This window comes from Oncorhynchus nerka, linkage group LG27, assembly GCF_034236695.1.
Source record: "Oncorhynchus nerka isolate Pitt River linkage group LG27, Oner_Uvic_2.0, whole genome shotgun sequence".
In the NCBI taxonomy this organism is placed as follows: Eukaryota; Metazoa; Chordata; class Actinopteri; order Salmoniformes; family Salmonidae; genus Oncorhynchus; species Oncorhynchus nerka.
Genome location: NC_088422.1, coordinates 29,871,962 through 30,160,319, shown reverse-complemented (window position 1 = coordinate 30,160,319; position 288,358 = coordinate 29,871,962). Strand labels below are relative to the sequence as shown.

At 42.1% G+C, this 288,358-nt stretch overlaps 11 protein-coding genes, 1 long non-coding RNA gene and 1 pseudogene across 17 annotated transcripts; 7 read left to right on the top strand and 6 right to left on the bottom strand.

Moving 5' to 3' along the window:
• The first annotated feature begins 23,480 nt into the window (after positions 1–23,480).
• On the top strand, positions 23,481–30,029 carry LOC115111027 (uncharacterized). The gene is made up of 3 exons (XR_003860737.2): positions 23,481–23,856; positions 27,214–27,287; positions 28,723–30,029. It is a non-coding gene; the product is annotated as an uncharacterized LOC115111027 (long non-coding RNA).
• An 18,110-nt stretch (positions 30,030–48,139) lies between these two features.
• On the top strand, positions 48,140–61,318 carry LOC115111558 (serine/threonine-protein phosphatase 2A 55 kDa regulatory subunit B alpha isoform). Its single transcript, XM_029637718.2, has 10 exons — positions 48,140–48,483; positions 48,994–49,071; positions 52,912–53,009; positions 53,104–53,269; positions 53,456–53,568; positions 53,724–53,901; positions 54,186–54,350; positions 54,708–54,877; positions 55,262–55,353; positions 56,788–61,318. Exons 1-10 carry the CDS (start codon positions 48,477–48,479, stop codon positions 57,062–57,064), a joined length of 1,344 nt encoding a protein of 447 aa, XP_029493578.1. The 5' UTR covers positions 48,140–48,476; the 3' UTR covers positions 57,065–61,318.
• Positions 61,319–61,550: 232 nt separating this feature from the next.
• Positions 61,551–78,547, top strand: LOC115111557 (BCL2/adenovirus E1B 19 kDa protein-interacting protein 3-like). Of its 3 annotated transcripts, none has more exons than XR_003860816.2 (7): positions 61,551–61,696; positions 74,421–74,691; positions 74,794–74,875; positions 75,000–75,091; positions 75,476–75,625; positions 76,017–76,114; positions 76,392–78,547. XR_003860816.2 is itself a non-coding variant. In XM_029637717.2 (7 exons), exons 2-7 carry the CDS (start codon positions 71,399–71,401, stop codon positions 76,438–76,440), a joined length of 654 nt encoding a protein of 217 aa, XP_029493577.1. In that variant the 5' UTR covers positions 61,654–61,696; positions 71,357–71,398; the 3' UTR covers positions 76,441–78,547. The 3 variants fall into 3 exon arrangements, 2 of the variants coding, with proteins under 2 accessions (XP_029493576.1, XP_029493577.1); XM_029637717.2 differs by lacking the exon at positions 76,017–76,114 and adding an exon at positions 71,357–71,408 and having other exon boundaries at positions 61,654–61,696; XM_029637716.2 differs by lacking the exon at positions 76,017–76,114 and having other exon boundaries at positions 61,553–61,696.
• A 1,602-nt stretch (positions 78,548–80,149) lies between these two features.
• On the top strand, positions 80,150–127,352 carry dpysl2a (dihydropyrimidinase like 2a). The gene is made up of 14 exons (XM_029637715.2): positions 80,150–80,454; positions 87,368–87,456; positions 88,608–88,792; positions 89,017–89,181; positions 89,367–89,428; positions 90,993–91,073; positions 91,166–91,234; positions 120,273–120,393; positions 120,868–121,024; positions 122,067–122,208; positions 122,462–122,632; positions 123,163–123,342; positions 123,476–123,668; positions 124,386–127,352. The coding sequence occupies exons 1-14, from the start codon at positions 80,413–80,415 to the stop codon at positions 124,475–124,477; spliced, it is 1,749 nt and encodes a 582-aa protein (XP_029493575.1). The 5' UTR covers positions 80,150–80,412; the 3' UTR covers positions 124,478–127,352.
• Positions 127,353–132,234: 4,882 nt separating this feature from the next.
• adra1aa (adrenoceptor alpha 1Aa) lies at positions 132,235–143,900 on the bottom strand. Its single transcript, XM_029637714.2, has 2 exons — positions 142,187–143,900; positions 132,235–134,008 (listed from the first exon to the last, which is right to left on the bottom strand). Exons 1-2 carry the CDS (start codon positions 143,088–143,090, stop codon positions 133,470–133,472), a joined length of 1,443 nt encoding a protein of 480 aa, XP_029493574.1. The 5' UTR covers positions 143,091–143,900; the 3' UTR covers positions 132,235–133,469.
• A 25,831-nt stretch (positions 143,901–169,731) lies between these two features.
• LOC115111026 (transmembrane protein 230-like) lies at positions 169,732–171,863 on the top strand. Its single transcript, XM_029636912.2, has 3 exons — positions 169,732–170,153; positions 170,446–170,568; positions 170,705–171,863. The coding sequence occupies exons 1-3, from the start codon at positions 170,058–170,060 to the stop codon at positions 170,843–170,845; spliced, it is 360 nt and encodes a 119-aa protein (XP_029492772.1). The 5' UTR covers positions 169,732–170,057; the 3' UTR covers positions 170,846–171,863.
• Positions 171,864–172,445: 582 nt separating this feature from the next.
• On the top strand, positions 172,446–223,980 carry LOC115111554 (protein turtle homolog A-like). 2 transcript variants are annotated; one of them, XM_029637712.2, is made up of 22 exons: positions 172,447–173,204; positions 182,316–182,411; positions 183,816–184,022; positions 201,225–201,371; positions 202,084–202,235; positions 202,327–202,444; positions 205,263–205,404; positions 209,794–209,939; positions 210,058–210,200; positions 210,306–210,446; positions 210,541–210,657; positions 210,761–210,911; positions 211,031–211,142; positions 211,239–211,414; positions 211,525–211,763; positions 212,949–213,033; positions 213,906–214,076; positions 216,171–216,207; positions 218,116–221,640; positions 221,793–221,962; positions 222,104–222,292; positions 222,596–223,980. In XM_029637712.2, exons 2-21 carry the CDS (start codon positions 182,351–182,353, stop codon positions 222,274–222,276), a joined length of 6,213 nt encoding a protein of 2,070 aa, XP_029493572.2. In that variant the 5' UTR covers positions 172,447–173,204; positions 182,316–182,350; the 3' UTR covers positions 222,277–222,292; positions 222,596–223,980. The 2 variants fall into 2 exon arrangements, with proteins under 2 accessions (XP_029493573.2, XP_029493572.2); XM_029637713.2 differs by lacking the exon at positions 222,104–222,292 and having other exon boundaries at positions 172,446–173,204.
• A 1,192-nt stretch (positions 223,981–225,172) lies between these two features.
• Positions 225,173–227,294, bottom strand: LOC115111552 (coiled-coil domain-containing protein 74A-like). The gene is made up of 7 exons (XM_029637709.2): positions 226,524–227,294; positions 226,387–226,428; positions 226,134–226,230; positions 225,830–226,022; positions 225,603–225,706; positions 225,464–225,520; positions 225,173–225,379 (listed from the first exon to the last, which is right to left on the bottom strand). The coding sequence occupies exons 1-7, from the start codon at positions 226,681–226,683 to the stop codon at positions 225,244–225,246; spliced, it is 789 nt and encodes a 262-aa protein (XP_029493569.2). The 5' UTR covers positions 226,684–227,294; the 3' UTR covers positions 225,173–225,243.
• Positions 227,295–229,085: 1,791 nt separating this feature from the next.
• Positions 229,086–232,657, bottom strand: LOC115111553 (transmembrane protein 127). The gene is made up of 4 exons (XM_029637710.2): positions 232,570–232,657; positions 231,511–232,477; positions 231,265–231,429; positions 229,086–230,852 (listed from the first exon to the last, which is right to left on the bottom strand). The coding sequence occupies exons 2-4, from the start codon at positions 231,752–231,754 to the stop codon at positions 230,542–230,544; spliced, it is 720 nt and encodes a 239-aa protein (XP_029493570.1). The 5' UTR covers positions 231,755–232,477; positions 232,570–232,657; the 3' UTR covers positions 229,086–230,541.
• A 51-nt stretch (positions 232,658–232,708) lies between these two features.
• On the top strand, positions 232,709–242,962 carry LOC115111551 (probable cytosolic iron-sulfur protein assembly protein ciao1-B). Of its 3 annotated transcripts, none has more exons than XM_029637708.2 (7): positions 232,709–232,847; positions 238,814–238,962; positions 239,070–239,181; positions 239,309–239,397; positions 239,567–239,759; positions 239,853–239,928; positions 241,573–242,962. In XM_029637708.2, the coding sequence occupies exons 1-7, from the start codon at positions 232,709–232,711 to the stop codon at positions 241,805–241,807; spliced, it is 993 nt and encodes a 330-aa protein (XP_029493568.1). In that variant the 3' UTR covers positions 241,808–242,962. The 3 variants fall into 3 exon arrangements, with proteins under 3 accessions (XP_029493568.1, XP_029493567.1, XP_064867604.1); XM_029637707.2 differs by having other exon boundaries at positions 239,567–239,768; XM_065011532.1 differs by lacking the exon at positions 232,709–232,847 and adding an exon at positions 237,634–237,664 and having other exon boundaries at positions 239,567–239,768.
• On the bottom strand, positions 242,270–258,904 carry LOC115111549 (U5 small nuclear ribonucleoprotein 200 kDa helicase). Its single transcript, XM_029637706.2, has 44 exons — positions 258,526–258,904; positions 257,990–258,153; positions 257,716–257,887; positions 257,350–257,542; positions 257,079–257,233; positions 256,830–256,982; positions 256,640–256,739; positions 256,382–256,518; positions 256,131–256,211; positions 255,779–255,952; positions 255,523–255,660; positions 255,221–255,376; positions 254,931–255,101; positions 254,559–254,752; positions 254,302–254,425; positions 254,001–254,150; positions 253,405–253,515; positions 253,178–253,309; positions 252,864–253,052; positions 252,486–252,683; positions 252,183–252,335; positions 250,402–250,482; positions 250,184–250,267; positions 249,990–250,096; positions 248,913–249,031; positions 248,637–248,791; positions 248,327–248,516; positions 248,023–248,196; positions 247,682–247,842; positions 247,328–247,555; positions 247,006–247,197; positions 246,663–246,841; positions 246,378–246,529; positions 246,165–246,273; positions 245,924–246,032; positions 245,630–245,819; positions 245,329–245,493; positions 245,049–245,170; positions 244,730–244,873; positions 244,391–244,567; positions 244,109–244,269; positions 243,804–243,885; positions 243,605–243,697; positions 242,270–243,413 (listed from the first exon to the last, which is right to left on the bottom strand). Exons 1-44 carry the CDS (start codon positions 258,568–258,570, stop codon positions 243,264–243,266), a joined length of 6,414 nt encoding a protein of 2,137 aa, XP_029493566.1. The 5' UTR covers positions 258,571–258,904; the 3' UTR covers positions 242,270–243,263.
• Positions 258,905–263,263: 4,359 nt separating this feature from the next.
• Positions 263,264–264,115, bottom strand: LOC115111196 (sodium-dependent phosphate transporter 1-A-like; annotated as a pseudogene).
• An 11,100-nt stretch (positions 264,116–275,215) lies between these two features.
• LOC115111548 (transcription cofactor vestigial-like protein 4) lies at positions 275,216–280,957 on the bottom strand. Its single transcript, XM_029637705.2, has 5 exons — positions 280,742–280,957; positions 278,614–278,737; positions 278,252–278,492; positions 276,415–276,502; positions 275,216–276,297 (listed from the first exon to the last, which is right to left on the bottom strand). The coding sequence occupies exons 1-5, from the start codon at positions 280,806–280,808 to the stop codon at positions 275,987–275,989; spliced, it is 831 nt and encodes a 276-aa protein (XP_029493565.2). The 5' UTR covers positions 280,809–280,957; the 3' UTR covers positions 275,216–275,986.
• Between the last annotated feature and the right edge of the window lie 7,401 nt (positions 280,958–288,358).

Genomic DNA, 288,358 nt, shown 5'->3' with positions numbered 1-288,358 from the left:
AGGAATAAATGACAACACTTGGTATGTAAAGCATAAACAACACATTTTGATTATTTAATTTACCTCCAACATGATTGGCACTACTTTTATTGATCTCACATTCCTTCGGGAATCTGTGGAGAAAACTGCCGCCCCACATCTCAAGCACTAAGCCCCGGACAGACCTGTGTAAGCAGTGCTAGAGGAACAACTATCAGGTCTTCAGATCTGCCAATCTGTCAGAAGCTGTTAAGTCAGCCAAGCGGAAGAAGCAAGAGCAGCATCTCCTGCTTGTTCAGAGTGTGTGGTCTGTCTACCAGAAGATGGTTGCTGACTGCAAGACCATCTGTCAAGACCTGCAGTTGTCTCAGGGGAGCCCTACTGAACCAGCAAGCAAAGACATCAGTTTGCATTACATATTTGATTTTGCTCAACAAGTAAGCAACATTTCCTTCTGTATACTGACAAAGGACATATAAAGGAAAATGTCCTTTTTCAGGACCCTGTCTTTCAAAGATAATTCATAAAAATCTAAATAACTTCACAGATCTTCATTGTAAAGGGTTTAAACACTGTTTCCCATGCTTATTCAATGAACCATGAACAATTAAGAAACATGCACCTGTGGACTGGTCGTTAAGACACCAACAGCTTACAGACGGTTGGCAATTAAGGTCACAGTTATGAAAACTTAGGACACTAAAGAGGCCTTTCTACTGACTCTGAAAAACACCAGAAGAAATATGCCAAGGGTCCCTGCTCATCTGTGTGAATGTGCCTTAGGCATGCTGCAAGGAGGCATGAGGACTACAGATGTTACCAGGGCAATAAATTGCAATGTCTATACTGTGAGACGCCTAAGATAGCGCTACAGAGAGACAGGATGGACAGCTGATCGTCCTCGCAGTGGCAGACCACGTGTAACAACATCTGCACAGGATCGGTACATCCGAACATCACACCTGCGGGACAGGTACAGGATGGCAACAACAACTGCCCTAGTTACACCAGGAACGCACAATCCCTCCATCAGTGCTCAGACTGTCCACAATAGACTGAGGGCTTGTAGGCCTGTTATAAGGCAGGCCCTCACCAGACATCACCAGCAACAACGACGCCTATGGGCACAACCCCTCCGTCGCTGGACCAGACAGAACTGGCAAAAAGTGCTCTTCACTGACGAGTCGCGGTTTTGTCTCACCAGGGATGATGGTCGGATTTGTGTTTATCGTTACACCGAGGCCTGTATTCTGGAGCGGGATCGATTTTGGAGGTGCAGGACCCGTCATGGTCTGGGGTGGTGTGTCACAGCATCATCGGACTGAGCTTGTTGTCATTGCAGGCAATCTCAACGCAGTGCGTTACAGAGAAGACATCATCCTCCCAGCATGACAATGCCACCAGCCATAGTGCTTGTTCTGTGCGTGATTTCCTGCAAGACAGGAATGTCAGTGTTCTGCCATGGCCAGCGAAGAGCCCAGACCTGGGAACTGTTGGATCGGAGGGTGAGGGCTAGGGCCATTCCCCCCAGAAATGTACAGAAACCTGCAGGTGCCTTGGTGGAAGAGTGGGGTAACATCTCACAGCAAGAACTGGCAAATCTGGTGCAGTCCATGAGGAGAAGATGCACTGCAGTACTTAATGCAGCTGGCAGCCACACCAGATACTGCCTGTTACTTCTGATTTTGACTCCCCCTTTGTGCAGGGACACATTGTTCAATTTTGTTAGTCACATGTCTGTGGAACTTGTTCAGTTTGTGTCTCAGTTGTTGAATCTTGTTATGGTCATACAAATATGTTCACATGTTAAGTTTGCTGAAAATAAACAAGAGTGAGGACATTTCTTTTTGCAGAGTTTTTATACACTGCTCAAAAAAATAAAGGGAACACTTAAACAACACAATGTAACTCCAAGTCAATCAAGCTTCTGTGAAATCAAACTGTCCACTGAGGAAGCAAGACTGATTGACAATAAATTTCACATGCTGTTGTGCAAATGGAATAGACAACAGGTGTAAATTATAGGCAATTAGCAAGACACCCCCAATAAAGGAGTGGTTCTGCAGGTGGCAACCACAGACCACTTCTCAGTTCCTATGCTTCCTGGCTGATGTTTTGGTCACTTTTGAATGCTGGCGGTGCTTTCACTCTAGTGGTAGCATGAGACGGAGTCTACAACCCACACAAGTGGCTCAGGTAGTGCAGCTCATCCAGGCTGGCACATCAATGCGAGCTGTGGCAAGGTTTGCTGTGTCTGTCAGCGTAGTGTCCAGAGCATGGAGGCGCTACCAGGAGACAGGCCAGTACATCAGGAGACGTGGAGGAGGCCGTAGGAAGGCAACAACCCAGCAGCCTTTATTTTTTTGAGCAATGTATATATACAGTATATATACACACACATATATATATATATATATATGTTTGGGGTCACTTCAAAATGACCTTGTTTTTGAAAGAAAGGCATGTTTTTTGACCATTTAAAATGACATCAAATTGATCAGAAATACAGTGCAGACATTGTAAATGTCGTAAATGACTATTGTAGCTGGAAATAGTTTATTTTTAATGGAATATCTACACAGTCTGGACCTTCACTTCCTGATCACAGGTGTCGTGACGTTGTATTAGTTAATATGACGACTGCTGCTCATCAAATGATTAAAAGTTTCTAATTGCGTGATTAACTGAATCAAGCAATTATTAACTCATTAACCTGGGGCACCATGGGAAAACTAGTTTTTATTGAGTTTCTATTTCCCAAATTAACTCAAAGAATATCAGAATATCGATTTTACAGCAGCCGCTAATTAACCAACCAGTTACCTCTACAATCTCATTCTGAACGTCGTATAGCCCGTGACTCTGCACGGACCCGGGTCTCAGCAATGAGTTCGTACCACACAAATATTAGTTGAATATTTATTTACTAAAAAGCTAAAATGATGATAAAAGATACACATAGACAAAACACATTATAGGATATTGATTAGAACTTAGTATAACGGGCCAACATACTATGGCGCATGTTACCCAAAATGGGGATTTCAAAGAGAGAGAAAAAGAGAAAGTACACGAGAGAAATATACATTTGGGTGAATTTGTCAGCTATGCTTATTCTAACCCTAGCCTTGCCTCAAACTGCCGCTCTTATGGGTCAGAATATAATGATGTAATTACGTGGGGAAGTTCTCTGTGGATTCTCTGCATGGACCGCCCAGGCTGCTTGATGATGCACTTCTCCAGCACGCCTTTCTGGTCATCCTCACGATGTCAGTGTCCTTTTGGCTTAGGAGTCTGTTCCCTCACCCTTGCTCTGGAAGGGGTCTTCTGAGGACAGACAGCTCTGTAGCTCACAGCTCACAGCATAGGAATGAAACCTTTTAGATACCACAATTCCCTGGGATTGGATACTAAGGCGGTCCGGCTTGAATTCACCCGCTTAGACACAGCTACTCATCCGTAGCTTGGGTAGAAAAATATTTCTTTGTCTTCAAACTTGTGTTGCGTTCTGGGTTCGTTGACTTTTTAGACCTTGACTGCAGCTTGGGTCACGTAGTCTTCTCTGGAAATTCTTTACTCACAGGTTTTATACCCTCGTGTCAGAAGTGGGTGTAACCGCCTTTAGGGCAATTCTCTGGGCGTACCAAGTTATGAGGGAAAGGTCTAGATTTTACTCAAATCCAATTTTAGACAACTAACACAATTCATCTTTCCCAAAACATTCTCTTTGATTTGGATATTTTCCATACAACGTACAATGTATAAACATCAAACGTATACTAGGAAAACTCTTCACGTTACAATGGTTTCGTAATAACGTCATCTATTAACCTTTAATAACAAAACAAAAATGACATACATTTTCATATTCCATCTATCGTCATCACCACCATTGTGGCTGACGGAAACCATTGTTCCAAAGTCCCTTTATTTCATGTTTAATGTTCTGAGGCTGGTTCTCCATAGTAACAGGACAAAGGAATTTGTCTGGGGCCTGAGATTTACCAGGGACGTGAGGGGTCATAAAAAACCCACATCTTCAGACCCCTAGATCTCTCCTCCTCTGTTGGGGTTGAGAGATAATCTGTAAGGTTGTGGTCTCCTGTAACCTGACCTGATCAGTACAGTCATGACACAGGTCACACCAAGTTTGTCCCAGACTGGTGCTTTGGCCTCATCAAGCAGCGCTTCAGAAAGACCAGAGGGAACACTTTGGCCGAGATTGCTGGTGTTGTGAAGGACAGCACAGTGACAGGGGTAAACATCCCACAGCTGGTTGGACTGGAGGATGGTACGGTGCTAGTGGAAAGCTATGGCTGGCAAGAACACCTGACTCCATGCTTCAGGCCGCTGCCACAGATCAAGCATTACCAGCACTTCAGGTGAATATCATTTTCATTGCATTGTGTGAAGTTATTCTTCTAATCTAAACTTGGGAGGTGAATTGATGTTATGCAAGGTTGTAATATCTTCAAAAATGTTTTTGTTATTTCCTGTTTTACAGCTTCGATACTCTGGGCTTGGTGTTGTTGTCGCCAAGGAGCGGTCGGACTCAGTCGGGACCAGGTTTCAGCTGCTGCGCAACGCTGACATCCTTCCTCCCATAAATGGTTTGCCTGTTGTGTGGTTGTGGTCACAACTACTGAGCACAAGCACACAACTTCTGACCACAACCTTACAACGGCTTACAACAACCACACAACTGCTGACCATATCTACTGACCACAACCATGCAACTACTGACCACACCACAACTGACAGCACCACAACTACTGACCATAACCACAACTGACTACATCTACACAATTTCTTACCACACAACTAAGGACCGCAACCACACAACTACTGACCACAACTACACAAATACTGACCACAACTACTGACCACAACTCTGGTCTGCACTAGCTCTGGTCCAGCTCTGGTCCTGGGCGTAGCTAGTTAGCTCTGGCTCACACAAGCTCTGGTCTAGCTCTGGTTTGTGTTATAAATTATAACTTAAATATGCACTCATTAGCATATAATACCTACCACCAACAATAATTGTAACTCCTGAACCGTTCAAGTTAGATACACCAAACCAACTTTCACATATTCAGGCTATCCTAACTTATATATTTTGTATTATATCAACTAATAACTATAAATGACTATAAATTACCATACATTAGCATAAAATAACCCACCAAAAGTAACTCTTGAACTGTTCAAACTAGATACAGCAAACAAACTTTCATATGTTCAGGCTATCCTAATTTTTCATTTACCAAATTGTTAAACTATAACCAGTCACCACAGTTATTACTGCAGACACTACCACTACTGTAAAGTTTTTCAAAACCATACACACTTTTAAACTGTTTTGCCTTAAATAGTATATTAAAATATTTTTTAACTTCGACCACTAACACAAACATACTTTTAAAGAACTTTAGCAAGCCCCACAACTTTACTTGTAAAGTTAACATCTAGTTTGTATTACTACCTTGTATTTTTTTTGTTTAGTCGTTTAGCAGATGCTCTTATCCAGAGCAACTTACAGGGGGAATTAAAGTTCCGTGCTCAAGGGCACATCATCTGAATTTTCACCTAATCACCTCAGGGATTTGAACCTGCAACCTTTTTGTTACTGACCGAATGCTTTTAACTACTAGGCCTGCAGAATATGAATTGATAGCAATGACTACAATACTTATTTAACATATTTATATCACATGATTTGACATCTTTATACTATATCACGTGTGTCCAAGCAGTTGAATAAACAAGGGCTTTGTGGTATGGACTTGACCCTTGTTGTAACCCAAGAGTTAACTTTAATGTGTAGTAGTTCACGTCTGTGTCAGGGCCACTACCACCTCCCAGGTAGTCTGTGTCGGGTTACACAGATTGAGCCGACGTGTACATGACATGACATGAAAATGAGCCATTACCTGTCCTTCCCAGGTGACATTATTAACCCAATGGTGTTGAACTAATGAGAAGAAGACTTGAGTCAAAGCTGCTGCTGCCACCAAACACAATCTTAATTGCACCAAATCTATAGCACTAACGCAGACAATCTCTGTCTGGTGTTATGTTGAGGTAGAGGTTCTTACATTTATCAAAGTCTGTTTCACACTAGAATAATGTCCAATACAGTGTCTCAAATGGACTAATCAACAACAAAAAGCATAGTATGGGAAAACCATGCCTTTGCAATGTGTTCTGACAGAGCTGAAGATGATCTGGTCACTTACCATGCCGATGGAGTGAGAACTGCAGCCTTTGTGTCTGGGAAGGCTTTAATAGCATCCACATCTGCTCACCACAATAAGTGCTAACCATAATCTCACACCTGCTGTTGGCTTTTCATCAAGTGGCTACAACAGGTAGATAAATCAGCAGGCCTGCCACACACACCCACCAGGTGCTGGAGCGCACTTTAACTACTTCCAGCCCCCTGGAGCTAATGCTCATGGGAGGAGAGTCTTTCTTCTTTATTGTAGTATTTGTCTTCTCAAAACCACTCTGTTTAAAGTGGGGGGACATTAGAGAGGATAAAGTGGAATTTAGATGTAGGCTTCTTCCCCCTGTGGCGGCGGTACTTGAAGTACAGTATGTCACCGTCCCATTTTTTAAGCCTAAAATTAATATAATGTTCCCCGGGCAATCCTCTTCTTAATCCGGCTCAGAGCGGTAGACTTGTATATTGGTCTCGGAGTCAGAGGCAGGACGGGATTACAGACTCATTGGAATTAATACTGTAACTATGACTTGGACACACTTCTCTACCAATAACTCTAGCCTACTCCAATCACACTATAGAGTTTGGACATGCATGCATACAGCACACACACTCACACTCACATATCCACCTGCTCAGCAAAACCTCAAAAATATCAAGCAAGAACAATTTGCTTCTTTTAAAATGTACATGTTTGCAATCAATTCCTAGAGAAGGGTATGAGGTCAATCACATAATCTTAGGTTATACACCATTACATTTTCAATCACTTTTAATTAACTGAAGAAACATTGTGCAGGCAGAGTAAGAGCAAGAGAGTAAGTCAATATAGTATAAACATGCAAATCCAGTCTTGGGACCTGTAGTCTCACATGGCTGCTAGAGTCTGTCCCCATTTATTGTTTACCAGTACTGTATATTCACATGTGTTCCTCTTGTCTTGTCTGCATACATATTGGAACGTTTTTGTGTTCTGGCTGCTGATCCAGTCTTCATCTGTTCTGCTTTGTTGGCAGTTCCTTATTTTATATTCCTTGGAGGCAGCGGTATCTATTCCAGACAATCCATCTTAGTGCCCATGGTTTATGTTGAAAACAACTGGGAAAGGTAAGCATTCACATGACAAATGGAAAGAGGAGGAAAACAATGGACAATGATCCTGCTTACATTGCTGCTCATTGCAACTATGACAGGTTACAGCAGACCAATGCATCAGGGAAAAATAATGTTTTACCTTCATGCACTTTCTCTGCGTTCATCAGAGAGTAGAACCCATTAAAACTAATTGAGCATATTTGGCATTTGGGCTGTATTAATTGAAAAGCTATCACTGCCAGTCATGCACTAAATGACCACATTATCTGAGTCTGTCAGCATTATGTTTGACATCGTACTACATTCAGCCATGCTTGGGGAGTTGTGCGTGGACTCTTAGCAGCACTAGAACAGAGCTAATAGTCACAATGTGCCAGTGTGAGGTGGTCAGGCATTAAGCGATAGAACAAGCGGTCCATCTCATTAAAGCCCCCCATTTGATGCTTCAGAGATAGATTTTGTAATTTTAATATAAGGAAGCATCCATCTGCCTACAGTCAAATGACAAACTTGCACTAATGATCCACACTTTAAAAGGTGAGACAGCGCTGTTGTTAATTTGAAGAGATTTTACTGATTGGAAATATTGAAATTATGCTTTGGTTCGTTCAACCTATTCTATTCAATTATTGAAATCGAATAACAAAGTCAACAGATCAATGTGTTTTTTAAATGTAATTTTAATCAATGTTTTTTATTGAATGAAAGCTTCTAAATTGCTTTCAACACCTCATGCGCATGGAATAGCAGTGGGGGCAATGTAGCGACGGCAGTTCATCAGAAGAGTTGGATCCGTGGCTTATTGGGGCGTGGCTTTAAGTTTGTTATTTTTGCCCACCCGTGACAGTGAATGTCATTCAAGTGAATGTGGTTTATTATAGTTGCTATTCAAACTTAAACTAGAACACTGACAGCATTTGTAATGATACTTGCATAAATACATGCAACACTAAATAGCCAGATAAGGTTTCTATGTTTCTATATTATATTGTGGCTACTAAATGTGAATGTCTTGTGTAAAGATTATGTTTGGGAGAACATTATTTGAAGTTATTTAACTAACTAAATGTTTTTTTTTAAAGGGTGGATCAGCTAAATATTGTGGAAAGAATATTGGTTCAATCAATGTAATTGTCTGCATTATTTCCAATCCCCCATATACTTTTTGGGTAAATATATATATCTATACAGACATGCATACATATACACATATATACATACACATACCACAATATTTAACGACTTCTCCCGTCTGGATTACTGCAACTCGCTGTTGGCTGGGCTCCCTGCCTGTGCCATTAAACCCCTACAACTCATCCAGAACGCCGCAGCCCGTCTGGTGTTCAACCTTCCCATGTTCTCTCACGTCACCCCGCTCCTCCGCTCTCTCCACTGGCTTCCAGTTGAAGCTCGCATCCGCTACAAGACCATGGTGCTTGCCTACGGAGCTGTGAGGGGAACGGCACCTCAGTACCTCCAGGCTCTGATCAGGCCCTACACCCAAACAAGGGCACTGCGTTCATCCACCTCTGGCCTGCTCGCCTCCCTACCACTGAGGAAGTACAGTTCCCGCTCAGCCCAGTCAAAACTGTTCGCTGCTCTGGCCCCCCAATGGTGGAACAAACTCCCTCACGACGCCAGGACAGCGGAGTCAATCACCACCTTCCGGAGACACCTGAAACCCCACCTCTTTAAGGAATACCTAGGATAGGATAAAGTAATCCTTCTCCCCCCTTAAAAGACCTAGATGCACTATTGTAAAGTGGCTGTTCCACTGGATGTCATAAGGTGAAAGCACCAATTTGTAAGTCGCTCTGGATAAGAGCGTCTGCTAAATGACTTAAATGTAAATGTAATGTAAATGTAAATGTACCTATATAGACATACATACTTTTTTAAAGAATAAACCTTTATTATTATTCCCCGCAAACCCTACAACTGATCCCCCACAATTGGAGTAAAATAATAAACACTTCGGCTTTTACCTTCAATTTATACATATTAATACACATCTTAATACACATTTTACATTCAGTCTATTTTACAATAGTTATTTTTTGTCTGTTTTTAGTTCTTCCTCTATTTCTGATGTCCATCCAGTTTGATTTCTATTTGTAACTGTGCTATTTCACAAAAGTTCTGAACATATATACATTTTACAGACCCCGTATGTTCTACATGTTTTATCTTGCTATTAGTCCCACCCTTCAGCTCCATTCAACCCCCCCCCCCCACCTATCTCTCAACATCATCCATTTTGGATTTCTATTTGCCATATATTTTTCAACTGTGCTGTGATGATTCACAAACGACTTGAACCTTTCTATTCTCATAGCTTCTACAGATTGTAAATTAAAAATAAAATAAACATTTTTGCTAAAATAATTATTATATTATTGATTGATTGGCTTTTCAAATCACCCAGTATTGCTGTCTGCAGCATTAGTTCTAGGCAAATGTTGCAATTCTTCAGCCATTCCTGGACCTGTGACCAAAAACGAGCTACATATGGACAATACCAAAATAAATTATCTAATGACTCTGCCTCCTCACAGCAGAATCTGCAGAGCTGGGAAGATTGTATCTCCCATATAGATAACATTCTATTAGTTGCAAGAATTTTGAATAGTAATTGAAATTTAAACATTTGAAGTTTTGCATCCGGCGTTGTTTTGCGAATCAATTCATAAACCATGTGCCATGGAATGGGTACATCGAAAATCTCTTCCCAACTATTTTGCAATTTATATGGCACAGCTGTCAGTTTTTTGGTCCTTAAATGAAATTGGTATATGTTTTTATTTATCACACCTTTCTTTAACCATTTATGTTCTTTAATACAGGGCAGACATACAAGTTCCTTACTTTTTTCCCCTTCTACTTGCCTCTTCCATTTTTGTGGTAATGCTGCAATTAATTGGTTGTAATTTTGGGTAGAGCAGACATTTCCATATATCTGTGTTAGCTGCATGTGTGACATAACTCCACCAGTCCTATTTATGATATCATTCACAAAAATTATACCTTTTTTAAACATTTCTTTGAAAAATACATTTTTTTTATCAATAAGTATATTTGAATTTAACCACAATAACCACAATATTTGTTGTCTTTTCAAGTGGATTAAACTGAAATTGCTACCAACTTTCTAAGGCTTGTTTAAAAAATAAAGATATTTTGGAGATTATTTCCTTTTCAAATAATCGAAAGTGGGCCGATGTAATCTGAATAAAGGGAAGAAGGCCCTTCTTGAACATAGGATGATACATTCGTACCAATTTACTAGAGAACCAGTTTGGATTTAAGTATAACTTTTGTATGACTGATGCCTTTAGTGAGAGGGCTAATGCTTTAATATTGAATCATTTCTTCCCTTCGAATTCACATTCGTTATATAAATAGCCCCTTTTAATTTTATCTGGTTTGCCGTTCCAAATAAAATTGAATATTTTATGTTCATATCATTTAAAAAGCAGGTCACTAGATGTAGGCAAAACCATAAGCAAATAGGTCAACTGTGATATGACTAAAGTTATTCAGGGTGATTTGTCCACAAATAGACAGGTATTTTCCTTTCCATGGTAGCAAGATCTTATCTATTTTTGCTAACTTTCTATAAAAATGTATTGGAGTGAGATCATTTCTTTCTTTTGGGATTTGTATACCGAATATGTCCACATCTCCATCAGACCATTTTATTGGTAAACTACATGGTAATGTAAAATTTGCATTTTTTTAGTGATCCAATACGTTATCATAATTTGGTTTCAATCCAGAGAGAATAGCAAAAGTATCTAGATCCTCTATGAGGCCGTGGAGAGACTCTAATTGTGGTTTTAAAAGAAAACATGAATCATCAGCGTACAATGACACCTTAGTTTTTAAGCCACGGATTTCTAATCCCTTAATATTATTGTTTGATCTAATCTTAACAGCTAACATTTCGATGACAATAATAAATAGATATGCCGATAGTGGACAACCTTGTTTTACTCCTCTAGAGAGTTTAAAACTTTCTGAGATGTAGTCATTATTTACTATTTTACACCTAGGGTTACTATACATAACCCATTTTATAAGAGATTCCCCAAAATTGAAATATTCTAGGCATTTATATATAAACTCCAGTCGTACTTTATCAAAAGCCTTTTCAAAATCAGCTTTGAAAACCAGGCCTGGTGTCCCCGATATTTCATAGTATTCTATTGTTTCCAATACTTGTCTCCAATGTATCGTCCATGTAAAATACCTGTCTGATTAGGATGAATAATATCTGACAATACTTTTTTAATTCTATGCGCCAAGCATTATGCTAGGATTTTTGCATCACAACACTGAAGTGTAAGAGGTCTCCAATTTTTTTAATGGACTGGATCTTTATACAGTGCATTGCGAAAGTATTCGGCCCCCTTGAACTTTGCGACCTTTTGCCACATTTCAGGCTTCAAACATAAAGATATAAAACTGTATTTTTTTATGAAGATTCAACAACAAGTGGGACACAATCATGAAGTGGAACGACATTTATTGGATATTTCAAACTTTTTTAACAAATCAAAAACTGAAAAATTGGGCGTGCTAAATTATTCAGCCCCTTTACTTTCAGTGCAGCAAACTCTCCAGAAGTTCAGTGAGGATCTCTGAATGATCCAATGTTGACCTACATGACTAATGATGATAAATACAATCCACCTGTGTGTAATTAAGTCTCCGTATAAATGCACCTGCACTGTGATAGTCTCAGAGGTCCGTTAAAAGCGCAGAGAGCATCATGAAGAACAAGGAACACACCAGGCAGGTCCGAGATACTGTTGTGAAGAAGTTTAAAGCCGGATTTGGATACAAAAAGATTTCCCAAGCTTTAAACATCCCAAGGAGCACTGTGCAAGCGATAATATTGAAATGGAAGGAGTATCAGACCACTGCAAATCTACCAAGACCTGACCGTCCCTCTAAACTTTCAGCTCATACAAGGAGAAGACTGATCAGAGATGCAGCCAAGAGGCCCATGATCACTCTGGATGAACGGCTGAGATCTACAGCTGAGGTGGGAGACTCTGTCCATAGGACAACAATCAGTCGTATATTGCACAAATCTGGCCTTTATGGAAGAGTGGCAAGAAGAAAGCCATTTCTTAAAGATATCCATAAAAAGTGTTGTTTAAAGTTTGCCACAAGCCACCTGGGAGACACACCAAACATGTGGAAGAAGGTGCTCTGGTCAGATGAAACCAAAATTGAACTTTTTGGCAACAATGCAAAACGTTATGTTTGGCGTAAAAGCAACACAGCCCATCGCCCTGAACACACCATCCCCACTGTCAAACATGGTGGTGGCAGCATCATGGTTTGGGCCTGCTTTTCTTCAGCAGGGACAGGGAAGATGGTTAAAATTGATGGGAAGATGGATGGAGCCAAATACAGGACCATTATGGAAGAAAACCTGATGGAGTCTGCAAAAGACCTGAGACTGGGACGGAGATTTGTCTTCCAACAAGACAATGATCCAAAACATAAAGCAAAATCTACAATGGAATGGTTCAAAAATAAACATATCCAGGTGTTAGAATGGCCAAGTCAAAGTCCAGACCTGAATCCAATCGAGAATCTGTGGAAAGAACTGAAAACTGCTGTTCACAAATGCTCTCCATCCAACCTCACTGAGCTCGAGCTGTTTTGCAAGGAGGAATGGGAAAAAATTTCAGTCTCTCGATGTGCAAAACTGATAGAGACATACCCCAAACGACTTACAGCTGTAATCGCAGCAAAAGGTGGCGCTACAAAGTATTAACTTAAGGGGGCTGAATAATTTTGCACGCCCAATTTTTCCGTTTTTGATTTGTTAAAAAAGTTTGAAATATCCAATAAATGTCGTTCCACTTCATGATTGATTCACAAAAAAATACAGTTTTATATCTTTATGTTTGAAGCCTGAAATGTGGCAAAAGGTCGCAAAGTTCAAGGGGGCCGAATACTTTCGCAAGGCACTGTATATACCACTTGGGTCCTGTTTCAGTAATAATGATATCCGACCTTCTTGTTGCGTGTCTGATAATCTACCATTTATATAGGAGTGGTTAAAACATGCTAATAAATGTCCTTTTTTTTGTATACTTCCACTGGTATGCTATCCAGCCCTGGAGTTTTCCCATCCTTAAAGGCCCCAATTGCATCAAGCAGTTAGTTCCTTCTCTGTAATTTGGCCTTCACATGAGTTTTTCTGTACAGATGTTCATTTTTATTTTTATTAGGAAAGAAATCCATACAATTATTTTCAGTTAGTGGAGATGGAGGAGCCTGAAATGAAAACATATTCTTAAAGTACTTTACTTCCTCTTTCAAAATATAATTTGGTTAATCATGTGTGACTCCATCATTTTTAACAAGTTGTAATACATTTTTTTTGGTAGCATTTCTATATTGAAGATTGAAAAATAATTTAGTGCATTTTTCCCCATATTCCATCCAGTTCGCTTTATTTTTATTATCTATTACACTGGATCTTTCTTGAATAAGTTCCTCCATTTCTTTTTGTTTTTTCTCTAACTTATTCTGTGCCTCTATGGTACCGTTTTTATTGCTATCTAACTGTACTGTTTGTTAGTCCTTCAATTTCCTTTGTTAATATGGACTCTTTTGATCTAAGTACTGGCATGGCCTCTAAAGGCACACTTAAAAGTGTCCCATATATTAAGGGGATCTGCTGTACCTATGTTATGTCTGAAAAGGTCAATTATAAATTCTTCTGTCCTAGATCTAAACAATTTATCATCTAGTAGGCTTTGATTGAATTTCCAATATCCTCTCCCATGTGGAAATTCCGTAAGAGTAATATATATGCCAATTATGTGATCTGACCGCATTCTGTCCCCTATCAACACCTTTTAAACTTTTGGTGCCAGAGAGAAGTAGTCAAGACGACTAGCTTGATTAAGCCTCCGCCATGTATATCTCACTAGGTCAGGGTATTTATCCACTAATTCCAATATATCCATGACATTCATGATTTCCTTAAGTGCTTGAGGGTGATAGTTTGTAGTGTGATTTCCTTTCCAGTCTATGGGGCGGCAGGGTAGCCTAGTGATTAGAGAGCTGGACTAGTAATCGAAAGGTTGCAAGTTCAAACCCCTGAGCTGACAAGGTTACAAATCTGTTCTTAACTGACTTGCCTAGTTAAATAAAGGTTCAAAATAAATAAAAAATAGAGGTATTAAAATCTCCCAGTAGAGTTGATAAATTCTTATATATATTTTAAAAGAAAATACCCGTCCTAGGGTGTCGACCAAAGAAGCTTGGATCATCATTATTCAGACCGTATAGGTTAATAAGCTGTTTATTGTCCAATAACATATTCAAAATAATCCATCTACCTTGATAATCTGTTTGGACAATTTGCACATTTGGATCAAAATGACTGTTAATTAAAACCGTCACCCCTTTTGAATTTCTTTGCCCATGGGAGAAATATATCTACCCCCCCCCCCCCAGTTCTTTTTCCACAAAACTTCATCTAAAATTGTTGAATGGGTTTCCTGTAAACAAAATATATTATATTCCTTCTCTTTTAGCCAGGTAAATACTGATCGTCTTTTCTTATTATCTGCTAGGCCATTACAATTGTAACTGGCTATACTTATTTCACCACTTACCATAATGAGACACAACTTTCAATTATATTTATCAAAATATATGTTCGTAAACGTACCATTAAAAAGTAACATGATGATTGAGTGTCTATATAGCTGTACCATGATATTTGCATTGCTACTAAGTTAACCTCCAATTGGTCCCCACTATTCCACCCGCTAAAAACCCTCCTCATCCCGAGCTGGGCCGTCATTCCAATGCCCGGCAGACCACCTCCGACCCCCCGCATCCCATAGCCCTGAACAGACTGGGATCCATCCTTTGAAAAGAGCACACAGTGTCATTTACCGAATTGAAGTAGATCAACTGCCAAATGCATTTCCATCGCCCTCACCTCGATTTGTATTATACATAGCTGTGGATCATCCTCTATTGTCCCTAACATCTTTTACTCCTTCGCAACAGTTGTGAGATACACACATACACCCACACACACTCAACCCTTTCCCCACACACAACCATAAACTCCCATTCTCAACAGTTGCACCATCCCAGAGCCCAACTCAAGAAAGGTCCTGATTTACAAATGCACTTACTGTTGCAGCTGCATGAGAAGGCCTGCAAGACAGTGGCAAAATAAATGGGCAGAAATTGAGAGATTTTATTAACCATTGTCACATCCTAGATGACGGAGGTCAAATGTACACCTTTTCCCTGAAACACCCACAATACGGACACCCGTATTGACGATATTCTCAAGCATCTCCATGCGGTCAAACTTTTGATTTTGTGCCACCAGGGTCACAATAATATACCCCCTCTCTGAATGTCCGAGTGTGACCCCCTCCCCATGGGTTACTGAAGCTAGTGTTGCCAGCACTGCCACTGCCTGGGTGGGGGCACCCCACCGGAATCCCCACCGGCTAGGTACAAGGTCATCAAGGTTCTCATTAGCAGCTTTAAGAATTTCCTTGTATAGTATGCTCTCCCTTTAGGGGGCTTTGGCTTTGCAGGACCAACCCTGCCAAGCAGGCTCAGAATCTTGAGGGGGCAGTGCTGCTCTTGGTCTCTGACCGCATTTTGGCTGCATACAGACAGACCGCTTACAGCAGGCCCATAAAACAGTTAGGGACTTCTCCTGAGTCTCTGGGTCATTCAGGTGGGTGTCTAGGGTATAGGGTTGTGGACCGTAACATTAATTAGATCATAAATAAATAATTAGATATAATTTATTTTAAACATTTAGTTCCCCATGATAGGACAATAAATAAATCAAATGTATAATTTATTTAAAAACAGTTCCACCATGATAGGACAATAAATAAATAAGACGTATAATTAATTATAAAAGTATATCCATCATCTGAACAACATTGAAAGCTCTCTCATACCCCGGCTCACAGCAATACATTGGTTCGTCTGTGTCTGTAGAAGAGTCACGTTTTCGTTTTGGAATCGGTTCCCCTGTCTTACTCTCATGTTTGGGTGTTGCTTGTTTTCGTAATATTTGTTGATAAATGTCTCTAGTCTTAAGATTTGTTTTGTGTTATTATCCAGATTGAAGGTTATCACCCACCAGATTGTGTAGTGCTAATATTTTAGTCTGACTTGCCGATATTGAATATTACGTTTTATCTTGAGGTGCTCTACATAACTTCGTTCAGTCCGCCATTACCTACCAGTCCGCCATTATCTTCTTAAGATGACTGTCAACTAAATGTTTTAATTCATAGGAAATTTATTGAATCGCTTTTAACCCAGTTGAAGACATTTGGAAAGATAATTAAAAAGTGAACTCTGAACAAGATTCTTAAATGTATTTACATTAAATATTTGTTTGTATTTATGTCACATCCTGATCAGTTTCACCTGTCCTTGTGCTTGTCTCCACCCCCTCCAGGTGTCGCCCATCTTCCCCTCTTATCCTCTGGGTACTTATACCTGTGTTTTCTGCCTTGACTTGTCGTTTTCCTGCCCCTGTTGTTACAATAAACATTGTTACTTCACATAGCCTGCATTTGGGTTGTAATTTACTTGTGATTTTTCTGTTTTCATCCGAATAGTTTTTTTCTTCTTCTACAGTATCTAATACAGCGAATTTGGTAAGCGGAAACATGTATGAATAATTGAGTGGTGACAGGAAAGTAAATCCGATTATATCTGTGAGTCTAATTGCTCCTAATTTCTGTTCTTGGGCTCTCTCTATCATATCATCCCCCTGTTTGATAATTTCACCCTCTTTGCTCCTTCAGTCTCGCCTTGCTCCAGTCTCACATTTTGTGCTTTTCAACTGAGGTAATTTAGGAAATAAAATTCAGATTACTGTCTCCTTCGGTCTGTCCTACACTCCCTCATGTGCTGGTCTGTGCAGTGTGGTGCTTGTAAGATGACAGCAGTGCTTATTTCTAACATAAAGGTATTTGCTAGATCCTTCTTGATACACTTAAGTCATATATTTTTTCAGGCATGAAGTAGAAATGTGCTTATGAGGCTATACTGGTCTCATAGTTTACTAAAGGGGATTGCTAAACGTCTGGACTGAACCATGAGAGCCATTTCCTCTTACTGGTGTTTAGTTTTGGACAAAAGACCTGGCTGTTTAAGTCCAGTCTAAAGCAGCAAATGTCACATAATTAACATGGATTTACCTGACGTATTCAGGCTGAGTTCTGATTTGTTATATCCATAGCTGTAATTTTGCATACTTCCAATGAAGTCAAAAGGTGATGGAAAAAATTGAAAACAGAGAAAAGAATATTGCAAGGAAAAGGTGGTGTTCACAAACCAAACATTCCAACCAATTTCATTAGCCTGGTGTGTTGGAAGTCCATTTATTTCCACCTTGACATTAGCATATGGATGTGTGTTAAATGTAATGAATTACATCGGTAATAGTACTTCTTTGACTGGATAATAGGACTTATTTTCAAATAGAGTTTGAGTGTGTGGAGTGCATCCCAGTGCACTTCTGAACTGGCTTCTATCTGTCTCAGCATGTGAACATTCCTGAAGCTGCCTCCCTTCCAGGTGATCTACTGCAGTATACCCCAGGGTACCGGGGAGCGAGTCTGAAAGCAGATCCCTTGCAGAGACTCTTTCAGTGTGGCTTTGTTGCTAAGAACGGCTATACAGCAGAACATGCTGCATATCTTCCTTGCCTGCTCAAGCTATGGTTACTCTCATTGCCTTTCGATTATCATATGAGATCTGGTTCAGAGGATTAAATTGTGTTTTCAGTATCGATTTGATGCTATACTCTTTATCAGGTTATGGTCTACATAGGTCAGTTACTCAATTTAACTGCTGCCTATCCCCAGCTTCTTTTCCCAGGGAACATTAAAACATCATATGGTTTTGTTTTTCTAACTGATGATGATGAAAATCCTCTAGCTTTTTTCAACCTGATAGAAAAGGAATATGAACTTTCATGGGTTAAACAAATGTGCTAAAACGTTCAGAGGCAGAGATACACAGACAATGCTTATTTCCCAGCCAGGTTGTAATCCTATTAAATCAGCCACTCTGCTCAGACAAATGAAATCATCTGCTCCAACTGGAGGAAGGCCAAGTTTACATAAATAAATTAAGAAACAGATTCACTTCCAACCCTGCTGTGATTGTGACTGGATTCAAACAAACAGGAAAATAACATATCAAACACAATAACTGACTCATAAATTCCTCTCACGTGGAATTAGTTCCCACTGGGTCTTTAAGTTTTAAGTTTTGACCTTTTGTAAGGTCACCTTTTCCAGTGATTTGTTTATAAGAAAATTGATCTTTGAGGCAAACAAGTCATTTGTGGTATATATCAGATAACATGGCCCGAAGCTTATTTGCCATCTCATGTCAAACATAATCTTATATTTAATGTCTCTCCTCTGCCTTCGTCTCTCATTGAGACTTTATTAGTAAAAGTTTGCCTTTCCAAATGTTTACCACTCTCACTACAGTTTTATTTGAACACACTCAAAAGGGTTAAGTAAGTATATTGGATATGGAGTTAATGTCCATAAATGTGTTATTGCATTGCATAGCGGCATCTCTTTTTAGGTCCAGTACTTATGCATATTTGTATTATACACACAAGATACATTGAGGGACTCCACATATATGTCTCCAAGTGCTATTAAGCCTCTATTACCTTCAAAGGGTTTGAATCAGGCACTTTGATCCTGTGTTAGTCAGATGTGCTATTTGAAGAAGTGTGGTCCATGGACATGGTTCTGATCATGCCTCTTAGTGCTTGCCTAATTGTGAACAGTCACAAACATAGCCACTATCAAAGGCTTGGCAAGGATTGTACCTCCCATCTGCCAACTAACCCTTCATCTTGAAAAAACGTGGATCTTCTCACTCTCTGTGCTCTGGCAAAGTTCCGCTTCAAAAGACTCAGAAGTCTGTGTCTCGCCAAGTGGAGATCTTGCCTGAGAAGAGAACCGCCTGTTGACTGGAGAAGCTGTTATGTTTTGGGACCCAATATTAATGCTTTCTTCTGAAATATTATTAACTGATGAAGACTGATGAGCGTGATCAATACCCACTAGCTTGGAAATATTGAATCACTTAGAAATGATTTAATCAATTCAAATTCATCCTTGTTGAACATTCTTCCAGTGAGCTAGGAGGGCATATAAACTGCCAATAAAGAGTATGGAGATTGCTACAGAGAATTCCTCTGACATACAGTATAACACTTGCAGAGTAAAGTGGTCATTCACAATGGTAATTCCATCATAGAGATATGTAGATACTATTGTGGTTCATTCCCTGTATTGTGTAGATACATCTGCCTTTACACCCTACTTTTGCATCAGCATGTGCATAAAATACACTGCTCTAAAAAATAAAGGGAACGCTAAAATAACACATCCTAGATCTGAATGAATGAAATATTTTAATTTAAAAAAAAATCTTTACATAGTTGAATGTGCTGACAACAAAATCACACAAAAATTATCAATGGAAATCAAATTTATCAACCCATGGAGGTCTGGATTTGGAGTCACACTCAAAATTAAAGTGGAAAACCACACTACAGGCTGATCCAACTTTGATGTAATGTCCTTAAAACAAGTCAAAATGAGGTTCAGTAGTGTGTGTGGCCTCCACGTGCCTGTATGACCTCCCTACAACGCCTGGGCATGCTCCTGATGAGGTGGCGGATGGTCTCCTGAGGGACCTCCTCCCAGACCTAGACTAAAGCATCCACCAACTCCTGGACAGTCTGTGGTGCAACGTGGCGTTGGTGGATGGAGCGAGACATGATGTCCCAGATGTGCTCAATTGGATTCAGGTCTGGGGAACGGGCTGGCCAGTCCATAGCATCAATGCCTTCCTCTTGCAGGAACTACTGACACACTCCAGCCACATGAGGTCTAGCATTGTCTTGCATTAGGAGGAACACAGGGCCAACCGCACCAGCATATGGTCTCACAGGGGGTCTGAGGATCTCATCTCGGTACCTAATGGCAGTCAGGCTACAAAATAGCTTCCAATACTCTACTCAGCAAACTAGATGCAGTTTATCACAGTGCCATCCATTTTGTTACTAAAGCACCTTATAGCACCCACCACTGCGACCTGTATGCTCTAGTCGGCTGGCCCTCGCTACATATTCGTCACCCTAGAAATGGGTCCCGAATGGACGGGAGACTCCGGCGGCTCAGGACAGGCGAGAGACTCCAGCGGCTCAGGACAGACGGGAGACTCCGGCGGCTCAGGACAGACGGGAGACTCCGGCGGCTCAGGACAGACGGGAACACCTGTAGGCAGAAGACAGAGAGACAGCCTGGTGTGGGGGGCTTCCACCGGAGGGCTGGTGCGTGGAGGTGGCACTGGGTAGACCGGACCGTGCAGGCGCACTGGAGCTCTTGAGCACCGAGCCTGCCCAACCTTACCTGGTTGAATGCTCCCCGTAGCCAGGCCAGTGCTGCAAGGTGGAATAGCCTGCACTGGGCTGTGCTGGCGAACCGGGGACACCATGCGTAAGGCTGGTGCCATGTACGCCAGTCCGAGGAGACGCACTGGAGACCAGATGTGTAGAGCCGGCTTGATACGAGGAGCTGGAATGTACTGCACCGGGCTATGCACACGCACTGGGAAAACTGTGCGCTCCACCCCATAACACTGTGCCTGCCCGGTCCCTCTCTCTCTCCGGTAAGCACGGGAAGTTGGCGCAGGTCTCCTACCTGGCTTCACCACACTCTCCGTGTGCCCCCTCCCAATACATTTTTGGGGCTGCCTCTCGGGCTTCCAGCCGCGCTGCCGTGCTGCCTCCTCATACCAGCGCCTCTCTGCCTTCGCTGCCTCCAGCTCTGCTTTGGGGCGGCGATATTCCCCTGGCTGTGCCCAGGGTCCTTTGCCGTCCAGAATCTCCTCCCATGTCCAGGAGCCCTGTGTTCCTTGCCACTGCTGCTGCTGCCCTTTACCACGCTGCTTGGTCCTTTGTTGGTGGGTGGTTCTGTAGAGGACCAAAGCGCAGTGTGGTTAGTTTTCATCTTTTTAATAAACAACTGAACACTTCAAAAATACAAAACAACAAAGTGACAACTGAAACAGTTCTATCTGGTGCAGACACACAGCTCTAAAGACAATTCCTTCGACCACATGGCTTGGTTTTTGCTCTGACATGCACTGTCAACTGTGGGACCATATATAGACAGATGTGTGCCTTACCACAGCTGGACTCCCTCACTAGCTTTAAGCACCAGCTGTCAGAGCAGCTCACATATTACTGCACCTGTACATAGCCCATCTATAATTTAGCCCAAACAACTACCTCTTTCCCTACTGTATTTATTTTATTTTATTTATTTATTTATTTAGCTCCTTTGCACCCCATTAATTTTATTTCTACATTGCACATTCATCCACTGTAAATCTACCATTCCAGTGTTTTACTTGCTATATTGTATTTACTTTGCCACCATGGCCTTTTTTTGCCTTTACCTCCCTTATCTCACCTCATTTGCTCACATCGTATATAGACTTGTTTCTACTGTATGTTTGTTTTACGCCATGTGTAAGTCTGTGTTGTTGTATGTGTCGAACTGCTTTGCTTAATCTTGGCCAGGTCGCAATTGTACATGAGAACTTGTTCTCAACTTGCCTACCTGGTTAAATAAAGGTGAAATATATATATATATATATATATATTATTTTTTTAAGTTGTAGAAACATCTCAATGGAAACAGGATGCACCTGAGCTCAATTTCAAGTCTCATAGCAAAGGGTCTGAATACTTATATAAATAAGGTACTTCTGTTTTTTTGCAAATTTGCAAAACATTCAAAAAACCTGTATTCGCTTTGTCATTATAGGGTATTGTGTATTGATTGATGAGGGAAAAAAATATTCAATACATTTTAAAATACGACTGTAACGTAACAAAATCGGGGTCTGAATACTTTCCAAATGCACTTTGTACTTGTGTGTGATTACCAATGATTCTGTGTGGACTGTGGACTGTGGAGCCTGAGATTACCAATGATTCTGTGTGGACTGTGGACTGTGGAGCCTGAGATTACCAATGATTATGTGTGGACTGTGGACTGTGGAGCCTGAGATTACCAATGATTCTGTGTGGACTGTGGACTGTGGAGCCTGACATGAAAGCCCTCTCTTTTTTTCTCTGTTAAACACACCTTCTTAATTTCCTGAAAAAGCTATGATGAGTGAATAAAATGTTTAGTTGAAAGCCCTGCAAATGGAAGAACATATTGACAAACATTTCATTATCCTGGCTCTGAAGAAATGATCAGATCAATTCAAACGCGGGATTGAAATGAAGGCTAGGCTGACACAGTGACAATTTCTATTAGTGGGCAGGAGAATGAAAGACATATACTCAAATCCCAGGATGATGACGCTATGTCTTTCACCTCTGGTACTACAATGTCTTCTTATGCATGAATTAGTACTTTTCTTTTGTTTTTCCAACAGAATACGCCCACTAAGATGTGTGTTTCACACCTGCACTCTACTGTATTTGAGTCCTGCTCTGGGATTCTGTTTTTGTTGTCATGACTGGCCTGCTCGGGTCAGGATACCATGGACTACAATCCTACAGTGAGATATCTCACACCCACCAGAGGGGAAGAGATCGAGAGGTATGGAGATGGGGGGTTTATGACACCTCACGCCCATTGTAAATCTTAAGGCAGCAGACAAAATTCCTTTGTCCTCTCACTATGGAGAACCGGCCTCAAAACATTAACATGCAATAAATAGGTTTTGTCAGCCACAATGGTGGTAATGACTATAGATGGAATATGAAAATTAATGTAGTTTTTGTTATGTTATTAAATGTTAAAGGATGACATTATAACGAAACCAACTTTAAGAATTTTCCTAATATGTGCCTACTGTTTGCATATTGTATGTTGTATAGAAAATATCCAGATCAAAGAGAATGTTTTTGTAAAGATGAAATGTGAAGTTAGTTGTCTAAATTGGATCTGAATACAATCCAGACCTTGCCTCATAACTTGGTACACCCAGAGAATTGCCCTAAAGGCGGAAACGCCCATTTCTGACCCGAGGGTATAAAACATGTGAGTTAAGAATTAACATATTAGACTAAGGGACACTGAGCTGCAGCCAAGGTCTGAGTGGTCAGAAAAAGCAACACAAGGTTGAAGAAGACAAAGGAACCTTTTAACAACCTATGCTATGGATGAGTAGCTGTATCTAAAGGGGATTAATTCAAGCAGGACCACCCGGTCACCACTCTCCAAGGAAAAGTGTGTCTACACTGTTTTGCTTCCCATACTGGAACCATCCACACGGCTGATTAGCCCTCCTCCGAAAACCCCTTTTCAGAGCAAGGGCGAGGAACCAGACCACTAAGAGAAAGGACACTGGCGTTGTGAGGAGAAACAAAGAGTTACACCCGGTAACCGAAGACGGACCTTCATCAGAGAAGTCGGAATCCGGTCTACGCAGACACACACATTGGAGACCTTCAACATGTAATTACATCATTATATTCTGACCCATAAGAGTGGCAGTTCGTGGCAAGGTTATGGTTAAATTAAGCACAGTTGACAAATGCACCCAAGTGTGATTTTTCTCGTGCACTCTCTCTCACTCTCGCTCTCTTTTGAAATCCTCATTTTGTGTACACGCGTCATATCGTGTTGGCCCTCTAGGGACATGTTTTATCGTACTAAGTTCTAATCAATAGCCTAGACTGTGTTTTTGTGTATCTTATATTATAATTATAGCTTTTTAGCAAATAAATAATCAACTCAACTGATGTGGTACGAATTTATTTGGTGAGACTCGGGATTGTGCAGATTCCCGGATTATGCGACGCTCAGAATGAGACTGTAGAGGAAATTGATTAATTAGCGACTGTTGTAAAATCGATATTCTGATATTCTTTGAGTTAATTTGGGAAATAGAAACTCAAAATAGCTAAAAACTTTCCCATGGAGCCCCAGGTTAATGAGTTAATAGTTGCCTGATTCATTTAATCACGTAATTATAAACCGTTAATCATTCGACGAGCAGCAGTCGTCACATTAATCAATACAATGTCACGACACTGTGGTGAGAAGAATCACATTTTAGATTTGGTCGCGTATTGTATCTTTATGTGTGGTGTGGTATTTGATAAAGCACAGTTTTGGTGGTTTAGCCAGTACAGAAAACTATATCAAAAGCCCAGTAATGTCCCCCTGGGAATTACATTTTAATGGAGTTATAATAGAAAACAACTACAAATAGTTAATCAGCAGAAAGGAGAGATAATTCCAAATGGCTTTGCTCCATGATAGTAAGGGAAGCAGGGTAACACTGTGCACTGGAAAATGTTACTCACATAGTGTCTGCTTCCATAAATGATTGCATACCAGTAACGAAGGTAAAACAAAGTTGGGATCATTTTAAAAAGGGACGTTATAGGCTGTTGATGTGACTACCCTCTCCATGGGTCTGCCTGTAAGTCTATTGATAAGGACATTTGTGTTGCGCTTTTTGCGCTATAATTCATGGGGGTATCTATACTGTCACAAAGACCTGTGGCCTGTGATGGGACTACATTTACATTTACATTTAAGTCATTTAGCAGACGCTCTTATCCAGAGCGACTTACAAATTGGTGCTTTCACCTTAAGACATCCAGTGGCTAGGTGGAGTGGTTGTGATGGGATGATGTACAGCCACTGTATTAATCACTCATTCACTGACATCAATTACATTCACATGTGACAGGTAATCCTCCAGTCTCTCCTCTCCTGGTTTTATGAATTAGTCAAATTGAGATACATTTGACCATAACAAAAAGGCAGTAAGAAAGGGCACGGGGTGGTGGGTGTGTTGGGAGGGTTTGGGAGCTGGGGATTGACTTCTACCTACTGAATTCCACCTGCCCTGTTTGGTGACGGTTTCATCAATCTTTCCATTTTACAGCTAAAATGACTTCAATGGTTGGAGTCCCTGGTATTTTATTTGATCCCCATACCATGCGTTCTGCATTAAAGCACTAGGCAGGAGATTGACTAATCAGTCCCTGGTATTTTATTTGATCCTCATACCATGCGTTCTGCATTAAAGCACTAGGCAGGAGATTGACTAATCAGTCCCTGGTATTTTATTTGATCCTCATACCATGCGTTCTGCATTAAAGCACTAGGCAGGAGATTGACTAATCAGTCCCTGGTATTTTATTTGATCCTCATACCATGCGTTCTGCATTAAAGCACTAGGCAGGAGATTGACTAATCAGTCCCTGGTATTTTATTTGATCCTCATACCATGCGTTCTGCATTAAAGCACTAGGCAGGAGATTGACTAATCAGTCCCTGGTATTTTATTTGATCCTCATACCATGCGTTCTGCATTAAAGCACTAGGCAGGAGATTGACTAATCAGTCCCTGATATTTTATTTGATCCTCATACCATGCGTTCTGCATTAAAGCACTAGGCAGGAGATTGACTAATCAGTCCCTGATATTTTATTTGATCCTCATACCATGCGTTCTGCATTAAAGCACTAGGCAGGAGATTGACTAATCAGTCCCTGGTATTTTATTTGATCCTCATACCATGCGTTCCGCTTTAAAGCACTAGGCAGGAGATTGACTAATCAGTCCCTGGTATTCTATTTGATCCTCATACCATGCGTTCCGCTTTAAAGCACTAGGCAGGAGATTGACTAATCAGTCCCTGGTATTTTATTTGATCCTCATACCATGCGTTCTGCATTAAAGCACTAGGCAGGAGATTGACTAATCAGTCCCTGGTATTTTATTTGATCCTCATACCATGCGTTCCGCTTTAAAGCACTAGGTAGGAGATTGACTAATCAGTCCCTGGTATTTTATTTGATCCTCATACCATGCGTTCCGCTTTAAAGCACTAGGCAGGAGATTGACTAATCAGTCCCTGGTATTTTATTTGATCCTCATACCATGCGTTCTGCATTAAAGCACTAGGCAGGAGATTGACTAATCAGTCCCTGATATTTTATTTGATCCCCATACCATGCGTTCTGCTTTAAAGCACTAGGCAGGAGATTGACTAATCAGTCCCTGATATTTTATTTGATCCTCATACCATGCGTTCTGCATTAAAGCACTAGGCAGGAGATTGACTAATCAGTCCCTGGCCAGTTTCACCACCATAAAGAATTGTGCAGCCTTTGTTGCTGCTTTGTTCTTGTCACTCCTTTAAAATGATACATGGCTGGCAATATGTTAAATAAATTATTCTGAATATGGCGAGACAAAGAGAGAACGACAGAGAGAAACTGTGGGTTTGAGAAAGGTGTCCTTCAGTCTTTTCATGTAAGAAAAGAAATTGAACAAAGGTAGCAATTCCGCACAACAGACCACAAGTTCCCTCTTTAAGGGTTGTTCATATTACTTAACTCCTTTTAAGTTTGAAAAGCTGTCCATGTAGTTCCATTTATATACTTGTCAATTTCTCATTATCTAACTGACTAACCTGTGTCCTCACCAAATGTCCATCTAATGAGTCTGAGTCATATGCCAAACTGACTCAGAAACTGAAGTAATTTACAGATTGAGAAATCACATTTTTCTATGCATATATCCATACAGCAGACAAGTGAAACACTCATACAATCACACACAATCTGTCAATCACACAAATGTTTATTTTGTTTTGTTCACCTTCAGTTTGGTTCACCTCTCATCATACAAGGCCATGTCTGTTCAGTAAACAATCCAAAAAGACAATTATGGCAAAGGGAATAAGCAGTTGCCAGCTAAAACACAATTTATCCAGGTAAATAACCCTAGCCAGCTCGTTCAAAACATTTCTAACCTCAATGCACTGAATCTAGCTTCCTTTTTTACAGTACAAACTTCGAAGCCTTCAGCACCATGGACAAGGCCTCCTCCACCAGCCTGCGCAGTGCCACAGACAGAGCAGGTCAGTGCCACAGGCAAGTTGATATGGTAATTTTAGGTATTATTACCAGTAAAAAAATAAAAACCTCTGAAACGATTTACTGCAGCATACTGTAAATTATGGTGCATAGTGGGGAAATTGCTGTATTTCGAATGGTACTGTAACTTCACCCCTCAAAATACAGTACCTTACAGTACCATTAGAGCGCCCAAAAACTTTTAACCACAATTGGATGCATGGTATGGTTGTTTCTGAGCATTAACATATTTTGAGGCGTGCCTTGTAAAAGGCTATATTTGTTACTCCTGTGAGTGAGAATGCTGTATCAAATTAACTCCTATGTGGTTATGGTGCCCCATCCATTTAAAATGTATAGAGGACATATTGAAGTGTCAGAAAGTCATTAAATGGTTGAGCATTTTGCCATGTAATTTTCATCTGTTTTGCCCTGTAGTCGCTGCCAGTTTGAATGTCTTTGTTGAGTGCAAATGATATTAAACACCAATTATTCATTAATATGGTGTAACGTGTAAACACTTTACCTAGCAGCCAACCTGCTTGCACCAATCCCTTGTAATTACAGAAAAACACTCTAAAATCTCCTAAAGAGCTAAACATTTTTGGAATGGTCTGCTGATCCATGTGAGAGAAGCAGACTCGATCTCAAGCTATAAGTCTTTACTGAAGACTCATCTCTTCAGTAGGGCCTATGATTGAGTGTAGTCTGGCTCAGGGGTGTGAAGGTGAATGGCAAGGTACTGGAGTGAAGAACCACCCTGCTGTCTCTACCTGACCGGCTCCCCTATCTCCATTGGGATTCTCTGCACATTACGGGGGCTGAGTCACTGGCTTGCTTGCGCTCTTCCGTCCTTCCTGTTCTCGGGCTCATACGGTGGGGAGATTTTTGTGAGCTATACTCGGCCTTGTCTCAGGGCAGTATGTTAGTGGCGTGTTGATATCCCTTTAGTGTTGTGGGGGCTGTGCTTTGCCAAAGTGGTTGGGGTTATATCCTACCTGATTGTCCCTGTCCAGGGGTTAACTTTGGATGGGGCTTCAGTGTAGCCAACCCCCCCCCCCGTCTCAGTCTCCTGTATCTATGCAGCAATAGTATATGTTCCTAGAGTCAGTCTGTTGTATATGGTGTAATTCTCCTGTCTTATCTAAAGTCCTGTGTGATCGCCAGGACAGCGGAGTCAATCACCACCTTCCGGAGACACCTGAAACCCCACCTCTTTTAGGAATACCTAGGATAGGATAAAGTAATCCTTCTCACCCCCCCCCCTTAAAAGACTTAGATGCACTATTGTAAAGTGGCTGTTCCACTGGATGTCATAAGGTGAAAGCACCAATTTGTAAGTCGCTCTGGATAAGAGCGTCTGCTAAATGACTTAAATGTAAATGTAATCTTAGATATGCTCCCTCTAATTCTCCCATATCTCTCTCCATCCCCTCCCAGAGGACCTGAGCCCTAGGGCAATGCCTCAGGAATACCTGGCCTGATAACTCCTGGCTGTCCCCGTCCCTGGTCCACCTGGTCGTGCCTTTGACCCAGCTTCTGCTGTTCTGCCTGCGGCCATGGAACCCCGAGCTGTTCACCCTCAACACCCCACACATGCTGTCACATAACTGACATTAACTCCCAAGGTGCTGACCTCTTGCACCCTCTACAACCACTATGATTATTATTTGACCCAGTGGTCTTCTATGAACATTTGAACATCTTGAAGAACGATCTAGCCTTAATGACCAAGTACTCTTATAATCTCCACAGGCTGGCCACCCCTCAGAGCCTGGTTACTCTATGTCTCCTCCTAGGTTCCTTCCTTTCAAAGGAGTTTTTCCGCACCATGGTGCCTCTACATCTGCATTGCTTGCTCTCTGGGGTTTAAGGCTTGGTTTCTGTATAAGCACTTTGTGCCAATTCCTGTAAAAAGGGCTCTATAAATACATTTGATTGATTAAAATACAAAGCCCTCACCTCAATGAATTTCATTCATGAATTATTCCCGATTACAGTAGCATTTCATTTCTTACCATATTTATATTACAGCAGGCGTACTGTAATATGAAATAAAGAATTGTACTTGCCACGAGCTGCCTGTCAAATTCATGGCAATCTCTTTACAGTGTAAGCTTCCTCTGTTACATGTCAGCTGGCTGAAGTGGTACATAGCAGAACAGGATATTATCAGGTATCAAGGTAAGACCCAAGTGCAGACTGTGAAGTAACAATGTTTATTGTAACTGTCAGGATTTGGCCAGGGTTGTTCCGGTTTTTGGTCACTAGATGCCCCCATTGTGCCTTTTGACCTTTTGTTTTCCCTTGATCCCCATTATTATTTGCACCTGTGCCTCGTTTCCCCTGATTGTATTTAAACCCTTTGTTTTCCTCAGTCCTTTGCTCTGTGTTTGTATGTTAGCACCCAGCCCTAGTATTCTGTTAACTCTTGTTGATCCCGGTGGACGCTCTTGTGGAATTCTGTTTTTTGTTCTTGTTTATTTATTTTTGAGTATCTTTTGAGGCTTTTTGTGCTATACCTACCACCTTGTGGATTTACCTTTTTTTGTCTTGGAGGATTACCTTTGTTCTTGTGGAATTCCTTTTGAGGTTGTGGAGTTACATGTGTTCCTGAAGGACTTCACTTTTTACTACATTAAATACACCGTCTCAAGTACTGCTGTGTCTGCCTCATCTTCTGGGTTCTGCCGACTATTCGTGGCTCAGTTGGTTAAGTGACTGTTTCTCACTCCGGAGACCCGGGTTCGTAACCGGGTCCTGACAGAAACACAGAGCCAAAAATGAACCCAGAGGCAGCCAGTTCCCAGGACCTTGTTGCCATGCTGTCCCAACGCCACGAAGCCGCCCTGGTTCAGCAAGAGGCCTTAATGGCTAGACATTCTCATCTTCTGTCGGAGATGCTGACTTCCATAAAGCAGATATCTGATCGACTTACCTCGGCAACAGTTCCCGTCCCAGTACCTCAGATTCACGTACCCATGGCAGTTAACCCTCTGGCTGAACCTCGCCTTCCACCTCCCCAACGGTTCTCAGGTGATCCAAGTGCTTGTAAAGGGTTTCTCACCCAATGTTCTCTCTCCTTCGAGCTGCAACCCTCGTCGTTCCCCACCGACCGGTCTAAGATCGCATATATCATCACCCTGCTGTCGGAAAAAGCCCTGGCCTGGGCTACTGCTGTGTGGGATGCCCATAGTTCCTGCTGTGCCAGCTACTCTGCCTTTGCTGAGGAATTCAAACGAGTGTTTCAAGGCCCAAGCAGTGGTCCTGACTCAGCCAAACAGCTCCTGACTCTCCACCAAGGTCGGCGCAGCGTGACGGACTATGCCATCCAGTTCCGCACGGTGGCAGCAGCGAGTGGTTGGAACAACGAGGCGCTCACTGTGTGCTTTCTGAAAGGCCTTTCCGACACTATCCAAGATGAACTGGCAACTCGGGAACCACCGGACAATCTCGAGTCCCTGATCAAGTTGGTCTCATGCATTGACCAGCGTCTGAGAGAGAGAGAACTCAACCGTAGACCTCTAGCCCCTATCAGTCCCAGCTCCGAGTCCCCACCTTTATCCTCGCTGGCTCCACCGGAACCCATGCAGATTGGACGCATCTCCCAGGCTGAGAGAGACCGCCGGATGAGGGAGCGACGCTGTCTATATTGCGGCAAACCGGGCCATTTCCGTTCCACGTGTCCCGGGCTCCAGGGAAACGCTCTGTCCCGTACAGACCGGGGAACTGTAACGGAAACATAACCTCCTCCCATCCGTCCAACTCCCGTCTGCTCATTCCAGTCACCCTTTCCTGGGACAACCACAAGCTTCACCTTCAAGCCTTGGTAGACTCTGGAGCCGCAGGTAACTTCATGGATGGTGTCTGGGCGAAGGAGAATGGCGTTCCCTTTGAACCTCTAAGTGACCCCATGAGGGTTACTACATTGGATGGAAGCCCTTTGGGATCTGGACTTGTCACTCATGTCACTACCTCCTTGCGACTTTCAGTTTCACAACACAAGGAATTGATGAACTTTCATTTGATCTTCTGTTCCGAGTTCCCTCTCGTCCTTGGATACCCCTGGCTTCACAGCCATAACCCTCACATCGACTGGTCTGTGGGCACTATCAAGCAGTGGGGTCCTACGTGCCAAGCTACATGTATTTTCCCGAATTCCCCGAGTTCTACTCCCGAGTCTTTAGAATCCATTGACCTGACCTGAGTTCCCGAGTGTTACCATGACCTCAAACTGGTATTTAGCAAACAGAGGGCCACCATGCTACCACCCCATAGACCTTATGATTGCCCCATCGAACTGTTTCCGGGCACTTGCCCCCCCAGGGGTCGGATCTTTTCCCTATCTCCACCCGAACGAGCTGCTATGGATACCTACATCAAGGACGCTCTGGAAGCAGGCCTCATGCGTCCATCCACCTCCCGGCGGGAGCAGGGTTTTTCTTTGTGGCCAAGAAAGACGGTGGATTACGTCCTTGCATCGACTACCGGGGACTCAATGCCATAACCGTCCGTAACCGTTACCCGCTACCCCTTATGGCCACAGCCTTCGAGCTGCTCCAGGAAGCAGTTGTTTTCACTAAGCTTGACCTGCGGAACGCATACCATCTTGTGCGGATCAGACCTGGTGATGAGTGGAAGACCGCGTTCAACACGCCTACTGGTCACTATGAATACTTGGTGATGCCCTTCGGCCTGACCAACGCCCCAGCGGTGTTCCAAGCGCTCATAAACGATGTGCTTAGGGATATGCTTAACATATTTGTGTTTGTTTACTTGGATGACATCCTCATCTTTTCGAGCTCTCTTCAAGAACACACAAAGCATGTCAGACAAGTACTCAAACGCCTCCTAGACAGCCATCTGTACGTTAAGCCGGAAAAATGTGAATTCCATTCATCCCGAGTACAATTCCTGGGATATGTAGTGGAACCCGGTCGAGTCCAAATGGACCCCAGGAAGGTAGGGGCGGTAGCGGATTGGCCCACCCCAAATCCGTTAAGGAAGTTCAGCGTTTCCTGGGCTTCACAAACTTTTACCGCAAGTTCATCAAGAACTTCAGCTTGGTGGCAGCCCCTCTCTCAGCTTTAACCAAGGGTGGCAATGCAAGGTTTTTGTGGGGAAGAGAAGCTGAGACGGCCTTCCAAGGACTCAAGCAGCGCGTCCTCTCTGCTCCCATCCTGATACTACCGACTACGGATGAACCGTTTGTGGTGGAGGTAGACGCCTCAGAGGTTGGTGTTGGAGCTGTCCTGTCTCAGAGGGTGAAGACAAGAAGCTTCATCCGTGCGCTTTCTTCTCACACCGGCTTACCCCGGCTGAGAGGAACTACGATGTGGGGGATCGTGAACTCCTAGCGGTTAAGATGGCATTGAAGGAATGGAGACACTGGCTCGAGGGGGCTTCTCACCCGTTTCAAGTGCTTACGGACCACAAAAATCTGGAGTATATCCAGCAGGCGAAGCGGTTGAACTCTAGACAAGCTAGATGGTCTCTTTTCTTCAATCGATTCCAGTTTATCCTCACCTATCGGCCCGGGTCGAAGAATCTCAAACCGGATGCCCTGTCCCGAGTCTACGCTCCTGCCATTCGAGATGACACGGACATGCCTGTCCTTCCTGCTGCTAAGATCGTGGCTCCGATTTCGTGGCAAATTGAGGATACCGTGAGACGAGCTCAAGCTATCGAACCGGACCCGAAAGGGGTCCTGCCAATCGGTTGTTTGTCCCCAAGGCAGTGAGGACTCAGGTCCTTCTGTGGGGCACTCCTCTCGCCTCACCTGTCACCCGGGCGTAGGTCGCACCTTGGAGTTCATCCAGCGTAAGTTCTGGTGGCCTACCATAAGAGAAGACGTTGCCTCTTTCGTCAATGCCTGCCCCGTGTGCTGCCAGGGCAAATCTTCTCACCTCCGCCCTCAAGGACTCCTTCACCCTTTACCTATTCCCCACAGACCCTGGTCCCATATCTCGTTGGACTTTATTACTGGCCTTCCTCCATCCCATGGCAATACTACTATCCTAGTCATAATCGACAGGTTTTCAAAGGCGGCCAGGTTCGTCCCTCTGACTAAGTTACCTTCTGCCAAGGAGACGGCTGAGTTGGTAATTAATCATGTGTTCCGAGTCTTCGGCATTCCTCAAGATATGGTTTCTGACAGAGGTCCCCAGTTCGCCTCAAGGTTTTGGAAGGCCTTCTGCCAACTCATGGGTGCTTCTGCCAGTCTATCTTCAGGGTACCATCCGGAGTCCAACGGCCAAACAGAGGATGAATCAAGAGCTGGAAGCCACCCTCCGATGTATGACTCGTAACAACCCGTCCACATGGTCGTCCTTCATTGTTTGGGCCGAATACGCGCACAACACCTTGCGCTCCTCCTCCACTGGTATGTCCCCGCACGAGTGTCAGTTTGGCTATGCCCCTCCATTGTTCCCGGACCAGGAGGCAGAAGTCAGAGTGCCTTCAGCCTTGAAGTTCGTCAGACGCTGTCGGCTTATGTGGAGGAAGACCCGTCTTAATCTTATGCGTTCCTCACAGAGGTACCAACAACAAGCCAACAGACGTCGCCGTCCCGGGCCTACCCTGCGCCCGGCCAGAGAGTCTGGCTCTCCACAAGAGACTTACCACTACGGGTGGAGTCTCGCAAGCTGTCCCAAAATACATCGGTCCCTTTAAGGTTGCCAGGAGAGTTAACCCAGTTTCTTATCGCCTACACTTACCCAGATCCCTTAAGATTAATCCCACATTTCACATTTCCTTATTAAAACCTGTTGTTTTTTCTCCCCTTGTTCCGGCAGACAGACCTCCCCCTCCGCCTCGTGTCATTGGAGGCCAGCCGGCTTATACCGTCCATCGGATACTGGATTCCCGCCGGGTGCAGCGGTCCTGGCAGTATCTGGTGGACTGGGAAGGCTACGGTCCCGAGGAGCGCTCCTGGGTTCCTGCCAAAGACATACTGGACCCTGACCTCATTCGTCAGTTCAAGGCTCTCCACCCTGAGAGAGCTGGTAGGAACGTCAGGAGCCGTTCCTAGGGGGGGGATTCTGTCAGGATTTGGCCAGGGTTGTTCCGGTTTTTGGTCACTAGATTCCCCCATTGTGCCTTTTGACCTTTTGTTTTCCCTTGATCCCCATTATTATTTGCACCTGTGCCTCGTTTCCCCTGATTGTATTTAAACCCTTTGTTTTCCTCAGTCCTTTGCTCTGTGTTTGTATGTTAGCACCCAGCCCTAGTATTCTGTTAACTCTTGTTGATCCCGGTGGACGCTCTTGTGGAATTCTGTTTTTTGTTCTTGTTTATTTATTTTTGAGTATCTTTTGAGGCTTTTTGTGCTATACCTACCACCTTGTGGATTTACCTTTTTTGTCTTGGAGGATTACCTTTGTTCTTGTGGAATTCCTTTTGAGGTTGTGGAGTTACATGTGTTCCTGAAGGACTTCACTTTTTACTACATTAAATACACCGTCTCAAGTACTGCTGTGTCTGCCTCATCTTCTGGGTTCTGCCGACTATTCGTGGCTCAGTTGGTTAAGTGACTGTTTCTCACTCCGGAGACCCGGGTTCGTAACCGGGTCCTGACAGTAACAGGGGCAGGCTCAGGGTCAAGGACAGGCAGAGGTCTGTAATCCAGAGGACGGGGGCCCTAGAAACAGAAGACAAGGGGCATGGTTTTGACTCTAGACACAGAAAATGTAGGTAAAATACGGGGCAACAGAGGACGAACAGCAGAGGGGCTAATGATCTTGGAGCGGGGGGTAAAGGTCTCGGCTCCGGGGGTGTAGCCGCGGCACTATAGCGGCATGCCAGCGCCTCAGGCTTGACCTTCTTGGATACCGGTCGGTGCTGAGGAAGCAAAGTGGCCCGGGCATTACTGAATCCCATCCGGGGGTCCTGGTAGTTTGAGGAGCTGGCGGAGAGGCCCGGGCAATTTCCAAGCCCCCAGGAAGATGTCCCGGGGCAGGCAGAGCTGACTTCAGGCAATGAGTGTGGTAGGATGGGCTGAATCCCAATACCACGGGAACCTGCAGAGTCTCAACCAGCAGGAATTGGATGGTTCTCGCTGTGGTTCTCACCTCTGCCACAAATACCTCCAGACTGAGGCAGGCAGCAGATTGTTGCTCCCACACCTCCGTGACCCAGGTGGGTGCCCTCCCGGACATCAGCGTAATAATGTACGCTATCTTCGAGCAGTCCAAGGGGAACAAAGAAGGCTGCAGCTCAAAAACGAGGGAGAACTGGAAGAGAAAGTCGGGGTTCCCGGGAAACCGGGGTTACGGTGCTGCTACCAGCCGGTTTACAGAGGGGCTCGGAGGTTATCGTCAACCATAATTCCGTAAACATGGGCACCCTCATAGATATCATCCTGACCAACCTGCACTGCAAATACACTTCTGCTGTTTTCAATCAGGACTTTAGCGATCACTGCCTCATTGCCTGCATCCGCTATGGGTCCGCGGTCAAACGACCAGCCCTCATCACTGTCAAACGCTTCCTAAAACACTTCTGCGAGCAGGCCTTTCTAATCGACCTGGCCCGGGTATCCTGGAAGGATATTGACCTCATCTCGTCAGTCGAGGATGCCTGGTCGTTCTTTAAAAGTAATTTCCTCACCAACTTAAATAAGCATGCCCCTTTCAAAAAATGTAGAACTAAGAACAGATACAGCCCTTGGTTCACTCCAGACCTGACTGCCCTCGACCAGTACAAAAACATCCTGTGCACTAGCATCTAATAGTCCCCATGATATGCACCTTTTCAGGGAAGTCAGGAATCAATACACACACTCAGTCAGGAAAGCAAAGACTACATTTTTCAAACTGAAATTTTCTTCCTGTAGCTCTAACTCCCAAAAGTTTTGGGACACTGTAAAGTCCATGGAGAATAAGAGGACTTCCTCCCAGCTGCCCACTGCACTGAGGCTAGGTAACACTGTCACCACTGTGACGATAATCGAGAATTTCAATAAGCATTTCTCTACGGCTTGCCATGCTTTCCTCCTGGCTACCCCAACCCCGGCCAACAGCTCTGCACCCCCCACAGCCTCTTGCCCAAGCCTCCCCATCTTCTCCTTCACCCAAATCCAGATAGCAGATGTTCTGAAAGAGCTGCAAAACCTGGACAGGAACAAATCAGCTGGGCTAGACAATCTGGACCCTCTCTTTCTAAAATTATCCACTGCCATTGTTGCAACCCCTATTACCAGTCTGTTCAACCTCTCTTTCGTATCGTTTAAGATCCCTAAAGACTGGAAAGCTGCCTCGGTCATCCCCCTCTTCAAAGGGGGTGATACTCTAGACTCAAACTGTTATAGACCTATATCCATCCTGCCCTGCCTTTCTAAAGTCTTCAAAAGCCAAGATAATAAACAGATCACTGACCAATTCGAATCCCACCGTACCTTCTCCGCTGTGCAATCCGGTTTCCGAGCTGGTCACGGGTGCACCTCAGCCATGCTCAAGGTACTAAATTATATCATAACCGCTATCGATAAAAGACAGTACTGTGCAGCCGTATTCATCAACCTGGCCAAGGCTTTCGACTCTGTCAATCACCGCATTCTTATCGGCAGACTCAACAGCCTTGGTTTCTCAAATGACTGCCTCGCCTGGTTCAGCAACTACTTCTCAGTGTGTCAAATCGGAGGGCCTGTTGTCCGGACCCCTGGCAGTGTCTATGTGGGTACATTGTTCAATTCTCGGTCCAAATCTTTTCTCTGTATAGATCAACAATGTCGCTCTTGCTGCTGGTGATTCCCTGATCCATCTCTACGCAGACGACACCATTTGGTATACATCTGGTCCTTCTTTGGACACTGTGTTAACAAACCTCAAAAACGAGCTTCAATGCCATACAACTCTCCTTCCGTGGCATCCAACTGCTCTTAAACGCTAGTAAAACCAAATGCATGCTTTTCAACCATTTGCTGCCCGCACCCGCCCGACCGACTAGCGTCACTTCTCTGGGCGGTTCTGACTTAGAATATGTGGACAACTAGAAATACCTAGGTGTCTGGCTAGACTGTAAACTCTCCTTCCAGACTCATATTAAACATCTCCAATCCAAAATTAAATCTAGAATCGGCCTCCTATTTCACAACAAAGCCTCCTTCACTCACGCACTGCGACCTGTATGCTCTAGTCGGCTGGCCCTCGCTACATATTCATCACCAGACCCACTGGCTCCAGGTCATCTATAAGTCTATGCTAGGTAAAGCTCCGCCTTATCTCAGCTCACTGGTCACGATGACAACACCCACCCGTAGCACGCGCTCCAGCAGGTATATCTCACTGGTCATCCCCAAAGCCAACACCTCCTTTGGCAGCCTTTCCTTCCAGTTCTCTGCTGTCACATCTTTGCAAAAATCACTGAAGCTGGAGACTTATATTTCCCTCACTAAATTTAAACATCAGCTATCTGAGCAGCTAACCGATCGCTGCAGCTGAACATAGCCCATCTCTAAATAGCCCACCCAATCTACCTACCTCATTCCCATATTGCTTTTATTTACTTTTCTGCTCTTTTGCACACCAGTATTTCTACCTGCACATTATCATCTGCTCATCTATCACTCCAGTGTTAATTTGCTAAATTGTAATTACTCCTCTACTATGGCCTATTTATTGCCTTACCTCCTCACACCATTTGCACACACTGTATATAGACTTAATTGTTTTCTATGGTGTTATTGACTGTACGCTTGTTTATTCCGTGTGTAACTCTGTGTTGTTGTTTGTGCCGCACTGCTTTCCTTTATCTAGGCCAGGTTGCAGTTGTAAATGATAACTTGTTCTCAACTAGCCTACCTGCTTAAATAAAGGTGAAGTAAAATATAATAAAATGAAAATGGTATGTTGCCTAGTTGGCAACCCAAGGAATTACTCCCTCAATGCGTCCAAGGCTAGGTCGTGACGTTCGGCCACTGCCTGGCACCCTTCCATCAGACCGCGAAGCAACTCCTCGTGCCTACCAATGGTGGATCCTTGGGATGAGATGGCATTGCGGAGCTGGTCCAAGTCTGCTGGGTCAGTCATGGCCAGTTCATACTATCAGGTATCAAGGTAAGACCCAAATCCAGACTGTGTGAAGTAACAATGTTTATTGTAACAGGGGCAGGCAAATGACAGGTAAAGGCGAGCAGGCGTTGATAATCCAGACTAAGGAGCAAAGGTACCGGGTGCTAGGCAGGCTCAGGGACAGGAAGAGCTCAGTAATCCAGAGGGGGAGCAAATGTACAGGATGGCAGGCAGGCTCAGGGTCAGGCAGAGTGGTCGGGCGGGCATCAAAAACCAGGAGGACGAGAAAGGGAGAGGCTGGGAAAAGACAGGCGCTGACAGGACAAACGCTGGTAAGCTTGACAAACAAGACGAACTGGCACAGACAGACAGAAAACACAGGTATAAGTACACAGGGGATAAATGGGGAAGATCGGTGACACCTGGGAGGGGGGGGCACAAGGACAGGTGAAACAGATCAGGATGTGACAGATATAACCATTTCATTTTCCATTTTACTCTGTAATATGAGACATAATGTATTTAAAGAAGCCAGAACAGGAGTGGGCCTATAGATCATTTTTGGGGGGCATATGTCAAGGGTGTTGTGTAGCTAAAATTAACCCTCATACTGTACATGGCTGATAACTATGGCGTCTAGACAAAATGTAGAAGGGAAATAGTCTTTGAAGAAGAGAGCATTTGTCTTTTTAGGGAAGAGGGAGGCAGAAAAGTTGCAAGGACAGGAAATTGAGGTATTGAAAATCCCACTTCTACCTGTGGCAGGCAGGCGGTGGAAATTAAAAACCTCAGATGTTCTGCTGTCCAGCTGACATTTTAATCTGTTTAGAGCCACCATGCAGGTAGCCATAGTAAGCTGACTCGGGGTCAATGTACACTGTAAAACACTATTGAAGGATGAACTTCACAGATCACTAATCCATTCTTGGTCCGCATGGACAGTGCACCATTCTTGCATCTTGGTCATATTTTGCTTGTCTTGCCCTCAGGACAGCCTCCTTTGCTGTTTTTCTGTAGCTGCCATAGGACATTGGGGAGCGCATGGACAGTGAGAGGAATGCAAAGAGAAAAATGACTGAAGTTCCTTCTCTCTTATGTGTATCACGCAGGCTGTGTACATGAAGATAACTAAAAGTATAAGAGCTGGAGTTTATTCAGTAGTTTAAACAAAGATAATTCCAATAGATACATCTCACCTTATTCACATAACATTTTGCAGCATTTTGAAACTTCAGATGACTCCAAATAAACCCTCCCTTTAAGTAACTGTTGGATAAATGGCTGTGGGAATAGACTTATTTTTCAAGTGACAATCTCAGCCGAGTCTGCTTTTTCAGGCAGTGAATGCACCTTTAAATTGAGCCAGTTTGTAATATCCCACTGATCTGGATATATTTTGCAATAAGATCCCAATAAGCCATGCATCTTCAAAAGAGATGCATATTCCTCACCCAAACAAATAAGATTGAATAAACAATATTCCAACACTCTCAACCGCTCCTCTTGTGCCATCATACTATTAAGGATTTATGGGCATATGGACATACAAGATATGCCTCTTTTGTTCGAGAATATTATCTTTAAACAGTTTATTGCTATGTCATCCCTGTTTATGAACTGGGTTGTGGTGTGGCCCACTTGTAAACAAGATCCAAATATGCAGGGAGAATAGATTCGAAAATTATAGGATGAGGTTTAGTACATGTCAAGTAAGTTCTGCAACTACAGGAAGTGATTGGATGTTTTAGCATTTAATTTCCATAGAGAGTGGCAAGCACTGATGAATAGGTAATGCCATCCCTGCCAGGGAGCACTGCACCGTCTGGATTGTGGGAGGATTCCTGCACGGTCTGTTTTTTAGCAACTACGTAGACTATACTTGCTTGCTTGATTCTGCTATTTCAAATTACCACTTTTTCTTCAGGCTACAAATGACCAATTTTACCATGTGATGTTTAGTGGCTGTTTTCTCTTCAGCAGTTACATACAACATCGATGGATGTGAAAATAAGACCTCCTACATGCATTTTTGAGTCCTTACAAAACGACTCTAGTAGGACATTAACTATACATCACATCGACTGCAAAAGTCTACACGGGAAAGGCTCTCAAGGTCAATGGCAGAGAAAATCACTTTTTATAAATGGAGTGACTCAAATGGGTAATTAATAAGGGCATGTTCTAATATCACACAGTGCAGTAAGATTGGCTGGGGCAAAGGAGTCTGGGATGACCTTGATGTTGCCTCACATTCCGTATTAGTAATGACGGCAAAAAAAAAAAACACATGGAAGAAGCAATCGATTTGTCTTTTAAATATGACCCAACACATTTTAAAGGTGCCTTTTATAAAAGATTCAAACAGTCAAACAAGAAAATAACATTTCCACAGGGTCATCTGGTAAACAGATACCAGAATAGTCATTCATTTTCCTCTCCTTTCATAATGACACAAAGACATCTTGTATAACCATGAGTAGTTGCAGGGCTCACTGTTTAGAATCCTTTGAGTTTGAGTCTAACTATGTTTAAAAAAAACACACACACAGGACAGGCTTAAGGAATATCCAGAGGAAAATTCATCTAAAAAATGTTAGAAAACATAACATTTTTCCAAAACCTTTGGCATTTGGCAGCTTTTGCAAAACATGTTGTGAATATTTCACAAAAGTAACATACATTGATACAAAGCTTTTGTATATTACATAATTGTTGCTTATGGGTTGCATGTTACTTGCATGTTACTACTGCTGCTGCTGCTGTTGTTGTTGTTGTTGACAATCCTTGGAAACCAAGAGAACACATCCTTTTCCTCAGCAGATAAAAATGGACAGTTTATGAGCTGCATCTTCTGATGAGAAGTCTCTGTGTTTTCTTGGGTTTAGCCTGTGAAATCTGCCCGAGGTCTACAGAGAAAAAGGCATGGAAGACAACAGCCAATCAGTGCACTTGTGACTGCCTAAAATGTCAGACTTAATTCCCTTTGATTATCAAAACCTACGGCCTCCTCATCTAATCTATTTTAATTATAGAGGGGATAAGTCTTCATTGTGATGATGGAGGTAGCTGTCTTTGAAATTAATATTTAAGACAAGAAAGCATACTGTAGAGATGTTGGGTCAGTAACCGAAAGGTTGCTGGTTTGAATCCCCGAGCTGACAATGTGAAAAATCTGTATATGTGCCCTTGTGCAAGGCAATTAACCCTAATTGCTCCTGTAAGTCACTCTAATTGCTCCTGTAAGTCACTCTTATCCAGACTTACTCTGGATAAGAGCTAAATGACTCAAATGTAAATGTAACTTATTTCAGAAAGTCAATAACTTGGCAAATTAAGCATACATACTCACAGTGTACATTTAGTTACAGAAAAGGAAATTCTCTTTAAAAGTTGTTCTGTAGGAGAACCAAACCAGTGCTGTGAATGATCTAATTCATTAATCAAATTGCCATAAACTCTGGGAAATCAAGGCTGGTTTGGGTGCACATCAGGTAGGCCTGGAATGTTATGTGGTTTGTGGTTACAAAAAACACTCACTTAAAGAGTCCTCTATCAAAGTTATCAAATTATCAAAAATACAATAAATGTGATTGGGCATGCAGGTCTATCTTCACTTTCTTTTGCAGATATGTAAATTCTTGCATAGATGGGGAGATCAGGATAATGAATACCCTTGGCAACATGAGGTTGAGGTATTGCAGATTACAACCAATCAGGGGTATTGTCCAGAAGAAACGTTATGCAGCCATTATAATGTACAAGTGAGTAAGTTACTGGCTACAGGAATCAAATCAAATTTTATTTGTCACATACACATGGTTAGCAGATGTTAATGCGAGTGTAGTGAAATGCTTCTGCTTCTAGTTCCGACAATGCAGTAATAACCAACGAGTAATCTAACCTAACAATTCCACAACAACTACCTTATACACGCAAGTGTAAAGAGATGAAGAATATGTATATAAAATATATGAATGAGTGATGGTACAGAACGGCATAGGCAAAATGCAGTAGATGGCATAGAGTACAGTATATACATATGAGATGAGTAATGTAGGGTATGTAAACATTATATTAAGTGGCATTGTTTAAAGTGGCTAATGATACATTTTTACATATACATTTTTCCATTATTAAAGTGGCTGGAGTTGTATCAGTATGTTGGCAGCAGCCACTCAATGTTAGTGGAGGCTGTTTAACAGTCTGATGGCCTTGAGATAGAAGCTGTTTTTCAGTCTCTCTGTCCCTGCTTTGATGCACCTGTACTGACCTAGCCTTCTGGATGATAGCGGGGTGAATAGGCAGTGGCTCGGGTGGTTGTTGTCCTTGATGATCTTTTTGGCCTTCCTGTGACATCGGGTGGTGTAGGTGTCCTGGAGGGCAGGTAGTTTGCCCCCGGTGATGCATTGTGCAGACCTCACTACCCTCTGGAGTGCCTTACGGTTGTGGGCGGAGCAGTTGCCGTACCAGGCGGTGATACAGCCCGACAAAATGCTCTCAATTGTGCATCTGTAAAAGTTTGTGAGTGCTTTTGGTGACAAGCCACATTTCTTCAGCCTCCTGAGGTTGAAGAGGCGCTGCGGCGCCTTCTTCACCACGCTGTCTGTGTGGGTGGACCAATTCAGTTTGTCCGTGATGTGTATGCCGAGGAACTTAAAACGTACTACCCTCTCCACTACTGTCCCATCGATGTGGATAGGGGGGTGCTCCCTCTGCTGTTTCCAGAAGTCCACAATCATCTCCTTTGTTTTGTTGACGTTGAGTGTGAGGTTATTTTCCTGACACCACACTCCGAGGGCCCTCGCCTCCTCCCTGTAGGCGGTCTCGTTATTGTTGGTAATCAAGCCTACCACTGTAGTGTCGTCAGCAAACTTGATGACTGAGTTGGAGGCGTGCATGGCCACGCAGTCGTGGGTGAACAGGGAGTACAGGAGAGGGCTCAGAACGCACCCTTGTGGGGCCCCAGTGTTGATTTTCAGTGGGGTGGAGATGTTGTTACCTACCCTCACCACCTGGGGGCGGCCCGTCAGGAAGTCCAGTACCCAGTTGCACAGGGTGGGGTCGAGACCCGGGGTCTCGAGCTTGATGATGAGTTTGGAGGGTACTAGTTAAATGCTGAGCTGTAGTCGATGAACAGCATTCTCACATAGGTATTCCTCTTGTCCAGATGTGTTAGGGCAGTGTGCAGTGTGGTTGCGATTACGTCGTCTGTGGACCTATTGGGGCGGTAAGAAAATTGGAGTGGGTCTAGGGTGTCAGGTAGGGTGGAGGTGATATGGTCCTTGACTCTTCTCTCAAAGCACTTCATGATGACGGAAGTGAGTGCTACGGGGCGGTATGATAACAAACTCAGTCATATTATCCGTTAGATTTTACCACAAGCTAAACATACATTACCACACGTTGAAGCAGACAAATAATTAAATGCATTTGATATATTCAAACCCATGAATATGATATATATTACACATATGTTTTATCATTGTGAGGAACAGTAATATCAAGGAACAATTGTCCTGGCAGTAAATAACTTGAACAAAGATAGATTACACATACGTAAAATTATTTATTTGGTAACCTTGGTGAAATGGCATTCTTCAGCAGTGTAAAAATTCTTTACATTTTGATCAAGGAAAGCCTCCTTGATCGAAAAAGCATATGACATAAAGATACTGGATGGCTTCCATGTTACTATGGTGAGCACAGCTTTTATATTCTAGTGGAAGCTAGAGCTGTGTAGAAGTGTTTTTTTCCCCCTCTTCTGTCAAATCTGCAGGCTGTTGTTAGCAAGTAACACAAGAACCAGTTTGGGGACATAGATTACATGTTACATTATTGCCATCTAGTGTTTGAAATGGTTCCGTTTTCTCCGTGACACTGGGGAATTATGGTTACAGCAGTTCATCCCATGTGATATACAGTGGACTTGACTTTTTCTACATTTTTTAACTTTACAGCCTTATTCTAAACTTGATATTTTTAATCCCTCATCATTGTACACACAATACCCCATAATGACAAAGCAAAATCAGGTTTTTAGACATTTTTGCAAATGTATTGAAAATAAAAAACTGAAATATTACATTTACATATGTATTCAGACCCTTTACTAAGTCCTTTGTTGAAGCACCTTTGGCAGCGATTACAGCCTCGAGTCATCTTGGGTATGACGCTACAAGCTTGGCACACCTGTATTAGGGGAGTTTCTCCCATTATTTTCTTCAGATCCTCTCAATCTATGTCAGGTTGGATGGGGAGCTTCGCTGCACAGCTATTTTCAGGTCTTTCCAGAGATGTTCGATCAGGTTCAAGTCTGGACTCTGGCTGGGCAACTCAAGGACATTCAGAGACTTGTCCCAAAGCCACTCCTGCGTTGTCTTACCTGTGTGCTTAGGGTCGTTGTCCTGTTGGAAGGTGAACCTTCGCCCCAGTCTGAGGTCCTGAGTGCTCTGGAGCCGGTTTTCATCAAGGATCTCTCTGTACTTTGTTCCGTTCATCTTTCCCTCAATCCTGACTAATTTCCCAGTCCCTGCCACTGAAAAACATCCCCACAGCATGATGCTGCCACCACCATGTTTCAATGTAGGGATGGTGCCAGGTTTCTTCCAGACGTGACGCTTGGCATTCAGGCCAAAGAGTTCAAAGAGTTCAATCTTGGTTTCATCGGACCAGAGAATCTTGTTTCTCATGGTCTGAGAGTCCTTTAGGTGCCTTTTGGCAAACTCCAAGTGGGCTGTCATGTGGCTTTTACTGAGGAATGGCTTCTGTGTGGCCACTACCATAAAGGCCTGATTGTTGGAGTGCTACAGAGATGGTTATCCTTCTGCAAGGTTCTCCCATCTCCACATAGGGCCTTTTTCAGAGTGACCATTGGGTTCTTGGTCACCTCTGTGACCAAGGCCCTTCTCCCCCGATTGCTCAGTTTGACTGGGCTGGGCCAGCTCTAGGAAGAGTCTTGGTGGTTCCAAACTTCTTCCATTTAATAATAATGGAGGCCAGTGTGTTCTTGAGGACCTTCAATGCTGAAGACATTTTTTGGTACCCTTCCCCAGATCTGTGCCTCGACACAATCCTGTCTCGGAGCTCTAAGACCATTTTCTTCGACCTCATGGCTTCTTTTTTGCTCTGACATGCGCTGTCAACTGTGGAACCTTATAGTCAGGTGTGTGCCTTTCCAAATCATGAATTTACCACATGTGGACTCCAATCATGTTGTAGAAACATCTCAAGGATCATCAATGGAAACAGGATGCATAGCAAGGGTCTGAATACTTTTGTAAATAAAAATACATTTAAAAAATATCTAAAAACATATTTTCGCTTTGTCATTGTGGGGTATTATGTGTAGATTGATGAGGATTTTTATTTATTTAATCCATTTTAGAATAAGGCTGTAACATAACAAAATTATGAAAAAGTCAAGGGGTCTGAATACTTTCCTGAATGCACTGTAAATGTCACGATTGTCGTCCTCCTCGTCTGAGGAGGAGTAGTTGGAAGGATCGGAGGACCAAAATGCAGCGTGGCATGTGCTCATCGTGAATTTAATGAACAGAGAACACTTGAACAAACTATACACAAATAACGACCGTGAAGCTATACTAAGAACTGTGCTGACACAAGCAACTAACATAGACAATCACCCACAACCCACAATAACAAAACAGGCTAATAAATATGGTTCCCAATCAGAGACAATGACTAACACCTGCCTCTGATTGAGAACCATATCAGGCCAAACACAGAAACAGACAAACTAGACATCCAACATAGAATGCCCACTCAGATCACACCCTGACCAAACAAAACATAGAAACATACAAAGCAAACTATGGTCAGGGCGTGACAGTAATATACATTACTGTTCAAAGCTTGGAAAAGAAAAGCTTTTTTTTGTCCATTGAAATGACAGCAAATTGATCAGAAATACAGTGTAGACATTGTTAATGTTGTAAAGGATTATTGTAGCTGGAAATGGCTGATAATTAAGGAAATATCTACGTAGGCTTACAGAGGCCCATTATCAGCAATTGATTATGGATCAGTAGGAGTGAGATTTTTGGAAAGAGGCGATTCCTGCTTTTCGGCCTTCCCATACATTGTTTCAAGCTGGGTAAAGGACCAACTGGGAATGGTTACATATTTGATAGTTTTGAGAAGTGGAATTGTTTTGATGTTTTGTGTAACGCTTCGAGTCACGCGGCTAGGGGCTCAACCTGTAGTGTGTTTTGCTATTCTGTGAGGGCTTATGTTCTGAACCTGCTTCACTGCTTTAGGTGCTAAGGATTCAGACATGTTGCAGCAGTGTGTAAGAGATTCCACAATGTGAGATATTGCAGGAGGGCATAGTCAGAGGGAGTTTGCAGTTGGGATAGAGAGTGCACTGTGTCAACTGTGGGGGTGCCCATGCAGCTGTGGATCAGAAGAGCCCTGTGAGAGAAAGACAGGTTGAAATTGACAGAGTTCGAGTGGGGCAGAACGTTTCCTATACTGAGGCAGTGAAGAGAGTAGAGGATAACCCAAGGATGAGTGAGTCGACTGGGAGCCCTCACAGTGAATAGTCCTGTAAAGAGAGTTTTAGTAAGATTGGATTTCTTGCGTTTATAGAGTTGGTGATCAACTGCATTGCACTGATGGAGCGGAAATCATCAAGATAGATGTGGTAGTTGCAGCAGCAGATAAATATTTTGGTGTACGAGATTTTAGTGCAGATCTACAGAAAGTTTTGAGAGAAGGGGTTGTTTAGGGCTAAGTAGTGGGATGGGGTGGAGGGTTTGGGGGCTAGTGTATAGGATGGCAGGTAGGTGGAAAATCTGGTGATGTGTCCTTGAGCAAGGCAAGGCACCCTGTTTGCTCTGGATAAGTGTGTCTGCTAAATGGCTGAAATGTAAATGTATATTAGGTGCAGGGTGAGATGGTGGTGCAATTGAAGGTTTTCCCTTAATTTTTTTATTTTGTCACAATGTGGAATGCACATTCCGAACTGAGAAAGGAAGCAATACGCCCCCCAAAAACGTCTAGTCTACCGGAAATTCACAATTTTTTGTGTGTGTCATAAACAACTTTATATCGGAGGGCCTTCACAATGTGGTGCGATACGACAGACCCTATACGTATTTTTTTTATATTTTTTTATTTTTATTAACAACCAATCAATACAGAAAGTACACGAGGGAACACAAGTATATATCGATTGTATACAATGGACAATCGAGCTAGGGGGCACAATATCACATTACATTTACACAAGGACCTTAAGGGACATACATACACTGACAATTCTAACAGCTTTTTTGTTAGTAGAGTATTTAACTGTCTTAAAATACAGTTCAATTTATTTTTGTAGGGTAAGAAAATGTGTTTTGTTGTTTGTAAATTTACATTTGGGTATATGAAATTTGGCCAAAAGAATAATTAAATGAATTACATAAAAACGTTTCAGCTTATTCTATCGTATGTAAAGAATCCAAGCTGTACATCTCTCCACAATAGTGTAAAATCTTCCTAAATGTGTTCAATTATAAATCTACTGATGTCTTGCCACAGTTTTCTTACATGAATACAATGCCAAAAAAGATGCAGCACTGTTTCTGGGTGGTCATTACAAAAGGAGCAATTTGAGTTTATGTTTTCCTTAATCTTCTTCATATAGTGGTTAATATTTATGGATAATTTAAAAGGAAATTCCTTCATTTTGTTAACAAGTAGGTATGTGTGGCAACATCCAAACTTTTTTCCAACAGATATTATCAATAAATCCATTCCAATGAGGCATGACATAAGGAAAAGCTACAACATCCTGCTGAAGCAAGGTTCGTATCGCTCTACCGGAAATTCACAAGAAGAAGAAGTCTGTCTCTCACTGACGTCAATGCAGGACTAGGTTGCGCCATTTTGAAAGTAGAAGCAGGGAGGGGAAAATTTTGCAAGCAAGCAGCCAGCTAAACAAGAGGCTTTTGCAAGGTGTTCCAAGGGAGAGTTGCTGTTTGTCAAAGCACTGCTAAGCAAGATAAGTGACATGAGAAGTTGAAGAATAGTAGGGGGAAAGCCACACACTCTGTAGCTTTACGATTCACCTGCACTCATCGAGATTCTGCTTGTACACACCCTAGCACCGTAAACTGGAAAGATAAGCAAGGGCCCCAACCAAGGCAAGCCCTCCTCGACAGAGATTCCCTCTCCACCATGGCAGGTAAAGTTAACTAGCAGGCTACTGTCGTTAGCTAACTATGACGCATAAATAAAATTGTCAAGTTAATCGCCCATAAAATCTACAAATTGTTTTGCTGTAACGTTAGATTGTCCGCTTTCTTGATATTTAGACATAATCTAGCTAGCTAAGGTTAGCGTAGTACGTCTACGAGTTGGGAGTGTAAACGTTGCTCTGCATGTGTTGTCCAGCGATAGTGGAGGCTTCGGTTAGCTAGCTAACTCTACCATCGACATTTAGATAGATAATGTTACCTAACTTTATATTTGTGTTAGTTATCACTTCCACTCTGTATTGGAGCTAAAGTTAGCAAGCAATGATGTCTATTTTGCTCAATAGTTCTCTTGATGATGTTTTATGAAAAGTACCTACAGTAGTCAGAAGATTATAAACAAAGCATGCTGATCAATAAGATTCATATTAATCTTTGACATCAGAACCATGATGATGCAGCTTTTGATTTTCAAAGCATTAATGTTTGTGCGGTTCTAGGAGCTGGCGGCGGAGGCAATGATGTGCAGTGGTGTTTCTCTCAAGTCAAAGGAGCGATTGATGACGATGTGGCTGAAGGTATGACTGATGATTCAGACTCTAGACTGCTAACTAGCTAGTTGATGTAGTGTGCAGTTAGCAACGACAGCCACCGACTCACTTTCAACTCTCCTCTCAAAACATCATACCATAACTTCAATTAAAATCACGGAACACAACAAGCGTTTATTAGAGACAGGCATCTATTTGAGCCAAGCATCTATTAATGCATACAGACGTTTGCTCATTTGCATAACTAGTTGATTTTGTTTAGTTCCTGCATTCACTTCAAGCAATCAATCTATGCATTGCCTGCACTGTGTTATCATGTACACACAGTGTCAGTCATTGAGTCTTAGTATGCCTATTTTGAAGTTGTTGACTGTTTTTGTGCTTGCCAGTTAACAGTAGCTTGCTTTTATCAGCCAATGTCTAGCAGTTTCTTACTCGTGATAAAAAAAAACAGATGATTTCCATAATTTTAAAAAAGTCATTATTGAATTATTTAATGTAACACATCAAACTTTAAACCTGGTAATCTATTCATGTTAACCCTGTAAACAATTTATTTAGACAAAAGGTTTATTTGCTGAAATGTGTGCCTTTGCCCAGCTATTAAAAGGGACAGGTGGCTTTTTGAGACTGTTTAATTGAAGTTTTACGTTACCCACCAAACATGTCAAATAATAAAGGGACGTTAATTTTGCGATCAGATGTGATGGTGCATAATTGATTGTCTGGAAATGGTCAGTGGCCCAAAACGAAAGGTAAGATGATGTTGGGTGATTCTCATGACGGAGCTATATTCTGTCATGCCATGCAGTTTTGGTATGTAGCCTTCTTCATCTCATGATGCAGGTTAGTAAAGCATTGGTAAAGAGCCCATGTTAACTGTTGTACTTTTCCACTTAAACTCATTAAGATACTGGGAACACTGGCACTTTTGCTTTTTAATTTGAGAGCTAGTAGCCTAATTGGGTTTAGTCTGCATAGACGGTGTGCCTAGTTGCACATAAGATATAGGGATCTGTGTATGTCTGTAGATAGGTTTCCATCCAGTTGGCAACAGATTTTCATGTGAAATTTAAAAAAAATATGCATAAAAACAATATGAGCATTTTCCAGAGATGTTTCCATCAAATGTACTTGTTGTGGATAAAGGCTGTGCGTGATGATATAGTGCACCTAAATACAGTTGAAGTTGAAAGTTTACATACCCCTTAGCCAGATACATTTAAACTCTGTTTTTCACACTTCCTGACATTTAATCCTAGTAAAGAATTCCCTGTCTTAGGTCACTTAGGATCCCCACTTTTATTTTAAGAATGTGAAATGTCAGAATAATAGTAGAGTGATTTATTTCAGCTTTTATTTCTTTCGTCACATTCCCAGTGGGTCAGAAGATTACATACACTCAATTAGCATTTGGTAGCATTGCCTTGAAATTGTTTATCTTGGGTCAAACGTTTTGGGTAGCCTTCCACAAGCTTCCCACAATAAGTTGGGTGAATTTTGGCCCATTCCTCCTGACAGAGCTGGTGTAACGGAGTCCGGTACGTAGGCCTTCTTGCTTTTCAGTTCTGCCCACAAATTCTCTATTGAGGTCAGGGCTTTGTGATGGCCATTCCAATACCTTGAATTTGTTGTCCTTAAGCCATTTTGCCACAACTTTAGAAGTATTCTTGGGGTCATTGTCCATTTGTTTGCGATCAAGCTTTAACTTGCTGACTGATGTCTTGAGATGTTGCTTCAATATATCCACATAATTTCCCTTCCTAAAAATGCATCTATTTTGTGAAGTGCACAAGTCCCTCCTGCAGCAAAGCACCCTAACAACATGATTCTGCCACCCCTGTGCTTCACGGTTGGGATGGTGTTCTTCGGCTTGGAAGCCTCCCCCCTTTTCCTCCAAACATAACGATGGTCATTATGGCCAAACAGTTTTATTTTGTTTCATCAGACCAGAGGACATTTCTCCAAAATGTATGATCTTTGTCCCCATATGCAGTTGCAAACCGTAGTCTGGCTTTTTTATGGCGGTTTTGGAGCAGTGGCTTCTTCCTTGCTGAGCAGCCTTTCAGGTGATGTCGATATAGGACCCGTTTTACAGTGGATATAGATACTTTTGTACCTGTTTCCTCCAGCACCTTCACAAGGTCCTTTGCTGCTGTTCTGGGATTGATTTGCACTTTTCGCACCAAAGTACGTTCATCTCTAGGAGACAGAATGCATCTCCTTTCTGAGTGGTATGACGGCTGCGTTGTCCCATGGTGTTTATACTTGTGTACTATTGTTTGTACAGACGAACGTGGTACCTTCAGGCGTTTGTAAATTGCTCCCAAGGATGAACCAGACTTGTGGAGGTCTACAATGATGTCAATTAGCCTATCAGAAACTTCTAAAGCCATGACATGTTTTATTTTTTTCCCCATGCTGTTTAAAGGCACAGTCAACTTAGTGTATGTAAACTTCTGACCCATTGGAATTGTGATACAGTGAATTATAAGTAAATAATCTATCTAAACAATTGTTGGAAAAATTACTTGTGCCATGCACAAAGTAGATGTCCTAACCGACTTGCCAAAACTATAGTTTGTTAACAAGAAATTTGTGGAGTGGTTGAAAAACGAGTTTTAATGACTCCAACCTAAGTGTATGTAAACTTCTGACTTCAACTGTATAACATTTACGGTTAAATTACCATGTACCTGTTTAAAAAGTACAAGTTCAATTGGTTTCCATCGCATTTTCAACTCTACTGATGGTTTTGTCACGCACAATAAGTGCATTGTATAGAAAATGTGACTACTCTGGCCTTGGCACATGCGCTCTACGCTCACAGATGCATTCGGGTTTTACCTATGTGATGAGATTATAATAGACAAAAGAGAAAGTGTTTTTATTTGTCAAACAGCCAATCATCGATCCTCATGTCACCAGAATAAGACCCTCAATATTTATTGGAAAGGAGCATCAAGCTGATCTCAGTGTACTTTCACCACCCTGTGAAGTTCGTTGTTTATTTAATCTGTAGCCTAATAAACTGCATGCTTTCCCAAGTCGTAGCGGGAGGACAACACAATATATCATCACGTGACTCAAAAGTTTGCTTCGATATGTTAGTTATGTCGACATTTGTGCATAAGTGTTTCAACTGCCGTTTCACTCATAATTACATTTACAGACACACAAAAGTCCTATCTTGTCTAGTGTGTTTTGTCGACATTTGGAACATTTTCCAACAAATTTGCAGTTTCCATCAGGCCTGTCACTTTTTCCTGGCGTGTACTTTACTCGCATAAAAAGGTTGGATGGAAACCTGGTTGCTGTGTGCCTGTCCCTTTAAGTTAATCTAAACAGACTTTCAGACATGCGAAAGGCTGCAAGACTCAGACAGTGGCAATGTGGGACACGCAACAGTTTTCATGCTGCTGCAAAATATAGTTTATTCTGCTTGTTTCCTTTCCCCTTTGTCTGTTCCTATTGGAACTGTGGGGAGGCAGTGTGTGGCTGTGACAGGAGCTGAGTCAAGCACTTCTCCATAGCACTCCTGTTGTGTTGGGGATAGCACTACCCTACACTCAGGCTTGTGCCAACCTCAGTCATAAGGGAGAGATTGTTGAGCTAAAGGCAGCGGATGAGAATTCTATGGAAGCGGTTAGCTGCCGATGCTGTTTGTTTTACATTTTCCCTCTGGTGTGGTTAAGTAGGTCTATACCTTGCTTTCCACAGCTTCTCAAAATCACATTTAGGCTACTAGTATTACTCTCTGTAGTGAAATCAGTGCACCACCCCCCAAAAAACCATGACAAATGTTGATACATCTATTATTTTGCAATAAGAAATTTAACCTACTACTTGTTATGTTATTTCCAACAGCTGACATCATATCCACTGTGGAATTCAATCACTCTGGGGAGCTACTAGCCACTGGGGACAAGGGGGGCCGCGTAGTAATCTTTCAGCAGGAGCTAGAGGTAAGTAAAGGATCCTGCTCAACACAGTCCACTAAAATCAATTCCTTGACTGAAACTTGTCTCAGAATCTGTTATGCATGTTGTCATTGAGTAGAGCAAGAACCAGCCACAGTGCCGTGGGGAGTACAATGTTTACAGCACCTTCCAGAGCCACGAGCCCGAGTTCGACTACCTGAAGAGCCTTGAGATCGAGGAGAAGATCAACAAGATCCGGTGGCTGCCTCAGAAGAACGCTGCACAGTTCCTCTTGTCCACAAATGGTCAGCAGAGCAGTGTGTGCATGTAGCCTTATCCTCCCCAGCCCTTCCTCTGGTGAAGATGGGGAAACTCTAGATAAGCTGTTTTTATTAATTTGATTCATTTGTATGATTTGAATAGGAGAGGGATCAACAGAAATATTTAGCTTGTGCAGAAGCAGTGTGACATACATGTGTGTTGTCTTGCAGATAAAACTATAAAGCTGTGGAAAATCAGTGAACGGGACAAGCGACCAGAGGGGTACAACCTCAAGGAAGAGGATGGGCGCTACAGAGACCCCACTACCGTCACAACACTACGGGTGTGTAGACCTTCATGTACCCACTACCTATACCCTACACACTCAGAGACCCCAACAATGACACAACTAAGAGTGTGTAGACTCACCCTATACACCTAATCCTATACACACACAACTCATACTACAGAACCTGCTAAATCTCTTCTTCACCATAGGTCCCAGTGTTTCAGCCGATGGACCTGATGGTTGAGGCCAGCCCCAGGCGAGTGTTTGCTAATGCACACACCTACCACATCAACTCCATCTCGGTCAACAGTGACTGTGAGACCTACTTGTCTGCTGATGACCTTCGCATCAATCTCTGGAACCTAGAGATCACTGACCGCAGCTTTAGTATCCTCTGTTTGGTCATCATCACTTTTCCTTTCAGTCTGTCTGATGAACACAGTGTCTGATGAAGGTGATCTTAATCCATCTCAATTTCCTGCTGTCTGATTTAAAAAAAAAAAATCTGTGTGTGTGTAGACTTTGTCTTGGATAGTATTGTATCAATTTCACTGAGACAGTTCAATAAAGCACAATTCAATCATTTGTGGGATAGGGTAGTTCAGGAGCCCCCTTATCTGTGGTGGTGTCAGAGCTGTTATTTTTGCCCTTGACCTCACTGACCTCCTCAGACATTGTGGACATCAAGCCAGTCAACATGGAGGAGCTGACAGAAGTGATTACAGCAGCAGAGTTCCATCCAAACCAGTGCAACACATTTGTCTACAGTAGCAGCAAGGGCACCATCCGCCTCTGTGACATGAGAGCATCAGCTCTCTGTGACCAGCACTCCAAACGTAAGTGGCATCTGACAGTGGAGTCAAAGATTTTAGTTTCAGACAGAAGAATGCTGTGCCCTGTGGAGACGACTAGGTAAAGTGACTAAAATGGTATATTGATTGAAATGACTACTACATGTACCCAGTTTTTCGGAGACAGGTTAAAAGTACTGAGAAGCCCAGAAATTTCAGAGACCTTGGAAGCAGAGATTTCAGAGACCTTGGAAGCAGATGTTTCAAGAGTCCATTCCTGTCATTGACTACTCAATCAAATTTATATATAAAGCCCTCACATCAGCTGATTTCACAAAGTGCTGAACAGAAATCTAGCCAATGAACTGACTAAGCGAGCACACTTCTCCTTGTCTCATTCAGTGTTTGAAGAGCCTGAAGATCCAAGCAATCGTTCATTCTTCTCTGAGATTATCTCTTCCATTTCTGATGTCAAGTTCAGCCACAGTGGGCGCTACATGATGACCCGGGACTACCTGTCTGTCAAAATCTGGGACCTCAACATGGAGTCCCGTCCAGTAGAGACTTATCAGGTCAGCTGGTGTCTGTGTGGTGGGAGATGGTGGCATCATGGATGTTGCGTCCAAAATTCTATTTGCTTGTCAAATCTCTAATCTTTAGTTTTATATATATATCTATATATATATATATATATTATATATATATATATCTCAAAGTCTTCCAGTAGGGGGAGATATAGTGTATACATGTGTCCTTTACGTGTACACCTGTCCTGTATTGGCCTTTGTTGTATTTGATGGTTTTCAAGCAAGGATACATTCAGTTGATTATTGTATCATTTGTTATCATTTGACATTCGATGGTATGCTTATATTAGACTGAACCAATGTATTTTCTGTGCAAATATAATGTACTGTTTTCAGTGTCTTAATAAACTATAATTTTCCTCCCAACAGGTCCATGAATACCTCAGGAGTAAACTGTGCTCACTCTATGAGAACGACTGCATCTTTGATAAGTTTGAGTGCTGCTGGAATGGAAACGACAGGTGAGAGTCAAGTTTAGCATTAGGTTTAGAATTGTGAATAGCTGTCTGACATTGATCATGAAGTTGATGCTGTATGATACATTATATCAGGGATGGGCAACTCCAGTCCTCTGGGGCTGGAGTGGTGTCCCCCCCCCCCCCCTAACAGATACAGCTGATTAAAAAAAAATGCATTCTAAACTGAAGATCATGATTAGTTGTTTATAGGAGTCCGGTGTGTTAGCTGGGGCAATCAATCAGGCCCCGAGGACTGAAGTTGCCCATCCCTGCATTAGATCAATGTTAGACATTGAGGACACGTTAAAGAGTAATAGTTGTATTTATTACTATGTTGTACATAGTAATGTTATGTTCCATTTGGCCTACAGAAGAAAGGCTGTAGATACTGTAAGATACAGTACATGGGGATATCCCCTCATTTGAACTGAGCGACACAGGCCTTATCAAAGGCTTCCTTTATCGCTGTCCAACAGAACTCAAGGCTCACCCTTGCATTTTCATGTGACTCCGCCTACAGTTTGATAAACGGCATTGGCACTTGGATTGGAACCGGTTGCTATGGTCAGATTACATGAAAATAGAGGTATTTGGCATTGAAAAACAGAAGCAGAAAAGTACCTCATACCTACAGTAAATTATGGTGGTGGAAATGGTTAATTGACCACAAAATCAACATATTTGCAATGGCCATCTGTCTCCGGACTTGAAAATCTGTACTTTGAATTGAAGAGGACAGTCCATAGCAGCAGACAAAGTATATCAATGATCTGAAAAGATTTTGTATGGAATGATGGTTTAAGATCCCTCTCAACATGTTCTCCAATCTCAACATTTTAGAAAAAGGCTGTGCCATTATCCTCTCACGGGGAGGGTGTTAGACTACTGAAAACATGGGTGCCAATAGTTTTGACCCCTATCTTTTTGACTTTTTAAAAATGACTTGTTAAACAATATCTCTTTCTCTGAGCTATTGTATTAGTAAAAAAAAAAAATGAATTTCCCCCTTTTTGCATACCGTATAGGTCAGTGTTTATTTTTATAAATATTTTTGCTTGTATTTATCAAGGGTGCCAATAATTATGGACCTGACTCTACATTTATTTTTATTTAACTTTTATTTAACTAGGCAAGTCAGTTAAGAACATATTCTTATTTACAATGACGGCCTAGGAACAGTGGGATAACTGCCTTGTTCAAGGGCAGAACAACAGATTTTTACCTTGTCAGCTCGGTGATTCGAACTAGAAACCTTTCAGTTACTGGCCCAATGCTCTAACCACTAGGCTACCTGTCGCCACAATACAGTTGAATTTTGTACGGTCTTAATGTGCCTGAGATAAATAAGTGTTTTGATTCTGTGATTGAAAGACTGATGTGAAACCACTGTCAGTCTGCCACTACCTCAGTTTCATTCCCCACCCTTGTCCTCCTCAGTGTTGTGATGACAGGCTCATACAACAACTTCTTCAGGATGTTTGACCGAGGATACCGGCAGGATGTGACCCTGGAGGCGTCTCGGGAAAGCAGTAAGCCTCGTTCTGTGCTCAAGCCCCGCAAGGTGTGCACAGGTGGGAAGCGCAAGAAGGACGAGATCAGTGTAGACAGCCTGGACTTTAACAAGAAGATCCTCCACACGGCCTGGCACCCTCAGGACAACATCATCGCCGTGGCCACCACTAACAACCTCTATATATTTCAGGACAAACTGTAACAAATATTCAATGAACCCTTCATATCCCAGATCCCACTTTAGCCTCACTACTCTGGTCCCCAACATCTCAACTGGAGAAGTGCAGCAAAACGCCTCTGTTTTGATGGCTTTCTTAGTCTTATTTCCTGTTCAGGGGGCTCCAACAGTACCACACTTCTTCTGCCACATTGCAACTGTTGTCCACTACATCCCAAAGGGAACACTTTTTTAACACTAGTCTTTGAGATATTGATATGTTGCTAATTTAACGGTTTTGGTGCCACAGGCATTTTTTATATATACAAGCATTTTTTTCTTTTGATAGGAAGTTGTTCCCTCCCACCCCTCCATCGTTGACACAGATCACAACATTGCTATTCTTCACTGACCAAATTGGCAAGCTGACAGCTCTCAATTTTTGTCCCAGGCCATTTGTCAAATTTCCAAGTTTGCTCACCATCTTTAACATACAGTACACACTTACTCTAAACATTGATGTATACACACACACACACAATAGCTCAACTCAGTTGGTGGGCTGGGTTGGGGTCTGGGGGTAATTTTGAGACAACTATGTAGAATATAGAGTTAGCCAGTCAGATTACAGACAAGGGTTAACCGTCTGGTAAGCACAGTGCCCTTCTCCAGATGTAGCCTACAGTTGGAAGCCATTGCTTTTCCAAGTAAACGATAGTGGGCAGAGACATTGCAGCCTAATCTCCTTCTTGCACTTAGAGTGCCACCATGTACAGCTCAGCACAGAGGCTCCAGTGCAGTAATCGCAGGAGAAAGACAGGCCTGCCTTGGCTGACCTGCATGACTTGTCCGTTTTTAAATGTAAGCGCGGCACCCATTTGTACCTCTGCTGCTCAGTTCCATGCATGCGTCTTGACTTATGCTTCTTGTGAATTTTTAAGTTTTCCCTCTGGATCAAGATTTTGTTTGTTTTTTAATGATGTTTTGTACTTCAGATAAAGAATAATCACTATAATTAGTTTATTTTTGTATGAATTAAGAAGACAGAAATATTGATTGATATCCTTTAATCCCTTCGCACTACTTGGTGTAGTCTGATCACTGTTGTCTATTAAGCTGTAGGTTTTGGACTGGTCTATGGACTGAAGGATTACTTGGACTGGTGAAAGTTAATGTGACTTACTGTGTTAAATTCACGTGGGCTGCGGGTTTGAAGATGGAGTGCATATTAATGTGCCATTAAGAAAGGCTTTATGCATGTTGGATGTCCAAATAAGTATTTTCAGGTATGTGTCACTGGAATCATAATGGTCATTCGTTTTTGTATTTTGGTTACTGTAACCGATATTGACTGGAATGGATTCGGGTGCTTCTGAGTTTAAGCTAGTTCATTTGCGCTAATTGTTTTAACTCCGGTGTGGATCTGTGTGCATCCGTTTGTTTGCCATGGCTGTGTTTTCAAAAAAATTGCACTGAGTAAAAGATCTTTTTATTATTAATAGCCCATTGTACGTTGAGAATGGGAAAGGCATTATCTGTTTGCTTCAGTTTGACTGAAGAAATGCTCTTAACCGCACGTTCACTGAGTATCAGGTTTATTGACTAGACAGGGTTACTGACTTGAAATATTTTATGAAACAATATTTTCTCTCTTTGATTGTGCGTAAGTTCTTTATGCAGGAAACAAACAAAATTGTTAAGTGAGTCGTGTTAGTGGGTATCATTGGATGGAATTACTGGGTAATGTCAGCTCAGGGCATTGGAGACAGTATTTCAAATAAACGGCATTTCCAGCGTTTGTACTGTATTTAGTTAATGTGGCATTCTTTGTTGATATTTTGGGAGGTAAATTATTATTTTCTTCTGTCTGTAGCACATGGCTACGCAAATACTTGATTGACGAGATACCAATTGTGAGCCATTTGATCGTAATAAGTTAGCATTAAGAGTATCAATTGAGTCTCATTTACTAGTAAGGCTACCAATAAGCACTATTGCAGACTGCAATAAAGGTAATTAGCTCTACTGGTGTTGTGAGGGTCACTTCCTCATGTCCTTGTTGAATACTTAGATTTTCTTATGTTTGTTTTGTGGACAGTTTATAATGGCTGTCACTTATAATAGCTGTTGTGAAAATGTGTCCTGGCATGAGGAACAAGAGTAGCCTAATGTTTAGGTATGGTTAAGATGTAAAATGCTCAATAGGAGAAGCAACACGTGATACCCCTAACCCCATACCGCCATTACTCTCTTGGCATTAGAACATCACGGCTCAGTTACGGTACAAATGTAATTGTTGCCACAGATCGGCTCTTATTTTATATATATATATATATATATATATATATATATATATATATATATATATATATATATATATATATATATATATATATATCCATACATACAAATATACATACATACAGTTGAAGTTGGAAGTTTACATACACCTTAGCCAAATACATTTCAACTCGGTTTTTCACAATTCCTGAAAATTCCCTGTCTTAGGTCAGTTAAGCTCACCACTTTATTTTAAGAATTTGAAATGTCAGAATAATAGTATAGAGTGATTTATTTCTGTCTTTCATCACATTCCCAGTGGGTCAGAAGTTTACATACACTCAATTAGTATTTGGTAGCATTGCCTTTCAATTGTTTAACTTGGGTCAATCGTTTCGGGTAGCCTTCCACAAGCTTCCCACAATAAATTTGGGTGAATTTTGGCCCATTCCTCCTGGCAGAGCTGGTTTAATTGAGTCAGGTTTGTTGTAGGCCTCCTTGCTCGCACACACTTTTTCAGTTCTGTCCACGGATTTTCTATAGGATTGAGGTCGGGGCTTTGTGATGGCCACTCCAATACCTTGAATTTGTTTTCCTTACTCCGTTTTGCCACAACTTTGGAAGTATGATTAGAGTCATTGTCCATTTGGAAGACCCATTTGTGACCAAGTTTTTACTTCCTGACTGATGTCTTGATGTTGCTTCAATATAGTCCCTCCTGCAGCAAAACACCCACACATGATGCTGCCACCCCCGTGCTTCACAGTTGGGATGGTGTTCTTCAACTTGTAAGGCTCCCCCTTTTTCCTCCAAACATAACAATGGTCATTATGGCCAAGCAGTTCTATTTTTGTTTCATCAGACCAGAGGACATTTCACCAAAAAGTATGATCTTTGTCTCCATGTGCAGTTGCAAACCGTATGTCGATATAGGACTCGTGGATATAGTTGCTTTTGTACCTGTTTCCTCCAGCATTTTCACAAGGTCCTTTGCTGCTGTTCTGGGATTGATTTGCACTTTTCGCACCAAAATACATTAATCTCTAGTTAATCTCTAGGAGACAGAACGCCTCTCTTTCCTGAGTGGTTTGACAGCTGCGTGGTCCCATGGTGTTTGTACTTGTGTACTATTGTTTTTGCAGCTGGACGTGGTCTGAGGTCTTAGCTGATTTGCTTTTGATTTTCCCATAATGTCAAGCAAAGAGGCACTGAGTTTGAAGGTAGGCCTAGAAATACATCCACAGGTACACCTCCAATTGACTCAAATGATGTCAATTAGCCTATCTGAAGCTTCTAAACCATGACAACATTTTCTGGAATTTTCCAAGCTGTTTAAAGGCACAGTCAACTTAGTGTATAAACTTCTGACCCCTGGAATTGTGATACAGTGAAATAATGTCTAAACAATTGTTGGAAAATTTACTTGTCATGTACAAAGTAGATGTCCTAACCGACTTGCCAAAACTATAGTTTGTTAACAAGAAATTTGTGGAGTGGTTGAAAAACAAGTTTAAATGACTTCAACCTAAGTATGTAATCTTCAAACTTCAACTGTATATCTCTGCTGTCAGTTTAGACTAAAACAATACTTGGAGACACCTGAACAAAATAAAATAATGCTTTCCTCCACACACTCCTGTCTTCACAACTCTTGTCTAAAGCCACAAAATGTCATTCAGAAGGACCTAATTGCCTTTTTCATAGCAGAGGAAATTAGATAAAGTACGTTTCCTGAAGTGACTGGCGGCTGGTCAGGCAGGAGAATGCCCAGGGGAACTTAAATATAATGTATTCACAGGACTCACAACAGAATGCACTTTTTATTTTTGTGAATTTCTTTTATTTGTATGTTTTGTTTTGAGGGACTCTAGATAAAGATTGGGAAATTCTGGGTGATTTAAAAGAAAAAGGAATACAGCAGTTTTAAAGGTTCACAGTATAGGTCTGTTTGCATTTGTCAAACAGAATAAAATACAGTTTAGGTTAATGAGTAATAAAGAATGAATAAAATAATTGTAATACGTTTCTGACTTCTTTCACATTGAGATTACTTGTATTTGTATAATGTTCTCATATAGGAAAGTGTCTTGTCATTACATACACAAGGACCATTTGAAAATTGAGAAAATAAAGCAAGAGGAGACCATTTCAATGCGAAATACAAGGAATACACATCACAAACAAATGTTTATTTGTGTTGGTGCGTATTTTGCACAACAAATTAAAGTTCGTGAAATAATTTGGTGACGTCTCTTCTCAGGTGAGCCAATCATATATGATACGCCTGCGCGCGCGGTCGCTTGCGTGTCATGTTGACAAACGCTAAAGACGGAGCTGGCAACATGTCCGCCACTGCTGCTGCTCAGCAAAACAATAACGAGGAGCCTAGCCTAAACGGTAAGTATCACCGACAACCTTTTCGAACAATCAAGAGTTTTGAATACATGTCCAACAAATGTGCTTGCTTTTCATGGTAAATGTTTTTAACAAAACATCGCAAAAGTTGCCTCCTAGGTTAGAATTTTTTTCTGCTTCCTTAGGGCGGGAGGAGCTCTTCATATTGTTTAAACGTCACCCTTATTGCTCCAATTGATTTACTTTGAATGTTTGAGTGACAGGATTTCAACCAACCATGGAAGGATACCACTGAACTAGTTTGTCTTGGGGCGGGATAAATCCACATCAAAACATGTCTGAAAAGAAAATTATAAATTAAATGTGTCGAATCCGAACAAATTCCCTGTTTTAAATAATGTAATGTGTTTACATAACTCCAGCTACTCATAAGCTTTTATGGTTTGAGTTGCACACATTCAGTGCATTGTCGATTTTCTGAATCCACACACAGGCGAATGGAATGCACTCACTAGACAACGTTTTTGCCATGCGAAACACACATTTCTAGACGTTTGCATACAGCATGTCTACGTATGTGCTTTTTCCTGCAGAGAAAGTGTGCATATAATTTTTTTTTTAAATCCAAGAGGTGGGACCAATTCGCTATTATTCGAGTCACAAGCAAGTCACAAATCGAGTTCCAATTAGAACGGGTCAAATACAAGTCGTGCATTCTAAGGGCAAGTCCAGTTGTCACAAGTTTTTTTAATGTAAATTCTCAAGTCAATAAAAAATGTGCTATACAGGCAATGAATTGTTCAAATACAATTGTATTTGTCACATGCGCCGAATACAACCTTACAGTGAAATGTCTACTTACAAGCCCTTAACCGACAATACAGTTTTAAGAAAAGAGGGGGGGATCTGTTATTAAGAAACCTTTTTGACCTAGAGTGGCTGGAGTCCTTGGGGCCTTCTAGTATAGAGGTCCTGGGTGGCAGCAAGCTTGACCCCAGTGATGTACTGGGCCGTTCACACTACCCTCTGTGGTGCCTTGCGGTCGGAGGCTGAGCAGTTGCCATACCAGGCGGTGATGCAACCAGTCAAGATGCTCTCTGGTGCAGCTGTTGAACTTTTTTGAGGATCTGAGCAACCATGCCAAATCTTTTCAGTCTCCTGAGTGTGAATAGGCGTTGTCGTGCCCTCTTCACGACTGTCCTTGTCTATTTGAGACAACCATACAGCCATTTTCATTATTCTATCTTCAACACATTTTTGATTGTTGTTCATTTTTACTACAAATTAAAATGTGAGCTTCGTAGGTAAATGCTCAATTTCAAGCACTTTTGACATAACAAAATACCAGTAGGCCTATGCTAGTAATTGTTGCTTGATGCCCCATTGCTGGTGAGTTAGCAAGGTAAACAGTTCATATTCTTGATCACCGAACAATTTTTGGATCTGCATATTCATTTATGGCAATCTTCTCTCCATACAATTTGATGTTTACGCTGCACCCGGTCCTATTGCTGTAAAGTAAATCAGCAATCTGTTTTCTAGCGCAAGGATTTTCTAACTTTTTGACCCCCGCAAAGGCGTAGTTCAAAGCTTACGCACAATCACTGCACAGATGTAGCCTGTCATTACAGCCATAAATAGTGATGCATTTTCAAACAACAAGATTTCGAAATTAACAGCGTTTTACACCCGCATTTTGAGAGGAGTCATTCAAGTAAGCAGTCAATATCAACTACGGATATCATGTCACGTTGACCACGTTTAAATGCACACATTTTTCCAGATAGTAGCTCATATCCCGCTTAAGGTCTAATACTGTATAAGCTGTTTACATACATGCACCTTTTGATATCCCGCTCAATGAGTATCCCTCTAACCACAAATAAACAGAATATTCCTAATTTAAGTTCATATGGGTTAAATGGAATAATAACTGATATATGGACACTGACTGTAGGCCTATAACATCTCACATGTAGTCTAATATATTTTCTTGCAGTAAAATGATAAAAGAAATGTTAATTTTGTCTCCGGAACAGGAGTGGAGAAATGTGATTTATTTCAGCATCTCTTGAGAGAATGTGTGTGTAATATTATCTTTGACACTGTTCTGCAAGCAGACAATTTCAATCTTAAAATATGCACCCAGTACGAAACAGAAGTTTTATTAGAAATGTTTTTCTCAAATGGCTTTCTCCTTAAAACTGGTCAAACTGATGACATTTCTCACAGGACCAATCGTTCCACTGTTTTTTTTTTTAATTACATTTTTATTCATTTACCCTTTATTTGGCAAGTCAATTAAGAACAAATTGATATTTACAATGACGGCCAAACCCTCCGCTAGCTGGGCCAATTGTGCTCCGCTCTATGGGACTCTCGATCACTGCCAGTTGTGATAGTCTGGGATTGAACCTGGGTCTGTAGTGATGCCTCTAGCACTGTGATGCAGTGTCTTAGACTGCTGTGCCACTCGGGAGCTCAAACGTTATTGTTTTTGAGTTATTGCTTTTTCTCACCGGTCCCTAAATGAAGCAGACAACTTCACTGGTGTTAACTAGCTTACTAATGCATTTATTCTATCGTTGTAAGACATTATTCTGGTAAGCACTACTTTATTTAGTCTTCTGGGGCAACAAGTTATAATAGAAGAGAAGCTGCGTGTATCAAACTATAGTTGATAAACAAATGTAAGTTATAAGTTCTTATAGCCTTTTGCCTTATCCTCCTCCTCCTCTGTTCCTCTGGTGATGTAGAGATTAACCCAGGCCCTGCAGCCCTCAGCACCACTTCCATTCCCCAGGCGCTCTCATTTGTTGACTTCTCTAACCGTAAAAGCCTTGGTTTCATGCATGTTAACATTAGAAGCCTCCTCCCTAAGTTTGTTTTATTCAATGCTTTAGCACACACCGCCAACCCTGATGTCCTAGCCGTATCTGAATCCTGGCGTATGAAGGCCACCAAAAATCCTGAAATTTCCATCCCCAACTACAACATTTTCCGACAAGATAGAACTGCCAAAGGGGGCGGAGTTGCAATCTACTGCAGAGAGAGCCTGCAGAGTTCAGTCATGCTATCCAGGTCTGTGCCCAAACAATTGGAGCTTCTACTTTTGCCGCTTGTTATAGACCCCCTTCAGCACCCAGCTGTGCCCTGGACACCATATGTGAATTGATTGCCCCCCATCTATCTTCAGAGTTTGTACTGTTAGGTGACCTAAACTGGGATATGCTTAACACCCCGGCCGTCCTACAATCTAAGCTAGATGCCCTCAATCTCACACAAATTATTAAGGAGCCTACCAGGTAAACCCTAAATCTGTAACCATGGGCACCCTCTTAGATATCATCCTGACCAACTTGCCCTCTAAATACACCTCTGCTGTCTTCAACCGCGATCACCACCCCTCATCACTGTCAAACGCTCCCTAAAACACTTCAGCGAGCAGGTCTTTCTAATCGACCTGGCCCGGGTATCCTGGAAGGATATTGACCTCATCCCGTCAGTAGAGGATGCCTGGTTTCTCTTTAAAAGTGTTTTCCTCTCCATCTTAAATAAGCATGCCCCAGTCAAAAAAATGTAGACCTAAGAACAGATACTGCCCTTGGTTCACCCCAGACTTGACTGCCCTTGACCAGCACAAAAACATCCTGTGGCGTTCTGCATTAGCATCGAATAGCTCCTGTGATATGCAACTTTTCAGGGAAGTCAGGAATCAATATAGTCAGTTAGGAAAGCTAAGGCTAGCTTTTTCGATCAGAAATTTGAATCCTGTACCACTAATTCCCAAAAGTTTTTGGTCACTAAGGTCCATGGAGAATAAGAGCACCTCCTCCCAGCTGCCCACTGCACTGAGGCTAGGAAACACTGTCACCGCCGATAAATCTACGATAATGGATTATTTCAATAAGCATTTTTCTACAGTTGGGCATGCTTTCCACCTGGCTACCCCTACCCCGGCCAGCAGCTCAGCACCCTCTGCAGCAACTTGCCCAAGCCCCCCCCCCCTCCCAATTTCTCCTTCACCCAAATCAAATCAAATTTATTTATATAGCCCTTCGTACATCAGCTGATATCTCAAAGTGCTGTACAGAAACCCAGCCTAAAACTCCAAACAGCAAGCAATGCAGGTGTAGAAGCACGGTGGCTAGGAAAAACTCCCTAGAAAGGCCAAAACCTAGGAAGAAACCTAGAGAGGAACCAGGCTATGTGGGGTGGCCAGTCCTCTTCTGGCTGTGCCGGGTGGAGATTATAACAGAACATGGCCAAGATGTTCAAATGTTCATAAATGACCAGCATGGTCGAATAATAATAAGGCAGAACAGTTGAAACTGGAGCAGCAGCACAGTCAGGTGGACTGGGGACAGCAAGGAGTCATCATGTCAGGTAATCCTGGGGCACGGTCCTAGGGCTCAGGTCCTCCGAGAGAGAGAGAGAAAGAAAGAGAGAATTAGAGAAAGCATATGTGGGGTGGCCAGTCCTCTTCTGGCTGTGCCGGGTGGAGATTTTAACAGAACATGGCCAAGATGTTCAAATGTTCATAAATGACAAGCATGTTCGAATAATAGTAAGGCAGAACAGTTGAAACTGGAGCAGCAGCATGGCCAGGTGGACTGGGGACAGCAAGGAGTCATCATGTCAGGTAGTCCTGGGGCATGGTCCTAGGGCTCAGGTCCTCCGAGAGAGAGAGAGAAAGAAAGAGAGAAGGAGAGAATTAGAGAACGCACACTTAGATTCACACAGGACACCGAATAGGACAGGAGAAGTACTCCAGATATAACAAACTGACCCCAGCCCCCCGACACATAAACTACTGCAGCATAAATACTGGAGGCTGAGACAGGAGGGGTCAGGAGACACCGTGGCCCCATCCGAGGACACCCCCGGACAGGGCCAAACAGGAAGGATATAACCCCACCCACTTTGCCAAAGCACAGCCCCCACACCACTAGAGGGATATCTTCAACCACCAACTTACCATCCTGAGACAAGGTTGAGTATAGCCCACAAAGATCTCCGCCACGGCACAACCCAATGGGGGGGGGGGCAACCCAGACAGGATGACCACAACAGTGAATCAACCCACTCAGGTGACGCATCCCCTCCAAGGAGCACGGCATGAGAGAGCCCCAGTAAGCCAGTGACCCAGCCCCTGTAATAGGGTTAGAGGCAGAGAATCCCAGTGGAAAGAGGGGAACCGGCCAGGCAGAGACAGCAAGGGCGGTTCGTTGCTCCAGAGCCTTTCCGTTCACCTTCCCACTCCTGGGCCAGACTACACTCAATCATATGACCCACTGAAGAGATGAGTCTTCAGTAAAGACTTAAAGGTTGAGACCGAGTTTGCGTCTCTGACATGGGTAGGCAGACCGTTCCATAAAAATGGAGCTCTATAGGAGAAAGCCCTGCCTCCAGCTGTTTGCCTAGAAATTCTAGGGACAATTAGGAGGCCTGCGTCTTGTGACCGTAGCGTACGTGTAGGTATGTACGGCAGGACCAAATCAGAGAGATGGGTAGGAGCAAGCCCATGTAATGCTTTGTAGGTTAGCAGTAAAACCTTGAAATCAGCCCTTGCTTTGACAGGAAGCCAGTGTAGAGAGGCTAGCACTGGAGTAATATGATCAAATTTTTTGGTTCTAGTCAGGATTCTAGCAGCCGTATTTAGCACTAACTGAAGTTTATTTAGTGCTTTATCCGGGTAGCCGGAAAATAGAGCATTGCAGTAGTCTAACCTAGAAGTGACAAAAGCATGGATTAATTTTTCTGCATCATTTTTGGACAGAAAGTTTCTGATTTTTGCAATGTTACGTAGATGGAAAAAAGCTGTCCTCGAAATGGTCTTGATATGTTCTTCAAAAGAGAGATCAGGGTCCAGAGTAACGCCGAGGTCCTTCACAGTTTTATTTGAGACGACTGTACAACCATTAAGATTAATTGTCAGATTCAACAGAAGATCTCTTTGTTTCTTGGGACCTAGAACAAGCATCTCTGTTTTGTCCGAGTTTAATAGTAGAACGTTTGCAGCCATGCACTTCCTTATGTCTGAAACACATGCTTCTAGCGAGGGCAATTTTGGGGCTTCACCATGTTTCATTGAAATGTACAGCTCTGTGTCATCCGCATAGCAGTGAAAGTTTACATTATGTTTTCGAATAACATCCCCAAGAGGTAAAATATATAGTGAAAACAATAGTGGTCCTAAAACGGAACCTTGAGGAACACCGAAATTTACAATTGATTTGTCAGAGGACAAACCATTCACAGAGACAAACTGATATCTTTCCGACAGATAAGATCTAAACCAGGCCAGAACATGTCCGTGTAGACCAATTTGGGTTTCCAATCTCTCCAAAAGAATGTGGTGATCGATGGTATCAAAAGCAGCACTAAGGTCTAGGAGCACGAGGACAGATGCAGAGCCTCGGTCCGATGCCATTAAAATGTCATTTACCACCTTCACAAGTGCCGTCTCAGTGCTATGATGGGGTCTAAAACCAGACTGAAGCATTTCGTATACATTGTTTGTCTTCAGGAAGGCAGTGAGTTGCTGCAGCCTTCTCTAAAATTTTTGAGAGGAATGGAAGATTCGATATAGGCCGATAGTTTTTTATATTTTCTGGGTCAAGGTTTGGCTTTTTCAAGAGAGGCTTTATTACTGCCACTTTTAGTGAGTTTGGTACACATCCAGTGGATAGAGAGCCGTTTATTATGTTCAACATAGGAGGGCCAAGCACAGGAAGCAGCTCTTTCAGTAGTTTATTTGGAATAGGGTCCAGTATGCAGCTTGAAGGTTTAGAGGCCATGATTATTTTCATCATTGTGTCAAGAGATATAGTACTAAAACACTTGAGCGTCTCTCTTGATCCTAGGTCCTGGCAGAGTTGTGCAGACTCAGGACAACTGAGGTTTGGAGGAATACGCAGGTTTAAAGAGGAGTCCGTAATTTGCTTTCTAATAATCATAATCTTTTCCTCAAAGAAGTTCATGAATTTATTACTGCTAAAGTGAAAGTCATCCTCTCTTGGGGAATGCTGCTTTTTAGTTAGCTTTGCGACAGTATCAAAAAGGAATTTCGGATTGTTCTTATTTTCCTCAATTAAGTCCAGACAGCTGATGATCTGAAAGAGCTGAAAAATCTGGATCCCTACAAATCAACTGTGCTAAATAATCTGGACCCTCCCTTTCTAAAATTATCCACTGAAATTGTTGCAACCTCTATTACTAGCCTGTTCAACCTCTTTCGTATTGTCTGAGATCCCCAAAGATTGGAAAGATGCCGCTGTCATCCCCCTCTTCAAAGGGGAAACACTCTAGACCCAAACTGTTATAGACCTATATCCATCCTGCCCTGCCTTTCTAAAATCTTTGAAAGCCAACTTAACAAACAGATCAACAACCATTTTGAATCCCACCGTACCTTCTCCACTATGCAATCTGGTTTCCAAGCTGGTCATGGGTGCACCTCAGCCATGCTCAAGGTCCTAAATGATATCATAACCGCCATCGATAAGAGACCGTACTGTGCAGTTGTCTTCATTGACCTGGCCAAGGCTTTCGAATGTGTTAACCTGTGTTAACAAACCTCCAGACGAGCTTCAATGCCATACAACTCTCCTTCCATGGCCTCCAACTGCTTTTAAAGCTAGTAAAACTAAATGCATGCTCTTGAACCGATTGCTGCCTGCCCGACTAGCATCACACCTCTGGATGGTTCTGACTTAGAATATGTGGACAACTACAAATACCTAGGTGTCTGGTTAGACTGTAAACTCTCATTCCAGACTCACATTAAGCATCTCCAATCCAAAATTAAATCTATAATCGGCTTCCTATTTCGCAACAAAGCCTCCTTCACTCATGCTGCCAAATATACCCTTGTAAAACTGATCATCCTACCGATCCTTGACTTCAGCGATGTCATTTACAAAATAGCCTCCAACACTCTACTCGGCAAATTGGATGCAGTCTATCACAGTGCCATCCGTTTTGTCACCAGAGCCCCATATACTACCCACCACTGCGACCTGTATGCTCTCGTTGGCTGGCCCTCGCTACATATTCTTCGCCAAACCCACTCGCTCCAGGTCATCTATAAGTCTTTGCTAGGTCAAGCCCCGCCTTATCTCCGCTCACTGGTCACGATAGCAACACCCACCCGTAGCACGGACTCCAGCAAATATATTTCACTGTTCATCCCCAAAGCCAACACTTCCTTTGGCCGCCTTTCTTTCCAGTTCTCTGCTGCCAATGACTGGATTGTATTGCAAAAGTCACTGAAGTGAGAGACCTATCTCCCTCACTAACCTTTTGCATCAGCTGTCAGAGCAGCTTAGGGGGCTTGGCCACTGTACCTGTAGACAGCCGATCTGTAAATAGCACACCCACATACCTCATCCCCATATTGTTATTTATACTCTTGCTCTTTTGCACCCAAGTATCTCTACTTGCACATCACCATCTACACATCTATCACTCCAGTGTTAATGCTAAATTGTAATTGGCATGGTCGCAGTTGTAAATGAAAACTTGTTCTCAACTGGCCTACCTGGTTAAATAAAGGTGAAATAAAATACATCAGAAACTTGTCTAAATTAGGGGTGAATGTAGCAATTATGCTCTGCGGTTCAGTACGGAGTATCAGCAAAGTGAATTATGGTGGATTGAACTGCGCAGGTAGGTAGTTATTTTTGAAGTGATTTGTTTGACAATCAGATGAAAACATCACACAACACCCATAAAATGCAAAACTCAGCCTGCGCAGACAGTGTAAAGCAACATTAAACAGGATAAAATGTTCACATGCCACAGTATCCCATCTAAGATCAACATATCCCAGGCATCTTATCCGGGTCCTCATAACCGGGATACAAGCTTCTTTTTTTTTAAGGATATGATGTTTACATGTGTCCACTCAAAAGCAGAATACTTGAGATCCCGAATAATAACGGGATATTGGTTTGCATGTTAACATGGTCATTGTCACTTCTCTGGAGTCCAGAGCAAGCAGGATCATACTTGTAAGAAGAGGATGTTGCAGGATTGAATGGAAAGCATGATCTGTCTTTAGCCATTTTTCTTCCTCACAAATATCTTAATTAGTTTGCCAGAATGCTACATCTTCATCTCAAAAGAATTTGAAGGGTGTGTGATGTTACAGCTATCTTTAGACGTAATATAGCCAGTACCACCACTGAGGTGTATAATTAACCCACCCAAACTAGGCCTATCTGAAATATGATCAATTAAATCACCAGGTAGCCTATTGTTGTGACAAAGATGTGTCTGTAGCAGTTTGCTAAATGGTACTTAATATGGATTAATGTAGGGAGGCTACATTAATGGCAGGCAAAACCGGAGAAAATTAAACAAGTACTTTCTGGTCACTAATCTGAATATGTGTGCCCGCCTTTGTGCGCCAATGCTGATGATTGGTCAACAGTCAAGATGCACAACTTTTTGGTTCTGAAGCACAGATTAGATGATTTTGAAACAAGAATTTGGTGCATTTCCGTAGGCCTATGTTAGTGACCAGGTTGAATAAGAGAAGGTATAAATATAAAATACAAATGGTAGGCTACACTCTCAACCCACCCAAAACCTTTTCACTGAGCAAGCTCACCTGATCTGTGTTGACTGATAGTTTGCTGGTCCAATTAGAGGGCCAAGTGTGTGTTTCACTTTTTTTTCCTTTTTTTTCTTTGCAAGTGTGATACTGTGGCTGCATGGAGAGTAATTCACGGAGACTCTATGCCACAAAGTAAGTGACAAAACATTATAAAACCTGGCCAGATAAGTCTCCAGTCAAATAAGAGTCCTGAGCATTAAGGCTCCAAGTTATTTTGTTTTTTATATCATGTTGAGTCTCAAGTCATCAAATTTGTGGCTCAAGTCAGACTCAAGTCCAAGTCATGCGACTCGAGTCCACACCTATCAATTGCCCATAATACTTAGTGATAGGTTACTGTGTCATCATACCATATCCTTACAAGGCTTTCTCATAATAAGATTGATACTAGATAGGCTTCTCAATGTCTCAATCTAATCAGTAATAAAAATGTTAGTTTTTTTTTTTGGTAGGGGTGGTAAATCTGTTTGGGTAGGAACTGTCAAAAGTAAACCTTGTAGATAACGTAATAGGTATATTGTCTACTTCCACCCACAATGACTGCTACTGTATGCTGAACAGTCAATATTGACATGACCATCAGATGCAGTTTCTAAACTGCCCACACAGTCGACGTTGGAGGAAAAAGCACAAGATTAAGATGGTTTAGGTTTGTATTATCTGTGTCCTTGTATAGTACGTTCTGTTCCTTTTTGTCCCTTTTTATACAGTATGGAGATGCAGAGTGGGTTTCTGGTAGAATGCACAGGGAAAGTCCTAGAAGAGGTTTAGTTAGTTGAATGTTGCTCAGGCGTAACTGGCTAAATAGTCAGGCCCTGGATTTGATGGCCCTGGATTCGATGCTTAGCTTGGTTGTAGAGATTGCATAACTCTCCTCCCTCCTACCCGTACATGGGAGCAGTTTGGATTCTATTCAGGCAGCCTGCTGTTGGAGGCAGTAGCACTATCATTATGAAATGTAGGCTATCATCTGGATAGTGTTTATTTATAGAGAAGCAATCAAATGAAGCAAAATGATGAATAAGAGGCATACTTTTTCAGATGATGGATAGACATAACATCTCTATGCTATGTCTATGTTTTATAGAATATGCACATTATGTAAGGGCCTAGATTGGCAATGGAACTACATAACCTCACTGACAGTGGCATTCAGGCCACCCCTACTAACCTTGTCCCCAGGCTCGAATTAGAGGGAGAGCTGGCTGGTGGATGAGATTACCCCATTACAAGTCCAATTGATGTCCCCAAGAGAGGAAGTCAGGAATGTTTTGCTTAATAGCCGTGGGTGCTTTTTTATGACTGTGAGCAAAAACTGAGAGCATGCTTTGTTTTGGCTTAAAGCATACTAGACTTTGAGTCCAGTGCCTTTTTCTAAACTGAAATCTACTGAAGTCTGCTATACTATATATACAAAAGTATGTGGACACCCTTTCAAATAAGTGGATTTGGCTTTTTCAGCCACACCTGTTGCATGGCTTACAGCCATGCAATCTCCATAGACAAACATTGTACTGCCAATGGCTTTACTGAAGTGCTCAGTCGCTTTCACCGTGGCACCGTCCTATGCCACCTTTCCAACAAGTCAGTTCATCAGATTTCTGCCCTGCTAGAGCTTCCCCGGTCAAGAGCAACAACGGCTTACACGCGAAGTGGTAGGCCACACAAGCTCACAGCTGGACCACTGAGTGCTGAAGCACATAAAAATCGTCTGTCCTCAGTTGCAACACTCACTACAGAGTTACAAACTGCCTTTGGAAGCAACGTCAGCACAACAACTGTTCGTTGGGAGCTTCATGAAATGGGTTTCCATGGCCAGGCAGCCGCAAACAAGCCCAAGTTCACCATGTGCAATGCCAAGCTTCGGCTGTAGTGGTGTAAAGCTTGCCACCATTGGACTCTGGAGCAGTGGAAATGCGTTCTCTGGAGTGATGTTTCACTCATCACCATCTGGTAGTCCAAAGGATGAATCTGGGTTTGGTGGATGCCAGGAGAACGCTACCTGTCCGAATGCATAGTGCCAACTGTAAAGTTTGGCGAATGCCCTTTCCTGTTTCAGCATGACAATGCCCCCGTGCACAAAGCAAGGCCCATACAGAAATGGTTTGTCGAGATTGGTTGTGGAAGAACTTGACTAGCCTGCACAGAGCCCTGACCTCAATCCCATCGAACACCTTTGGGAGGAATTGGAATGCTGACGATGAGCCAGGCCTAATCGCCCAACATCAGTGCCCAACTTTACTAATGCTCTTGTGGCTAAATGGAAGCAAGTCCGTGCAGCAATGTTCCAACATCTAGTGGAAAGCTTTCCCAGAATAGTGGAGGCTGTTATAGCAGAAAAGGGGGGAACAACTCTATATTAATGCCCATGATTTTGGAATGAGATGTTTGCGCAGGTGTCCACATACTTTTGGTCATGTAATGTATGTTTGTTTTTGTTAATGAAGGCAATCATTTCTGTAACATGCACATGCAACCTTAGGTCTACAAAGATCCTCTATTGGTGTCCTTAACATCTAAAACCCATGCATGCATGCATGTCTATTTTTTGTTTTACAAAATGATTCTACTTTCATGTATATGGAGTTAGTCCTAATCCTCGGCAGCATAGGGTGGCCATCCACTGACTTTCCTTGTTAAGATGCACTGCTGTATGTTCCATACAGTGACTTCATTACACATACTGTGAGTGTCTGAGACAAACAAGGCCAGACCAATCACAGACATGTCTCATGCATCTGAGATAAAAGGTCCTAAACGGTAGAAGGGATGCATTCCTCTGCCAGGGGCTCGCTGCTGTAGACTAAGATGAAATGTAAATGTCTGGATCTCTCTTCGGGCTCAGTGAGTCTTTGTGTCATGATGATTTCTCTCTTTGTTGACTTTGTAGCTAATTGCATGCACTTACAGCAGCTATTTGGTGTTTTCCCCAAGTACCACTGCCTTCATTCTCCAGCTTGCTCATTTGAATTACAATAGTAGCTGCAAGTTCTCTTCTCAAAATGCAATGTTTTTGGTGACGGTGCAGTAAGCCATGCATCGAATTTGAGAACGTCACTTCATCTTTACCATTAGACTTATGTCACTAACATTTGTACTAATACACATACTTCCTCTAAACCCCACTGCAATATTTGTTTTCAGGGTCATGGGTGGAGCTGGAGATGAATGGAAACAACAGGAACCAGGCCCTGCTGCCAAACTCCACCACACCCACTCCTGCCCCGGGGAACGGGAATGAGGGGGAGTGTCGGGCCCCTCAGGCCCTGGAGGTGGTGTCAGAGGAGGTGGAGGAGAGTCTGACAGCGGCGCTGGAGCATGTGCCCTCATCCTCCTCTATCCACAATGGAGACATGGAGAAGATCCTGCTGGACGCCCAGCACGAGTCCAGCCAGAGCAGCTCCTCCTGCGACAGGTAAGGTAGTGTCATGTTTTTAGTGTACTCCCTAAACTCTGTCCTCCATGTTGAGGTGTTTGTATAATTTGTGTATTCATTTCCTCCTGTGTTGCACCTCAGTCCTCACAGACCTCCCAGTCCAGATCAGGATGACGGCCAAATCACCTTTGATGTGGAGATGTCCAGTCGGAGAGGGAGCCAGGTACAACAACCCAGCCTGCCCTCATGTCTCTCTTCCTCCATCCATGCCCCTGTCTACACTGTTACACTATAGGCATACAGTAATTCTCTGTTCACATGTGCTCTCTCTCTCCCCCCATCTTCAGTTAGAGGAGGAAGGTCCAGAGAAAAACAAAGAAGATATCATGATGAACAAAGTTGCAGATTGGTCCAGTCGGCCTGAAAACGTTCCACCCAAGTAAGGAGACACACGGCACACTCTAACACAGTGTTGGGCAAACTACGATCCGGCCCGCGAGCCCATTCAATCCAGCCGGAGGGAGATATAAAGTATAAACATAGAAAATGTAGAAATTACAATGTCCTGATAAATATATATATATATATATATATCTCTTTAGATATCTGCTCTTTTTCTTCCCCAGCAAAAAACTGTGCGGCCCTTTCAAAATCCCTATGTGGCCTTCAAGCCTTTAAAGTTTTCCCACCCCTGTTCTAACACAAAACTGCTAGCCTAAATCATAGCAAAAATAGACAAATGCCAATTTTCTGTGGGATAACAATGCAATTTGTTTCAAGATGGTGAACATGTTCAGTGATTTATTATTTTATTTTTTTGTAGGGAGTTCCACTTCCGTCACCCCAGACGCTCAGTATCCCTAAGCATGAGAAATAGTGGAGCCATGAAGAAAGGGGGTATCTTCTCTGCTGACTTCCTCAAAGTCTTCATCCCTTCCTTACTGCTATCTCACATTCTTGCCCTTGGCATTGGGTGAGTGACTGTTCCATCTTACACAACTAGCAAATCAAATGGATATGTGAGTATTTGTAGATTGTCTGCTGTTGAATCATTGTCATTAGTGCTGAGCGATTAGTGCTTTTTTTGTGATCTGTTCGATTATACGTTTTTTGATTTTGCCCTATCACAATAAAACAATTAAAAGTCCCATGGTAGTGACTGCCCATTATTACTTATTAACCATACTTTTTCACATTACGTTAGTTTTATTTGATAACTTGAAATTATATAATATAGTAATCTTATTTCTCTAGAGCTGCTGCATATGCTGTCTGACAAAATCACTTTTGTATTTCTTAAATAAGGCATACTTTTATGACTGCTGAATACCAAACTATCAATCACTTAGATCATGTCTTTTCAGGTAGACATACCTTTGCAAAGCAACAGCGGCTCTCTATATCCCCTCACGATCATGCATTCTTCTGCCTCTTCTGTAGCAGGCATAAGAGACTGGACAAGGTAGATAGATGCGCAATGGATTACGGTCATTGTAGTTGATTACCATGTTTTTGCACTAAACAATGTGGAATATTGGCCTGTTGGAAACTACAACTCCCTACTACATCACACAGTTCAGGCTGGGTCTGATTTATCTTTAGAGAAAATGTTCAATGTGCGCATTGAGCTCACAGAAGGAAAAACTGAATAAAATGAACCATCGTCGCTCAATTAGCTGTTAAAAAAAACTGTCAGTTAATCGCTCAGCATTGTCATGCTGTACTTATTGTCTCCTTAGGGTCTACATTGGGAAGAGACTCCCCACGCCTTCCACCAGCTCTTTCTAAACCCAAAGTGAAGCAGTACCTGGAAGTCGCATCAAAATGATCCTGTTGACTAGTTGTTACAATGTCTTCATGTGCTTAAATGTCCTCTTTTCCTCTGCATCCATTGTATGCCTAGCTATCTCCTTTCAACTGTTTTTTCCCCCTTTTTAGTTATTTGTACCACTATCTGACAATGACTTACCCAAGTGTTTTGATGTAGCGTGCTTTTGCAGGGTTCATAATTCATAAATGACTGGGAACCTTTTACCTTTTGACACAGATTGGCTTTGAACAGTAATGACCACTAGCAGCACATAATAGTTAACAGCACCTACCTGAATCTGAGTGTTGTACTTCTGGACAAAATTATTCCTCAAAAGCTGTTTATACTGTACTGCACAAACACTGTGACTGGTATTGGATGGCACAGGGCCTGAAGGTTTGGGAATTTCTCTTAGATTTCTACACAGATTACTTGGCTTAGACCTAGAGATTGTGCTTTGAGAAATCAAGAATTCCTCTACTGCTCCCTACTCCAAGTCAGGAAATTTCATGGTGACTTTTACCTGAACCAAAATAAGCTACATATCTGCAGTACGTCTTTCAATTGCCATTGAGAATTGCAGTAACTGTGAATCAAGTGGTATTGTTGTTCGGATTTGTTATTTTATTACATGGTTTGGAATAATATTCAGCCCAGACTTATCAATTCAGGAGAAGTTTGCCTGTAATTCCAGCCTATTCTAGTTATACCTAATTTGTGTCATTTAGTAGCCCCAGATAATTCTCTGAAGGTGGTCTCTTGGTGAAAGGGTGTAAATAGTGATGCTAGTAGCTACTGCAGATTTCCATTGATTAACAGGAAAACATCCCAGTAGATAGATGCAGAAAGAATAGTACATCTAAATGCAGTACAGGGTAAAGTACGGGGTAAGGGAAAGTTTGAATGAAGACTTTATGTACAGTAGTTGATATCAATATACACAACCTGCCTGTTGTTCAACAACTCATGTGTCAATGCCACACATTCTTTTGTTTTTCATATCTAATTTATTTTCTCCAAGCTGATTCTATAAACCTTTTGAATGTAAGTTTTCCTGTGTGGTAACACACCCTAAGTGTATAGGTCCAGCCACCATACAGAGTAGGATGTATTGGTGGAATGATGTTAAAACTGAATTATTTGTGGCCAGTTATGTTTCCTTTTGGTACACAAAATGACTACTGCATAGTGCCAAATATAGATTTATTTTAATCTCAGCACTTTCATTACAAAGGTAACATGCACAGTGATTTCTCAACTATTGGATAAGTTTAACACAATCTGTTTCATGCACTCATCTCCAGTCCTGATAAGTCACCTACCTGGTTTTGACATGTCCTCCGGTGAACATTTTGTGTATGCATGAAATATGTTTCCATTCCCCAAAGGCATACATTTCCATAAAGCAGACCATATGTAAGTAATGATTTTTGGATAAATCTTTAACAATGACCTATTTGGTACTGAAATAATTTTATGAAATCTGATAAAAGGACCCTTTTTCTTTTTTTTGCAATAGTAAAAGCTTCTTTTTTTTCATACACTAAGTAATTATTCTCACATAGCGTGCGATAGGAACTCCTGAGAAAGTATCTTTACAGAACCAGCACTCCACCCCTGCTTGGTTATTTAGGGTTTAGTTTTTTTTTTACTTTGGGGGGGAAGGGTGAGTGGACAATGGGGATAGATGTGATGATTGTAGTAGGGTTATTTTTTTGAGTGGGATTGTTTTTTGTGCCTCTGTTCTTGGTTTGTGCCAACTCAAAGTAACTCTCATTGCATGCATGCCTTTAGCTTGTAATTGGCATTGATTAACTTATTATCATTCATAAGATGCCAAAGGCTGTCATAGCTTTCATTTAATATTGTCAAGTCCATCCTGTATCTAACGCAGAAGTATGTGCATTATCATTGGTTTCATTTTTTTTCTTTGATAATCCAAAATACAAACTGAAAGATGCTTGGTCTTTTCCTTGAACATGTTTTGTTTGTGATATTGATTCTAGTAGCAAGAACTTTCAGCCTTGTTTGATCGTTTTTCCAATTTGATGAAAATCTGACATTAAAATGAGAAATTAACCGCAACTCACTCCAATGTGGTTTTTGAATGGTGAAAACGGATATAACAGAAATGCATTGTAAAACATTGTCAACAGAAGAGGAAGGTGGGTGATGGATTAGTGTCAAGTACTCTATCTTGATGCATGAAAAGTAGAAAGAATAGGCAGTGGCAGAGGTGTTTCACATTAATTGGCAGATGTTTATTGAACCTAGACAGTGACTGGGTAGATGTAACAGTACCGTCTCTCCATATTTTCAAACAGTGACGCACTAAATCAATAATATGGTAAAATGAACCACTTTGCATTGATCTGAATATCTGTGAAAGGTTGTAGATTATTGTTGCAAGCAAGGTTTATTGCTGTTATCTCTGACTTGAATAATTTAAACAATGTCAAGTCAACCCTTTTACCAAGTTACTTAACAGTTGAGGTTTAGAGGAAATATTGTGTAAATAGAAAAGTACTATATTAAGATGTCTGTCCTCTTAGCCTCAGCATGCTGTCTCTAAATGAATGCTTACATTTCTCTGTGTATGCCTGAAACACTGTTTTGTAAGGAACAGATCCCTCTTGGTTCATCCCATTAATTCATGTTTCTATTATACTCTGAGGGATAAATACCTCTTTTAACCCATGGCAACAGGAGAGGTTTGGGGATTTCAGACATCTTGATTGGCTTACAGCAGTTGTTCTGATGTTGAAAGAAGTGGTACAGTGCATTCGGAAAATATTCAGACCCCCTCGACTTTTCCACATTTTGTTACGTTACAGCCTTATTCTAAAATGGATGAAATAGTTTCCCCCTCAATCTACTCACAATACCCCCATAATGACAAAGCAAAAACAGGTTTTTTGATTTTTTGTTGCACATTTTATTAAAAATAAACTGAAAATACATTTACATAAGTATTCAGACCCTTTACTCAGTACTTTGAAGCACCGTTGGCAGCCTTAAGTCTTGGGTATGATTCTACAAGCTTGGCACACCTGTATTTGGAGTTTCTCCCATTCTTCTCTGCAGATCCTTTCCAACTCTGTCAGATTGGATGGGGAGAGTCGCTGCACAGTCTGAGGTCCTGAGGGCTCTGGAGCAGGCTTTCAAGGATCTCTGTATTTTGCTCCATCTTTCCATTGATCCTGACTAGTCACCCAGTCCCTGCCGCTGAAAAACATCCCCACAGCATGATGCTGCCGCCATTTCCACACCTACTCAGTCTAGACTGGCATACAGGTGTTGTATCTGTAATAATTAATTGTTCAAAAGATAATTATAATGCAGTGTGTGTTTTGAGAAAAATATTTTATCTGAGAAAAGATCTTGCTTATTTCAGGTTTATTACCAGTTCATACCAATGTAATGTCACCACTTGCACTGCTATAATAAACAAATGCAGGGTAATTGGTGAAACATGGAACGCCAGTTCATGCGCTCATGTCAATCGACTTTGCTTGTCCTTTCTAATTAAAGGAAGTTGCATTGTTTCAGACAAGTCAAATAAGCATCAGTGTCACTCCTAGCCTCCCATCCATCCTCCAGACTTGGCCTGCAGCAGGTGAGTGGAGAGGCAGGGTGGGGCATTGCGCATGCACGGTGACCGTGGCCCTCATCACCGTTTATCTTATCGCTTAGTGACTGCTGGACAGGCTTGGCACAGCATTGGAACGTGAGGAAAGGCTGTCAGACTTTTTAAGTTCATTCAGCAAACCTAGTTGGAACGGATTGAGCTATTTCGCGAATTTAGTCAGGCGATAGCCGGAGACACAATTTTGTCTGGGCGTCGACTGGTCTCAACGCTTCCGAGCATCCATCCCTTTCATTGCTAGCGGTCTAGCTAACATCAGTGAGGTGACAGCCATAATCGAGGACGCTGACAACGCGCCGCTAAGATGTCCGGATACCAGGGAAAGAAAAATATACCTCGCATTACAGTGAGTAGTGTTTTAAATGCTCATAATTTAACAATATTGTGTAAAATCTATACCTATGAATAAACTAGCCGTAGAGATTAGACAGCTAGACTGTGCTAGCTGTAGTTATCACGCTATCTGAGGAGGAGGGGGGGCATTCATACCAGTGCAATGTCACCACTTGCTTTGCAATAATCAACAAAGGCAGGGTAATTGGTCATAATTGGAACTCCAGTTCATGCGCTCATGTCATTGGAATAATCGTCAAGACGCTCATCTTATTGTGTGCATGCTATTTTTTAGCCATTCCATATCCTACCATGTTAGACGATTTAGCCCAGCCGACAGGATCAGGAACAAGAATGGATGATTGGGACAAACCTTTTATATTTTCCATCCATATATTCAGATTGATTCTAATATACTTGTAATGCCTTATTGGTAATACTGTAGCTATAGACTATGAGGATACCACAATATAAATTAAAATGTGGGGAAAATCCCAGCAACAATAATACAATGCTTTTGGGGGAAAATGTATTCATTTATTGAATACATATGTATTTGTCACAACAATTTGTCTTAACAACCCAAGACAGCAAAGGGTTGATTTGCCATGATGACATTTAGGGAGGGGGTCATAACCTTAGTAGTTAAAAGGGAAAAAACCTTTAATGAAAAGTAGGTCATTGTATTAAATCCATCCTTGCTGTAAACTGTTTTTTAAATTTAACTAGGCAAGTCAGTTAAGAACAAATTATTATTTACAATTAGAGCATAGGAACAGTGGGTTAACTGCCTTTTACAGGGAAAGAATGACAGATTATTACCTTGTCAGCTCGGGGATTCGATCTAGCTACCTTTCGGTTACTGGCCCAACGCTCTATCCACTAGGCTACCTGCTGTGAAGGCCTAGCTTTTGTCTGTATGCTACCATACTCTACATGCAGTAATGACATTTAGGCATTTAATGTCTTTAATCAAATAACACAAACCACACATTTGCGTGCGTTTCTGTCAAAAATATATGAATTATTGAAATAAAATGGTTCTAGAGATCTGTTCCTTTTTGTTTCTGCAAGGGCAACATGGAAGGGAACTGGGATTGGGGGGAGGTATTTTCAGGCAGCTGTCGGCTCTCCCTCACAACTGGAGCAGACTTATCTAAGCACCTGACATCTCAGGCATTGCATACAGACGGTTCAATCAGTGTGTTGTGGCTTTAAAATGGGGACAGAGCAATGTAATGTTTTCCCATCAACTGTTCCAGTGGCACCACCTCATTGTGGTGTGGCTGACTCACATCACATAGGGTTTAGGCCTTGGCCCTGTTACTTGCACACTCCTCTCTCAGCCCACCAAATGCAAAGAGAGAAGTTATGGGATGCTGCTAATGTACATGGCATTGACAGACTGACTGCATGTGTGGGTATGGATGTGGGTTTGCGGCCCCTGAGTTTAGATTGTTTTGTGGCCCCCACCCCCATCAAAGTTGCCCATCCCTGACCTAGACCAATTGACCAATGTTTGTGGTGTAGCCTAAATATTTCCAAGAGAGTGTTTGGTACAGAATCATTTCTGTGTCACAAAGATTACTCATCCATCCACAGAGCCCATCCAGCTCAGCATTTAACTGGGCTCACTGTACACAAGGCAATAGGATGCCTTCTTATGGGCAGGATACCTCCTATGGGCAGGTGGGACGGCAGCGTCCCACCTGGCCAACATCCTGTGAAATTGCAGAGCGCGAAATTCAAATGACAGAAGTATAAATATTTAACATTCATGAAAATATAAGTATTATACATCAAAATAAGGCTTAACTTCTTGTTAATCCAGCCGCTTGTGTCATATTTCAAAAAGGCTTTTACGGCGAAAGCACACCATGCGATTATCTGAGGACAGCGCCCCGCATACAAAAAGCATGAACAACATTTTTCAACCAGGCAGGTGCAACACGAAAGTCAGAAATAGCAGTATAATAAATGCCTTACCTTTGAAGATCTTCTTCTGTTGGCACTCCAAAAGGTCCCAGTTACATCACAAAGGGTCCTTTTGTTCTTCGATAAAGTCCTTTATATCCATAAAAACTCAGTTTAGCTGGCTCGCTTCATTCAATAATCCACCGGTTTCCCTCCTTCAAAATGCATATAAAATTAATCCCAAACGTTACCAATAAACTTATCCAAACAAGTCAAACAACGTTTATAATCAAACCTCAGGTACCCTAATACGTAAATAAACAATACAATTTAAGACAGAGAATAGTATGTTCATTACCGGAGATAAATAACAAAGAATGTGCTTTCATCCACTCGCATGGAAACACTACAGCCAAAATGGGAGCCACTTAGAAAAACTACAACATCTAGTTCATTTTTCCAAAAACCAGCCTAAAACTCTTTCTAAAGAAAGTTGACATCTAGTGGAAGCCCTAGGAACTGCAATCTGGGAAGACTTCGCCTCATAATAAACATGAAAGCCATTGGAAACAGTGGTAGGCTGAATTCTTTTAACATTTTTATGGTTTGTCCTCGGGGTTTCGTCTGCCATATCAGCTCTGTTATACTCTCAGACATAATTTTAACAGTTTTAGATACTCTAGAGTGTTTTCTATCCAACTCTACCAATTATATGCATATCCTCTGCTTCTGGGCCTGAGTAACAGGCAGTTTACTTTGGGCAAGCTTTTCATCCAGATGTGAAAATACTGCCCCCTACCCTTACTTGACTAGTCATAATGCATTAGTGTGGCCTGCTATAAATGCCATTAAGTGCAATAGTTGCATTTAATTTCCCTCTCACTTCATCACTGTGTCAAGCGTTTGCACAGCATGGAGTTCTCAGATTTTCCACAATTATGGCATAGGCTTATTGTTAACATCTTGTCCATGAAATAAATACATTCTATGCTTGCCCTTGAGGTTGTCAGTCTCAGAGATACTGTATGTATAGAAATAGGCCTAGTTCATTTAACCTCCGCTGGTGCTGTTAGGGGGGACAGAGACTCATGAAGTCATTCTGTTTGTGAGGTATTTATAAAGAGATCCAGTGGCAAGACATAAAAACACAGTAAGTCAGTGTTTTGCATAGTTGTTTAAATCTCATTGCATAACACATTACTGATTATGTTCTGTACTCAATGTTTCCATCTTGTGAATACCCAGTGGAATCAATCACTATCATGAATGTTTGCATTGATTGCATCCTTGTTTTAGGTGCTGATTCCATCTTATTTCCTAATAGGCCTATAATAAAGATATTACTATGGATTAGAGGTCGACTGATTAATCGGAATGGCCGATTAATTAGGGCCGATTTCAAGTTTTCATAACAATCGGTAATTGGCATTTTTGGACACCGATTGTGGCCGATTACATTGCACTCCACAAGGAGACTGCATGGCAGGCTGACTACCTGATACGTGAGTGCAGTAAGAATCCAAGGTAAGTTGCTAGCTAGCATTAAACTTATCTTATAAAAAAACAATCAATCTTAACAATCACTAGTTAACTACACATGGTTGATGATATTACTAGTTTATCTAGCTTGTCCTGCATTGCATATAATCCATGCGGTGCCTGTTCATTTCTCATCGAATCACAGCCTATTTCACAAACGGGTGTTGATTTAACAAGCGCATTCGCGAAACAAGCACTGTCATTGCACCAATGTGTACCTAACCATAAACATCAATGCCTTTCTTTAAAATCAATACACAAGTATATATTTTTAAACCTGCATATTTAGTTAATATTGCCTGCTAACATGAATTTCTTTTAACTAGGGAAATTGTGTCACTTCTCTTGCGTTACGTGCAAGCAGTCAGGGTATATGCAGCAGTTTGGGCTGCCTGGCTCGTTGCGAACTGTGTGAAGACCATTTATTCCTAACAAAGGAATTCATTTGCAAGAATTGTACATAATTATGACATAACATTGAAGGTTGTGCAATGTAACAGCAATATTTAGACTTAGGGATGCCACCCGTTAGATAAAATAAGGAACGGTTCTGTATTTCACTGAAAGAATTAACGTTTTTTTTTCTCGAAATGACAGTTTCTGGATTTGACCACATTAATGACCTAAGGCTTGTGTTTCTGTGTGTTATAATTAAGTCTATGATTTGATATTTGATGGAGCAGTCTGACTGAGTGGTGGTAGGCAGCAGCAGGCTCGTAAGCATTCATTCAAACAGCACTTTCGTGCGTTTGCCAGCAGCTCTTCGCTGTGCTTCAAGCATTGAGCTGTTTATGACTTCAAGACTATCAACTCCCGAGATTAGGCTGGTGTAACCGATGTGAAATGGCTAGCTAGTTAGCGAGGTGCGCGCTAATAGCATTACAATCGGTGACTTCACTCGCTCCGAGACCTTGAAGTAGTTGTTCCCCTTTCTCTGCAAGGGCAGCGGCTTTTGTGGAGTGATGGGTAACAATGCTTAGAGGATGGCTGTTGTCGATGTGTTCCTGGTTCGAGCCCAGGTAGCGGCGAGGAGAGGGAAGGGAGCTATACTGTTACACTGGCAATACTATAGTCCCTATAAGAACATCCAATAGTCAAAGGTATATGAAATACAAATGGTATAGAGAGAAATAGTCCTATAATAACTACAACCTAAAACTTCTTACCTGGGAATGTTGAAGACTCATGTTAAAAGGAACCACCAGCTTTCATATGTTCTCATGTTCTGAGCAAGGAACTTAAACGTTAGCTTTTTTACATGGCACATATTGCAATTTTACGTTCTTCTCCAACACTTTGTTTTTGCATTATTTAAACCAAATTGAACATGTTTCATTATTTATTTAAGGCTAAATTGATTTTATTGATGTATTATGTTAAAATAAAAGTGTTCATTCAGTATTGTTGTAACTGCCATTATTACAAATATATATATATATTTTTTTTAATCAGCTGATTAATCGATATTGGTATCGGCTTGGAAAACCATAATCGGTCGACCTCTACTATGGATGGTGAACAGATAAAAGATAAGTAAGACAAGATCACTCATGGTTTATCATAGACATATGAAACAGGATATTGGAACCAATTTGCCTTATTCCCTGCACTCAGGCCTGTTATTTTCCTTTATCTGGTTGAGTGCATAAATGTGGTCTAATCTGAAGTCAACTGACCCATTTGAAGATAATAGACTGTTAGATCATGCTGGAAGAATGCAATTTTGTGAGGCCTGTTCAGTCTTCTGTGCGACCACCACAACTATTAGTGGTAGGCTATAGGTCACTGTCTGATTGTGAAAGCGCTCAGGGCAGTGTGCTAGCTAGGGGATACTAACACTCTACATCTTGTGACTGCTGTATGGTCTGGAGAGAGGATGGGCCTCTATCGGCCTCATTAAGGTAGCTACTCAGCCCACACTCCCTGAGGAAGGCCAGATGAGAAGGCCTGATGAGAAGTAGGCCAGCCCGAGCCAACAGTAGAATGCTCTCCTCAGATGGAAATGGGATTATTTGTCCTACTCTTAAGTGGATGCTCCTGGTCTTCCATAGAGCCATGCTCTACTCTACACAGCCCTGCATCTCAGACTGAACTAGGCTACCCCTCAAGATCTGAGCTGTTTGTGATCAGTGTGGAATATGTCATGACTTAACACATAAAGCCTTATTCTATATGAAATATATGGCCAATAGCCTAGTAAAAATGGAGAAGCCAAGTGTTGTCTTAGTAGTGGTTGCTTTAATAAGGCCTTTCTGTTGGGCATTAGCCTTATCTTTGTACTCATTTTTACATTTCAGTCATTTAGCAAGCGCTCTTATCCAGCGCGACTTAGTATTGAGTGCATACTTTTTTTGTACATTTTCTGTACTCACATGATATTACCAAACATTAGGAACACCTTCCTAATATTGAGTTGCACTCCATTTGCCCTCAGAACAGCTTCAATTCGTCGGGGCATGAACTCTGCAATTTGTCGAAAGCGTTCCCCAGGGATGCTGGCCCATGTTGTCTCTAATGCTTCCCACAGTTGTGTCAAGTTGGCTGGATGTCCTTTGGGTGGTGGACCATTCTCGATACACACAGGAAACTGTTGAGTGTGAAAACCCAGCAGCATTGCAGTTCTTGACACAAACCAGTGGCACTTACTACCATACCCTGTTCAAAAGGTACTTAAATCTGTCTTGCCCATTCACCCTATTAACAGCAAACATACACAATCCATGTCTCAATTGTCTCAAGGCTTAAAAATCCTTCTTTAACCTGGCTCCTCACCTTCATCTACACTAATTGAAGTGGATTTAACAAGTGACATCAATAAGGGATCATAGCTTTCACCTGGATTCACCTTGTCAGTGTATGTCATGGAAAGAGCAGGTGTTCTTAATGTTTTGTATACTCAGTGTAGAGACATTCTGAGTAGGTGTCGGAATTCCCCTTAACTGCATCGCGGGTTTGACAGAAAGAAACAGCTCTTGTTGCTTAAGAAGATAACTATGCAGAAGGATCACAAAAATAAAGAAAATTGTGGCCATAAGCCTGTGTCCTTTTGTTTGAATTTTTCCATTTAGATAAAAACACTTAAAAAATATATTGTTGAATACAATTGGGTGTTACTTTGTTTCTGATTTACCTCTGCTTATGCATTGTTGGTTGGGGTTTCTTGGCAGACAAGACAATGGCCATGTCTTGGCCAAGCCCTAGTGCTGTTTTATACAGGAATGAATACTACGGACTCTATCCTTGTGTGGAGCTTTTTAGTCCCTTATGGTATGCCTCTGATGCGCTTCTATTCAGTTAGGTTCTGTTGATGCTCTCCTGGATGGATGTGCTGGGGTTGAGTATTGGCTATCTTACCTTTCATGACAAATTTGTCCAATATGAAGTATGCTTTTTAAATCTATTATCAATGGGTTGTGGTGCTCACTGCTGTTAACACAATTAAGTCACAAATTAAATTCCGTCTCTTCTCACAGAGTGATCGTCTCCTTATCAAATGTGGAAAGATTGTAAATGATGACCAGTCTTTCCTTGCTGACATCTATATCGAGGATGGAGTCATCAAGTAAGTCGTATTAGTTCGAGCGCCATTGTTGGCACTTTTGTTGGCTATATACACTGCTCAAAAAAATAAAGGGAACACTTAAACAACACAATGTAACTCCAAGTCAATCACACTTATGTGAAATCAAACTGTTCACTTAGGAAGCAACACTGATTGACAATACATTTCACATGCTGTTGTGCAAATGGAATAGACAACAGGTGGAAATTATAGGCAATTAGCAAGACACCCCCAATAAAGGAGTGGTTCTGCAGGTGGTGACCACAGACCACTTCTCAGTTCCTATGCTTCCTGGCTGATGTTTTGGTCACTTTTGAATGCTGGCGGGGCTTTCACTCTAGTGGTAGCATGACACGGAGTCTACAACCCACACAAGTGGCTCAGGTAGTGCAGCTCATCCAGGATGGCACATCAATGCGAGCTGTGGCAAGAAGGTTTGCTGTGTCTGTCAGCGTAGTGTCCAGAGCATGGAGGCGCTACCAGGAAACAGGCCAGTACATCAGGAGACGTGGAGGATGCAAGACAATGCTAGACCTCATGTGGCTGGAGTGTGTCAGCAGTTCCTGCAAGAGGAAGGCATTGATGCTATGGACTGGCCCGCCCGTTCCCCAGACCTGAATCCAATTGAGCACATCTGGGACATCATGTCTCGCTCCATCTACCAACAGACTGTCCAGGAGTTGGCGGATGCGTTAGTCCAGGTCATAGTGGAGATCCCTCAGGAGACCATCCGCCACCTCATCAGGAGCAATGCCCAAGCGTTGTAGGGAGGTCAAACAGGCACATGGAGGCCACAAGCACTACTGAGCCTCATTTTGACTTGTTTTAAGGACATTACATCAAAGTTGGATCAGCCTGTAGTGTGGTTTTCCACTTTAATTTTGAGTGTCACTCCAAATCCAGACCTCCATGGGTTGATAAATTTGATTTCCATTGATAATTTTTGTGTGATTTTGTTGTCAGCACATTCAACTATGGCAAAAAAGTATTTAATAAGAATATTTCATTCAGATCTAGGATGTGTTATTTTAGTGTTCCCTTTATTTTTTTGAGCAGTGTATATATATATATGGGGAATTTTTAAATCTTATTTTGTAATGACTTTGATCATTTCTGGTCTCTCCCTCTCTTAATACATTTCTTCTCCTCAGGCAAATTGGAGAGAACCTGATAGTTCCTGGTGGGGTGAAGATCATTGATGCCCATGGACGCATGGTGATGCCCGGGGGCATAGATGTGCACACACGCTTCCAGATGCCAGACAGGGGCATGGTGTCAGCAGATGACTTCTACCAGGGCACCCGTGCTGCTTTAGCTGGGGGAACCACCATGATAGGTATGTACTAATGAAATGCTTCATCCCCAATGACACACTTTACAGACACCCCTAGATTCTGAAATACCGATATCAACCAGCCAAAACATTTGTTACTAATTTACCCTTTGCAGATGTTCATGTTGCCTCATGGTTTTGAACATTATGCCTTCTGTAAAACGTGATAATGTTACTGCTAAGGTGGTTTCAATGACAATGGTATGTGTGTGTCTGTCTGTCTGTAGTTGATCATGTGGTTCCAGAACCTGGTGTGAGCCTGGTGGCAGCGTTCAACCAGTGGAGGGAATGGGCCGACAGCAAGTCCTGCTGTGACTACTCCCTGCATGTGGACATCACTAACTGGCACAAGGGCATGCAGGAGGAGATGGAGAGCCTGGTGAAGGACCACGGTACGCAACTAACACAATTACACAAACCATTGTCACCCATTCACTCATGTCAATTGGGGTGGGGGAGCTATGATTTCTACTAAGACTCTCCTTGTGGTGTATTTCCTTCCTGTGACTGTCCTTTCCTCTCCCTTTGCTAACCCTTTGTCTATTGCTACTATTGCTCATAAGTTTTCTATCTTTAGGTGTCAACTCTTTCCTGGTCTATTTGGCTTATAAGGATGTTTTCCAACTTTCCGACTCCCAGGTACGATTTGAAGCATTTCAGATTGGTATGATTTACTGGCGACGGATGGAGGAGTCAACATTTGTGGAGGCTTGTGCATGCATTTAAAGTTGTGATAGCATTGCACTTTGCGTAAATGCATTGCATGAAATTATATTCTGTATGATCTTGCTTGGTAACACTTTACTTGACATCCAGCGTCATAACCATGTCATAACCTGTTATAATATGTTCAGAAACACTGTCATGACACATATATTTAGATTTTATGGCTGGTTATGACACCTACATAAGAGTGTAAAACCCTCAAAACCTACCACACAAAGCAAAAACATTCCATTACACCATAGTCTATGTGTCAACAGTATCTTTATGTTATCTATTTGTTTGTTCTTGACCATATTAAATTATCATTGTAATTGTGTACACATTGATGTCAGACATGCAGCTTACCCCAATGCTCTGTTGCTGATGACTGAGATTAATGCAGGAACAGATTTCAGGAGCAGGACAAGACACCCTCTTTTTGACTGATGACTGATATAAGGGCGTGTACGAGATACAAGCCAGATAGGCCTATGATTATTAAGGTCATAATGCTTTTTGACAGTGTAATAAAGTGTATTTTCTTAGTCCAAGTAAAGTGACACAGTATGGTCATAAAGTTATTTAAAATATGATGAATAAAGCATGACTATAAATAATTTATTACAACAACAAAGGATTTAAGAAACAAACTTTAAAACGAAAGGGAACTTCTTGGCAGGGAAAAAAACTAGTTTGAATAAATGTGGGTTTTGACACTTATGTAGGTGTCATAACCAGCCATAAAATAATGCAATATGTGTCACAACAGGTGTAAATATGGGTTATGACAATGTTATGACCATATTATGACAGGTTATGTCAGCTGTTATGACATTAGTTAATGGTTATGACCATGTTATGGCACTGCGTGTCAAGTAAAGTGTTACCCATTGCTTAGAAACTCTTTGAAGGCTGAAACCTAATTTGAGATTAGTACGTGTAAAAAGTAGTTGATGTCAATGGGGGATTTGCATGGATTTATGCGGAACACTGCTCCAACAATTATGAGATTATTGAAGACTTCTTCACCTCCTCTGGAATATCTACTGCTATCTGACTGCTAGATAAAGGATTGTCTTACTGTGGGGTGATTGATCTCTCTCACGTTGCACATGTATTTCTGGGAAAGCTTTGTTAATGGCACTGTATTGAGTTTTCCCACTCAGCACAGGCCGGTTAGTGGTTAGGACTGCCACTGGGGATGACTCTTGTAACACGTGCTGAAAGATTGCCTGACAGTTTCCTGTGGCCTATTGCAGCTGTCAATTCCTAGTTGATTGCCATGTGAAATCTGAGTTGAACCATGTGGTCAACCTAAAGAAGTAGAGTAAATTAATTAATCTATGCATTAATCTTAACATTCTCATCCAACATGTCTTGCTCTGACAAAGATCTCCACTAAAGCTTGGACCACCAAAAAACACATTGTAAATGTCCTCATTGCTAAAACCCCTTGTTCCCTGGCCTGTGTTGAAAGGATGCTTTCCTCTTCCTGTAGATGTACGAGGTGTTCAATGTCATCAGAAACTTGGGAGCAATCGCTCAGGTGCACGCAGAGAACGGGGACATCATTGCCGAGGTAACAGAACTTCTAATAAATCCTATCACCTTGTCCCAGTTTGCTGTCTCCACAGGCCAAGCCACTAAAGCTGTTGTCTGATATGTTTGCAGGAGCAGCGTAAGATCCTGGAGCTGGGCATCACTGGCCCTGAGGGTCACGTGCTGAGCCGCCCGGAGGAGGTAACTACGACCTCTGGCCAAGGGCTGTGCTTCTATTAGTCTTCTACTTGAACTTGAAGTGTTCCTTTGGTTGTTTTACATGGAAAGCCAGAAAGTGGCTATATGATGTTACAGGAGAATGTTGCTTTGGTTGTTTTACATGGAAAGCCAGAAAGTGGCTATATGATGTTTCAGGAGAATGTTGCTTTGGTTGTTTTACATGGAAAGCCAGAAAGTGGCTATATGATGTTTCAGGAGAATGTTGCTTTGGTTGTTTTACATGGAAAGCCAGAAAGTGGCTATATGATGTTTCAGGAGAATGTTGCTTTGGTTGTTTTACATGGAAAGCCAGAAAGTGGCTATATGATGTTTCAGGAGAATGTTGCTTTGGTTGTTTTACATGGAAAGCCAGAAAGTGGCTATATGATGTTTCAGGAGAATGTTGCTTTGGTTGTTTTACATGGAAAGCGAGAAAGTGGCTATATGATGTTTCAGGAGAATGTTGCTTTGGTTGTTTTACATGGAAAGCCAGAAAGTGGCTATATGATGTTTCAGGAGAATGTTGCTTTGGTTGTTTTACATGGAAAGCGAGAAAGTGGCTATATGATGTTTCAGGAGAATGTTGCTTTGGTTGTTTTACATGGAAAGCCAGAAAGTGGCTATATGATGTTTCAGGAGAATGTTGCTTTGGTTGTTTTACATGGAAAGCGAGAAAGTGGCTATATGATGTTTCAGGAGAATGTTGCTTTGGTTGTTTTACATGGAAAGCAAGAAAGTGGCTATATGATGTTTCAGGAGAATGTGGCTTTGGTTGTTTTACATGGAAAGCAAGAAAGTGGCTATATGATGTTTCAGGAGAATGTTGCTTTGGTTGTTTTACATGGAAAGCGAGAAAGTGGCTCTATGATGTTACAGGAGAATGTTGCTTTGGTTGTTTTACATGGAAAGCGAGAAAGTGGCTATATGATGTTTCAGGAGAATGTTGCTTTGGTTGTTTTACATGGAAAGCGAGAAAGTGGCTATATGATGTTTCAGGAGAATGTTGCTTTGGTTGTTTTACATGGAAAGCGAGAAAGTGGCTCTATGATGTTACAGGAGAATGTTGCTTTGGTTGTTTTACATGGAAAGCCAGAAAGTGGCTATATGATGTTTCAGGAGAATGTTGCTTTGGTTGTTTTACATGGAAAGCCAGAAAGTGGCTATATGATGTTTCAGGAGAATGTTGCTTTGGTTGTTTTACATGGAAAGCCAGAAAGTGGCTATATGATGTTTCAGGAGAATGTTGCTTTGGTTGTTTTACATGGAAAGCGAGAAAGTGGCTATATGATGTTTCAGGAGAATGTTGCTTTGGTTGTTTTACATGGAAAGCGAGAAAGTGGCTATATGATGTTTCAGGAGAATGTTGCTTTGGTTGTTTTACATGGAAAGCAAGAAAGTGGCTATATGATGTTTCAGGAGAATGTGGCTTTGGTTGTTTTACATGGAAAGCAAGAAAGTGGCTATATGATGTTTCAGGAGAATGTTGCTTTGGTTGTTTTACATGGAAAGCGAGAAAGTGGCTCTATGATGTTTCAGGAGAATGTTGCTTTGGTTGTTTTACATGGAAAGCGAGAAAGTGGCTCTATGATGTTACAGGAGAATGTTGCTTTGGTTGTTTTACATGGAAAGCGAGAAAGTGGCTATATGATGTTTCAGGAGAATGTTGCTTTGGTTGTTTTACATGGAAAGCGAGAAAGTGGCTCTATGATGTTACAGGAGAATGTTGCTTTGGTTGTTTTACATGGAAAGCGAGAAAGTGGCTCTATGATGTTACAGGAGAATGTTGCTTTGGTTGTTTTACATGGAAAGCGAGAAAGTGGCTATATGATGTTTCAGGAGAATGTTGCTTTGGTTGTTTTACATGGAAAGCGAGAAAGTGGCTCTATGATGTTACAGGAGAATGTTGCTTTGGTTGTTTTACATGGAAAGCCAGAAAGTGGCTATATGATGTTTCAGGAGAATGTTGCTTTGGTTGTTTTACATGGAAAGCGAGAAAGTGGCTCTATGATGTTACAGGAGAATGTTGCTTTGGTTGTTTTACATGGAAAGCGAGAAAGTGGCTATATGATGTTTCAGGAGAATGTTGCTTTGGTTGTTTTACATGGAAAGCGAGAAAGTGGCTATATGATGTTTCAGGAGAATGTGGCTTTGGTTGTTTTACATGGAAAGCCAGAAAGTGGCTCTATGATGTTACAGGAGAATGTTGCTTTGGTTGTTTTACATGGAAAGCCAGAAAGTGGCTATATGATGTTTCAGGAGAATGTTGCTTTGGTTGTTTTACATGGAAAGCGAGAAAGTGGCTCTATGATGTTACAGGAGAATGTTGCTTTGGTTGTTTTACATGGAAAGCGAGAAAGTGGCTATATGATGTTTCAGGAGAATGTTGCTTTGGTTGTTTTACATGGAAAGCGAGAAAGTGGCTATATGATGTTTCAGGAGAATGTGGCTTTGGTTGTTTTACATGGAAAGCCAGAAAGTGGCTCTATGATGTTACAGGAGAATGTTGCTTTGGTTGTTTTACATGGAAAGCCAGAAAGTGGCTATATGATGTTTCAGGAGAATGTTGCTTTGGTTGTTTTACATGGAAAGCGAGAAAGTGGCTCTATGTAAGTCGCTCTGGATAAGAGCGTCTGCTAAATTACTTAAATGTAAATGTAAATGATGTTTCAGGAGAATGTTGCTTTGGTTGTTTTACATGGAAAGCGAGAAAGTGGCTCTATAATGTTTCAGGAGAATGTTGCTTTGGTTGTTTTACATGGAAAGCCAGAAAGTGGCTATATGATGTTTCAGGAGAATGTTGCTTTGGTTGTTTTACATGGAAAGCGAGAAAGTGGCTCTATGATGTTTCAGGAGATTGTTGCTTTGGTTGTTTTACATGGAAAGCGAGAAAGTGGCTCTATGATGTTACAGGAGAATGTTGCTTTGGTTGTTTTACATGGAAAGCGAGAAAGTGGCTATATGATGTTTCAGGAGAATGTTGCTTTGGTTGTTTTACATGGAAAGCGAGAAAGTGGCTCTATGATGTTACAGGAGAATGTTGCTTTGGTTGTTTTACATGGAAAGCGAGAAAGTGGCTATATGATGTTTCAGGAGAATGTTGCTTTGGTTGTTTTACATGGAAAGCGAGAAAGTGGCTCTATGATGTTACAGGAGAATGTTGCTTTGGTTGTTTTACATGGAAAGCGAGAAAGTGGCTATATGATGTTTCAGGAGAATGTTGCTTTGGTTGTTTTACATGGAAAGCGAGAAAGTGGCTCTATGATGTTACAGGAGAATGTTGCTTTGGTTGTTTTACATGGAAAGCCAGAAAGTGGCTATATGATGTTTCAGGAGAATGTTGCTTTGGTTGTTTTACATGGAAAGCGAGAAAGTGGCTCTATGATGTCACAGGAGAATGTTGCTTTGGTTGTTTTACATGGAAAGCGAGAAAGTGGCTATATGATGTTTCAGGAGAATGTTGCTTTGGTTGTTTTACATGGAAAGCGAGAAAGTGGCTATATGATGTTTCAGGAGAATGTGGCTTTGGTTGTTTTACATGGAAAGCCAGAAAGTGGCTCTATGATGTTACAGGAGAATGTTGCTTTGGTTGTTTTACATGGAAAGCCAGAAAGTGGCTATATGATGTTTCAGGAGAATGTTGCTTTGGTTGTTTTACATGGAAAGCGAGAAAGTGGCTCTATGATGTTACAGGAGAATGTTGCTTTGGTTGTTTTACATGGAAAGCGAGAAAGTGGCTATATGATGTTTCAGGAGAATGTTGCTTTGGTTGTTTTACATGGAAAGCGAGAAAGTGGCTATATGATGTTTCAGGAGAATGTGGCTTTGGTTGTTTTACATGGAAAGCCAGAAAGTGGCTCTATGATGTTACAGGAGAATGTTGCTTTGGTTGTTTTACATGGAAAGCCAGAAAGTGGCTATATGATGTTTCAGGAGAATGTTGCTTTGGTTGTTTTACATGGAAAGCGAGAAAGTGGCTCTATGATGTTACAGGAGAATGTTGCTTTGGTTGTTTTACATGGAAAGCGAGAAAGTGGCTATATGATGTTTCAGGAGAATGTTGCTTTGGTTGTTTTACATGGAAAGCGAGAAAGTGGCTATATGATGTTTCAGGAGAATGTGGCTTTGGTTGTTTTACATGGAAAGCCAGAAAGTGGCTCTATGATGTTACAGGAGAATGTTGCTTTGGTTGTTTTACATGGAAAGCCAGAAAGTGGCTATATGATGTTTCAGGAGAATGTTGCTTTGGTTGTTTTACATGGAAAGCGAGAAAGTGGCTATATGATGTTTCAGGAGAATGTGGCTTTGGTTGTTTTACATGGAAAGCCAGAAAGTGGCTCTATGATGTTACAGGAGAATGTTGCTTTGGTTGTTTTACATGGAAAGCCAGAAAGTGGCTATATGATGTTTCAGGAGAATGTTGCTTTGGTTGTTTTACATGGAAAGCGAGAAAGTGGCTCTATGATGTTACAGGAGAATGTTGCTTTGGTTGTTTTACATGGAAAGCGAGAAAGTGGCTATATGATGTTTCAGGAGAATGTTGCTTTGGTTGTTTTACATGGAAAGCGAGAAAGTGGCTATATGATGTTTCAGGAGAATGTGGCTTTGGTTGTTTTACATGGAAAGCCAGAAAGTGGCTCTATGATGTTACAGGAGAATGTTGCTTTGGTTGTTTTACATGGAAAGCCAGAAAGTGGCTATATGATGTTTCAGGAGAATGTTGCTTTGGTTGTTTTACATGGAAAGCGAGAAAGTGGCTCTATGTAAGTCGCTCTGGATAAGAGCGTCTGCTAAATTACTTAAATGTAAATGTAAATGATGTTTCAGGAGAATGTTGCTTTGGTTGTTTTACATGGAAAGCGAGAAAGTGGCTCTATGATGTTTCAGGAGAATGTTGCTTTGGTTGTTTTACATGGAAAGCCAGAAAGTGGCTATATGATGTTTCAGGAGAATGTTGCTTTGGTTGTTTTACATGGAAAGCGAGAAAGTGGCTCTATGATGTTTCAGGAGAATGTTGCTTTGGTTGTTTTACATGGAAAGCGAGAAAGTGGCTCTATGATGTTACAGGAGAATGTTGCTTTGGTTGTTTTACATGGAAAGCGAGAAAGTGGCTATATGATGTTTCAGGAGAATGTTGCTTTGGTTGTTTTACATGGAAAGCGAGAAAGTGGCTCTATGATGTTACAGGAGAATGTTGCTTTGGTTGTTTTACATGGAAAGCGAGAAAGTGGCTATATGATGTTTCAGGAGAATGTTGCTTTGGTTGTTTTACATGGAAAGCGAGAAAGTGGCTCTATGATGTTTCAGGAGAATGTTGCTTTGGTTGTTTTACATGGAAAGCCAGAAAGTGGCTATATGATGTTTCAGGAGAATGTTGCTTTGGTTGTTTTACATGGAAAGCGAGAAAGTGGCTCTATGATGTTTCAGGAGATTGTTGCTTTGGTTGTTTTACATGGAAAGCGAGAAAGTGGCTCTATGATGTTACAGGAGAATGTTGCTTTGGTTGTTTTACATGGAAAGCGAGAAAGTGGCTATATGATGTTTCAGGAGAATGTTGCTTTGGTTGTTTTACATGGAAAGCGAGAAAGTGGCTCTATGATGTTACAGGAGAATGTTGCTTTGGTTGTTTTACATGGAAAGCGAGAAAGTGGCTATATGATGTTTCAGGAGAATGTTGCTTTGGTTGTTTTACATGGAAAGCGAGAAAGTGGCTCTATGATGTTACAGGAGAATGTTGCTTTGGTTGTTTTACATGGAAAGCGAGAAAGTGGCTATATGATGTTTCAGGAGAATGTTGCTTTGGTTGTTTTACATGGAAAGCGAGAAAGTGGCTCTATGATGTTACAGGAGAATGTTGCTTTGGTTGTTTTACATGGAAAGCCAGAAAGTGGCTATATGATGTTTCAGGAGAATGTTGCTTTGGTTGTTTTACATGGAAAGCGAGAAAGTGGCTCTATGATGTTACAGGAGAATGTTGCTTTGGTTGTTTTACATGGAAAGCGAGAAAGTGGCTATATGATGTTTCAGGAGAATGTTGCTTTGGTTGTTTTACATGGAAAGCGAGAAAGTGGCTATATGATGTTTCAGGAGAATGTGGCTTTGGTTGTTTTACATGGAAAGCCAGAAAGTGGCTCTATGATGTTACAGGAGAATGTTGCTTTGGTTGTTTTACATGGAAAGCCAGAAAGTGGCTATATGATGTTTCAGGAGAATGTTGCTTTGGTTGTTTTACATGGAAAGCGAGAAAGTGGCTCTGGATGGATGTAAGGAGAATGTTGCTTTGGTTGTTTTACATGAATGTTTCAGGAGAATGTTGCTTTGGTTGTTTTACAAATGAAAGTGGCTATATGATGTTTCAGGAGAATGTTGCTTTGGTTGTTTTACATGGAAAGCGAAAAGTGGCTCTATGATGTTTCAGGAGAATGTTGCTTTGGTTGTTTTACATGGAAAGCCAGAAAGTGGCTCTATGATGTTTCAGGAGAATGTTGCTTTGGTTGTTTTACATGGAAAGCCAGAAAGTGGCTATATGATGTTTCAGGAGAATGTTGCTTTGGTTGTTTTACATGGAAAGGCGAGAAAGTGGCTCTATGTGTTTGATGTTTCAGGAGAATGTTGCTTTGGTTGTTTTACATGGAAAGCGAGAAAGTGGCTCTATGATGTTTCAGGAGAATGTTGCTTTGGTTGTTTTACATGGAAAGCGAGAAAGTGGCTATATGATGTTTCAGGAGAATGTTGCTTTGGTTGTTTTACATGGAAAGCGAGAAAGTGGCTCTATGATGTTACAGGAGAATGTTGCTTTGGTTGTTTTACATGGAAAGCGTTGCAGAAAGTGGCTATATGATGTTTCAGGATGTTCAGGAGAATGTTGCTTTGGTTGTTTTACATGGAAAGCGAGAAAATGATGTTACAGGTTGCTTTGGTTGTTTTACATGGAAAGCGAGATGTTTTCAGGAGAATGTTGCTTTGGTTGTTTTACATGGAAAGCGAGAAAGTGGCTATATGATGTTTCAGGAGAATGTTGCTTTGGTTGTTTTACATGGAAAGCGAAAAGTGGCTCTATGATGTTACAGGAGAATGTTGCTTTGGTTGTTTTACATGGAAAGTGGGAAAGCTGGCTCTATGATGTTTCAGGAGAATGTTGCTTTGGTTGTTTTACATGGAAAGCGAGAAAGTGGCTATATGATGTTTCAGGAGAATGTTGCTTTGGTTGTTTTACATGGAAAGCGAGAAAGTGGCTATGATGTTTCAGGAGAATGTTGCTTTGGTTGTTTTACATGGAAAGCGAGAAAGTGGCTCTATGATGTTACAGGAGAATGTTGCTTTGGTTGTTTTACATGGAAAGGGAGAAAGTGGCTATATGATGTTACAGGAGAATGTTGCTTTGGTTGTTTTACATGGAAAGCGAGAAAGTGGCTATATGATGTTTCAGGAGAATGTTGCTTTGGTTGTTTTACATGGAAAGCGAGAAAGTGGCTCTATGATGTTACAGGAGAATGTTGCTTTGGTTGTTTTACATGGAAAGCGAGAAAGTGGCTATATGATGTTTCAGGAGAATGTTGCTTTGGTTGTTTTACATGGAAAGCGAGAAAGTGGCTCTATGATGTTTCAGGAGAATGTTGCTTTGGTTGTTTTACATGGAAAGCCAGAAAGTGGCTATATGATGTTTCAGGAGAATGTTGCTTTGGTTGTTTTACATGGAAAGCTCTATGAGAAAGTGGCTCTAAAGATGTTACAGGAGAATGTTGCTTTGGTTGTTTTACATGGAAAGCCAGAAAGTGGCTATATGATGTTTCAGGAGAATGTTGCTTTGGTTGTTTTAATGGAAAGCCAGAAATGTGGTTTCAGGAGAATGTTGCTTTGGTTGTTTTACATGGAAAGCCAGAAAGTGGCTCTATGATGTTACAGGAGAATGTTGCTTTGGTTGTTTTACACATGGAAATGTTTCAGGAGAATGTTGCTTTGGTTGTTTTACATGGAAAGCGAGAAAGTGGCTATATGATGTTTCAGGAGAATGTTGCTTTGGTTGTTTTACATGGAAAGCCAGAAAGTGGCTCTATGATGTTACAGGAGAATGTTGCTTTGGTTGTTTTACATGGAAAGCGAGAAAGTGGCTATATGTTGTTTCAGGAGAATGTTGCTTTGGTTGTTTTACATGGAAAGCGAGAAAGTGGCTCTATGATGTTTCAGGAGAATGTTGCTTTGGTTGTTTTACATGGAAAGAAAAGTGGCTTATGATGTTTCAGGAGAATGTTGCTTTGGTTGTTTTACATGGAAAGCGAGAAAGTGGCTATATGATGTTTCAGGAGAATGTTGCTTTGGTTGTTTTACATGGAAAGCGAGAAAGTGGCTCTATGATGTTACAGGAGAATGTTGCTTTGGTTGTTTTACATGGAAAGCCAGAAAGTGGCTATATGATGTTTCAGGAGAATGTTGCTTTGGTTGTTTTACATGGAAAGCGAGAAAGTGGCTATGATGTTTTCAGGAGAATGTTGCTTTGGTTGTTTTACATGGAAAGCGAGAAAGTGGCTCTATGATGTTACAGGAGAATGTTGCTTTGGTTGTTTTACATGGAAAGCCAGAAAGTGGCTATATGATGTTTCAGGAGAATGTTGCTTTGGTTGTTTTACATGGAAAGCTGGCTATATGATGTTTCAGGAGAATGTTGCTTTGGTTGTTTTACATGGAAAGCGAGAAAGTGGCTATATGATGTTTCAGGAGAATGTTGCTTTGGTTGTTTTACATGGAAAGCCAGAAAGTGGCTCTATGATGTTACAGGAGAATGTTGCTTTGGTTGTTTTACATGGAAAGCCAGAAAGTGGCTATATGATGTTTCAGGAGAATGTTGCTTTGGTTGTTTTACATGGAAAGCGAGAAATGTTACAGGAGAATGTTGCTTTGGTTGTTTTACATGGAAAGCCAGTTGTTGCTTTGGTTGTTTTACATGGAGAATGATGTTTCAGGAGAATGTTGCTGGTTGTTTTACATGGAAAGCCAGAAAGTGGCTATATGATGTTTCAGGAGAATGTTGCTTTGGTTGTTTTACATGGAAAGCCAGAAAGTGGCTAAAGCGAGAAAGTATGATGTTTCAGGAGAATGTTGCTTTGGTTGTTTTACATGGAAAGCCAGAAAGTGGCTCTATGATGTTACAGGAGAATGTTGCTTTGGTTGTTTTACATGGAAAGCCAGAAAGTGGCTATATGATGTTTCAGGAGAATGTTGCTTTGGTTGTTTTACATGGAAAGCGAGAAAGTGGCTTCACATGGAGGAGAATGTTGCTTTGGTTGTTTTACATGGAAAGCGAGAAAGTGGCTCTATGATGTTTCAGGAGAATGTTGCTTTGGTTGTTTTACATGGAAAGCCAGAAAGTGGCTATATGATGTTTCAGGAGAATGTTGCTTTGGTTGTTTTACATGGAAAGCCTCTATGATGTTTCAGGAGAATGTTGCTTTGGTTGTTTTACATGGAAAGCGAAAGTGGCTCTATGATGTTACAGGAGAATGTTGCTTTGGTTGTTTTACATGGAAAGCGAGAAAGTGGCTATATGATGTTTCAGGAGAATGTTGCTTTGGTTGTTTTACATGGAAAGCGAGAAAGTGGCTCTATGATGTTACAGGAGAATGTTGCTTTGGTTGTTTTACATGGAAAGCGAGAAAGTGGCTATATGATGTTTCAGGAGAATGTTGCTTTGGTTGTTTTACATGGAAAGCCAGAAAGTGGCTCTATGATGTTATGTTTCAGGAGAATGTTGCTTTGGTTGTTTTACATGGAAAGCCAGAAAGTGGCTATATGATGTTTCAGGAGAATGTTGCTTTGGTTGTTTTACATGGAAAGCCAGAAAGTGGCTATATGATGTTTCAGGAGAATGTTGCTTTGGTTGTTTTACATGGAAAGCCAGAAAGTGGCTCTATGATGTTTCAGGAGAATGTTGCTTTGGTTGTTTTACATGGAAAGCCAGAAAGTGGCTATATGATGTTTCAGGAGAATGTTGCTTTGGTTGTTTTACATGGAAAGCAGAAAGTGGCTCTATGATGTTTCAAGAATCGCTCTGGATAAGAGCGTCTGCTAAATGACTTAAATGTAAATGAAATGATGTTTCAGGAGAATGTTGCTTTGGTTGTTTTACATGGAAAGCGAGAAAGTGGCTCTATGATGTTTCAGGAGAATGTTGCTTTGGTTGTTTTACATGGAAAGCCAGAAAGTGGCTATATGATGTTTCAGGAGAATGTTGCTTTGGTTGTTTTACATGGAAAGCGAGAAAGTGGCTCTATGATGTTTCAGGAGAATGTTGCTTTGGTTGTTTTACATGGAAAGCGAGAAAGTGGCTCTATGATGTTACAGGAGAATGTTGCTTTGGTTGTTTTACATGGAAAGCAAGAAAGTGGCTCTATGATGTTACAGGAGAATGTTGCTTTGGTTGTTTTACATGGAAAGCCAGAAAGTGGCTATATGATGTTTCAGGAGAATGTTGCTTTGTTTGTTTTACATGGAAAGCAAGAAAGTGGCTATATGATGTTTCAGGAGAATGTGGCTTTGGTTGTTTTACATGGAAAGCAAGAAAGTGGCTATATGATGTTTCAGGAGAATGTGGCTTTGGTTGTTTTACATGGAAAGCAGAAAGTGGCTATATGATGTTTCAGGAGAATGTTGCTTTGGTTGTTTTACATGGAAAGCGAGAAAGTGGCTCTATGATGTTACAGGAGAATGTTGCTTTGGTTGTTTTACATGGAAAGCGAAAGTGGCTATATGATGTTTCAGGAGAATGTTGCTTTGGTTGTTTTACATGGAAAGCGAGAAAGTGGCTCTATGATGTTACAGGAGAATGTTGCTTTGGTTGTTTTACATGGAAAGCGAGAAAGTGGCTATATGATGTTTCAGGAGAATGTTGCTTTGGTTGTTTTACATGGAAAGCGAGAAAGTGGCTCTATGATGTTACAGGAGAATGTTGCTTTGGTTGTTTTACATGGAAAGCCAGAAAGTGGCTATATGATGTTTCAGGAGAATGTTGCTTTGGTTGTTTTACATGGAAAGCGAGAAAGTGGCTCTATGATGTTACAGGAGAATGTTGCTTTGGTTGTTTTACATGGAAAGCGAGAAAGTGGCTATATGATGTTTCAGGAGAATGTTGCTTTGGTTGTTTTACATGGAAAGCGAGAAAGTGGCTATATGATGTTTCAGGAGAATGTGGCTTTGGTTGTTTTACATGGAAAGCCAGAAAGTGGCTCTATGATGTTACAGGAGAATGTTGCTTTGGTTGTTTTACATGGAAAGCCAGAAAGTGGCTATATGATGTTTCAGGAGAATGTTGCTTTGGTTGTTTTACATGGAAAGCGAGAAAGTGGCTCTATGATGTTACAGGAGAATGTTGCTTTGGTTGTTTTACATGGAAAGCGAGAAAGTGGCTATATGATGTTTCAGGAGAATGTTGCTTTGGTTGTTTTACATGGAAAGCGAGAAAGTGGCTATATGATGTTTCAGGAGAATGTGGCTTTGGTTGTTTTACATGGAAAGCCAGAAATTGGCTCTATGATGTTACAGGAGAATGTTGCTTTGGTTGTTTTACATGGAAAGCCAGAAAGTGGCTATATGATGTTTCAGGAGAATGTTGCTTTGGTTGTTTTACATGGAAAGCCAGAAAGTGGCTCTATGTAAGTCGCTCTGGATAAGAGCGTCTGCTAAATGACTTAAATGTAAATTATGTTTCAGGAGAATGTTGCTTTGGTTGTTTTACATGGAAAGCGAGAAAGTGGCTCTATGATGTTTCAGGAGAATGTTGCTTTGGTTGTTTTACATGTAAAGCCAGAAAGTGGCTATATGATGTTTCAGGAGAATGTTGCTTTGGTTGTTTTACATGGAAAGCGAGAAAGTGGCTATATGATGTTTCAGGAGAATGTGGCTTTGGTTGTTTTACATGGAAAGCCAGAAAGTGGCTATATGATGTTTCAGGAGAATGTTGCTTTGGTTGTTTTACATGGAAAGCGAGAAAGTGGCTCTAAAGTGCTCTGGATAAGAGCTGCTAAATGATGTTGTAAATGATGTTTCAGGAGAATGTTGCTTTGGTTGTTTTACATGGAAAGCGAGAAAGTGGCTCTATGATGTTTCAGGAGAATGTTGCTTTGGTTGTTTTACATGGAAAGCCAGAAAGTGGCTATATGATGTTTCAGGAGAATGTTGCTTTGGTTGTTTTACATGGAAAGCGAGAAAGTGGCTCTATGATGTTTCAGGAGAATGTTGCTTTGGTTGTTTTACTTGGAAAGCCAGAAAGTGGCTATATGATGTTTCAGGAGAATGTTGCTTTGGTTGTTTTACATGGAAAGCCAGAAAGTGGCTCTATGATGTTACAGGAGAATGTTGCTTTGGTTGTTTTACATGGAAAGCGAGAAAAAGTCGCTCTGGATAAGAGCGTCTGCTAAATGACTTAAATGTAAATGTAAATGATTTTCAGGAGAATGTTGCTTTGGTTGTTTTACATGGAAAGCGAGAAAGTGGCTCTATGATGTTTCAGGAGAATGTTGCTTTGGTTGTTTTATGGAAAGCCAGAAAGTGGCTATATGATGTTTCAGGAGAATGTTGCTTTGGTTGTTTTACATGGAAAGCGAGAAAGTGGCTCTATGATGTTACAGGAGAATGTTGCTTTGGTTGTTTTACATGGAAAGCGAGAAAGTGGCTATATGATGTTTCAGGAGAATGTTGCTTTGGTTGTTTTACTTGGAAAGCGAGAAAGTGGCTATATGATGTTTCAGGAGAATGTGGCTTTGGTTGTTTTACATGGAAAGCCAGAAAGTGGCTCTATGATGTTACAGGAGAATGTTGCTTTGGTTGTTTTACATGGAAAGCCAGAAAGTGGCTATATGATGTTTCAGGAGAATGTTGCTTTGGTTGTTTTACTTGGAAAGCGAGAAAGTGGCTATATGATGTTTCAGGAGAATGTGGCTTTGGTTGTTTTACATGGAAAGCCAGAAAGTGGCTCTATGATGTTACAGGAGAATGTTGCTTTGGTTGTTTTACATGGAAAGCCAGAAAGTGGCTATATGATGTTACAGGAGAATGTTGCTTTGGTTGTTTTTCATGGAAAGCCAGAAAGTGGCTATATGATGTTTCAGGAGAATGTTGCTTTGGTTGTTTTACATGGAAAGCCAGAAAGTGGCTCTATGATGTTACAGGAGAATGTTGCTTTGGTTGTTTTACATGGAAAGCCAGAAAGTGGCTCTATGATGTTACAGGAGAATGTTGCTTTGGTTGTTTTACATGGAAAGCCAGAAAGTGGCTCTATGATGTTTCAGGAGAATGTTGCTTTGGTTGTTTTACATGGAAAGCCAGAAAGTGGCTATATGATGTTTCAGGAGAATGTTGCTTTGGTTGTTTTACATGGAAAGCCAGAAAGTGGCTCTATGATGTTACAGGAGAATGTTGCTTTGGTTGTTTTACATGGAAAGCCAGAAAGTGGCTATATGATGTTTCAGGAGAATGTTGCTTTGGTTGTTTTACATGGAAAGCCAGAAAGTGGCTATATGATGTTACAGGAGAATGTTGCTTTGGTTGTTTTACATGGAAAGCGAGAAAGTGGCTCTATGATGTTACAGGAGAATGTTGCTTTGGTTGTTTTACATGGAAAGCAAGAAAGTGGCTCTATGATGTTTCAGGAGAATGTTGCTTTGGTTGTTTTACATGGAAAGCGAGAAAGTGGCTCTATGATGTTACAGGAGAATGTTGCTTTGGTTGTTTTACATGGAAAGCCAGAAAGTGGCTATATGATGTTTCAGGAGAATGTTGCTTTGGTTGTTTTACATGGAAAGCGAGAAAGTGGCTATATGATGTTACAGGAGAATGTTGCTTTGGTTGTTTTACATGGAAAGCCAGAAAGTGGCTCTATGATGTTACAGGAGAATGTTGCTTTGGTTGTTTTACATGGAAAGCCAGAAAGTGGCTGTATGATGTTACAGGAGAATGTTGCTTTGGTTGTTTTACATGGAAAGCGAGAAAGTGGCTATATGATGTTTCAGGAGAATGTTGCTTTGGTTGTTTTACATGGAAAGCGAGAAAGTGGCTATATGATGTTTCAGGAGAATGTGGCTTTGGTTGTTTTACATGGAAAGCCAGAAAGTGGCTCTATGATGTTACAGGAGAATGTTGCTTTGGTTGTTTTACATGGAAAGCCAGAAAGTGGCTATATGATGTTTCAGGAGAATGTTGCTTTGGTTGTTTTACATGGAAAGCGAGAAAGTGGCTCTATGATGTTACAGGAGAATGTTGCTTTGGTTGTTTTACATGGAAAGCGAGAAAGTGGCTATATGATGTTTCAGGAGAATGTTGCTTTGGTTGTTTTACATGGAAAGCGAGAAAGTGGCTATATGATGTTTCAGGAGAATGTGGCTTTGGTTGTTTTACATGGAAAGCCAGAAATTGGCTCTATGATGTTACAGGAGAATGTTGCTTTGGTTGTTTTACATGGAAAGCCAGAAAGTGGCTATATGATGTTTCAGGAGAATGTTGCTTTGGTTGTTTTACATGGAAAGCCAGAAAGTGGCTCTATGATGTTTAAATGTAAATTATGTTTCAGGAGAATGTTGCTTTGGTTGTTTTACATGGAAAGCGAGAAAGTGGCTCTATGATGTTTCAGGAGAATGTTGCTTTGGTTGTTTTACATGTAAAGCCAGAAAGTGGCTATATGATGTTTCAGGAGAATGTTGCTTTGGTTGTTTTACATGGAAAGCGAGAAAGTGGCTATATGATGTTTCAGGAGAATGTGGCTTTGGTTGTTTTACATGGAAAGCCAGAAAGTGGCTATATGATGTTTCAGGAGAATGTTGCTTTGGTTGTTTTACATGGAAAGCGAGAAAGTGGCTCTATGTAAGTCGCTCTGGATAAGAGCGTCTGCTAAATGACTTAAATGTAAATGTAAATGATGTTTCAGGAGAATGTTGCTTTGGTTGTTTTACATGGAAAGCGAGAAAGTGGCTCTATGATGTTTCAGGAGAATGTTGCTTTGGTTGTTTTACATGGAAAGCCAGAAAGTGGCTATATGATGTTTCAGGAGAATGTTGCTTTGGTTGTTTTACATGGAAAGCGAGAAAGTGGCTCTATGATGTTTCAGGAGAATGTTGCTTTGGTTGTTTTACTTGGAAAGCCAGAAAGTGGCTATATGATGTTTCAGGAGAATGTTGCTTTGGTTGTTTTACATGGAAAGCCAGAAAGTGGCTCTATGATGTTACAGGAGAATGTTGCTTTGGTTGTTTTACATGGAAAGCGAGAAAGTGGCTCTATGTAAGTCGCTCTGGATAAGAGCGTCTGCTAAATGACTTAAATGTAAATGTAAATGATGTTTCAGGAGAATGTTGCTTTGGTTGTTTTACATGGAAAGCGAGAAAGTGGCTCTATGATGTTTCAGGAGAATGTTGCTTTGGTTGTTTTACATGGAAAGCCAGAAAGTGGCTATATGATGTTTCAGGAGAATGTTGCTTTGGTTGTTTTACATGGAAAGCGAGAAAGTGGCTCTATGATGTTACAGGAGAATGTTGCTTTGGTTGTTTTACATGGAAAGCGAGAAAGTGGCTATATGATGTTTCAGGAGAATGTTGCTTTGGTTGTTTTACTTGGAAAGCGAGAAAGTGGCTATATGATGTTTCAGGAGAATGTGGCTTTGGTTGTTTTACATGGAAAGCCAGAAAGTGGCTCTATGATGTTACAGGAGAATGTTGCTTTGGTTGTTTTACATGGAAAGCCAGAAAGTGGCTATATGATGTTTCAGGAGAATGTTGCTTTGGTTGTTTTACTTGGAAAGCGAGAAAGTGGCTATATGATGTTTCAGGAGAATGTGGCTTTGGTTGTTTTACATGGAAAGCCAGAAAGTGGCTCTATGATGTTACAGGAGAATGTTGCTTTGGTTGTTTTACATGGAAAGCCAGAAAGTGGCTATATGATGTTACAGGAGAATGTTGCTTTGGTTGTTTTTCATGGAAAGCCAGAAAGTGGCTATATGATGTTTCAGGAGAATGTTGCTTTGGTTGTTTTACATGGAAAGCCAGAAAGTGGCTGTATGATGTTACAGGAGAATGTTGCTTTGGTTGTTTTACATGGAAAGCCAGAAAGTGGCTCTATGATGTTACAGGAGAATGTTGCTTTGGTTGTTTTACATGGAAAGCCAGAAAGTGGCTCTATGATGTTTCAGGAGAATGTTGCTTTGGTTGTTTTACATGGAAAGCCAGAAAGTGGCTATATGATGTTTCAGGAGAATGTTGCTTTGGTTGTTTTACATGGAAAGCCAGAAAGTGGCTCTATGATGTTACAGGAGAATGTTGCTTTGGTTGTTTTACATGGAAAGCCAGAAAGTGGCTATATGATGTTTCAGGAGAATGTTGCTTTGGTTGTTTTACATGGAAAGCCAGAAAGTGGCTATATGATGTTACAGGAGAATGTTGCTTTGGTTGTTTTACATGGAAAGCGAGAAAGTGGCTCTATGATGTTACAGGAGAATGTTGCTTTGGTTGTTTTACATGGAAAGCAAGAAAGTGGCTCTATGATGTTTCAGGAGAATGTTGCTTTGGTTGTTTTACATGGAAAGCGAGAAAGTGGCTCTATGATGTTACAGGAGAATGTTGCTTTGGTTGTTTTACATGGAAAGCCAGAAAGTGGCTATATGATGTTTCAGGAGAATGTTGCTTTGGTTGTTTTACATGGAAAGCGAGAAAGTGGCTATATGATGTTACAGGAGAATGTTGCTTTGGTTGTTTTACATGGAAAGCCAGAAAGTGGCTCTATGATGTTACAGGAGAATGTTGCTTTGGTTGTTTTACATGGAAAGCCAGAAAGTGGCTGTATGATGTTACAGGAGAATGTTGCTTTGGTTGTTTTACATGGAAAGCCAGAAAGTGGCTATATGATGTTTCAGGAGAATGTTGCTTTGGTTGTTTTACATGGAAAGCCAGAAAGTGGCTCTATGATGTTACAGGAGAATGTTGCTTTGGTTGTTTTACATGGAAAGCCAGAATGTGGCTATATGATGTTACAGGAGAATGTTGCTTTGGTTGTTTTACATGGAAAGCCAGAAAGTGGCTCTATGATGTTACAGGAGAATGTTGCTTTGGTTGTTTTACATGGAAAGCCAGAAAGTGGCTCTATGATGTTTCAGGAGAATGTTGCTTTGGTTGTTTTACATGGAAAGCCAGAAAGTGGCTATATGATGTTTCAGGAGAATGTTGCTTTGGTTGTTTTACATGGAAAGCCAGAAAGTGTCTCTATGATGTTACAGGAGAATGTTGCTTTGGTTGTTTTACATGGAAAGCCAGAAAGTGGCTATATGATGTTTCAGGAGAATGTTGCTTTGGTTGTTTTACATGGAAAGCCAGAAAGTGGCTATATGATGTTACAGGAGAATGTTGCTTTGGTTGTTTTACATGGAAAGCCAGAAAGTGGCTGTATGATGTTACAGGAGAATGTTGCTTTGGTTGTTTTACATGGAAAGCCAGAAAGTGGCTATATGATGTTTCAGGAGAATGTTGCTTTGGTTGTTTTACATGGAAAGCCAGAAAGTGGCTGTATGATGTTACAGGAGAATGTTGCTTTGGTTGTTTTACATGGAAAGCCAGAAAGTGGCTATATGATGTTTCAGGAGAATGTTGCTTTGGTTGTTTTACATGGAAAGCCAGAAAGTGGCTCTATGATGTTTCAGGAGAATGTTGCTTTGGTTGTTGTACATGGAAAGCCAGAAAGTGGCTCTATGATGTTTCAGGAGAATGTTGCTTTGGTTGTTTTACATGGAAAGCCAGAAAGTGGCTCTATGATGTTTCAGGAGAATGTTGCTTTGGTTGTTGTACATGGAAAGCCAGAAAGTGGCTCTATGATGTTTCAGGAGAATGTTGCTTTGGTTGTTTTACATGGAAAGCCAGAAAGTGGCTCTATGATGTTTCAGGAGAATGTTGCTTTGGTTGTTTTACATGGAAAGCCAGAAAGTGGCTATATGATGTTTCAGGAGAATGTTGCTTTGGTTGTTTTACATGGAAAGCCAGAAAGTGGCTCTATGATGTTTCAGGAGAATGTTGCTTTGGTTGTTTTACATGGAAAGCGAGAAAGTGGCTATATGATGTTTCAGGAGAATGTTGCTTTGGTTGTTTTACATGGAAAGCGAGAAAGTGGCTCTATGATGTTACAGGAGAATGTTGCTTTGGTTGTTTTACATGGAAAGCCAGAAAGTGGCTATATGATGTTTCAGGAGAATGTTGCTTTGGTTGTTTTACATGGAAAGCGAGAAAGTGGCTCTATGATGTTACAGGAGAATGTTGCTTTGGTTGTTTTACATGGAAAGCGAGAAAGTGGCTATATGATGTTTCAGGAGAATGTTGCTTTGGTTGTTTTACTTGGAAAGCGAGAAAGTGGCTATATGATGTTTCAGGAGAATGTGGCTTTGGTTGTTTTACATGGAAAGCCAGAAAGTGGCTCTATGATGTTACAGGAGAATGTTGCTTTGGTTGTTTTACATGGAAAGCCAGAAAGTGGCTATATGATGTTTCAGGAGAATGTTGCTTTGGTTGTTTTACATGGAAAGCGAGAAAGTGGCTCTATGTAAGTCGCTCTGGATAAGAGCGTCTGCTAAATGACTTAAATGTAAATGTAAATGATGTTTCAGGAGAATGTTGCTTTGGTTGTTTTACATGGAAAGCGAGAAAGTGGCTCTATGATGTTTCAGGAGAATGTTGCTTTGGTTGTTTTACATGGAAAGCGAGAAAGTGGCTCTATGATGTTTCAGGAGAATGTTGCTTTGGTTGTTTTACATGGAAAGCGAGAAAGTGGCTCTATGATGTTACAGGAGAATGTTGCTTTGGTTGTTTTACATGGAAAGCAAGAAAGTGGCTCTATGATGTTACAGGAGAATGTTGCTTTGGTTGTTTTACATGGAAAGCCAGAAAGTGGCTATATGATGTTTCAGGAGAATGTTGCTTTGGTTGTTTTACATGGAAAGCCAGAAAGTGGCTATATGATGTTACAGGAGAATGTTGCTTTGGTTGTTTTTCATGGAAAGCCAGAAAGTGGCTATATGATGTTTCAGGAGAATGTTGCTTTGGTTGTTTTACATGGAAAGCCAGAAAGTGGCTGTATGATGTTACAGGAGAATGTTGCTTTGGTTGTTTTACATGGAAAGCCAGAAAGTGGCTCTATGATGTTACAGGAGAATGTTGCTTTGGTTGTTTTACATGGAAAGCCAGAAAGTGGCTCTATGATGTTTCAGGAGAATGTTGCTTTGGTTGTTTTACATGGAAAGCCAGAAAGTGGCTATATGATGTTTCAGGAGAATGTTGCTTTGGTTGTTTTACATGGAAAGCCAGAAAGTGGCTCTATGATGTTACAGGAGAATGTTGCTTTGGTTGTTTTACATGGAAAGCCAGAAAGTGGCTATATGATGTTTCAGGAGAATGTTGCTTTGGTTGTTTTACATGGAAAGCCAGAAAGTGGCTATATGATGTTACAGGAGAATGTTGCTTTGGTTGTTTTACATGGAAAGCGAGAAAGTGGCTCTATGATGTTACAGGAGAATGTTGCTTTGGTTGTTTTACATGGAAAGCAAGAAAGTGGCTCTATGATGTTTCAGGAGAATGTTGCTTTGGTTGTTTTACATGGAAAGCGAGAAAGTGGCTCTATGATGTTACAGGAGAATGTTGCTTTGGTTGTTTTACATGGAAAGCCAGAAAGTGGCTATATGATGTTTCAGGAGAATGTTGCTTTGGTTGTTTTACATGGAAAGCGAGAAAGTGGCTATATGATGTTACAGGAGAATGTTGCTTTGGTTGTTTTACATGGAAAGCCAGAAAGTGGCTCTATGATGTTACAGGAGAATGTTGCTTTGGTTGTTTTACATGGAAAGCCAGAAAGTGGCTGTATGATGTTACAGGAGAATGTTGCTTTGGTTGTTTTACATGGAAAGCCAGAAAGTGGCTATATGATGTTTCAGGAGAATGTTGCTTTGGTTGTTTTACATGGAAAGCCAGAAAGTGGCTCTATGATGTTACAGGAGAATGTTGCTTTGGTTGTTTTACATGGAAAGCCAGAATGTGGCTATATGATGTTACAGGAGAATGTTGCTTTGGTTGTTTTACATGGAAAGCCAGAAAGTGGCTCTATGATGTTACAGGAGAATGTTGCTTTGGTTGTTTTACATGGAAAGCCAGAAAGTGGCTCTATGATGTTTCAGGAGAATGTTGCTTTGGTTGTTTTACATGGAAAGCCAGAAAGTGGCTATATGATGTTTCAGGAGAATGTTGCTTTGGTTGTTTTACATGGAAAGCCAGAAAGTGTCTCTATGATGTTACAGGAGAATGTTGCTTTGGTTGTTTTACATGGAAAGCCAGAAAGTGGCTCTATGATGTTTCAGGAGAATGTTGCTTTGGTTGTTTTACATGGAAAGCCAGAAAGTGGCTATATGATGTTACAGGAGAATGTTGCTTTGGTTGTTTTACATGGAAAGCCAGAAAGTGGCTGTATGATGTTACAGGAGAATGTTGCTTTGGTTGTTTTACATGGAAAGCCAGAAAGTGGCTATATGATGTTTCAGGAGAATGTTGCTTTGGTTGTTTTACATGGAAAGCCAGAAAGTGGCTGTATGATGTTACAGGAGAATGTTGCTTTGGTTGTTTTACATGGAAAGCCAGAAAGTGGCTATATGATGTTTCAGGAGAATGTTGCTTTGGTTGTTTTACATGGAAAGCCAGAAAGTGGCTCTATGATGTTTCAGGAGAATGTTGCTTTGGTTGTTGTACATGGAAAGCCAGAAAGTGGCTCTATGATGTTTCAGGAGAATGTTGCTTTGGTTGTTTTACATGGAAAGCCAGAAAGTGGCTCTATGATGTTTCAGGAGAATGTTGCTTTGGTTGTTGTACATGGAAAGCCAGAAAGTGGCTCTATGATGTTTCAGGAGAATGTTGCTTTGGTTGTTTTACATGGAAAGCCAGAAAGTGGCTCTATGATGTTTCAGGAGAATGTTGCTTTGGTTGTTTTACATGGAAAGCCAGAAAGTGGCTATATGATGTTTCAGGAGAATGTTGCTTTGGTTGTTTTACATGGAAAGCCAGAAAGTGGCTGTATGATGTTACAGGAGAATGTTGCTTTGGTTGTTTTACATGGAAAGCCAGAAAGTGGCTATATGATGTTTCAGGAGAATGTTGCTTTGGTTGTTTTACATGGAAAGCCAGAAAGTGGCTCTATGATGTTTCAGGAGAATGTTGCTTTGGTTGTTGTACATGGAAAGCCAGAAAGTGGCTCTATGATGTTTCAGGAGAATGTTGCTTTGGTTGTTTTACATGGAAAGCCAGAAAGTGGCTCTATGATGTTTCAGGAGAATGTTGCTTTGGTTGTTTTACATGGAAAGCCAGAAAGTGGCTCTATGATGTTTCAGGAGAATGTTGCTTTGGTTGTTTTACTTGGAAAGCCAGAAAGTGGCTCTATGATGTTTCAGGAGAATGTTGCTTTGGTTGTTTTACTTGGAAAGCCAGAAAGTGGCTATATGATGTTTCAGGAGAATGTTGCTTTGGTTGTTTTACTTGGAAAGCCAGAAAGTGGCTCTATGATGTTTCAGGAGAATGTTGCTTTGGTTGTTTTACTTGGAAAGCCAGAAAGTGGCTATATGATGTTTCAGGAGAATGTTGCCTTTTTACAACCAAATCTCCATTTTTAATGTAAATCTCATGTTATAGATGGGTCCAAATGGAAGCCCTGAAGCCCTTGGCAAAATAAAATAAGAACTTAGACTCTATTAATTATCTTGTTTGAACAAGTTATATGAATGTTGTTTTATCTAATTAGACCTAATTTGTTATGCAGTTTGTCAGACCGTGTAATGGTTGCTGCATTATTAATTTACGTTTTTTTATTGGCATTCAACAGTAGCCCTGCTTTAGCCTGAGCATGTAAGTGGGCGAGTGTTGAGCGAGGAGCAGAGCGTAATTTGAGCAGATTTTAAAAATGGTGTGTACCTTCTCCCGCTTCAATTTCGCTCTGCCCTGCCTAGCATTTTCTGTTTCCTTTATCACTGTTCTTTTAATTAGGTCTAGTTGGTTGTAATTATTTAGCCTACCCCACCCAGAGTAGCCTATATCTAGTTTATATTCTACTTTAACATTAGGATATGTAGTTTCTATTTGAAATGACTAAATGTATTCAGGGATGTTTTAGGTAGGTAATCCATAGGTGACTGTAAAACATATTTTTGTTTTTCTTGGAATAGGAACACCATAATATAAATAAATACATTTAATTAATCTAAAATATCAGAAATAAACCGTAAATAATAAAGGCTAGTATCAGCTTCTTTTCATAAATAATAGGGAATAAATCATCTCAAACTGCAGCAATCAAATGATTTGCGCACAGAAGCAAACGCCAATAAGCTTCACATGCGCATTAAGCATGGGAAATGCGCTTTACAAATTAAATATTATTATTATTATTATTATAAAGACAGGTGAGAGAATGAAAACAAGTAGGCCCTCAGGTCATGACACAATACTGTCATCTGCAGGAAGATAATGAGATTTCAACATACAATAGGGACCGGCACAGAGTCCAGTAGGACAGTGTCACAAGGCTACATAGTCATATGCCTACACTTCATTGCTGAAGAGAATACACTATAGAAAGAGCGATGTGGATTTTTTTAGGGCTGATTCCGATACCAATTTTTGCCGGTAAAGTAGGCCGATATTTTATATCATTAAATTTGAAAATGTTGATGACAAAATCATTTTATTTGGAAGGTAAATCTCTTAATTAACTAGGTAAATCAAGATGCCATACAATAGGCTTACTCACAGTACAGGTGAATGCATATTCAATAGGAGTGTGTGCATGCATTGAGTTATTGAGCTTGTTTTGACTGATTGGTGGAGTCTGATGCTTCAGATGACAAACAAATAGGTTTGCCTTCCATTTGGGACTGATATTATCCTACTGATCAACAACATTCTCATAGAAGCATCACTACAGCATGTCACGCCTGTATGGAAGGACATCATAATGGCACTGCTGTTAGTTTGAGAATATAAAATCACATTCAAGGCAAATGGGTCCAACATAACGTCAGGATTTGTGATCACAGATGTTTATGAAACTATAATTTGTCATTTTCAGTGATCAGGATTCTTAATTTTTTTAGCTGTCAGGCCGCATCTTGAAACAACTCAGCTGCCAGGACGAAACTCGAAACAGCTCAATTGGCCAGTTCAGCTCTCTGTCAAGAAATAGACAGGTTATAACTTGATCCTACTGCTACGATTGGATGAGCGACTGTAACTTAATTCCCATTCATATCTCCTCATCCCGTGTTGCCAACTTTGCAGCTAGATTTAATGAGTTTTCAGACCCCTCCAGTGACTTTTATTGACAAAAGAGTATAGCGACAAATGTAGCTACTTATTAAGGCTGCCTCAGCGACTTTTGTTCGATTTTTTTATCGACTTCCCTGTTTGTGCCCGATCGGCTGTGTGTGTGCGCACCCATCACTTGTGCCCGATCTCCGGCCTCTTCGTTCCGCCCCTCCCCCACCTCTCGGTAATCTCCCCGCTGCAGCAGCGAGTGAGGTAATTCAAAAAATATATATATTTCTTTATTTCACCTTTATTTAACCAGGTAGGCCAGTTGAGTACAAGTTCTCATTTAAAACTGCGACCTGGTCAAGATAAAGCAAAGTTGGGTGGGCTATTTACAGATGGGCTATGTACAGGTGCAATGATCTGTAAGCTGCTATGACAGCTGATTAACGTTAGTGAGGGTGATATGAGTCTCCAGCTTCAGTGACTTTTGCAATTCGTTCCAGTCATTGGCAGCAGAGAACTGGAAGGAAAGGCAGCCAAAGGAGGAATGGCTTTGGGGGTGACCAGTGAAATATACTTGCTGGAGCATGTGCTACGGGTGGGTGCTGCTATGGTGACCAGTGAGCTGAGATAAGGCAGGGCTTTACCTAGCAAAGAGTAGATGACCTGGAGCTAGTGGGTTTGGCGACGAATATGAAGCGAGGGCCAGCTAACGAGTGCATACAGGTCGCAGTGGTGGGTAGTATATGGGGCTTTGCTGACAAAACGGATGGCACTGTGATAGACTACATCCAATTGGCTGAGTAGAGGGTTGGAGACTATTTTGTAAATGACATCGCCGAAGTCAAGGGTCGGTAGGATGATCAGTTTTATGAGAATGTTTGGCAGCATGAGTGAAGGATGCTTTGTTGCGAATTAGGAAGCCGGTTCTAGATTTAATTTTGGATTGGAGATGCTTAATGTGAGTCTGGAAGGAGAGTTTACAGTCTAACCAGACACCTAGGTATTTGTAGTTGTCCACATGTTCTAAGTCAGAACCGTCCAGAGTAGTGATGCTGGACGGGCGGGCAGGTGCGGGCAGTGATCGGTTGAAGAGCATGCATTTAGTTTTACTTGAATTTAAGAGCAGTTGGCGGCCACGGAAGGAGTGTTGTATGGCGTTGAAGCTCGTCTGGGAGTTCAGTTTGGACACTGTGTCCAAAGAAGGGCCAGAAGTATACAGAATGGTGTCGTCTGCATAGAGGTGGATCAGAGAATCACCAGCAGCAAGAGCGACATCATTGATGTATACAGAGAAAAGAGCCGGCCCGAGAATTGAACCCTGTGGCACCCCCATAGAGACTGTCAGAGGTCCGGACAGCACGCCTCCGATTTGACACACTGAACTCTGTTTGAGAAGTAGTTGGTGAACCAGGCGAGGCAGTCATTTGAGAAACCAAGGCTGTTGAGTCTGCCGATAAGAATGCAGTGATTGACAGAGTCGAAAGCCTTGATAATCCTTAAGATGTTTCTACAACTTGATTGGAGCACACCTGTGGTAAATTTAGTTGATTGTGTGTTTTGAAAAAGGCACACACCTGTCTACATAAGGTCCCACAGTTGACAGTACATGTCAGAGCAAAAACCAAGCCAGAGCTTCCTAGAGCTGGCCGCCCAGCCAAACTGAGCGATCGGGGGAGAAGGGCCTTGGTCAGGGAGGTGACCAAGAAACCGATAAACACTGACAGAGAGCTGGGAGAACCTTCCAGGAGGATAACCATCTCTGCAGCACTCCACCAAGCAGGCCTTTATGGTAGAGTGGCCAGACGGAAGCCACTCCTCAGTAAAAGGCACATGACAGCCCACTTTTGTGAGTTTGCCAAAAGGCACCTAAAGGACTCTCAGACCATGAGAAACCAGATTCTCTGGTCTGATGAAACAAAGATTGAACTCTTTGGCCTGAATGCCAAGCGTCACGTCTGGAGGAAACCTGGCACCATCCCTACAGTGAAGCATGGTGGTGGCAGCAACATGCAGTGTGGATGTTTTTCAGTGGCAGGGACTGGGAGACTAGTCAGGATTGAGGGAAAGATTAGCGGAGTACTATCCCTACGATGAAGCATGGTGGTGGCAGCATCATGCTGTGGGAATGTTTTTCAGTGGAGGCGACTGGGAGATTTGCCAGGATCGAGGGAAAGATTAACAGAGCAGTCCCTGCCACTGAAAGTACAGAGAGATCCTTGATGAAAACCTGCTCCAGGGCGCTCAAGACGTCAGACTGGGCTGAATGTTCACCTTCCAACAGGACAACGACCCTAAGCACATGGCGCCAATAGATAGGGCCGCCATGCTTCCAGCCCCTTGGCAACTTTTTAGTATTTGGTTTTTTGATGTGTTGTTTCTTACATTATTTGCCCAGATTTGTTTTGTGTGATTACAGACAGCCGGGAAGAACTTTTGCATATCAGAGCGGCGGTAACTCACCAGCATTACGACCAGGAATAAGACTTTACCGAATTGGATCCTTTGTTCTTAACCCCCAGGGCAATTAAACTGATTCCAGAGGCTGATCCAAAACATCGCCGGCGGAGAAGAGGTATTCGGAGTGGACTTCTAGGCGCACACAACACCCGCATCCGAGTATATTGCTCGCTAATGTTCAGTCTTTGGATATTGAAGTTGATGAGCTCAGGGCGAAGATTTCCTTCCAGAGAGACATCAAGGATTGTAACATACTCTGTTTCACAGAAACATGGCTCTCTCTGGATATACTGTCTGATGGGTTCTCAATTCATCGTGCTGACAGCAATAAATATCTCCGCGAAGAAGAAGGGCGGGGTATATGTTTCATGATTAACTACTCATCGTGTGATTGTGATAGCATACAGACACTCAAGTCCTTTTGTTCACTCAGCCTAGAATACCTCACAATCAAATGACGGCCGTATTACCTCCCAAGAGAATTATCTTTGGTTATAGTCACAGTCGTGTATATTCCCCTTCAAGCCGATATCACAACAGCCCATAAAATAACTTCACTGGACTTTATGCAAACTGGAAACCATATATCCTGAGGCCGCATTTATTGAAGCTGGGGATTTTAACAAAGCACATTTGAGGAAAATGCTACCGAAGTTCTGTCAACACTTTGACTGCAGTACTTGCACTGCTAAAACACTTGCCCATTGCTACTTCAACTTCCTTCAGCAAATCTGATCATGACTCCGTTTTGCTCCTCCCTTCCTCTAGGCAGAAACTCAAACAGGATGTACTCGTGCTAAGGATTATTCAACGCTGGTCTGACCATTCGTAATTCACGCTTCAAGATTATTTTTGATCACTGGGACTGGGATATGTTCCGGGTAGCATCTGAGAATGACATTGATGATTACATTGATACGGTAACTGAGTTTATCAGGAAGTGTATAGGAGATGTTGTACCCACTGTGACTATTAAAACCTACCCTAACTAGAAGCCGTGGATAGATGGCAGCATTCGCGCAAAACTGAATGTGCAAACATGGCAGAATACAAACAGGGTAGTTATTCCCTCCGTAAGGCAATCAAACAGACAAAACGTCAGTGTAGAGACAAAGTGGAGTCGCAATTCAATGGCTCAGACACGAGACGTATGTGGCAGGGTCTACAGACAATCACGGACTACAAAGGGAAAACCAGCCACGTCGTGGACACCAACGTCTTGCTTCTGGACAAGCTAAACACCTTTTTTGCCCGCTTTGAGGATAACACAGTACCACTGACACGGCCTGCTACCAAGGACTGTGGGCTCTCCTTCTCCGTGGCCGACGTGAGTAAGACATTTAAGCGTATTAACTCTCGCGAGGCTGCCGGCCCAGACGGCGTCCCTAGCCGCATCCTCAGAGCATGCGCAGACCAGCTGACTGGAGTGTTTACGGACATATTCAATCTCTCCCTATCCCAGTCTGCTATCCCCACATGTTTCAAGATGGCCACCATTGTTCCTGTACCCAAGAAAGCAAAGGTAACAGAACTAAATAACTATCACCCCGTAGCACTCACCTCTGTCATCATTAAGTGCTTTGAGAGACTAGTCAAGGATCATATCACCTTTACCTTACCTGTCACATTAGACCCCCTTCAATTTGCTTACTGCCCCAATAGATCCACAGACGATGCAATCGTCATCGCACTTCACACTGCCCTATCCCATCTGGATAAGAGGAATACCTATGTAAGAATGCTGTTCATTGACTATAGCTCAGCATTCAACACCATAGTACCCTCCGAGCTCATCATTAAGCTTTGGGCCCTGGGTCTGAACCCTGCCCTGTGCAACTAGGTCCTGGACTTCCTGACGGGCCGCCACTAGGTGGTGAAGGTAGGAAACAACACCTCCACTTCGCTGATCTTCAACACTGGGGCCCCACAAGGGTGCGTGCTCCGCCCCCTCCTGTACTCCCTGTTTACCCATGACTCCGTGGCCACGCACACCTCCAACTCAATCACCAAGTTTTCAGACGACACAACAGTAGTAGGCCTGATTACCAACAATCACGAGACAGCCTACAGGGAGGTGAGGGTCATGATTGGCTCCTTTGTTTTGTTGACGTTTGAGTGAGAGGTTATTTTCCTGGCACCACACTATCCTATTCTACTGTATCTTAGTCTATGCCGCTCTGACATTGCTCATCCAAATATGTATATATTCTTAATTCCATTCCTTTACTTCGATTTGTGTGTATTGTTGTAAAATGGTTAGATATTGCTTGTCAGATATAACTGCACTGTTGGAGCTAGAAACGCAAGCATTTCACTACACCCGCAATAACATCTGCTAAACACGTGTATGTGACCAATAAATTTGATTTTGATTTGATGACAATGCAGGAGTGGCTTCGGGACAAGTCTCTGAATGTCCTTGAGTGGCCCAGCCAGAGCCTGTATTTGACCCCGATCGAACATCCATGAAAATAGCTGTGCAGCGACGCTCCCCATCCAACCTGACAGAGCTTGAAAGGATCTGCAGTGAAGAATAGGAGAAACTCCCTAAATACAGGTGTGCCAAGCTTGTAGCGTCATACCCAAGAAGACTTGAGGCTGTAATCGCTGCCAAAGGTGCTTCAACAAAGTACTGTGTAAAGGGTTTGAATACTTAAGTAATTGCAATATTTCAGTTTTTTCAATTGAATCCATTTTAGAATAAGGGTGTAACGTAACAAAATGTGGATAAATTCGTGGGGCTGAATACCTTCCGAATGCACTGTATTTCCAATTAAATGGAATATACCATTGCGGATAAAGTTCAGAATTACACGATTTAATGTGTACAACATCTAAAGACCTGCATGACTATACTGGGAGCGTTTGCGTTTTCTAAAATGACTTATTTGAGTGTTTTTGGAGCCTTTGTTCATGCTTTTTCGGAACCCCTGTACTCCACAACAAGGAAGAGAAAGTGAATCGCTGGTTGCAGTATATAAAAAATATAAAAAGTTAAATTGCAAAAATAAGTGTCTGGATTTTTCTATGACATGCTATTTAGAGATTTGGTTGTTAAAAAGCAAACTTTAACAGAACTCACTACAGAAGTAACTGAACAGCGAATGTGGGAGTCAAGTCTCTTGAGTTTTCTTTTCCTAAGCTTGCTTCTTCCAGAATGCCTATTCAGCATTTTGGTAAATGCTGCAGCAGTGAAGAAGTCCGTAACTCAACATGAAGGTCACTGAGTCTGGTCTGAACTCCCTTTCTCTGTGTCTGTCTCTGTTGTGTAGGTGGAGGCAGAAGCAGTCAACCGGTCAGTCACTGTGGCCAATCAGACCAACTGCCCCCTCTACATCACCAAGGTGATGAGCAAGAGTGCTGCTGATGTCATCGCCCAGGCCAGGAAAAAGGGTAATAGTAAAGAGAAAGAAGTGTGGTGATGGACTACTGTAACATGTTTTCTATTGATTGCTCTCTGTGGTTTGTGTATCGTAACTACTGTTTAATAATAGTAATGTGTGTGCTTACATTTGTCCTATTTCACACGTGCGAATTGGAAATTCTTTTTTTGCATACCCCATTGCCCCTGAGAAACCCCTGGAGAGTGTGGTCAGAGCCAAGGATCAGCCATTATTGACGGCGATCCTGAAGCAATAAGGGTTAAGAGGGAACATTGACAGATTTTTCACCTAATCGGCTCAGGGATTTAAACCAGCAACCTTTCGGTTACTGGCTCAGCAGTCCTAACTGCTAGGCTACCCGTCCGTTAAGGTACACTAAATGTCAAATCGCATATAAATGATTCCCCATGTAAATCAGTCCTGCTTTGGAGACAGGGCACAAGCCCTCTGACCTGGTGTTTTGCTGTGTTCTGTGGTACTCTAGGTGCTGTGGTGTATGGAGAGCCTATCTCTGCTAGCCTGGGCACGGACGGAACCCACTACTGGAGTAAGAACTGGGCCAAGGCAGCTGCCTTCGTCACCTCCCCACCCCTCAGCCCTGACCCCACCACCCCTGATTATCTCAACTCACTGCTCTCCTGGTAGGTGCTCCATTTACACTATGTACCTCTACTTAACACAGAGATATGCAGTAATCATGTGTTACTTACACACATCCTCCACCAGAAGGTGATATGTCATTCTAGCCTCCTGGGGCTTCATTTATTAAAGGTTTAAAAAAACATCCAGTTTTCCCGCAAAGGTTGGTATTTATCGATTTTGAAAAGTGTGTGTGTGTGTATCTCCACGCAAATACCTTGATGTTTCTACTTTTTAAGACTTGAACATTAATTCCCCCCGTGCCCATTCTCTCAGGCAGTCTTTGCCACTCTTCACACTTTACTATTCAGTTGATTTAAATAGTAAAGAAAAACAGTCCAGATGACTATGCTAAAGTCCCTAAGAGGAGATCGCATAGCATCTAATATGTTTATTTTACTTTTATTATATAGGCCTAAATCATAATCAAATTGCAGGACATGTCTCTCTTTTTCTGACATAACTGGTTTGAATTATTCCCATTACACAACAAATAGTAGGCTACCATTTATCAATCGCTAATTCAATAGCCAAGCATGCTCAAAAGTAAATAGGCCGTTAACCTCGACAGTAAGTGACAGTACGGGTAGGCTACAGTATTTTTGTGAGATAGGATTAGGAGCGCGACATCGTAGCCAAGCCTATTTTTAATTTCAGATGCTATACCAGGGGTGTCAAACATAAGGCCCGCGAGGGGGTCCAATCGGGCCCGCCAGTGGTTTTAGTACAAACAATAACAACGTTTTATACATTTTTGGCGTGGAGAACGAACTCGGTATACTTTAAGATGACTAATCCAATCAAAACTGTGTAGAAAATGATAATGGACCAACATTCATACAGTTTCTTGACTGTTTCCAGCTCACTAATAATCACAGAAATGAAAACTAGACAGTCAGGGAGAATTTTTTTAAAGAAATGTACGCACAGTTGATAAATGAGGCCCATGGAAAGTCATATTACTCAAGACAAAACATGCAAACGTAAGACCTATGAGTGGAGTGTCTCATTCTCTCTCTCCCTCCATCCTTTGTTCCTCTCCAGTGGTGACCTGCAGGTGACTGGTAGTGCTCATTGCACGTTCCACACCTCTCAGCGTGCTGTGGGCAAAGACAACTTCACCCTCATCCCAGAAGGCACCAACGGCACTGAGGAGAGACTCTCCCTCATCTGGGACAAGTGTGTGGTGAGGCACATTCTACTGACCTTTTTCTGCTGGTTTTCCTACAATCAAACATACCACAATCAAACATGCTTCTTTCAAATTGATCCTGTCTATGTAAATAGATATAGATTTTGTAGAATTAACAATGAATTTACTTTTCCAGTTTGTGCCGCAGTCATTCATGTCATCAAGGGGTTCTCAGTTGTTCAAGTGAACATTTGCAGCTGTCTTGTTAGTCAGGAAGTGACAATGCCTTTTCTTCTGATTCCCTTAGGTGACTGGAAAAATGGACGAGAACCAGTTTGTGGCTGTGACCAGCACCAACGCAGCTAAGATCTTCAACCTGTACCCCCGTAAGGGCCGCATTGCAGTGGGCTCTGACGCCGACCTGGTCCTCTGGGACCCAGACGTCAGCAAGATCATCTCTGCCAAGAGTCACAACCTGGTGAGCCTGGCCAACCCACACTGTACTAACCATATCATAACCGTGGTGTTTATACATGGTTTTAGTCCCACCTACTGTATGTAGGACTCAGTTTGGATCAAACAATTCTTCCACATTTTCATATGAAACATTGAAGCCTTTTTCCTACGAAGCGTTGAGACAAACCATTAAGTAAAATCTACTGACCTGAAATGACTTGTTAGAGAACAGCTCATGCAGACAGGGCCTGAGTTATCCCTCAATGAGTCACCGCTTTCTTTCATTTAGAGGAGCTAGCTGGCTACATCAGCACTAGTTTCTCCTGATGATGTCAGCTGAATGCCACAGTTACCATGCTGGCACAATTCATTGAATATATAAGGGCCTAGACTAAAGTTCATATGGCAAAAGGCCTCAAATCTTTGAAATGTTTTTGGGGGTTTGCAATGTGCATGTGAAAGTAGAGTAAGTGCTGTCTTTCTCTGTGATTTGCCCTCTTGTACTTTGTCAGTGTATTTGAAACTCTTCTCATCAGAGCTCTTCTTTTGCAGGCTGTGGAGTATAATATCTTCGAAGGCACCGAGGTGCGTGGAGCTCCCCTGGTGGTGGTCAGCCAGGGCAAAATAGTGTTGGAAGAGGGCAACCTCCATACCACTGAGGGCTGTGGGCGCTATGTGAGCCGCAAGCCCTTCCCTGACCATGTCTACAGGAGGATAAAGGCTCGCAGCAGGGTGAGTCTATAGTGCAGTGAAACTGACATTGAATAGAATAAAGATTGTTGATTGTTTACCATTCTCACTGACAGTGATGAACTTGAACAGCCGAACTGATGCTGTTATCTCGTCTGTCTTTCTGTCCTCCCAGCTGACGGAGCTGAGTGGGGTCCCCAGGGGTCTCTATGACGGGCCAGTGTGTGAGAATGTGACACCTAAGGTCATGACCCCGGTCACCTCGGTGAAGACCTCACCAACCAAGCTGCAGCAGCAGCAGCAACAGCAGCAGCAGCAGGCTCCCCAGCCCGTCCGTAACCTGCACCAGTCTAGCTTCAGCTTGTCTGGTCAGTACAGCTGAACGTTTCTCTCACAGCTCCACATGGAATATCAGTAGGAATAGCATAATACTAAGATGTGTAAGCACACAAGTATTATCATTTGGCCTGAAATTGTGCCATATTGGGTTTGGCAGATGCCTGGAGAACAGTACCTGCCCCAATGCATATTGCCAACTGCAAAGTTTGGTGGAGGAGGAATAACGGTCTGGGGCTGGTTTTCATGGTTCAGGCAAGGCCCCTTAGTTCCAGTGAAGGGAAATCTTAATGCTACAGCATGCAATGACATTCTAGACTATTCTGTGCTTCAACTTTGTGGCAGCATGACAACACCCCCATGCACAAAGCAAGGTCCATATAGAAATGGTTTGTCGAGATCAGTGTGGAAGAACTTGACTTGCATACACAGAGCCCTGACCTCAACCCCATCAAACCCATTTGGGATGAATTGGAACGCAGAGTGCGAGCCAGGCCTAATCGCCCAACATCAGTGCCCGACCTCACTAATGCTCAGGTGGCTGAATGGAAGGAAGTCCCTGGAACAATGTTCCAACATCTAGTGGAAAGCCTTCACATAAGAGTGGAGGCTGTTACAGCAGCAAAGGGGGGACCAACCCCATATTAATGTCCATGATTTTGGAATGAGATGTTCGACGAGCAGGCGTCCACATACTTTTGGTCATGTAGTGTAACTGACTTTTTTTCTCTCTTCTCTCTCATGCCCAGGTGCGCAAGTTGATGATAACATTCCCCGCCGCAACACCCAGCGCATTGCGGCGCCCCCTGGTGGTAGGTCCAACATCACCAGCCTGGGTTAAGCTCTACTGTCAGCTGAGCTAGAGAGGAGAGGAGCAAAGCAGGAGGATCCACCTCAGCTCCCAGACCAACCAACAAAGCTTCATCTATTGTGGTCCCGTCTCCCTGACTTAACTGCAAGCTGGTGGTCAAAAACACTCCATCCATCTTCATCCATACTTAACCGCTCTGCCACCTCATTCAAAGAAAAAAAAAATAGCACTCAATGTTTTGTTTTGTATTACCTACATGCCATATGCAATCTTTTCATTTTTTTTAAGGAAGAGTCAAGTGAATTTAGAGAGTTCTTGATGTTTTTCTGTATATACACTGAGTGTACAAAACATTAGGAACACCTTCCTAATATTGAGTTGCACCCCCTTTTGCCCTCAGAACAACCTCGATTTGTTGGGAAATGGACTCTACAAGGTGTCAAAAGCGTTCCACAGGGATGCTGGCCCATGTTGACTCCAATGCTTCCCACAGTTGTGTCAAGTTGGATTGATGTCCATTGGGTGGTGGACCTTTCTTAATACACACAGGAAACTGTTGAGCGTGAAAAAGTACACCTGGCACTTACTACCATACCCAGTTCAAAGGCACTTTTGTCTTGCCCATTCACCCCATTAACAGCAAACATACACAATCCATGTCTCAATTGTCTCAAGGCTTAAAAATCCTTCTTTAACCTGGCTCCTCACCTTCATCTACACTAATTGAAGTGGATTTAACAAGTGAATAAGGGATCATAGCTTTCACCTTGCCAGTCTGTCATGGAAAGAGCAGGTGTTCCTAATGTATTGTTAACTTTATATATATATATATACACATACACACACACAATTTAAGTTTAGTCTTTGATTACATTTTGGCTTTTAATTGTACAAGAGGAGCTGTGGATTGTGGTCTTGTGGCATTTGATGTATCTACCCTCTTAGAAAAAAGGTTTTCAAAAGGGTTCTGTGGTTGTCCTCATTGGAGAACCCTTTTTGGTTCCATTTAGAACCATCTTTCTAGAACCGAAAGGGTTCTACTTGGAGCCAGAAAGAGTTATCCTATAGGAACAGCCAAATAACACTTTTAGGTCCTTTTTTTTACATCGTACTATTTAAGGGCATTATTGGTTTGACACCAAACAAGAAGAATCACTTCTTATTCCAAGAAGTGACCCATTGCATTAGATCACTGTCAAAGACACATGCCATATTTAACTATAGTACATTGGTTATTGTTTTTCTTCCATCCTATAAGTAAATGGAAGGTTTCACAAATGTTTTTACATTTGAGGCTGTAAAATAGTGTTGTTGAAGGAACTCGGATTACGTTTTTACCTCACTAAGTCAGTTTGCAGTATTTGTATGATTTTAAAACAGCTGTGAGTTCTAGTTATTGTCCTTCCATAGCCTGTCTTTCTGGTCAGTATTACAACAGAACTTTCAGCTGAACAAATTCAATTCTATCTTCCTTTGCTGCACTTTTTGTATTGTTGTAATGTTTTTGTTGTTAATATTATACATTTTTGATCGTGTCTAGAGCTAAAACATTACTGTAATCTGAAATATTGACTCTTAGATCTTAGCTTGTCTGCTGATGGAATTCGCAGAAGTCAAGGGAGATGGTTAAACCATTCATCTCCTCACTCCCCTCAGTCTGAACACCTTTGACACAAAGCATGCACAATACATGGCAGCAGGGAGAACCTTCACCCCCCCCCCAAAAAAAACTGCCGAGACATTGCCTCTTTTTCCTCCATTTTCTTCTCTTTTCACGAGCTGTCTGAAGTTAAAGGTCGCCGAGACACCAGGCTTCCTATAATCACACTGCTGTTTATTTTCTTATGACACTGACAGCCATGCTCGATAGAAGGTTGCCCCTAACAACCTCTCTGCACCAGGTGCTATTTGATCAATGCTGTGTATGTGCAGATGGTGGTGCCTACTTTTTCCACTCAACCACAGCAATTCAAGCTTTGTGAAGCTACTTTACGGGGGAGCGGAGTCAGCTATTACATGACACGGGTCTTCGTTTTCTATCTGCTAAAGTGCAAAAGGTGAATCTGTGGAAATGCAATGTTGATTTGTATTTGATATGTTTGTTTTTGTTGTTTTTTCAGATTGTTTGTTCAATATCACTTGCCTGCCTATTCTATAAAGTATTGATTGATAGTATGCTTTAAGAACCATGTATTTATGAAAAATACCTGTTAAGCACTGTCAGTGACCAAGCTAGTACAAATACCTGTTAACCTCTGTCAGTGACCAAGCTAGTACATGTAGTGCTTTGAGATCCAGTGAAAAAAAGCTATGATAATGAAATCCATTATTTACACTAATGATGTGGTTTGACTCCTGTCCTTATTGTTGGAGTCACTAGAATAGCACCTCTCAGCCCTGTGAGTGTTGACGATGGGAGCCACTTTTAACAGGTGCTCGCTCCATCATCACTCGCATTACCCTCTTACCTATTCACATTAGACCTTACTGTTAGTGCCACGCATCAGAGCATGAACAATGTTACACTAGAACACAAGCCAATGTTTATTAACCACTCACTCGACACTGTGAACGGTACAGTAGGGACATTTACAGTAGGCTCCTCATTTCTCTGACCAGTTCTCTGTATACTGTACAAGTATTGTATTCTTTCCTCCTCCTTGCCTTGTCAGGTATAGGTTGTTATGCCAAGCTATGTGTTGTAAGTAAATTGCCGGTGGGGAGGTTTCCTATAGTGTTTGTTTTTTTATTTCTGATTTTTAGCACTGTCGTTGCCCTCCCATCTTGTGATGAACTGTTGATCATGTATGTTTTGGGATTTTGAAATACTTATTCCTGACGACGTTGAATACTATCAGTGTTGACTTAAATGGTTTTAAACATAAAAATAAAAAATAAAACAATTGATGTGTCTCTCTAATAACAATTGTGCTATTAGATACTGTTTTAGTTTTGGTAGTCATAATACTGTACATGCATACCGGTAAATAAACACAATAAATATGTATAAATTAAAATTATTTCAGGAATCTCACGTTCCCATTGTAATAACTACTATTTCAATTCAATGTTACATTTAATCCAGTAAGTATAAATCACTGTTTTAAATCTTAAGGTGAATAGTCAATGTTTTTTCACTGTAGTAGTTTGCTGTTCATTAGATTTGTCTTGAATGGCGAAGATGCTTGAAGATGACGACCCCCATGTACTTTACCACAAACAACTCATTTGCTAAGTTCGCCGTATTTTAGTGCTCTCCGTTACTCATTTTTTGTTTGGCATTAGCACAACATACATGATCCCGATCTTAGCTCCAAGACGGCAGGAATAAAACAAATTAAAAAGTCAATTGTGCTGATTTATAGGCACATCGAACCATGTCGTGCTACGTAGTTTGAAATGTCTATGGATTAGTGTTCAAAACAAAGACGCATATCTGATTTCCTCCGTCTTTATGCGCCGTCACCATTATTTTGATAGTTCAGGTACTTTAACTATACACTGAGTATATTAAACATTAGGAACACCTCTTTCCATGACAGACTGACCAGGTGAATCCAGGAATAAGCTCCCTCATTGATGTCAGTTGTTAAATCCACTTCAATCAGTGTAGATGTAGGGGCAGGTTAAATAGGGATTTTTTAAGCCTTGAGACAATTGAGATATGGATTGTGTACGTCTGCCATTCAGAGTGTGACTGGCCAAGACAAAAGATTGAAGTGCCTTTGAACGGAGTATGGTAGTACGTGCCAGGCGCACCGGATTGAGTATGTCAAGAACTGCAACACAGTTTCCGATGTGTGTCAAGCATGGTCCACCACCCAATGGACATCCAGCCAACTTGACACAACTGTGGGAAGCATTGGAGTCAACATGGGCCAGCATCCCCTTGGAACGCTTTCGACACCTTGCCCCGACGAATTGACACTGTTCTGGGGGCAAAGGGGGGTGCAACTCAATATTAGGAAGGTGTTCCTAATGTTTTGTACACTCAGTGTATGTATTTGCTAATAATCTCAGATCTTGGAGTCGCAGAAATTATGGAGATTTTTTTATTGTAGGCCACAGGCAAGCACACTAGGTGGAGACAGTCTGCTTTGTATGGTCAGGGTTGGCTCTTTCTGCCTTTCTCCAGGCTCCTTTCCTATGGAGACACAGTGGTGAGAAAGATGGGGGTTATGAATCCTAACAACATGGGGAATTAGTCCACCAGAAGCATCATGATTTTCCTGAACCATGCCCCATGGCAGCAGTGGTATCTAAGCAGTTATTATGACTGAATCTAGTTATGACTTGCCTTGTTAAATTAAGGTTCAATAAAGTAAATATGAGGGCACACTAACTGATAGTGGAGTGGAGAAGGGAGAGCATTGGGTTGAAAACAAACAGTGTAGAAGAACTCTAGTAGAAGCTCCAGGGGAATCCTTTACAGGAGCATGCTGAGTCATCATCAGTGTCTTCACTCTTAGAAAAAAATGTGCTATCTAGAACCAAAAAGGTTTGTTCAGCTGTCCCCATAGGAGATCCCGTTGAAGACCCCTTTTGGTTCCAGGTAGAACTCTTTCCTCTGTGGAATGGGGACACCCTTTATTCTGAAAGTGTTCCTACAAAACAGTGAGAATATGACAGTCACTAATAGGGAGCTATTATAATGATTATGTTCCCATTCTGCTCACTCTCTGAGCCTCTCTCTGAGAGGAAATGAATGAGCAGCATCTTTGCCCTTGTGGGAACTTTGTATCAACGTATTCCGATGGAAGTCTAGCCTTCATATGTCACCAGCATGTCCCATTGGGCTTAGTCAAGAACAAAGTCAGTCATTGCAACAGAATATTTTGTATTTTTCCACTCTGATCCCTTTTCAGCCAAAGCTCTATTGCATTTCAAAGACTAGATTAGAACATTAAAATAGAGTAGCAGGGGAGTATAGCATAGAGAGACGTAGTATCGTTCTCAGTTGTTCTTCTAAAAAAATCAATTTGACTGACGATACTGGTGGGTTTCACCTCCATGACTAATGTATCTTTCTTTAGAAACTACAGCCCAAGCATCTACCTGGGACGGTGTCTACTCGGTACTGATAGTAATCCCACAATCTCCACTCGGCACAGCCAGAAGAGGACTGGCCACCCCTAATAGCCTGGTTCCTCTCTAGGTTCTGGCCTTTCTAGGGAGTTTTTCCTAGCCACTGTGCTTCTACACCTGCATTGCTTGCTGTTTTGGGTTTTAGGCTGGGTTTCTATACAGCACTTTGAGATATCAGCTGATGTAAGAAGGGCTTTATAAATACATTTGATAGTACGTTTTTACAGAACCCACAACTTTTCTATGATGTTATTACATGATCTGAAAAAAGCTACTGTGTGCTTGTAATAATACTAATGCAGGTTTAATTGAATTGGACTTCCCTTTGTGTCTCTTTCTCTCCCTCATTCACCCCCCCCCCCATACTCCCGATCACTCATCAATACTATCTGTGGTTTGATGACCAGAGCCAATAGCCTCTCGATGATGTCAGTACTGAGACAGTATGACTCACAGAGGGGCACAGCCATGTCAGCCAATGTCAAGTATTTCTGTCCACTCCCCTCAAGAAAGCATGTCCACTTGGCTACCAAGACTTGCTGGAGATATGTTGTATCAGAGGGGTTACATTTTATATTTCATCTTTATTTAACCAGGTAGGCCAGTTGAGAACAAGTTCTCATTTACATCTACGACCTGGCCAAGATAAAGCAAAGCAGTGTGACACAAACAACAACACACATGGAATAAACAAACGTAGTCAATAACACAATATAAAAAAATCTATATACAGTGTGCAAATGACGTAAGATTAGGGAGGTAAGGCAATAAATAGGCCGTAGTGGTGAAAATTACAGTTTAGCAATTAAACACTGGAGTGATAGGTGTGCAGAAGATGAATGTGCAAGTAGAGATACTGGGGTGGAAAGGAGAAAAAAAAAATATATATATGGGGATGAGTTAGTTGGATGGGCTATTTACAGATGGGCTATTTACAGGTGCAATGATCTGTGAGCTGCTCTGACAGTTGATGTTTAAAGTTAGTGAGGGAGATGAGTCTCCATGTTCAGTGATTTTTGTAATTCGTTCCAGTCATTGGCAGCAGAGAACTGGAAGGAAAGGCGGCCAAAGGAGGAATAGGCTTTGGGGGTGACCAGTGAAATATACATGCTGGAGCGCGTGCTGCGGGTGGGTGCTGCTATGGTGACCAGTGAGCTGAGATAAGGCAGGGCTTTACCTAGCAAAAAATTATAGATGACCTGGAGCCAGTGGGTTTGGCGACAAATATGAAGCGAGGGCCAGCCAACGAGAGCATACAGGTCACAGTGGTGGGTAGAATATGGGGCTTTGATGACAAAACGGATGGCACTGTGATAAATTGCATCCAATTTGCCAAGTAGAGTTTGAGGCTATTTTGTAAATGACATCGCCGAAGTCAAGTATCGGTAGGATGATCAGTTTTACGAGGGTATGTTTGGCAGCATGAGTGAAGGATGCTTTGTTGCGAAATAGGAAACCGATTCTAGATTTAATTTTGGATTGGAGATGCTTAATATGAGTCTGGAAGGAGAGTTTACAGTCTAACCAGACACCTAGGTATTTGTAATTGTCCACATATTCTAAGTCAGAACCGTCCAGAGTAGTGATGCTGGACGGGCGGGCAGGTGCGGGCAGCGATCTGTTGAAGAGCATGCATTTAGTTTTACTTGCATTTAAGAGCAGTTCGCGGCCACGGAAGGAGAGTTCTATGGCATTGAAGCTCATCTGGAGGTTAGTTAACACAGTGTCCAATGAAGGGCCAGAAGTATACAGAATGGTGTCGTCTGCATAGAGGTGGATCAGAGAATCACCAACAGCAAGAGCGACATTATTGATGTATACAGAGAAAAGAGTTGACCCGAGAATTGAACCCTGTGGCACCCCCATAGAGACTGCCAGAGGTCCGGACAACAGGCCGTCCGATTTGACACACTAAACTCGGTCTGCGAAGTAGTTGGCAATCATTTGAAAAACCAAGGCTGTCGAGTCTGCCGATAAGAATGTGGTGATTGACAGAGTCGAAAGCCTTGGCCAGGTCCATGAATACGGCTGCAAAGTATTGTCTTTTATCGATGGCGGTTATGATATAATTTAGGACCTTGAGCGAAGCGGAGGTGCCCCCATGACCAGCTCGGAAACCAGATTGCATAGCGGAGAAGATACTGTGGGATTCAAAATAGTTGGTGATTTGTTTGTTAACTTGGCTTTCAAAGACCTTAGAAAGGCAGGGTAGGATAGATAGAAGTCTGCAACAGTTTGTTTCTAGTGTGTCTCCCCCTTTGAAGAGGGGTGATGACCACGGCAGCTTTCCAATCTTTGGGGATCTCAGACAATACGAAAGTCAATACTATCTGCTCTCCATATCCTGTTCACTACTCGTTGTTTTTCCTTGACATAAGTCACAGATAAGCCGATGCAAAGACTATTATGCCCACACTATGGCCAGTGCATATCTATGCAATCACTTATATTTGTGTACTTGTGCGTGTAAGTGCATATGGATGCAATCTACAAATAGCTCATTTCTTACTTGTTCATGGTGGATTTAGGGAGCAGTTATGAGGTCAAAACCCATGAAACGATCCCTCAGAAATCCACAGGAAGAAGTTAATCTTCTATCTGGCAGAGGAAAGGGGTATCGTGGGAATGTTGGAGTATAAAGTATTATCGTCCATGCGTGTTTATGAAACGTGTGTTCATGAAATTACTGAGAATGAAAGAAAAACGGAGAATCTCATATTCTTTTTATTGGAGTACGTGACATGGAATGACAGTATCCTCCTGGGTTCCTGCCTGCTTTAGACACTGTCATATACAATATTCTCACAACAGGAAAAGAGTTTGGTAAATGGTAAGACACTGGGAGAAAAGTAATCATTTTGAACAACATATGAGGTTTCCTGTAATAGCTTTCTTCCTCTTCTCAGGAGGAGTAGCGGAGGACCAATGTGCAGCGTGGTAAGTGTCCATAACGTTTATTTACAGACAAACTGAACACTACAAAACAATAAACGTGAAACGAACGAACCCGAAACAGTACCGTGTGGCAACAAACACACACACGGAAAACAAACACCCACAACTCAAAAGTGAAACCCAGGCTACCTAAGTATGATTCTCAATCAGAGACAACTAACGACACCTGACTCTGATTGAGAACCATACTTAGGTAGCCTGGGTTTCACTTTTGAGTTGTGGGTCTGAACTCAAAACCCCAACATAGAAAAACACACATAGACTGCCCACCCCAACTCACGCCCCGACCATACTAAATAAAGACAAAACAAAGGAAATAAAGGTCAGAATGTGACATTACAATCAATAACCTATGTACAGACTTGACCTGTTAAAACTTGTAAACATTACCCAAGGAACAAACAATTTGGCTCTTTCATGAAATACCTTCACAAACCTCAGTATCTTCTCAGGAATATCTGGAATAAATAATACATATATAACTAAAGTGTAGGTCCCAGTAAAATGACGGATCTCCCTGTGAAAAAGGAGGGGGAAATAGTTTGCTCTTAGCATAGTAATTTGGACTGTTTTTCTTTACTATTTAAATCAACTGAATAGTAAAGTGTGAAGAGTGGCAAAGACTGCCTGAGAGAATGGGCACGGGGGGAATTCATGTTCAAGTCTTAAAAAGTAGAAACATCTCAAGGTAAAACCTTGGTTTAGTGTACAAAAACAAACTTTTCTTCAGTCATTAATTCAAATCCACTGGCATTGTGTAACTGCAGTCAGAATATTACAAATATTAAAATATTTCCACCATCTCCTCCAGCTATTATTACTATTCCATCCTTGTAAAGTCCACTGGGCAGAGACATGTATTCACTATTCACAGTTTCCTTTAATAGTGCTGGACCTTGAGGGTGGATCATTGTTAGGGTTAAGAGTGAGGAGCTACAGTACATTCATACCAGAGACGATCCAAATCACTTATTTTCTCTGGTTATACAGCCTCTCCATTTTCACACAAAGACAGCTGGTGGATCTTAATGATGGGCAGAGTCCCGTGTGGAGGGGGCTGGGGATGGCTGGGCCCCTGGCTGAAGCTCCTGTCTCTGATGCAGCAGCAGGTTTTCAGCAGATTCTTACCGCACAGTTGGGCCACTTTAGCCCGTCCTGTCTCTACCGCTGTCCCAGACCCTGCCACGGAGCTTCCAGAGAATACCCTCCACTCCCTGCCATCCCTAGAGGAGGGTGTGCGGGACAGGGCTATGGAGGAGGAGGGGCTGAAGCAGGAGGGGTCACCTTGGCCATCTAGTCTCAGAGTGAGAGAATGACCCTGAACCTGGGCTGGACCCGGGTGATGAGTGGCTCTGGACTGGGCTCTCAGACAGCGCACTCCCAGAATACTCTGGAAGGCCTTCTTAAACTCCTGGTTGGAACAGGGGTAGATGATGGGGTTGATGCAACTGTTGAAGTAGCCCAGCCAGAAGGTGATCTTAAAAACTGTGTCCGAAGGTCTGTATGCTGGGAATATGGATCCTATAATAGGCCACACACACCACACATACACACACAAGAACGCACAGACAGACAGACAGACAGACAGACAGACAGACAGACAGACAGACAGACAGACAGACAGACAGACAGACAGACAGACAGACAGACAGACAGACAGACAGACAGACAGACAGACAGACAGACAGACAGACAGACAGACAGACAGACAGACAGACAGACAGACAGACAGACAGACAGACAGACAGACAGACAGACAGACAGACAGACAGACAGACAGACAGACAGACAGACAGACAGACAGACAGACAGACAGACAGACAGACAGACAGACAGACAGACAGACAGACAGACAGTCAGACAGACAGACAGACAGACAGACAGACAGACAGACAGACAGACAGACAGACAGACAGACAGACAGACAGACAGACAGACAGACAGACAGACAGACAGACAGACAGACAGACAGACAGACAGACAGACAGACAGACAGACAGACAGACAGACAGACAGACAGACAGACAGACAGACAGACAGACAGACAGACAGACAGACAGACAGACAGACAGACAGACAGACAGACAGACAGACAGACAGACAGACAGACAGACAGACAGACAGACAGACAGACAGACAGACAGACAGACAGACAGACAGACAGACAGACAGACAGACAGACAGACAGACAGACAGACAGACAGAGGGAAGAAAACTGATTAACATACTTGAGCTCTTTATCACAACACAATGCACAACAACAAGTGTTTAACCCAGATTGTTATTTCAGGGTCTTTGTTGATGATATGACTACGTAAATCAGGATATCAACATCAGATAAGAAGAAACAAATAGAGGAGCATATTTCCATGAAGATTTTGTGCAATACTTTATAACATTCCTAATGCATCTTAATCCAATCAGGGTTAATGTCGATCACGTGTGAAAGAAGCCGATACTTTGTACACACTCAACAGAAGAGCCAAAGACTGTGTTGAGGAAAACACATTTATTTCCACTTGGGTTCAATTTATAGTTTTATCATATTTCTAGAGCTACCAATGTCAAGGTATTTGTTGTTTTAAAATTGCCTTCATAAATCCTGCTGCTTCTGATTAGAGGGACTAATGTGAGAAAGTGTGAGAGTGTGTGAGCTGCACACTTAATAGTGCAGTAGAGGAAATGGTTTAAGATACACATTACATGCAGACTTTTCCAGTTCTTTAGAGTACTACTAGTACTTAAGTAGTTTTTGGGTGTATCTGTACTTTACTATTTATATTTTTGACAACTTTTACTTCACTACATTCCTAAAGAAAATAATGTAGTTTTACTCTGTACATTTTCCCTGACACCCAAAAGTACTTGTTACATGACAGGAAAATGGTCCAATTCACACACTTATCAAGAGAACATCCCTAAATGCTTAGTTTGTAAATTATGAGTGTTGGAGTGTGCCTCTGGCTATCCGTAATTTTTTTAATGAATCATTGTGCCATCTGGTTTTCTTAATATAAGGAATGTGAAATGATTTATCATTTTACTTTTAATAATTAACAAGATTTGAGCAATAACATCTACTTTTGATACTAAGTATATTTCAAATCAAATAATTTTAGACTTTCACTTTTATTTGAGTCATTTTCTATTAAAATAATTAAATGGCTGAGGTCTTGGATAGCCTTGAAATTGAGCATCTATCTTCAAAGGCAGGATGGGATGAGCTTGTCTTGTGAAATTCTTTATTGGAGAGGCCGTCGGAGACAAAAATGAAAAATGACAGCGTGATGTGGAGATGGATAGATAGAGAGAGGAGGTAGTTTGAGCGATATGATTCCGTGCTAAGTACATCTCAGATGACTCCTACTGTGCAACGAGCAACAATAATTATATTATTCTGCTATTGACTGAATTCATACATTTTGGAGCCTAAAACCTCCTAAGGGGGAACTTGATTGGTATTTTGTATTTTATTAGGATCCCCATTAGCTGTTGCAATAGAAGCAGCTATTCTTCCTGGGGTCCACAAAAAACATAAAATATGAAATAATACAGAATATTAATGGAAAATAACAGCTCGAGGACAGAACTACATACATTTAAGATTGCCGCTACTCACGTTGCCTCATTTGTCAATAAAATGTTGAATCCATAAAAAGACAGTGACGCAAAACATGCTTTTTAAAGAAAACAGAGGGTTTATAGTGATGAATAGCAAAGGAAAACAAGATAGATTGAGCAATAAATAATGGAGGACCAATAGATATGTGCTTACTTCCCAAGAGAGACGTTGTCATACTGTACATCCAGGACGACAAGGATACTATTGATATAGTACTGTAGGTCATTATCAGAATCACCACCACTACCAAATACGATTCATATTGTTGATAATGATTTAAGATAACAATACCAAAGATACATGGCTGGCACCGTAGCAACTACTGACTAACAACCCCAGCACCAGCGGGAAGGGTGCAAAATACCACTACCCTTGTGAACATGTTGAGTAAACCGTTGCTATGCTCTTGGTCATTGCCTTCAGAAATGGCTCCTGGAATGTCAAGAAGAAGCAAGAACAAACCAGTCCTCAAAATAAACACACTGCCAAGACAGTGATATGCCTCCTTAACCTTTTGACCCACTCAAATCCCCACAAGGGTTCGTTTATAAAGCCTGTCCCAATAAAACAAGCAAACAAAAATAACCATCCCCAGCCTAACACAATCAATCTTACATGGAAAATCGTTATATTTAACAGGATAATAATAGATAACATTGTGACATGTTGTCCTTGATGCCTTCATGGTTTTGTTAGAAAGGGCAGCTAGCATGGTTAGGGAGTAGAATAACCAACAAGAAGACCCAGCCCTCTGTTGCGCTTGCTATATTTATGGGCATGAGAGAGTATAATAAATCTGAACCCTGAGGGGTTAGGAAGTCCGGAGTTGGACAGATAAAAAAAAATTTGATTTGTATTTCATTCCCACATTCATCCTATACTAAAATTATGAAACTAACTAGCAGTGAGTGTAGAACACATTTGTGCTTTTGCTGAACTCCATATTGTTCTTTATTACAGTTTTTCTCAATTGCTAAAACACTAAAACCCATTGGCTGAACAAAGTTCTCAGTTGCCTGGACTCATTTAGATAATTATGCCGTCTGTTCTCAATACCTTAAACCATTTCACATGGTAAAACACAATTTGCAGATGTCACTTATACTTTTCAGCAAAACAATGAAATACAAATAGAGAACACATGTCATTGATTGAACACAACCACTCAAAATGGATTTAACCTGTTTTAAATGATGCGACACAACCAATATAAGCCAGTTCAGAGAGCAAACAGGTTGTTGAAGGTGGGAAGGAGAAAGTCTGAGAATGGATAGAAGAAACCATGTGAGAGGACCAGGACGAGTGCGTATGCGAGGTGGGCGACGAGGAGGAAGAGGAGGAGGAGGGCAAGAAAGAGGAAGAGGAGGACGAAGAACAAGAGGAAGAGGAGGACGAAGAGGAAGAGGAAGACAAAGAGTGGAAATATCTGATGAAATTCGAACAACAGTTATAGACCATGTTCTTGTCCATAGACTGACAATGAGGGAAGCAGGACTTAGAGTGCAACCCAATTTGAGCCAATTTTCTGTGTCCACCATTGTAAGGACATTCAGAAAAGAGAACAGGTACAGTATACTACTGTATTTTTGTAATTGCAAATTTACTGTACTACACTATATGCAGCTGTTTCAATAGACATTTGTAAAGTTAATCATTGTATGTATTGTATTGCATGAATATGTTTTGTAACTGCACAACTACTTTTTGTAGAATTGCAAGGCTGCCACATGCAGGTGGAAGGACAGCTATATTCACTCGGGAGCAAGAGGCTGTTATAGTTGGCATGGTCCTTCAAGATAATGCAATACGACTCAGAGAAATCCAGGAACGAGTGATACAAGACAACACACACTTCCAGGGAATCGACAGTGTGAGCATTTCCACAATTGACCTTGTCCTCCATCGTAACAGGATGCGAATGAAACACGTATACAGAGAACCTTTTGAGCGCAACTCACCAAGGGTGAAAGAACTGCGAGCTCAGTATGTGCAAGTAAGTGTACATTCAGAAACATTTACTGTAATCCAGATTGTCTACAGTACTAACACATACTATGTGAATGACATTACTCTTCAGTACATACAATGTATGTGAATCAGAAGCCTAATTGTACTCTACAGTATAGCACTGTCTCTGTACGACTTACAAAATCCTACATACAGTATATTGTATTTCTACACAGACAATATTTGACTTGGAATCCTTGGACAGACCCCATGAGTTCATCTTTGTCAATGAAGCAGGCTTCAATCTAACAAAGAGAAGGAGAGGCCGAAACATGATTGGACAGCGGGCCATTGTTGAAGTCCCTGGTCAACGAGGTGGCTATGTCACAATCTGTGCTGCTATCAGCAACCATGGTGTTCTACATTACCATGTTACACTCAGGCCATATAACACCCAGCACCTTCTAAGATTTATTGCCAATCTAAGAGATATTTTATTTGAGCAGCACGTTCAAGGGCAGCAGGGTCAAGAACTAAATGAGAATCCCATTCCCACCTATGTGATAGTGTGGGACAATGTCAGTTTCCACCGAGCTGCTCAGGTAATGGAATGGTTTAACATCAATGGGCAGTTTATGAACTTGTACCTCCCTCCATAGGTCGCCTTTCCTGAATCCGATTGAGGAGTTTTTCTCCTCTTGGAGATGGAAAGTGTATGATAGACAACCCTACACCAGAGTAAATCTGCTGCAAGCCATGGATTTAGCCTGTGGTGATATAGGTGAGGAATCATGTCAGGGCTGGATACGGCACACAAGAGGCTTCTTCCCCCGTTGCCTCAGGAGGGACAATATTGCTTGTGATGTCGATGAAGTGCTCTGGCCTGACCCAGCCCAAAGACAAGAAGAAGCAGATTGATCACATGTTTACTCCTTTGATTTTTGTACCTTTTAGTATTGTATACTCTGGTACAGTGCATTGTAGACTGTATACTGTACAATGGACAAATTGTATGGCCCTGAACATTGTGCTTTCCATTTATTAACAGTACTGACTGCTCAATAGATTTTGACTGTGTTTTCTATTTTTCGGTGTGTTCAGGAAATGGAGCAAGGTTTCAGAAATTGTGTTTAGCAATTGGGGAAAACTGTAAACAACCACGAAGGGGACCCGAGGTCGCCCTTCAATAAAAGCAATGATGTGATGACTATCTGTCCTTCCTGCTGTGATCACATTGTTGAGAATGCCTCTATGTGATAAGTGAGTTGCAAGCAAGAGCAATAGATGACAAGTCTGGGTAGAGAGAGAGAGAGAGAGAGATGGAGAGGCAGAGAAAGAGAGAGCCAGATAGAGGTGGTGAGAGAGAGAGAGACAGATGGAGAGAGGCAGAGAAAGAGAGAGAGACAGATAGAGTGATGGAGAGAGGCAGAGAGAGAGAGCGAGTCAGACAGACAGACAGACAGACGGACGGACGGACGGACGGACGGACGGACGGAGAGATGGAGAGATGGAGAGAGGCAGAGAGAGAGAGAGAGAGAGAGAGAGATGAGAGAGAGCGGTGGAGAGAGGCAGAGAAAGAGAGAGCGAGAAAAAAAACAGTTATCTTGTCAAATGCCAGGAAGACTTATTGACTCAGTGGGGGCTCAAGTGTGTTATTGAAATATGAGCAGCTAACAGGTCCGGCAGCGTGTGCTCAGCTCTCAGCAGCAGCATTATCACAGCAGCTCTTTCATCACACTGAGAAGATGACTGGGACAGAGGCTGACTAAAAGGGACTACCCAACCATGCTGAGAGTATCTCTGTTATCTGTGGAACCCTATGATAGCTCAGCGCCTGGCTAGCCTAATGCTTTTACCTGAGTTAGCTGCACTGCATCACTGAGACACCTGACACCCAAATTACAGTAACCCCTCAGTGGCCTTCTGAAAAACCAAACTATTAATTTGAAAAGCACTTAAGGCTGTGGCTGGATAACAAATCAATAAGAGTGTCTGAAAATGAAAAATGAACTGGAAATGAATTAATCATGTCAATGTATACTGATCAAAAATATAAACGCACATGCAACAATTTCAAAGATTTTACTTAGTTCCAGTTCATATGAGGAAATCAGTCAATTGAAATAAATAAATTAGGCCCTAATCTATGGATTTCACATGACTGGGAATAGAGATATGCATCTGCTGGTCCCAGATACCTTAAAAAAATGGTCCTCACATTGGGCCTCGGGATCTCGTCACGGTATTTCTGTGCATTCAAATTGCCATCGATAAAATGCAATTGTGTTCATTGTCCGTAGCTTATGCCTGCCCATGTCATAACCCTACCACTACCATGGGGCACTCTGTTCACATCAGAAAACTGTGCACCCACACAACGCCATACATGTGGACTGCGGTTGTGAGGCTGGTTGGAGGTACTGCCAAATTCTCTAAAATGTTGTTGGAGGCGGCTTATGGTAGAGAAATTAACATTAAATTCTCTGGCAACAGCTCTGGTGGGCCTTTCGGGCAGTCAGCATTCCAATTGCATGCTCCCTCAAAACTTGAGAAATCTGTGGCATTGTGTTATGTGAAAAAACTACACATTTTAGAGTGGCCTTTTATTGTCCCCAGCACAAGGTGCACCAGTGTAATGATCATGCTGTTAAATCAGCTTCTTGATATGCCACACCTGTCAGGTGGATGGATTATGTTTGCGAAGGAGAACTGTTCACTAACATTTGAGAGAAATACACTTTTTGTGCTTATGGACAATTTCTGTAATCTTTTATTTCAGCTCATGAAACCAACACTTTACACTTTTTGTTCAGTTTAAATGGGTGTTCCAAACGTACTTTAGGTCTCTCAGTAGCTCTCTATCACTCTCACTCTTTAATGTGTGAGCGTGCGTGTGTGTGCACACCACAGGAGGTTGGTGGTACCTTAATTGGGGAGAACAGGCTCGTGGTAATGATTGGAGTGGAATCAGTGGAATGGTATCAAATACATCAAACACATGGTTTCCAGGAGTTCCATGCCCTTCCATTTACTCTGTTCCAGACATTATTATGAGCTGTTCTCCCCTCAGCAGCCTCCTGTGGTGCACGTGTGTGTGTGTGTGTGTGTGTGTGTGTGTGTGTGTGTGTGTGTGTGTGTGTGTGTGTGTGTGTGTGTGTGTGTGTGTGTGTGTGTGTGTGTGTGTGTGTGTGTGTGTGTGTGCATGCATGTGGGTGTGTAGTTCAACTCTCTAATGTAGGATCATTTCTTGAGACTGGTATTTTGGCTCGCATGAAAATCCTCTCAATAATTTTTACACAAAAGTGTTATGTAAACACGATTCTTTCATAATGTGAAATAGTGAGGATGATAATATTGCCTATTCTGAAACTTTCATCAATCAGTGTTATTTTTTAAATAATACTGACTCTATTCAAAGCTTTGTTAACATCAGAAAACGCTTACGGGCAATTATACTTGTCTTTCAACATTTTGTGTGGACTGAAATAAAAGCTACTGAAATTACTTTATTTTATTAGTTACACATGAAATACCCCATTATGAGTATGTGTATTCATATACTCATAAAATAATAGTATGTTTGTTAAATTATATTTCAAAGCAGTTGTGTACGAAAGGTAAAATAACAACAGGATGAGAAGGAGATTGAAGTGTTGCATGTGTACACTTTCTGATGCAACATTTGACTTATTTCAGATCGTTTTAATTTGGCATCAATAAAAGGAAACCTTTGCAGATGCAGCCCAATACTGATTAATGGAAGAATAGCACATAGATCAATATAATTTTTTACATCATCCACATCGAACAACCTCACATAACATAAACCTATTTATTACACATGTAAATAAAGTTGTTCTACTTCTATGGTTGATACCGTATGACATGAGAAAGGTATGCATGATACGGCACCAGAGACTGTTGTGAAAATCTATTTTGGGAGTCATCCAACACTCCCCCCCCTCACCCTCCCGCCAACAGCCATCTCTGCAATACAATTTAATTACAAAACCTCATAAATTCTTTTGCCAAGTATAGATACAAGAGGGGGTGGCATTAACAGCATGACATGGTAGCTGTGGAGCACGGTCGACAAGGTAAGGAGCCTGGGTACAATGGGTAACACTCACCTATGGGCAGAACCAGGAAGAAAGGGAGCCAGCAGAGCACAAAGCAGCCAACCACAATGCCCAGGGTCTTGGCGGCCTTCTTTTCTCTGGAGAACTTCAGGAGACGCAGGGCGAAGTGTGTGCGGCTGTGCAGGGCCTCATCCTCAGACACGGCCATGTTGCCGCGGTGGATCCTCAGCGTGACGCTCTCTGAATCTGACTTGTCTGTTTTGTGCCCCTTTCTCAGGCCCCGGCTCTCCTGGCGGGCCACCACATACACCCTACAGTACATAGACAGTATGATGGCCAGCGGGAGGTAAAAGGAGCCCACAGCAGAGAAGATGGCGTAGGCAGGCTCCTCTGTGATCTTACAGATTGACTCGTCTTCTGGCGCCGGCTCTTTCCAGCCAAACAGAGGGCCAATGGAGATGGTGACGGACAGAGCCCACAGGCCAACCAGGGCAAGCAGTGCCCTGCGCTCTGTCACGATGGCTGGGTAGCGCAGCGGGTAGCTGACCCCGATGTAGCGGTCCACTGAGATCACACACAGGCTCATGATGGAGGCTGTGCAGCACAGCACGTCCACCGCTGCCCACACATTGCAGAAGGGCCTTCCGAACACCCAGTACCCTAGGATCTCAAAAGTGGCAGAGAAAGGCAGAACGATGGAGCTCAGCAGGAGGTCTGCCACCGCTAGGTTGACGATGAAGTAGTGTGTGACTGTTCGTAGGTGTCGATGACAGACCACCGACAAGATAACCAGGATGTTCCCAAAAACCCCACATACAATAATTGTCCCAAGTATCAGTCCCAGCACGACAGCCTTAACCACATTGAGCTCTGGGACAAACGCCTGGCTGCAGTTGGAGCAGTTCTGTGTTGGATGCTCTGGGGTCATGTTCATGTTGTCTGCTATAGGAACCATCTGTTCTCTAAATAGTATTGATACACTGTCCTGCCCTGTACTGAACAGTAGACTGACAGATAAACTGCAGACAGTTAAGTTCGCTGAGAGAAGACAAAGACATCAGGGCACTTTCCTGAGAGCCATTCAAATAGTGATCACATTAAGTCTGTCATGTCAAAGCATCATTTGACTCATGTTGTCTTAATCTAATGGGCAATTACAATTAATCAAAAGTAGAAAGCTATGAGCTTGTTTAAAACACTGATAGAGACAAACCTTGTGTATGCAGAGGAACGCTATTTAACAAACAAAAGCTAATCCATTTTGAGATTATCCTTGATGTTAAACCACAAGTAATAATACAGCTGGAGACCTAAAATATATATGATAGAGTGTGGAGTTGACTCCGACAGTCTGACCTATCAGAGTAGTATTTGGTTACTGAGGATCATTATCATAGGCATAGGTTCTGGGGTCCCTCTCTCTGATTTTCCCAATAGCTAGTTCAAAGTGAACAAGTGCAAGTCTGCATCATATAAAAAATGTTGAATAGTGGGAAGAGGAAATTAATCATATGAAATCTGTAAAAGCATCAATGCGAATAGTTTGGTTTTAGTTTGGTCCAGTCCAACTGGAAGTGAATACTGAACGATGTCCTCCCTGTTAAAGCTTGAGCTCCAGAACAGACCCCTTACCAGGGTAGGAGGTAGGAGGGTTATTACAGGTGAAAAAAACAGGCCAATCCCAGGGCAAGTCTTCTGAATGTTGGGACAGCCTCAGTCTGGACGTGGATGAGTTCAGTAGTCACTGTGTGTCTGTGGCGTGACTCCCCCTGTAACAAAGAGAAACAGCCACAGTGATGCTTTGCTCGAGTAAGGAAAAGTGTAAGCTGGTTTGACATCCAATATCCACAAAAGATCTAATGCAAAATCAACTCTCATCAGACAAGTGCATCTTATAAAAATGTTCAGACAGCCACATTTTGCATTCTGCAGCATGTTTCAATATCATTAGCTGTTCAAAAAGCTGTCTCCTATCCATCTCCATTGTATGGGAGCGAGAGCATGTCTCAAGAATGCCCTCTCCTCTGGCTGATCAATGGAGCTGTGGCCTCATTTTGTTGATTGGACATGTTGGTTGAAGAATACAGAGGCAGATCCAGCCATGGATACGAGTGACCAATAAAGTGCAGAGGCGTCATGCCCACAGGGGCACGTGCCCCCTCAGATTTGTCCTGTATGAAAATGATTGTTTTGTTAAACATTGTGGTTTTTGTTTCTTTGTAATACTAATTGCCACCCAGCAATTGTATGAAGTTGGCTTTATCTAGCCCAGATTGAGAACCTATCTCCCAACCTCAATTAGCTACCAAGAAGGTATTACAGGCTATGAATCAAGTTAGAGTTGTCTATCTCAGCTGGCATGCCTGCTAGCAAGGTTGGTAGAAAATCAAGTTATAACTAAATGTACTGAATAAAACTCACATTCCTTTCAATCTTTTACCCAGATTTTATCAGCAATGCAGAGTATATTTTGTTTCTTTAAAAAAAAGAAACGCCAGTCAGGAGAATAGAGACAGATCAAGTGGGAGGCTTAGATATGCAAAACGTCAGTACAGAGACAAAGTGGTGTCGCAATTCAACGGCTCAGACAAGACGTATGTGGCAGGGAATCCAGACAATCACGGATTACAAAGGGAAAACCACCCACGTAGGGGACACCAACGTCTTGCCCTCGGACAAGCTAAACATCTTCTTTGCCCGCTTTGAGGATAGCATCGCCCCCAAGGACTGTGGGCTCTCGTTCTCAGTAGCCGACGTGAGTAAGACATTTAAGATTGTTAACCCTCGTAAGGCTGCCGGCCGAGATGACATCCCAAGCCGCGTTCTCAGAGCTTGCGCGGACCAGCTGGCTGGTGTGTTTATGGACATATTCAATCTCTCCCTATGCCAGTCTTCTGTCCCCACTTGCTTCAAGATGTCCACCATTGTTTCTGTACCCAAGAAAGCAAAGGTAACTGAACTAAATGACTATCGCCCTGTGGCACTCACTTCTGTCATCATGAAGTGCTTTGAGAGACCAGTCAAGGATTTGTAAATGATGTCTGAGTGTTGGAGTGTGCCCCTGGCTATCCGTAAATTAAAATATAAAAACAATAAAATGTTGCAGTTTAGTTTGCTTAATATAAGGAATTTGAAATGATTTATACTTTTACTGTTGATATGTACATTTTAGCAATTACATTTACTTTTGATACTTAAAGTATATTTAAAGCCAAATACTTTTTGACTTTTGCTCAAGTAGTATTATTTACATACACCAAATACATTTAAACTCAATTTTTCAATTCCTGACATTGAATCCTGGTACAAATTCCCTGTCACGTTCGTTATAATGATTGGAACAAGGCGCAGCATGTGTAGAATTCCAAATGTTTGTAACGGATTTCCGCCTCTTCGTCTGAGGAGGAGTAAGGATCGGACCAAAGCGCAGCGTGGTTAGTGTTCATTTTATTTAATAATAATCCAAACTGAACACTGAATAACAAAAACAACCGAAACAGTTCTGTCCGGTGCAGACACACAAAGACTGAAAATAAACACCCACAAAACCCAGGTGGAAAAAGGCTACCTAAGTATGATTCTCAATCAGAGACAACTAACGACACCTGCCTCTGATTGAAAACCATACTAGGCCCGAACACAAAAACCAACATAGAAAAACAAACATAGACTGCCCACCCCAACTCACACCCTGACCATTCAAAAACAAAAACAAAACAAAGGAACTAAGGTCAGAACGTGACAAGGTTTAATAAATAATAAACTCCCCAAACAAAACAGAAGAAAAACAAAACGTGCCGCTAACAATAGTTCTAACAGGGGTGTCCATCCATAGTCAAGAGCCCACCAAGCACAATGGGGAAATGGCTGCCTAAATATGATCCCCAATCAGAGATAACGATAAACAGCTGCTTTGAGAACCATACCAGGCCAACATAGATCATTAAACACCTAGATGATCCACCCTAGTCACTGTCACGCCTCAACCAACATAGAGAATAAGCAACTCTCTATGGTCAGGGCATGACAGTCAGTTAGGATCACCACTTTATTTTAAGAATGTGAAATGTCAGAATAATAGTAGAGAGGATGATGTATTTCAGCTTTTATTTCTTTCATCACATTCCCAATGGGTCAGAAGTTTACATATACTCAAGTAGTATTTCATAGCACTGCCTTTAACTTGTTTAACTTGGGTCAAATGTTTCAGGTAGCCTTCCACAAGCTCCCCACAATAAGTTGGGTGAATTTTGGCCCAGTGTAACTGAGTCAGGTTTGTTGGCCTCCTTGCTCGCACACACTTTTTCAGTTCTGCTCACACATTTTCTATAGGATTGAAGTCAGGGCTTTGTGATGGCCAATCCAATACCTTGACTTTGTTGTCCTTATGCCATTTTGCCACAACTTTGGAAGTATGCTTGGGGTCATTGTCCATTTGCAACCAAGCATTAACTTCCTGACTGATGTCTTGAGCTACTACAGTCCCTCCTGCAGCAAAGAACCCCCACAACATGATGCTGCCACACCCATGCTTCACGGTTGGGATGGTATTCTTTGGCTTGCCTCCCCCTTTTTCCTCCAAACATAACGATGGTCATTATGGCCAAACAGTTCTATTTTTGTTTCATCAGACCAGAGGACATTTCTCTAAAAAGTATGATCTTTGTCCCCATGTGCAGTTACAAACCGTAGCCTGGCTTTTCTATGGCGGTTTGGGAGCAGTGGCTTCTTCCTTGCTGAGCGGCCTTTCAGGTGATGTCAAAATAGCACTTGTTTTACTGTGGATATAGGTACTTTTGTACCTGTTTCCTCCAGCATCTTCACAAGATCCTTTGCTGTTTTTCTGGGATTCATTTGCATCTTTCGCACCAAAGTACGTTAATCTCTAGGAGACAGAACGTGTCTCCTTGCTGAGTGGTATGACGGCTACGTGGTCCCATGGTGTTTATACTTGCGTACTATCGTTTGTACAGATTAACGTGGTACCTTCAGGCATTTGGAAATTGCTCCCAAGGATAAACCAGACTTGTGGAGGTCTACAATTTTTTTTCTTCTGAGGTCATGGCTGATTGACTCAAATGATGTAAATTAGCCTATCAGAAGCTTCTAAAGCCATGACATAATTTTCTGGGATTTTCCAAGCTGTTTAACGGTACAGTCAATTTAGTTTATGTAAACTTCTGACCCACTGGAATTGTGATACAGTGAATTATAAGTTAAATAATCTGTCTGTAATCTTTGGAAAAATTACTTGTGTCAAGTAGATGTCCTAACCGACTTGCCAAAACTGTAGTTTGTTATCAAGATATTTGTGGAGTGGTTGAAAAATGAGTTTTAATGACTCCAACCTAAGTGTATTTAAACTTCTGTCTTCAACTGTATATACACTACCGTTTGAAAGTTTGGGATGACTTATTAATAATGTCCTTGTTTTTGAAAGAAAATAAAAAAACATTGTCCATTAAAATAACATCAAATTGATCAGAAATACAGTGTAGACATTGTTATTAATGTTGTAAATTACTATTGTAGCTGGAAACTGCAGATTCTTTAATGGAATATCTACAGTTGAAGTCGTAAGTTTACATACACTTAGGTTGGAGTCATTAAAACTTGTTTTTCAACCACACACAAATTTGACGAACTGACTTGTTGGAAAGGTGGCATCCTATGGCAGTGCCACACTGAAAGTCACTGAGCTCTTCAGTAAGGCCATTCTTCTGCCAATGTTTGTCTATGGAGATTGCATGGCTGTGTGCTTGATGATACACTTGTCAGCAGCGGGTATGGCTGAAATAGCCGAATCCACTAATTTGAAGGGGTGTCCACATACAGTACCAGTCAAAAGTTTGGACACACCTACTCATTTAAGGGTTTTTCTTTATTTTGACTATTTTCTACATTGTAGAATAATAGCGAAAACATCAACACTATGAAATAACACATATGGAATCATGTCGTAACTTAAAAAGTGTTAAACAAATCAAAATATATTTTATATTTGAGATTCTTCAAAGTAGCCACCCTTTTCCTTGATGACAGCTTGGCATATTCTTGGAATTCTCTCAAACAGCTTCATGAGGTGGAATGCATTTCAATTAAGATTTGTGGTATTTCTTTCCTTCTTAATACATTTGAGCTGTGTTGTGACAAGTTAGGGCTGGTATACAGAAGAAAACCCTATTTGGTAAAATACCAAATCCATAAGAAGAAGATAATTGCTTGGGCCAAGAAACACGGGCAATGGACAATTAGACCATTTGAAATCTGTCCTTTGGTCTGATGTGTGCAAATTTGAGATTTTTGGTTCCAACCGCCATGTCTTTGTGAGACACAGAGTAGGTAAATGGATGATCTCCAAATGTGTGGTTCCCACGGTGAAGCATGGAGGAGGGGGTGTGATGGTGTGGGGGTGCTTTGCTGGTTACACTGTCTGTGATTTATTTAGAATTCAAGGCACACTTAGCCAGCATGGCTACCACAGCATTCTGCAGCGACATGCCTTCCCAACTGGTTTGCACTTGGTGGGACTATAATTTGGTTTCAACAGGACAATGACCCAACACACCTCCAGGCTGTGTAAGGGCTATTTGACCAAGAAGGAGAGTGATGGAGTGCTGCATCAGATGACCTGGCCACCACAATTACCCAACATCAACCCAATTGAGATGGTTTGGGATGAGTTGGACCGCAGAGTGAAGGAAAAGCAGCCAAAAAGTGCTCAGCATATGTGGGAACTCCTTCAAAAAGCATTCCTCATGAAGCTGGCTGAGAGAATGCCAAGAGTGTGGAAAGCTGTCATCAAGTCAAAGGGTGTCTACTTTGAAGAATATAAAATCTGAAATATATTTGATTTGTTTAACACTTTTTTGGTGAATGATGATTCCATATATGTTAATTCATAGATTTGATGTCTTGACTATTATTCTGCATTGTAGAAATAGTAAAAATAAAGAAAAACCCTTGAGTGAATAGGTGTCCAAACCTTTGACTGGTACTGTACATGTGCATATATTTCAATATCAGTGACAACCTTTTTTAAACACATTATCTTTGAAATGCTTTAATCCTTGACTTCATCAATCTCTATCCCATGTCTGTGTAAATCAATGTAGGATAATCAATACATCACATTGTGACAACTGTAAGCCATGTTGATTACGATCTGGATTCTAAATAGTGTACTGTCCATGTTTAACTCCTCACACTGCACCCTATTGTATGGCATCAATTTACTTGCTTTTGGTTTTACTCGCTCTTGTCTTTTATAATTACCAGAATGCACTGATAAATAATGGCAGTCTATGCAAAATATGTAACATTTAGATTTTTTTTACTAAGCTTACCCACTGGTCACAGACGCCAACTCAACGTCTATTCCACGTTGGTTCAGCGTAATTTCATTGAAATGATGTGGAAACCTTGTTGATTCAATCCGTGTGCCCAGTGGGAAAGGATAAAAACAAAAAAAAACAAAGCTAAAACATAAAACTTTTCCATCACAATAACAGCCTTAATCTTTCTTCTAACCTTTCTTTTACATTTTGTATTCTCTCGTCCTGATTTTAGTTATCTTTTGAATGAAAAACAGATGCAGAATTTGCACCTGCTGCAAACGCTTAGCAAATGTGTCCCTTTATCTCAATTTATCTGTGTAGACTAAGAACAGAAGAGAAAATTGGATTTGATTGTTGACTTTAATGACGTCAAAAATCTTAAGACATGCCGGGCTAGATCCTTTTATATAATTCACCTTGACTTTGATGTATGGCGGAAATGCAACAATCCTTCTGGTTGTCTCTCCTGTTTCAAAACAAACTTTCACAATGTCTCACATAAAATGCCCACTGTCTCACTGCTCAATGGAAATTGGTACATGGACGTCATCTATGGAATATGGTCTTGATAAAATGCCTGACATTGACAACAGGGTAGAATACTAAAAGTGGAGGGAAACGGCCCTAGTGGATTTATATTGGGTTATGATAAGCAGCTTTGACTGAGAAGATGACATTAGAAGTTAATCTGATTGCAGCTCTTAGACTATATGTCCATCAGTGTCAAGGTTTATGTATTCTAACCAAACCCCCTCTCTTGCACTTTGCACGCACCCTATCCATTAGACCTGCCATGCAGAATAGGTGAGCAGGGGCGGACTAGCCATGTGGCATTTCAGGCAAGTGCCAGATGGGCTGGTCCATTTTTAGGCCAGTGGGCATGTCTAACTTGTCTAATTGTTTGTGCAATGTGATCATTATTTGGCTAATTATGGGTACCTCAAGGAAAAAATGGACCGATGTGTTAGAAATGTCAGGGCCAATTTCTGGTCCCAGAGCTGATACAATGGGTGGGAAAAACGCAGATGTGTAGTGGTGGGTCTAAAGTATTACTTGGTCCGCTACTGTCCTCCCTCGATATCTCCTCTGTCACATTATTAACCACAGAGTGACCTTTCCTCTGTGCCCCACTGAGTCCTGCTCCACACTGGCTGAGCAGCTGCCGAAGCAGCCTGGTGGACTCCTGTGTGCAGTCAGCTGCCATCCACAGTCACACCTCCAACCAGCTCCTGCCTGTGCTGTGCTGCTGGAGCTAACACTGGGATGGTGCAGCCATATTACTCACAGTGTGGTTATAACACACAATAGCACTTGGCTTGTGTCCTACAGATGTAGAATATTAATTTGATCACCCTGTCGCAGGAGAACTGTCCAGCAACACAGGAAATGTAAAACATGTAGTGTATTTGAGGTTTAAAAAAGCTTCTAAAGTTTGCAATTTCCACTTTGAAATTTCAGACTTGATTTGCATTTCCGAAAAATATGTCAACCCCTACAAACATGTCCATTAATTATAATCCACATAATAATTCACATTTCCTGTTGGTGCAGGATTATTTTCCTGCTGTAGGAAACTGGCTCAAATTAAAATGCTACATCTGTAGCAGGATGAGAGTGCTCATTTGCTTTAAGGGCAATATAGGGTGCTAAGATTAATATATCTTGGGTAGTGTTCTAGCAGGATAAGAGAGTGCTAATTTGCTTTGGGGGCAGTATAGGGTGCTAAGACTGTCTGATTCTCAACCACTGAAGTGTGTGGAACAAATTAAAAACAGCCCATGACAAAGTTATGACATTTGCTAGTTCATTTCTCCAGAATAATCAACAATGACAGTTGCATCATCGTCACCCATGAAAGCTCAGTTGTCCTCAGCCTAGTGCCTTGTAGGCAACATCTGGATGTTAGATATTAGGTGCATACCAGACTCAGGTGCACAGGTCTCCTGAAATGTCTCAATAAATTACCACAAACCCAAACTGCAAACACATTGTACTAAAATCAAGAAAACAGGGATCGTTTGAGTCTAGCAAGCTGCACAAACAGTCAAGATAAGTCATGGATGGTTAAAGGCAAGCATTACATTAAGCCGGAAACGTTGTGTCCGCATAACTGCAGTCGTGACTGCCCCTACAGCAAATTCCATTCTGTCCAAGATTACATTACAAATACTGGTACGCTTTAACAGCCATCACATAGTATGGGGCTGCTCAGCTATCACATGGCATGGGGTGGCAGGTAGCCTAACGGTTAGAGCGTTGGGCCAGTAATTGAACGGTCACTAGTTTGAATACCCAAGCTGATAAGGTGAAAAATCTGTCGATATATGCTTGAGCAAGGCACTGAACACTTGATCATAGCAGACCCAGAATTGTGACCCCACTCTCTCCGAGGGTGTATCACAGGGAGTTGGGATATGCAATAAAACACATCCAATTTGCATGTGTTAAATACACACTTGTACCTGTGTGAAATAGGACAAATATAAGCACCCACCAAATGATTAGTATGGTTGTATTCACTGTCCCTTACCAATAGCTCTAATGCTCAATAGTCACCCTGTTTGTTTTTCACGTACATTATTGGAGTAGACCTATTTCAGCTCAATTCTATGAAATAAAACTAGGAAGGAAGTAAATTAATACAGTATGTGGGAAAAAAAATGCATCAAAGAAATACAAATACACCATTTGTAAGAACATACCATTTCCTCTGCAAAGAAAGAAAGATAGAAAGAAAGAAAGAAAGAAAGGAAGACATAGAAGCCATAGCCTAACAAATAACTGTTTCTCGTTACTGCTCTTCGAGGCTAATGTAAAGTGCAATGCAATAAACAATTAAACATATTATTTCAGGTATTGTTACTAGCCTACTGCAGTATACTGTTATTGTACACATTTTAACTACACAAGCCAGGCTCTGCAAAAGCAGCGGATATCTAACGATGATTATGCTATTAGACCAGTATTGAAAACGACAAAGTTTATGAAAATGCAGATATTTATGATGAACTGTAGACACTAGAATGAACCGTTTTCATTCTGTACAAAATAAGAAGAATGAGAGAATGAAAAAGTCGAGTCGATAATCGGTATTTTGTCCGTGAGTGTGATTCTCGTAAATGGAACCGTGTTCAATATAACTGGGTGTAATTTTACACCAAATTTAGACTATCCTACATTGAATCTCCTTAGCCTATTATTCCAATGAAGCCCCGCGTACAAGTAGCCTATGCAATGCACGCAAACGTTAATAACATATCTGTTGACAATCAACCAAAATATATTGCAATTAATGGAGCCATCTGGGAAACAGATAAGATTCTTCAAAAAAACTTAAACTCGATCCCATTGACAAAGGCAATCAATAAAACATTTTTACCGGACCGGCAGGCTACTCACCTAACTCTTTATCCTTGTACGGATGGTTTGAACATCAACAAATGTCAAGTATACGGTAAAGCGAAAAGGAATATGAAAAAGAGGTATTGTTAGGTGTACTCATGGTGTAATGACTGCGGGCTTATGTGATGTGCTCCGCTATCTTGACCGAGGTGAGGTATTTGATATTTACGCAGATAGCCAAGTGCGCTCCTAATGGAAAGCCCTGGGATCCCGCATTATAATTGCTGCTCTTCAAGAGCATTAACTCCTTGAAACGATGACTACGGAATTAGTCATTGCTACAATCACCCCTTCACTCACCTGCCTCCGCATAGGCTTCATTATAACCTCTTTATTTTTTAAATATATATTTTTTAACCCCCTTTGTCTCCCTCTTTCCTTCATCAGATTAGCATTCCTTTGCGTCATCACTATTTATACAGAACTTTTGATTTCCCCAGCAATATAAACAGGGTGGCACAGCAATGTTACATGATTTCCAGAAAAGTATGGTTCATTATAACGCGATCAAACTAAGGAATATCATAAAACAGACTTGGAGAGCCTGTTTAGTCGTTTATTCCTTAATTAATTGCTGTACAGTTATGTTTATTTAAGCTCAAAACTATTGAGGTGGAAGGTCCATAAAGACGAAATAAAGGTATACAAAATGCCTAAAGCTCTCCCCCTGCCTTTAATACTAAAATAAATATGCCTGCAAGTCTTTTAGTTTGTGAATGTAATTTCACTCGCTGCACAATTAACTTAATGGCAAAAGGCAAAGCATGGAATCTCCCTTGACTTGTACATTTGCTTACTCTTTAGAAGAGCTGCAGAACAAAGCAGATGATTATGTGTTGTGAATCAAAAATATTGGTCTCAAATCTCTTATGGGCTTCAAACAAACACACACACACACACGCACGCACACGCACACACACTATGTGATTGAAATCTTATCTGTTTCCCAGATGGCTCCAGATATAAGGGGTTAATGGGTGCTGGGAAATGTATGATATCTCAGTTTTACAGTGAGAGATGACTGTAGTAGGACTCTAAATTACTTAATCAGGGATAGATGTCACTGTCCCTGAAAAGACCATCTGACCATCTCTGGCTTGTCCTATTCTCTCTCTCTCTCTCTCTCTCTCTCTCTCTCTCTCTCTCTCTCTCTCTCTCTCTCTCTCACACTCTCAATTCAATTCAATTCAATTTAAGGGGTTTATTGTCATGGGAAACATATGTTACAGTTTTTCTTAATTGCTAAAACACAATTTCTGAAACCTTGCTCCATTTCCTGAAAACATTAAACACAAAACCACATCTTCAAGCACTATTTACATAACCTCTGACTCCTCTTGCAAAATGAAACATTCACCTCAAAACAGTTTTACCTGTGTTCAAAATCAAGCACTGCTCTCAAATCATAAACAAAGTGATCAAAATAATATACACTCTCAAGCAGTCAGTAAACAATACACCGAAAAATAGAAAACACATTGTTCAAAACATACAATTCTCAGGGAGAAGTACATTTTTTATCTAAAAAATATTCATATTTTTCCGTAATTGTCTTTGATGAACGAAAACATGTTCTATCATAGTAGCTCAAAATTGATCAGAAATTACTACTCTGCTTTGCTCTTTGCAATTTTGTTTTTTGTTCTTCCTCCTCCTTGTACCCCTATTTTTTACAGTACTGTACCCTGCATCTCACAAACTTGTCATTTGTCTCTGTGATACTGTAATTCTTGTTCTTTGTTGATATGAACCTGCAAACAGTCAAAATCTATTGAGCAGTCAGTACTGTTAATAAATGGAAAGCACAATGTTCAGGGCCATACAATTTGTCCATTGTACAGTATACAGCCTACAATGCACTGTACTACAGTATCCATTCTCAGACTTTCTCCTTCCCACCTTCAACAACCTGTTTGCTCGTAGAACTGGCTTATGTTGGTTGTGTCGCATCATTTGAAACAGGTTGAATCAATTTTGAGTGGTTGTGTTCAATCAATGACATATGTTCTCTATTTGTATTTGATTGTTGCCACTTGTGCTTACCAGTATGGATGACATGTGCATTAGAGTGCAGAATGTGTTTTGAGAATGAGAATGTGTTTAGAGTTTTGCTGAAAAGTCTAAGTGATATCTGCAAATTGTGTTTTACCATGTGAAATGGTTTAAGGTATTGACAACAGACTGCATAATTAGCTAAATGAGTCCAGGCAACTGAGAAATTTGTTCAGCCAATGGGTTTTAGTGTTTTAGCAATTGAGAAAAACTGTAACATTGCCAAAGCAAGTGAACTAGATAATAAACAAAAGTGAAAACAACAACACAAATGTACAGTAAACATTACATTACTTATGTGCCAAGTACAAAAGGGAAAATAAATAAACATAAATATGGGTTGTATTTACAATAGTATTTGTTCTTCACTGGTTGTCCTTTTCTTGTGGCAATAGATCACAAATCTTGCTGCAGTGATGGCACACTGTCGTATTTCACCCAATAGATATGGGAGTTTATCCAAATTTGGTTTGTTTTCGAATGATTTGTGTATCTGTGTAATCTGAGGGATTACCACTTTTAAAAAATGAGAGAGGCCTGTAATTTTCATCATAGGTACACTTCAACTATGACAGACAAAATGAGAAAAAAAATCCAGAAAATCACATTGTAGGATTTTTAATGAATTTATTTGCAAATTATGGTGGAAAATAAGTATTTGGTCAATAACAAAAGTTTATCTCAATACTTTGTTATATACCCTTTGTTGGCAATGACAGAGGTCAAACGTTTTCTGTAAGTCTTCACAAGGTTTTCACACACTGTTGCTGGTATTTTGACCCATTCCTCCATGCAGATCTCCTCTAGAGCAGTGATGTTTTGGGGCTGTTGCTGGGCAACACGGACTTTCAACTCCCTCCAAAGATTTTCTATGGGGTTGAGATCTGGAGACTGGCTAGGCCACTCCAGGACCTTGAAATGCTTCTTACGAAGCCACTCCTTCGTTGCCCGGGCGGTGTGTTTGGGATCATTGTCATGCTGAAAGACCCAGCCACGTTTCATCTTCAATGCCCTTGCTGATGGAAGGAGGTTTTCACTCAAAATCTCACGATACATGGCCCCATTCATTCTTTCCTTTACACGGATCAGTCGTCCTGGTCCCTTTGCAGAGAAACAGACCCAAAGTATGATGTTTCCACCCCCATGCTTCACAGTAGGTATGGTGTTCTTTGGATGTAACTCAGCATTCTTTGTCCGCCAAACACGACGAGTTGAGTTTTTACCAAAAAGTTATATTTTGGTTTAATCTGACCATATGAAATTCTCCCAATCTTCTTCTGGATCATCCAAATGCTCTCTAGTAAACTTCAGACGGGCCTGGACATGTACTGGCTTAAGCAGGGGGACACGTCTGGCACTGCAGGATTTGAGTCCCTGGCAGCGTAGTGTGTTACTGATGGTAGGCTTTGTTACTTTGGTCCCAGCTCTCTGCAGGTCATTCACTAGGTCCCCCCGTGTGGTTCTGGGATTTTTGCTCACCGTTCTTGTGATCATTTTGACCCCACGGGGTGAGATCTTGCGTGGAGCCCCAGATCGAGGGAGATTATCAGTGGTCTTGTATGTCTTCCATTTCCTAATAATTGCTCCCACAGTTGATTTCTTCAAACCAAGCTGCTTACCTATTGCAGATTCAGTCTTCCCAGTCTGGTGCAGGTCTACAATTATGTTTCTGGTGTCCTTTGACAGCTCTTTGGTCTTGGTCATAGTGGAGTTTGGAGTGTGACTGTTTGAGGTTGTGGACAGGTGTCTTTTATACTGATAAAAAAACAAGTTCAAACAGGTGCCATTAATACAGGTAACGAGTGGAGGACAGAGGAACCTCTTAAAGAAGAAGTTACAGGTCTGTGAGAGCCAGAAATCTTGCTTGTTTGTAGGTGACCAAATACTTATTTTCCACCATAATTTGCAAATAAATTCATTAAAAATCCTACAATGTGATTTTCTGGATTTTTTTTCTCATTTTGTCTGTCATAGTTTAAGTGTACCTATGATGAACATTACAGGCCTCTCTCATCTTTTTAAGTGGGAGAACTTGCACAATTGGTGGCTGACTAAATGCTTTTTTTGCCCCACTGTAGTCAAGTTTGGGTCAGTCACAGTGGTCAGGTATTCTGCTACTGTGTACTCTCTGTTTAGGGTCAAATAGCATCCTAGTTTGCTCAGTCTTTTTTGGTTAATTCTTTCCAATGTGTCAAGTAATTATCTTTTTGTTTTCTCATGATTGGGTTGGGTCTAATTGTGTTGCTGTCCTGGGGCTCTGTGGGGTCTGTTTGTGTTTGTGAACACAGCCCCAAGACCAGTTTTCTTACGGGACTCTTCTCCAGGTTCACCTCTCTGTAGGTGATGGCTTTGTTATGGAAGGTTTGGGAATCACTTCCTTTTAGGTGGCTTTAGAATTGAAAAGCTCTTTTCTGGATTTTGATAATTAGTGGGTATCGGCCTAATTCTGCTCTGCATGCATTATACGTTGTACACTGAGGATATTTTTGCAGAATTCTGCATGCAGAGTCTCAATTTGGTGTTTGTCACATTTTGTGAACTATTGGTGGGTGAGTGGATCCCAGACCTCACAACCATAAAGGGCAATGGGTTCTATATCTGATTCAAGTATTTTTTAGACAGATCCTAATTGGTATGTCGAATTTTATGATCCTTTTGATGGCATAGAAGGCCCTTCTTGCCCTGTCTCTCAGCTCTTTCATAGCTTTGTGGAAGTTACCTGTGGCGCTGATGTTTAGGCTGAGGTATGTATAGTTGTTTGTGTGCTCAAGGACAATGGTGTCTAGATGGAATTAGTATTTGTGGTCCTGGCAACTGGACCTTTTTTGGAACACCATTATTTTTGTCTTCCTGAGATTTACTGTCAGGGCCCAGGCCTGACAGAATCTGTGCAGAAGATCTCGGTTCTGCTGTAGGCCCTCCTTGGTTGGGGACAGAAGCACCAGATCATCAGCAAACAGTAGACATTTGTAGTAGGATGAGGCCACTTTGTGTACATGGATTTTATAATGTTGTTTTTCCCCCAACACCACTTTCCATCAATTTGTATAGCAGACTCTCATGCCAAATTGATTCGAAAGCTTCTTTTTTTTATCAACAAAACATGAGAAGACTTTGCCTTTGGTTTGGTATGTTTGTTTGTCAATTGTGGTGTGCAGGGTGAATACGTGGTCTGTCATACGGTAATTTGTTAAAAAGCCAATTTGACGTTTGCTCATTACATTGCTTTTATTGAGGAACTGTACGAGTCTGCTGTTTATGATAATGCAGAGGATTTTCCCAAAGTTGCTGTTGACACATATCCCATGGTAGTTATTGGGGTCAAATTTGTCTCCATTTTTGTGGATTGGGGTGATCAGTCCTTTGTTCCAAATATTGGGGAAGAGGCTAGAGCCAAGGATGATGTTAAAGTGTTTAAGTATGGTCAATTGGAATTTGTGGTCTGTATATTTAATACCATTGAGGATACCATCAACACTCTCTCTCATTCTCATCCATTGTAAACTGTTCACAGCTTGTTTGTTTTCAAACTCATAAAGATTCAACACCAACCCAAGCCTTTAGGACGCTATCATAGCAGAGCTTTGGGAATCCTCTTTCTCCTGGCAGATGAGCAATGAACTGCCTCTCAGTACCTGCTGCTACTGCTTTGGGAAGATTCACTTTCCCCTCACAACACTTACATAACCATGACAACTCCTAGTTGTTAATCACCACTCATAATTACTAGCAATGGTAGTTATCTACAGTAAACATATTTCACCATGACAACATTTGGGTTGCACATTTGGGATCATGCAGAGTAAAGCTGGTCTGACCCTTCGTTCCTGCACATCTGCCATTTAATTTCACTGATGTGATATTATCAGTGATGAAAAAATATCAAAGACATCATTAAATTGAATGATGGAATATGAACACATGTCAAAAAAAAGAGATTCATTTGGTTAGAGATGAGAGATTTCTCTAAATGTTAGAACAATAGCAGACTATTACTAATACAGATTGTATCTCTTTCCCTCCCTTTCCACCACCTCTCTCTGTCTGTCTGTGTGTGCATCCTGTCAAGTTCCATCTGTAAAAGACCTGTCAGAATGGCAATTATCAGTCTGGGCCTTTCAGACACCAGGGCAGACTGCTGAGTTTTGACAACTCTAAAATCAATTAAATTAGACAGGTAGAGCACGTTACACTTAATTTAGGGACATATCTTGTCTAAACATTCCTACAAATATTGCAATTTACACTGACACTCACCTTAATGACTTCCCTTAGATACCCAGCTAGAACATTTGGTTCATCGGAAGTTGTGGGTACAGATGTTTTTGGTTTCACAACAGTTGAAGCCATACGTTTCCTGACTGGTAAAACTGAAATTTTGCCTCTTCTGGGAATGTTTATTTTTAGGTTGCAGGGAGGTTCTGAGAATGTTTTACTCTGGTTCCTTGAAAGTTTTCCTGTATTTGTCACGCCCTGCCTTTAGTTATCTCTGTTTTCTTTATTATTTTGGTTAGGTCAGGGTGTGACGAGGGTGATATATGTGTTTTTTGCCCTGTTCTATGGTTTTTGTATGTTTATGGGGTTTTTCCAGTCTAGGTGTTTTTATGTCTATGGTTGCCTAGATTGGTTCTCAATCAGAGGCAGATGTTTATTGCTGTCTCTGATTGGGGACCATATTTAGGTAGCCATATGCCTTGGATAGTTTGTGGGTTATTGTCTGTGTAGTTGTATGTCAGCACTTATGTTTATAGCTTCACGTTTGTTTAGTGTTCTTCGTTTAAATAAAGAAGAATGTTTTCATCTCACGCTGCGCCTTGGTCTCCTCGTTATGACGAACGTGACAGTATTTTTTGTTTTATTTAACCTTTATTCAAGTAGGCAAGTCAGTTAAGAATCAATTCTAATTTACAATGACAGCCTTTATTAATTCTCTGAGAATGGAAAATATAGGTTAAATTAATTTCCTAGGCATTAATCACGCAAACACATTATTTTTTTATTGTGACACAGCCTCAGTATGATTCAAACCTGTTTTCTATCAATGGAATTAGTCCACTGTGCCACCAGGATGGAGCTAGCATGCCATATTTTTTGAAAGCATACAAAGCTGTTCATTTTAGCCTATTCAAACAGACTCATTTCAAAGGAGACAAGAACCCATTAAGATCAGGTGTGGCCAATTAGTGGGCATGGGCAACACACCTGAACACACTTAACAAGATAGAACATAGAGAAGGGTGGGATTAAAAGCTCATGATCTATAGTTATGACTGAAAACACTATAATGTATACCGAATGTTTAAGTACTATCCATCCAGATGTAATGCATATCAAATAAGTAGAGTTTTGCTATGTAACTATTGTGTAAAGAAGTACCATGTGTGTAGAATGTGCATGTAACAACAACAAAAAAGTTATAAAAGCAAAGTTATTTGTGTCATCCAAAGATGGGGTGGTGGAATGGCCAATAACATTTTTTATATACAGTAACAGTCAAAAGTTTGGACACACCTACTCATTAATTTTTCTTTATTTTTACTATTTTCTACATTGTAGAATGATAGTGAAGACATCAAAACTCTGAATTAACACATATGTAATAACCAAAAAAGTGTTAAACAAATCAAAATATATGTTATATTTAAGATTCTTCAAAGTAGCCACCATTTGCCATGATGACAGTTTATAAAATATCCCTAACTTTAGATGAGACCACGTAAAAAGACTTAACTAATGATTAGTAAATTATTTATGAGGACCTATTTTAAACATCTTATAAATGTACTTCAAAAGTTTGTGTGAATAACTAGATTACTAGCATTTACAAATGTCAGAGTAAAATAAAATTATGAATAAATGATTTACTATTCCATTATAAATGCCTTATTACAAGGTGTTATTATATACAAAAATATAGTGTTTTGTTAATGCTGTGAACGGCATGTATATGTTTTAAATAGCATTCTTAGAATGTTCTCTGAACATTACTAAAGTTTTCTTTTGGTTTTTATGGAAAGTTTTATAACGTTCTCGGAACAATTTAAGAACATGACTTAGAACCATGAGGAAACCTGTAGGAAACGTTATGCTGATGAACTGAAATTCCCACAGAAGAACATTGTTTCTTAACATTCTCTCAACTTTTTGAAAACATTCCCAATGTCAAATCAGTTGGAGAACATTCCTTGAACATTGCCAAATGGAAATGTTCTGCGGAAACGTTCTGTTAAAGTAATGAAATACCAACATTTTTTGTTTTGTTTTGTCAAGTTCCCTAAAACCTCTCTGGGATATGTGGGACGCCTGCATCCCACCTCGCCAACAGCCAGTGAAATTGCAGGGCGCCAAATTCAAACAACAGAAATCTCATAATTAAAATTCCTCAAACATACCAGTATTTTACACCATTTTAAAGATAAACTTCTTGTTAATCCAGCCACAGTGTCTGATTTCAAAAAGGCTTTACGGCGAAAGCACACCTTGCGATTATGTTAGGTCAGCGCCTAGTCACAGAAAACCATACAGCCATTTTCCAAAGAAGGAGAGGTGTCACAAAAGACAGAAATAGCATTAAAATGAATCACTAACCTTTGATGATCTTCACCGGATGGCACTCCCAGGACTCCATGTTAGACAATAAATGTGTGTTTTGTTCGATAAAGTTCATCTTTAAACCTCATTTGAAATTGGTGCGTTATGTTCAGACATGCATTGTCTCAAACAAATATCCGGTGAATGTGCAGAGAGCCACATCAAATTACAAAAATACTCATCATAAACATTGATCTAAGATACAAGTGTTATACATACGATTATAGATAAACTTCTCCTTAATGCAACCACTGTGTCAGATTTAAAAAAAACTTTACGGTAAAAGCACACCATGCAATTATGTTAGGTCAGCGCCAAGCCAAATAAAAAACATACAGCCATTTTCCAACCGAGGAGAGGTGTCACAAAACTCAGAAATAGCATTAGGAATCCCAGTTCCACAATAAATGTTTGTTTTGTTCGATAACTTGTTATGGCTGGGGGCAGTATTGAGTAGCTTGGATGAATAAGGTGCCCAGAGTAAACTGTCTGCTACTCAGGCCCAGTTGCTAATATATGCATATTATTAGTATAGTTGGATAGAAAACACTCTGAAGTTTCTAGAACTGTTTGAATGATGTCTGTGAGTATAACATAACTTATATGGCAGGTAAAAACCTGAGAAAAAAATCCAACCAGGAAGTGGGAAATCTGAGGTTTGTAGTTTTTCAACTAATTCCCTATCAAATGCACAGTATTTATGGGGTCAAATTGCACTTCTTAAGGCTTCCACTAGATGTCAACAGTTTTAGAACCTTGTTTCAGGCTTACATTTACATTTACATTTAAGTCATTTAGCAGACGCTCTTATCCAGAGCGACTTCTACTATGAAGTGGGAGCGAATAAGAGCTGTTTGAACCAGGTGTCTGGCAGAATGCCATGAGCTAAGTCTCACGCGCGGCCGTGAGAGGGAGCTGCATTCCCTTTAATTTCTAAAGACAAAGGAATTGTCCGGTTGGAATATTATTGAAGATTTATGATTAAAACATCCTAAAGACTGATTCTATACATCGTTTGACATGTTTCTACGAACTGTAATGTAACTTTTTTGACTTTTCGTCTGGACTTAGTGCTTGCGTGTTGTGCATTTGGATTACTGGACTAAATGCGTGAACAAAAAGGAGGTATTTGGACATAAATTATGGACTTTATCCTCTTTGGGCTGATCGATATGACAACAGCCAGTGAAAGTGCAGGGCGCCAAATTCAAAACAACAGCAGCCCCATAATTAAAATTCCTCAAACATACAAGTATTTTACACCATTTTAAAGATACACTTCTTGTTCAGTGTTTCAAGAAGCAGTGCGGCTTGGCGGGGTTGTGTTTCAGAGGACACATGGTTCTCGACCTTTGCCTCTACTGAGTCCGTGACAAGGTTGCAGTGATGGGACAAGACTGTAACTACCAATTGGCTATCAATAAATAGTACAAAAATAAATACAGGTGGCAAAACAGTGTCTCAGTATCTCACTCTCTGTGAACCAATCACTTTCGGTAAGATCACCTTTTCTATCCCTTTAAGAGGAATTTAAAAAGCATCATGTTCCATGTAGCCTATGTCATGGCATCTATGGGGAAGGAAATGGTCATTATTGTTGTCATACTGTTCTATACCCACCTAAACTTAGCATATGTGTCAGACACACAGAATGTCACATCGATTGATGTCTGGGGCCCAGCAGTGAGTTTAAAGTGACAGCAGACCGGCACAGGGCAATAGTGTGACGCTGAAGTGGTGTAATGGTCAAGCCAGCGGTCAAGCCCCTCTCGGAATTTCTGTAATGAAGTCGGCTTAAATTTTTTTTAGCTGATGGAACTCTGCCCCCAAACAGGACTCTAATGATGGCCCTGCTGCAGCTCCCTGACTGCTGTGCTATGTCACGCCCTGGGTTACAGAGGGATGATACCACACACACACACACACACACACACACACACACACACACACACACACACACACACACACACACACACACACACACACACACACACACATCCCCAGGGCTATGTTCATCTGGTATTATGCTATAACTGACAGTTGGGGAATTATGCTCTAGTGGTTATCATCTAAAATGACAACACTCCATGTCTCCTTCGGACAAACTATTTTAGATGTTGACAAACTAACTCTTGAGCAATTTAGAGCTTGGTTTCACACATCTTTATCAAGTTTTATCATGTAACCATATTGATGTGTTTCAGTGTCTTTAGTGTCTCACTAAACACCCGGAGCAATATTTTCCAAATAAAATTCCCTTTACATCTGTATGTTCAAAGTAACATTTTCATCACATCCTTGTCAATTAAGTATTCCCAAGGTTACTCTGAACTCTAACCATATGTTGTATTATCTGATCACAGAGTAATTAGCTAAAGCATCTTCAAGATTCAAATACCTTTTCAGACAAGATATTAATGTATTTTATATAAAGCAACACTGATATTTTTCAGATAATGAAATCATATATTCCCTGTTTTATTTGCTAAAGCACATTTATCCGTAAGAGTATTCATAATCTACTGAGCATTTACTCCATGAACGCTGTGCGTGACCCTGACAAAGTACTCATATCACTGTTTCCCAGCTACCTTGCTGGAGGGCTGTATGGTGAGGTTGTTATCAGGCACTCCTGCCTACAGGGGGCTCTCTATTTTGTCTATGAGATTGTCCAATTTTCCCAGGACCAGAGGGGAAATGTGAATAACCCAGCTAGCACATTTGGTTCCTTGGAAGTTGTGGGAATGTCTGTTTTTGCTTTCCCATTGGTTCTGGGAATGAAGCTATAAGTATCCTGACCAGTAAAATGTCAAGTTTTTTAATCGTTCTGAGAACGGAAGTGAACATTTTGCCTGTTCTGGGAACGCATATTTTTAGGTTGCAGGGAGGTTCTGAGAACATTTGACTATGGTTTCCTGAAAGTTTTCCTGTGAGGTTTTATTAACATTCTGAGATGGTAAATTACAGGTTATTTTAAGGTAATTAAATAATGTTCTGGGAACATGTTTCAATAAGACTTAATAACACTGCTAGCTTAGGTTAACTGTTTCAAACTCCAAGCACAGAGAGGACACATTGTAGGCTTTAATTATGCAAACATTCATTTTTATTGTGGTACGTCGTCAGTGAGATTTAAACCATGATCTTCTGTTGTCCATGCATGGAATTAGTCCACTGCGCCACCAGGATGGAGCTAGCATGATTTATTTTTGTACTCATACAAAGCTGTTAATTTTAGTCCAGTCAAACAGACCCTATTTCAAACGAACCAAGCACTCACTAATATCAGGTGTGGCTAATTAGTGGGTGCAGCCAACACACCTGAACACACTTAACAAGATAGATGATAGACAGAGTTTTGGTGACACAGAACAGAATGTACAGTATATGTTTTTAAATCAAATTCGTACAACATTATTTAAACGTTACTAATGATTTCTTGTGGTTTTTATGGAAGGTTTTCTTAATGTTCTAAGAACATGAGGAAACCTGCAGAAAATGTTATGCTGAAATACTGAAATTCCCTCAGAACATTGTTTCTTAACGTTCTGAGAACAACTTGAGAACATTATTTGAAATAGAACCATGAGAAAACCCGTATACTGAAATTCCCACCTCTGAATGTTATGTGCTAGCTGGGTATCCTGCACCATTCCCAGAACGTTGTGGGAACCATAGGACAACAACGCTCTCACCAAGCATTCAAAAACATATGATTCTCAGAACATTTACTAGCTGGGAATAAAGCAATTTTCAGGGAAGGAAGACAATTACCCTCTATCAATGGCAACTACATGAATTATTTATCAGATGGTAAAAGGTGTGCAGTACTGCTTTATGTGCCATCCAGGCCATTGCTATGCGTGACCAGAGAGATGACAATCCATTGCAGGGAGAATCAGTCAGACAACCGTAGTCACAACCAGATGAACCTTCATACATAATGTCATCAAAGCTTTTGTACAAGTTACCTGGTGTTCTTCTGTTTCTAATCTCCCTGAATACATACACCACACTGCAGAGGGTAAAAATAACATTGATGTCACTCTGCTACCTGATAAGAATCATCAGATAACCTGAATAGACTGTCTGCATCTGCCCTTCTCTGCTTTCTCTTCTCAGACTGTGTATCCACTTTATTGACCTGTGCAGAGTCATCAGGCACAGCTCTTATTGCACGGACACTGGATGGATAATCAAATGGTTTGTAGTCTGTTAAACACTCTCTGAGACAGAGCCACGGTAAACACGAGCAACATCTTCTAAGAAGTGGATGGCCTTTAATTGTTTTTTTGACAGAATATCACCACCATTCATTGAAAAAGTAAACTTCTTGTATCACAATTCATGAATGTACTAAAGGGCTATTGATCTAAGGCGATATGTCATTTTATAGACCACAGTGTTCTGGACAAGATTGACACTGCAGAGTTTTGTTTATTCTGAGGCAATTTGATGAAAACAGACATACAGCATGGGAGTGGATGGTGCAAATGTAATGCACCTCAGTAAGTACGTACACTGAGTGGACAAAACACTAGGAACACAGGCTCTTTCCATGACATAGACTGACCAGGTGAAAGCTATGATCCCTTATTGATGTCACCTGTTAAATCAATCAGTGTAGGTGAATGGGAAGAGACAGGTTAAAGAAGGATTTTTAAGCCTTGAGACATGAATTGTATGTGTGCCATTCAGAGGGTGAACGGGGTATGGTAGTAGGTTTCCAGGCGCAATGGTTTAAGTGTGTCAAGAACTGCAATGCTGCTGGGTTATTCAGGCTCAACAGTTTCCTGTGTGTATCAAGAATGGTCCACCACCCAAAGGACATCAATTCAACTTGACACAACTGTGGAAAGAATTGGAGTCAACATGGACCAGCATCCCTGTGGAACGCTTTCGACACATTGTAGAGTCCATGCCCCGACGAATTGAGGCTGTTCTGAGGGCAAAGGGGGGTGCAACTCAATATTAGGAAGCTATTCCTAATGTTTGGTACACTCCATGTATGCCTATTAGGACACAGAGATGGAAACAAAGCAGTGAAACAACATTTCCATCAGCAGATGTCACAAAGTGCTTATACAGAAACCCAGCCTAAAACCCCAAACAGCAAGCAATGTAGATGTAGAAGCACGGCGGCTAGGACAAACTCCCTAGAAAGGCAGGAACCTAAGAAGAAACCTAGTGAGGAACCAGGCTCTGAGGGGTGACCAGTCCTCTTCTGGCTGTGCCAGTGGAGATAAGAATACATGGCAATCAAGGCTAGATTGTTCTTCAAGATGTTCAAATGTTCATAGATGACCAACAGGGACAAAAAATAATCACAGTGGTTATAGAGGGTGCAACAGGTCAGCACCTCAGGAGTAAATGTCAGTTTTGCCCTTCATAGCCGAGAATTCAGAGGTCGAGACAGCAAGAGAGAGAGAGAGAGAGAGAGAGAGAGAGAGAGAGAGAGAGAGAGAGAGAGTCGAAACAGCAGGTCTGGGACAAGGTAGCAGGTCTGGTGAACAGGTCAGGGTTCCATATCCGCAGGCAGAACAGCAAAAACTGGATCAGGACCAAGTGGACTGGGGACGGAGACTGCCAGGAGTCGTCAGACTAGGTAGTCCTGATGGAATGGTCCTGAAGGCTATGTTTACACAGAAATCTATATTTGAGTACAAGCCTCAAGGCAAATGATGATATATGAGATAACCATATTAGATAATCATTTCAGATAACAATGATTGCCAATTCAATGTGACGTGCTGTCATCGTATGAAAAGGAATGTCTAACATGGATTTTATACCATTTCATGTTTAGTTACAAATACTTTTGTGCAACTGTGTAGGGGTGGGAGGTGATCCCTGAATAGTTTTGATTGTTATTTCAACAGACCTTCTTAATCTTATTCGCACAAACAACAGGAAGTGACAGATGCAGTAGCTGGAGGTCTGGAAGCCTATCAAGAGTCATGTTAGGTGAACTGTTACAAAAGCCCTCCCAGTTACCATCTGTTGGTTTGGTTTCTTTTCATATGCTCACAAAAGACACGAGTCAATACTATGCACTATGCTGTGAACATGCACAGTATAATCATGTACGATCTGACAACTACCTCAAGGTGTAGCCAGGGTATAAGTAGCGTAGCTCTAGAAAACCCTTCTCTCTGTATGGTTTTCAGAGGTTAGCTTCGCCCTTGGCTGGCTCTGTGTGAACTACAACTCAGACACTGTGTTTTAACGTTTAGAAATGTCAATAATCATCACCTCCTGACCCCTCCTGTCTCAGCCTCCAGTATTTATAATGCAGTAGTTTATGTGTCGGGGGGCTGGGGTCAGTTTGTTATATCTGGAGTACTTCTCCTGTCCTATTCGGTGTCCTGTGTGAATCTAAGTGTGCGTTCTCTAATTCTCTCCTTCTCTCTTTCTTTCTCTCTCTCGGAGGACCTGAGCCCCAGGACTACCTGACATGATGACTCCTTGCTGTCCCCAGTCCACCTGGCCATGCTGCTGTTCCAGTTTCAACTGACCTGAGCCCTAGGACCATGCCCCAGGACTACCTGACATGATGACTCCTTGCTGTCCCCAGTCCACCTGGCCATGCAGCTGCTCCAGTTTCAACTTCCTCCTGACTGTGCTGCTGCTCCAGTTTCAACTGTTCTGCCTTATTATTATTCGACCATGCTGGTCATTTATGAACATTTGAACATCTTGGCCATGTTCTGTTATAATCTCCACCCGGCACAGCCAGAAGAGGACTGGCCACCCCACATAGCCTGGTTCCTCTCTAGGTTTCTTCCTAGGTTTTGGCCTTTCTAGGGAGTTTTTCCTAGCCACCGTGCTTCTACACCTGCATTGCTTGCTGTTTGGGGTTTTAGGCTGGGTTTCTGTACAGCACTTTGAGATATCAGCTGATGTACGAAGGGCTATATAAATAAATTTGATTTGATTTGATTTGACTTGCGAAATGGTTTTTGAAACATTTGGCCTTTATCTTTCATATCAGAGTGAAATACATTTTCAAATAAACAAGATACACTTACTGTAGGTGATTTTCACAGATCCATACACGGTGTGTGCCTCCAGTTGACGAACTACACTTACTCCCCAGTTCCCCTTACACACAGGTGTTTGGAGCACACTTCTGTCTTCCGTCTGTTTTCCGTAAACAAGCACTGTAACATGGAGATATGGCCATGTGGGAACACTAACCCTAACCCTATAAAAGGTATGTGTAGTAATTTAACCTTTTCTTTTTATTAATATTTCTCACTGATATGAAAAATACACTGAGTGTACCAAGCATTGGGAACACCTTCCTAGCATTGAGTTGCACCCCCTTTTGCTGTGGTGGACCATTCTTGATACACAGGAAACTGTTGATCACATCTGCATTGCTTGCTCTCTGGAGTTTTAGACTCAGTTTCTGTATAAGCACTTTGTGACAACTGCTGTTGTAAAAAGGGCTCAATAAATACATAATTGATTGAACGGAAAAACCAAGCAGTGTTGCAGTTCTGGACACAAACCAGTGCGCCTGAAACTTACTACCATACTTTCTCCAAAGACACTTACATCTTTTGTCTTGCCCATTCACCCTCTGAATGGCACACATACACAATCCATTGTCTCAAGGCTTAAAAATCCTTATTTAACATGTCTCCTCCCCTTCCTGATTGAAGTGGCTTTAACAAGTGACATTAATACCGGAACATAGCTTTCACCTGGATTCACCTGTTCAGTCTATCATGGAAAGAGCAGGTGTTCCTTATGTTTTGTACACTCACTGTACGTTCCTTATGTTTCAAAAACCATTCTACAAGCGATGATTGTTTTGAGCACGTGTCGGGGCTCTTAGCAAAAGTCCCCGGGGAAGAAGAAACCTTCATCAATAGGCGCTAAAGGTAGCTTCTATGAATTGCCTGAAGTAAACTATGCATGGGAAGAGGATGCAGAGAAAGCTACACTAAAACCACTACAAAATCACAAAATACAGAAGATAAAAACGCTAACTATCTAACATCAGTGTCACTATTACAATGTGTGGACTCACACGTGATAGATCTATTGATTTTATGAAAAGACAGATACTGACATGAGTGTCTCCTAGCCTACATGTGTTGTGGTCCACTTGAGCTGCACCAACTTGTTGTTCAGATGTGATACGGCACCGCCCCTTAGTGGTAACCTAGCCTACTTCCATTCCAGTTCAGGGACGGTTCACAGCATTGCGCAGGCGTTGTACAGACTAAACAAGGAAGAGGGCATGAGTGCGGACGTTTTTATTGCAACAAAATGTTATGTTTATGTTCTAACTCCTGATCTGAAAAGGCGGTATCCCTCTCTCTATTTTCATTTGGTTGCAACATAGGCTAATTGTAGTGAGTCGAGAGGAGCTGACACACTGATTAACACGTTCGTTGCAAGTTGACAACAGTGTATCTGAATAGGCAAGTGTCATCATTGTAGCATTTCTCAATATGAAATGATACAATGTACCGGCTGCCAATGTAACATAACAATGCAACAGTTTTAGCAAGTAATTTAAAGTAAAGATGAACGCTCGCAGCAGTTTAAGACAAGGAATACTTAACACTAAGGTCAGGTACTCCAAATTAGCCAATGATGATGACGGCTACATTGACCTGCAGGTAAGGGCTTTAGTGTGCTAGAATGGGCCTGGTAGGGTTGGAATAGAATCTATATCGGCTTCGTTTTATTTGAAATGAACTGCCCATGGTAATTATGGGATTGTGTAGCCTATAGACATAGTCCAATGTTGTTATTGCATCAAACAACCCTGTAGATAGAATAAAGTTTTCATATCAGTATTGAGAAAAAGCTTTTGGGATGGTTTGGTGATACACAAATTACAAAAATGTACCATTCAATATATTGAACTTCTGTGGTATGTTGTTATGAAGTCATGTTTGTCCCCCCCAGTTCAAAAAAAGCCCACCAAAGGTCCCATACAAAGCCATTGCACTGGCAACTGTCCTCTTCTTGATTGGCTCTCTGTTGATCACCATTGGAGCTCTCCTTTTGGCAGGATACTTTGAAGTCACAGTGAGTATGAACTTTGAGTCCATCTGTATATTCCTGTCATGTTTTACAACAGCACAACAAATAGATTTCACATAATTAACTTTGACACATTCCATTGTGTTCCTTAGATATCTTTTTTCTTCTTCATTCATTTCAGCATGCTGACCGGACTGTGCCCGTTCTCATAATTGGAATCTTGGTTTTCCTTCCTGGATTCTATCACCTGCGGATAGCTTACTATGCATCGAAGGGCTACCGTGGTTACTCCTACGATGATATCCCAGACTTTGATGACTGAGCCACTCCTAACTGAGGCAACTCCTTTGTTATTTTCACATAACATTGTTGAATACAGTAAACAGACTGGGATCCAGGGTAGTCCTAAAGCAGATGTCCTTTTGATGTTTGTTCATCATGTCATGTCTATTCACTTCTTGTTCTTTGACTGGATTACCACCATACTTCATGATGAATGACTACTATATTTAGATAGGTTTGTGTTATTGTTTCTAACAAATAACATGCACATTTGTATTTATGACATGTCTTGTTTTTTTGCTACATATGCATACATTTTACATATACATTTTACATACATGGCATTTTCACATACAGCAATCACATAACAATAATACATAACCGAACAGAGCTATTTAATCCCACCTCTCAGCCACTCTCATCCCACCTATCACTGTAGACCACCCTTGATTTTTAGTTGACTGACCAATTGGAAATGTGATTCTAGGATGCATTTTTTCCCCCACATGATTTGCAGTTTGAGGTTTAGAGCAAATTTTGTTTATTTATTCCCATAGTTTTGACCTCGTGTAGGTATACCCACACTTATCTATACAAGGGAAGGATGTCATTTCTGATAAAATACATAGCTGTGCTGTAAGGGAGGCATGAGTTTAATTGTATTGTCCAACTGAAAGACCTGATCAGTGTAACCGTAAATCAATTTACTCTCACTGGTTGGTACCCCAACAGAACCATGAGTTTGAGATATTATGGCTAAACTTGAAAATTGACTTTGTTTTTCTGTTGAAATGTCGCTTATGCTTTCCTGGAGGGTTCCTGGTAGGAGTATTTTATGTGATTAATGCCAATCCTTTGATCTCCATATGGTGTGCTGCTAGGCCTGTGAGAGTCAAGAAGGAAAAGTTGTCACGCAACAATATAGTGTCTGGTGTAGTTTTCCACTGGCTGAGTTTGAAAGGCATTGTCACTTGCAATGAAGTCTGTAGTGTATCCATATATTCAATTTAAAGGCATTTGTGGTTGAGCATCAGCTCCAATAAAGACTGTATCATGAACTACTCTCCACCTTTGTGTCAACTCACACCCCCCTGTGGTGTGCCAAAGTTTACTTTGTGGGTAAAGAAAATATATATATATATATATATTCTACAGACAACCATTGATGTTGTCTGAACCAAAAGTGTAATATCTGTGAGTGTGAGAGCTGTTATTATTGGATATTTTCTGGGTCAATGGTGCTACTGGCAGTGTAGCAAGTCTACAGTAGTTTTTCCTAAATCAACTGAGTAGGGGGTTGCTACTTGGGCAGGTCTAGGATCAGTTTACTACAACCACTCCAGACCCCAAACAAAGCAAAGCTCACAGACATTGCATGTAGTTCTTTGAGGGACAACACTGTTGCATTTGTTCAAAGTAAAACTATCCCACTCCCATATTGATTGGCAAACGTGTGGTGAAGGAACTTATTTGTAACTTTTGTGACAATGTAACCTATTTTCTCCCAGTAATAACGGCTTTATTATTAATTGAATAGACACGGAAAGACACATGGAGGGGAACAAAAGCTTAACGCAAGGGCTTTTGGATAACATTTTGATCATTTAAAAAAATGTAGAACTGTTGGATATGCAACATTACATTGCCATTGTCTAAGGACGTGTTCCGTTGCATAACGTTTGTCTTTTGTCAGGGACCCCGACACGTCCTCTATACGTTGGACTTTCCCACGAAAAGGCGCTTTTGTCTGGAGCGCTCAAACTGAGTGCATGTGGTAGGGAGGAGAAGAAAGATACGACGAAGGGACGAAACCGCGAGAAACGTAGTAGATGAATAGACGACTGTATTCTGTCCACACACTCCGTCATTGCAGTGGGGAACTGGCGGGCATACATCATTTTGGGGTATTTTGAGCAACGTATCATTTAAATGCGCTCTATGGATTCGGATAGTATTTTTTCTACTGCTCCTTTTTACAACACTTTGGGTAACTTTGGACAAAGCAACACGAAGAAGAGCAATATAAAAAAATGCTCGGAAACTTTTAAACGATTCTAAACCAATCTAGGTACTTAGGTTTTTCTCTATCTTTATATGGGATTTACAACCTGAGAATTGAATGAGATAGTGCTACAGCTAAATCTACTAGGGAGCTTTTCCTACAACTTCCCTGGTTGTGTTTAACAACTATCATGTGGCGCGCGTGAGACAGTCTGCCACGCTTTTATAAACTATGCGACCACCTGCCTTTGTCGAACACCTGCATTTTTAAGGCAACCGTATTAAACTTTAGAGTAACTAATGAATGCCCAAATACGTCAACCTGCATGCTGAAAAAAAGCAAAGGACCCGATGGACTGATTTTATTCTGGTCAAGTCAGAGAAGTGCCTCAAGCAAGGTAAAGAGACTTTTAAATCGGGCACAACCTACATGTGAATAACAGCCTCTGTGAGTTTCACACGGGGTCCACTTTTAACGCAAATGTAAATAGGGGTTCATTCACTTACAATATAGTATTATATTAAATGTTTTTATTTCACAATCACAATTCCTCATTCTAGTTTTAGTCTAGACAAAACTTATGCTGTTTGTAGGCTATACCTTTGTCTGGAATATTCAACCGACCATGGAAACAAGCAGAATATCTCCTGAAGTGCATTGTGTTGACGTCTGTTCTTGTTGATTATTTAGCTCGTGACATGTTTCTTTATCCACTGTAATTACAGGTTGATAATTGCTTAAGCGTGAGTTAGCATTTACTGTAAGTGAACGTTTAGAACCAGGCAGATTATTCATAGCCTTCAATAAATTAAGATTAATTAATGCATTACGTTAATGCATACAGAGAAAAATGGTCAATCAATCACAGCAGAATAGTAATTTCTTATAGAGGTTTGGTCCCTTTCCTATCAGTCGACGTGACTGCACATCAGACAATAGAGGCAACTGTTTTTGCCTGATATGGAGAGAGACTATGACATGGGCACCCATGTAAACAAACCATCTAGTTACTTAATTGAGCTCTAAAGTAAACATTTCAGAAATGTTTTTGATATTTGATTTAATTATTATTCTTGGCTTATTTATTGCATGCAAATATAAGCCTGACTGCTACACATGATCTTCTTTCTTTATGTTTGAAAACTGATAAATCAGAACAGCATCTGCTACTAAAATATGATGTATAATTTCTTACTTCATACTCTGAATGAGTCGCCAGTTCAGTCCACATATGGTTATTGAGACTGGTTTCTTTCTGAAAGACCATGCGTTGTGTCTTTCATTTCTTCTGCTTGACATGGGTATGAGTTTGATACTGGAGATCCTGACTATTGGCACTGTGGTGCTTCATCATGACATCATTGATGCTAAAAAGTTTAGTTCTCTAACATGGCACTTATTTCATGGTTTAGTAAAAGTTTCCATTATAACAGAGTGATGGGGGATTGTTATTGCTAATTTTGTAGATTTAAATATTCAGGGTTTTGACCTTTGTGACCGAAGTCCAACTGTAACGCTCAGTTCATCCATGGGCCTTAGTTATTTACCAGACTCTGTGGTTCAATGTTCTGCATACTTGTTTAGAGAAGGTCTAACTTTTTACACTGTTTTAAAATGTTGGGTAATGACTTATTTAGCATTGAGGTGTACTAAAGCATATATAATTGACTTTTTTGTTTCTTGCATGGATTTGAAACAAAACCGCTTATAGTTTTTTGGGGGAAACCTAAAGGAGATTTAAGAGAGGGAGCAAAGAAAGAAATATTCTGCTGAATGCAGTGTCAATAGCACCATAGTATAGACATAGCTATTTCAATCTGCAGTGTTGTTGGCAACTCTGAATATTTTCCTCAGTCTTAGACGGTAAGAGTTGACCTGGTTAGGTACAAATGAACCTCCAGAATCAAATGGGTTCTTTAGTGTTATTTTAGCTTTCTTTGGCTCAACCAAGACTTTGGGGTAGCATCTTGATTTTGTCTCTCACCTTCTAACAAAACCGACGTGGTCATTTGTGTGAACTATTCTAGCTCAGGTGCAGCAGTCAGCTATCTATGCCTTGAGACACTTTCTGTTCACCTCAGTTCAGTGTCTGTAAGCAGCTTTATGTCCCCATGGTTTGGCCTGAATTAGGATTTGCCTGGCCACCAGAGGTCATAGGGTGGGACAAACCACTCTAAAGGGCTGGTCAAATGAAAGGAGGATGTCGGTACACAACATTTAGACCTAATGGGTCTCAAATGATGCCAGGCTGATCCACTTCTCCACTGAGGGTTTTATAGACTTGATAAGAAACACTTCTGGAGAGGCAAAATAGCACATTCAAAATGAAGCATTTCACTGTACTTGTGCATGTGACAATAAAATTTCAACTTGAACAGCATAACTGGTGGATGTAATGTTGTATAACTGGTGGATATGCAACATTACATTGCCTTTGTCTACGGACGTGTTCTGTTGCATAACGTTTGTCTTTTGTCAGGGACCCCGACACGTCCTCTATACATTGGACGTTCCCACGAAAAGGCACCTTTGTCTGGAGCGCTCAAACTGAGTGCATGTGGTAGGGAGGAGAAGAAAGATACGACAAAAGGACGAAACCGTGAGGAACGTAGTAGATGAATAGATGACTATACTCTGTCTACACACTCCATCATTGCAGTGGGGAACTGAGGGATACACATCATTTTGGGGTATTTTGAGCAACGTATAACTTAAATGCCCTGTATGGATTTGGAAAATATTTTTCTACTGTTCCTTTTTACAGCACTTTGGGTATCTTTAGACAAAGCAACACAAAGAAGCGGAAAATAAAAGTCTACACACTCCACACAATGAGTTTGTGCTACAGCTAAATCTACTAGGAGCTTTTCCTTCAACTTGAACTTGATATCAGAGTGGAAATGGTGGAACCTTCAGACCTTTTAAGAAGTAGGAAATGCTTCCTCCGATGTCTCTTTTTCCATTACATCTTGAAATAAGAGTTTGGTCTCAGTACTCCCTCATTGGGTCAGTAAAGTTTAGGTTGTTGGCCTAAACCTTTTGCTTTTAAGAATTAGTCTTGTGGGATGTGGAGTGGATGAATTGTTTCCTTTGTTTATGATTTACTAGTAGGTGTGTTCTTTCTTTGCACCTGTGATATGGTCCTCAGTTTGTCAAGTTCTCCCCTCAAACCCAGCTGGCCTGTTCTGAGGCCATGGCCCAAGCAGGATTAACCAGGATTACTAAAAAAGTAATATAGCTGCTTATCAGTTCCATCTCTGTCACCACCATCACTGATGGGCCTTGGCCGCTATGCCAATATGATTTCCTTAGGGTTAGGGTTATGTATTGCCAGATGAGTGGAAGTAGAGAGTAAAACAGATGGATAGTGTCAGGTAGATTTTTCATGAGTTTGAGGTATAAATTCACAATATTGTCTGGGTGTGATTCTAGCTGCAAAGCTGTGATCTCAATGGAAATCCTTTTGATCTGAACTTCACCTTCTTTTTTCAGGTCTGCTTTCAGTGGGTTTACTACTGGCCTGGCCTGGGGTGGATTATTTCCCTCCACATTTCGACCTTTTCACCTCTTGATGTAGGGCTCTTCAAACTGTGCTGCAGCCTACCTGCTGGTATGTGATCCGGCTTGGCCCTCTTCGTTGTCTGCTCCCTTAGCTCTACTGCAAATGTGTGACACATTTGGATGGGATAAACCGTCCATGTTATTTATAATGCGATCAAAATGGCAAGCATTCCTGTAAACAGAATGTTCTAGAGGGTTAGGGTACAGTAGTTGCTGACATGATTACAACACTTTACTAAGGAGTAGACACAACAGTATTGATAGATTATGGATTTTATGCATGATGGCTCTCTCACAGGTGATGGATGGAAGGGGAGAGTTTTGGTATAGTGCATCTGTCAGCTGGATCAAAGACTGTCAGTCTGCTAGGGGTAGCAGTGCCAAATAATAAATGCACCAAGTGTTTGTACAAGCATATCCAGGACAGTGTGCTGCTGACAGATGCCCTTTAACTTTGAATTCTAATTTGATTACACTATTAAGGTTGGGAGCGGCAGTACTGGATTAGACTAGGTGTTCACAAGTGTGCAGTCCAAGGTAATTTGTCTCATTGAAGACCAGTAAGAGATGCAACTAGTCTTAACAAGGTTAAAAATCCTTACACTGTCATTACAAAGTAAAATGTAAGTGTGCATTAGTGTACTGCATTGATTGCCAAACTTATGGGAGCAAAAGCCCAGACTTTATGAGTGTCTGTGGTTGTGTATCAGTTGTGTATCAGCTTACTCAGTTTGGCAGAATGGTCCAGATCACCCTCAATGGCTTCTTAGACATTATTATGTAATTTCTGTCTTCCCCTCAGATACCCCCAGGTTCCCCTCTCCTCAGTTCCCCAGACCCCTGGTTCATCTGCTCCCTGTGTTGACAGGGCTGCATTTGTCTGCTGTTCAGGACTGTGTAAAATGGTCTTAGCTACCACTCATTCCCAACCCTCTAAACTAAAGCTAGTTTTTAGTGAAAGGAACTTAAGTTACTGTTGGGCAATATGAACATAATTCAAAAGTAGACGTCTAAGCTGATAATTAATAATAATTTACAAGGTGTATTGGTATGAAACCAGCTACTCAAAAAACTAAAAGAAAAACTCTTGTTGAGCAGGTCCCATAATTGCAATGATGTCTGAATATATGCTTTCAGAAAGAACTCTGAGTCCTCTGTTTAGTTAAAAATAGAGAGATAATCATTGTAAATGCACCCAATTTTCTTTTCCATTGTGAGAGGAAAGACACTTTGACATTATGGAAGATGGTGTACTGTGCATCAGCAGATAACTAGCACTATAATTTTATATACATACTATCAGTGACCTACAGTATGTAACCCCTCATTACTACATACAATGTATGTAGCGTCTTGAGCTAAACTTGTAGGCCTCATTTGTTTGCATTTAAAGGACTTTGTGCCTTGTTCTGTTGCCATGGGAAACAGGTTGTACCTGATGCCACAGAATAGTGGTGGGGGCTGTCCTATGTCTCTCATGTCTACACTTGTAGACTTTGACCCCTACAGGCTCTCTCTGCAGGGTCTGTAGTCTGGACACTCCCCTGTCAACGGGTCTCTCACAAGACATGTCAAATGTTGTCAATAAGCAACATTCAATTCAGTAGGCCTAAAAAGTCGGTATTATGAAACAACTTGTTTTAAATAGGCTATGCCTAAATACAGTTACAGAGGGCCTCCCAAGTGGCGCAGCGTTCTAGGGTTCGCGCCCAGGCTCTGGGTTCGCGCCCAGGCTCTGGGTTCGCGCCCAGGCTCTGGGTTCGCGCCCAGGCTCTGTCGCAGCCGGCCGCGACCGGGAGGTTCGTGGGGCGATGCACAATTGGCCTAGCATCGTCCGGGTTAGGGAGGGTTTGGCCGGTAGGGATATCCTTGTCTCACCGCGCACTAGCGACTCCTGAGGCGGGCCGGGCGCAGTGCACGCTAACCAGGTCGCCAGGTGCACGTTGTATCCTCCGACACATTGGTGCGGCTGGCTTCCGGGTTGGATGCGCGCTGTGTTAAGAAGCAGTGCGGCTTGGTTGGGTTGTGTTTCGGAGGATGCATGGCTTTCGACCTTCGAAAGCCCGTACGGGAGCCCGAACCCGTACGGGAGTTGTCGCGATGAGACAAGATAGTAACTACTAACAATTGGATACCACGAAATTGGGGAGAAAAGGGGGTAAAATCAAATTTAAATAAATACAGTTACAGGCACAATAATTGCTCTCTGTGGGCGTATAATACAGACAATGGAGACTATGGAGGGTTTTACACACATCCAAACTTTTCACAGGAGCTGGATCCAATATATGTCCACTCACAGTTATACTGCTCTCAAATGTAATGTTTTATAAACATCATGGAACTGTCTCACAGATCATATTTGCACTTCTCCGGAAATAGCAGACTAAATTGCATTGCATTTGAGCCATGTACTGTACATTCTCACCATAAACCCATAGACAGTGAATTTTTATAATACGTTTTTTTTTTTATCAAGTTAAACGAAAAATAATCAATCAAACAATATTGCTAAATATGATCGGGTCAGAAACATGATATCATAAATTGCTTCTCTCATTCTATGGCACTCTGTGCAGACTGCACACGTACTGTAGGCCTAAATGTCTTTTTGCATAACATTTGCACATCTATACAAAACACTAGGCTCCTGCTAATTGTAGGGCTGTGACGATACCAATACCGTAATATTCTTTCCATGGCAAAAATGTAAACATGAAGTAGACCACACTCTTTGGTCCTTTAAAAACTTGCTGTATTTAAAATATTGTGTGCTATAGATGGGTTCGCTGACAACGTCACGAAAACGATGCGCGTGCTTCAAGAGGCAGAAGGCCGCCGTGTGTTGTTGTGATTCTGGGCGGCCAGATAGCTAGCAACAATGACTACCATGTGGGAAATCGTAAGTGGCTCGTTCCAGCAAGTTTGATCTTGGTCTTGATACCATGTCTTGTGTTGAGGTGTTTTGACTAACGTCATGTCTTTGGTAATATGGCTCAAATTCGCTGTAACAGTGTAACAATGTTTTTTAGAGACAACAAGTGATCATTGTGCAAATTGATTTATGTTATCAATAAACATCGTAGACTAAATATAGTTTACATGTTGTCAACAATCTAAGCCAAGCCTGTCTGTGTTGCACCATTTGTTGTACACACGTCGGTTTTGTTGCTAATCAACCAACCCGTCTATAGCATGGAAAATAAATAAATGTGACTGGATGACAACATAATGATGTTTGTTTCCACGAAACATGCTGTTTTTCTAAAGAAGTTAAATCCACCTCCCAAGTGGCACACCGGTCTAAGGCATTGCATCTCAGTGCTAGAGGCGTCACTAGAGACTCGGGTTCGATCCCGGCCTGTGTCACAGCTGGCCGCGACCAATAGACCCAATAGACCCATGAAGCGGCGCACAATTGGCCCAGCATCATCCGGGTTCCATTGCGCTCTAGCAACTCCTGTGGCGGGCCAGGCTCATGCACACTGACAAGTTTGCCAGTTGGACAGTGTTTACTCCAACACATTGGTGTGGCTGGCTTTGGGTTAAGCGAGCAGTGTGTTAAGAAGCTTGGCAGGGTTGTGTTTCCTGAGTCTGTACGGGAGTTACAGCGATGGCACAAGACTGTAACTTCCAATAGGATATTTATAAATATATAAAATATATTATTTAAAAAAATAAGAAGTTAAATCCGCTTTGTGTTTGGTTTCCTTGCCACGATACTAATGACTATCCTGATACTGGTATCATTCTGCCCCTAGTCAATTGTATCAATTCCTATGTGTGAGGAAGATTCTAGTGTGTCTTTGGTAAACGGACGAGAGGCGCTCATTGCAAATGGGGATGGATAGCCTACTTCAGGATTAGGCAGCTAGATTCAGCCGCTGGCCAATTTTTGTCCGAGTGATTTAAATCATTTGTACACTGCCAATTGACCACAATTAATCCCAAAAAGAGATTGTATTTGAAAATTACAATAATTTCATAAGTTAATTGAGACACAATCAACTTTGTCTCTTTTTATTTATTCACTAATACCTTTTAGCTGAATTCCTGGTGATTTTACAGTATTTCTTTTACCAAAAACGAAAATCCTAAAGACTTTAGTCGGCCCCCAAAAAATCACTTTCGGGACAGTTTTGGCCCGCGGGCCACCTATTGCCATCCCCTGGCCTACTTGAACAAGTGAAATTCAGATATGTGAATTGTGAGGGAAAAAAAGCACTCTCAGTAGACCATATTAAAACCCCTTTATTCATAGGGTACTTTTGGCTAATGGTCAGGATAAAAAGACACACATTTACATTACATTTACATTTAAGTCATTTAGCAGACGCTCTTATCCAGAGCGACTTACACACCTATGCGATGCTGCTAAACCAGCCTTGATTAAAGGGAGGGTAGGCTATGCTTAGTTTTTAATCAAATTAAACAAAATGGGTGGAAACCTATATATTTTTTATGGTTCTAAAAACGAGATTCACCGGCGCAAAAGGCACATCTCTCCTTCCATGTAAACTGTGGGTCATGGCTAGATAGGTCAAGGACGCACCTCAAATATTGCCACTCCTCCCGTCTCAGCACAGGTAAATTGCCGAACCTGGAGTTAGTGCGCCAGTTTTTACATGATGAAATGGCAAACTAACATGCGACACTAGAGCACCAAATGTGTCACGTGAGTTGAGTTGGCGTAATATGCTGTTGTTAGCTTTCCAAAAATAGCCTCCTTATATTAGTGTAATTAACTTACACTAGTGATAAGCTGGTATTAGTGGCTCTGAATAAAGTGTGTGGGAGAATACAGTGTGTATGTGGGGATGGGAGGGGTCATTCCATTATTTTCTAAGAAAGGGAAGGGGATCATTTAAATTGTAGATTTTAAGATGTAGGTTGCAACCTTAACACATCACTGACCAGACAGTGTAGCACAGATTCAGTTTTCCCAGCTTTATTGACCCATTTTATTGTCAGGCTGTTAACATTTGACTTTCTAGGAAATTGATTATTGAGCAGTCTGGTTACAGTAATATCCTGTTCATATTCAGTGGGTCGGAGCAATACTACACAATGTCAGAGATATAAATTAAATTCCCTTGCATTTACAGGGTTCTCTTCTCAAAAACTCTGGACTATACCATTTTTTACATTGAAACTCAAGAGGAGAAATGAATTGAAAGTGCATTGAAGACTGGGGTTGGGATGAAGACTAGACTGGGGTTGGGATGATGACTAGACTGAGGTTTGGATGAAGACTAGACTGGGGTTGGGATGATGACGACTGGGGTTGGGATGATGACTAGACTGGAGTTGGGATGATGAGATCTCCTCTATACCATGTTTCTTGTAGGATGACAATGTCTGTATTTCCAATTTATTTGATAAAGTCTGGGTTCCTGCTCTTTAGGCCAAAGGCAGATGACCTCAGACCTTGTATATTCCAGGTTGAGATAGCCAGTCAGTAAACAGAGATGTAGCTGGTGTTTTCCTCTTGCACGTGTCACGTGTCTATAGCTTTTAGCCCAGTTAGCATGATAGGAGACCTACGGTATGAGCTGAACCAATCAGAGGCAGAAGGTAAATCTCTTTGACCGTATCAGTGACAGGGACACACACACACACACAAACAGGGCCACTCAGAGGAAATATTTCCCCTCCCAATGCTAGTTTGAATAAGCATGTTTCCCAAATCCCAACCACAGATCAGACATCACATTTGCAGTGTGCAAAGATTATTTACAGAATGCAATCAGTTATCAAGTGATCAACAGACTGGAATCCAGTTTAAAGTAGGGATTATGAAATACTTTAGGGTTGATGTTAACTTGGACGATTACCTTGGTCTTGTCTGATGCCAGATGCAGTGGGAAGGTCCTTGTACAGTATTGAAGGCTGTGTGTTACTGTATGTCAGAGGTTTGAATTGAATGTCTGTGTTTCTGTGTTTTCAGGTTGGGAGATGTGTGAAGGTGTGTGAGGGACGGCCATGGGATTGGAGAGACTGTGGCTTCTGGGTGTCACCACTGTTGTTGCCCTCTGTCTGCTGCGTAAGTATCATACTGTACATCTGGGAAGATTTGCTATGCTCGTCACATTTTTATTGGTTTCTCTCCTTACACCTGCCTTGCTCTCCTAGCTACCCAAGTAATTCACTTCATACATTTCTATTACAATGGTACAACACTGTAGTTCAATTATACACCGTAAAAACGTATCATGTACCTCTAGAGAAAACCTCTCATCCAATTCACTATCAGAGAAACCCTCTCATCCAATTAATTTTCAGAGAAACCCTCTCATCCAATTCATTATCTTCCGTTTCTGTCTCTCTGCATCCTTTTCTACCCTTAACTACCAATGTATTTTACTCTGTAGTTTATACCACTCTCTTTAGATTCATTGTTCACATAGCCCTTGACTCTCATGTACTGGCCAGTGGAATTTTCTGAATGTACTCCCTAGAACATATGATTCACAGCCTCATACGGATAAATCTCTGACATCTGCCACTATGTACACATGGCCTGGATTGGGGAAAGTGATGAGGAGGGGGTCTGGGGGTCTAGACACAAGTGTGTACAAGGGAATGGGGTGAAATCCTACTCTAAAAAAAATATACGGGTGCGGATTAAGATCAGTCTGGGATTTATACTGGCCCCATCCCAAAGGCACGCTTCTAGGGGGAGGGGAGTTTTGTGGAGCGCAAGCCATGTGTGGACCCCAGGGGTGGCGGAGTGGGAGGGAGCGGTGAGGGGCCTGCTGCCCTGCCCTCTATCAGGGAGTGTCCCCCTTTGAGATTAGTGCTTAATCACTAGGCCAGACGAGGTACAGAGACAACACAACACTGCCAGGCTCTCAGGCTGTGTCGTTAATGGAATTGAAACATGTTTAAAGAGTTGCAGTCCAGCGGTCTTGTCCCCAAATGGTGTGTCATTGTTTTACATGGCCCCTGTATGTCTGTTTTAAACTAAGCATACTCTAGAGATTAACACAGTCATTGGAAATATGCAGGCTGACATCCAATATTTATGATATCTACTCTAATCTCTTATCCTTTACTGCATGTTCGTTTCTCAATGTCCTTCCAATTTTTTTCCATCCTTGCCTTTTGGGTTTAGCCTTGTTTCTTGTTTCTTGTCCTCCCCTTCCCTCTCATAAAGGAGCCAAGCTGTTGCTGGCTGCTAAACAATTTTATCATCGGTTCTCGGCCCTGCAAAAAATCAAGTGAATATTTACTCAATATCTTCAGAACCAGAAATTCCACAGAATGCATTTTGGAGAAAACTCAGCATGTATCTGGCTCTCCATGAGACTCAAACCTATGTGGAACAGATCCACATGTGGATCTTGACTGTTGACTCTTCAGGCATCAACATGTTTTACTGCCGATTCACCAGTCATGCTCAGCCTACCACCATTGTATTATTGCAACCTATGTGCTTTCTCCTCAGGTACGTCCCAGGGTGTGGAGGCGGTGGTACGAGCCAGGGTTGGGGGGACTGCAGAGCTAGGTTGCAGTCTTAACCCCCTTTCTACAGGAGTAACCACCCCAAACTTGTTCCCACTGCACGTGGTGGAGTGGGTTCGTCTGGGTTACAATGTTCCCATCCTCATCAAATTCGGAGTGTACGCACCACGTGTGCATCCCAACTACAAGGGTGAGTCCTCTTGTCCCAGATCTATGTCTTATCACTGCTTCTTTCAAATTACACAATGCATAGCAAATACACTGTGGCAATTGCAGTTATACAACATGGCTGAACATTTGAACCTTTTGGGTCTCACTTTGAGTCCTGGTGCAATTTAATCTTTTGTCCTGCTGGTTTATTGGGAGCCATTTGCCTGCATACAACACCCCAGTGCAGTCTCTACATTCCTCAGTGTATCGTATGGGAGAAGAACAAAGGAGAGTTTAACCTCAGGACAAGGACCTGAAAAATACGCATTTCTCTGATTATATCTGAAGAGATTCTGTGCAACAAGGTCACATTGTCTTAAAACAACTTTCAATTACCTTCCTTTGAGCCTTTCTTTCCCCTCACTAGTAGCTGGCTGGGAATGTGATTTAAGTACAGCTGTTTTGTTTTGAGTGGGGGTGGGGAAGTGGAAGGGGGCTACAATGGTATTTATGAATGCTGGGGGGTTTAGTGGTGAGAATAATCCAAATAGGTAATCCACCCAAACAAGAGCCCTGTAATTACACTGTGTGTCTGGGTGTGTGGTAGGGCCTCCATAGTACCGGGGCGGGGACTGGGGCAGGGCTTGGGTGAGGACGTAAATATGTTAATGGGTCAGTCAGGGAGGTGGGATGACAGACGGGGCTGTGTGTGGGTGTGTGCACATGTATGTATGTATGTTTGTGTGTTTTTGTGTGTGCATGCATATGTGTGTGAGTGCAAGGGGGGGGGGATAAAAAAGTATGGTTGAATTGAGACAGGCTTGGTTGGGGTGGGGGCTGGTGGTCTGATGACAGTTTTTTATTGGTATTCAGAGGGGTGACCCAGTGAAGAGGTTGCTTTGCTGTATGGAGAATGAATGAAGTATATGGAATAATATAGTTTTCTTACCTAGAGTACCATAATCCAGTCATTGTCTCTCAGAGAACAAAAGACAAAGGTCTATATCACATCCACCCCTTCCTCTGACGGAGCCCACGCCAGTACTTGTGCCTCCAAAATCCCATATTCTCTCATCGAGGTCACTGAATCTGGCAGGAAGCCTTTCAAGTCCACCTACAGTTGGTTTTCACTTAAAAACAATCAGTAGATGATTTCAGCTATCACACTAAAGATCAAATGGACCCTGGCGTGCACTGGACACCGACCAGGCTCTGACAATTCAGGAATGGCCGGAAGAGCACCAATCAACAGATGTCTGGCCGTCTTTCTGACCCACCCATAAACCCCAGTGTTATTGTTTTAAGGCAATCATGTGATGCAACATAACCCATAATTCATCACTGAGGCTATGGGGGTAAAACAACAGAAAAGTAACAACAACAATCTAACGGTTTGTTAGAAATCAAAAAGGACTTGGTTTTGATGAGGGATATTCTCTCTCTCTGTGTGTCTGGGGTCTGCTTAACCCCTGTCTGCCTCATATCCTCTCAGCTCCCCTCCTTTTGGGGGCAGGTGGCAACATGTGAAGCGTATCAGCACTGCGGATCTAATGTATTCTACCATCAAATTAAAATGTATGGGGGATTTCAGATTGAACCACAGCCCCACCTCACTAGACAGTATGAAACACAACCACTTCCTGATCTTTGTCTCAAGCCGTCTATGCTCAGGGACTAACAAGCACAAAACTTTTTAGTAATATGAAGAAATGCCTAGCTTTTTTTCATCCTTATTAAGAGTTTATGAGACTGCTCTATCTCTCATGTACAATCTTGCACTGACGCCATCCGCCATTCTAATAGTGTCTCATGAAAGAATGAGAGGAAGCATTATCTTGGATGGGGGTATAATAAAGTAATACGTTTCATCTCTAATTGTTCAGATAGGATATCAAGTGTATTTCAGATTACAGTGAGTGCTTGAGGAGAGCTTGCTGTGTCTGTGTCTGTGCCACAGAGTAATGTCCTTCTGTTGACCCCATTAGAAGCCATTCGCTCTGAAACAGACAGATTACTTGTGCAGGCTGCTCTGCAAATCTTTTATTTCTGGAGAGAAACCATTTTGAAGGAGTCTGCCCAGTGCCAAATCCTTCTTCCTCCATGTCTCTTTTCTAAACATGCCCTGGAGGGCTGAACATCAATCACCTGAGAACAAAGAGGAAGAGACAAATAAATAGTCACTGAAATACTGAAGTAGAGAGAACTCGGCTAGTGAAGTCTGTTGGAGTTGTGCTTTTTGAGGAAATGTGAGTCTCCATTCACTGGCCGCGCTGTCAGGGGCACTTGCTCTAAAAAGGGCAGATCAAATGTGTCCTCTCCGCTGAAGTAAATGAGTGGAGACGGTGTGGAGGGCACACCCTCCTGGGGGTAGAACGACAGCGGCAAAACCCCAGACTCAGCCCAGCAGGCCCCCATCATTCTGTCTCAGTGTGAGCCGTGAACACCGGGGGAGTCATGGCCTTGTTTGGCCCTCATACAAATACACACATTAAAGAACCTCAATTAATGAGCCTTGTTCCTCCACCATCTTTTAATTGGAATTGACATTTTACCTTGGTCAACAATGCCTTACTAAACATGACCCTATTCGACCAACTCAGCCAGGAGAGAGCCAAACAGAGAGGTGGCAGCTGAGGCTGACCCACATGATCCAGCAGCAATCTGTATTTCTACTAAAACTGGACCAGGGAGACGTTTGCCAAACAGTGACACAATATGAGAAGAATGCAGGCTAGACCCGTGGATCTCATGTTCTCCAGCTCTAAGTTACTCCATCAGGACAAAGGTTCTGTTACTTCATCTCACAGCGCTGTAGGTGTATCCCATGGGAATGAGATCAGGCCCAGTATTGTGCTGCTTGGGAGCTTTTGTGTGAAGTCCTTCTTTAAGCCCCAAGCACTGCCTGGGAGGTTCTACCTTATCCCAGACTTGGCTTGAGTTTCACCCAGGAGAAGAGAGGAGCTTTGGTTGAGCCAGGCCTCTGTTACCTACAGATATAGGATCTTAATCTGAGTTCATCTAAGTTTCTCACAGAAGGAAAATAATCATGCAGCAACAGGAAATTTGCATTTTTGTATGGATTATAATTTTAAAAAATTAGGGGTTGATGCAGTTTTGGATAGGGAAAGTCAAGTCTGAAATGTTAAAGTGGAAAGTTTAAACCTTGATTACACTACAAATTTGCATTTCCTGCAACAATAGGATGATCAAATTAAGATACAACACCTGTACTGTTGGAAGAGTAGTTTACAACAAGGAGAGGGTTATAAATTGAAAGTATCAGAACTCAGGATAAGACCCAGATGCAGACAGCTAGAATCACAGATGTTTATTGACCAAACAAGGGGCAGGCAAAAGACAGGTCAAGGGCAGGCAGAGGTCCGTAATCCAGGGCAGAGTCAGTAAGGTACAGAATGGGATCAGAGCAGGCAGAGGTTCGTAATCGGGTCAGAGTCAGGCAGGTACAGAACAGCAGGCAGGCTCGGGGTCAGGGCAGGCAGAATGTCAGAACTGGGAATATTAGGAAACAGAAACTTGAGAAAACAGGAAGACGGGAAAGCACGCTGGTAAAACCTGACAAGACAAGACAAGCTGTCAACAGACAAACAGAGAACACAGGTATAAATGCACATGGGATAATCGGATAGATGGACCACACCTGGAATGGGGTGGAGACAAGCACAAAGACAGGTGAAACCCATCAGTGTGTGACAGGACCTCCTCTAGGAGCGCCACCTGGCGCCCTGCCTGGGCACATACCTGGTGGACCAGGGTGCCGGCGGTAGAACTCAGCAATGAGGGCTGAGTCCAGGATGTTCTTAGCAGGGACTTAGCATCTCTCCTCTGGGCCATAACCCTCCCAGTCAACCAGGTACTGGTATCCCCTGCCTCGAGGTCGAACACTCAGTAGGCGCCTCACCGTGTAAGCCGGATGGTCGTCGATGAGATGGGGGAGAGGTGTGGACCTGGAAACACAAGATAAAGGACAGTGAGACACAGGTTTTATCTTGGACACATGAAACGTAGGATGGATACGGAGGGTGTGGGGCAACAGAAGGCGAACAGCAGAGGGGCTAAGGATTTTAGAGTTGAGGAATGGGCCGATAAAACGTATACCCACTCGGAGGGGCAGGTCCCGAGTGGAGAGCCATACTCTCTGCCCAAGCCGCTAGCGGGGAGCAGGGGTCCGGTGGCGATCCGCTTGTTGCGATACCTGGATGTGGTCTTCAAAAGAGCAGCCCGGTACGGCGACAGAGGCGGATGAACATCTGGGCAGAGGGTATACTGAATTCCTCTTGCTCGGGGAAGAGCGGGGGCTGATATCCCAAGGAACACTCAAAGGGCGAAAGACCAGTGGCCAAGCAGGGAAGGGTGTTGCAGGCGTATTCAACCCACACGAGTTGCTGGCTCCAGGTGGTTGGGTTGGTGGAGGAGACGAGGCAACAAAGGGCCGTCTCCAGGTCCTGATTGGCTTGTTAGATTGGGGGTTGATTGGCCGACGACCCAATGAGGGAGCAAACGCCTTCCAGAACCGGGACGAGAACTGGGGACCCTGATCGGAGACCATGTCGCCCGGAAGTCCATGGATCCAGAAGATGTGCTGCACCATGAGCTGAGCCGTGTCCTTGGCTGAGGTTAACTTGGGAAGGGGAATAATATAGACGGCTTTAGAAAACCTATCCACCACCGTCATGATAGTAGTGTTGCCGTCTGATGGGGGGAGACCAATATATGGGATCAGGGGCGGTGAGGAACAGGGAGTGGTTGAAATAGGCCAGCCATATCTTGCTGCAGGGTCTTATTTTGTGCACACACCGTGCGGGCGGTGGCGAATGCGGAGACATCCGGCACCATGGAAGGCCACCAAAAGCGTTGTCGAACAAAAGCCAGGGTCTGACTGGAGCCTGGATGGCAGGTCAGTCGAGAGGAATGCGCCCATTCCAGGATCGGGGAACGGCCAGAGTCCGGGACAAACATCTGGTTAGCCGGAACCCCTCCGGGTGAATAACAGGGCCCAACGAGCCTGCCTAGAGTTGAGGTGCTTGGTGGTGCGGAGATATTCCAGGTTCTTATGGTCCACCCACACTAAGAATGGGTGTTCTGCCCCTTCCAACCACTGCCTCCACTCCTCCAACGCCATCTTGACAGCAAGGAGTTTTCGATTGCCGACATCATAGATCCTCTCAGCAGGGGTAAGACGATGGGAGAGGAAAGCGCAGGTGTGCAGCTTTTGATGCTGGGCAGAACGCTGGGACTGGACGGCCCCAACTCTGACATCCGAGGTGTCGACCTCTGCTTGTGTAGCTAATGCTTCCTTGCTTGAGTAAGATGGTCAGTGGCAAGAGTAAGTTCAAAAAGGCTAACCAGCTGAGTTTGAACCAATGACAGTGGCTTATAGCATGTGGTATCACAATGAAAATGAATGATACTCATGAGTGCTGTCCTGTTTGCCAGAGGTGAAAACAAACTCAGGAGGCATTGGTTTGGAATATTTTGTGTGACCATTGTCTCCGGCCGGGCTGACTTTGTGAGGAAGATTGATGGCTGGAGTTGATAGTGGTGTCATCTCAGCTGAGTTTGGCTCATTCCGGTTTCTTTACCTGTGTTCAGAGTTTGGATTCCGAGGACGATATACTATCCCTGATTGGCGGGTTTTCAGAGTGTGAATCGGATTACATCATTCCGGGGCAGCCTGAAGCCCCGGCTTTGGTTTCGGCAGGAGAGAGTGAACCATTGGTGGTGATGCCCTTTTGATGGTGTTTTTCTCCCCCGCAGCGGAGTTCCTGAAGGTTTGGGTGAAGGTATTTACCTCTTGTCCCTGAAGCGTGGCTTACCCCTTTTTAAAGATTTAGCAGATGAGTGGGTACCTAACCATAAACATCAATGCCTTTCTTTAAAATCAATACACGGGTATATATTTTTAAACCTGCATATTTAGTTAATATTGCCTGCTAACATGATTTTCCTATAACTAGGGAAATTGTGTCACTTCTCTTGTGTTCCGTGCAAGCAGTCAGGGTATGTGCAGCAGTTTGGGCCGCCTGGCTCATTGTGAACTGTGTGAAATCAAATCAAATATATTTATATAGCCCTTCTTACATCAGCTGATATCTCAAAGTGCTGTACAGAAACCCAGCCTAAAACCCCAAACAGCAAGCAATGCAGGTGTAGAAGCAGGGTGGCTAAGAAAAACTCCCTAGAAAGGCCAAAACTAGGAAGAAAACCAGGCTATTTTTTTTTTTTTTTTACCTTTATTTTACTAGGCAAGTCAGTTAAGAACAAATTCTTATTTTCAATGACAGCCTAGGAACAGTGGGTTAACTGCCTGTTCAAGGGCAGAACGACAGATTTTGTACCTTGTCAGCTCGGGGATTTGAACTTGCAACCTTTCGGTTACTAGTCCAATGCTCTAACCACTAGGCTACATTGGCCAGTCCTCTTCTGGCTGTGCCGGGTGGAGATTATAACAGAACATGGCCAAGATGTTCAAATGTTCATAAATGACCAGCATGGTCAAATAATAATAATCATAGTAGTTGTCGAGGGTGCAGCAAGTCAGCACCTCAGGAGTAAATGTCAGTTGGCTTTTCATAGCCGAACAGGAAGGATATAACCCCACCCACTTTGCCAAAGCACAGCCCCCACACCACTAGAGCGATATCTTCAACCACCAACTTACCATCCTGAGACAAGGCCGAGTATACCCCACAAAGATCTCCGCGACGGCACAACCCAAGGGGGGGCACCTACCCAGACAGGAAGATCACGTCAGTAACTCAACCCACTCAAGTGACGCACCCCTCCTAGGGATGGCATGAAAGAGCATCAGTAAGCCAGTGACTCAGCCCCTGTAATAGGGTTAGAGGCAGACAATCCCAGTGGAGAGAGGGGAACCGGCCAGGCAGAGACAGCAAGGGCGGTTTGTTCACCTTCACACTCCTGGGCCAGACTACACTCAATCATATGACCCACTGAAGAGATGAGTCTTCAGTAAAGACTTAAAGGTTGCGACCGAGTCTGCGGATCTCACATGGGTAGGCAGACCATTCCATAAAAATGGAGCTCTATAGGAGAAAGCCCTGTCTCCAGCTGTTTGCTTAGAAATTCTAGGGACAATTAGGAGGCCTGCGTCTTGTGACCGTAGCGTATGTGTAGGTATGTACGGCAGGAAATTAATTCCTAACAAAGACCATAATTAATTTGCCAGAATTGTACATAATTATGACATATCATTGAAGTTTGTACAATGTAACAGCAATATTTAGACTTAGGGATGCCCATCCGTTAGATAAAATACGAAACGGTTCTGTATTTCACTGAAACAATAAACGTTTTGTCGAAAATGATAGTTTCCGGATTCGACCATATTAATGACGATAGGCTCGTATTTCCGTGTGTTATGTTATAATTAAGTCTATGATTTGATATTTGATAGAGGAGTCTGACTGAGCGATGGTAGGCAGCAGCAGGCTCGTAAGCATTCATTCAAACAGCACTTTCATGCGTTTGCCAGCAGCTCTTCGCTGTGCTTCAAGCATTGAGCTATTTATGACTTCAAGACTATCAACTCCCAATATTAGGCTGGTGTAACCGATGTGAAATGGCTAGCTAGTTAGCAGGGTGCGCGCTAATAGCATTTTAATCGGTGACTTCACTCGCTCTGAGACCTTGAAGTAGTTGTTCCCCTTGCTCTGCAAGGGCCGCGGCTTTTGTGGAGTGATGGGTAACGATACTTCGAGGGTGGCTGTTGTCAATGTGTTCATGGTTCGAGCCCAGGTAGGGGGCGAGGAGAGGGACGGAAGCTATACTGTTACACTGGCAATACTAAAGTGCCTATAAGAACATTCAATAGTCAAAGGTGTATGAAATACAAATGGTATAGAGAGAAATAGTCCTATAATTCCTATAATAACTACAACCTAAAACTTCTTACCTGGGAATATTGAAGACTCATGTTTAATGGAGCCACCAGCTTTCATACTGTATGTTCTCATGTTCTGAGCAAGGAACTTAAACGTTAGCTTTTTTACATGGCACATATTGCACTTTTACTTTCTTCTCCAACACTTTGTTTTTGCATTATTTAAACCAAATTGAACATGTTTCATTATTTATTTGAGGCTAAATTGATTTTATTGATGTATTATATTCAGTTAAAATAAGTGTTCATTCAGTATTGTTGTAATTGTCATTATTACAAACAAAAAAATGTTTTTGTCCGATTAATCGGTATCAGCTTTTTTTGGTCCTCCAATAATCGATATCGGTATAGGCGATGGTAGTAGTAGTAATTACTACTACAGTGGTAGTAATACAAGTTTAGAACATTTACAGAAAATACAGAAATGCCAGTGGTGGAGGTGTTACTGTTTATATTCAGAGCCACATTCCTGTAAAGGTTAGAGAAGATCTCATGTTAAATACTGTTGAAGTAATATGGCTACAGGTTCACCTGCCTCACCTAAAGCCCATTCTTGTGGGAAGCTGCTATAGACCAGCAAGTGCTAACAGTCAGTATCTGGATAACATGTGTCAAATGCTTGATAATGTATGTGATATTGACAGAAAGGTTTATTTTCTGGGTGATTTAACCTGTTGCTTCTACTCGGGACGCTTGCGTCCCAACTAGAGCTCTGGAAATGCAAATGCGCTACGCTAAATGCTAATAGTATTAGTTAAAACTCAAAAGTTCATTAAAATACACATGCAGGGTATCGAATTAAAGCTACACTCGTTGTGAATCCAGGCAACAAGTCAGATTTTTAAAATGCTTTTCGGCGAAAGCATGAGAAGCTATTATCTGATAGCATGCAACACCCCAAAAGACCCACAGGGGACGTAAACAAAATAATTAGCATTTCGGCGTTACACAAACCGCACAATAAAATAGAAAACATTCATTACCTTTCACCATCTTCTTTGTTGGCACTCCTAGATGTCCCATAAACACTATTTGGGTCTTTATTTCGATTAAATCGGTCCATATAAAGCCTAGATATCGTTATATGTAGACTGTGTGATAAACGAAAAACATCGTTTCAAAACGTAACGTCATTTTTTAAAATTCAAAAAGTCGACGATAAACTTTCACAAAACACTTCAAATACGTTTGTAATGCAACTTTAGGTATTAGTAAACGTTAATAAGCGATAAAATTCATCAGGAGGCGATGTAAAAATCATTAGCTGTCCGTCTGGAAAAATGTCCGGCTAGAAACTCAACGAAAATATCCGGTCCTAGACCGGATTAGATACGGTGTCCTGCATGTGTTTGACCAAGAAAAAACTCGAAGGGAAATGACAAGACTCTAGACACCGTGTGGAAGCTGTAGGTACTGCAACCTCAGTCAATTAATTGTGGTTCACCTTTATCAATGGGATCAAGTAGCGCATGGATATATTTTCCCATTTTCAGTGATCAGTTTTTCCTGTGCTTTTCGATGTAAATGCCGTTCTGGTAAAGCCACAGCAGTGATTTAACCAGTTTTTTAAACGTCTGAGTGTTTTCTATCCACACAGACTAAGCAAATGCATATACTATATTCCTGGCATGAGTAGCAGGGCGCTGAAATGTTGCGCGATTTTTAACAGAATGTTCAAAAAAGTAGAGGGTCGACTGAAGAGGTTAAATATTGACTGGCTTTCATCAAGCTGCCCACTCAAGAAAAAGCTTCAGAAAGTTTAAAACTGTAACCAGTGCCAGCAACCTGGTTCAGGTTATCAGCCAACCTACCAGGGTAGTTACAAACAGCACAGGAATGAAATAATCAACATGAATTGATCACATCTTTACTAATGCTGCAGAAATGTGCTTGAAAGCATTATCCAGATCCATCGGATGTAGTGATCACAATATAGTAGCCAAAGGCTGGGCCTAATACAGTGTATAAGAGGTCATACAATAAGTTTTGTAGTGATGCCTATGCTGTAAATAATATTTGTTGGTCTGTGGCGTTTAATGAGGAGCAAACAGACAATTGACACATTTATGAAATTGTTTTCCGCAGTTACTAATAAGCATCCACCCATTAAGAAAATGACTGTAAAAACGGTTAAATCCCCATGGATTTATGAGGAATTGGAAAATTGTATGGTTGAGAGGGATGAGGCAAAAGGAATGGCAAATAAGTCAGGCTACACAACCGATTGGAAAATTTACTGCATATTGAGAAATCATGTGACTAAACTGAATTAAAAGAAGAAGAAACTACACTATGAAACAAAGATAATTACATAAAGAATGATAGTAAAAAGCTTTGGAGCGCCTTCAAATAAATTTGGGGAAAAGGGCAAACTCAACTCCATCATTCATTGAATCAGATGGCTCATTCATTACAAAACCGACTGATATTTCCATCTACTTTAATGTTTTTTTTCATTGGCAAGATTAGCAAATTTAGGCATGACATTTCAGCAACAAACGCTGACACTACACATCCAAGTATATCAGACCAAATTATGAAAGACAAGAATTGTCATTTTGAATTCCATAAAGTGAGTGTGTGAAAAAGAGGTGAAAAAATTATTGTTGTCAATCAACAATGACAAGCCACCAGGGTCTGACAACTTGGATGATAATAGCAGATGATATTGCCCCTCTATTTGCCATATCTTCAATTTAAGCCTACTAGAAAGTGTGTGCCCTCAGGCCTGGAGGGAAGCAAAAGTCATTCCGCTACCTAAGAATAGTAAAGCCCCCTTTACTGGCTCAAATAGCCGACCAATCAGCCTGTTACAAACCCTTAGTAAAGTTTAAAGTTACAGCATGCTACTTTACAGTAAACAAATTGACAACAGACTTTCAGCATTCTTATAGGGAAGGATATCAAAAGAAGCACAGCACTTACAGAAATTACTGATGATTGGCCCGAGAGAAATTGATGATAAAAGATTGTGGGGGCTGTTTTGTTACACTTCAGTGCGGCTTTTGACATTATCGATCATAGTCTGCTTCTGGAAAAACGTATGGCTTTACACCCCCTGCTATATAGTGGATAAAGAGTTACCTGTCTAAAAGAACACAGAGGGTGTTCTTTAATGGAAGCCTATTTTTAATGGAAGCCAACATAATCCAGGTAGAACCAGGAATTCCTCAGGGCAGCTGTTTAGGTCCCTTACTTTTTTCAATATTTACTAATGACATGCCACTGACTTTGAGTAAAGCCAGTGTGTCTTTGTATGCAGATGACTCAACACCATACACTTAAGCTACTACAGCAACTGAAATGACTGAAAAACTTAACAAAGAGCTGCAGTTGGTTTCAATAAGTTAGTCCTAAATATTTCAAAAACTAAAAGCATTGTATTTGGGACAGATCATTCACTCAACTAAATATTGTATGAAATAATGTGGAAATTGAGCAAGTTGAGGTGACTAAACTGCTTGGAGTAACCCTGGATTGTAAACTGCCATGGTCAAAACATATTGATACAACAGTAGCTAAGATAGGGAGAAATCTGTCCATATTAAAGCACTACTCTACCTTCTTAACAGCACTATCAACAAGGCAAGTCCTATGGGCTCTAGTTTTGTCGCACCTGGACTACTGTTCAGACTTGTGGTCAGGTGCCACAAAGAGGGACTTGTGAAAATTGCAATTGGCTCAGAACAGGGCAGCACAGCTGGCCCTTGGATGTGCACAGAGAGCAAACATTAATAATATGCATGTCAATCTCTAGAGGTGAGATTGACTTCATCACTACTTGTATTTGTGAGAGGTATTGACATGTTGAAAGCACCAAGTTGTCTGTTTAAATGACTAGCATACAGCTCAGACACCCATGCATACCCCACAAGATATACCACCAGAAGTCTGTTCACAGTCCCCAAGTCCAGAACAGACTATGGGAGGCGCACAGTACTACATAGAGCCATGACTACCTGGAACTCTATTCCACATCAGGTAACTGATGCAAGCAGTAGAATCAGATAAAAATACACTTTATGGAACAGCAGTGACTGTGAAGCAACACAAACATAGGCACAGAGGCATGCATACACACATGATAACATGCGCACAATACACACACATACACCTTGATTTTGTGTTGTAGATATGTGGTAGTGGAGTATGGGCCTGAGGGCACACACTTAGTATCTTGTGAATTCTGTAATGAATGTATTGTAATGTATTTAAAATGTTAGAATTGCCTTTATACAAATTCCATGTCTGAAATGTGCTGTATAAATAAAGCTTGATTTAATTTAAAACGAATTAGCAGAACAAATGCAGCATCTGTCAATTATTTACCAGTACTGTACATCATGTACGGAAATAAAAAAAGGCTCATAAAAAAACTCACACATGCATGAACACCTGCACGTGATAATTTCTAAGTCATACAGTATGTTAGTATGTTTCAAATACAGTGTCATTAAAAACAGGTATTGGTACATTGACACTTCCATGCTTTGTCACAGATTTGAATGCAGTAGACCATGGTTGACTTGTTGCTTCTAAATTGTTTGTTTTCTGATTCAGGCATGGAGGGCCATTCTGTAGTTGGCCAAGTTGGCTGGGGCTGAGGTTTGGATGTGTCACTCACTGCTGCAGTGGCTTGACCATGTGAGCAGAACGTGCTTGCTGGTGCAAGGGTTAAAACAGCCGGACAGAGAGAGAGGGACTGAGTTAACTGTAATCTATTGCTTGACAAAGAGCTATTCATAAGAGGGTTAAACTGATTAGGGGAGAGGAGGGTTGAAGAGGGAAATTTGGGGGTAAGGGAGGGGTGGGCTGTCAGGGGCTGGCCCCAGACTTATGATTGTATTCAAATCAAAACACACATCCCACAATGCACCTCTGCCTGTCTCCCTTAAACACATACGGAACAGACAAAGAAAAACAAAACTGAGGCCTCTGTAAACAGAATGATCTGTCTTCCTCCATAGGTGCCGCTATTAATTGTAGCATATGAAATTCTGTATATCCCTGTGCATTACAACGTGTAATTACGCAGCAGTGGGAACCACCACTGCAACAATCACATGTCCATTCCATTTCCTCCGAACAATAGAACATTATCCCAGAGATTTAACGCTGAGAGGCTGCATGGACCACAATGAACAGCATTTGCCACACAATCACTGCATCGGAAGTGTTGACTTCCATATGTGTGACAACCAGCTTGAATGGAATTATGTGGGTAAAATTAATACGATTTTAACACCAGTTTGACTAAAGTAAGCATGGGAGCACAGAGTGATTTTAAACACCATGTAGTACATTACAGTATATTGTATATTAAAACCCCAGGCCATGGTTACATAAAAACTGTTGTCACGAGTACAGGCAAGCCAGTTCTCTGGCAGTGCAGTGAGCGGTGCAGCTCAGAAAGAGCTGAGTGATTTTTAACCTGCCACCCACTGGGGGAGAACTTGACTCTGGCTAATGTGAAGAGGGTGGTGCGTCTTAGAGGGGAACGCTGAACTGAACGTGTGCATTAGAGTTTCCATTATGCACCCTTCACTGCACCCCAGCCAGACCTGTCAGAATAGCAGCTCGTTGTAAGGTAGACTGAAGTCGTCATGTGATATCTGGGGGTGGAAAAACAGTGAGGAGAATAGACAGGAAAAAGGAGTAGCTAGTGTTTCTCTGTCTCTGTGCTCCATAGAGACTAGTGTATCGGAGGGCCTCAGGATATTTGTGCTAATGCAGGCCAAGTGGGAGTAATGAATGTGTCTGCTGGAGTGTTGCAGGCTCACTGAGGTCAGTGAGGTCTCACTCATTGGTAGTAGTCGGTGGATTATTGATCCAAATACCTTCTATAACCTCGCCATAATCTGTCATTGTATTCCTTGTAGAATGCAGCAATGAGCCGTTTAACAATTTTCATCAATACTTGGTCATCTTTGATGAGTATTCAGATCCCCATATTTTTCTTTCGAGTTGGGATGGATTGGAAATTGTCCACACCTTTAATTTGGAACATTATTTTAAATCATGTGGTAGTGACTCATCTGTCCATCTTAACAAAAGCAATCATTTACAGGGCACATATTTAGTTTTTATCTCATTCTAATTTGTTTTTTTTAAAGCATGGAAGCAATTTTGCCATTTGTGACCATCCATGGCTAGACAAATAATTAAAATAAAACTGCATTTGTCACTATTGTATGACCTCAGATTCGAATTAAAACATGCTTTTCTCTCTCTGTCTCTTTTATCTCTCACACTGGGTGCGTTCATAATTTCAATCTGGAGTGCCAGAGTGCACTCAGAGTGCCCGCTAACCGTAAATTCACACTGGACGCTCTGGCCAAGGTGCAGGGTTGATCCAAGCGTTCTGGCCTCACAACTGCAGTCAAGTACCCAAGCTAACTGGCTAATGTTGGCTAGCTTGCTAGCTACTTCCAGACACAAATGAGAGAACACCTCACTCTGACCATTTTACTTGCCCTAGCAGAGCTGGTTATGCTGTTTGTATGTTATCCAGAGCATTATCAAGAACTGCTGCTGACAACAATTGAATTACGCTTTTTTTGCCTACGTTTACTGACACCAGCCATATTCAATGGGTGTTGAGCGTTCGTAAATTTGTCAGTTATTCTGCGCTCTGGCACACTCAGAAGAGAGTGAGTAGGTAGCCAGAGTGAATTTACGAATGCACCCACTGTCTCCATTTCCTACTGCTGGATCGGTCACAAGCCATTTACCCATTATTTAAATCCAAACATGTTTTCTTCTATGTGTAATTTTTTGAATCACAGGCACAAACCCACCCCCTGTGATTGGCCCTCCCTTCCCAGTGTTTTACCCCCTTCGCTCCCCGTTTCCACAGCAACTGAATTCAAATCCAAACTCACAGCCCTGGGTATTCTTGGTTTCATCACTATGGTAATCTGAGAGAATTACGAGGGGTGGTGTGGGGGAGTTGCCTTCCCTTTGTAGTGATGGACAGGGAGGAGGGGAGCAAGAAAGTTAAGTGTTTCATAGTCAAACTAAAAATTCCCCAGTGGTGAGCCAGTTGGAACTGCACACTCAAGGTTTTGAAAATCAACTCATATGCTGTGCACCCTCATGCTTACATGTCAGTATTTAGATTTATTTGGCCATTGGGAATTACTTGGTTTGTGTTTGATTCTTAATCGTTCTTAGAGGTGCTGGTAATCTTAATGCATTTAAAATGTTCCTCAGCATTTCTAGCCATAAAGGGATTAGGTGTGAGATTGTGTATGAAGTGATACACATGAAAGAGTTTTTCTCCAGTGCACTGGGTGTGGAGTTAATTCCATTGCTGTTTGGGGAAAAGTCTGTATAGGAAATAGACAGCTCAGGGAGGATCCCTCACTTTGAGATAACAGCCCATGCCTGAAGTCTTTGATACACCTGTTATCATTTCAGCACACATTTCCTTTCTTTGAGTGTCCTATCAGCTCTCCTAATAACACTGACCTGGGATCAGAGGGACCTTTTTATGTAAGCACAAACTGAGAGCCGCCCAGTAATGATTGGGTCTGTGTTGAAGCAGGTCAGACAATCATAATCTCTGCAGGCCATTAACCAAAACAACAGCCCCTCTCTGGAATGTGGGGTTAATTGTGACTCATTCTAATCCCTTTTTAAACACAGTGTGGTGTTTCACCCTGAAGCCTCAAGGCTGTGGGTGCATTTTGCTTAATTAATCACAAGACTACCTCCGGCCACTGCTGTCTGAAGGGAAAACATCCTGGACAGCTGAATAGTCACTGTTTTCCTCTGATGTTTTTTGTCAAAGTTGAAGTAAATTCAATAAATCTTTTCTGTCATTCAACACCCTGGTGAAATTACCTCAGGGGCTGAAGTACAAGATTGTGTCGTGAAAAGATTCAATGATGAGGGTGCAACTCCATCTCTATTCTCATGCTTATTCAATGAACAGACTAGGGGCTTTTTTTTTCATGAAATAGGGGCTTTTTACACATTGTGTTGTCAATCATAGGATTTAGTGTACAAGGTGCCTACAGTCTTTATTCTAGATTCTGCAGGCTGTAGAATTGCATTGGTTATCTACTACAATTGCTTACTACATAGGCTTATAAAGCCTAAGCATTTATCAGACCTCATCATATGAAGGCATTCAGTTGTACAACTGACTAGCTATCCCCCTTTCCCTATTCCTTGTCAGAGGGTTAATTGGTTAAACTTTTTCCACCTTGAAAAATATGTATGTTTCCTGTGTTTAAAAGAGAAGGGCTTCCTCCTCTGCTCATTTATAGCTCCAAACATTATTAACTTACATTTATATGTAACTCATTGGGTACGTTTGTTTTGTTTCTCTGGGGATGCATGAGGTTTCTCTGTGACTGCTCTGTTTATTTTAAAACTGCTTGGCTGTTGCCTGCTAAAAGCATGAGTTTTCCACTGCTTTACAATACACATCCTCCTATCATTTAAAACCCTGCATTTGGGGAAAAAAGAGTTCATTGAGAGACTGAATAAAAGGAGGGGGTGGGGAAAGACGGGTAACTTAGTACCCTGAAAACCAGGCTTCAGTCACCAGGCAACCAAAAGATCACGTTTCAAAGCCCGACAAGGAGTTGTAAGAAGTAGAAAGAAAAAGAGAGGGGCAGAGTGTGAGATAGAGAGACGTGTGTTTGGAAGGAGGTGTGTGTGTGGGGGGGGGGGCACTTCATAAAGTGTCTTCCGCTTTCCACAGTTTCCCTCTCTGCCATATGCTCCTCCATGATAAACAAAACCAGGTGATACATTTCAATACAAATCTTCAGATTCCGGTGGAATCTGGTGACATTTTGACATTGATAAGAGCTTCTCTCTTGTGTTGGTATTGGTACCAAACTGCCTTTACCCTTTTTTTATCTATTCTTTTCATCACTCTCCGTATTGTAAACAACAGGAAATCTAAATATGGTCAATCTTTCTCAACTAGAATCTTGCTCTGCTTGTCAAAATTGAATCATGTGTTTGTACTTCCCTATCCCAAGGTCTCTGTTTTATCTTTAAATTACATTCTCTGTTTGCCAGTTATGTCATTCCATATATTCCATTAAGCAGACCGAAAAGTCCTAAACCCTTTGGGGAATTTATGTAATGTATAATTTATTATTTGATACTAACTCACCGAAAACTTTATGGGACAGTATAGTTGATGACCTGAAAACCCATGAGGTTTGACTTTGCCTGTGGCCTTTTGTGACACTGGATGCCTGTGTCCTCTGCTTGGTAAGCCCACTGCCTGCGTGTGCTGACTCTGCTAGTCTGGTTGTATGTTCTGACCCTGGGGGCTCTCTGTCTCTCTGTGCCCAGGCCGTGTGTCTCTGACCCGGGGGGCCTCGCTGCTGGTGGAGGGGCTGAGCCTGGAGGACGAGGGCTGGTTTGAGTGTCGCATCCTGCTCCTGGACTGCACCACAGACGAGTTCCGCAACGGCACCTGGACCTTCCTCTCCATCACAGGTGCAGCTCAGTGGGTCTCTGTGGCAGTCAGAGGAACTGGACCTACAGGACAAGTGATCCTCTAACTGCTCACAACCATCAGTGTTTTCCCTTTAGAATATTTTCAACATCTTCAGCATGTCCCTCTCTTGTTTATCTTCATATGGAGTTTTTTTTCAGTGTATAAGTTGTTGTTGCAAAATGCTCAGTGTTTTACACAGTGCTCACGACACGTCTCGTCTCGTCTCGCCACAGGGGACGTAGACACAGTGCACGTGACCTCACCAGGATAGTGGAGGCTAAAGGGAAAACAATGTTTTGTGTTCAAGTGTTTCTCTTGTCCTGCATCCTTCTCTCCTCCTACTGTCACTCTCTCCTTCTCTCCTTTTCCTATTCTGTTTTCCCATTCACACACATATCAAAACACATGCCACTCCAATTTACTATCTACCTCTCATCCTCTCTTTCTTTCCATTTGTCCATCTTGTCTTATTTTCTTCCTCCCTTATGCATCAAATAGGATATCATCAGGGCAAGTATTGTGTTACATCCATGTAACGTACCTGGTTACTCAACATGTTTGGGTGTTCAGAGGCCACTACTAGCTTACAGATATAGCAGTAACATAATTCATAGTTTCCCATTAGTTAACTAATTGTTACACAATAGATCATTAACTAGCTAGATAATTGTGTTACATTTGTTTAAAGATCATCTAACTTTCCCCCTACAGCCCCACCTGTATTTATCAAGACTCCGCCTACCTTTGTGGAAGTCCTGCTAGGGGACTCCCTGACCCTCAGCTGTGGTGCCCATGGTAACCCTCGACCAACTGTTATCTGGCATAAAGATGAGGCCCCAATTGAGAATGCTGAAAACATGGTGGTATGTAGATAAGCTTCTGTTTGCTGTTGAAGTTGTTGGTCATGATTCAAAGCATCTGCAATCTATTTCTCTCTCCCTCCCTCTCTCACAGGTGCTCAATGGCACCTTATCTTTGGCCCCCGTCACCAGAGAGACATCAGGAATGTATAAATGTCATGTGTCCAACTCGGAGGGGAATCTGACCCATACTACCCAGCTGCAGGTCAAAGGTCAGTCTGACTATCTTCTAACCATCTGGGAGAGGCAGGCTTCTCATAAGCCCAATCAGCTCAGTTCGCTCACCTTAAGGGTCTCCAATGTATTAACCCCTAAAGGTTCCTACATTAGTCCTTAAAACCTTAGGTCTGGTCTAGAAGACAAACTATTTTGTTTACTAACCATTTAGTTTACGGAGTGGCTGCGGATAGGTATTTTCTGGACCCCTCTTCCCGTCAGCTAAAGGTCCTAAAGCTTCTGCGTATGGGATTCCCTACTTTACTCATAGTCTCTGCTCTACTCATAGAGAACAGGCTACTCTGATCAATGGTGGTCGTTTTATAAAGTTAGATCAAAGCTGAATCAATGTTCCTAACATTAGGAACACCAGGATTCAGTACCCCTGTCTTTCTCAACACTGTATGTCTCTCATTGGAGAGGAGCCTGGAGAAAGGCAGAAAGAGCCTACACTGACCACGCAAAGCATACTGTCTCCACCTAGTGTGCTTGCCTTTACCCTACACTTACATTTTTGCTACATAATTTCTGCAAGGCAGATCTCAGGGTATTAGCAAGTACATACACTGAGTGTACAAAACATTAGGAACACCTTCCTAACATTGAGTTGCACCCCCCTTTGCCCTCAGAACAGCCTCAATTCGTATATAATTATCTATATATATAATTATACGAATATAAATATTCATTATAATTTATATATATATATATATATTTTGCCATTTAGGAATGTCTTGTTCAATGTGTTTCTATGGGCTATAGTGGTAAAGGCCAAATTCAATATTTTATCAAATCATTTATACATATTTAGTTTGATACCTAAAGGTGTCCTAAAATTCCAAATCAAATAGCTAAATTATCCATGGTAGGACCTTCTTAAAACAATTCCATATGTCAGCTTACAATATTTCACCTGTAAAACTTGACCACAAAAAATATGTGCGTAAATTAGAGGTTGTAATGGTTTTCTTCATCTGAACGAGAGGCGGACCAAACCGCAGTGTGGTTGTTTTGATTCATGTTTTAATAAATCACTTCACATGAACAAACGAACAAAAACAAGAAATGTGAAAACTCAAAACAGTCCTATCTGGTGCAAACACAGAGACAGGAACAATCACACAGTGACACCCAGGCTACCTAAGTATGATTCTCAATCAGAGACAACTAATGACACCTGCCTCTGATTGAGAACCATACTAGGCCGAAACATAGAAATACCCAAATCATAGAAAAACAAACATAGACTGCCCACCCAACTCACGCCCTGACCATACTAACTAAATACAAAACACAGGAAATAAAGGTCAGAACGTGACAGAGGTAAAGAAACACGTGCGCAGAACGTGATTCCGATCTTCAGCACTAGGCCACGTTCAGTAGCCAAATGTTGTTGAACATTGCAGATAGGAATGCCATGAATAGGGCCTACGTGATTCCTTGTTCAACATGTCAGAGAGGCATGTTTGCTCTACAACACATATTTCTCTCTGAACGTTCCAAAACATTGCGTCCTGCTGAATGCGTCCCTGGGGAAAAGGGTTCTTGGGGGCTGGGATAGGGTGGTTACCTACGGATCCGCAGCCTCTGCCTTTAGTTTAACAGAAAGCCAACTTAAAGCACATATGTTTTCTGGGAAAATAGTCTGGGTAGCCATTTGATTAGCTGTTCAGGAGTCTTATGGCTTGAGCGTAGAAGCTATTTATGAGCCTCTTGGACCTAGACTTGGTACTTCGATACCTGATTTCCTGTTTGCTTATGGCGGTATACAGCTCATTGAGGTGGTATGTAGACAGCTACGAAAAATACAGATGAAAGCTCTCTTGGTAGATAGTGTGGTCTAAAGCTTATCATGAGATACTCTACCTCAGGCGAGCAAAACCTCAAGACTTTCTTAGATATCGTACACCAGCTGTTGTTTACATAAATGCATAGGCTCCCATCCCATGTCTTACCAGAGGCTGCGTTTCTGTCCTGCCGATAGAGTGTATAACCCGCCAGCTGTATGTTCTTAATGTCATCGTTCAGTCACGACTCGGTGAAACATAAGATATTATAGTTTTTAATGTCCCGTTGGTAGAATAAACGTGCTTTCAGTTCGTCACATTTATTTTCCAGCGATTGAACGTTAGCTAGCAGAACGGAAGGCATGGGAAGATTAGCCACTCGTCGCCTGATCCTCACAAGCACCCTGATCTCTTTCCGCGAAATCTGCGTTTTCTTCTCCAGCAAATAACGGGGATCTGGGCCTGGTCGGGTGTCTGTATTAAATCCCTCCCGTTCGACTCATTGAAGAACAACTCTTCGTCCAGTTTGAGGTGAGCAATCGCTGTTCTGATGTCCAGAAGCTCTTTTCGGTCATAAGAGATGGTAGCAGCAACATTATGTACAAAACAAGTTACGAGCAACGCGAATAAACAAACAAAATAGCATGGTGAGTTAAGAGCCGATAAGCCTTCCCCTCCGGCGCCATTTTACTATCAGGGCCCGTATCCCCAAAGCATCTCAGAGTAGGAGTGCTGATCTAGGATCTGTAAATATAATCTTATTCATTATAATCTAAAAGGCTAAACCGATCCTAGAACAGCACTTTTACTCTGAGATGCTTTGTGGATACAGGCCCAGAGCTACTGTGACACTTCCATCTAGTGGTGTATGGTCTATAAATGCACTGTTCTTGTCACATCAAATCCTCAGCTGTTATTTGTGTCTGCATACCTGTATCATTAAGGTTTATCAGTATGACTCACTTGTTTTACAACCAGAGAAAAAGACACGTATGCAGTAACTTAAATTCTCCCAACTTCAAAATAGGTCCTCCACTCATCATCATCGCCCCAGAGGACACCACCCTCAACATATCCCAGGATGCAGTTCTGCAGTGCCAAGCTGAGGCCTATCCCTCCAACCTCACCTATGAGTGGTGGAAACAGGGACAGAATGTCTACCATATCGAGTGAGTTGACTTTGACACATTGTAAACACACAAACTACATTAGAAACACAAACTACAGTAGAAACACAAACTTCAACACAAACACACACAGGAACACAAACTACAGTAGAAACACAAACTACAACACAAACACACAGAAACACAAACTACAGTAGAAACACAAACTACAACACAAACACACAGAAACACAAACTACAGTAGAAACACAAACTACAACACAAACGCACAGAAACACAAACTACAGTAGAAACACAAACTACAACACAAACGCACAGAAACACAAACTACAGTAGAAACACAAACTACAGAAGCTACTGGGATCAGTGGCGGTCAGTGCAGTTTAAGATGACGGAGGACAAGCTTTTTTATTTTCATAAGCATGGCCTTATTTTATTACAGCATATTGGATAACATTCATATTCCATTCACCCACTTTAATGTGACAGCGATAGGTTTAGGCTACTACAGTACATTATACTCAAATTTCCCTCTATCCATCATGAGGTTGCTTCAACCTAGCCTATGAATGAAAGTTTACAATGTAGGTGCACACAGGTCGAGACATTTTCTTTTAGGTGACAGACACATGGACAGACAGCGACACATTCAATACTGCATTGCACACTCTTGCCTGCATCTAGCTGATCTAGGGTGGAATCATTAGTCCAACAGTTTCAAACAAGAGTTTCTATTGGACAAATTCGGGTATGTTTATCCCCGTTTCATTCCGTTTGCTTCCGTCTAAGAAACGTTATTCAAGAGAATCGGCGGAATGAATGCACACCTGATCACGTGTATACACAGTTCACTTTCACAGCAGCCATGTTGAATTCCTTCTCGCATCTATGCTTTCTCCTCATCTCACCTTTTCCATTCCCTTGTGGACTTCAATGCACAACACATCAGCTGTATGTGACCAGGCAAAAAAATAAATCCAAGCCTAACCATATCATAACCGCTACGCACAGCCTACATTGTTGTCACCATATAAGCTAAAGCAACATCATCATCAACATAGCTAATAGAACTAATGCGTTAGTAAACCCTCTACAATCATGCAGTAACGTTACAGTGTATAGTCAGTAAGCAATTTAGCACTTACACCGGCAGGCCCCGATGGCAATGAATTAGTAAAACCAAAAGCTTACCTTGACTTGGAAGAGTTCCAGTGTTGTGTTGGATAGTTATAGCCAGCTAGCTAAAATAGCATCATTCTGTTTGAGCAGTGTGTTTGAGTAGGCTAAACTAGCTACAGTTGTAGTCGGAAGTTTACATACACCTTAGCCAGAAACATTTAAACTCAGTTTCCTGACATTTGATCCTAGTATAAATTCCCTGTCTTAGGTCAGTTAGGATCACCACTTTATTTTAAGAATGTGAAATGTCAGAATGAAAGTAGAGAGAATTATTTATTTCAGATTTTATTTCTTTCATCACATTCCCAGTGGGTCAGAAGTTTACATACACTCAATTAGAGCGTCTGCTAAATGACTTAAATGTAAATGTAAATGTAATTAGTATTTGGTAGCATTGCCCTTTAAATTGTTTAACTTGGGTCAAATGTTTCTGGTAGCCTTCCACAAGCTTCCCACAATAAGTTGGGTAAATTTTGGCCCATTCCTCCTGACAGAGAGCTGGTGTAACTGAGTCAGGTTTGTAGGCCTCCTTTTTCAGTTCTGCCCACAAATGTTAACTAGGATTGAGGTCAGGGCTTTGTGATGGCCACTCCAATACATTGACGTTGTTGTTCTTAAGCCATTTTGCCACAACTTTGGAAGTATGCTTGGGGTCATTGTCCATTTGGAAGACCCATTTGCGACCAAGCTTTAACTTCCTGACTGATCTTGAGATGAGATCTTGAGATGAATCTTGAGATTTTCCTGCCTCATGGTGCCATCTATTTTCTGAAGTGCACCAGTCCCTCCTGCAGCAAAGCACCCCCACAACATGATGCTGCCACCCCCATGCTTCACAGTTGGGATGGTGTTCTTCGGCTTGCAAGCATCCCCCTTTGTCCTCCAAACATAACGATGGTCATTATGGCCAAACAGTTCTATTTTAGTTTCATCAGACCAGAGGACATTTCTTGAAAAAATACTATATTTGTCCCCATGTGCAGTTGCAAACCGTAGTCTGGCTTTTTTTATGGCGGTTTTGGAGCAGTGGCTTCTTTCTTGCTGAGCGGCATTTCAGGTTATGTCGATATAGGACTGGTTCCTCCAGTATGACGGCTGTGTGGTCCCATGGTGTTTATACTTGCGTACTATTGTTTGTACAGATGAACATGGTACCTTCAGGCATTTGGAAATTGCTCCCAAGGATGAACTAGACTTGTTGAGGTATACAATTTTTCTATCTGAGGTCCTGGCTGATTTCTTTTGATTTTCACATGATGTCAAGCAAAGAGGCACTGAGTTTGAAGGTCGGCCTTGAAATACATCCACAGGTACACCTCCAATTGACTCAAATGATGTCAATTAGCCTATCAGAAGCTTCTAAAGCCATGACATAATTTTCTGGAATTTTCCAAGATGTTTAAAGGCACAGTCAACACTTAGAGTATGTAAACTTCTGACCCACTGGAATTGTGATACAGTGAATTATAAGTGAAATAATCTGTCTGTAAATAATTCTTGGAAAAATGACTAGTGTCATGCACAAAGTAGATGTCGTAACCGACTTGCAAAAACTATAGTTTGTTATCAAGAAATTGTGGAGTGGTTGAAAGACAAGTTTTAATGACCTAGGTGTATGTACACTTCCGACTTCAACTGTAGCTGCATTTGCTAGCTAAGTAAGTGAAACTGAAAGTTTAAAAAAATATGAAATCTGTCTCTCTATCTCTTTCTTGCTTCTTTATTTCTGGAATAAATGAATTTGTTCAAAACTGTTCAACTGTTGTCTTTCTCTCTCTTTGATTCAACTAATCACCACATTTTATGCACTGCAGTGCTAGCTAGCTGTAGCTAATGCTTTCTGTACTAGATTAATTTTCTGATCCTTTGATTGGGTGGACAATATGCCAGTTCATGCTGCAAGAGCTCTGATAGGATGGAGGATGTCCTCCGCAAGATATAATTACTGTGTATGTCTATGGAATGGGGTGAGAACCATGAGCCTCCTAGGGTTTTTATTGAAGTCAATATACCCAGAGGAGGACAGAAGCTAGCTGTCCTCCGACTACACCATGGTGGTCGCTACTGTAACGATGTGCGCTGAGAGTCGGGAAACAAGTTCAGGGAGTGAATGTTATAATAATAAATAAATAAACACAACATAATACAAAACATGAACAATGCACAGCCATAAAACTGAAACAGAAACAATTATGCCTGGGGAAGGAATGAAGGGGAGTGACATATATAGGGCAGGTAATCAAGGAGATGATGGAGTCCAGGTGAGTGTCATATTGCGCTAATGCGCTTAGCGATGGTGACAGGTGTGCGCCTTAACGAGCAGCCTGGTGACCTAGAGGCCAGAGAGGGAGCACACGTGACAGTACCCCCTACCAGACACGTGGCTCCAGCCGCAGGACGCTGACCAAGATGACGATCCCGGGATCAGGAGCAGACTGGTCACCTCTGCTAAGGCGCGGGAACCTGTCGATCCAGCTGAGGTGCAGGAGCATGGCGACCTAGAGCGTCGGAGAGAGAGCATACGTGACAGTAGCCCCCTCCCCTGCGCGTTCGGCTCCAGCCGCAACCACCGCGACGATCCCGGGGATCAGGAGTGAACCGGTCGCCTCCGCTGAGGCGCAGAAATCTGACGAACCAGCTGAGGAGTGTGAGCCTGATGAGCTAGCTGAGACCTCTCCGGTTGCCTCGGTCCTGACACCCGGACCCGACATCACCTCCAACACAAAAACAAAAAAACTCCCTGATGCTTCCCTTTGGTGAGGTGTCATTCTGTATGATATTCGTGTCGTGTTCTTGGTTTTGTTGTTTTATTAAAAAGTTTCACCTGCACTTGCTTCCGACTCACCATCTCATTATTACAGCTACCCTACAGAGTGCTGTTGAGGCTACTGTAAACCTTTATTGCAAAACAGTGTATTTAATAAAGTATTTAATGACATTTGAATATATTTAGTATAGCTTTATCTAAAACGGATGGTCCTCCTCTTCCTTCTCTGAGGAGCCTCCACTGACTGGGATATGTGAGAAGCATACTGTCTTATGATGTGTATCTATGTTTCCAAGCCCATTGCATCGATTCTATGTAATCTCACAAAGCGTTTGCCTCTACAATACAAGTTAATTTGATTTTTAGTGAGTCAATTATATACCAGTAGTAGCATTGTGACCACAGGTAATTCTTAGACAATGGAGCATATTGCAACTAAGAAGACACTCAAGGCCAGGTTGTGATGTGTGTGTGTTTTGTTCTCAGCTATCTCAAGACCCGTGTGAAGATCTTAGTGGACGGCACACTATTCATCCCTAGTCTTGTCCCAGAGGACACTGGGATTTACACCTGTACACCAACCAATGGGCTGATGACCCCACCCTCTGCCTCAGCACACCTCAAAGTCAAACGTAAGAATTGTGGTTGACTATGGCTACTGTATGCATGTCTTGATTTCCTGGCCTGTGTGTTATATTCCATCTCTGCGAGAGTGACTTACTGTATATATATTTCCTTTGTCTCTCTTAGACCCTGCTCGGGTGGGCCGGATGCCCAGGGAAACGTATCTACCTACGGGCATGAGGGGAGTCATCTTCTGCCCAGTCCAGGCTGAGCCCCCCATGCTCTTTGTCAACTGGACCAAAGATGGGAACAATTTAAACCTTGACAATGTAGGTATTCACACTGGGAATCATGAATCCTAATACATAGAATATATGTCATTGATCTATGTTGTATTTCATGTTTGTTTTCTCCTTCTGTCTATGTCTGCTCAGGTCCCTGGCTGGAAGGTGAACTCCGAGGGCTCAGTGTTTATAGCCACAGCCAATGACGATGCAGTGGGCATGTACACCTGTACTGCCTATAACAGCTATGGAACCATGGGCCAGTCTGAACCCACTAAGGTTATCCTGCAGGTAAGGCTGGTCTCCAGGCCTCTGTTCCCTGGTCATAGAAAACCCTGCTGCCTTTGGGTCTGGGATGGACTTAAAACGGTCTTTCCCTCCGCAGGATCCGCCCTCATTCTCTGTGTCCCCTCGTGCTGAGTACCTGCAGGAGGTGGGCCGGGAGCTAGTCATCCCATGTGAGGCAGATGGAGACCCCTCTCCCAATATCACCTGGAGCCAGGTGAGGTGTCCCTAATAGACACAGCTGATGGAACCCCAGAGAGCATAGCCCTCTCTCTCTGTCTGTTTACGTTCATCTCTGTTGTTGCTCTCTCAACTCATAGGTTGGTCCCACTCCTCGCTCCACATACACTGTGCTGTCCAATGGCTCCCTCCTCCTGAAGCCTCTCAGGAAAGACCACCAGGGGGGCTGGGAGTGCCTTGCCACCAACCGCGTGGCCACTGTCAACACTGGCACTGTGGTCTTGGTTCTGGGTGAGTTGACCTCTGCATGGAGTAACATGGCAAGACATGCCATTCTGTAGTACATTGGTAAACAGGGTATACCGTTCCACTGGTGTATGCCAAATTGCCCTCCTCATCTTCCCCCCCAGGCACCAGCCCTCATGCTGCTTCATTCGTGTCAGTAAGCACCGGGATGAACCAAGCCAATGTGTCCTGGGAACCTGGATTTGATGGAGGATACACCCAGAAGTTTACTATCTGGTTAGTAACTAATCTCAATGTTTATTCGAATGACACTGGCCATTCTCTTCTTTGTTATGGTTCTTAAATCTCTGAGTCCCTCCCTCTTGGCCTCAGGGTTAAGCAGGCTTCCAGAGGGAAACATGAGTGGGCATCTCTCCCAGTGCCCACGTCCAAGTCCCACCTTTTGGTGACAGGGCTGCTGGCTGGCACCAGCTACCAGTTCAGTGTCCTGCCTCAGAACAAACTGGGCTCTGGGCCCTTCAGTGAAATCACCTCTGTCAGGACGCAGGGTCAGTACAAGTTTTAACTGACAAAGCACTCTTTCATTTATCTGTATTGGACACTGATCTACATTTTTTTGTATGTACAAGTCTGATCTTATCCTGTCTCTCCTCCACAGCCCTACCAACAGATCCACCGACAGTGATCACCACTCTACCAACTATCGACCCTCCCTCATTCCTGTCAGCCAATCAGACGGTGCTTGGGATTGTTCTACATTGGTATGCTCCTGAGTCTCAGGCCACATCCCTCACTGGGTATGTCCTCCAGGCTCGGAGGAACAGGGGCCAATGGGTCATTCTCAACAGCGCTGTGAAGGCCAACCAGAGTGAACTACTCGTACAAGGATTACTGAGGGTGAGAGGCAATTATAATTTTGGACCTTGGCAAAATGAATGAAGACACTAACTATTAGATAAATGAGGTGCAATGAAAAGTACTTTAAAGTACATTAACTGTAATCTGAAGACGATGACTTGCAAGCTTTAATGTGTTTTCAGATACAGTGCCTTGCAAAAGTATTCACCCCCCGTGGCGTTTTTCCTATTTTGTTTAATTACAACCTGTAATGTAAATTGATTTTATTTGGATTTCATGTAATGGACATACACAGTACAGATCAGGGTTAGGTTATAAAAAATATCCGAAACTTTGAACATCCCACGGAGCACCATTAAATCCATTATTAAAAAATGGAAAGAATATGGCACCACAATAAACCTGCCAAGAGAGGGCCACGCACCAAAACTCACGGACCAGGCAAGGAGGGCATTAATCAGAGAGGCAACAAAGAGATCAAAGATAACCCTGAAGGAGCTGCAAAGCTCCACAGCTGAGATTGGAGTATCAGTCCGTAGAACCACTTTAAGCATCTGTCCGTAGAACCAATTTAAGCTCTACACTCCACAGAGCTGGGCTTTATGGAAGAGTGGCCAGAAAAAAGTGATTGCTTAAAGAAAAAAATAAGCAAACACATTTGGTGTGGGAGACTCCCCAAACATATGGAAGAAGGTACTCTGGTCAGATGAGACCAAAATTGAGCTCTTTGGCCATCAAGGAAAATACTATGTCGGGCGCAAACCCAACACCTCTCATCACCCTGAGAACACCATCCATGGTGGTGGCAGCATCATGCTGTGGGGATGTTTTTAATCGTCAGGGACTGGGAAGCTGGTCAGAATTAAAGGAATACTGGGAATTTCTTGAGGGAAACCTGTTTCAGTCTTCCAGATATTTGAGACTGGGGCGGAGGTTCACCTTCCTGCAGGACAATGACCCTAAGCATACTGCTAAAGCAACACTCAAATGGTTTAAGGGGAAACGTTTAAATGTCTTGGAATTGCCTAGTCAAAGCCCAGATCTCAATCCAATCTGTGGTATGACTTAAAGATTGCTGTACACCAGCGGAACCCATCCAACTTTTAATTCCAGGTTGTAAGGCAACAAAATAGGAAAAATACCAAAGGGGGTGAATACTTTCGCAAGCCACTGTATGTTGCCCAGAATTGTGTTTATTGAACACGTGTCCTTCCCCCCTCTCAGGACTGCATTTATGATCTGAGATTGGTGTCTCGCAGTAACAAGCTACTGAGTGAGCCCAGTGAGTCTGTCAATGTGAACACCACAGGTTAGTATCATTACTGTACAGCCAGCTCTGATCAACTGTATTATAGAAACACTGGTTATGTTATAAAGCTAAGACTATCATGACACAAGGCAAGACCTAGATGCAGACACAGGAAGCAGATGGTTGGAGTCTTACAATATTTAGTAATCCAATAGGGTAAGGCAAGAGAATGGTCATGGATAGGCAAAAGGGTCTAAACCAGTTCAGAGTCCAAAAGGTACCAAAGGGCAGGCAGAATCAAGGTCAGGGCAGGCAAGATGATCAGGCAAGATGATCAGGCAGGGGTCAAAACTGGGAAGACTATCAAAAAGAGAATCGCACAAGGAGAACGGGGAAAAACATGCTGGTTGACTTACATTTACATTTAAGTCATTTAGCAGACGCTCTTATCCAGAGCGACTTACAAATTGGTGCTTTCACCTTATGACATCCAGTGGAACAGCCACTTTACAATAGTGCATCTAGGTCTTTTAAGGGGGGGGAGGTGAGAAGGATTACTTTATCCTATCCTAGGTATTCCTTAAAGAGGTGGGGTTTCAGGTGTCACCTTAGCCACGCCTCTGCTAACATACAAGACAAACTGGCACAGAGAGACAGGAAACACAGGGATAAATACACTGGGGAAAATAAGCGACACCTGGAGGGGGTGGAGACAATCACAGAAACAGGTGAAACAGATCAGGGCACGACAAAGACTAAACAGCCCTAAACATTATGTAACAGTTATATCAATTGTGCTTGGTGATAGTCATGACTCTTGACAGTTGTCATTATGTTGATACATGTATTACGCTGATTGTTAGCCAAAAGCATGGCTGTCTCTACGGTGTTGTTAGTGCATTACTAACACACTGTGCCTGGTGTGGTTGCAGGCATGGAGATGTACCCTGTCTGGCCAGGCTTCCTGGAGTTTGTCCCTGAGCCTTTATTGGCTGGTGTGTTGGGTGGAGTGTGCTTCCTGTTCCTGGCAATCATCCTCTCCTTGGTGACAGTCTGTGTTATGAGTCACAGAAGAGCCCATCAGCGCAGGAAGAGGAGAGATGGTAAAGACTGCTTTATTCTAACATTTCCCTGATACTAAAAGAGAAAGAATTTCAAGTGTTCTATCCATTGAAGTGTTTTATGAGAGGTTATCTTTAAATGGGCAATCTGCAGTTGAAACAATAACAAAGGAATGGAAAGCTGAAAGATGGGCCTGGAGAAATGTTACCACTCATAGAAATAGCTATTGATGCAATGTACTGACCATCCAAGATATCAAAATGATAGTTTTAAGCATATTGTCAGGGTTTCCCATGTTAACAAACATTGGAGTAAAACAAGCTTTTATTTTGGATTCTGATTGAGTTGAGCTGAGCTCATGAGGCATACATGTGCAGTACCAGTCAAAAGTTTGGACATACCTACTCATTCAAGGGTTTTTCTTTATTTTTTACTTGTTTCTACATTATAGAATAATAGTGAAGACATCAAACCTATGAAATAACACATGGAATCATGTAGAAACCAAAACAAGTGTTTAACAAATCAAAATATATTTTAGATTTAGATTCTTCAAAGTACATGTCTTGATGATAACTTTACACACGCTTGGCATTCTCTCAACCAGCTTCACCTGGAATGCTTTCCCAACAGTCTTGAAGGAGTTCCCACATATGCTGAGCACTTGTTGCCTGCTTTCCCTTCACTCTGTAGTTCAACTCATCCAAAACCATCTCAATTGGGTTGAGGTCAGGTGATTGTGGAGGCCAGGTGATCTGATGAGGCATTTCATCACTCTCCTTCTTGGTCAAATAGCCCTTATACAGCCTGGAGGTGTGTTGGGTCATTGTCCTGTTGAAAAACAAATGATAGTCCCACTAAGCGCAAACCAGAAGGGATGGCATACCGCTGCAGAATGCTGTGGTAGCCATGCTGGTTAAGTGTGCCTTGAATTCTAAATAAATCACAGACAGTGTCACCAGCAAAGCAACCCCACACCATCACACCTCCTCCATGCTTCATGGTGGGAACCACACATTCAGAGATCATCCGTTCACCTACTCTGCGTCTCACAAAGACACGGTGGTTGGAACCAAAAATATAAAATTTCGACTCATCAGACTAAAGGACAGATTTCCACTGGTCTAATGTCCATTGCTGGTGTTTCTTGGACCAAACAAGTAATTTCTTCTTATTGGTGTCCTTTAGTAGTGGTTTCTTTTCAGCAATTCAACCATGAAGGCCTGATTCACCCACTCTCCGCTGAACAGTTGATGCTGAGATGTGTCTGTTACTTGAACTCTGTGAAGCATTTATTTGGGCTTCAATTTCTGAGGCTGGTAACTCTAATGAACTTATCCTCTGCAGCACAGGGAACTCTGGGTCTTCCTTTCCTGTGGCGGTCCTCATGAGTGTCAGTTCCATATTCGCGCTTGATGGTTTTTTGCGACTGCACTTGAAGAACCTTTCAAAGTTTTTGAAGTTTTAAGTATTGGCTGACCTTCATGTTACTATTTTCTTATTTGAACTGTTCTTGCCATAATATGGACTTGGCCTTTTACCAAATAGGGCTATCTTCTGTATACCATCCCTACCTTGTCATAATACAACAAATTGGCTCAAACACACTAAGGAAAGAAAGTCCACAAATTAACTTTAAATAAGGCACACCTGTTAATTGAATTGTATTCCAGTTGACTACCTCATGAAGCTGGTTGAAATAATGCCAAGAGTGTGCAAAGCTGTCATCAAGGCAAAGGGTGGCTACTTTGAAGAATCTCAAATATAACATATAACATACTACATGATTCCATATGTGTTATTTCATAGTTTTGATGTCTTCACTATTATTCTTCAATGTGGAAAATAGTTTAAAAAATAACCCTTTTATGAGTCGGTGTGTCCAAACTTTTGACTGGTACTGTTTATAAGTTATATTCTTCAAGAATCAATGTGTATATATAATTCATTTATGTCCAAAAACATATGTAGCAACTAAAGTATTTTCAAAGCCTATTAAGCTGGATTTCCAAAGCCTTGAGAGCTGGTCCAAAGCCTGGTTCCTTTTCATGTAATTGCATGTTAATCTATTTCAGTTGACAGCATTTTTGTTTATTTTATATGTGCCATTGTTGGACCTTTTCTCCCTCCTCCAGATCTCCCCTCTGCTTTCCAGAAGAGTCCTTCTCCAGAGTAAGTGCCCATCCATACCAGCATATTTCTCTCATTGCATTGGCTGTATTCTAACCAACCCATTTTCCATTCTTACAGTGCCTTGCGAAAGTATTCGGCCCCCTTGAACTTTGCGACCTTTTGCCACATTTCAGGCTTCAAACATAAAGATATAAAACTGTATTTTTTTGTGAAGAATCAACAACAAGTGGGACACAATCATGAAGTGGAACGACATTTATTGGATATTTCAAACTTTTTTAACAAATCAAAAACTGAAAAATTGGGCGTGCAAAATTATTCAGCCCCCTTAAGTTAATACTTTGTAGCGCCACCTTTTGCTGCGATTACAGCTGTAAGTCGCTTGGGGTATGTCTCTATCAGTTTTGCACATCGAGAGACTGAAATTTTTTTCCCATTCCTCCTTGCAAAACAGCTCGAGCTCAGTGAGATTGGATGGAGAGCATTTGTGAACAGCAGTTTTCAGTTCTTTCCACAGATTCTCGATTGGATTCAGGTCTGGACTTTGACTTGGCCATTCTAACACCTGGATATGTTTATTTTTGAACCATTCCATTGTAGATTTTGCTTTATGTTTTGGATCATTGTCTTGTTGGAAGACAAATCTCCGTCCCAGTCTCAGGTCTTTTGCAGACTCCATCAGGTTTTCTTCCAGAATGGTCCTGTATTTGCCTCCATCCATCTTCCCATCAATTTTAACCATCTTCCCTGTCCCTGCTGAAGAAAAGCAGGCCCAAACCATGATGCTGCCACCACCATGTTTGACAGTGGGGATGATGTTTTTAGGGTGATGAGCTGTGTTGCTTTTACGCCAAACATAACGTTTTGCATTGTTGCCAAAAAGTTCAATTTTGGTTTCATCTGACCAGAGCACCTTCTTCCACATGTTTGGTGTGTCTCCCAGGTGGCTTGTGGCAAACTTTAAACGACACTTTTTATGGATATCTTTAAGAAATGGCTTTCTTCTTGCCACACTTCCATAAAGGCCAGATTTGTGCAATATACGACTGATTGTTGTCCTATGGACAGAGTCTCCCACCTCAGCTGTAGATCTCTGCAGTTCATCCAGAATGATCATGGGCCTTTTGGCTGCATCTCTGATCAGTCTTCTCCTTGTATGAGCTGAAAGTTTAGAGGGATGGCCAGGTCTTGGTAGATTTGCAGTGGTCTGATACTCCTTTCATTTCAATATTATCGCTTGCACAGTGCTCCTTGGGATGTTTAAAGCTTGGGAAATCTTTTTGTATCCAAATCCGGCTTTAAACTTCTTCACAACAGTATCTCGGACCTGCCTGGTGTGTTCCTTGTTCTTCATGATGCTCTCTGCGCTTTTAACGGACCTCTGAGACTATCACAGTGCAGGTGCATTTATACGGAGACTTGATTACACACAGGTGGATTGTATTTATCATCATTAGTCATTTAGGTCAACATTGGATCATTCAGAGATCCTCACTGAACTTCTGGAGAGAGTTTGCTGCACTGAAAGTAAAGGGGCTGAATAATTTTGCACGCCCAATTTTTCAGTTTTTGATTTGTTAAAAAAGTTTGAAATATCCAATAAATGTCGTTCCACTTCATGATTGTGTCCCACTTGTTGTTGATTCTTCACAAAAAATACAGTTTTATATCTTTATGTTTGAAGCCTGAAATGTGGCAAAAGGTTGCAAAGTTCAAGGGGGGCGAATACTTTCGCAAGGCACTGTATGTGCCCTTTTTTAAGAATCATTGCATATTAATGTGTGTTTATCTGCTTCTCATAACAATAAGCATAGCAATTTGTAGCCACTGAATGTATCCTTACATATTGTTCTTTTAAGCTTGAGACTAATGTAATATTGCAATATCCTGTCTTATTCTGTTCAACTGAACTCATCACTTCTCCTATGACTCTTCTCTCTTCCTCAGAGCTCGCTCGCCTTCTGACAGCCCTGACAGCGTTCTGAAGATAAAGCTGTGTCCTCCCCTGTCTTTCTTCCCCAACTCCTCATCTTCCCAGTCTGACCGTTCCTCCTTTGATAAAGGCAGCCGTGGAGAGTACCAGGACCAGCGTAGTCAGCTCCTGTCCAGCTCCTCTCCCCCACCCCACTACACCATCTTTGAGAGCCACCTGGGGGGTAATGCCCCCTCACCCTCTGCGCTGGAGTCCATCTCAAGAGGCCCAGATGGACGTTTCATTGTCCAGCCCCTGCTAGAGGGGTCTACTCTTTCCAACATGAAGAAAAACGTGAAAACAGTCTTCCTACAAACCAAAACCAATGGGGGAGATAGCGGCACAGGGAGCAATCAGATATCTTTCAAAGACTCTCCAAAGTCCAGCAGTCTGAGCTCTGAGAGGGGAGAGAGAAAGGACTCCTACCTTACAGTGGAAGTTACAGACCTTAGCAAGCCCCCTGCTTCCCCGGGTAGAGTGAGGGCCATGGCCAGGAACTTCTCCCGTCACGGCTGCTTCTACTCTGATGACGATCAGGGCATCTCAGAGGCTCTGCTGGAGAGAGACAGCTTCTACTCCGACAGCAGTGAGAAGAGAGCCTGTGACTCCCTGAAAAGATACCATGCTGGGCACCCAGAGGACATCTTCCCCAGCCTGGGCAGGAGAGCCAGACAGCTGGAGAGGGACAGGCATCACCAAGCAGGCTACCATACCATGGGGAGAGAGAGCCAGCTGACCAACGCCAGCACACTGGCCTCACAGATTGATACAAGTGAACAAGAGCGGGATAACCTCAGCAAGTGTCTGCAGTTGGCCAAAGAGAGGGAGGAGATGGAGAGGGAGCTGGAGAACTATACCGCCAGCCAGAAGGCAAGGGAGCGGGAGAAAGAGGAAAGGCAGCCTGAAAAGGCAGAAAGCCCTAACAGGGAACTGGATAGTTCAGGGGCTGAGGATCCTATATGGAAGCCACAAGACATTACCTTACGCCCCAAAGCCCACCGGGCTTCCGGGCAGACCCATCAGCTGTTGGACTATAGGAGGGCCTGCTACTTTGGGAACACGAGCAGCCCAATGGACCGGCTCCCTTCCTCCTACATCCAATGGGACATCAGCCCAGTCACCTCTATCAACAGCCTTATCCCAGTGCAGAGCCCCTTAGAAAGCACGACACCAAGGGTCCAACATCCTCACCAAGGTCACATTGGGTCGGCCATGAAGGACTCGCTACCTGAAGACTGCTCATGCTCCCCAGTCACTCAATGCACCACTCTATCTCTGCTCTCCCCTACATCAGAAAGCCCACCTATTGGTCAAGGAACAGCTAGAATCAGAGCCAGGTCGAGGAATCCTGACAGAACTGTAGAAAGAGAGCAGGACACGTATCGTAGAAGCTCTATGGTTGAGGAAGGCTGGAGGGAAAAGAAGCAACCAGGGGAAGGTGCCTTAAAACTAAGATCGTCCTTTGCTTGTGGTACACAGCATCTGGAGCCAGCAGTTGAAAGTGTCAGATCTGTTTCAGCAGATCGAGTAAGGGACACAAGTCCTGTTCAGCCTTACCCAGGCACTGCATCATATAGTCTGTCTGAGAAAACAGAGACAATAGATGGCCTTAGGGAGAGAGTAAATCAGAGTCCTTCTAGTTATTCTACTTTGCCCTATGAGGTCCACAAAGCAGGGGCCAAAGGGAAAGTGATAGATGATAAGATTGGGAATGACCCTCGGAGTTCACTGTTATACCCTGAGCAGGAGAGAGAGTGTGTCAGGACACGCTCCAGAAGGAGTGATAGGGCACTTTTTAGTGACAGCCCCAGTCACATTTCCCACTTAACTCTTCTGGAAGAGTGTGATAGTGACCAGTCCCAGTTCTCTGTTGCCAGAGTCTCAGAGTCTTTCAAGAACAAGCAGACAAACCAGGCTCCCAAAATGTCGCCACTGCAGACAAGTGCAATTCTGGAGTATTTGAGCCTCCCGGGTTTCATTGAGATGAGTGTGGATGACTCTGGGGATGAATCTGAACTCACAGTCACTACTTGCCAAAGCATAGAGCAACAGACAGAGACTTCTCTGGAAGGTAAGCCAGACGTGGTTCCTAAAGACTGGGCAGTTCATGTGCAGGAGAACCTTGAGACAAGTTCATGCCAAAAAAAAGTTTCTTTTTTAGAAAACAGACACTCTGTTGGTCAAGCAGGAACTTCAGAAGCAGTTGAGAAGCCAGCCTACAGATACTCTCTGCAAGTGGAAGCAAGAGATTCAAGCCACAAAGCTGGGATTCCAGACTGGTCAAAAAAACAATCACCTGGTTCAGAACTCACAGGGAGTTATCATCACAACCATGAGCAGTCGCAGCCACTGATTAGTCAAAAGACCACAGCCTCAGAGAGACAACTATCGAGAAGGGGTATAAGTCCAGTCAAGACGTTGGTTAGTGCAGATAAAAGCATGGCAGACGTTGTGTCAAAACACCCTGACACTTTTGCCGGTAAACCAGAGTCATATTCAGAACAAGCCCAAAGACTTCATTCTCAGGGCAACAGGACTAATAAAATAGCCTCTAAGATCCATCAACCCCGTGCACCATTCATGAAGAAATCTCTGAGCATTGGCCCCTGCAGAACACTCTCAGGCATGGGACAGCCTCGTCCATTTCTGAAGAAGTCCATCAGCTTAGGGTCACAGAAATGGGAGCATTTTGAAAGCCCAAGGACTTATGTCTCAGAGAAATGTTACTGGGATAAGTTCCCAAACTCAGACGTCCAGGTCAAGTCCTATAGTTTAGGACGCACCCCTGCATCCTCCTTCTCCAGGCCAGGCCCCTTGTGGCAAGAAGGTGTCCCTTTTAGACGGCCGAGTGTAAGCAGCTTGGAAAGGGATAGGTATGCTGAAAGATCCCCGGAGAGGCCTCGTTATGACAGATCCCTATCCAGTTCTTCCTATACCTACCTAAGCTCCTCCATGTACCCACCAAGTCAACCCCCTGGCTCTGCTAGACGAGACCTATCTGATCTGCGTAGACAGGCCAGTGCTTATCCTGATGCATCCAGGTCACCTATCACATATCAGGATGCCCTGAGGTCTGTACAGCACATATATGTCCCTATGGATTTCTCAATACCCCAGTACCCACCCAGACCAGGCATGAGGGGGGACTACCCAAGGCCGATAGAGTCCAAGAGGGGCCCACCGAGGCACAACCTGCCCCGGATGTATAGCTGGCCCTCACCCTACCATGGTGGCCCTTTCCCACCCAGAGATGTAGACAGTCATAGACAAGCAGAGAGAAGGATGGGTAAGGGGGCAGGGGCAGAGGTGGAGATGAGCGATAACAGGGAAAGAGGGAGGGCCAGTTATGCCAGTCAGAGCAGTGGGAGAGGTAGCGTTGGCCTCCTTCGCCAGTCCCTCTCTATCACTCCCACCCTTCTCAGCTCCCCAGAGACAACCGAGGAAAGTGAGACACAGAGACACAGAGCCGAGATGGATCTACTTGAGCGGAGAAAGAAAAGGTGAAACTACCGCACCAGTCCAACATCACACAAATTTCTTCACAGCCCAAAAAATGTAGGATATTGCAAATATGTTATTGATATACTGTTAAACTATTGCTATTGTCTTGTGTATGTCTGATTGACCACTTGTTTTGTGTGTCTGTCAATAGTAGGAACACATCAGTTGATGAGAGTTATGAGTGGGATTCTACTGATGTCTGTGTGGACTCGGAAGTCCTGGAGGCCATGAAGCCACAGGCAGTGGTAAGACGGAGCAGGGGGGAGGGCAGGCATGATCGACCCCGTTCTGCGGCTGGCCTCCAGGACCGCCACAGGAATGGTAAGAGAATAGTATGTTATTATTCACCACACTGAATGTATCATATCATGTGTGAATTCATTTGTGCCTTTTGTTGTGGTGATGTGAGTTGTACCCATGACTCTCCCATTCCATGCTGTTCCTCTCCCTCCCGCCCCTCAGTCAGTTCACCAGTTTCCAACCCACCTCGCTGCCAATACAGTCGCTCCCTAAGTGAGGCGCGCTTCAACGCACTCCGCCTGGAGTACCAGGAGTACAGGCGCGCTCAGGGATCCTCCTGCACCAGTGATCCCTGCCTCCCCCCCGACACAGACTCCAACTCAGCGCTCCTCTAACCGCCTGCCCACCTTGGTCCGTTCCTTTCTGCCTGCTACTGCTACCCTCTCACCTTCTCTTTGACCTCTCACTGCCTGCCTTTGTCCCTAACAGTTTTCATCCCTCTCTGTTGTGAAATTGTACATTCACTTTTTCCTTTAATTTTACAACGCTGTCTTTTTAAGCAATGCACAATTTCACAACAGATGGATGAAAATGGTCAGGGACAACAGCAGGCAGTACTAGCTAATGGAATGACTATCTTGCAGTATTTTGATGTATTGTTTGTCCTGGGAATGTATTTAACAGTGTGCTGTATTCTATCATTTTGTGTTTCAGATATTTCAAAGAAAGGAAGCAAATAGTTTCTCAGATGCACATACTACAGCACTGTGGTCCTCGATAAATGCTGGATATCTTTATTGAAGCTTCATGATACCTCATTTTTTATATGTACAAAATCCATATCCTCAACAGTTCAACTGGATCTTCTGTGGACAGAACAATGCCAACTGACAGACCGGATATGCTGCTTGATCATATGGCGCACATTGTACACACCAATCGCCACAGATATTGATACTTGTGTTGTGTGCCATCATTATTGACACAGAATAATACTTTGATCTGTTTGAAGCCTATTATGAGATGCTGGATATTTATATTTCTTGTGTTTTGTGTAATCAACACAAACACTATTTTGCATTTAGAGTCACCAATCCCCAAGGGAAATGGATTGTGCTTTGAGTGAGCGAGGCTTCATCTTTGTATTGCATTGTTACAGTAGGTAGAAAAACTTTTTTTTAAATTACTTTCCCAATTACAATTTTGTCACAGGTGAATCTCCCTCATTTATGTGTTTGTAATCATCCTCAGTTTTCTCTGCAGAGTATTTCAGACTAACAGGAAAGTGTTGAGTGATTGCTTGTAAGAGTTAACAGTGTAAATGTGTACTGTAGCCCTAGACAATTAAACCTTATATTTTTGGTACCATTCAAAAACTCTACATCCTAATACTCAATCATATGAAAAATAATTCATGCTGACATTTCTTGACTTGAATTTAAAAATATCTTATGTTGTTCATGACAGGGAAAGGTTGTGTATCATCTTTGCTTTACCTTTGTCAAAAATAAGGTAGTTCACTGTTCACAAATATGGTTAAACATATTCCCAAATTAAGCATATATTAAATTATTAGAGATCAAGAATAACAATATGGTTTGAGATTAAGTACTATATATATTTTAATCATTATTTTTTATCTTTTGTACTACAAACATAATTAGCATTATTGTATATTTATTAACATGGGTTTTGATATGCAACAATGTTTACATGCAAATTCACATCATTGATGTGAAAACCACACTGTGAATATACTCAGTTAAGATTAATTATATGTTGGAATAAGAAGTCTCCATTTATTGTTGTACATTTTATGCATAAAAATGTGTCCTGACTTTTGTTATGTAATGACAAAACTGTACTTTATACTGGAACTGTTTTACAGTAACCAAAAAAGGAAAATAAAAAATAATTGAGGCCTGTACTATACATAAGGAGTGGCTGTAAATCTGTACATTTGGAGCACATCTGCATTTTTTAAATACATTTTTTAATGTTTTGTTCCAACTGGGTTTAAAAATATATATCTGCACATTTGGTTGTTCGTAATGTCATTTTTATGTTTGTATTGAATAAATGGTTTTATTCTGAATGCACCAGAATGTGACATTATTTGACATTGAAGTATTGAACAGGGTCCTGAACTATCCAGTTTACACTCATGTTCATTTTATTGGTCACGGCCGCACGCCCGACTAGCATCACCACCCTGGATGGTTCCGACCTAGAATATGTGGACATCTATAAGTACCTAGGTGTCTGGCTAGACTGTAAACTCTCCTTCCAGACTCATATCAAACATCTCCAATCTAAAATCAAATCTAGAGTCGGCTTTCTATTCCGCAACAAAGCCTCCTTCACTCACACCGTCAAACTTACCCTAGTAAAACTGACTATCCTACCGATCCTCGACTTCGGCGATGTCATCTACAAAATAGCCTCCAATACTCTACTCAGCAAACTGGATGCAGTTTATCACAGTGCCATCCGTTTTGTTACTAAAGCACCTTATACCACCCACCACTGCAACCTGTATGCTCTAGTCGGCTGGCCCTCGCTACATATTCGTCGCTAGACCCACTGGCTCCAGGTCATCTACAAGTCCATGCTAGGTAAAGCTCCGCCTTATCTCAGTTCACTGGTCACGATGGCAACACCCACCCGTAGCATGCGCTCCAGCAGGTGTATCTCACTGATCATCCCTAAAGCCAACACCTCATTTGGCCGCCTTTCATTTCAGTTTTCTGCTGCCTGTGACTGGAACGAATTGCAAAAATCACTGAAGTTGGAGACTTTTATCTCCCTCACCAACTTCAAACATCTGCTATCTGAGCAGCTAACCGATCGCTGCAGCAGTACATAGTCTATCGGTAAATAGCCCACCCAATTTACCTACCTCATCCCCATACTGTTTATATTTATTTAATTTTCTGCTCTTTTGCACACCAGTATCTCTACCTGTACATGACCATCTGATCATTTATCACTCCAGTGTTAATCTGCAAAATTGTAATTATTCGCCTACCTCCTCATGCCTTTCGCACACAATGTACATAGACTCTTTTTTTTCTACTGTGTTATTGACTTGTTAATTGTTTACTCCATGTGTAACTCTGTGTTGTTGTCTGTTCACACTGCTATGCTTTATCTTGGCCAGGTCGCAGTTGTAAATGAGAACTTATTCTCAACTAGCCTACCTGGTTAAATAAAGGTGAAATAAAAAAATAATTAAAAAAACAGTTAGTGAGATGGAACTCAAGAATGTATCATTCACAGACTTTACACCTTTACTTTATTCACAGACAACACACTCAGTTCAAAACTGAGGGATGCATATTTTGTGATGATAATGCTGTGTCCTACTGCACCACTCTTCTCAGACGGGATCTCAGCACAACTTGTGCCTTCTTCTGCCTCTCTGCTATTCTGGAGTTTAGGCTCTGTTTGATGGCTGGCAAGATTACTCTTTCTCTCATGCCAATCGAGGCTGGGGGCCTTCAGAAGGCAAAAATAACATGCTTATTTTAAGTAATATCATGGAGCACATTAATAACACTATAAATAGCATGACTGACTTACAGTTTTTTTGGCAGAGACTTGAGAGGTAGTTTTGGAAACATTTCAATGTCTTTGTCTCTGAAATAAATAATTAAATATGAAGACTATTTTAGGGATGAGTTTTTCCAAACATTTTGATAAATTGTGTAGGCTATTTCACCTGTCTGCATCAGAGGGGTAGGCCTTGGTCAGTGTGTAAGCCTCTTGGGACATTTTCTTGTTGTTGACTATTATGTCTTTGAGGATGGCCTTCACACGTAGCAGCTGAAAAACAAGTTGAGAGAAGACAGTTTTAACATTCTAAGATTAAATGTGACATGGTGTTCTTACATGCTGACATGGAATGAGAGCAGAACGTGATACAGTAGGGTCCTCTCTGTAGCCTACCTCCTGGGACTGCAAGTTGTTGTTTTTACAGAGCTGTCTGATGATGACCTCACACTCCTGCAGGGTGGGGGCATAGGGGGAGTGAAATGGACCACCATCAATCCTCAGGGGAAGCAAGGATGTGATCAACCCCCTTCTTGATTTTGCATTTAAATCTGATCTTAAAAGATGAGATGTGCTTGCTGTATCCACTCTGCATGCGAGTAAAAATAAAGAGAATGCTCAATCAACACTGCCACCAAAGTCTTTTATTATTAATGATATGTAAGAAAGATATTATATGGGTGTTAAGTGTGATGATTACCTTAGATTTGCTGATGGAGATGGCAGACCATGCAGAGGATGGCTGGTCTGCTCTGTGTAGCTGGGCTGTTGTGTTTGAGATCTGCATCTTGGAGATACTAAACCACAAGGGGAAAAGGTGGGGGGGGGGGGGGGGGGGATATAAGAATACATTTCAATAGGGAGGGACACTTACAATTTGTTCCCCAATAGCATGATGGTGTGGGAGGAAGAAAACCACAGAAGAAAATATCAGCCATAGGCCTTACTCATACCTTCAGATTGTTGTGGCTCCATTATCGATTGATAGTGCAGTTCTGCAAATTGAATAGATCAATTATTAGGGCTGTTACAACACTATTTAATAATACAGTAGCCTACTAGGATACTCATGATGCATTTAACTGTATACCTTTATTTTCACGTTTTAATTCTTCGATTTCCTCATGTAGTTTCCTCAGTGTTTCTCTGTGCTGTTTTTGTAGGAATAAAACATCCTTCTTCAATGATGCCACTCGTCTAATGTCAGAATCCATGGTGCATTGAAAAGTTAAACTTTCTGAGCCCATCATTTGTGGAGGATTGGGTGGGCAGTCACGGGGTAATTTTCGGTGACATCCGACATGGGATCAGTGGTGCAGGTTCCGGACTGCTATTTTTTGACATGATAGTAGAAAATACAACACGCCTGACTATTAGCTAACGTACCACTTGACTCTATATATGAATCTGGCTAACAATGTTTGCCATTTTAAAATTGTAAAATCAGTGCTTGACTTGGGCAGGAGCTCACCGGAATGTAGTGAACTACCGGTACCTAAAATTGTCTACTGCATGAGTTAGTGCACTTATTATAGAATATTAGCTTAAAAGTATTGCAGAGTTCGTTCACCTAAATATAAAAAGTACCGGCCCAAATTAAACAAGTATCAGCACATATTTCAGTCCAAGCCCACCACTCGGTAAAATTAGGCTACATATCTCTTAGCAGCATGGTAGCCTAAATTAATAGCACCAAGAGCCACACATGGCAGAGGACCACGATCATGAAAAAATACGTAACTTTTCAGATAGGCCAATAGGTCCTGATTAGGCTGTTCATGCTGACATTTCTCTTATCTTAAACATTTCAGCTTCAAAAGACTGGACTCCGCACTGCTCGACTTACTTCCTGATGTCTCAATTTTGCCTCCCTTCAACAAAACAGTCGTTACCATAGCGACCGACAGTCAGCATAGGTCCTGTTAAATTACTAGAGGGATATTGTCATAATCCCTCAAAGTTCCAGAATGGAGTTAAAATGACAACCATATTGGTCAATGAGACCTCCAAACCAGTCAAATTGAAATAAATGGCAGTAGAGGCATAACCTTGATTTTATTTATGCAGGAACATAAAAGTAAGGCAGGATATTAGAAATTGTGTAATATAATTATTGTCAACCTAAAAAATGGTAATCTAATTATAAATACAGTTGAAATCGGTTTTATACACATTTTATGTATAAATCTCCTATAAAATATATGTAAACATACCCTAAATGTCTGCATTTTTGTTTTCTTGGAAAACTGTGTGTGCTATTATATGATACATCGGATGGGGCCACAGTGTTTTCTTGGAAAACTGTGTGTGCTATTATATGATACATCGGATGGGGCCACAGTGTCTCCTGACCCCTCCTGTCTCAGCCTAGTATTTATGCTGCAGTAGTTTATGTGTCGGGGGGCTAGGGTCAGTTTGTTATATCTGGACTACTTCTCCTGTCTTATCTGGTGTCCTGTGTGAATTTAAGTATGCTCTCTCTAATTCTCTCCTTCTTTCTCTCTCTCGGAGGACCTGAGCCCTAGGACCATGCCTCAGGACTACCTGGCATGAGGACTCCTTGCTGTCCCCAGTCCACCTGGCCGTGCTGCTGCTCCAGTTTCAACTGTTCTGCCTGCGGCTATGGAATCCTGACCTGTTCACCAGACGTGCTTCCTGTCCCAGACATGCTGTTTTCAACTCTCTAGAGACAGCAGGAGTGGCAGAGATACTCTTCATGATCGGCTATGAAAAGCCAACTGACATCTACTCCTGAGGTGCTGACTTGCTACACCCTCGACAACTACTGTGATTATTATTTGACCATGCTGGTCATTTATGAACATTTGAACATCTTGGCCATGTTCTGTTATAATCTCCACCCGGCACAGCCAGAAGAGGACTGGCCACCCCTCATAGCCTGGTTCATCTCTAGGTTTCTTCCTATGTTTTGGCCTTTCTAGGGAGTTTTTCCTAGCCACCGTGCTTCTACACCTGCATTGCTTGCTGTTTGGGGTTTTAGGCTGGGTTTCTGTACAGCACTTTGAGATATCAGGTGATGTACGAAGGGCTATATAAATACATTTTATTCAATTTTTTTCTAAGTAACTTTAGTTAAGTCAACTATTTTTCTTAAGAGTAACTTTAGTGTAGCTTAACTTCTTCCTGTATTAAGTCATTGGTAGCATGGTAAACTACTTCAGAGTAGTTTCCACAACACTGATTCCAGATGTGTGTATTAAAAATTGGTTTTGTCACAAAACACTATAGCTTAGATCCATTGTTTAGCTGGAATGGAATGTTCATATCTTATATATTTTACATATCTCATTACTGTATCATATTATTGTATTATTCAATTGCAGGGTTCTTTATTAAAACATTTGACTGTGTAAAGCCTTGCAGCACTTTTTTCTCTGAGAGGGAGGTGGACATATATAAATTTGCAAAAAAATATGATTGTCCCTCTGAAATGAAACCATTTAGTGAAATGTATTTGTTTAACAATTCCATGCCATGATTATATGGGAAAAATATACACCAATCTCTTTCATAAGCTCTTTAAACCAAAAAATGCTAATTGGCCAACATTTCTGAAACTGCATATATAGCATTTTGGAATTAATCTCTTCATTTTTAGTTCTAAGATTGAATGCAATTAGTTAAAACAAAATTGGACATTTATTTTTTATTTAGAATACGACCAGCTTTATATATAAACTGTCCACAATATTTTACTTAACATTTCTACACACTTATGAAAGTAAAAGCAGAAAGGCTAAAACAAAAGAAACAATATCAAAATAAACAATAGAGCAACAAATCACTTGTACAACTAGATTATTATTCACATGAAAAAAAGGCTGAATCCTAACACAAGTTGAGATTACTTGTGTGAAGTATTCCATCCCAAAAGATTTCAATAAGATTCTCACAATCCTGAGGATCAGGGGGAAGAATTCATGCACAGACAACACACATAACTCAAGTTAAGTAATCACAAAGTACAAATAAAAGTTGTCATTCAGTTGGATACATTTGAGTGAAATGATTGAATTTATGAAATGACCAATGCATTGTGGACAGAGGATGAGTCTACATCTACAATGGCATACTACCCTTTTTTGCCAGTTGTTAAAAAGAGAAAATAATGTTCCTCTATTTGTCCAACATCCGAAAAATGTGAATAACGTACATTGCAAAACCATGAGAAACGTTACATTTCTCTTGGTTTTCAATTAATTACTTTCATAACAATTTGGGCCTCAATCACTGGCCATGTTTATGTAAAACAACTATTTTTACTACTACTGTGATTAACCAATCTTAATATGGAAAACCTATTGACTTCCAAGTTCAGAACTGCACAACTGTTCAGACTAAATAAAATACAAAACAGTGCCTTGCATTCACATTAAAAAAAAGTTACCACACCAGGGACAGACAGTTAATAAATAATGGTCCATTTCAATTGAGAAATAAATGTCTAAAATTCAGTGTTTAACCTTGGTGCCTTTCAGGTTTAACTGATAAAATGTCCAATTATAATCACATGGCAGGCAAGTCACAAAGTTCACTCAAATGATCGATGTTAAGCGGTCATTTAACACTTCAAACCAATGCCCAATACTACTGCCACACTGTCAAAAGCACAAACTTCCGAACTTGACCTTTGTTAAGCCATGACTTAAAACACTGTCATACATTATGTTGAGTCTCACGCCATATCTGATCATTCAATAAACCAGGTGTAGACCCAAACTGTACAACAGTTCTTAAAATAACACCCCATATATTGCCAGTTTCTCTTGCTTTACATGTAAGGGTCAAGTCCTTAATGACATATACATGCAAATTCCTAAAAGCCAAGCTTCAGTGGTGAAAACACGAATCAAGTATTGAATCTCTGCCACCGTAAAAGGAAGCTTTCATGCACTCAAGCACCCACAATCAAGAAATAAGTGTGTCCATTTGTGTTGATGTTGATTATAGAAAGCAGAGTATTTGCAGAGAATATCCATTGGGTACAGTTTTTGGATCACATATCTGTAGGTGTTTGAGACAAGGCCAATAGATGTGCTCATAGAGAAGCATGGATGTAAGAGAAAGAAGTGGCCGGGCTGGCTACATTAAGGCGTGTATGCAGGAGGCGGCTGGAACTGGTTGGCAATGTCATAATCGGCAGGATATGTTTCACTGCTCTCCTCCATCTCTGAGAGAAGCTCTAGAGCCTGCTCCTCCTCCTCTGTGGGGTAGTGGCGCAGCAGGTTGGCAGCTGTGGCCAGAATGGAGGCGCCGCCAGCCCCCGCCACCAGGTAGAAGCTAATGGCAAACGTGACATAGATGAGTGATCCGTGGTACTTCTTATGCTGCTGCTGTAGCGACAAGATGAGCTCTGAGGCCCAGTAGCAGAACCCGATTACTGTGGCACACTGCAGCACTAAAACCATAAAAAGAAAGAGCAGGCAGGGGAAAAAGGAAAGGGATTATTTGATTTCCATTGTTTCTACTAGGGCCAGTATTGTGATACTCATTAGTATCGTGGCAGAGAAACAAAACAATTTATTTTGAACTTATTTAGCAAAACAGCCCTAACGTTGGAAACAAACATCAATATATCATCCAGAGTCACATGTATTTATTTTCCAAGCTATAGCACATAATATTTACATACAGCAGGTTTTTAAAGGACCAAAGAGTTGTCTGCTTTGTGTTTCCATTTTTGCCATGGGAAAAATATTGCCATACTGATATCATACCAGTTCTAGTTTATACTTTGCCTTGAAATCGTTGTTACACTTTAGCTGAATCGATAATTTCCTCTCTTGTCCACGGCTCAAATCCATTCATACCTGTGAGAATGTGGGCAAATGCGTATCTGCGGGTGATCTTGAGGGCAGGGTGCTTGGGCCCAAAGACATCCAAAAGGAAAGCTATCAAGCTGCATAGGATGCCCAGGAAGCAGAAGGCAGCAATGACCCTTAGCAGCAAGATGGTCTGGGAGTTCACACAATAATCTGAAGAAGAAGTTGGTGATAGTTAACACAAACCACAGGTAGTAGGTGCTTTGAGCCACTGTTGGCAAAATCATTACTTACCCTCCAGGAGTTTCGGGTCAATGTATCCCAGGACATCAGCCACTCCAAGCTCCTGCTTGGGACACGTCCCTCCATGAACTCGGACCCAAGCTGGTTCGGCCAAGGCCGTACATAGAGCCGTGATGGACAGTGCTCCGGGGAGGGCAGATGCCAGGCTTCGCTCTGGCTGCTTGGGCAGTGCAGTACCCCCTCTCCTTCGCCGGCTTCCGGGGACAGTGGTACCCGGTGGTGCATACATTGTCATCCAATTCCCGCTTGGTCGTCAACCAGGAATCAGTGCCTGATTTATAGCTATGCTAAGTCAGTCTTCAAATGACAGACAGCTTTTGTTTTGACAAAGCGTCCTTCTGTCTGTGAAATTATTATTATTAACTTAACTAAAACCGATAACGTTAGTGTAGGTCAACTGGTAACAATGTGTCAAATAAATAGGTTTAAGTCTATTCACAATGCGTAATCTCTTAGCTAAATTACTCAACAACAAAACAAATTGACCAATAATTTTCAGTCTAGCTAGCTACAAAGCTCAGACCTCGACGTAGGCCTGTTAGCAGCAGAAGCTAGCTAGCAGTCTAAAATCCTAGTTGATTTACTTCAAACAAATAGTAACGTGAACTGACACCCATAATATATCAAATCTAAAGACATGATACTCACAATCTGTTCAAGCAATCTAAAACGCCCAAAGGAGGACGTATACTAACGATATTACGCTAAAAACAAAAGGCAGCCAAGTAACTAGCTATCTTCCTGTAAAATTGTTTCCTTGTTCATCATCACTTCTTCATTTTAGATTTAATGTTACACCAGACCAAGGTACATTTGTTGTTATTACCGCCACCTACTGGGATATTCTGCAGTTACACTTTGGCCATTTGGTACAACGTGTCCATAAAACATGCAATGATTATCGTGTACTGATAGCGGCAGTAATGAGCCAAATGGACTTTAGATTGGCAGCACTTACCTACGGAGAGGAAGAGAAAGTAGCACGTTGATATGGAGTATTTTCGGTAAAACGTCAGTTGCGAAATTTATTTACAAATACCATATACAAACCTCGTATTTGAAGTAGATATTAGCTGTCTTCCTTGTTTATGTGTATGACGTTTGCATAGCTACGGCTAGCTTGCTGTTTTGGTAGCAGCATTATCAGTTGCCAATAACAAGTCACTAGCTAGATAGCAGCTTGCTAGCAATGAACGACACTGTGGCCCTTCTGCAGAAATTCAATGCGCATCCAGATTCCCGCTGTTGGTATGTGGCATGGAACCCCAAAGGCACATTGCTGGCATCATGCGGTGGTGACCGAGCCATTCGGATATGGGGAAGGGAAGGTAAATACGACAAATCCGCTGTGAAATTAACATTTAAAGCAGCACGTGCCCGCGAAAACAAAAAATGGAAGGGGGCGTTCCTGCATGTGGGCATTTCTGCATCTGCAGGCACCTCTTTATATTTCTATTGGTTTTTTAAATAACTACATTGCAGAAATCGCTCCGCCATTTCCTGGTTGCTACAATTCTGATCGTTCACCTAATTTAAGTTTGTAATAAAACAAGCAGTCATTGTACCATCTAAACCTTTGTGAAATGTTTTCCAAAGCCACATATATTGTATTTTCAACTGTTTGAAGTTGGTCTACAAAACCAAAAGTGAAATTTAAGCACGGGAAACTTAAGCACATTTAACAGATCTACCGCTTCTTAGACTTGATTTCAATGAGAATGAAAGATCTATATTTCTATGTGAATTTGGTCTGGTCGCTCAAAAAGTTACATTCTAGTTTTAAATTGGGGACAGGCGGGAAGCCAATGCCCTTCAGTACAGTAGGTGGCATTAATGCACAATAATGATGGATGCCAGCCACTGATAAACCATAAGTAGGATCGGTGGTGACAATGTTATCTAGCTAGCCGTACGCCAGTGGACAGTCTGCTCGTTTAGCCATCTAGTCCTTAGGAAGACTCCGGTACACAGCAGACGGGAGTGTCACTGTGTGCTAGTTAACTATCAAGCTAGCTAGTACAATAACCTCCAGTCTGCCCTATTCATTTATTTCAATTGAGTGATTACTTATATGAACTGTAACTCGGTAAAGTCTTTGAAAACAAGGCTCCCTAAATTCTATCATTATATCGATTGCGCAAACAGGGCTGGCAAAACCCTAGATCATTGTTATTCTAACTTCCGCGACGCATATAAGGTCCTCCCCCGCCCTCCTTTTAGAAAAGCTGACCACAACTCCATTTAGTTGCATCCAGCCTATAGACAGAAACTAAAACAGGAAGCTCCCGCACTCAGGTCAACAACAACATTGACGAATACGCTGATTCGGTGAGTGGGTTTATTAGCAAGTTCATCGGCGATGTCGTACCCACAGCATCTATTAAAACATTCCCAAACCAGAAACCGTGGATTGATGGCAGCATTCGCGCAAAACTGAAAGTGCGAACCACTGCTTTTAATCAGGGCAAGGTGACCGGAAACATGACTGAATACAAACAGTGCAGCTATTCCCTCCGCAAGGCAATCAAACAAGCTAAGCGTCAGTGTCGAGACAAAGTAGAGTCGATATTCAACGGCTCAGACACTAGAGGTATGTGGCAGGGTCTACAGTCAATCACGGACTATAAAAGGAAAACCAGCCCCGTCGCGGACCAGGGTGTCTTGCTCCCAGACAGACTAAACAACTTCTTTGCTCGCTTTGAGGAAAATACAGTGCCACTGACACGGCCCGCTACCAAAACCTGTGGGCTCTCCTTCACTGCAGCCGATGTGAGCAAAACATTTAAACGTGTCAACCCTCACAAGGCTGCAGGCCCAGACAGCATCCCCAGCCATGTCCTCAGAGCATGCGCAGACCAGCTGGCTGGTGTGTTTACGGACATATTCAATCAATCCTTATCCCAGTCTGCTGTCCCCACATGCTTCAAGAGGGCCACCATTGTTCCTGTTCCCAAGAAAGCGAAGGTAACTGAGCTAAATGACTACCGCCCCGTAGCACTCACTTCCGTCATCATGAAGTGCTTTGAGAGACTAGTCAAGGACCATATCACCTCCACCCTACCTGACACCCTAGACCCACTCCAATTTGCTTACCGCCCCAATAGGTCCACAGACAATGCAATCACACTGCACACTGCCCTAACCCATCTGGACAAGAGGAATACCTATGTGAGAATGCTGTTCATCGACTACAGCTCAGCATTTGACGCCATAGTAACCTCCAAACTCGTCATCAAGCTCGACCCACCCTGTGCAACTGGGTCCTGGACTTCCTGACGGGCCGCCCCCCAGGTGGTGAGGGTAGGTAACAACATCTCCACCCCACTGATCCTCAACACTGGGGCCCCACAAGGGTGCGTGCTCAGGCCTCCTGTTCACCCACGACTGCGTGGCCATGCACGCCTCCAACTCAATCATAAAGTTTGCAGACGACACTACAGTGGTAGGCTTGATTACCAACAACGACGAGACGGCCTACTGGGAGGAGGTGAGGGCCCTCGGAGTGTGGTGTCAGGAAAAATAACCTCCCACCCAACGTCAACAAAACAAAGCAGATGATTGTGGTCTTCAGGAAACAGCAGAGGGAGCACCCCCCTATCCACATCGACGGGACAGTAGTGGAGAGGGTAGAAAGTTTTAAGTTCCTCAGCGTACACATCCCGGACAAACGGTGAAATGGTCCAATCCACACAGACAGCGTGGTGAAGGCGGCGCAGCAGCACCTCTTCAACCTCAGGAGGCTGAAGAAATTTGGCTTGTCACCAAAAACACTTTTACAGATGTACAATCGATAGCATTCTGTCGTGCTGTATCACCGCCTGGTACGGCAACTGCTCCGCCCATAACCGTAAGGCTCTCCAGAGGGTAGTGAGGTCTGCACAATGCATCACCGGGGGCAAACTACCTGCCTTCCAGGACACCTACACCACCCGATGTCACAGGAAGGCCAAAAAGATCATCAAGGACAACAACCACCCGAGCCACTGCCTGTTCAGCCCGCTATCATCCAGAAGGCGAGGTCAGTACAGGTGCATCAAAGCAGGGACCGAGAGACTGAAAAACAGCTTCTAACTCAAGGCCATCAGACTGTTAAACAGCCATCACTAACATTGAGTGGCTGCTGCCAACATACTGACTCCACTCCAGCCACTTTGATAATGGAAAAATGTATGTAATAAATGTATCACCAGCCACTTTAACCTCTCTGGGATCGTTCGGGACGCTAGCATTCAGCCATTTTCCAACCAAACAGAGGTGTCACAAAAAGCAGAAATCTAGATCAAATTAATCACTAACCTTTGACAATCTTCATCAGATAACACTCCCAGGACTCATTGTTACACAATACATGTATTTTTTGTTCGAGCGAGTTCATATTTATATCCAAAAACCTCAGTTTACATTGGCGCCATGTTTAGAAATCCCTCCAAAACATCCGGAGAAATTGCAGAGAGCCACATCAAATAACAAATACTCATCATAAACTTTGATGAAAGATACATGTTTTACATGGAATTAAAGATAAACTTGTTCTTAATGAAACCGCTGTGTCAGATTTCAAAAAAGCTTTACAGCACAATTTACAGCTTTACAAAAGCACAATATTCAATAATCTGAGAACAGCGTTGACCCACACAAGCAAGCCATACAGTTACCCGCCAAATTGTGGAGTCAACAAAAGTCATAAATAGCATTATAAATCTTCACTTACCATTGCTGATCTTCGTCGGAATACACTCCCAGGACTCCCTCTTCCACAATAAATGTTTGTTTTGTTCGATTACATCCATATTTATGTCCAAATTTTGTTCCCGTGTATAGTTCACTATTCCAAAGGCACAATGCCATTACAGTTTGTAGAAAAATGTCAAACGATGTTTACAATCAATCCTTAGGGTCTTTTTATAATAAATCTTCAATAATATTCTAACCGGACAATAGCGTATTCATTATAGAAGAAAAAGAAGGAATGGCGTGACCGCGCAGTAAACAACTGATTGGCCTCAGCCTAGTCCACTTGTTGAAACCGCTCTTATTCGACACCCTTCCACAAGAGAAGCATTAAACAACTTTCTAAAGACTGTTGACATCTGCTGGAAGCCTTGGGAAGTGCAATCTGGCCCCATAGACACAGCATATTGGATAGGCAATCACTTAAATGAAACGTCAAACGTCAGATTTCCCTCTTCCTGGTTGGATTTGTCTCAGGTTTTCGCCTGCCATATGAGTTCTGTTATACTCACAGACATCGTTCAAACAGTTTTAGAAACTTCAGAGTGTTTTCTATCCAATACTACTAATGCATATATTTGCATCTGGGACAGAGTAGCAGGCAGTTTACTTTGGGCACCTTATTCATCCAAGCTTCTCAATACTGCCCCCCTGTCACCAAGAAGTTAAACAATGCCACTTCATATAATGTTTACATACCCTACATTACTCATACTCGTATTGTACTCTATACCATCTACTGCATCTTGCCTATGCCGTTCTATACCATCACTCATTCATATATATTTTTATGTACATATTCTTATTAATTCCTTTACACTTGTGTGTGTGTGTATAAGGTAATTGTTGTGAAATTGTTAGGCTAGATTACTCGTTGGATATTACTGCATTGTCAGAACTAGAAGCACAAGCATTTCGCTACACTCGCATTAACATCTGCTAACCATGTGTATATGACAAATACATTTTGATTTTGATTTGATGTTGCCTTTATAATTTTGTTAGGCGTAGCTTGCTGTGCACACTGTCGCAAACTACACTGAACAAAAATATAAATGCAACATGCAACAATTTCAAATATTTTACAGAGTTACAGTTCATATAAAGAAATGAGTCAATTGAAATAACTTCACTGGGCCCTAATCTATGGATTTCACATGACCGGGAATACAGATACCCTAAAAAAAAGACAAGGGCATGGATCAGAAAACCAGTCAGTATCTTGTATGAGCACCATTTGTCTCATGTAGCGCTACACATCACCTTCACATAGAGTTGATCAGGCTTTTAGTGGCCTGTGGAATGTTGTCCCACTCCTCTTCAATGACTGTGCGGAGTTGCTGGATATTAGTGGGAACTGGAACATGCTGTCGAACCAGAGCATCCCAAACATGCTCAATGGATGACATGTCTGGTGAGTATGCAGGCCATGGAAGAACTGGGACATTTTCAGCTTCCAGAAATTGTGTACAGATCCTTGCGACATGGAGCCGTGCATTATTATGTTAAAACATGAGGTGGTGGTGGCGGATGAATGGCACGACAATAGGCCTCACAATTTCATCACGGTATCTTTGTGTATTCAAATTGCCATCGATAAAATGCAATTGTGTTTGTTGTACGTAGCTTTACCTTCCCATACCATAACCCCACTGCCACCAAGGGGCACTCTGTTAACAACATTGACATCAGCAAACCGCTCGCCCACATGATGCTATACGTCATCTGCCCGGTACAGTTGAAACCGGGATTTATCCGTGAAAAGCACACTTCTCCAGCGTGCCAGTGGCCATTTAAAAATGAGCATTTGCCCACTGAAGTCGCTTATGATGCCGAACTGCAGTCAGGTCAAGACCATGATGGGGACGACGAGCGTGCAGATGAGCTTCACTGACACAGTTTCTCAGGGAAGCTGGGTGAAGAAGCTGTATGTGGAGGTCCTGGGCCTACGTGGCTACACTTGGTTTGCAAGTGTTGGTCGTACTGCCAAATTCTCTAAAATGACGGAGGCGGCTTATGGTAGATACATGAACATTACATTCTCTGGAAACGTTCTGGTGGACATTCATGCTGTCAGCATGCCAATTGCATGCTCTCTCAAAACTTGAGACATCTGTGGCATTGTGTTGTGTGACAAAACTGCACATTTTAGAGTGACCTGTTTTTGTGCCCAGCACAAGATGCACCTGTGTAATGATCATGATGTTTATACAGCTTCTTGATATGCCACACCTGTCAGGTGTATGGAATATATTGGCAGAGGAGAAATAATCATTAACAGGGATGTAAACATTTGTGCACAAAATTTGAGAGAAATACTTTTTGCGCTTATGGAACATTTCTGGGATCTTTTATTTCAGCTCATGAAGCATGGGACCAACACTTTTTACGTTGCGTTTATATTGTTCAGTGTAGTTGGCACACGGTGTTGCCTGTGTTTCATGCAGGAACCAATGGGATGCTTGGGGGGATGCAGGAATGCCCACATGCCAGACCGCCACAAATTGCAGGTTGCAGTAGCATACTACTGGAAAAAATGACCCCCATTTGATTATCTGTGTAGGTGACTCTTGGGAATGCAAGACCTTGCTCCAGGATGGACACCAGAGAACTGTCAGAAAGGTGGCATGGTCCCCATGTGGGAACTACCTGGCCTCAGCCAGCTTTGATGCCACAACCTGCATCTGGAAAAAGAAGAATGATGATTTTGAGGTGAGTGGACTGGTCACTGTGAACAACTTACTACTGTATATGCATTTATGTTGATGATGGTAAGATATGGCCCTAGTTGAGAGCATCACACTCTCTGTTTCTTTCAGTGCTTGACTGTGTTGGAAGGACATGAGAATGAGGTCAAATGTGTGGCCTGGGCCCCATCCGGTAACTTGCTGGCCACATGTAGTAGAGACAAGAGTGTCTGGATCTGGGAAGGTTAGTGCTGCATCAATATAGGAATAAAATGTGTTTTGTATTTCTATCACGAGAAACAAGTATTAACATTCAACTGTTTCTCTGTATGTAGTTTTGAATAGTCTCTCACAATCTCTTTCCTTCTCAGTGGATGAGGAGAATGAGTATGAGTGTGTGAGTGTGGTAAACTCTCATACACAGGATGTCAAGCATGTTGTCTGGCACCCAACACAGGAGGTACTGCCTATTTCATATGCTGTTTCACTCCTTGTACTAATAGCAATGTTATATAATCTCGTGATACCCCATTGGTATTGCAAGGCTTCTCTGGACTAATCGTTTCAGTATTCTGTACTCTGCATTCACTGGCTCCCCCCACTAAAGCTAAGTGATGTTCTCTGCGCAGCTCCTCGCCTCATGTAGCTACGACAACAATGTGTGTGTCTATAAAGAAGAGGATGATGACTGGGAGTGCAGGGCGACCCTGGAAGGACACACCTCCACTGTCTGGGGTTTGACCTTTGACCCAAGTGGCCAGCGACTGGCCTCCTGCAGTGCTGACTGTACTGTGAAGATCTGGAAAGAATGTCAGCCAGAAGGTGGGCAGGGTGAGAAAGATACACACAATGCTCCATAGATGGTGTGGTGAAAAGGAAGGTCAGGAAAAACAACTTTTTTTTTTTTTTTAACAGAAGGCACTGACGCGGCTTGGAAATGTGTTTGTACCCTTTCAGGGTTTCATGGACGGACAGTGTATGATATTGCATGGTGAGAGTCCTCTTTATAGAAATATATACTAACGTTTCAAAAGTTTGGGGTCACTTAGAAATGTTTGTTTTTGAAAGAAAAGCAAAAAAATGTGGCCATTCAAATAACATCAAATTGATCAGAAATACAGTGTAGACATTGTTAATGTTGTAAATGACTATTTGTAGCTGGACACTGCAGATTTAAAACTTCCTATTTAAAAAAAAAAAAAATATCTACATAGGCCCGTTATCAGCAACCATCACTCCTGTGTTCCAATGACACATTTTGATAGCTAATCCAAGTTTATCGTTTTAAATAGCTAATCGATCATTAGAAATTCCTATTTCAAATATGTTAGCACAGCTGAAAACTGTTGTCCTGATTTAAAGAAGAAATAAAACTGGCCTTCTTTAGACTAGTTGAGTATCTGGAGCATCAGCATTTGTGGGTTCGATTACAGGCTCAAAATGGCCAGAAACAAAGCACTTTCTTCTGAAACTCGTCAGTCTATTCTTGTTCTGAGAAATGAAGGCTATTCTATGTGAGAAATTGCAAAGAAAATGCCAAGAAACTGAAGATCTCGTACAACGTTGTGTACTGCTCCCTTCACAGAAGAGTGCAAACTGGCCCAAACAAGAATAGAAAGTGTGGAAGGCCCTGGTGTACATCTGAGCAAGAGGACAAGTACATTATAGTGTCTAGTTTGAGAAATAGATGCCTCACAAGTCCTCAACTGGCAGCTTCATTAAATAGTACCCACAAAACACCAGTCTCAACGTAAACAGTGAAGATGCGACTCCGGGATGCTGGCCTTCTAGGCAGTTGCAAAGAAAAAGCCATATCTCAGACTGGCCAATAAAAAGAAAGAATTAAGATGGGCAAAAGAACAGACACTGGACAGAGGAAGATTGGAAAAAAGTGTTATGGACAGACTAATCTAGGTTTGAGGTGTTCGAATCACAAAGAACATTCGTGAGATGCAGAACTTGACGCTGTCAAGCATGGTGGAGGCAATGTGATGGTCTGGGAGTGCTTTGGGGGTGGTAAAAGTGGGAGATTTGTACAGGGTAAAATGGATCTTGAAGAAGGAAGGCTATCACTCCATTTTGCAACGCCTTGCCATACCCTGTGGACGCTGCTTAATTGGAGCCAATTTCCTCCTACAACAGGACAATGACCCAAAGCACAGCTCCAAACTATGCAAGAACTATTTAGGGAAGAAGCAGTCAGGTTCTGTCTAATGGATTGGCCAGCAGTCACTGGATCTAAACCCTATTGAGCTGCTGTGGGATCAGCTTGACCGAATGGTACGTAAGAAGTGCCCATCAAGCCAGTCCAACTTGTGGGAGGTGCTTCAGGAAGCATGGGGTGAAATTTCCTCAGATTACCTCAAAAATTGACAACTAGAATGCTGAAGATCTGCAGGGCTGTAATTGCTGCAAATGGAGGATTCTTTGAACGAAAGCAAAGTTTGAAGGACACTATTATTTATAACCTTGTCAACATTTCCTATTCTTTTTGCAACTCATGTATGTTTTCATGGAAAACAAGGATATTTCTAAGTGGCCCCAAACTTTTGGAAGGTAGGTTATATTTGAACCGATTTACATATTTTAAAATGTAGCCAGATTCACCAAGTCAGTACTCTTTGGTTGTTCTCAGGTGTCCACTGACGGGTGCCCTGGCGACTGCATGTGGTGATGACGGAGTACGTGTGTTTAAGGAGGATGAGACGGCTGACCCAGACCAGCCTGCTTTCTCCCTGTCTGCCCATGTACCCAAGGCCCACACCCAGGATGTCAACTGTATCGCCTGGCACCCCAAGGAGGCTGGGCTCCTTGTCTCCTGCAGTGACAATGGGGAGATAGCAGTCTGGAACTACCAGTCTGGGGTCTGAGAACATGTACAGTATGTTGGGCTAGTTAGGACTTCCAGATCCAGTGTTTAACAATGCTGAATTTACCTTGTGCCAACAGCACTGAAATTGTCATGTATGATGTTTATTATTAATCCCTCTTGCAATAACCTGTTTTAATGAGGTTAGAGTAGTTTTGATTTCATTATACTGATATCTGCCTGTGCACTTGTGGTTCAAAACTGCATGTGGGCCCTAAAATGTCAATTATGTATTTGATTAACAATACAATATACACATTCTAATGGTGTTTTGTAATATCAAGAAAAGAACATTGTCATAACTATTTAATCAAGGGATTCAGCACACTTATGTCCAGATGCTAGATAAATGTTTCCAGAAACCACTTCTAGTAAGCATTGATGGAAAATGTCTTCGCTTTCACCTTTTATATTAATTGTTCATAAAGATGGTCTTCAGATTTATATTAATTTACAGTCAAAGTAGTTTGGTTAATTTTTATTGGAAAAGCAATGACAGCAAAGGTATTTCACCAGCAAACAAAACAAGCTTTTCACTCTTAATAGCCAACAGGGTTGGAAGTAACTGAATTTATTTGTACTAATCTGTTGTTGCCAGGGGGAAAAAAAATACATTTTGATTGTTCAATGACATTCAAATTAGTCTTGAAAGGCGCCAGCTTGTTCCACCTGAGCGAGTCAGAGGCCACTATGATTACACACGATGGATGGATCCTTTCTTCTGATTTAAGGGGAAAGTAATCAGAGTTTGACAGATTATTTAGAAAGTACCCAACCATGATTGCAGAGTTGTGAGACAATCTTTGATATACTATGAATTGTTTACTAAAAATGTAAGCAGACTTCTCTAATTGGGTACTATATACACATCACTATCCTCGACTGGAGCACATTTAAACAAAAAGGTCTGAAAATGACCAAGCACAACAGCCCATAAACGTGACTCATCTACACTGAACAAAGATAACCGCAACATGTAAAGTGTTGGTCCCATGTTTCATGAGCTGAAATAAAAGATCCCAGTAATGTTCCATATGCACAAAAAGCTTCACACATTTTGTGCTTTGTTTACATCCCTGTTAGTGAACGTTTATCTTTTACCAAGATAATCCATCTACCTGACAGGCGTGGCATATTAAAGAGCATGATCATAATACATTGTGTGGGCGAGTGGTTTTCTGATGTAAACAGTGCCCCATGATGGGGTTATGGTATGAGCAGGCATAAGCTACGGGCAATGAACATTGGCAATTTGAATGCACAATAATACAAGATCCCGAGGCCCATTTTTTGATAGTATCTGTATTGCCAGTCGTGAAATCCATAGAAATGTATTTATTTCTTCATATGAACTAACTCAGTAAAATTGTTGCATTTATATTTTTGTTCAGTATAAAACAAACAACCTCTACTGATCCCAGCTTGAATTGAGAAATGACTTGTCATCTGATGCCTGATTAGTCTGAATCACTGTCTCCATCGCTGTCTGCCTCCTTCACATCCACGCTGAACTTGTACTCCTGATCACAGCCCATGTAGGCATCACTCATGAAGTACAGTGTGTAGTTGTGAACGCCCAGCACTGGTGCAACAAAGTCCAGTTTCACCTGCAATGGGAGAAAAGGGCACAGAGAGTGAGGCCAAGCATTGCTGACACAGGGTATACACCTTTAAGATTACTTTCGGGCTTTCAGACGCTAAATCAATTACATGCTAGCCTACATGTAGGCAACTGTCAAAATACACAGATGCTTGCATGCATTGGCTCTTTAAGGTCCAGTTAAGGTTATAAACAGACCTTGGCCTTCTGCTGCAGGGTCAGCCTCTTTATGGAGATCAGGCTATTGGACTTGGGGTCTCCAATCACCACCCACCAGCCCTCCTCACGTTTCTGAAACAACAACACAGTCAAAGGTTAAACATGGTCATTGTTGGGTTTGTGCTTTTTGAATGAATCACTAGAGGAGTTTTGACAAACTGGAGGTGATGATCCATACCTGGGGGAAGAGTGGGGCAATAACGGGCCCAGTCACCTCTTCTTCTCTCTCCAACTGGACCAAAACCAGCACTGGACCTCCACTGTAAACACAAAGATATGATCAGACACCTTCACTTACTCTGCTTCTCTCATTCTCAATGGTCTATAGATTCACTGAGCAGTCGTAGTAAGTAGCAAAGACCTTATAATTAACAACCTCTGAAGCAAACAAACATTTTCCTGTGGTACTGATCTCTCTATATTCAGTCAACCTATTTCCCCACAATTACTCCCCTCTACATCTAACACCCCCATTTAAATCACCTCTTGATGTTCTCCTTCTCTGCCACCTCGTAGGACAGTTCAATGTTAGGGTAGCGGTTACAGAAGCGAGCCACGTCAGCTATCTGGGTGTCTGAGAGCTGCAGCAGCCCACTACGATCCTCATCCTCCATCTCCATGATGTCAAAGATACTCTCCACACCCTTGAGAAATACGAGAGATCAGTTTCAAGATCCACATCAAAGCAAGATGGCCATGATCCCTTGTCTGGAAAATGGAAGTGTAACAAATTAATAGAGTAACAGGCAGTAGTGGATGTGTTACCTTGTCCATGCAGCGTTTGATGTGCTCAGAGGTGAAGTACGGCAGCTGTTTGAGGTAGGAGTCCTTAGACCACATGGCCTGGGTGACCATCTGAGCTAGCTCCATAGCAGCCAGCGCAGGGCTCAGCCAGCCATTACTGGACAGCACATCTACACAGGCCTGGATCAGACGCACAGCCTGGACAGGACACACAACCATACACATAGATTTTAAAACACTAGCACACTTCAAATCTGACCCTCTACTTTCTGAACTCTTCAACACTAGGTCTTTCTGCTCTACAGAGTCCATTTACCACAGTGTAGACTGCACCAAAGCATCTATTCATTTCTCATTCACCTTGCTGAGGATCTCCTCTGTGTCTGACTGGAGCTCAGCGCTCAACTGCATCCTGGACAAGTGAGCCTGCAGCAGCAGGTTGGTCTTCACATGGGGGTCGTTGAACTTGGGGTTGTTCAGTTTGTGGGGCACCTTCTGGGCCAGCTGAAAACACAACATATACAACTTGATTAATGACAATTTCATAGAATGCGTCCAGATTAGTATTTGTGAGCAATGAATTCACACTTCCATTACTTCCAGTTCTACATGGCTATTTGGATGGGGTAAGTCTGCAAAAATGCATATTATGATTATTGACGTGAATTAGTGTGTTTACCTGTCTGAGCAGGTTGTCCTCATGGTGTCTGATGGGGATGTTCTTGTACTCAGCAGCATTGGAAATGATCTCAATCAATCCACGGATCTTGGTCTTGGCGTTCAGGGACATACTGAACAACTCTGATACAAACACAAAATATCAGTAACTCAAGTTATATACTGTATAATGTATTCTATTTTAACATTTGCTTAGTCTATGGGGTGGTTCACAGCATAGGTGATGTGACTGATAAAGCCATATTTAGTGACAATGGGATGTTGGTTGTGGTAGTTCTCACCGATAGTGGTGTAGTTGATATAGTAGTAGGCAGCAATCATGCCCAAGTTAAGAGGTGCCACGTCCATCTCATCCTCGATGCTGATGCACTTGGACTGCTCCAGGTCATGCAGGGTGTTCTCCACCAGCTCTGACAGGTGGTCGGACAGATGACGGTGAGACATGCCTGGAAGGGAGAGATGGAGAGCAGCACATTAACATAAGACTCCTAGACAAAAACACTACAGGTATGGAAAAACACTACATGTCTAGAATTTCAACAGTAGAGAGCAGTGCCAGTGCTGTAGGTGTGCCTGTCTCACCTTGCAGGTTGTAGTAGTTGGGGTTCTGGGTCATCCGGCGGTACAGGAAGGTCCAGGTCAGGTAGTCCACTGCGTCCTGTTTGTTCTCCACCGTCTTGGTGACGATCTCAGCATTGAAGTGGTCGTGCATGCAGTGGTCCAGGTGAGATTCCACCGGCAGGGGCTCATACAAGAACTTCTTGAAGAAATCCTAGATTTGAGAAAAATAGATTAGGTTCTAAAATGACAGAATTATGGAGTGAAAGAAAAAGTGACAGTGAAAATGGAGAGAAAAAGAGGATATTGCTGACGTACCTTTTTGGAACCCTGGCACATGATGACACAGCGTCCCTCATCGTCCTGCAGGGGCCGGTTGGCCTTGCCCACCATCTGGAGCACATCGTAGATAGGGTAGTCCACATAGCTGGGGACACAGAGGACATGGTCACTAACACACTTAAACTGAGGCAGGGGGGGGGTCTGAGTGATATAGACTAGGAAATGTAGTCATTACAACAGCCAAAAATATATATAATACATAAACAGTGTTACTTACGCATGTATTTTGCCATTGTAGTACTGGGTGTCCATGATAACAACCAGGTGAGCAGATATGTTTGTGCCCCAGCAGAGGGAGCGTGAGGCCACTACAACCTGGACTGCACCTGCAGACAGAGGACCAGACACAGTATGTCATTTAACAATCACCCGCTATAATTTCTCTAACTATGTACTATATCAGCAGGTCTAAGGGAGTGGCCAGTTGTACCCGAGTTGAAGAGCTGCTCCACGATCCTGCGTTCTGTAGTGGACAGGCCCTCGTGCAGGTAGCCCACCCCATTGGCCAGCGTCTCCTTCAGGGTGCCGTCTGTCACCTTCTCCAGGAAGGGAGCCAGGTCCTTCTCAGTGCAGTGCAGGAACCTACAGGGAGACAGGGACATCTGTTACTGCTCTGAGACCTCATGTTATAACTTCTACCAACATTGTATACATAGAGTTTAAACTCCTTGCACCACTCAGAAAGATCAAAGTGTGTAAAGGTTATGGGTCTGACCTCTGAGGGACCACATCAGCAGCACAGAAGGTGAGGATGTCGATGGCGGTGAGGCGGGTCTGTCGACGGGACGGGACGAACACCACAGCCGGTTTAGAGGGGGAGTGCTTCATGATGGCGTGGTACACTGGCTTGGCCATGGACAGCAAGCGAGTCTGGGTGTGACTCACATTGAAGCCCTGAGCGAGGCATTACAATTAAGGTAAATTGAGCAGATATGATATGATATTATCCAGCCAGATAATAATATATTTTATGGACAAAACCTTATGGGGTTTTTATTTGGATAAGGGCAGGTTGATGATGTAACTGGTTGAGAGGACATTACAGTCATGGTACAGACCTGGATGTGCAGCTCCAGAGGGACAGGCCTGACGTTGGGGTGGAAGTTAAAGGTTGCGGTGGTGCTGCATCCCAGCCAGTGGGCCACGTCTTTGGCGTTGGACAGGGAGGAGCTGAGGGCCACGATGCGGATGGGACGCTCAATCTGAGACGAGATGTACCTCATCCTGGAGCAGATCACCTCCAACACAGGCTTCAAGCAAGACGGTGAGTATGAATATCAATATATTTTACTTCACATGTCAAAAAAGCATTGTGTAGTTGCTATCAAAGCACTAGGCATGTGGATACATAGGTTTCATCAGTTTGGATCATAGCCTTACCCCGTTCTCTCCTCCAATGAGGTGAGTCTCGTCCACGATGAAGAGGCTGACGTTCTGGACGTTCTTCCTCTGCTTCCAGCGGCGCGACAGGATGTCCCATTTGTCCGGGGTGCTGACAATGATGTCACCCTTCCCCAGGAGCTTCAGGTCAGTGCTAGTCTCTCCTGTCAGCAACACCACCTTCTTATTCAGAGCATCCTGGAACTTCTGGTGCCAGTCAACAAACACCTGGACACACACGAGTGACGTTAAATGGGGTGGAAGGAATAGGTAATATAAGTGCGAATAATCAGAAGTCAGACAAAAACAACATTATGTTAAAGTTGAAAACACTCCATCTTGATATCCCTGTACCTGTTCAGCCAGGGCCTCCATGGGTGTGATGTAGACACAACGTCCCTCTGCGTTGTGCAGCAGCATCCTAAGGATGGCAAACTCAGCACAGATGGTCTTCCCACTGCCGGTGGGGGCTCCCACAAACACGTTGTCATCACTGTTGTACACAGCGTTGAACACTGGACAAACACAGAGAATAACACATGTTATTTTACTCACAATGTAAGCGCCAAAGGTATAGAGGCATGGGCCTGATCGAAGTCATTGAATGGGCCACATTGGTCTTCGAGGTCAGATGGGTGCAGTGAGAAACTGTTAGCCCAAATGGTGACACTTCAGAGTCTCAGAGTGTGTCTTACCCTGTGTCTGGATGGGGTTGAAGAAGGGAAACTTGTTCTGGTAGAGGGTCTCGAAGGCGGCATTACGCAGGGCAGTCACAGGCAGGGGCTGCAAGTCCAGCAGCTCAGTGGGAGGGGGGTACTTCTCTGGCAGGATCAGGTGGCGGAAAGACACCGGCAGCTGGGTCTCACAGGCTGAGAGAGAAATATGTGCAGAGAGAGAGAAATATTTTCAATTGACATCCTCCAAAACTTTAGATTTGCTTACACAGTTTGAATCGACTAAGTTACTAATAAGAGCTAGCCAGAGGAGTGTCGCACTTACACAGCCAGCGGTCCGAGGCCACGCGGATGAAGTACTGTGGGGGCAGGGGCTCGAACACGGGCACGAAGAAGGTGACCAGGTGCTCGTCCTGGGCGTACTTGGCCTTAAGCAGGAAGTACTCGTGGTGTAGGATGACCTCACTGTCTACATCCTCCACTAGGATCCAGAAGGCCTCTGACGAGCCATGCACCTGTATGGGCCACAGAGAGGGTGTGTATGAATGTGTGGGTGTGTTACAGTAAGAAAAACCTAATTTAATCTGAGCCAGCTTTCAACTAACAGCCTGAGGGTAGTATACAGATCCACTGACCTTGTCATCCCACTGGAAGTCTGGTGTGATGGTGAGCTCCACCTTCAGTGTGGAGCGGGTGATGGGCTGCAGGTGAACAGCAAGGTCCAGTTTGGGGAACTGGTGCACATACTTATGGATGGTCTTCCCCATCTTGGGCATGCGAATCAATTCACCTGAGGGACAGAAACCCTTTCAATGACAACTTCAACAACCGGGGATGAATCAATGAGCATGTAGTGTTAGTGGGTCCAGTTCAAGGTGGGGCATTTGGGGTGCAATGCGGAGCAGACTCACCAATCTCATTGTGGTTGAGGTCATAGAGGCGCTCGAAGGGGAAGTTCTTCTTTTCAATCTTCTTGATGACTTCCTCTGGGAGCTTCCTGAACTGACGCAGAGGAGACATGGACTGCCACCTGTGTAGGAGAGGGAAACATCCAGACAGAGAAGACCAGAGGAACATCACATTTCATTCTAGCCTCGCCATGTACACTGAACAAAAATATAAACACAACATGTAAAGTGTTGGTCCCATGTTAAAATAAAATATCCCCAAAATTATCCATACGCACAAAAAGGTTATTTCTCTCAAATTTCGAGCACAAATGTGTTTAAATCCCTGTTAGTGCGCATTTCCCCTTTACCAAGATAATCAATCCACCTGACAGGTGTGGCATATCAAAAAGCGGATTAAACAGCTAGATCAGTACACAGATGCACCTTGTGCTGGGGACAATAAAAGGCCACTCTAAAATGTGCCGTTATATCACAACACAATGCCACAGATATCTCAAGTTTTGAGGGGAAATGCAATTGGCATGCTGACTACAGGAATGTCCACCAGAGCTGTTACCAGAGAATTTTATGTTAATTTCTCTACCATAAGCCACCTCCAATGTTGTTTTAGAGAATTTGGCAGTACGTCTAACCGGCCTCACAACCGCACACGTGTAACCACGCCAGCCCAGGACCTCCACATTCGGTTTCTTCACCTGTGGGATTGTCTGAGACCAGCCACCTAGACAGCTGATGAAACTGAGGAGTATTTGTGTCTGTAATAAAACCCTTCTGTGGAGAAAAAGTCATTCTGATTGGCTGGGCCTGGCTCCCCAGTGGGTGTGCCTGGCTTCTAAGTGGATGGGCCTATGGCCCTCCCAGGCCCACCCATGGCTGCGCCCCTGCCCAGTCATAAGAAATCCATAGATTAGGGCCTAATTAATTAATTTCAATTGACTGATTTCCTTATATGTACTGTAACTCAGTAAAATCGTTGAAATTGTTGCATTTATATTTTTGTCCACTATAATTCACTAGGACTGGTGACTAAGGTGTTCATCAGTGAAAACTAGGAATAAACAGCAATAGTTCATTTACATCCTCTTGTCAATCATCTTGCAAAGGTTCATGGTCTTGTCTGTGAGCTGGGCCCATCCCCTGCTCAGGACGATCTCAAAGATGGCTCGCATCAGTCTTCCAGCACTCTGAGGAAGGATATAGTTAACAGTCAGATACTGGTAACATACTTAAAACATCTCTCTAATCAAACAAACAAATGGACATAGCCTTACCTGCGTCACATAGACCATGTCAGCCATCAGAGCAAAGCCCTCCAGTTTGAGCTGAGAGATGTAAGCCTGGAGCAGCACGTTGATCTGTAATAAGAACACACACCTCAGAACTGGCTCATAGCAACAGGGCTCTAGCAATACATACTGCAGTGGTGTTCCATATCATTGATCAGTGTACAGTGTCAACATTGACACGTGTAGTAGTAGTAGTAGTATACCTTGGCGCTGGGCTCTTCAATGCTCTCCTTCACTGGAATGGGAACTCTCTCCAGCAGCTTTTGCAGTTCTAGCTTCTCTTCCTGAAATAAGATCCCACGTGAGCATTCATGTATCTGTAGCATTTTACTGTACAGTGTCTGGTGTGGACCTGGGCCAAAAGCATTCAGTAACATTTCTGGCCTTCTGTTCTGCCTGCGGCTATGGAACCCTGACCTGTTCACTGGACGTGCTACCTGTCCCAGACCTGCTGTTTTCAACTCTCTAGAGACAGCAGGAGCGGTAGAGATACTCCTAATGGTCGGCTATGAAAAACCAACTGACATTTACTCCTGAGGTGCTGACTTGCTGCACCCTCGACAACTACTGTGATTATTATTATTTATGAACATTTGAACATCTTGCCCATGTTCTGCTATAATCTCCACCCGGCACAGCCAGAAGAGGACTGGCCACCCCTCATAGCCTGGTTCCTCTCTAGGTTTCTTCCTAGGTTTTGGCCTTTCTAAGGAGTTTTTCCTAGCCACCGTGCTTCCTTTTTTAAAATTTGATTTTACCTTTATTTAACTAGGCAGGTCAGTTAAGAACAAATTCTTATTTTCAATGACGGCCTAGGAACAGTGGGTTAACTGCCTGTTCAGGGGCAGAACGACAGATTTGTACCTTATCAGCTCGGGGATTCGAACTTGCAAACTTTCTAGTCCAACGCTCCTGCCGCCCCATTGCTTGCTGTTTGGGGTTTTAGGCTGGGTTTCTGTACTGCACTTTGAGATATCAGCTGATGTAGGAAGGGCTTTATAAATACATTTGATTTGGTAATTAAATATAGTATTCCAGAGTAGGGATGGGCATTTTAAATGATTTCACCTTTTTTTCCTGGCTATTCAGATAGTCGAAATACATGTTTTAATTTTAAAAATCTAAAAACTTTTCAAACTTCAATGGAGACAGCCGGTGTGCTGCCCTCTGCTTGTTTCAGCAGAAGGGTGTGTGTGGGAGAGAGAGAAAGTAGCCAAACTTGTTGCTGCCATAGGTTATCTATCTTACCATCTGGTAGTGCCCGTCTTGGCTGCATCGAATCGTTGTAAAGAAGCTAGCTAGCTACAGGCCAGTTAAATACTCTAGCTAACTACCTGGCTAACTTAACTGTCTACTGTAGCTAGCTAGCTTCTTTACAACGATTCGATGCAGCCAAGACAGGCACTACCAGATGGTATGATAGAAAAACGTGTTGCTGCCGATATCTATCTAGCTAACTTAGCACAGCTAACTAATTGAGTATTTTTTGCATGTGCTTCCTGTCCTTGTCTACAACAACTCCATTCATAAGAAACAACAGCCTACCTCTTGGTTGATTTTTGTTAGCCTACTCCTTCTCATTTAGCCAACTTAATTCTGTAATTGTAATTCCATTTTGTATTGATTAGATCTCCCTCTTCACTTGTTACACATGGAGCCTCTGACTGCAGCAGCGCTTTGATTGACCGACAATAACAAGCTACACGTGTGAAACCAGTGTAGGCTGCTGGTGAATCTTTTTTATGTGGCGCACTCATACAAACTGTCATTAAACATTAAAAAAATATGTAATGGTTTATCCTTTTAGGCTATGTAACAATGTCACATAGATAATCGTATTTCATTTTAGTCAAAGCCTTTTTATTGTTAAAGTAGGCCGATATTTATTCTCTCAAATGTTAATACCCTCCCAAGTTAGCGAATAGTAACGTCCATTTGGATATTTGAATAACCGTGCCCATCCCTATTCTACAGTGCTGCATACCTCTCTGACAGTGATGTTCCTGAACTCAGAGGAGAGGGAGAAGACACGGAAAAGCTCGATTTCACTGAGGGTGGGCTTCAGCAGCTGGTTGTACGTCTGGATGGAGTCATGGGTGATGTAGAAGTGGCTGGCGATGCGACCCAGATCCGTCACCTTCAGGAAAGGACGAGAAAAGTAATCTATTATGAATATCAATAGCATAATCTTTGTTTTCACCATCTTAGAATCTTGAAGAGGCCTCAATAGGTCAGTGTCATTGCATTGATCCCACTGGACAGAGTGCATGTGTAGAGCAGTGTGTACCTGGAAAGCGCCGGTCCGCTTGTCGTACTTGACCAGGCTGTTCTTGTCCAGCACATTGGCTGCAGTGTGGACCAGGTCCATCCTGCGGCGCTCCAGCAGGGGGTCCGAGCTGCGGTCGTCATGGGAGACTCCGTACAGGGTGGGGTTACGGAGCATGCGCACGTACAGGTAGGTGTAGCCCAGCCAGTTCACTGCGTCCTGATGAGGAGACAACCAGGGAGGAGTGAGACCACTACAGCAGCAAGGGTTTGAATGTTAGCACTAATGGTTCTAGTTGACCAGTCTCTCCACAGGTAGTTTCAGTAGCAAACCACAGCATGTCTGTATTGTTATTAGTGGTGAGTTGTGTGAGGTGTTGTAAATCCAGTTTGCGCTCACCTTAGCATTCTGCACGTTGCCCAGTACTATCTCAGCGTTGAGCATGTCTGGCAGCTTGGACACCATCTGGCTCTCGATGGGCAGCTGCTGGTTGAGCAGAGATAGGTAGTACTGCAGCTCCCCATGGGATGTGATCAGAATGCCCTCTCCCTTGGTGTCGTACTGAGGACGCCCAGCTCGACCAAGCATCTGAACACAGTACAGAACACAGGTGTCATTCAAACTCACAAAGCTAACAAAGCTAACAGAGTTTGAGCATTATTTAGCTCAAATGAATGTACCTCCCTAGTCTAATCCAGCCAGTGCAGACTAACCTGTAGAATGTCCAGGGCTCCCAGCTCTGTCCATCTGCCTTTTTCTGGGCTGTACACCTGGGTGCCTTTGATGATGACAGTATGTGCAGGCAGATTCACACCCCAGGCCAATGTGGCTGTGGACACCAGCACCTGAAACAGACAGAGCCCTTTCAGTGAGACAGGTCCAGTGACATTGTAACAACAGCTCTGATTGTATTAAAGGAAAGAGGTTAGTAGAGACTAACCTGGATGTGGCGATCAGCAAAGAGATCTTCCACCAAGGTACGGTCCACTCTGGTCATACCAGCATGATGGATGGCGAAACCGTAGGGCAGCAAGTCCTTCAGCTCAAGGTTCTGGGGGATGAAAAAATGTATGTAATGTTCCTTTTTTTTAAGGTGCAATATGCAGAAATCGCTTCGCCATTTCCTGGTTGCTAAAATTATAATAGTTCAATTAATTTCAGTTTGTGACAAATCTAAACCGCTGTGAAATATATTTTCAATAATCAAAAATATTGTATGTTCAGCTGTTTAAAGCTGGTGTTCAAAACCAAAAGATGTAAAAACGAAACTTAACGGGAAGCATAGAAATAGCGCACATAAACCAGATCTACCGCTGCTTAGACTTGCTTTCAATGAGAATGACAGATCTATAACTCACAATTCTATGTGAATTTGGTCACCCAAAAAGTGACATATTGCATCTTAAATAATCAGATTATTGTAAGATTTGTTTTTTTACTCACAGATTTGGGGACAGATGTGTGTAGAATTCTGGACATGGAGAGATTCTACAGGCTTTGTTAGCTAAAATTAGTCCCCAGGTCAGATGAACTCACCTTGCACTGCTCTGCCTCAGTCCTGAGGACCTCAGTTGAGGCTGACCCCTCCCTCAGGAACAGACCCAGGGTGTCTTTCTCCAGACACATGTCCCTGATAGCCCGGGCCGTCTTCCCCGTCTCCTTCCTGGAGTGGACAAACACCAGCACCTGACAAACACAAGTTAGCACAGGAATACCAGATTGTGTGGAACGTTCTGTCTGTTGATATTTCTCATCTGATAGACATTAGGATTTTCCAGATCTCATGTTTTGCAGAGTCAGATGATGGTTGAAGAACACTAGGCTGAGCAGGCCTCACCTGGTTCTTCCCAGCATGCTCCATGATCTTCTCATAGACAATTTCATTCATGATCTGGAAGCGCTTGATAGCCTTCTTCTCAGTGATGCCCACATATGTCTGTTCCAGGGGCACTGGACGGAAACTGGAAGACAGAAAAGACTATCAGTCAAATTTGTGCTTCCAATCCAACTTCTCACAAAACCTGTTCATCTATAGTAGGATGATAAATGAGAGCGCGTGGAGAGATTGACCCTCCTTCCTGAGCCCTGGCTGACCTGTTGTCAAAGTAGAAGAGTCCCTTGGCGGGGTCTACCCGCAGGCAGGTGGCCACGTCCTCGTAGTTGGGCAGGGTGGCACTGAGACCCAGCAGACGCACGTCCTCCTGGGTCAGCTCCACGTTGCGGATGGTCCTGGCCACCAGAGACTCCAGGACTGGCCCACGGTCATCATGCAGCAGATGGATCTCATCCTGACCACCAGACACACTCAGTTACATACAGCTCTTACACCCAATGAGCTTATAACTACAGTTTTAAAAAGTAATGTCAAATAACTTAAATGCTTGGGAAATAGTAATGGGATGTTTGATTAAAGGGTCTTGCATAAAGTCCATAACCATTTAAGTTTGAGAGAGTGTCTGTACTTACAATGATGATGAGGCGCACTAGCTGGGTGTAGGTGCGCTCGCCTCCTTTACGTGTGATGATGTCCCATTTCTCTGGGGTGCAGACAATGACCTGGGTGGCATTGATCTCCTCTTTACACAGCTGGTGGTCTCCTGTCAGCTCAGACACCGTGATGCCATAACTGGCCAGACGCTGAGAGGGAGGGAGACATGCAAAACACAATCACAGAATTCAAACATAGCTCTCCTGGCAATTCAAGTGCATGACAGCATATAACACAGTTCTGACCCCATAAAAATAACAAGTCTCACCTTACTAAAGCTTCCCACCATCTCCTGTACCAGCGAGCGCATAGGAGCCACATAGATGATCTTGAAGTCGTCCAAGTTGATGGTTCCGTCCAGGTTGATGTGCTTGCCGATCTCTCTTAGCATAGCCATGAGGGCCACGTTGGTCTTACCTGCTCCCTGGAGGCCCCCAGTGGAATAGACAGAGGAAGAAAATACATTGGGATAAGTTATAAAACAACAGCGGCACTGTTGAACATATGCTACATGACTGAGTGCTGAGCAGAGAGCAGTGTATTATAGTTGACCGTGGTTTATTTACTAACCGTAGGAGCACACACCAGCAGGTTCTCATCGGTCTCCATAGCAGTCTTGAACAGCTTGCTCTGAATGCGGTTCAGGGTTTTGAACCCTTCGAAACCTGCCTGGGCATACTTGGGCAGCTTCTCAATGGTCACCAGCACCTATTAATACAGATGATCAATTGAGGCTTGGGGGAAGGTTCTTGAAAATAAGACCATTCACTTGCTAGAAGCGTCAGTACTGACTACATCAAAAAGATACATAGGCGCACACACACACCTCATCGTCAGCGAAGGGCTTGGGTTTGAGTGCAGGGACGTGCACCTCCTCGTAGCCTTTGCGCTGCTTGCGAAAGGAGCCATCGGGCAGCTGGCACCTCTTGTTGGCCATGAAGTGGCTTCCCTGGGTGAAGGCCAGGTCCTCCAGGTCCAGCAACTGTTTAGGGGTCATGGACTGAGAGGGGGGAATAAATGGTTGAAGTTAGGATTTATTTAGCATCAATGTATTCATATTGAATGTATATCATTGCTACATGTGTGTAATGTTTATAGTTTATGTGAAAATCGGCTGTGGATTACAGTGGCTATAGACAGGCTACAGTCATGTGTGCATTATTCATGGTCCTCCTCACCTCTCCATGGTCGATGTCCATAGACTCCAAGTCATTGTCCACACGAGACTTCCTTACTCTCTCCCTGCGAGATCGCTCTTCCTGAAGACATGAATACCAGACGTTGTTGAGACCAAGGGAACCAACATTAAATGCTTAGGTGATCATTTATCCTTCTATGCATTTCAGTCTGTTTCAATACATCTACAGTACACAGTGTAGAAACAATCATTTATCCAGTGATTAATACAACAATTAAGATGGTTTCTTACCCTAATAATATCCTCCTTCTCAGTCTCCTGCAGCTGATAAAGAACTTTGGACAAGTCTGGATCTGTCTCCATCTTTCCTATGATCTTCTCCTTCTCTGCTTCGCTCTGAGCACTTGCCAACATGGTACAGTACTGGACTGTGAGGGAGCAGAGAAATGGATTACGAGTGACCTCTCAATTTTGGCAATGCATGCTGTTATAGTCCCCATCTAAATGTTAACTCAATGTACATTAGTTGTGGAAATGATAGGTACTCACTCATGCGACGATGCTGACGAAGGATTTTGATGAAGTCAAAGGTGTTGAATCCCAACAGTAAGACCAGCTGGTTCTCACATTCTCGGTCATCACTGGCCGTCTGTGGAATACAGAGACAGGAAGTCAGTCAGAGACCAAGGCAACCACATAGACAAAGGCAGAGATACTGAAACAGATAAGACACACAAACCTTGAGGATCTCCAGAACCTCATCTGCTTTCTTCTGAGAGATTATGGCATCGTCATAGAAACGGCTGAGCTGACGTTGGAGCCAGAAGGCATCGATGTCACGAGGGTGCAGCTCCTTCTTCTTGGCTGTCATCACATCACCTGTCACACCAAGCTACAGGATACATGTTTAATTAGTGCAAAGGTTAAAAGAGACATTGTAGTTTAGTATAAACACAGACGTGTGTGTTATGTGAATGAGGGGTCTTACGTTGGCTGTCAGAGTGCAGCCCAAGTCTGCTTCCTCTCCTTCACTCTCTTCATCTGAGCCGTCATCTCGCACCTCACCAAACTGGTCCTCATCACCCTCCTCCTCATCAGATTCAAACTGGACATTCACTCCGTATGTTTCGTCAATGTTGTCATCTGTGTGTTGAAACATTGGTTCATTTTAGTGCATAATAGAAGCCAAAAATGAATGCATGATCCAGTTGAGTGAATATAATGTAAACATTCCTTCATCATTGTGTTCGTTTCCTTACCCATGTTCTGGAGCTCTTTGTCACCACCGTAGTCACTGATCTTCTTGCCCAGGTTGACCAACACGTGGTAGCGTGTGTCATCTGCAGGCCCTAGTAACTGCTCCACTTCACGCCGTCTCTCCTTGTCCCTCATCTTGTCATTCTTCAGCACAGCCAGCACCTCGTCAGCCGCTCCACACAGGATATCTCTCGGCTGCAGAGATACAGAAATACAGCACAGGCATATTCAAGTCATCGATTTGATTAGAACATTGTTCATTCCACCCTTATATATGGCCTGCATAGTGTTCTTCATTCTTTTCAAACCAATGACCCCTTGAGACAGACACATAATTGCACAAGAGTCTTAACAGCTGTTTCTCTGACCTGATCTCCAAGCGCAGCCTGGATGAAGCTGAGAAGGACCTCATAGGTCTCCCTGGTTTCCTTGGTCTTAGGCTTGTACACGATGCCCACCATCTCATCAATGCCCTCTGACAGGAGGGTGAAGCCCTTCATCTTGTTCATGTCGTGCCTGTCCTCATCTCTCTTCCTCCTCCTGCAGTTCAAAAGACAAAGGTGTAGTCATACATGGGTTAGTCAGTCAAGAAGTGTTTCAGACATGCACCAGAAAAATACTTGAAGAGGCACTTGTACTTACTTTGCTCGTCTCTCCTCCAGCATTGAAGGTTTGGTCCTCTGGGACTTGTCACCCATCTTGGTTCCCACCAACTTCCCCACCAGGGACAGCACCTCTCCTGTGGGCTCATCACGCCTTGTGCGGTCAATGAGCGAACGGTCTGCTTGCAAGACCAAGTTGGAGTTCTAGTATTGGACAATAGACAAAGTTAAGAGGAAGGGTAAAGCTATGTAAACTTGCCTTCACCATGCTGGCTAGTTATACACTTACTGAAGCACAAAAACAACACACTTATTGAGAAATTCGTTTGCCAACATTGGACAAACTGGCTAGCTAACAGACTAACGTTAGCTGGCGAACTTCTCGCTAACTACCTAGTTAGTAACCAGTAGAAATTACAATACTTTGTCCAGATACATTAGCATACCGGTAACACGTTAGATAACTACCGAGCTACTGCAAACTACTTAGGCGCAAGAAAACAATACAGCATGAGTGAAAACATCTCAAAGTGACGTTAGTTAGCTAACGTTAGCTTAGTTCAATTTCATACTTACCGCTTTGTACTCGTACTGCAAGCTACGTGCAGTAACATCCGCCATGATTGCTTGAATTAAAGTTTAAGCACTGTTGTGGTTCAAAAGTTACAATTTACAGTGTCACTAGAAGAACGATGACTAGTTAATGTTAGCTAGCTGAACATTAGCTAGCGAGTTTCTAGAGCAGCTAGCTAAGATGGAGATGCTATACTAAGGTTGGCTAACGTTAGCTCCACAGCCAATGTTGATGTGCTTGGATCAAGAAATTGAGGTAAGCGAAAATCCTTTGTATCAATATATACACTTAGCGATATGTGATGTACTTGTTGTTAGTAAAAGCGTTAGCCATACGTTTCTGCGAACACGCTCGCTCCAACAACAAGCGGCGCTTCAGTTACTACTTCCGCTTCCGTCCGTGTCGTAGGTCAAATTCGAGATTATATTTTTTTGTACAGCTACCTCTATCAATTCGACGAAGCAGTACCGCTCTGGCCAATGTAATTAAATATAGGGTTTTCTAGAATCTAAACTAATAGTGAGAGTATAGCATCCCCATCCATATGTTAGTGCTGGGTCAGGTGTCCCTGGTTCAAAACCCCCACTCAGACTGTTCCTCATCAACCACCACTGACTGTATTGTTAGCCTGGCTTGGTTTTGGTGACAATTATATAATGACAAGAGGTCATATAGGTTTGTGAATACTGCCCAACAAAGGCATAACTAATAATTGGGCTGCTGTGCCATTCTTTAAAAAAACATAGTTAGGAAATTGCCTACAGTTGCTCCATTCCCTTTGTGTTTGTACATACTGAAATATACTGTAGCTGTAGTGTATAGCCTGATCGCTAATCTCTATTGCATTGCCTAGTAATCTGTGTGGCACTTTGGTGCTAAAAAAAACTACAATTACAATGTTGGATAAGATTTTAATATGTAGGTTACTGTGTATCATCTCTCTGATCTTTCCCTTCCTAAATACTTCCTGTACTGCGATCACCTCAGGCCCACCCAGTCCCAAATGATCTGGACACACACACTAGGCTACGTATACAGTAGACGTAAAATACTGTACTATCTACTGGTATCCACCATTTCATTATTATCTTATAATTTCTTATCACCCAGGTGCCGCACATAAACACATTATGTTCCTATGATTGATTATGTTAATGAAAGACTACAATAATCAAGATTTTATGAGGATTACAATGTCTCTGTATTGTATGTGTCTATGTAAACCATGACGGAGGGTATTCATCTATTATTTCTTCAAACTACATATTAAGTTACAAGTTACATATCAAGTCCTTGCCCGTCCAACATTTCCTCATCTCCCACCCCTTCTAATGTAACTATCCCGATGCTTCTCCTTCTTTTTCCCCTGCCCCGGTACAAAGTGTCTCCCTGCAGGCAGTCACTGAGTCCGGGTCTTTTCTGGGGAGGTTCCCATTGCTTGCAAGGCAGCCACGGTTCATCCTGTATTTAAAGGTGGAGCTCAAGTTGATCCTACTGTAACTGTTCTATTTTGCCCTGCTTATCAAAAGTGTTGGAAAAACTTGTCAATATTCAACTGACTGGCTTTCTTGATGTCTATAGTATTCTCTCAGGTATGCAATCCGCTCAGGTTATGGATGTGTCATTGCAATCTTGAAGGTCCTCAATGATGTCACCAATGCCCTTGATTTTAAGCAATGTTGTGCTGCTGTTTTTATTGACTTGGCCAAATCTTTTGATACGTTAGACCATTCCATTCTTGTGGGCCTGGTTTGCTAACTACCTCTCAAAGAGTGCAGCGTATAAAACCAGAAAATCTACTGTCTCAGCCACTGCCTGTCGCCAAAGGAGTCCCCCAAGGCTCGATCCTAGGCCCCACGCTCTTCTCAATTTGTGGTTTGGTAAGGAGAATGCCCCTCTCCCCACAGGTGTGATTACTACCTCTGAGGGTTTAGAGCTTGAGGTAGTCACCTCATACAAGTACTTGGGAGTATGGCTAGACGGTACACTGTCCTTCTCTCAGCACATATCAAAGCTGCAGGCTAAAGTTAAATCAAGACTTGGTTTCCTCTATCGTAATCGCTCCTCTTTCACCCCAGCTGCCAAACTAACCCTGATTCAGATGACCATCCTTCCCATGCAAGATTACGGAGACATAATTTATAGATCGGCAGGCAAGGGTGCTCTCAAGCGGCTAGATGTTCTTTACCATTCGGCCATCAGATTTGCCACCAATGCTCCTTATAGGATGCATCACTGCACTCTATACTCCTCTGTAAACTGGTCATCTCTGTATACCCCTCGCAAGACACACTGGTTGATGCTTATTTATAAAACCCTCTTAGCCCTCACTCCCCCCTATCTGAGATATCTACTGCATCATCCACATACAACACCTGTTCTGCCAGTCACATTCTGTTGAAGGTTCCAAAAGCACACACATCCCTAGGTCACTCCTCTTTTCAGGAAGCTGCAGTCATCGACTGGAACGAGCTGCAACAAACACTCAAACTGGACAGTTTTATCTCAATCTCTTCATTTAAAGACTCAATCATGGACACATACTGATAGTTGTAGCTGCTTTGTGTGATGTATTATTGTCTCTACCTTCTTGCCCTTTGTGCTGTTGTCTGTGCCATGTTTTGTGCTATTACCATGTTGTGTTGCTACCATGTTGTTGTTATGTTGCTACCATGCTGTGTTGTCATGTGTTGCTGCCTTGCTATGTTGTTGTCTTAGGTCTATTTTTATGTAGTGTTGTCTCTCTTGTTGTGATGTGTGTTTTGTCCTATGTTTATATTTGATGAATTTTTAATTCCAGCCCCCGTCACCGCAGGAGGCCTTTTGGTAGGCCGTCATTGTAAATAAGAATTTGTTCATAACTGACTTGCCTAGATAAATAAAGGCTAAATCCAATTTTAAAAGTTGACTATTCAAAATTAATTTACTTTTAAACTTTTTCATTGCACTGTATTTTCTTGCTGGTAAATGTGTACTAAGCTTATAACCACAACAAATAGTTTGGTAATGTCATTTTATTTTGAATAAAACATTTCATTACTAATGCCTCTGGATGTACAACTCTTTCTAGTGTTAGCATGATCTGTAAACTAGACATTTAACAACAACAAAAAATTAATTACATGGCAGATGTTCAACATTACATCGTAATCAACTTCAGTGATGCTGGGTACTGTGCAGTAAACACATGTGTACAAAGAAACAAATTCAGGACTTGGTATGTAAAAATGCTGAAAACACACATTTTTCAACACAGGTTGAGGGCAGGGGTCATCTCAGGTCCATTCGAACCTCACAGGATGTAATAGATGAAGAGAGCCATGATGGCAGCACTGATGTGCCAAGAGATGGGTACGGTTACAAACCAGGCGATAAAGATATTCCTGAACAGATGCCAGTCAACAGCCTTCCTTGAGCGCAGCCATCCAACAGCAACCACAGAGCCCACCTGTCACGCCCTGGTCGTAATATATTGTGTTTGTCTTCATTTATTTGGTCAGGCCAGGGTGTGACATGGGTTTATTGTGGTGTGTTTTGTCTTGGGGTTTTGTGGGGTGTTGGGTGTGTGGCTTAGTGGGGTTATCTAGCAAAGTCTATGGCTGTCTGGAGTGGTTCTCAATCAGAGGCAGGTGTGTATCGTTGTCTCTGATTGGGAACCATATTTAGGCAGCCATATTCTTTGAGTGTTTTGTGGGTGATTGTTCCTGTCTTTTGTGTTTGCACCAGATAGGGCTGTTTCGTTTTTATTTTTATTTTTTACATTTCATTATTTTGTAGTTTCTTCATGTATAGTTTTTTCCTTCATTAAAATATCATGAATCATCATCACGCTGCATTTTGGTCCGACTCTCCTTCTCCACAAGAAAGCCGTTACACCACCTGAGTGCACACAACAAAAACAAGTTTACTCAACACTATCCACAGGTTCACACTGGTTTCTACTAGCTCACACTGGTCAATTCATGAATTCATTGTTACGTATTTTAGTGTCATGCGATTCCTCCGTTATGGTATTATAAGACACATTTTCTAAATGATTAAATAACAGTGGAATAGCCCTCTAGCCAGTTTTTGGTTGTTAGCCTCAAAATTGACCCGACTCATCTATACAGTTAAACTTGAATTACCTTGCAGTGAGTTGTGCTGACAGGGAGACCAATATTAGAGGCTACTACCACTGAGCGCTGAGGACAATTCAATGCTGAATCCACTGGAAGGAGAAAATAAGATTTGCAAGAATCATATACTGTGTAATAATAAGATACAAGAGAACATTGAATGATATTCATACTTAATTGACTTTGGTTGTTTGAACAATGTGATATTTTGTTGTATTGGCCCACAAACGTACGTATGTAAAACACAGATAGTTTCAGTGCATGGTATACCTGGAGGTGGTGATTGGGGTGAGGTCCTTGCCAATGGTCTGGATCACTTTGCGTCCCTACACCCAGAGCCCAGCAGTGATGCCCACTCCTCCATACAAAAGCAGCCAGATGGGTGTGGGGGCATTGGACACCACAGAGCCACTCTCAAACACCAGCCACAGGGCCACCAGAGGACCAATTGCATTACTGAGAGGGAATAAAAAGGAGAGCATACTTACTTCACATAATCATCCTATAACAATAAGCAGAAAGTAATTATTTATCTTTATAAACTGGGTGGGTCGAGCCCTGAATACTGATTGGCTGACAGCCCTGGTATATCAGACCGTATACCACGGTTATGACAAAACATTTATTGGATGCCATAGATGGCGAGGGTGTAGGAGGTGGAGCTGTTGTTTCGCCGTATGGGTCATCCATCCTCGTCATCAATGCAGTCTCCCACCTTAGCCAGGTGAAGCTTGTGTAGCAGGTCTTTGTAGAGCCCTGAGTCCTTTTGTACAGTGTGGGCTTGGCCACTAAGTGGGTCTGTGATAGTCATGGGGCCCATTCTGCCATTAATACCTAACAGGGATAACCAGCAACAATACAACCCGTTCAAACAATAAAGATGAGTGGAAAAATACTATAAAGCTTAATAATTGTGTCACTAGTCACTAGGGGATCTCACTATTGCTGACGTCCAAGTATTTGGTGTCCATGTTGCTGTCCAGATCAGCCTCCTCTGAGCCTCCAATGTTAAAGGCCACCCTTTGCTTATCGGCTGGTGGTGTCTGGAGAACGGAGTCACAAGGTTTGATTGTGGAGGGATGCTCCTGTGTGGCAGGTTTGGAGGGGGTCTTCTCCATCAGTGGAGTTTCACAGCGACTGGAGGCCACTTCAACTGATGGACAAACAGCAGCAAGGCAGCAATCAGCATTATTTCTACATCAATCGATTCCCTTTCAAAGTTGGAAGTTGTCTAACAGCAATGAGATTTACGCTTCATCTTTTTCTTAAGCCGTGGACAGACGATGAACCACACAACCAGGGCTGTGATGAGAGCGCAGCCCAGCGAGATGAGCAGTGTTACTCACCATGGCATTTGGTCGAACCCCAGAACTGTGTACAGGACAAGGGAACAGGGGACAGAATGCTCAGACAAGGGTGAGGCGTAGAGGGCGCTCTCACTAAAGCATGTACCCTTCACATAATTCAAGGTCATCCTTCTACACAGCACCTGGTATGGGAATTGCAACATTTGCCACTGTACTATATCACAGTCAAAGCAACCACATCAAACACATTCTGTTCAAATGTTTCAGTTGAAATGTGTAGTTGGGTTATATGCCTTTCCAAAAACTAGAAATGCATATAATTCAGTAATTTAGAAGAAACTGTCCATTTCATTTACCATACACAAATGTCAAGTACACTATTGAGTGTATTATTGCTTGTGCCTTCAAAGTCCTTTTAGATAATCACTAGTATGGTACAAACTAAATGACCCCTCTTGCTGTCTCTAATTTGTCGTTTCTCGGTCCCTTCCTACTTCATGACCGCATGAGATAGGAGACACGTGGTAGAATGTCTTGAGAACTTTTTCACTTCCAACTAAGCTATTTGTGTACATACTCAGATATGAGCAGTATCAGAAAAAGGACATGCAGCAACAAATAATGTGAGTCAGACCAGTGCTGAAGAGGAACTTATCAGGGTCACTTTCAACTAGGATGGTGCATTACTATACTCAGCAAATAAAGAAACGTCCTCTCACTGTCAACTGCGTTTATTTTCAGCAAACTTAACATGTGCATATATTTGTATGAACATAACAAGATTCAACAACTGAGACATAAACTGAACAAGTTCCACAGACATGTGACTAACATAAATGGAATACTGTGTCCCTGAACAAAGGTGGGGGTCAAAATCAAAAGTTACAGTCAGTATCTGGTGTGGCCAACAGCTGCATTAAGTACTGCAGTGCATCTCCTCCTCATGGACTGCACCAGATTTGCCAGTTCTTGCTGTGAGATGTTACCCCACTCTTCCACCAAGGCACCTGCAAGTTCCCAAACATTTCTGGGGGGGTATGGTCCTCACCCTCCGATCCAACAGGTCCCAGACGTCCTCAATGGGATTGAGATCCGGGTTCTTGGTTGACCATGGCAGAACACTGACATTCCTGTCTTGCAGGAAATCACACACAGAATGAGCAGTATGGCTGGTGGCATTGTCATGCTGCAGGATCATGTCAGGATTAGCCTGCAGGAAGGGTACCACATGAGGGAGGAGGATGTCTTCCCTGTAATGCACAGCGTTGAGATTGCCTGCAATAACAACAAGCTCAGTCCGACGATGCTGTGACACACCACCCCAGACCATGACGGAACCTCCACCTCCAAATCGATCCCGCTCCAGGGTACAGGCCTTTGTAACGCTCATTCCTTCGACGATAATCACAAATCAGACCATCACCCCTGGTGAGACAAAACCACGACTCGTCAGACAGGACTGGCACTTTTTGCCAGTCCTGTCTGGTCCTGTGACGGTGGGTTTGTGTCCATAGGCGACGTTGTTGCCGGTGATGTTTGGTGATGACCTGCCTTACAGCAGGCCTACAAGCCCTCAGTCCAGCCTCTCCTATTGCGGACAGTCTGAGCACTGATGGATGGATTGTGCGTTCCTGGTTCCTGGTGTAGTTGTTGTTGCCATCCTGTACCTGTCCCAGAGGTGTGATGTTCGGATGTACCGATCCTGTGCAGGTGTTGTTACACATGGTCTGCCACTGCGAGGACGATCATCTGTCCGTCCTGTCTCCCTGTAGCGCTGTCTTAGGCGTCTCACAGTACGGACATTGGAATTATTGCCCTGGACACATCTGCAGTCCTCATGCCTCCTTGCAGCATGTCTAAGGCACGTTCACGCAGATGAGCAGGGACCCTGGGCATCTTTCTTTTGGTGTTTTTCAGAGTCAGTAGAAAGGCCTCTTTAGTGTCCTAAGTTTTTATAACTGTGACCTTAATTTTTAAATGTATTTTACCTTTGTTTAACCAGGTAGGCAAGTTGAGGACAAGTTCTCATTTACAACTGTGACCTGGCCAAGATAAAGCAAAGCAGTTCGACTGATACAACAACACAGATTTACACATGGAGTAAAACAAACATACAGTCAATAATACAGTACAAAAACAAGTCTACATACAATGTGAGAAAATTAGGTAAGATAATGGAGGTAAAGGCAATAAAAAGGCTACGGTGGCGAATTAAATACAATATAGCAATTAAAAACACTGGAATTGTAGATTTGCAGTAGGTGAATGTGCAAAGTAGAAATACTGGGGTGCCAGGGTGCAAAATAAATTAATACAGTAGGGGATGAGGTAATTGTCTGGGCTATTTATAGATGGGCTATGTACAGGTGCATTGATCTGTGAGCTGCTCTGACAGCTGGTGCTTAAAGCTGGTGAGGGAGATAAGTGTTTCCAGTTTCAGAGATTTTTGTAGTTCGTTCCAGTCATTGGCAGCAGAGAACTGGAAGGAGAGGCAGCCAAAGGAGGAATTGGCCCTGGGGGTGACCAGTGAAATACACCTGCTGGAGCGCGTGCTATGGGTGGGTGCTGCTATGGTGACTAGCGAGCTGAGATAAGGCGGGACTTTACCTAGCAGGGTCTTGTAGATGACCTGGAACCAGTGGGCTTGGCGACGAGTATGAAGCTAGGGCCAGCCAACGAGAGCATACAGGTCGCAGTGGTGGGTAGTATATGGGGCTTTGGTAACAAAACGGATGGCACTGTGATAGACTGCATCCAATTTGTTGAGTAGGGTGTTGGAGGCTATTTTGTAAATGACATCGCTGAAGTCGAGGATCGGTACGTTGGTCAGTTTTATGAGGGTATGTTTGGCAGAATGATTGAAGGATGCTTTGTTGCGAAATATTAAGCCAATTCTAGATTTAACTTTGGATTGGAGATGTTTGATGCGAGTCTGGAAGGAGAGTTTACAGGCTAACCAGAGTTATCGGATTCACATGGAATTGTTGTTCAATTTAAATGTTTGAATATGAAATGATTTGGGATGGGATGAAATGTGATTTTAGCTTCTATAATGTGAGAATTGAGTTTTCATAAGGTTAGGGCTCTGCTCAATCAGTGGCCCGCCCCTGTGAAGAGACACACCCTCCTCGCTCCACTATATAAAGCCTTGACAAAAATGTAACCTCCTGTTCCGAGGACGTGAGGACGACGGTCCGATGTCAGAATGGTTCAGATAATAACTACAGAATGAAGCCAACATCAGCGTGAGCCTTGGTTGCGAATGGTATGAACTTTGAACTCTTATTCACAACAGAAGTGATACCTCCTAGCCGTTGAGTTGGCAACAGCAGCTGCAAACTAGGGTTAGGAAGGAACAGACAGAGTATTCCTGTCTATCACACAACAACGTTACTACAACGTATCCAATTGACCACGGGGACATTCTTCAAAGGACAAAGGACTCGGTTTGGCAACACGGCCTTCCATCTACCACCAACCTACCGAAGCGCAGCTCAGAGTAAATATTTATTTAATTTTCCTTTTCCAAATGGGCGGTAATTTAGAATGCATAAGATACTGTATTTACGATAGCGCAGCTTCTTCCTTTGTTACTCAGTCTTCCCGCTCTTTCACTCAAACCCAGCCCCTTTTCTTTTGTGTAACAAGCTGTCATATCTGTTCCGCCCTCTAGGGACGTTTTCCTTTATGACGTAATTTGTACTCAAGTTATGATTAATTATGTGTATGTGTAATCCTGTGTGATTAGTTAGGTATTTAGTAAATAAATAATTAAACCCAATTTTGTGTTGCTGATTCAACTTGTTAGCCAGGGTTCGTGCAGATAACCAAGAATTTACAACTTTCAGATGAGACTGAATTAAGATGACGATTAATATGGACTACTATTGATGTAAAATATTACTAGGTCTTTACGAGTTTATTCGGAAGAGAACAGCTCTATAAATATTATTTTGTGGTGCTCTCTAGTTAATTACATTTACACGATTAGCTCAATCAGGTAATATTAATTACGGATCAATTATTTTATAGAATAGCATGTCGTATCACTTAATCCGGCATAGCCAAAGACACGACACTGGCTTAAATGCAACATCCTCTAAACATATGCTAAAAGAGTATACTAAAAGTACCTAAAAGAAAGATGTGCGATTTAGAGTCAACAGTGAAAAGATCTGAATGATCTTCTACATTTTGTCCAGTCTCTCTGCTGTTAGGCTTTCCGCATGTGTAAGACTTGTTTCAGTCTGTTTTCTTTTTGTCATTTGAGACACTTCAGCATCGCATAATGTTGCCTCTGTTATTCGTTACAACCCCAAATTCTTCATTTGGGAAAATGTGGGGTAAAACAGGAAGAGTGTCATTTGAAGCGTCTCACCCACACATATCTGCAGTTATCTATCTGGCTGTACAACTGCCTCATTACACTAGCTGGCACGGCATCCTCCAGATGTAAAAAATCAACAAAACAAAACACTTTTGTAAATCATCTCTAAACCAATGTTTTAATGTTTTATTGTATTAGCACATTAGTTCTTCATTCAGAACAAGTACTATAATGGCTGAGAATGTCCTACATTTTTCAGACAACTTACTGTATAATCAAATAATTACAGTAATGCATCTTTAATTAGTACTTCCAAACAAATAATTAGATGAATGTACATTTGTATGGCTTTAGTCAAGTTAGTGACATTGTTGTTGAAAAAACATAGCTGATATGGCTGTCCGCCATTGAGGTGTGAGAAATAACTTTGTGATAAGGGTAACTTTGTGTGAGAGAACCAAACCCCCAACATACTAAGCCTTTATTTTCCCAGGCTGGGGCTTTACAGTGACTATACAGGATGTACAGTAGAGCATTTTCCCACAGTAATCGTTAGTTGTGCGTGGTTTCTCATAGCGTGCTTTCTCATTTCTGTTTCGTATGATCATACATACACACAATTTGAAGTATGTACAATACTGCCAACCATTATTGGTTGAAGAGAATGGATCTTTCACAATGAACTCTACAAGCTGATGTTGAAATACTATACAAACTGCCTCCTCTTAAACACAGTTAGATCTTGTGCTTCATAACTAAGAAATATTTGTGGGAGAGATTGTGATGGAAACATTGTATTTGAGAATTCATTCATCATTTGCACACACTGCATATAGATTTTTTATATTGTGTTATTGACTGTACGTTTGTTTATGTGTAACTCTATGTTGTTGTTTGTGTCGCACTGCTTCGCTTTATCTTGGCCAGGTCGCAGTTGTAAATGACAACTTGTTCTCAACTGGCCTACCTGGTTATATAAAGGTGAAATACATAAAAAATGTCATTCAGAGAAGCCTACATAATAATGCAGATGTGGTTACAAGAAAGGTCTCGATATAACGATTGTATAAAACAGAAAAAAGTACATTTCAAAAGAAAATGTCAAATATTTGTATTGTCATTATGCTTTCCTAATTCCTTCCATAGTTGTATTGTGAATATGATGTTGAATAATGCCTGATAAACTTGACATTTTACACTCATTAATTATTATTGTCTATCTTCTTGGAAATGGGATAGTGCTTGCTTTAGAAACAAAGGAATGGGCCTTTCATGCTTACAAGGGATCAGACGCCAAATGCTTTACTAAACATTTCCTGAAGTAGCAAGGTCATGTGTCAAGTATTCCTTGATGCTTAATACTGTTACTAAACATTCTCTTCAATAGCATGGTCATGTGTCAAGTATTCCTTGATGCTTAATACTTTTACTAAACATTCTCTTCAATAGCAAGGTCATGTGTCAAGTATTTGTTGATGCTTAATAGTGCTGCATAAGTTCAAACAATAAATATAGTTAGAAGTCTGGATAAGGGATGCTAGGAGATATACTGCAAGAGGTTAACAGCTAGTTTGATTAGCTTTAACGGTTTGCATTTAGTTGTTATGAGAGCATGCTAAGATTGTATGGAAAGCACTTGTTTCAGATATTGCTACACAAATTCCCTTCAAGTCCTCTAGATGGCATTCATGTCTCCCTACGGGGGTCAGCTCCCACTAAGCCCAAGCAAAGCTCTTCTCTGTCCTGGCACCCAAATGGTGGAACGAGAGTTCCTGGCCCACTTCCAAAAACTTTGGAAACCCTACCTCTTCACAGAGTATCGTAAAGGCCTAGTGCAGTCAAAATTCTGTTTTCAATACTGAAAAAAAATACAAATGTAACATGTAAAGTCTTGGCCCCATGTTTCATGAGCTGAAATAAAAGATCCCAGAAATGTTTACATCCCTATTAGTGAGCATTTCTCCTTTACCAAGGTAATCCGTCCACCTGACAGGTGTGGCATATCAAGAAGCTGATTAAACAGCAGGATCATCACACAGGTGCACCTTGTGCTGGGGACAATAAATGGCCACTCTAAAATGTGCATGTTTTGTCACACAACATGTGTAACGGCATTCTTTGTTTGTAGAAAGAGAGTCGGACCGAAATGCAGCGTAGTGGTTACTCATGACTTTAATGAACAAAGTGACACATGAAATAACTTATAAATACAAAACAACAAACGGAATGAAACCTAATTACAGCCTATCTGGTGAAACTACACAGAGACAGGAACAATCACCCACGAAATACACAGTGAACCCAGGCTACCTAAATACGGTTCCCAATCCGAGACAACGAGAATCACCTGACTCTGATTGAGAACCGCCTCAGGCAGCCAAGCCTATACAACACCCCTACTCAGCCGCGATCCCAAATACTACAAACCCCACTACGAACCACAACATATAAACCCATGTCACACCCTGGCCTGACCAAACATATAACGAAAACACAATACAATGACCAAAGCGTGACAACATGATGCCACAGATGTTCTCAAGTTTTAAGGGAGCGTGCAATTGGCATGCTGACTGCAGGGATGTCCACATGAGCTGTTGCCAGAGAATTTAATGTTCATTTCTCAACCATAAGCTGCCTCCAAGGTCATTTTAGAGAATTTGGCAGTACGTCCAACTGGCCTTACAACTGCAGACCATGTGTAACCACGCCAGCCCAGGCCAGCCCTGTCTGAAACCATCTCAGGGAAGCTCATCTGTTTTACATTGTGACGGTATTTTTAATTTTTTTTATCCTTTATTTAACTAGGCAGGTCAGTTAAGAACAAATTCTTATTTACAATGACAGCTTACTCCAGCCAAACCTGGACGACACTGGGCCAATTGTGCTCTGTCCTATGTGTCTCCCAATCACAGCCGGATGTGATAGTCCCTGGTTCGAATCCAAGCTGTGAGGTGACACCTCTTGCATTGAGATGCAGTGCCTTAGACCGCTGCACCACTCGGGAGCTCAAGCATAAGGGCAGGCGTAAGCTACAGACAACGAAAACAATTGCATTTTATCGATGGTATTTGAATGCACAGAGACACCGTGACGAGATCCTGAGGCGCATTGTCTTGCCATTCATCCGCCGCCGTCACCTCATGGTTCAGCATGATAATGCACGGCCCATGTCGCAAGGATCTGTACACAATTCCTGAAAGCTGAAAGTGTCCCAGTTGACCTGTATACTCACCATACATGTCACACATTAAGCATGTTTGTGATGTTCTGGATCGACGTGTATGACAGAGTTCCCGTTCCCGCCAATATCCAGCAACTTTCGCACAGCCATTGAAGATGAGTGGGACAACATTCAATAGACCACAATCAACAGCCTGATCAACTCTATGTGAAGGACATGTGTTGCGCTGCATGAGGAAAACGGTGGTCACACCCAGTGGCAATTTTAGCATGTAAATCTTGGTGGGGCAAACTCCCCTCAAATTGCATGCCAGCAAAGCCACTACACAACACAACACTAAACAATACATAAATTGCACTATAACGGCGACAAGTGGTGCCCACAAACTATTTGGGCCTACATAAACATGTCCCAACAGCAGAGCTTTCTATCCAGCAAAATGTAGTGAATCCTTACCACCGCTACACCTGGCTATCAGCGGAGCCTTGTCTGGCAGCGAAACAATTCATTCAGCCTCGTTTACTACCTTTTTATAAAACATAGCTGATATGGCTCTCTGGCATATTACATATGCAGCAGCATATATGACATTTTTGGACTCACCTTGTGCATGGTGGTCCCTCGTTGGCAAATTTTGTCATCAAAGAAAAAGATTTGAAGTTGGAAGACCGTTCAAAACATATTTTCCAAAGTCTGACTTCCCAGTGTCAATGCTTGCGTTTAGCTGCTGTCACCGATTCCTTCCAAACAACTCATTTTTGTATTTGCCATCTCCAACTGGTTGTGTAATGTTTATGTCCAATGGCCGATGAGCACTGATACCTTTTATCTATAATTTATCTTCATGATTTATTTTCATATGACAAGGATTAAAAAGGATTTGCCAGTAGATTGTCTACTTGATTTATGATGATGACTGCTAGCTAAGATTTTGAAAGTAAAATGTTGACATGATCAGTCCAATCAAGACTAATGTAGATATAACGTGATTTGACGTCAATTTATTTGTGGCCAGTGACCTTGAGCCTTCTTGGTTGGGTACTTCTAATGTAACTCCATGGCAGCACCCAAAGGGCTCACATTCTTGATGTCTACTCTTACTAAAAGCGGGTGATGTAGTGTCCCCATGAGTGACAGAACACTGAGCCAATCACAGTGCAATGCTGAGCAAATAATGGTTTTCTGCTGGCCTGCCTCACCACAGAAAGCACTGAGCTATGCAGAGCAGACCTGCTTTGTGGGCCTCAGCCCCACCTGCCCTGAATGACAGGTCGCCACAGGTCACACCAGATACTGACTGGTTTTCTAATCCATGCCCTTACCTTTTTCTTAAGGTATCTGTGACCAACAGATGCATATCTGTATTCCCAGTCATGTGAAATCCATAGATTAGGGCCTAATGGCTTTATTTCAATTGACTGATTTCCTTATATGAACTGTAACTCAGTAAAATCTTTGAAATTGTTGCATGTTGCGTTTATATTTTTGTTCAGTGTATATATTGTACATCAAATCAAATGTATTTATATAGCCCTTCTTACATCAGCTGATATCTCAAAGTGCTGTACAGAAACCCAGCCTAAAACACCAAACAGCAAGCAATGCAGGTGCAGAAGCACGGTGGCTAGGAAAAACTCCCTAGAAAGGCCAAAACCTAGGGAGGAACCAGACTATGAGGGGTGGCCAGTCCTCTTCTGGCTGTGCCGGGTGGAGATTATAACAGAATGGCCAAGATGTTCAAATGTTCATAAATGACCAGCATGGTCAAATAATAATAATCACAGTAGTTGTCGAGGGTGCAACAAGTCAGCACCTCAGGAGTAAATGTCAGTTGGCTTTTCATAGCCGATCATTAAGAGTATCTCTACCGCTCCTGCTGTCTCTAGAGAGTTGAAAACAGCAGGTCTGGGACAGGTAGCACGTCCCAACAGCGGATGAAACTAACACTCTTACACAGAACCTTCTAATTAGGGATGTGCCGTTTGCGAACTTGAACGACTCTTTTTTTCTGGTTGCCTCAAGACGCCTGCAATTGCGTTACAACATCCAAACTGGCCTCCGACCGCATAAATTGGCTTTTAATACGCGCTCCTCCAGCTCAACGGGGATGTGCTCCGACTAACAACTGTCTATCATGTGCGCGAGGGAAAATAGATCACGCTGCAGTCAGTATAGAGAAGAAAAATACATGTTTATAACTGATAATTGATCACATGGTGCAAAATGAATACAATTAATTGAAATATTGAATGTTATGCGTGCTCTGGCTATTACGGACTCAAATTAACGAAATTATTCGAACGATTCGTTATTTTGACTGAATGACTCGAAAATATCTAAGTCAGTAAAAAGAGCCGAACTTTCCATCACTATGCACGGGCCAGAGTTTCGGCATTTCGCGGTGACATCACCGTGCGGTAAATTTGCAAATAGACCAATAAGATAGAGAATTCCAAACCTTTATGCAAATAACAGCTAGTTTTCAGTTGTACACTCTCCACTCAGACCACTCTCAAACAGTCCTAGTAAAAATTCTTGCTTGAGAAATACTTTTTTGCAAAAAATCAATTTTTGCCAATTCTATTGTAATTGCATGATTTTATATTGATATAAACACTTTGGTGCAGAATAAAAGCAGATCAGAGCAACTCCTGATTCTAGTCAGTTCAAAGTTCACAGTTCAAAGGCTTCATTTCTGGAAAATGATTCAGAGCATCATATCATTTCATTTGTTAGACAAGATAGAACATGCAAATAAGCAACTGAAGAAAATATATATTAGCCTTTCCTACCCCATTTCCCTCCCTCCTCTACCTCCCTCCCTCACTTTCTCCATTCCCTTGCCAAACAGGATCTGTAGGATCTTTGTGAATAATTTTCTCAGGAGACAGGAATGCTTGAACATAAGCCTGCTGGGACATGCTCCTGACATTCCCAAAATCTCCCAGAAAAAAGCCCCTATTGAGGACGAGTATTCACCTTTCTTTAGTTTTAAACCCAGGAGGAATAGGGATTCAAACCCCTCTAAATGCTGCCATGACTCAATCACCAAAAGGTATATAAACATCTCCCTTTCCGCAAAGAATCAAGTGCTGAATGCCATAATGCTTCCATCTTGTGACGTGGTGTACATGCACACTATAAAGGATGTACCCCAGACACAGTGACTCACCACTGAAATTAAGCTGTCTGGAACGCTACCTTGAATGTCTACAGGAGTAGTATTCACATGAGAATCTGACTTCTTTACTGAGACGTGGAAGTGACACATAACCAACCTTTCTGACCTTTTTAAAATATTTTTATTTATTTAATTTGACCCCTTTATCTCCCCAAATTCATGGTACCCAATTGTTATTAGCTACTATCTTGTCTCATCGCTACAACTCCCGTACGGGCTCGGGAGAGACGAAGGTTGAAAGTCATGCGTCCTCCGATACACAACTCAACCAAGCCGCACTGCTTCTTAACACAGCGCGCATCCAACCTGGAAGCCAGCCGCACCAATGTGTCGGAGGAAACACCGAGCACCTGGCAACCTTGGTTAGCGCGTCCTGCGCCACAGGAGTCGCTGGTGCGCGATGAGACAAGGATATCCCTACTGGCCAAACCCTCCCTAACCCGGACGATGCTAGGCCAATTGTGCGTCGCCCCACGGACCTTTCTGACCTTGTCTTCTTTAATGTAAGGTCATAAATCATACCATTATTTGTAATTGTAAGTCAGTGGTACTTGCATATTTAAAAAAAAAGTATGGACAACAATCACAGTCATAGGCTCCAGGGAATTTATATAATGCATTTTATCAGTGTTCAAAGCACTCCATATTTTTCAAAGTACATCATATAAAAATTGCACACTCAAAATGTTTTCGTAAATCACCAGGTTGCTTTTCATACAAGACTATTGTTAATTTAAGTTAAGTATATTTTATTTAATAAAGCCTCAACTTGTAATATCCAGTCACAAATAGGTTTTTCTTTTTGAGTTGTCCTTTTTAAATTGATTTTATACAAAAACACGAAGTTACTGTATTGAACAGGTTTGGTAAACAAATTTGTACAGTAGATTAGCACAGTAGTTTAGTATGAGAAAATAGGATCTAGGATCGTTAAAAGCATACAGTATAAATACACAATCATGAAAGTTGTGGCATCTTCACCGCATGAAATATGACACATTTACTGAAATATAATGGCCATCTATTTCAGAGATAGATATGCTATTAAAAAGTCTGGGACAGAAATTAAGAGAAATAAAGACATCTCATCACTGTAACATTTGCTTGTCCCATGATATTAGACCAATAAACCCCCTTTCCACAAACAGGGCATAGACTCATAGAGATGCTCTCAATGGTTCAACCATAGAGTAGGTAAGTATTCCTGCATTCCTGTTCTCTAGTCTACCCTTGCTCAATAACTGTTTCCTTTGTGCTTTCATTCGTTGAAAAGCATGGACCTGCTGTTGTATTGCATAAAAAACTACTCAAAGTTAATTCTTTCTTCAGGAAAGGTCTCTGTAGTTTTATTTGACTGACCAGAAGCTGGAGGTGGGAGTAGTGGTACTTGGAGACTCTTTGGGAGCTTGGCTTGGGCTGTGGCTGTAGCTGGGGGAGTGAGTGACATTTGGGCTGCTGGATGGTGAGGATGTAGACGAGGAGCACGAGGAGGATTTAGATTTGATCTCAAGCCACTTCCCTCCCAAGGCTTTGGCAAAGTGATCATCCACAGAGACGCTGATGGAGAGCTGGCGGGAGCTGGCCCTTTGGTAGTCCATCCCCAGGCTTCTCTTGAAATGCTCCTCCACCACATGGTCATAGCTGTGCTTATATAGCACTGCAATGGAGAGAATACCAAACAAAGGTCAGAGGCATAATTCTTAACAAGTCTGCAATACAACAACAGCATTGTAGCACTACAGTTTTTATTGAGATAAAGGAGAATGATACTGACCTGTGGAGGAGTGGCTGCTGCTGCGGAACTCAGATCTGCAGGTGGGCTTTCTTGTAGAGGAGACACAGGTGATCACAGAAGGACGCATCTGAAAGAGGCAAAACAATTACATTTTAAAAAGTGTTTAAACATTATAAGATTCCGTACAGAACAATGTTACCGAAAACCTAATTCCCCCCCAGAACAATAGGATGAACATGTCAATGTAAACATAGCACATTAAGCCATCACTAACTTTTTGTTGAAGGCTCAGTATGACTTTAGGATAGAACATTTATTTGGTTATAGGATGGGGCCTGAAAGCTGTTCACCCTCATCAGGTTGGCACAAACAGGTCAAAGAAAGAGATGTCTGTTTAGTCATGTTGAGGACATTCCTCCCACCATTGCTCACATTTTCTCCCCGAATCCGGCTGGATTGCATATCTTGGACAAGCAGGAGCCTGTAAAGGCTCTTGGGAATATAATGTGCCTGAGCGTTTATAATCACTACAGAGATCGCGGAGATACACTATATATACAAAAGTACGTGGACACACCTTCAAATGAGTGGATTTGACTATTTTAGCCACGCACGTAGCTGACAGGTGTATAAAATCGAACACATAGCCATGCAATCTCCATAGACATACATTGGCAGTAGAATGGCCTTACTGATGAGCTCAGTGACTTTCAACGTGGCACCTTCATAGGATGCCATCTTTCCAACAAGTCAGTTAGTCTAATGTCTGCCCTGCTAGACAGCTGCCTTGGTCCACTGTAAGTGCTGTTATTGTGAAGTGGGAATGTCTAGGAGCAACAATGGCTCAGCCGTGAAATGGTAGGCCACACAAGCTCACAGAATGGGACTGCCAGGTGCTGAAGTGCGTACCATGTAAAAAAGCATCTGCCCTCGGTTGCAACACTCACTACTGAATTCCAAACTGCCTCTGGAAGCACAATAACTGTTCATCGGGAGCTTAATGAACTGGGTTTCCATGGCCGAGCAAGCCTAAGATCACCATCCTATGTGCAATGTCAAGCTTCGGCTGGAGTAGTGAAAAGCTTGCTGCCATTGGACTCTGGAGCAGTGGAAACATGTTCTCTAGAGTGATGAATCACGCTTCACCATCTGGCAGTCTGATGGCCAAATCTGGGTTTGGAGGATGCCAAGAGAACACTACCTGCCAACGGTAAAGTTTGGTGGAGGAGGATGGTCTGGGGCTGTTTTTCATGGTTTGGGCTAGGCCACTTAATTGCAGTGAAGGAAAATGTTTACGCTACAGCATACAATTACATTCTAGACGATTCTGTGCTTCCAACTTTGTGGCAACAGTTTGGGGAAGGCCCTTTCCTGTTTCAGCATGACAAGGTCCCCTTGCACAACGCAGGGTCCATACAGAAATGGTTTGTTGAGATCGGTGTGGAAGAACTTGACTGGCCTGCACAGAGCCCTTACCTCAACACCATCAAACACCTTTGGGATGAATTGTAACGCCGACTGCAAGCCAGGCCTAATCGCCCAACCTTAATGCCCGACCTCACTAATGATCTTGTGGCCGAATGGAAGCAAGTCCCCGCAGCAATGTTCCAACATCTAGTGAAACACCTTCCCAGAAGAGTGGAGGCTGTTATAGAAGCAAAGGGGGGGCTAACTCCATATTAATGCCCATGATTTTGGAATGAGATGTTCGACAGGTATCCACTTACTTTTGGTCATGTAGTGTACGTAGGCTCTGACTGCCTAGGGCTACACTGAGAGATTACTGAGGCACTCATGACTGAGACAAACCAGAAAACCCATCCTTCATGTTGTTAGCACCTGGACCCACTATTATAATTGCTCCTCTTGAAATTACCTGTATCTGATTGGTGGATGTAGTGCTTTTGGTTTTCTTCTCTGTCCTCTCAGGCTCTTTCCTTGGTTTCTTAATTAGGTCCAGTGGTTCATCCATAGGTGGTGTGGGATACACATGATGGGGAAGATGACCTGTGGGGCTGGGGGTTGGGCTCCAGGAGGATGTGGGGCTCTGGGGAACACTAAACACAGCTGGCCTCTGAGCACTTCTCATGTTGCTTTTGCTCTGTGCTCTCTCTCGCCTGAAACACAAAATCACATGCTGAAACATGGAATCACACACTGGACATGGCATTATGAAACCAATGGTTGTCAATTATGAAGTTATAGAGGGGGATTAAGGCATGTGCAGGTTTCACAAACCTTTCTTCCAATGTTAGGCCACGCTCAGAGCTGTGTTTGCGCTTGACTGGATGCACTGGTGGTACTCGAACTCTCTCATTTGTCATATGCCTGTATCTATCTTCACTTCTTAGGTTGGGCTGACCTACAAGAAGAAAGATCAGGCACACATAAAGCTAATGGTTACTATTTGAAATAATATACACTATACTTATTGGCAAAGATATAGGCACAGATAAGGATGGCTTACACCTAACTAACCAGTCATTAGGTGTGGCAATGAGTAAATAGGTGATGGGTTGTTTTGATCCGTGGAACTGTGACATAGGGTTCATCACCTGTATGAGTAGTTTGTGGCCGTGGGAAAGCTTTCATGCCACCGTTAATTGTAAACTCTGTTAAGCTGTGGAACTAGACATACCAGATTGGTGAGTGTTACAAATCTTCTTGATTCAATGTTAACTGTAAATGTTGTATTTCAACATACAGTGATGATGACACCTATCTTATTTACATATCTAAGAGAGTAAGATTAGTTTATATTCAAAATGTGGATTGAGCTGGACAAACTTAAGATAACTAATGTCTCACAACCATCATTACAATACACACATCACACAGAAGCATTCTCTTCATTGTGAGAAACTAACAGAAACATCAACAGGTGCCAACATCCTTTGTGTTATTTACATTACATTTTAGTCATTTAGCAGACACTCTTATCCAGATCGACTTACAGTTAGTGCATTCATCTTAAGATAGCTAGGTGGGACAACCACATATCACACTCATAGTAAGTACATTTTTCCTCAATAAAGTAGCTATCAGAGCTAGTAAGGGGGGGAAATGCGGAGGAGGTGAGGAGCAGGTGCAAGGTGGGTGCTGTGGGATTATTTAAGATACTATTTGAAGAGGAAGGGTCCAGATGTTTTCTAAAGATGGGCTGTCCTAGGTAGGTTCAGATGGAAGCTGGTTTCACCTTTGGGTTGCCATGAGAGAGAAGAGCTTGGACTGGGCTGAGCAGGAGCTTCCCTCCCGTAGAGGTGGGAGGGCCAAGAGACCAGAGGTGGCCGAATGTGACGTTTACCAACGTCAGTACACTGGCATTTGTTTTTTATAAAGCTGACACCAGTCCTCTTCACACCTCACATTATGTTGTTTCTTTAAAGCTAAATTCCTTGAACTATATTCAAATTGGCATTGTCAATATACCAAAAGAAATGCACCACATTAGCATGCAATGCTCCACTACCACATTGAGATACAATGCTGAATGATTAGGTCATGTTAGTACTGTACATGAATGGTCCCCTTAATCTCAAATACTCCTCCTATCCACAATCGTCAGTCCAATCCACATCTCAAACAGTCATGTCCCTCAACCCCAACCTCTCACCTATGAGCTCCCATTCTGTCCCTCAGACAGCATAGTGTCACATTGGATGCCCGTGGAGGGTGACTGGGAGAAAACCACACCTTGCCTGACTGACGTTATGATGCCTGAGGCATGGTTATTTGTTATTTGTTATTTGTATCAGTAGAGGAAACAAGAGGGCAGTACCTTCAGATCCTCTCCATCTGCCACAGTGATTCCCATCATCTGACATAAACCTATCTGAAGTAATGCTTGAGAGCAAGACATTTAGAAGCAAGTTGACATTTTACCAATGGAGGGACTAATTTATAGTTGCTAACTATCCTTAAATGTTGTTATAGCCTTAAGTGGATATAGTCAGGCATTATTGTCACATTTGTCAACGTTATCTTAAACTCAACCCCCTCCCCAAAAAAGTTAAAAGTACAAATATGTATTGGTTTCTCAAATGAGATTGTTAAACTTGCTGGATTACATATTGTTTTTATACAATTCAAACAGTTAGCTAAAATGTACTCAATGACATTTACTCAGACTTAGTAAAAGTTATTTTATAATGACCCTAAACATTTGCATTTCTAATGACTTTAGTTGAACTAGCTAAGCTAATTACGAAGTAATAATGATCTAATAACAACTGTGTCATCATACATGATAACAATCCATGTTGCAGCAATAAATACTACTATTTAAAGTAGCAGGGATCACAACAGCACAATTCTATTTTGTGAAACAATAGTAGGCCTATAAGAAAATAAATAAAATATATATTACCTTCCAAGATGTAGACTTTGAAGCCACTGCTCATCCGAGTTATGTATTGCAAGTTTGCAACAGCCATGTTTCCTTGTCTTCGTCTGTGAATAAAGCAAACTGCAGAGGACCACCTTGACTGTTCGAGCTAAAAGGACACAATGAGCCTAAATTCTGGTTGGAAATGGAAAGTCAACGAGATGCAGAGCTTGATCTCGGCCAGGTAACGTATCAGGAGGCTGCGCAGAGCTGCTGTGTATTCCAGGAAACCCTATTGCTGCAATGTCATTGGTCGCTCTCAAGCCAATCACAACCTCATCGCTTTTAGATGTTTATGTTATTGTTGCAGGAAGAGTGGGTTCACAGGTAGATACTTCAAATAGGAAAAATTATATTAAACTGTTCACTGACTCTCCCTGCACCACCCAACCATACGTTTACCTCACTTTCAGGCATAAACAGGAATGTAACATAGATTACTTTACATTCAATTCAACGGAGACTCAAAACAAGAAAACACTGATAATGTCACAAAGCACTTTTTTTCCATGTTTTGTACCTCTCCCAGAATCCACTGGGAACTTCAGGTGTATCTGTTGTCTCAACTCTGGAAGTCAGCACCTGTCCTCTGCCCTTCCCTCACTCCTAATCTACAATCTCACCAAACTGCATTTCTTCGAGTGTTTAGCCCACCAGAGCTCCAGTCATTCCACTGACCTGCCCATACATGCACACAGCTGTACTGTGAGCCAGCCTAACCATTAATGAAAAGGCTATTGTTGATGGCCAGACAAAGGCCCCTAAATACTGGAAAAACTTCTGCACTGAGAAACAATCTTGTCTGAGCATGCTGAAGAGTCTGGACACACATGAGCATACTCTCAGCACACAAGTGACCACAACAACACTCAGGACCTGACACATTTACAGGCACTTATAAAATACATAAAAATTACAACATTTAGAATGTGTGGTGACTGATATGCTTTTGAAGGACTAGAGGGACTTATCTATAGTTGCTGACTTTCTTAAAAATGTGGTTATAGCCTACTTATGTTCCTTTTGTAACATGATTAAAGGGTAAAATAAATTATTTAAATATCTTATCTGGCTTATGTTTTAAGAATGCCCTCTGGAGTTATTGATAGGCCTATATTCTGTTGTATATACCTGTTGTATAAATATATATATATATATATATATATATATATATATATATATATGTGTGTGTGTGACCCAGCTCTGTGAAAGCCTCAACAAATATGGAGACTACTGTCAAAATAGGATAGGTGCCGCTTTGAAGCAAGTCAAGCTCAACAGTGACCCCTTGGGGCACACACTGGCATTTCTAACATTTTATTCTTTGAATTTAGTTGATTATGACTTATCTAAACTTCATGAATAGGGGAGAGTGGGGTAATTTGAGCCAAAAGGGTAAGTTGAGCCAACGTCGTTTCTGGGAAACCATACACACAATTAATCATTTGACAAAATATTTAGGAAGAGGTTATAATTTCATGGAGTCTGTGAAGGAAGAAAAAAATCAAATGATTTTCACAAAGTCTAATTTATTTATTTTCATGATGCTTGTATCTAAACCAAAGTCGATAATTTTAAGATTGTTCTAAACAATCAGTTGGGTTATTTATAAGCTTCAATATGAGGTCCTAAACCTAGCCTGAAAGTGCATCCTTATATGTTATGCAGGTGAGTGAGGACCCAAAAGCGATTTAACAGAAACAGAGTCTTTTAATGTCCAAACAGGGAAAACATAAATCCTCAATCTTTACAGGAGATGTCCAAACAGGGAAAACATAAATCCTCTATCTTTACAGGAGAGTCCCCCTTCTAGTAGTAGAGGAGAATAGCAGGGCTAGCGGCAACAGACTGCTGGTCCCTCCGGGTAGGCGCGGGCCGTAGAGGACAGAGACACCTGCTCACACGCAGCATCTGATGAAGAGGCAGATTACGACAGGACGGGACAAGGGCAAAGCAAACAAGAATCCGACAAGGACAGAAGCAGAAATAGAGACTTAATCAGAGGGCAAAAGAGGGGACAGGTGTGAGAGAGTAAACGAGGTCGTTAGGAGAATGAGGAACAGCTGGGAGCAGGAACGGAACGATAGAGAGAGAGATAGAGAGAGAGAAAGTAACCTAATACGACCAGCAGGGGGAAACGAAGAGAAGAGAAAGCACAGGGACAAGACATAACATGACAATACATGACATTATAGCTGTGTGGGCCAATATAGTCAAAATCTTTGCCTTGGGGTAAGTTGAGCCAATGGTTGAGCCAATGGAAAGTTTAGCAAATTGTGTATATGCAAGGAATTATTGCTGGGATATGCAGTAACAACAGGGCCTGGCCTTTTAAAAGTGTTTAAAAGGAACAGTGTTTGTTAGGTGTTTGAGCCTGTGTTAAAATATGCTTAAAATTATGAAAAACAAAAAAATGATTGTGATTGTATTGAATTGTGTTTGATAGACATGGTTTAAAAAAGGAAGTGGTAATATTTAATTCAGCACATACATTTGTTGTCACGCCCTGATCTGTTTCACATGTCCTTGTGATTGTCTCCACCCCCTCAAAGTGTCGCTTATTTTCCCCTGTGTATTTATCCCTGTGTTTCCTGTCTCTCTGTGCCAGTTCGTCTTGTATGTTCAAGTCAACCAGCGTGTTTTTCCCCTGTGTATTTATCCCTGCGTTTCCTGTATCTCTGTGCCAGTTCATCTTGTATGTTCAAGTCAACCAGCGTGTTTTTCCCGTGCGCCTGCCTTTTCTCTTCTCTTTTTGCTAGTCCTCCCGGTTTTGATCCTTGCCTGTTCCTGGACTCTATACCTGTCTGCCTGACCATTCTGCCTGCCTTGACCTCCTGGACTCTGAACTGGTTTTGACCTTTTGCCTGTCCACGACCATTCTCTTGACTACCCTTTTGGATTCAAACCATCTGCCTCCCGTGTCTGCATCTGGGTCTCACCTTGTGCCCTTATATTTGTAGGTGGGTAATTATTTCCTGGGATACATAACATCCTGAAACATATGTAGATATCTTTCTATAAATATTATATTTTCCTTGACAGATTGATGCTGAATGTCCCCTACTGATGGTGCAGAGTAAAATTGACATTCCTTCATGATCAGGAGGAATTCATGGGTTTATCAACATTTGATAGGATAGGATGATATGATTGGATGAATTTTAACTGGACATATAAGGATCCTGCATGTTCAGAGTATTCAGAGTGTTTTTTTCTTCTTCTTATGACTATTTCCTGCCATAATGTCAACCAATCAACATGCACAAGGTCTTATAATTTAATGTGGATAATAGAAACAACATTGTGAGTAGTTCACACTCAGGAAACATTTATTGGATTCTATGGGCTAGTACTTAGTAGACCAACGGTTCTCAATGGCCGTGTCTAGACTTTCATGCAGTTCATGCAGCTTTAGTATTCTAATCATGAAGTTCTGATCATGGAATTCTGAACGCATCATGCATCTACACCTACATTTAAATGTGTCTACCATGTCCACAGTGTGTACGGATTCCCTTTTCCCACTATATTCAAATGACAGTATGTATTCTATAAATGGTGGAATAAGCAAAATATGATATCACTAGAACAACTGATGGCAGTAGCTAACTACTGTAGCGAACTAGCCAGCTAACATCTGTAGCTAGCCTTGTTTGCTGGCTAAATCATTTTTCTAAATATTAGCTTGCTGGTTAGCATTTATGAGGCCAGTAAACACGTTCCTCACATCCCTTACAAAAAAATGTATCATGGTAGTACAATGAAAAAAAGATGATGGTACTATAATGTTTGTTTGGTCACTACTGAAAAACATGTGGTGTTTATGAATTTGAAGAGTTAAACGAATCTGTGGCCACCAGTCAGATTTTGACAGCAATGCTAAGAAAATGACAGATACATTCAAAATGAGAGGCTACAAGGACAAAACGCTTAATGCTGCAATGATGAAAATATCTGAAAAACCAAGAGAGGAATTTCTCAAAATTAAACCAAAGAAGAAAAACAACGCAAAAGTGTTTTGCACTAAGTACACCAAGTGTTCGGAGAAAATGAAAGCAATCCTGAAAAAGCACTGGCATATTCTGCAATCAGACAAAAAATAGCTTAGTAAGATCTGACCTGCCAGGAGCCCACTCAGACACTCTTGACACCCACTCCAAATGGGAACTACAAATGTGGCTCATGCGCACAGTGCGATAGCACTACTAAAACATCCTTCTTCAGACTGTATTTTTTTTATTTTAATTGAACCTTTATTTAACTAGGCAAGTCACCCACATACAGGTCGAAAAATTCCTGTTTAGGGGTATCATCTCATGCAAGAAAGGGAGTAATCTATCTCATCACCTGTACACTTGGGAAAGCCTATGTAGTACAAATGAAGAGACAATTAAAACAACACATAGCTGATCACCGCAGCTCAATCAGGTGTAAGAACACTGACTATCCAGTAGCAGCTCACATAGTTGAAGCTAACCATCCCATCTCCTCCCTCAAATACACAGGCATTGAGCATGTTGCTCTACCAAGGAGAGGAGGTAACATCGAGATCCTACTACTACAGAGGGGGGCCTACTGGATATTGTGGCAGAAGGCAGGGAGAGGTGAGGGGAGTGGTTATTCAAATGAGATGTCTTGCTGGCTCCACCCCTGAGCCTTATATGGACTTCCTGCCCCAACGAGGTGAGCATGTGAATCATTAAGCCAGGGAGTACTCTGGGATGAAAGAGGTAGCGGCCTGTGTAACCGATGTGAAATGGCTAGCTAGTTAGCGGTGGTGCACGCTAATAGCGTTTCAATTGGTGACGTCACCCGCTCTGAGGCCTTGAAGTAGTTGCTCTGCAAGGGCCGCGGCTTTTGTGGAGCGATGGTAACGATGCTTCGAGGGTGACTGTTGATGTGTGCAGAGCGTCCCTGGTTCGCGCCCGGGTATGGGCGAGGGGACGGACTAAAGTTATACTGTTACACCTGCACAAAGGGGCAGAGAATGGAGAGGGAAGAGTGTGTTATGAAGGGTGTGTTTTGAAGAGTGTGTTTTGAAGAGTGTGTTATGAAGAGTGTGAGAAGAGAGAGAAATATCTGTGTGATTACCCGTTGTGAACTGGACTGTCTGATTACTCGCACTTTGCACCGAACCGGTTTGGCTGAGGACCTGAGTTTTAGGATTACCCCGGGAGAACGGAACGGACAATGAGAAGAGGATTGTGGATTGTGAAATGGTTGGTGAATCCCCCCCCCCTTTTCCCAATTGTTCAAAACTCCCTAATAAACTCCCCATTTGCATTCTAGTTGTGCTCCTTGTGCGTGTTTGGTTATTGCACTTGGTGATGTGGAAACCCCACACCCTTGAACCTGCTACAACATTCTATTTAAAAACATTGACCCCTAGTGGTCTGAATATGGACTTTGATCTCAGGCCCTAAATGACCTATTATATTTTCTGTGAACAGGTCTTGTAAATTAAGATATTCTTTCTACAACTTATCAGTGTACACCCAATCCCAAAAGAGTTCCCCCTGTTGATGATGCTTATTATGCATTGTGGTTGAACCAAAAGATTACATGTAACAAAAACTCAACGTCAACAGTGAAGAGGCGACTCCCGGCAGCTGGCCTTCTAGGCAGAGTTGCAAGGAAAAAGCCATATCTCAGACTGGCCAATAAAAAGAAAAGATTAAGATGGGCAAAAGAACACAGACATTGAACAGAGGAACTCTGCCTAGAAGGCCAGCCTTCACTGTTGACGTTGAGACTGGTGTTTTGCGGGCACTATTTAATTAAGCTGCCAGTTGAGGACTTGTGAGGCGTCTGTTTCTCAAACTAGACACTCTAATGTACTTGTCCTCTTGTTCAATTGTGCATCGAGGCCTCTCACTCCTCTTTCTATTCTGGTTAGAGACAGTTTGTGCTGTTCTGTGAATGGAGTAGTACACAGTGTTGTACGAGAACTTCAGTTTCTTGGCAATTTCTCGCATTGAATATTCTTAATTTCTCAGAAGAAGAATAGACTGACGAGTTTCAACAGAAAGTGCTTTGTTTCTGGCCATTTTGAGCCTGTAACCGAACCCACAAATGCTCATGCGCCGGATACTCAACTAGTCTAAAGAAGGGCAGTTTTATTGCTTTAAGTCATTAAAACTAGTTTTTCAACCACTCCACAAATTTCTTGTTGTTAACAAATTATAGTTTTGGCAAGTTGGTTAGGACATCTAGTTTGTGCATGACACAAGTAATTTTTCCAACAATTGTTTATAGACAGATTATTTCACCTATAATTAATTGTATCACAATTCCAGTGGGTCAGAGGTTTACATACACTAAGTTGACTGTGCCTTTAAACAGCTTGGAAAATTCCATAAAATTATGTCATGGCTTTAGAAGCTTCTGATAGGCTAATTGACATAATTTGAGTCAATTGGAGGTGTACCTGTGGATGTATTTCAAGGCCTAGCTTCAAACTCAGTGCCTCTTTGCTTGACATCATGGGAAAATCAAAATAACTCAGCCAAGACCTCAGAAAAACAATTGTAGACCTCCACAAGTCTGGTTCATCCTTGGGAGCAATTTCCAAATGCCTGAAGGTACCACGTTCATCTGTACAAACAATAGTACGCAAGTATAAACACCATGGGACCACACAGCTGTCATACCACTCAGGAAGGAGATGAGTTCTGTCTCCTAGAGATGAACGTACTTTGGTGCGAAAAGTGCAAATCAATCCCGGAACAAAAGAAAAGGACCTTGTGAAGATGCTGGAGGAAACAGGTACAAAAGTAACTATATCCACAGTAAAACGAGTCCTATATCGACATAACCTGAAAGGCCACTCAGCAAGGAAGAAGACGCTGCTCCAAAACCGCCATAAAAAAAGCCAGACTACATTTTGCAACTGCACATGAGGTCAAAGATCGTATTTTTTGAAGAAATGTCCTCTGATCTGATAAAACTAAAATAGAACTGTTTGGTGATAATGACCATCGTTATGTTTGGATGAAAAAGGGGGATGCTTGTAAGCCAAAGAACACCATTCCAACCGTGAAGCACGGGGATGGCAGCATCATGTTGTGGGGGTGCTTTGCTGCAGGAGGGCCTGGTGCACTTCACAAAAAGGATGGCATCATGAGGAAGGGAAATGATGTGGATATATTGAAGCAACATCTAAAGACATCAGTCAGGAAGTTGAAGCTTGGTCGCAAATGGGTCTTCCAAATGGACAATGACCCAAGCATACTTCCAAAGTTGTGGCAAAATGGCTTAAGGACAACAAAGTCAAGGTATTGGAGTGGCCATCACAAAGCCCTGACCTCAATCCTGTAGAAAATGTGTGGGCAGACCTGAAAAGGCATGTGCGAGCAAGGAGGCCTACAAACCTGACTCAGTTACACCAGCTCTGTCAGGAGGAATGGGCCAGAATTCACCCAACTTATTGTGGGAAGCTTGTGGAAGGCTACCCGAAATGTTTGACCCAAGTTAAACAATTTAAAGGCAATGCTACCAAATACTAATTGAGTGTATGTAAACTTCTGACCCACTCGGAATGTGATGAAATAAATCAAATCTGAAATAAATCATCCTCTCTACTATTATTCTGACATTTCA

Bases quoted from the DNA above. Each gene is read 5' to 3' on its own strand.
- LOC115111554 (XM_029637712.2), top strand. From the start codon at position 182,351: ATGGGATTGGAGAGACTGTGGCTTCTGGGTGTCACCACTGTTGTTGCC. The intron at 210,447-210,540 runs GTAAGGCTGGTC...TTCCCTCCGCAG, and splicing joins CCACTAAGGTTATCCTGCAG to GATCCGCCCTCATTCTCTGT. The intron at 216,208-218,115 runs GTAAGTGCCCAT...TCTCTTCCTCAG, and splicing joins CAGAAGAGTCCTTCTCCAGA to AGCTCGCTCGCCTTCTGACA.
- LOC115111551 (XM_029637707.2), top strand. From the start codon at position 232,709: ATGAACGACACTGTGGCCCTTCTGCAGAAATTCAATGCGCATCCAGAT. The intron at 239,182-239,308 runs GTTAGTGCTGCA...TTTCCTTCTCAG, and splicing joins GAGTGTCTGGATCTGGGAAG to TGGATGAGGAGAATGAGTAT. The intron at 239,398-239,566 runs GTACTGCCTATT...TTCTCTGCGCAG, and splicing joins TCTGGCACCCAACACAGGAG to CTCCTCGCCTCATGTAGCTA.
- LOC115111548 (XM_029637705.2), bottom strand. From the start codon at position 280,808: ATGGCTGTTGCAAACTTGCAATACATAACTCGGATGAGCAGTGGCTTC. The intron at 278,493-278,613 runs GTTTGTGAAACC...TTTGTGTTTCAG, and splicing joins GGCCTAACATTGGAAGAAAG to GCGAGAGAGAGCACAGAGCA. The intron at 276,503-278,251 runs GTAATTTCAAGA...TGCCTCTTTCAG, and splicing joins CATCCACCAATCAGATACAG to ATGCGTCCTTCTGTGATCAC.
- LOC115111026 (XM_029636912.2), top strand. From the start codon at position 170,058: ATGAACGCTCGCAGCAGTTTAAGACAAGGAATACTTAACACTAAGGTC. The intron at 170,154-170,445 runs GTAAGGGCTTTA...TGTCCCCCCCAG, and splicing joins ACGGCTACATTGACCTGCAG to TTCAAAAAAAGCCCACCAAA. The intron at 170,569-170,704 runs GTGAGTATGAAC...CATTCATTTCAG, and splicing joins CAGGATACTTTGAAGTCACA to CATGCTGACCGGACTGTGCC.
- LOC115111552 (XM_029637709.2), bottom strand. From the start codon at position 226,683: ATGATGGGCTCAGAAAGTTTAACTTTTCAATGCACCATGGATTCTGAC. The intron at 225,707-225,829 runs GTAGGCTACAGA...CTTGTTTTTCAG, and splicing joins ACAACTTGCAGTCCCAGGAG to CTGCTACGTGTGAAGGCCAT. The intron at 225,521-225,602 runs GTGAAATAGCCT...TATTTATTTCAG, and splicing joins TACCCCTCTGATGCAGACAG to AGACAAAGACATTGAAATGT.
- LOC115111553 (XM_029637710.2), bottom strand. From the start codon at position 231,754: ATGACAATGTATGCACCACCGGGTACCACTGTCCCCGGAAGCCGGCGA. The intron at 231,430-231,510 runs GTAAGTAATGAT...CTTCTTCTTCAG, and splicing joins TGACCCGAAACTCCTGGAGG to ATTATTGTGTGAACTCCCAG. The intron at 230,853-231,264 runs GTATGAATGGAT...TTATGGTTTTAG, and splicing joins ATTTGCCCACATTCTCACAG to TGCTGCAGTGTGCCACAGTA.
- dpysl2a (XM_029637715.2), top strand. From the start codon at position 80,413: ATGTCCGGATACCAGGGAAAGAAAAATATACCTCGCATTACA. The intron at 89,429-90,992 runs GTACGATTTGAA...CTCTTCCTGTAG, and splicing joins TCCAACTTTCCGACTCCCAG to ATGTACGAGGTGTTCAATGT. The intron at 123,343-123,475 runs GTGAGTCTATAG...CTGTCCTCCCAG, and splicing joins GGATAAAGGCTCGCAGCAGG to CTGACGGAGCTGAGTGGGGT.
- adra1aa (XM_029637714.2), bottom strand. From the start codon at position 143,090: ATGGTTCCTATAGCAGACAACATGAACATGACCCCAGAGCATCCAACA. The intron at 134,009-142,186 runs GTGAGTGTTACC...GGCCTATTATAG, and splicing joins CTTCCTGGTTCTGCCCATAG to GATCCATATTCCCAGCATAC.
- LOC115111558 (XM_029637718.2), top strand. The intron at 49,072-52,911 runs GTATGACTGATG...TATTTCCAACAG, and splicing joins TGATGACGATGTGGCTGAAG to CTGACATCATATCCACTGTG. The intron at 54,878-55,261 runs GTCAGCTGGTGT...TCCTCCCAACAG, and splicing joins GTCCAGTAGAGACTTATCAG to GTCCATGAATACCTCAGGAG.
- LOC115111557 (XM_029637716.2), top strand. From the start codon at position 61,609: ATGTTGACAAACGCTAAAGACGGAGCTGGCAACATGTCCGCCACTGCT. The intron at 75,092-75,475 runs GTAAGGAGACAC...ATTTTTTTGTAG, and splicing joins CCTGAAAACGTTCCACCCAA to GGAGTTCCACTTCCGTCACC. The intron at 75,626-76,391 runs GTGAGTGACTGT...TTGTCTCCTTAG, and splicing joins ATTCTTGCCCTTGGCATTGG to GGTCTACATTGGGAAGAGAC.
- LOC115111549 (XM_029637706.2), bottom strand. From the start codon at position 258,570: ATGGCGGATGTTACTGCACGTAGCTTGCAGTACGAGTACAAAGCG. The intron at 255,377-255,522 runs GTTAGTAAATAA...GGGGGCCTCCAG, and splicing joins TGCTGGTGTGTGCTCCTACG to GGAGCAGGTAAGACCAACGT. The intron at 244,270-244,390 runs GTAACACATCCA...GTATTTCTCAAG, and splicing joins TCAAACGCTGCATGGACAAG to GGTGTGGAGAGTATCTTTGA.